Source organism: Camelus ferus, chromosome 4 (assembly GCF_009834535.1).
Source record: "Camelus ferus isolate YT-003-E chromosome 4, BCGSAC_Cfer_1.0, whole genome shotgun sequence".
In the NCBI taxonomy this organism is placed as follows: domain Eukaryota; kingdom Metazoa; phylum Chordata; class Mammalia; order Artiodactyla; family Camelidae; genus Camelus; species Camelus ferus.
This window is the reverse complement of record NC_045699.1, coordinates 29264082-29544728: the sequence shown is the minus strand read 5'-3', so window position 1 is coordinate 29544728 and position 280647 is coordinate 29264082. Positions and strand designations below refer to the sequence as shown.

The 280647-nt window shown below is 38.4% G+C and overlaps 7 protein-coding genes, 1 long non-coding RNA gene and 1 pseudogene across 19 annotated transcripts; 3 read left to right on the top strand and 6 right to left on the bottom strand.

Annotated features, from left to right (window-relative positions):
• Window positions 1-5007: 5007 nt before the first annotated feature.
• Window positions 5008-7034, top strand: LOC102522074 (annotated as a pseudogene).
• Window positions 7035-12568: 5534 nt separating this feature from the next.
• Window positions 12569-20161, bottom strand: INSL6 (insulin like 6). Its single transcript, XM_006173772.3, has 2 exons — window positions 19280-20161; window positions 12569-12999 (listed from the first exon to the last, which is right to left on the bottom strand). Exons 1-2 carry the CDS (start codon window positions 19560-19562, stop codon window positions 12638-12640), a joined length of 645 nt encoding a protein of 214 aa, XP_006173834.1. The 5' UTR covers window positions 19563-20161; the 3' UTR covers window positions 12569-12637.
• A 3417-nt stretch (window positions 20162-23578) lies between these two features.
• Window positions 23579-29726, bottom strand: LOC102520710 (prorelaxin-like). 2 transcript variants are annotated; one of them, XM_006173773.3, is made up of 2 exons: window positions 29215-29726; window positions 23579-23942 (listed from the first exon to the last, which is right to left on the bottom strand). In XM_006173773.3, the coding sequence occupies exons 1-2, from the start codon at window positions 29474-29476 to the stop codon at window positions 23605-23607; spliced, it is 600 nt and encodes a 199-aa protein (XP_006173835.1). In that variant the 5' UTR covers window positions 29477-29726; the 3' UTR covers window positions 23579-23604. The 2 variants fall into 2 exon arrangements, with proteins under 2 accessions (XP_006173835.1, XP_032333626.1); XM_032477735.1 differs by lacking the exon at window positions 29215-29726 and adding an exon at window positions 28903-29032.
• A 6668-nt stretch (window positions 29727-36394) lies between these two features.
• Window positions 36395-47544, bottom strand: LOC116663124 (plasminogen receptor (KT)-like). The gene is made up of 3 exons (XM_032477736.1): window positions 46664-47544; window positions 40113-40222; window positions 36395-36797 (listed from the first exon to the last, which is right to left on the bottom strand). Exons 1-3 carry the CDS (start codon window positions 46777-46779, stop codon window positions 36676-36678), a joined length of 348 nt encoding a protein of 115 aa, XP_032333627.1. The 5' UTR covers window positions 46780-47544; the 3' UTR covers window positions 36395-36675.
• A 23351-nt stretch (window positions 47545-70895) lies between these two features.
• Window positions 70896-77031, bottom strand: LOC116663123 (prorelaxin-like). 2 transcript variants are annotated; one of them, XM_032477725.1, is made up of 2 exons: window positions 76520-77031; window positions 70896-71259 (listed from the first exon to the last, which is right to left on the bottom strand). In XM_032477725.1, the coding sequence occupies exons 1-2, from the start codon at window positions 76779-76781 to the stop codon at window positions 70922-70924; spliced, it is 600 nt and encodes a 199-aa protein (XP_032333616.1). In that variant the 5' UTR covers window positions 76782-77031; the 3' UTR covers window positions 70896-70921. The 2 variants fall into 2 exon arrangements, with proteins under 2 accessions (XP_032333616.1, XP_032333617.1); XM_032477726.1 differs by lacking the exon at window positions 76520-77031 and adding an exon at window positions 76212-76385.
• Window positions 77032-83691: 6660 nt separating this feature from the next.
• On the bottom strand, window positions 83692-137225 carry PLGRKT (plasminogen receptor with a C-terminal lysine). 8 transcript variants are annotated; one of them, XM_032477719.1, is made up of 7 exons: window positions 137094-137221; window positions 135916-136043; window positions 134486-134578; window positions 133556-133642; window positions 88084-88214; window positions 87394-87503; window positions 84113-84291 (listed from the first exon to the last, which is right to left on the bottom strand). In XM_032477719.1, exons 4-7 carry the CDS (start codon window positions 133634-133636, stop codon window positions 84158-84160), a joined length of 456 nt encoding a protein of 151 aa, XP_032333610.1. In that variant the 5' UTR covers window positions 133637-133642; window positions 134486-134578; window positions 135916-136043; window positions 137094-137221; the 3' UTR covers window positions 84113-84157. The 8 variants fall into 8 exon arrangements, with proteins under 8 accessions (XP_032333615.1, XP_032333610.1, XP_032333609.1 ...); XM_032477718.1 differs by having other exon boundaries at window positions 134486-134518; XM_032477723.1 differs by having other exon boundaries at window positions 134486-134518; window positions 135916-136027; window positions 137098-137199.
• A 14575-nt stretch (window positions 137226-151800) lies between these two features.
• CD274 (CD274 molecule) lies at window positions 151801-175269 on the top strand. Of its 3 annotated transcripts, none has more exons than XM_032477716.1 (7): window positions 151801-152217; window positions 158429-158494; window positions 159390-159731; window positions 165603-165887; window positions 167889-167996; window positions 169509-169568; window positions 170593-175269. In XM_032477716.1, the coding sequence occupies exons 2-7, from the start codon at window positions 158443-158445 to the stop codon at window positions 170613-170615; spliced, it is 870 nt and encodes a 289-aa protein (XP_032333607.1). In that variant the 5' UTR covers window positions 151801-152217; window positions 158429-158442; the 3' UTR covers window positions 170616-175269. The 3 variants fall into 3 exon arrangements, with proteins under 3 accessions (XP_032333607.1, XP_014416021.1, XP_014416016.2); XM_014560535.2 differs by having other exon boundaries at window positions 151801-152220; XM_014560530.2 differs by lacking the exon at window positions 151801-152217 and adding an exon at window positions 152578-152841.
• A 23968-nt stretch (window positions 175270-199237) lies between these two features.
• Window positions 199238-256105, top strand: PDCD1LG2 (programmed cell death 1 ligand 2). Its single transcript, XM_014560446.2, has 7 exons — window positions 199238-199609; window positions 212485-212553; window positions 221174-221479; window positions 232499-232765; window positions 240057-240194; window positions 245342-245392; window positions 255648-256105. The coding sequence occupies exons 2-6, from the start codon at window positions 212499-212501 to the stop codon at window positions 245386-245388; spliced, it is 813 nt and encodes a 270-aa protein (XP_014415932.2). The 5' UTR covers window positions 199238-199609; window positions 212485-212498; the 3' UTR covers window positions 245389-245392; window positions 255648-256105.
• On the bottom strand, window positions 238024-242098 carry LOC116663122. Its single transcript, XR_004319176.1, has 3 exons — window positions 242028-242098; window positions 240010-240185; window positions 238024-238134 (listed from the first exon to the last, which is right to left on the bottom strand). It is a non-coding gene; the product is annotated as an uncharacterized LOC116663122 (long non-coding RNA).
• Window positions 256106-280647: the final 24542 nt, after the last annotated feature.

The following is a 280647-nucleotide window of genomic DNA, read 5'->3' as shown; positions in this document are numbered from 1 at the left end:
GGAGAGAAATGTTTTTTATATTATCTTTAAAGCATTTTAGTAGTTACCAAATGCACAAATCATCTAAAATGATAATATATTTTTAAAGATTTCTAGTAAATATTTTGATGAAAGTTGATTATAATTTTTTTTAACCTATAAAGACCCCTCAAGGATCTGTACTTGTAATGCATTTTTAGAGATCTGATATTCTGTTACTTTTCAAGTCAAAAGTAGCATATCATATACTATTCTTGAGTTCAGATTTTTGTACTAAAACTTAAAACTAGATTCTTAAAAGTCAGTAACATTTTGTTTGTTTATAAAAACAAAGATGTTAACTGGGTTTCTTTTTATAAAGTTTTAATGTTACACTTTTTAGTTTTAGGAGAAAAGTCCCACATAAACATCTTAAGTTTTTAGAACAGGATGACTTTATTGTAAAATTCTAAGTTTTCAAGAGAACTATTATTCGTTGAGGATTTGTGATGCTTTAAATTTTGATTCTGACCATACCTAAAAGGAAATTAACCCTGCAGCTGTTTAGTTGATCTGCACAAAACACAGGTAAGTAATTCTTGTACCAGTTAATGCCAAAGTGTTTCTTCCAATTAATATTCAGAAATGAGGGTGAAGGTTTTCTTAGAGTTCTGTTATTCTGTAAATATTTCAGTATATTAAGTTATACAATCTTTATATAAACAATTCCCTTTATCCATGGTTACCTACTTTAGGAAACAGTCATTTTTTCATATTATTTATATATATGCTGCCAGTAGCACTATAATTTGCTGTGGAAGAGGGCTTTCTTACAACCCAAGATTTTTGACTTAAAGTCAAGTGAAATTTTTATCACAATATAACTTCTGATATTTAAATTTTATTTAAACAGTTTATTATGGAGTAGACATTAGAAACTACCTATGGTTCTATATCTGGGAGCCATTCTCCAAGGGGATGGCATGATGTGGTCAGACTGAAACTGTATTATTTTCTTCACTGTGCCTTTAAGCATGTTCCCACAAAATTGAAATACTGATGTAATAAATACTCAGAAGTTACTTTCTTTTGTACTGTCACCTAACCAAGGAACTGAGGTTAACACACTGGTTTGGGGATATGCAGAAAAAGACTTTTATGAAGTAAACTTACCTTTCAGTTTTAAAGAAATGCTTCCTAAGATTGCTATCAACTGCTCTGTGTTCTTAATGAACACTGCTGTATCCACCCTAGGTCTGGTAGTTAAATTATTTCTAATGAAAGTTTTTAATTTTCCAGTACAACTTGCTGATGATCTTTGATCTGCTACATTAGAATAAATAATAACAGTAAGTATAAGTCAATAGGATTATCCAAACAAAAGAGTAGGTTATATGAGATAATCTTCATTTTATTTAAGAAAAAAAAAATCACAGTATGAATATCAGAAAATACTTGATGTTGATTCCCAGATCTGGGTTGGTTGTACTTAATTTCAACATAACTAGCTGCTAAGTGTTTTATGATGCTGACAGTAACATTAGAGACATTTCAGAATGACAGTGAGAGAAGAGAATTTTAACATTTCCACATTAATCAAATTCATATAGTATACATACTATATAGCCTTTAACTTTTCACATGAATCTCATTCTTAGTGAAATGCACATTATACACCTAAATACCAAAATATTTTATAAATTACCAGTTTTGTTATACTTTATTACAACATATTCTTTAGGTTAAGAAATTAATTTCTATTGTGCTTATGGCATTGCTGAGTTAGTACAGGCTGTAAACATTGTTCTTTTTCAGTTTTACAGATTTATAAGGAAAGCCTCTATCTCCAACTGAAACACTAATCATAGTTAATGTGTTTTTAAAAGTTGTTAATGATCATTTTCCATTATAAGGCTTTTCCTTGCATAGATACTCTGTTGATTGTGTCATGTGATGCACAAAAGTTTTTAATTTTGATATATTCCAAGTATCTATTTTTACTTTGGGTGTCATATCCAAAAAAATCATTGCCAAATCCAGTGTCATGAAGCTTTTTCCCAATGTTTTCTTCTAAATGTTTTATAGTTTTAACATTTAGGTCTTTGATGTATTTCTTAGTTAATTTTTCTGTATGGTTTTAGGGTAAGGACCCATTTTTTTTAACATGTAGATATTTAGTTCTCCAGGTACTATTTGTTGAAAGAGTGTCCCTTTCCCATTGAATGATCTTGGGGCACCTTTTGTTGAAAATCATTTGGCTGTAAACATTAGTTTATTTCTGAGCTATTTTATGCCATTAGTCTGTTTGTCTTTATGCCAGTACCACACCATTTTGATTACTATAGCTTGTGTAGTAAGTTTGAAATCAGAAAGTGTGAGACCTCCAACTATGTTCTTTTTAAATATTGTTTCGGCTATTTGGTGTCTCTTGAAATTCCATATGAGTTTTAGGGTGGATTTTTCTATTTCTGCAAAAAAAAAAATCATTGGGATTTTGATAGGGTTGTAAATATGTAGACCACTTTGGGTAGGGGTACTATTCTCTTAATGTGGATCATCTCAGTTTATCCATACAACTCTATGAAGTAGGTACTATTATTTTTCTCATTTTAAGTATGTAGACACTGAAGTTTAGCAAGATACAATAAATTTCCAAGTCCCACATTTAGAAAGAAGAGATGCTGAAATTTTGAATTTAGGCAGTCTGACTCCAATGCCAGAGTTCATAACCACTTCACTATGCTGCCTTTTGGCAGCACACATATAAAGCAGCAATAAACTATGTAAGTTTTTTCAGTGATCTGTGGTTATGTTTCCCAGGTGGCAAGATAACAAAATAATTTCAGTTCCCAGTGAAAATTGTTTGAATATATTTTTAGTTGGACTACCACATTCTTGTCCTCCAAACAAAAGAATTTAAGTACACAACAATTTGATAAAATGTAGATAAGTAAGTCTTTGTAGAAAGTGCAATGTAAGGGATGATAATGCCTTTTGCTAGATGATGAGAGAAAATTGAAAGTAAATGAACTTTAAGGAAAAAAAGCTTGGACTGGGATCTTATTTTCCAGAGTCACCATAATATTTGCTACATGAAAGGGGATTACTGGAGTGGGAGAAGAGGATCAGAGATTTAGATGAAACCATTCATTGTACAGCTGAGGAAGTTAAGTCCAAAGACACCTGAATTTGCCCAAGGCAAGAGCAAAATCAGGCTACAACCCAGGTCTTTTGACTCTGATTGATGGTCTTTATATTACATGCTAAATTACCTTATTTTTAAAGAAATGAGCTTAGGTTGTAAACAAACCATAAATTTTATTTATATAATCTTCTAACAAGTCATTTTTGAGGGCCTGCAGTGAACAAGGCACTATGTTAAACATTGTTGGTGAACAAAGATGTTCAGATGTATCCTCAAGGGTTTTTTAGTTGAGAAGGGACTAAGATACATCTTTACAAAGCATTACAAAGACAACTTGAGAATATTCTAGGCAAAAAACAGAACATTTAAATAGCACATCTCTAAAAGGAAGTTACTTCTGATAAATTTATAGTACAGAAAATTAAGTGGCAAGTAAAACTAAAGCAGATCAATTATGCACATAACATAGTAAACAGATATTTAATATATTTGAATCAAATCAGTAACCTGGAGAATGTTAACCCAGAACCAAGGTTGTAAAACTATTTCGTATGATGGTGAATGATACAGAGAATTATACCAAGTAAAGCCATATGTAAGAACAACTATTCACAGCTATCAGTTCAGAACTTTCAGGCAGAACTCACCACATTTTATCCACAAAACAGCCTCCCTTCCTAATATACTTAGTCATAATAAGGACATCACAATTCTCTTAAGTCATCAGAGCTCAGGACCCAAGTAAAACCTTTTATTCTTATTTTTTTCTCTTTTGCACTCTTCCACTCTTCCTTCTTAGTGTCTCCTGCATCAGTTTCTTCTTCTGGACTCCTTTATAATTTCATGTCTTGAGTATTGTTATTTTAATAACCTAATTGGTCTTCCTTCCTTCTCTCATTAGTCCTGCACATTACTGTCAGGTCATTCTTCCCAAAGCACAGTTTTAACCATGACACTTTCTGCTCAGATTTCCACTTCTCCTCACTTCCTACAGGATAAAGTCCAACACCCAATACTCCCACCAGAGGCAGGCAAATTTTAATACCAAAACAAAGGGAGCCTGGGCCAGGGCTGCCTTATTGGTTCTTTTTTTTAAGACACCATCCTTTGACTACCTTTTCCACTTGTCTTCTGGTATTAATTTCAAACTCCTTTCACTAGCGTCTTTTCATTATAATCATAACTGTTATGTAAACATTAAAAATTATTGAGAAAATAACACTTTTCAGGAGAATTATGCTCAGGACAGATAACTCCCTCTGCTCCCCACTAAACTAAGCTTCTGTCATCACAAGACCTCCAGAACATGTCCCAAACTGCCTAACCTACATTTATCTCCCACGACTCCTCAATAATTTTCCAATCCTGTCAAAATGGTTTCTTTACCATTCATTCTCTGAAAGTATGTCGTAGCTTGGACTAGAGAGGTGGGGACAGAAATGGAAAGAAATAGAAAAGTATGCTACTGATGGGTTGGATGGGAAGGGTGAGAGAAGAACAAAGCAGCTAGGTGGATGGAGGAATACAGACAAAATTCCATTTTGTATATGTTAAATTCGAGATGCCTAGCAGATATCCAAGTAGAGATGTCACATAGGTAGTCATTTAAAATAATGGATATAGTTAAGGTAACTTAAGGATGTGTCATTAGATAAAGGAAGCAAGTATCGGATCAGGACCTCAGACAATCTAACATGCAGAGGTTAGATTGAGGGTGAAGACTCAGCAAGGAAAGGCAAAGAACAGTCCAATGAAGTAAGGAAAAAAGGAGTGGAGTTTCATAAAAGCAAGAGAAAAACATATTTTAAGTAAGGGAATGGTCAGCTGGGTTGAATGTTATTTACTGAAGGACCAAGTAACTGGAGTGCCTTGAACTGACCATTACAATTGGCTATAGTGAACTGATGGGTAAGTTCAGTATAGCTGGAGGAGAGCTGCTGAACTGGAATGGTTATGAAGTTGGTAAGGAAGTAGAGACAGTAAATACAGGCTACTGTTTTCAGAATTTTTGCCATGAAGAGGAGCAGGGAAATAAGTGATAGGTTAATGTGGGTGTGAAGGGAGGACCTTTGGTTTTTAGTTGAGAGATATTACACGAAGTTTATATGCTGGTGGGGTGGGCTACAGAGAAAAAGAGAAACTGATGATATTGGGGAGAGAATTATAAAAGGAGGAAAATTTTTAATGGGATCCAGAACACAAGACAAAAATGAGTTTAACAGATGAGGAATACTTCCACATTTATAAGTAGAGGGAAAATGGTAAAATGGGGTACAGGAAGGTTGTAGATTAGGTAGTAGACACAGGAGAGCATTTTCTCACTGAAGTTTGAAGTGAAATTATCAGCTGAGACTGGTAATTTATTGGTACTCTCATGTCTGGCTTGGTTACTATTTTTCCTTACAAATGAAAGTGAGACTCTGCTTTTGACTATGATGGAATAACCTGGACCAGATTTCCCCCTCTCCTATAAACTAGAGTTAGACAAACCATGAAACACCTAAATTCAGACACTGAATAGGCAAGACAGATCCCTAAGAGAAGGGAAACAAATGAGGTGAGCCTTATGATAGTTCCAACAATAGAAGCTATGTAAACTGAAGCACAAAGAGAAAAAAAAAAAAAGTAAAATAGAAAACAGAGCCTCACTGACCTGTGGTATACTATCAGGCAATATAACATCTGTGTATTGGAGTCACAGAATAAAAGAATTTTAAAATTATTCAAAAAATGATTGAAATTTTTCTAAATTCCAAACAGTAAGCCCATAAATTGAAGATCATGAACCCTAAGCAGAATGAACACAATAAAGGCCACACCAAGGCACAATATAAACTGTTAACTTAGACTTACATAGAATATCCTCCAAAATAAAGACTTTTTCAGAAAATCAAAAGCTGAGAGAATTCATCATTTGCTTACTACAAAAAAAGGAAGTTCTTTAGACAAAATTATACCACATGTTAACTTGATTCTGTAATAAAAGAATAAAGAGTACCAGATGGTGAACATGAGGGAAAATAGGTTTCTTTTTGATTTCTTTAAAAGATAATTGGGATGGGCATGGCCATCCACCCTCCTCCTGGTGCTGCTCCCCTCCTTCATCCCACTTCTCCCCCACCTCCGTGGCCATGGCCATTCTTGGCATCCCCTATGAGTGATAGCATCTCATCACGGCAGACCACAGAGATAGTGAACTTCAGGACTATCACAAAAAAGGGTACTGGAGCATAAGAAAATTAATAGCTGTTTTAAACAATTAAGGGAATAATTAAAAGAACTTACCAATCAGTATTAAAAATCTGAAAATGACCTGAAGTCCCTACAATCACCAAAATCTGGAATGATTGTGGATAGAGTACTTAAAGGAATTAACTGAAGAAAAATTCATTGTTAAAGCTACAAATGGATCAAGATACTTTTTCAAGCTGGCAGTAACAACCCACAATGTAAGCTGAAGCCAGGAACAGGAGCTGCTTTGGATATGATTACAGTGACATTTGCCAAGATCCACTGTTTTACAGCACGTTTCATAAGGACACAGGTAATATTTCTTTTTCTTAGATTGGGGTATATCAGAACAGATCATCAAATTAAGAGAGGTAACAGAACTACCTCTTACAAATGTAGAATTATCCCAGTGTAGGGGTAATATATCTAACAGGCTCTTTGTTGTATGAACCACCAGGTATAGGAAAAACAGTAATAGCAAGAGCTGTTGTTAGCCAGCTGCACCTCAGTTTCATAAATGTTGTATCTAGCTCTGCTGTAGACAAGTACATTGGTGAAAGTACTCATTTAATCAGAGAAATGTTTATGTCAGAGATCATCAGCCATGAATCATTTTTACAAATAAATAGATCCCACTGATGAATACTGGTTTTCTGAAAGTACTTCAGTTGATAGGTATAGAGGACTTCAATGGAGTTAATAAAATAGAAATATATATATATATTTATAAGCAAAATTAGATACACTGAAAATCCATGGAGGTACCATTACCAAGCATGATAAAATTAGAAGCAATCATGAAGCTTTCAGAGGGCTTTAATGGAGTAGACCTGAGAAATGTTTACACTGAAGCAGGTATATTTACAGTTCATGCTGATCATGAGTTCATAGTGTAGAAGAACTTCACAAAAGCAATCAGGATTGTCTGATATTAAGAAACTAGAGCCTAAACTGGACTACAGAGTTTTAGTGGCCACATGGCAGATACTGGCTTAATGTAAAAATCAGTTGAGGAAAATGTATGCAATAGCAATAATCTCATTAAAAGTCATTGGAAAAGATAACTTGAAAACAAAATTTAAAATGTGTGGTTTATAGTAGATATAGAAGTAAAAGATACAAAACAACAGAAAAGACAGGAGGGGGAAACTGAATTATACTATTGAAATGGTCTTAAATGGCACTGAAGTAATAGTATTTGAAGGCAATCTGTGATAAATAAAGAAGCAAGCATACTGTAAACCCTACAGCTGTCACTAAATATCAAAATTTACAATTAAAATAAAGAAGCTGTTGTATATTTATATAATGGAACACTACTCAGCTATATAAAACAAGAAAATTTGCAGCAATATGGATGGACCTGGAGAATGTCATTCTAAGTGAAGAAAGCCAGAAAGAGAAAGAAAAATACCATATGGTATCACTTATACGGGGAATCTTAAAAAAAAAAAAAAAAAAGACAAACTTATTTACAAAACAGAAAGAGACTCACAGACATAGAAAACAAACTTATGATTACCAATGGGGGAAAGGGTGGGAAGGGATAAATTGGGAGTTCAAGATATGCAGATACTAACTACTATATATAAAGTAGGTAAACAAGTTTATACTGTATAGCATAGGGAACTATATTCAATAACTTGTAGTAACTTATGGTGAAAAAGAATATGAAAATGAATATATGTTCCTATATGACTGAGGCATTGTGCTGTACACCAGAAATTGACACATTGTAAACTGACTAAACTTCAATAAAAGAATATATACATTAAAAACAAGATACATAGGTAAGTAACCAACAGAAGAAAGAAAATAGGATTTAAAAAAATTTCAACCCAATAGAATTCGAGAAAAAGGAACAGAGATCACATGAGACATAAAAAGTAGCAGAAGTGTAGATTTAAACCCAGAACATACTGATAATTATACTAATCAATAACATAAACATTCCAAATAAAAGGCATATACTGTCAAACTCAATGAAAAAGCAAGAACCAACTAATGCTGTTTACAAGGAGTTAATTTTAAATATAAAGATGAAATATGTTAGAATAAAAGGGTAGAAAAATTATATACGATGGAAATACTAACCAAAGTTGGAGTGGCTATATTAATATCAGGAATATTACCAGTGATAAAGGGAAATATAATATTCTAACAATTCATTAGATGACACAACATACACCTAGTAACAATTTTTATGTATATGAAGCATAAATAAATGACCTACAAGGACAAGTAGACAAATGCACGATTACAGACATTTCAGCACTTTTGTCTGACAGAACAAGACAGATCAATCAGTAAAGACTCACAGAACACTGAACACAACACAATTTAAACTAGTTAACATGTATAGAATACTCCACTAAACAACAGCAGAATATACTGTTATCTTATCAAGGACACATGGAATAATCATCACAATGAAGCATATAGTGGATCATATAACATGCTCAATAAATTTTAAAAGACTAAAATAGCATTCTGTCAACAACATCATTCAATTACAAATGAATAGAAGAAAGCTACCTGGTAAATGCTGTGAAACACAGGGAATTTAAAAACAACCTATGGGTCAAAGAAAAATTACCAGAGAGAACAGAAAATGTTTTCTTTGAAGGTAATGAATAAAAATGAACTACATAAACAGTTGAAGCTGTGATTAGAGTAAAATTTATAGCTTTAGATTCTTCTGTTGAAAAGGAAGAAAAGTCTAAAATAAGTACCTTCAGAAACTAGAAAACAAAAAGGAAATAAAACTCAAGTAAAGAGGAGGAAATAATAAACCTAGAAGTATAGCAAAATAGAAAAAAGAAAATCAGTAGAGAAAACCAATGAAGGCAAAAGCTGATACTTTGAAAATACCAATTAAATTGATAAATCTCAGATAATTATCAAGAGAAAAAGACAAATTACCAAAATCAGTAATAAAAGAGGTGTTATCACATAGAACTTACATTTAAAGGATAATGAGGGAAATATCATATTTATGCCAATAAATATGACTAAGAACTTAAACACAGTGAACTAATTTATTTCAAGAAAAGAAGTGCCAAAATAGACTCAAGAAGACATAAAAAATTTAAACAGAACTATATTTTAAAATTGAATTTATAATTAAAAACTTGAAGCCAAAATAACTTCACTCACAAATTCTGTTAAACAATTAAGAAATAACAATCCTACACAGATTATCTATGAAAATAAAGAGGCAACACTTTCCAACTTTCTTTATGAGGCCCCCATTAGTTTAATACTAGAACCAGACAAAGACATAAGAAAAGACTATACACCAATATTCCTTATGAGCACTGATAAAAACCCCCCTTAACTAGCAGCAAATACCCAGGGGTAATATATATTTGCATATAATATAAATACATAAATTTTATATATTTATATTTATAATAGATGAGCCTTATCTGAGGAACACAAAGTTGGTTTAACCTTCAAAAAAATCAATGAAATTCACCATATTAACATAATAAAGGAGAAAACCCATATAATCATCTGAACATATGCAGAGAAAGCACTGAACAAAATTCAACACTCAAAAACTCTCAGAAAACTGGGAATAAAAGGGAATTTTTACAACTTGATAAAATGCATCTACAAAAACAAGCTAAATCATACTTAATAGTGAAACAATGAATGCTTTCTCTCTGGGACTGGAACAAGGCAAGGATATCCACTCTCTAGTCAACATTGTACTGGAGGGCCTAAGCAATGCAATAAGACAAAAGGGGAAAAAAAGACATCATATTGAAAAAGAAGGAAAAAAAAGATTTCTCTATCTACAGTTCCGACTATTTACATTAAAAAATTTGAAGCAATCTACAGAAAGAAAAAAAAAAAGCTACTAGACCTAATAAGTGAATTTACAATTGTAGGGAACATGGCCTAAATATGAAAATTTACTATTTATATATAATAACAACAATTAGAAAATAAAATTTTAAAAACTGCTTAACAAAAATAAAATACACATTTAGCAAGATATTTATAAGAACTGTACACTGAAAACTATAAAACGCTGAAATTAAGACCAGAAAATGGAAAAGATACCATATTCATGCATCAGAACACTCACTTCTCTCCAAATTGATCTGTAGATTCGATGTAGTATCAGTCATAATCTCAGTAGAATTTGGTAAAACTTAAGCTGGTTCTAAAATTTATATGGAAATAAAGGACCAAAAATAGACAATACAATTTTTAAAAGAAGACAAAGGTTGAAGGACTTACAGTACCTGATTTCAAGACAATATGTATGGCTATAGTAATCAAGACAGTGTGATACTGTCATAAAGACCGATGTATAGATTAATAGAACAGAACAGAGTGTCAGTAATAAACCCACTTATATATATGTCAATTGAATTTGTTAAGATGTGCCAAGATGACTAGATTAAAATAACAGTCTACAATAAATGTAATGGAACTACTGGTTAGCCATTTGGGGGGAAAAAACTGGCCTCTATTTTCACCATACACAAAAATGAACTCAAATGAATCACAGACCTAACATAAATGTTGTAATAAAATTATAACGCTTTTAGAAGAAAACTTGGGAGAATACCTTAACTTGGAAAAAGCAAAGATTTGTTAGACATAAAATGCAAAGTATCACCAACTATAAGAGAAAATTGATAATGTGAACTTCACCAAAATTAAAAACTTCTCTTTTAAACAGTCTCTTAAGGAAATGATAAAGCAAGACAGAATGAGAGAAAATATTTGCATATTGCATCTTCATACCTGACAGAGGACTTGTATCAAGAATTTATGAAGAGCTCTTATAATTCTTTAAAAAACAGGCCAAAGATTTCTACAAAATCTTCAATGACTGTCCAATAAGCATATGAAAAGAAGCTCAATATCATCAGTCATCAGGAAAATGCAAATTAAAACCACAGCGAGATAGCACAACACTCACATTAGGATAGCTAAAATTAAAAAAAAAAAAATGATAATATTGTGTTGGTGAAACGGAGCAACTGGAGCTCACTTTGGAAAACGATCTGGTTTTTTACAAAGTTAAATTTATACTTACCATATGCCACAGAATTGCCACTCCTGCATATTTACCTAAGAGAAATAAAAACATGTCCACACTAAAACCTGTACATGAACATTCATAGCAGCTTTATTCCAAATACAATGAAATGCTATGCAAAAATCAAAAGGAAAAAATTTACTGATTTATGCAACAACACTGATGTATTTCAAAAACCTCATGCTAAGAGAAATTAGCTAGACATGTGAGTATGTACTGTATAACTCCATTTATATAAATTCTAGAAAAGGAAAGACATACCTGTAGTGAGAGTGGTTATCTGCCACTGCTAAGCATCTGGAGGTTCCATTTAAGATAAAACCCTTAAGCTACCATCCTTGCCCTAAACCAATTCAAAACCACTTTCTGAACCACTGTCAGGGGCTTTATCATTCAAGCCCATTTAAGAAAATAAACCATGTCAGGTATTTTAATGGAAGATTTAATATAGTTTGACTTGTATTAGAAGGCTGAAAAGGAAAAAGGTAACAGAAAAAAACTTTAGGAAGCAGCTACCACGCCTAAACAAAGTTAAGTAAGTTAAGGTTATCAAAACCTAAACACTTGGCAGGCAGACAAGACTGGCACTGCATTTCTAACAAGTTCCCAGATGATGCTAACACTGCTAACTTGGTCAGCACTCTATTCTGACCAAACCAGAATAGTTTCACACTGTATCAGTACCTTCAAAGCAAAGACAGGGTATCCTGGAGAGATTTTACAACGTAAAGACAGTCACTGAACTCTCTTTAAGTTGTCAATAGAAACTGAAAAAATTACTTATCAGTTACTATAATAAAACACAAAGATTTAAAAGTGTACCTACTATGACAGTATAAGCGCTTCTACAAGGAGTGGTAGTTGGTTATTTTTAAGTTGGTGGGACACATGTATTGGCATACTGCAGTGAGCCTAAAAAGTCATGGGCACCAGTCTGTATGTCACACATGGAATGCAGATCATTCCACAATCCATTTAAATTTAAGAGAGTTTCAATCATAACAAGAATAAGCAGGTAATTCTTACCTCCAGTAACATCTTCAAATATGAAAATACATGAAAAATAGGGTACCAAAGAAAATATTAAGATTCTTATTACCACCATAAAGTACTGTCAAGTCCTTACAAAGTACATTCAGGTATTGTTCACAGCTGAGAACCTACAAGGACAATTACCAAAAAATAAAATAAAAAGTAAAATATATTAAGCTTTTATTAAGTTAGTATAATTCCTATGATGGTTAGTATATCTCAGTCACAAATGCCAATGCTTCTTTCTTTAAGTTTGTATAATCAATATATGGAAGGCATGCAATATTAAGTTCTTCTTTTGTACATCCTTTCAGACAACATTTTTCTGAGTATCCTCTGCGTTTTCTTTGGGGATGATTCCCCCAAAACAAATGGCTTACGGTTTTAATTTTGTTTTTACTTTTCTTCTGAAAATCTACAATCTCACGAATATATGAATTGATATCTTCTGACGAGGAAAATACCTCCTGTCTTGTCTTAAAAGGCAAGTTGGCCTTTCTGTACTGATACTCGGCCAGCGACTGCATCTTCAAATTGTTTATTGCTTCTTCCTGAGAGGCAGAAGTAGAGACTGTTGAGAGAAAAAAAAATCCTACTTTATTAAAATCTTCCTTTAGCTGAAAATTTAATCATAATACTGTATACTAAAGTCCACAAATTTTAAAAACACAATCACATTTTAACTAGTAAAGTGGTTATTCAAAAGCAATATATATATTTTTAAAATAGCTGTAGGTAGTATTTTTCTATAAAAAGGCAGAAAAATCTTTGCACATTTTTATGCAAAAAATATTTTTTGAGATATCATTCACATGCCATAAAACTCAGCATTTTAAAGTGTACAGTAAATATACTCACAAGGTGTACAAACATCACCACTACCTAATTCCAGAACATTTCTATCACTGTCAAAAGAAACTGCCACCCAGGCATCCAAAATTTCAAAAAAAAATAAAAAGAAACTGCCAACCATTAGCACTCACTCTCATTTCCCTTTTCCTCCAGCTCTGACAACTACTAATATACTTTCTATTTCTATGAATTTGCCTAAATCATACCATATGTGGCCATTTGTGTATGGTTTCTTACACTTAGCATAATGTTTTCAAGGATCAACCATGTTGTAGCATCTACCAGTACTTTATTCATTTTATGGCTGAATAATTTTCCATTGTATGGATATATCACATTTTGTTTACCTATTTATCACTTGGTGGACATTTGGGATATATCCCCTTTCTGGTTATTATGAATAGCACTACTATGTGAACATACTTTCAATTCTCTTGGGTAGTTCTATCTAGGAGTAGAACTGCTGGATCATATGGTAAATTTGTTTAACTTTTTTAGGAACCACCAAATTGTTTTCCACAGTGGCTGCACCATTTTACAATCTCACCACTGATATACTAGGGTTCCAACTGGTCCACATCTTCACCAACACTTGATATTTTCCATTTATTGAATATTGTCATTCTAATGGATTTGAAGTGGTATCCCATGTGGTTTTGACTTGCATGACTGACTTCAAGACTAATGATGTTGAACATTTTTTATGTGATTATTCTATATCCTCCTTGTAGAAATGTCTGTTCAAATCCTTTGCCCATTTTTAATTGGGTTGTCTTTTTATGAACATTTTAAAAATAAGTGGTTAGTAGACACCGTTTTGATTTTTGCTGAAATATAAAGAAATGGAGAGGTGGTGATACACTCAATGAACTGATTGTTTCTGTTACATTGCTCTTACTCAGTATTACTGATAGGAAGTTAAAATAACACCAGAAGGTAATTATTTGGAGGCTTGTTGAAGTTGCATCATTGCCTTTGCCCATCTACAGTCCCTTTTGGGGTATATTTGCCTCTAGCCACTGCTGTAGAGTTAGCCCTTAGGCAGCCATGTTCTGAAACACAGGACTCCACCCTATATCCACAGTTGAACAGACAGAAGGTTGGCACCTGACCCTAGGCAAACCTATCTACTACAGTGGCCAGAAATCCATGCCATGTGAAAAATAAGTTGGTTCAATGAGATTTACCCTCTTTGAAATTAGAATTAAGAAGTAATATAAACAACATGAGTTAGAACCAAAACTGAAAGGACACTATGAATCCTGTAATGACAAACTGAAGTTATAAAAGAAATATATTAGAAAAGAAAACATTCAGAGGGAGAGAGAGGCAATACGATTTTTAGAACTGATGTGATTCCTTAAGCTTTTCACAGTCTTTCCAGGTCCATTTACAGATCTTGTTTTTATAATAACTATCCCTGTTTCTTTTTCAGTGTATTTAGTTGAACCTCTGTCTCTTGCAGTTACAGTCCTAGAACACTCTGTAATAACATTGCGTTTTAATAAATGCCTAAGCTGAAATGTGAAATATTAAAACTTTAGGATAGATTATTAAATAAACAGTAGCAAATAATGTCATCTAAGACAGGTAAATATATGATCAATTAAAATGTATCACAATTAACAGAGTACACTGAAGGGAAAAAGTGAATTCGATTGTCTAGGAAGGTTGAAGAAAGGACTTCCTGGATGAGACGTGTCATGTTCTGTCACATAAAGCAAAAAAAAAAAAAAAAAAAAAAAAATGCAGGCAATAAGAAGGAAATTTTTTTACGAATGAAGGCAACTAGGAAATAGTGAAAAGTACATGTCAAATTGGGGAGGGAATTTAAAGGGAAACAAGCTGTACTCATTGGGAAACAAGAAAGGTTAAAAATGAATACCCAAATCAGTCAACTGAAAAAAAAAAAAGCAACAGCGATAATCCAGAGAAGTAAGAAGGAAAGGAATCAATGACATATAGAACAAAAACAATATAAAGGTTTAGAAAAACAAAAGTTGGTTCTTTTGAAGGATTAATAAAATAGAACTCTAGCCAGACTAATCAAGAAAAAAGAAAGATGAAAATGAACAAAATACACTAGGAAAAGAACCATATACAAGTATAATTGAGGTCATTTTTATAAATGAATACTATGAATGCTTATATATTTAAAAATCAAGATGAAATGGTTGAATTCCTAAAAAATTACAAGATGTCTTAACTGGCACATTTAAGACACAGAAAACTTAAACATATCAACAATATTCAAAGAAATTAAACATATAAGAGTCATTAACTCCCAAAAAAGACAGACATAGATGATTTTAGAGGTAGGTTCTACCTACTTTTCAAGAGCAGTAAATTCTAATCATATACGAGTTGTTCCAGAGAAAGAGGAAAAGTGCAAAAGATACCCAGCTCATTTTATGAAATTACTATAATCTTTATTCCCAAACTAGATAAGAACAATGAATTTTTTAAAGGACAGAGATGAAAAATACAATAACTGAAGTGAAAAACACACTAGACATTTAAACAACGCACTAGAAACAGTCAACAGTACACTAAATGATACAGAGGAACAGATCAGTGAGCTGGATGGCAGACTAATGGAAATCACTGATGATGAACAGAAAAAAAGAAAAAAGAATGAAAAGAAATAGAAGCACAGCTTAAAAGATCCCTGGGACAACATCAAGTGCAGTAATCACATTATAGGGGTCCCAGAAAGAGGAGAGAGAAAGGAGCTGAGAACATATTTGAAGATATAATAGCTGAAAACTTTCCTAACCTGGGAAAGGAAACAGTCAACCAAGTCCAGGAAGCACAGACAGTTCCATGCAGGATTAATCCAAAGAGTAACACACCAAGCATATTGTAATTAAAATGGCAAAATTTGAAGAGAAAGAGAGAATATTAAAAGCAACAAGGGAAAGGCAATAAATAACATACAAGGGAATTCCCATAAGGCCATCAGCTAATCATTCAGCACAAATTCTGAAGGCCAGAAGGGAGTGGCACAATATATTTAAAGTGATAAAAGAGAAAAACCTAAAACCAAGGATACTCTACTCAGCAAGGCTCTCATTCAGATTTGATGGAGAGATCAAAAGCTTTACAGACAAGCAAAAGCTAAAAAGTTCAGTACCATCAAACCAGCTCTACAACAAACATTAAAGGAACTTCTCCAGTTGAGAAAGAAATGGCCACAACTAGAAACAAAATCATGAAGTAAAAAAGCTCACCAGTAAAGGGAAACATACAGTAAAGGTAGGGAATCATCCATTGACAAAGCTAGTAGTAGGAAGATTAAAAGGCAAAAGTAGTAAAATCATCTATATCCACAATAAGCAGTTAAGGGATACACAAAACAATTAGATGTAAAATATTTTATCAAAAACAGTAACCATGAGGGGAAGAGAATACAAATGCAGAGTTTTTAAAATGCATTTGAAATTAAGAGGTCAGCAAATTAGAACAATTATGTGTATATATATATATATATATATATATATATATATATATATATATATATATATACATACACACACACACACACACACACACATATATATATACATAGATAGATTGCTATATAAAAACCTCACGGTAACCACAAACAAAAAAATCTGTAACATATATATACAAAAAAGAAAAAGGAATCCAAACATAACATTGAAGATAGTCATCAAATCATAACAGAAGAGAGCAAAAGAAGAAAAGGAGGGGGGAAAGGCCTACAAAAACAACACCCAAATAATTAGTAAAATGGTAATAAGAATATACAAATTGATGATTACCTTAAATGTAAAAGGCCTAAAGGCTCCAATCAAAAGAGAAAGCACGGCTGAATGGATACAAAAACAAGACCCATATATATGGCCTATAAGAAAATCATTTCAGATCTAAAGACACCATAGACTGAAAGAAAGGGGACAGAAAATGTACTCCATGCAAATGTAAATCAAAAGAAAGCCAAAGTAGCTATACTTAATAATATCAGACAAAACAGACTATAAAATAAAGACTGTTACAAGAGACAAAGGATAGTACATAATGATCTAGGGATCAACCCAAAGATGCACCCAATATAGGAGCACCTAAATATATAAGGCAAATTTTAACAGACATAAAAGGAGAAATTAACAGTAACACAATAACAGCAGGGGACTTTAACATACCACTTACATCAATGGACAGATTATCCAGACAGAAAATCAGTAAGAAAACACTAGTCTTAAATGACACATTAGACCAGATAGACTTGATACTTACAGAGCATTCCATCCTGAAGCAGCAGAGTTCTTTTCAAGTGCACAAAGAATATTCTCCAAGATAGTTCACATGATAGGGCATAAAGCAAGCCTCACTAAATTTAAGAAAACTGAAATCATATCAAGTATCTTTTCCAACCACAACACTATGAGACTAGAAATCAACTATAAGGAAAAAAAAACCTGCAAAAAACACAAGCATGTGGAAGCTAAGCAATATACTGCTAAATAACCAATGGATCACTGAAGAAATTAAAAAGGATCTCAAAAAAAAAAAACCTAGAGACAAATAAAAATGAAAACACAATAATCCAAAATCTATGGGACACAGCAAAAGCAGTTCTCAGAGGGAAGTTTATAGCAATACAAGCTTACCTCAGGAAACAAGAAAAATCTCCAATAAGTCACCTTTAAAGGAATTGGGGTGGGGGGGAAGAGCAAACAAAACCCAAAGTTACTGGAAGGAAAGAAATCCTAATGATCAGAGCAGAAATAAATGAAATAGAGACTAAACAAACAACAGAAAGGATCAATGAAACTAAAACCTGGTTCTTTGAAAAGACAAAATGATAAACTTTTAGCCAGATTCATCAGAAAAAAAGCCAAAGGGCTCAAATCAATAAAATAAGAATAAAAAGAAGTTACAATGACACCACAGAAATATAAGATCATAAGAGATCATAAGAGACTACTACTAACAACTTTATGCCAATAAAACAGATAACCTAAAAAAAAAAACATTCTTAGAACAGTATAATCTCTCTGACCTAGGAAGAAACAGAAAATATGAACAGAACAATTACCAGCACTGAAATTAAATCAGTAATTTAAAAATAAGTAAGTTAAAAAAAAACAAACAAAAGTCCAGGACCAGATGGCTTCACAGGTGAATTCTACCAAACATTGAAAGAAGAGTTAACACCTATCCTTCTGAAACTATTCCAAAAACTTGCAGATGAAGGAACACTTCCAAACTCATTCTATGAGGCCATCATCACCCTGACACCAAAACTAGACAGTTATCATGAAAAAAGGAAATTATAGGCCAGTATCACTGATGAATATAGATGCAAAAATCTTCAACAAAATATTAGCAAACGAAGTCCAACAATACATTAAAATAATCATAAACCATGATCAAGTGGGATTTAGCCTAGGGATGCAAGGATTTTTCAGTGTCTGCAAATCAATGAATGTGATACACCACATTAACAAACTTAAGAATAAAAACTAAATGATCATCTCAATAGATGCAGAAAAAGCTTCTGCAAAATTCAATATCCATTTACAATAAAAGCTCTTCAGAAAATGGGCATAGAGGAAACATGCCTCAACATAATAAGGCCACATACGACAAGCCCACAGCTGACATCATAGTCAATGGTGAAAAGCCAAAAGCATTTCCTCTAAGATCAGGAACAAGACAAGGATATCCACTCTGACTACTTTTACTCAACATATCATTGGAAGGCCAATCCACAGCAACTATAGCTCAAAAAAAGAAAAAGAAAAAGAAGTGTTTATAATGTGCTAGGCAATGTTTTGATTTGTTTCAGTCATCTACATTAGGGTCTCTCTTGAGGATAGTCTACTCCTTTCCTTAATTTCACAAATCTTGATTTTGCAAAATTTGTCTAAAATCAATTGAATTACTATAAAGGGCAATAATTTCACTGATACTACACTCTGAATACTCTATAAATAAAGTGCATGTTCTCTTAAAATGGCAAACATTTTTACCTGTGTCTGTGCCTCTCCCCCATACCGGGAAGGTGGTTTGGGGGCTTTCCAACCGATCGGGGATGAAAGTTTCAACCTTCTCCATAGCCTGGGGAAGAAGCTGTGTGAAAGGATTTCCCTCCTCAAAGTGGCTCCAACTAACATTGCCGCAGAGTTTTACTATTTCTTCTAGCAGGTGCCTGCCGCACAACTTCCTGGCTCTGCTAATGTCGTTCAGCTCACGGGAGAAACGAACCAGCAGGAGCCCGAGCCACAGCAGACAAATTCTGAGCAGCGGCGGCATCCCTGGGCCCCCAAGCCAGGGCCGCCAAGCCAGGGCCGCCCTGCGCCCTAACCGCCCTCTGCCCGGTTCCGCGCAGCCACCGCGCGTGCGCACCCGGAGACCTTCTGATCTTAGCGTGCCGACCTCGCGAGAACAGCAAGATGAGGCGCGCCGAGGCGCCGCCTGGGCTTCCCGCGCTTCCGTTGCTTCCCGAGGCTCTCTGATCACCTCAGTAGCAAGCTGTTTGTTCTTAAAATGATGGATTCGTCTTTCTTGCTATCTTCACTGGGGAGACTCATCAACTGAAATATGCAGCCCCATTTAATGGGTAAAGCCTCCCTCTAGTGGAAAGCATTTCCCGCCTCTTTAGCCTGCTGGTTACATGGAGCGTCGCTTCCTCAGAGAAACCTTTCATTTTCTTCGTGGGTTTGTCTCGGTAGGTTTGCTCGCATTTATTAGTGCGCTTATTTGTTGACTTCTTTCTCCAAATCCCCAAATTTCACGAAGGCAGTACCTGTGCCTATTGTTGTGTCCCATTATACCTCAGGGCCTGACACAGATGCCAATCAAATGTTAAAACATGACTGTGCTAGAATATGAGTGTGCGTTTTAAAGGCAGATTCAAAACTTCTTCAGGGAGTTACTACCAGTTCTGCGGGGAGAAATGGGCCTTAGCTTCAATTTCCAGAACAGAGAGTACCTGGGATAATAATCCGGGTCTTTCAGTCGTAGCTTATATAGAGAGGATTTTCCATTGCTAAATTATAACTCGTGTCAACTTTAATAATAGCCAGTTATTTTACCAGAAAAAGTGAGTTTATTCAGGAATAACCAGAGGAATGCAATTTAGGATATATGAACTATGACAGACCATAGTCAACTCCAGAGAACAAGGAAGGGGCAGGTCTCTTATAGGGAAAAGGTGGGGAAGTTGGGAAAGGGTGTGATAACTAAACACCACACTGAGGAAGCTGCCTGCGAGTCCCAAGTATGGAGTCTTTCCATTGGCTGGGCTGCTCAGTCTCCGATTGGCTGGGATATGTGGGCCGGAGAAAAGGTTTCTTCTTGCTGAATTACAAATAGAGGCACATTCTTGGAGATGTATGCATGGGTCTTTTCCTGCATGGAGCAACTGATGCATGGCAGGGTATTGACAGCTCCCCTTTCAGGTCTATTCTGGCTACAGTTTTAGTTGAGGTTGTAGCAGGGACCTGTAGAGGATTTGCCTTCTAGGAATAAAACACAGCATTTTGCTTACTTAGGAGGAAAAGGGTAGGGAAGTACAGCGCAGTCGGTACAGGTTGCTTTGTCATTTTAAATAAAATTGTATTAAGTATGTTAGCACTGAAGGATGTCCTGCCAGCCACAAGGAGGCAGTCAGCGGCCGTCTCAAAAGTAGTCAACTTCAGGATGGCAAAGCCTCAGAGAGATGCAAATAGTTATCAGTGCTAGTCTCACCTCTTCCCTTTACAACGTTATTTTACTCCTTCTCCTTTCTGCCTCTATGTCTTTTTCTCCATTTCCTGTTCCTTAGCTTTGCTCTGCTTCCCACTGACATCCATGCTTGCTGTTAAATTAACTGGCAGTCAGACTTTTTAAAAGAATGATGCAGTTTGAATAGCACAATTTCATCAGCTTCCTTGAAAAACGACTAATGTACATACTATAGTGACCATGAGTGTTGCGCAGAGCTTTATCTGAGAAACCCGGTGAGAAAGGAAAATATGTCTTATATGTAGAGGAAGATTTTTTTTAAAAGCAAAAAAACCACAAACCTCTCAAGCAATATAGGTCAAATGTCAGCAAATTTCTATTCCCTTTCTCTTTGTGGTCTCTACAACCTTGCTCTGCTTTGTACTTCTTCATACCATACATTACAGACTAACATACTATATATTTTACTTCTCTATATGTTTTGTTTCCACCTACCAAAATGTAAACTTCAAGCAGGCAGGGAATTTTGTTTATTTTGTTTACTTTGTTACCTTTGCCTTGAATACTGACTGGCACGTATTAAGTTCTTCAGTAATAATTTAATGTAATTATAATAAATAATATATTCTTAATGAATAAGCCTTTTACTAAGTATATAATGTTCTCATTGTCACTTTTAACAGCTTTTGACTAGAGGTCTATTTTGTGTGATACGGGTACAGAGTCTCTGTCTGTTCAGTCTGCTATAACAAAATGTCATATACTGGGTGGCTTACAAGCATCAGACATTTCTTTCTCACAGTTTCAAAGGTCACAAGTCTGAGATCAGGAGGCCAGCATGGTTGGGTTCTGGTCAAGCCTGTCTTCTGAGTTTCAGACTATCAACTTCTCAGTGCGTCCTCATATAGTGGAAAGCTCTAGGGGATCTCTTTTATAAAAACATTAATCTAACCACCTACCAAAGCCTTTTCCTCCTAATATTATCACATAGGACATTAAGATTTCAACATACCAATTTTGAGGGGCACACAAACATTCAGAAAATATTATGTAACTTTTATGTCAACCCAAAGGACTCCCTTTAGCATTTATTTTAGGGCAGATGTGGTGGTAATGAACTCTCTCAACTTTGGCTTATCTGAGTTTTATTTTTCCTTTTACTTTTGAAGGACAGTTTTCCAGGTATAGAGTTCTTGGTTGACAGTTTTTATCTTTCAGCACTTTAACTTTGTCATCCCACTACCTTCTGGACTCCAAGGTTGTCACTCACAAATCAGCTGATAACGTAATTGAGGAGCCTTTGTATATGATGAATAGCTTTTCTCTTCCTTCTCTCAACATTCTTTCCTTGCCTTTGTCTTTTGTTTTTTGCTTTGATTCTAATGTGTCTGTTTGGTTTCCTTTGTATTTATCCAACTTATAGTTTGTTGCGCTTCTTGGATTATTTATTGTTGTATTTCATCTAAATTAGGAAGTTCGGCCATTGCATTTTCAAATAATTTATCCTCCCTTTTCCCCCTCTCTTTTGTCCTCATGAGATTCCCATAATGCACAAAACCCATTCCTGGTGTCCCAGGAACTCACTGATAATGGTAAATATATAGTCAGAGTTACATTCTGTAATATAAAATGGTGTGTAATTATGGAAGTCAAAGGAAGTAGCTAAATACTAAGGTGATACATTTGTTAATTTACTGTGCTAAGGTTTCATATCATTTCACAGTTATTTTGTTTCAGAAATGGTTTGTCAATTCTAAAATAGCAAACATGAACTATGTTCCACTGCTAAACCAGTTTTTCTGTGATGTATTACAGTGAATTGTTTATTCTCTTCTCTCTCTCTCTCCATATATGTATATTCTCCTTTAAAAATATAATTTATTTATTAGTGGTTTAGACAGTAGAATTAAGATAAGAATCCTAGTTTGAAAAATAGTTGAGTTTATATGGCCCCAACTAAATTAAATTGATTTAGGGTCCCTTTTGATTTTTTGTAATAGTTCAATAAGTCGCAAAAATTTTCAAATTTATCAGAAAAGCTCAAGTGTTGTGACTCTTTGTATTTTCAATCTAAGACTTAATATCAACAAAAACATTTTGGTGCTTTTTATATACCTTTTGTTAGGTGCTGTGTAAGTTATTTTTTGCTAGTAAAATAATTCACTTGACATTAAGTAGTGAAAGACTATTTGGGCATTAGGTGGGAAAAAAGAGTGGGTGACAGGTTATAATTTATCAGATACAAATTTCAAAAGCAGACATATCCATTCTCACTAATGGAAATCATGATGGTTTACTAAGCTACCTATTTTTAAAATTTTCTTTGAGTTACTGTGTGTGGCGAAAGTGATTAAGATTTTATTGTAATTTTAAGCCAGCAGCATTAAAAAAAATAGTAGTAACATAATGGTGTCATGAATTTAAAAAGACAAAAATACCATCTAGCATAAAAAATTTATTAGCAGAAAGTACAGTAATATAAGCGACATATTTTTACACATCAGATGGGAAATCTAAGCACTAAACATGATTTCTCATATTCTGATAATCAGTGGGGTGACAGAGGCATCAGTGAATGTGCCATTGAGAAAAATGTGAGCATTAGATGGAATACGCAGCTGGCTTCAGCTCAGCATGCTGTAGCCATTTCTTTTCTGCTACAACCTTTTTGACAACATCTCTCACCCAGTGTCATTTGTAACTGTCTCTTTTTTCGGGAATGTTTATCTAAGCCTAAGTTTTTTAATTCTGAAAGACTCTCGTCTTCTTCCTCATTTTGTCTGTCAAAAATGATTTTCTTAAATTCTTCGAAATTAAGATTTGAATCCTTTAAAGCAGGTTGTTGTGGCTCTGCCGATGGCTGCCTCTCAGACAGTGTGGCCGTCAGCTCCTGTGGCAAATTAGGGGTGAATTCCAACATCGTAGTTAAGGTTTCTGCATCTTTGGTGATGGAGGATGGCATGATTTCTAAGTTTAAAAAGAAGGGGAGGAGAAAAAACACTCATGTTAAGAAACATCAGGAAAACTCTAAAATTTTGAATAGACATAAAGGAAAGCATTGCTTCAATACAATTAAACAGTAAAATGGAATCAGCAAGTGCCCCAGTACCTAAAAAACTTAATTTATTATAGTTGGGCAGTACTAAACTGAAGTACTAGAACATTACCAAGGTTCTGTTTTACTCCACTCGGACCCTCTGTCTTCTCTCCTTATGTCCCCTTAATGCATTCATCATAGCACTTTTCCCTCCCTGACACTTTTGAAGTCATCTTGACCATCCAAAACACACATGAATTTTTCTTAGCTGAGTAATCTTCTACCATGACGAAGCAAGTTCTGAGTTATGATAGTCACCCTTGAAAAACATATTAATTATTTTCAACTATCACATGGTCCATGGTGCCAAGTTACTGCTTCAGGATACAGTTAAAAAGGCAGAATTTTCAACTGCTCTGATATAGTTGGCAGGAGATACCAGTCTCTGATTCCCCTATGCATCTGTCTAACAATTTTTCTTCTCCAGAGTACTTACTACAAATTAATAGTATTTTACATTAAATAGAAAAATGGGTTAGGGGGAGGGTATAGCTCAAGTGGTAGAGCACATGCTTAGCATACAAAAGGTCCTGGGTTCAATCCCCAGTACCGCCTCTAAAAATAAATAAGTAAACTTAACTACCTCCCCCCACCAATAAAAATAAATAAATAAAATATATATAAATAGAGAAATGGGTTAGAAGAACACTAACCAACAAGTCACTGACTAAGAGAGATTATTATCTGTTGTGGCGTGCGTCTCCCGACTAATGTACTGTGTATGGTTTTTGTTCCAGTGTTGTAGATCAGGAACTATGCAAGTTCTGTGTGTTCTTTCAGAAGGGAATCTATTCTTAAGCAGCATCCCAGGATGGGCAAACAATGAAGGTTGGAAGGCTGGGAACCTTCAGGGACCAGCTGACATCTTCCTTATTTATACCCATTCAGTTCAGTTGAACATTCACTGACTCTTTTCGTGTCTCCAGCACTACCAAATAGGAGATATAAATAAATAGTAAACGTTTCCTGCACTTAAAAAACTCTCCTAACCTTACCTATCCTTATTACATCATTTTTGAGAGTTATAGCACCAGAAACACAGATGATGTTTAAATTATAGTGTAACCTGGATCAGTTCTTGCTGTTCTTCATTGACAGCAAAACTGTCCTTTCCAACTTATTAATAAGGCATTTCTCCTGAAATAGTGAAAACAATGAGGTTAAGAGATCTAAATGTAAGCATGGAAGGAGGATTCCTGGGTAACCAACATGCCCCCCTCACCCAGGCAGTAATGGTCTGGGACCGGTCCATTTTCTGTGAGTTCTGTAGCAAGAATCTCAGTTACTCTCCTTTCAGTCAACAACAAGCTTCAACGGTTGGAGTTTTCAGTAGAAAGAAAACAATACTCTAGCATTTAGTTTTTCCTTCTAATGCTGTCTCTCATTCAAGTTCTAAACTGGTATGACAGATGAGAATTTATACTACTTTTTGGTAGTCAGAAGTTTTTGCATTTTCCCCGGGTAAGACATCCCAAGTTCAATTCAATCTCCTGATAAAAAACTCTCCTGGCTCTAACTTAAACTGTCTCTAGCTGGGGCCTTATTGAATGCAGAGAAAACCTGATAGTAACTCTCCATAGTCTTAAAGCCAGTTAGTTAATGAATCAAGCAAACCATCTGTAGTGTCTGCCTCATTTATTAATACGTTATGTTTTTTGGCACTTCTTTTTTTTACAATTGAAAAACTTTTATTCTGAAATATTTTTAAAGTTACACAAAAATTCACAAAAATATGTCAGAGATCTCAGGTATCTTTTTTTTTTTAATTTTGTTAAGAACATTTAACATGAGATCTACTCTTTTAACAGAATTTTAAGTGTTCAATATAGCATAATTTTCTGTAGGTACAATGTTATACATCAGATTTCTAGAACTAATTCAGTTTGCATAATTAAAGTTTTGCACATGTTACTTAGCAACTCCCCATTTTTCCCTCCTCCTAGTCCCTGATAATCACCATTTATTCTTTGCTCCTATGAGTTTGACTATTTTAGATACTTGGAAGTGGAATCAAGCAATATTTGTCGTTCTGTGACAGGCTTTTTCATTCAGTATAATGTATTCCAGGTTCATCCATGTTGTTGCATATTTTAGGATTTCCTCCTTTTTTTAGGCCAGTTGTATACATGCACTGCTTTTCTTTTTTCTTCATTCATCTGTGGATGGATATTTAAGTTGTTTCCACCCCTTGGCTATTATGAATGTTGCTACAATGAATATGGGAGTAGTAATGTCTGTTCAAGATCCTGATTTCAATTGTTATTGGATAAATACCCAGAATTGGGATTGCTGGATCTTTTTTTTTTTTTTTTTTTTTTTTTTTTTTGAGGAACCGCCACACTGTTTTCCATAGTGGCTGCACAGATTTGCTTTCTCAAAAGTATAGTACACATGGGTTTCCGTTTCTCCACATCCTCAACCACACTTGTCTTTTGTTTATTGGTTATAGCCATCCTGATAGGTTAAAGTGATATCTCACTGGTGTATTGATTTACAGTTCCCTGATGATTAGTGATATGGAGCATTTTTTCTTGTACCTGTTGGCCATTTGTATGTCTTCCTTGGAGAAATGTCTGTTGAAGTCTTCAGCCGATTTTTAAATCAGGTTATTAAGTTTTATTGCTGTTGAGTTGTGGGCATTCCTGATATATTTTGGAAATTAATCCTCTAGCAGATATATACTTTGCAAATATTTTCTCCCATTCTATAGATTGTCTTTTCACTATTGATTATTTCCTTTGCTATGTAGAAATTTTTGACTGGTATAGCCCCACTTGTCTGATTTTGCTTTTGTTGCCTGTGTTGCCCTCTTTTATTAAAATTATTCTCTTTAATTTGTTTTGAAACATTTTTCAGCCCACAACAATTTTAGCTTTTGGAGTCTAAAAGATAGTATTCTCATTGACCTGAATTCATACAAATGCCTGTTAATCATTGTATTTTAGACTCAAATCTCACTAGCATAGACTTCTTCTAATTAAAATATCTATCTTGTTTTAAAAGGGGGTGCAGTAAGTGTTATAATTATGCACACATTGTGGGGAAAATGGTGAGCTAACAATTTAATAATGTAAAAACAAAGGGAAACTAACAATAGAGGTTTTAAATCTCATGAATCACAAATTATTGACACGTACTTCCAAAATAATTCTTGACTAATAATTTAAACATTTCTGTTGATCCTCACTTGTAGGCAGTATTCTGTTAGATTATTTCCAGGTAAATTATGTACTGAGCAGCGATACAGACAGTGTATTTTTATTGAGCTATAGTCAGTTACAGTGTGTCCTTAAAAATATTTTAAAATCACAAGCTCTTCTACAGAAATACAAATTTGGCTAAATGCCTGTATAGGTATAAATGTACTCAGAAAACCATTTTTAAGCAACAATCTGGAGACAATCCAAATGTCCATTAAGAATGGTTAAATATATATGGTAGATTTATGATATGGGATACTAGGAAGAAATTTTAAATTATGTTTTTGGAGAATAACAATGTGAGAAAGTGCTCACTGTATGATGTTAAATGAAAATGCAGGAGATCTACACATGTATCTCCATATGTTAACATTGCTTTCCAGTTCCTCTTTTAATACAGATATTTTTATTTTCTCATTAAATTCTCATTTTTTCAAAGTCTTTAATATCTATCTTTGCATTTTTCTCATTGTCTTATGTATACTTCTCAGCGTTTCATATGAGCACGTTATTTCTTCAGAAGGAGTGAATTAATGAATTCAATGAGTGCAATGCAATGTGGTGTTCCCTACACTGAATCACTAAATTCCTAAACTCTGCAGTACTCATCTATTAATATGATACAAAAATTATATAAGCACTTGCATTAAGTAAATCAATCTCTGACCAATGATGTCAAAATGTAAGTAATTTTATAATCGTGCTTTAAATCCCATAAAAGGGAAGTAATATCCTTAATGTTCACAATAATTTTCCAAGTGTCACCTATATACAGGATATACATATAGCCTGTAAAATACAGTTCTGGTTTATCATAAATTGCATATGTGTTACAAAATATGAAACACTTATTCATAATTGAGCTTGCCTTCTCTGAATTTAATATGAGCTCCTACACTCATGACACTAGCCTATGCCTCCAGTGAAAGTTCCCCTGCTATTTAAACTTAACTTCCAATATCTTTATAAATGGTTTATAAGTAACAAAGTGGGTTTAAAACAAAATTCCAGCTTTAAGCTGTACTCAGTTCTCAGTTCTTGCTCTTGCTTTTAAGGAAAATCCATTGCACCTTCCAAATGCTAGAAGCATCAATCAGATTTTCAGCTGTGTTTGTCAGAAGGGCAAACTTTCCCTTGACTCTTGGTCCCCTTTAGTTTTCCTTACAGGCTATCAGGCCCTTTTCTTTCTCTTCAGTCCCTTTTCTTACAAATGAACTTCAAGAACCAGTTCAAATAAGTCAGAAGCTAGGCTCTCCCCTTTGGTGAGGCTTACAAATAAAAATAAAATTAAAGGGGAAGTTTTCGATGTCATCGGTCACAGCCAGGTTTGTATGTTTGTTTGTTTGTTTGTTTGTTTGTTTGTTTTTAAATCGAAGGGGAGAGTCATTAAATCTAAGTCTCTTCGTGTTTACCACTTCAGGAGCCAATTAGAGGTCTGTGCCCTGTGCTCTTTGGTGTGCAAATACACTGGATAACCAGCTCACACCTCACTGTTTGCCCCCTGTCGTCCCAAGTCGAGATGCCCAGTCCAGTTGCCCCAGCTGCCAACAAGCCTGCCGTCATGCCCTGGGATCTTGTCTCTAGGATCCCTCCGAGTAGGCCCCACCTCCTGCGGTCTTTGGACACTTACCTGGTCTGTGTTCCCCCTTCTCCCTACACCGTCAGCCTGACTGCCAAGAGGTGAAGGGCAACAAGTGCCTCTCAGGTGAGACCATTTTCTGTTCTCGGGGCTTTCCCTCCCTCCCTCTGGTGCAATCCTTGGTGAGATCCTCACTGAAAAAGCAAGATACGAGGGAAAAGCCCAAGATACGAGGGAGGCCCCGGCTTTAGAGTTAAGGGCTGAGCGCGGCAGCCAATGAAGTCTCGAGGTAGGGCGGGCTACCGTTCCGATTGGTCGGCAGACCGACAGCAACCAGTGGGAACCCGGGGTGGGAGCTCTCACCTGCTGGCGGTCCAGATCTCAGCCGAGGCTTCTTGTCCTGGCTCAGAGCGGGTCTCAGAGCGGGTTTTGGAGCCGGTCTCGGAGCCGGTCTCGGAGCCGGCCTCCCCCAGGAGACAGAGCCACAGATTTCGATCCAGAGGCGGACTAATTCGCGGCCGCATGCCTTAACGAAGTCGTTTGAACGCTCGCCTGAGGTCTCCTTAGGAAGTTGGCTCAGTAGCAGCCAGACACCTAGCAGGTGGGACAAGAGCAGGCGCGGCATCCTGGACCTGATCTGTGTTGCTGTGGGTGTTTCAGTCTTTCTGTAGATACTGCAGCTGCTGTTGCCTACCGGCCTCCGTATGTGTGCAAATCCCACACCTTCGGTTGCTTTCCCTGCCTGGCTCCTCCAAGTTTTTATAGCCCTCTGGCTACTACTTAGACCTTGAGTTAAGGGTCCAAGCTCCACCCCTTTCCCAACCTACCTCCTTGGAATTCCGCACTCCCCACCCTCTTCCCAGCACTAGTGCACCCCTCCCAACTTTCATCTGTTTGCTCATGGTTAGATTATTGGCCCATTTACAGTTGTGTTTTTCTTTCTTTTCTTATTCTGAAACAACTTTTTTTAACTTACGTAAACTTAAGTCAATATTTGAAGTTTTTATTAAAAAACTAAGCATGGCCATTACACTGAATTATCGCAACAGAAGTAAAATTGAAATCACCCATCTTCTTACAACCCAACATGAACATCTGCTGCATAACTTTGTAATCTAAATATAATTATAGTTAGATGAATTACTATTGTGTCTGGTGTATCAATGCATAAAAATATAGTGAATGAATGGATATATTGCTGACAAGAGAGGGAGAACTGATGATTTTTCTTCATCAAATCCTGGTAACACCTTGAAATTCTCAGTGCATCACGTTAAGCTTGTATACTATCTCAGTATACACTGCACTTTCTCCACTGACTTTCTTTCGACTCCTGTGAGAAATAGTTTGACTGAAACTCTTTACTTGAGTACTGTAATTTGAGATTGTATTCCGTACCCCTAGAGACTGAAGAACACACACACACACACACAGAAATACAGAAACCAATCAAAAAACAACAAAAAAGGCAAGCAAGCCTGCAAGCAATGAGTCTCACAATTCCAGAAAGAATATTTTGGTAACAGGTTACACCGCAAAAACTATGTTCCTTTTTAAAAAATTGTTCTCTGCTTGCTGTATTTTGTAGGAGATCTTTTAACACCTTCTAATTTAACTTTAAAAAATCCAACACAGTTTGAGGTGATATGTTCACTACACCTTTCTAGATGGATGAAAACTTAACTTGTAAGTGCAAATAGATTCATGTTTCAGTAATTTGTGTGCTGTGTTCCTAATGTACTCAGGTTACCTCAGCTCCACAATGTAAATTAGAGACTTGGAGGAAGTTAGGGTAACTTTGAATTAAAATAAAAAGTCAACAATCACTTAGTTATAAATACAGTTGTAGAATAGAATAATTCTAATTTCTAGGTTGGTCAAATGCTAAGCATTGCATAATTCTTGAGAAAAGAAAAAAAGCCTGACCAAAGCTGTGGGATTGTCACAGGTAGTGATTTTAGACTGGTTTCCCCTATGACAAGCAGTTTGGGACAGACCTGGAAACTTAGGTTTGATGGTATTTTTGTGAATTGACAGTCATTTGAAAAAATCTATTTGCAAAGCTATCCTGCAAAGTAATTTCTCATTTAAAATGTAAATTTCCAGGGGGATAAGTTTTTACTTTACTTAGGTGGTCCTGAAGCATCCTCACAGCTGTCCAATGAAGCAACCATCCTCCCATTTTACAGAGAGAGGAAGCAAGTTGAGAGTAGTCAAGTAACTTGTGTGACTTTGTTTGGCACATGTGCCAGATGTGGGCTTGCCCTACTGTTACATGTAACAGGGAAATGCAGGATTCATGGACACAACTAGGAGGTGTTTAATATACTTAAAAAAACCTTAAAAACCAAGGAAACTCTTTTAAAGAGAAAAACCAAATGAACGCCCTGCACACATCAGGTAGGTGTTGGACATGAGATTCTTAGTCACGTCCCCTGGATTCCAAAGCCCGCTTTCTTTGGTTCCACTGAATTCCTTGGATCCAACTCCAGGTGCAATTAGTCTGCATGGTGAAAGTTAATAGGTAAACATCAGAGTCTTTAAAACAGTCACTGGAGGGATAAAGCAGTAAGCAAACCTACGGTACTAGTAAGTGAAAGTGCCTCAGCCTCTTCCTAGACCCTTCCCCCTTGTCTATCTCAACTCTGTCTACTTCAGCTCAATCTTTAGTAGTAGAAATGATTTTTCTAAAGTCTCCTTTGGGCAGCAGTGTCCATGTAACACAGTTCTGGTCAATAGGACATAAGCACACATGTGGAAGTTTCTGGCAAAGCCTCTGCTTTTGTAATCCAGGCACTAAGACTTCTGCCTCCTTTTCCTACCTGAAACTCAAAGACTGAGACCCAGAGGTGCAGCATCCTTCTTGGAAGAAGAATGTGTGGAAAGTAGGAGGTAGAGAGCTGACAGGAAAACTGTTGAGGAGACTGCTGGCATCATTCAGATGCTTAAAAACAGGGCTGGATATTTACTCCACGGGCTTCTTTGAAGCCACTGTTGTAGCATTTTCTGTTATCTACAGAGAACACAATCCTAAGTGATACATATATATGTGTGAAATAAATTTTTATATGAGAAATAAATTAAGCTTACATTTATCAGTTTCTCATGAGAGTTTTAGGTATGCTTTAGTAGCTCTTGAATTACATATTTTAAAGATTGAAAAGTAATTATTTCAGAGCTTATACTTGATGGGTGACCACAGATTATCTTTGTACCACTCAAAAACTGGTCATATAATAAGAAGCAGTGAATTCAGCCTCTGGGGCGAGGAGCCTTCTCTGCCTCCCGGGATTTTGTGGAGGAGAGGGTGAGGGGCATGGGCGGGGGCGGGGGCAGGGTCTGTGGAGCTGCTTTTTTGTGTTGGGGGGCTGCATTTTGTCCTTACCAGGCTGTATGTTTCCTGGTCACTTCCCTTGTTTTTCTGGGTTAGAACGTCCACTACGTACATCTTTGTCCTGAATGACAGACAGCCTCTGAAGTTCCGTAGTCCCTTATTGAATTCTCTTGTTCATAGCCTTCTATCTGTAGCACCCTCCAGCCTCTACTACATTCAGTTGGTGTTGGCTAGCGGTTCTTTTAAAAATGACTCTGATCTTCTATATTTCACCGCTAATCGTTTTTTTGACAAGCTTTATGTCGTATAGTAAATTCCGATTTTCTCTGATCTGTCAGTAGCAGACAACCCCACTCCATCCCCATGATAATCAGTGCTGCATTGGATCTATTTTGGTTTGTACATTTCTCTTATTTATTTGAGATTTGGGGAAGAAGGAGAGGTGAATCTTTGTATTATTTCAAGCATCCTGGTCAAAAACCAGTGCTGACTCTATTTTTCATAGAGATAGAGTGTACGTGCTTCACTTCAGGTTGTCATGTTGCTTTACCAAGAAGACTGAAACGAAAAAATGAAAGAACTTGGGATCTTCAGAAAGTCCTCTTGTCAACAAACCTTTCGAAATCTCTTGGTTAAGAGATTAGAAAAGAGAAAGAACTTCATTATTTTCTTTTTCCTTCTATCTACTCAATAATATATGTGCTAAGGGAATATTCAGAAAGGATCATGCCACCAGATGGAAACTCCCTGTGAATAGGAGTCTTAGTTCTGTTCATTGATGATACATGCTTATCATGTAGTAGACACTCAATAAGAGGTCCCCTGATATACTAGTTTTATTGATCACCATAAATGTTAATATACGGAGTCTAAAATTAAGGCCCAACATTAGATATTACATGCTGCTTTAACGTCTGGTGAAACTGGGAGGTGGGCTTAAATGGCTTAACCACAAGTTCTCCTCCCCACTCTGCTCCCACAGTTAAAGTGCCCTAGCCATACAACCGCCCTCATCAAGAGCACCAGGCACAGTTCCTGCTTATCTCTGAGTAGTGGCTTTCATTTCTTTGCCAGCCCGTGGAAGTATTCCGAGCAAGTCACGTTCTCTCACAGTAACCAGGGGTTACCTCACTCTCCTGATGCTACAAGGCCTGCCTCACACAGCCCTTGGTTGTTCACTCCGTTCTGAGTGCAGCTCCCATGTAGCCTTGTGTGGCATGCAGTGTCCTCCTATCCTGGGCTGTGAACATGTGACTGATAGACTGCTGCCAGTCTCATCTCTCCAGTGTCAGTGTTGAATATTGCATATGGGCATGCCATAACCAGCTGGTTGAATAGGAGGCAATAAAAGAATTCGCATCAAAAAGAAGATGGACTACTCATGACCGAGGACGTCTGGTTGGCTTTAATGAGCTGCTCTTGGCTAATTAATTGGTTCCATGAAATGGCAAAGGCCACCTGAGACAGAACGACCAATTCCTCTAGGCTTATGCTTTGGGCATAATTTATGTCTTTGCCAGTTTTGCCAACTCTTCCCACCCTAAAATACTCTCATTCCCAAGACAAGAATTGTCATCAATTTACTATACCACAGCTTTACATGTTGTTGGGTTTGGCCTGTATTTAGCAGGTGGCTTCTGAGGCTCCCACTTGTGAAGGTGGGAACAACTAACCTGAACTGATTGGCTCTTGAGTCCCAATTACCAAGGATCCAGCTAGAACATTCCATTCACTTCATCTAGCCTGGTAATCATCACTGGCAGATTGGGGGCAGTCATGAAGATGATGTTTGTGATTGTGCACCCCTGGGACAGGTGCAGGGATGACCCTCTGTAAGGTTTGTGAGAAGGTGGGAGACCACCATCCTGGAGGGAATTAGGCATGGCACCCTGGTTGCTTAAGAAGAATTGTTGCTCAGGCAGAGGTAGTGCCTGTCTCTGGTGCTACTGCTTCCCTTGCTCTGTGACCTACACTCTTTTGACTCCCAGGTGTATCAGGGTGCAAAGTCATGGAGGTCTTTGGCCAGGTGCTGATGGCAAAGAAAAAGGGAGGGAGAATTTGGTACCAGCTGCTCCCAAGATACCAGAGGAGGTAACTCAACAGTTTTTCTATTGCAAAATCCCTCTCCAATATACTTCAGCTTTGCTTGGTGTTGTTGATTATATTTTAATATGGTTGAATTGCAAAGCCATCAGTTAGTCACTCTGCTTTGATTTTTACCTCACCACACAATTGGGAAGCAAACGAAAGTGTGAGTGTATGTGTGTTTATCAGAGGCTCTTTTAAGTAACAATTAAAATGAACTCAGGGTCAGTGCAGGCTAAGAAGCCAAGAAAAATGAATGGCCTGGTGGCTCAGAGAGGCCTCGCTATATTGCAGAATAACAGAAATCCCTGAAAGTTATTTATCCAGTCAACCCTTGCAGGGACTCAAACCCACCTTTTTTGAGCCCTGGCTAGACTATGTCAGGAATATTTGAACAGCGTGATTTAATTTTAAGGGGAACGAAACACTATGCAATTCCAGATTCTGACGTGGTCTACAAACCAGTGCCAGATCTTAGGCATCTGTTAGCCTACCAGTATGCCTCCCAATCACTTCTTTCCCAAGTCCTCCAGAGGTCCCAGATAATCCATATGGATTAAATGAAGGAAATCACCTTCTCCTTACTCTACAAACTCAAACTGGTTCCCAGTCCTGCTATTTGTCCTTTTCATTTTTCTGAATCCAAAGTCACAGCCTTAGTATGGGTCCTGGTCCGTACTAAGGTGGACCGTTGCAGTGCCTCATTGATTGGGCTATGGGATCTTTCCTCTCTAGTTGACTACTCCCAATAAAATCCCAGTGCAGAGTTTTTCATGCTCATCACCCTTAGGATCGAGTGAACACTTCCTGGTGTTACACCCAAGGACCTTTCTTTGAGCTGTGCCTCCAGGCTCATTTCTTAACAAGTACCCCCTCTGCGGAACCTCTTGCTCCAGGCAAACCAAACAACCATCACCAGATCCCTGGACTTGGCACGTATGGAGCTGCCTTTAATCAGTCTTCTACCCAGGATGCCCTTCCTCTTTACCTCCTTTTCTTCATGGACAAGTTCAATGCATCCTTCAAGACCTGGCCCAAGTTCTCTATAACTATAATTGTATCAAAACTGTATGTTGTTTTGCTTGAGGGTAATGGAGATTGTATTCATGCTTGTTTTCCCCCTTTAAATTTCATCTCCTATATGGCTATGCCAAATCTCAGAGCCTGTCCCCTGGCTCTTCCCTGTGCCTAGAGATACTTTCCCTGTCCCCATACCTGCTCTTCACAGGACTGCCTGATTTATCATTGAAATCTCAACTCAGATGTCACCTTTGTAGAGAGGCAGAAACTACTGTCCCAGATCTAAAGTAGCCTCCCCCTACGTTTTTCTGTCATCTTGTTCCATTTCTGCTGAAGTATTTGTCACCATCAGAAACGAAGTTGTTTATCTTTGTGTTTATTTGTTCTGTCCCCAGTTCTCTCATGCCTCACTAGAATATACCTCCCTTCCTGGAATATAATAACCTTATCTGCTCATTCACGCATGTAGCCCTAATGTCTGCAAAAGTTCGTGACACATGGTAAGTAATAATAAAAATCCTTGGGATTAGTATATAATATGTAGAGTTTGTAATCATAGGAATGGACATAAATAGAATTATTTTATGCATATAAGTTTCTTGGTGAGGGAAAATAAAATGTCGGGCATCCTAAGCAACCTTCCCCTTCTTCCCACCTGTCTAGCAACTGTGTTCTGTGTCATTCTTTGGATGTTTTCACGTTTTGTCTTTCACAACTGTCTTTGCGTGTCAAGAATGCACTAAGACCTAAGTTTTTCAAGACCTTTTAGAGCATAAACAGTGGAGCCAAAGCATTTACATTCATGTTCCTGTCCTGTCCATGTATGACCTTGGGGAAGTAATTCCATCTCTCTGTACCTCAGTTTCCACATCTACAAAATGATGCCTGCCTCATAGGATTTTTGGGAACATTACAGAATATGTGCCAACAATCAGACAGTGTCTGGCCACAGTAAGTTCAGTATACACGTTAATCATTAATTTTAGTTGTTTTCTGTCATGTGGAGACAGGACAGAATTCACAAATCCAAATAGAAGGGGTATCTATGGGAGCCTAATGTGATGGGGAAAGTGAGAGTGACAGAGAAGTGATGAGTAGCAGGACTTTTGTTCCATGAATTGAAAACAATTGAGTTTATTCAGTTTACATTTAGATATTTGTAATACACACACATATAAAGGAAATCTGAAAGATTAGAGTTCCTCCTTGATTTTGTGTTGAATGTTATAAATTTTATTTTAAAATAGTTTAACAGAACTCATCTTGCATTTTATTATTTTAAAATAAAATCCATTATATCAAAGTCTCAAGCATGTAAAAAACTGTAAAGGCCATGATTGAAGTCAACAATTGTGTGTTTTGAGATTTGGTGGGTGAACATAATTTCATTTGTCTATGAAGAATTTACTCTGTTCCCTTCTTGCTTTTTCAAGGCTTTCAAAAGTGATCATTCCTTTTGGCAGCTGCAGCTTACTCTTTTCTGTTTCCAGTATGTTCTCGGCTTCACCTTAAATAAAGTAGAGAAATGTGCAAGGTGACAAAGGGGCCGTCGTCGGCATTGTGAGAAGGCCTACTTGTTGTGTTCCAGGGACACGCTGTAACAGTGTGTGGAGGCATGCCCCCAGATCTCACAGTTAAATAGTTCACCCATTGTCCCCAGAAGGCACTTCCCAAAGGAAACGCAATCATGAATTCTGAAATTTCCTAGAGAGAGAAATCAGATGCCAGAGACTTTATTTAACAGAAGACAGCATTCTAAAATGTAGGAGTGAAAAAATACCAAGTAAAGAATTAGTTGTCTTAGGAGGGGTTTAGGGTGGCGAAATCACATATAATTCTTCGTCTTGCCTCTTAATATAAGTGACATGAGAGAAAATAAAGTTTACTAAAAAGTCTAATTTTTCAGAAAAGCTAATCTTTGACTCAAAACCATTTGTAAATACCCAAACTAATATTAAATATGCTTTAGTCTGTCTCCACATACATAGACACACACATACATATACCCATTTTTATAAACATGTCCTCTTTCAAATAAGAGCTAGTAATTTCTTGGGCCCGGTGATATTTGCCAGCTTTTATTGTGGACGACAAATGAGCAAGATTTTGAAAAACTGTAATATATGTTGTCGCCATTCCATAAACTCTCCTTGGGGTTGAAGGCAATTGTTTTATTTAAGCCCTCCTCTTTTAGCACACAATTTAATTTATATTCCAGACCCAACAGGAGAGACTATAATTGGCAAGTTATGACAGCATTACAACCATCTGCAAACAGCTTTTCTTCCCGTCAGTCTTAAATAGTAATTAAAAGTCACTATAAAATTATATGTAATTAGGCAGGCTATTAATGACAGACTAGATGTTTCCATGTCAGTGTGACTACCATACGACAGATTCTTAGTATGTATTTTCAGAATGGCTGATAATAAATTCAGTCACATAGGAAGTGTGTATCTCAGAGTCATCACTAGTTAAGAGGGCTAAATATTATAGCCTGAAGTTTTTAGTATGATAAGTTTCCTGGTGGATTCTAAAGTTGTTTTTTTAAACAGGAAGTTCTCACAACATGCCTTGGAAGTGTAAAATTTTATATTCAGTAGACTCTGATGGACCTTTAATGAAATTACCTTGCAAATATACAATCACAATGTTCTTATAAAACACACTTGTTCTCCATTAGTAATATGGTCAAGTGAGTGCTGTGTAATAGAGTTGAAATTTCTTAAAGCTACATATTAATTTTTATGAGGCACTGAGAATTCTAATGTCCTTATAAACAGTGAGACATAGTTGATCTCAGATTAATGAATTCTTAAGCAGATGAGTAAGATGAAACTGAGCAGGTTATTGAAATGAGCTTTAACAGTAGTAAATCAGTTATGTACAGTTAGTGTCCCACTTAAAATGAGATTGTACTCCAAAAGTTAATTTATAGATCCATGTTTTAGAACTCAGAATATGTTTTCCCGTAGTAATAATGCTATAAATCAACTTCCAGACCATCAACAAAAAACTGTTTAGCCCATATTATAGCTGAACCAATGGTTTACCAATATGGCACTCAAAGGACATTGTAATATAGTTTCTATGTGGAAAATGTCCTTCCATTTTCAAGTGAGAATTTTTAAGAACATATAAACCCTGTATCTCCCTAGACCTGGGAATGAGACGTTCTGCTCCCTACTCCCAGTACCTGCAGAGGAGTCTGCACCTTCTCCTTTTGCATTCCAAACCCCACAGGTCCCCACAGGGCCTCAGGGATAGTGATGGGCTTGTAGCCCAGGAGAGTACAGGATGGTAGAAACGAAGGCTTGGGAAAGTACTGTTTCCACTATGCTCTGGGTTGAAGGCTGGAGGAGTAGGGAAATAGGGATCCTCATGAGAGGTGTAGTGTGGTGGGAATTTGGAAGACATGAATATCCTAGACTAATGGGAAACTGTATCTTCCTGATACAGGAATGGCTTCTGTAGCTGCAGGGGTATTTTCTAGAGCTATAAGATCCAGAGTTCTGTGAGAACAGCACAGTATTGATGAATACTTACCAACCAGCTTTTCAGAAGAATGAAAATGTATGTAAGTTTATTATGAATTTTATTTATATGAAATATATGTAGCATACAATTTATGAATAATAAAATGTAGAATGTAATTTATCATTAATTCCATCTAGCAAATTGATTCTAGAATGTTTTTATTGATTGTTGTTGAACTCTTGTATCCATAGCTAACGTATAGATGCAGTTGATAAGAATGTATAATTTTAACATGAGTGATGGTTGGTGTTTTCATTTATGTTAATGAGTAGGATAAAAGTGAAATAATGACATAAGTTGGAGCTTTACTTGTTTGAAAATGATATGAACTTTGCTACGTCAGATAACAGTTTTTAAATGTTAGGACAGTAATGTACCATAATAGCATAATTTCTATGCTATTCACAATGTAATGGCTATGGACATGACACACTTTAAAGTATAATCAGCATTGTTAACATTTTCTTCATCACTTTCTTAAGTTAGACCATCAGTTGGTAATGTTCCTTAAAGGGCCAGACAGCAAATATTTTATTCTTGTAGGATCTTACATTTCTGTTGCAATGATTTGGCTCAGCCATGGATATGGGAAAGCAGCCACAGACATTTCCATTCAGAAATGAATGGACAAGTTTGTGTTCCAATAAAACTTTATTTTCAAAGCAAGTGGCCAGCCTCCAGCCCATAGTTTTGAACTCCTAGTCTAGACAGTCAACAAAATAATAAATCAAGCTTTGATTTGGCATTTGCAGATTCCCATGGTGTAAATACTCTCACCATGACCAACTTCAAGGTGATATTTTAATGGGATGTCACTGAATTCAGAGTTGTATCTGTATTTTATTGTGTCTGTATATTGTATCTGTATTTTTACCATATAGATACAGTAGATATACATAACTTAAGAAAACAGATATATATAACTTAAGAGGATAGATAATAGTAAAATAATTAGAAACTGAAATTCAGAGTATTTATCATTTTTAATATAATTTAATATTATTTTAAAATTTTATTTAATTTTAATTTTATATAATGTAATTTTTGATAATGACTATATTTAACAATATGCTTACAAAATTCCTGAAAATTTGACAGTTGGTTCTTGTGAGCTGGTATGAGCTGCCTCCAGCACACCACTGTGTGAGAGGAAGTAGACATATTGGTCATTGGAAGCTCAGGGAGAGTCTTGTCAGAATCTTCATAAGTCAAGGGGTCATAAGGAGTGGATCCTTGAATCAGAAAATGAATCAGAAATAGAGACTCTGGTTTACCAAAGACTTACCTTTCATTCTTTGTAGAAGGGTTCCATAGCCCAAGTCAAACTGGTAGGTAAGGACAAAGCCTAATGGAACAATAGGGAAGATGAAGGCTGGCTTCTTCCTTTTTATTGCTCTGATTCAAGAACAAAAAGAATGAATATCAAGGAATTCCTTGTAAATACATACCTCTACACTTGATGAAAAAAAAAGTTTACCTGCCTTTTGGAAGAATATCCTCCATTTCAGAAGCTACTTAATTCATTTACGTCTTGTATGGAAATAGGATTTCCTAACCATTAACCCCTCAGCAGATTGTGCATTTCTTAGGTAGGGTCTATGCTTTGTTTTTTGTTTTCTTTTGTTTCTTTTTTTTTTGTTGTTAGGAAAAAAATTATTTATTATTTTTTTTTATTTTTGAGTAAAGGTAGATTTATTTACAGAGACAGGTATTGCATAGAGTGTAGGCTGTTTGAGAATGCAAGAGAAAGGCCATGAGATGTGGGTGTTTGCTGCTCAGGATAAAGTAGATACACATTCCATAGACAGAGTGCTGGATGTCTCTGAAGATGAGGGAGTGAGAGAGGTGGCCAGGAGTCATGGTGTTGCTAGTTTATATAAGCTTGGTAGCTTCATATGCTAACATGTCAGGGGTACTATTTCCAACTACCCTGGAGAAGGAGTTGGGATTCCCAGGGACTGGGCCACTGCCTAGCCTTTGACCTTTTATGGTCAGCCTATGGGAGTGCCATTTACCATGCTAATGTATTACAGCGAGCATATAATGGAGCTCAAGGTCTCCCACCATTTTAGTCAAATCTCCCACCTTCTTGCTGGGAGTTGAACCTTCCACCATTTTGGTGTTAATTGCTGTCATTCCTTAAAAGGCTGTGCCCTGCCCCCTTCCTTCCTGTCCCATTTCCCCCTCAAAGATTTTACTCCCATAATCTTATGGGGTTGCAGAGAAATGATAGTGCATCTTCTGAAACTACTTCCAGGCTTTGAAGGGGTGTTGATCCTGCCTATCAGGGAGTAAAAATCTCTGAATGCCTAATCTAGGTGCCCCAGGGGCAGGGCAGCCTTCTGTTTTTGCGTCAAAGGGCGGTATGGGCTGGAATCCTTGCATAGCCATCATCTGATGTGGGACTGTTGTAACCCACCGTTTGCACAGACTTCTGATGAATCTTCTTAAAGATGACGCACCTTTGTAACAGCAGTTTAACTGTGTGTAACGACAAAAGACTTAAAAGGCATGGTTAAACACCTGTAATTGATAGAGACTTATTTACAATTACGAGAAGTATGACTGATTATATTTAACTTAACGTACCAAATAATCCTAGTTAATTTAATATGTAAGATGCCTCAGTGTTTCTTTAAAGCATCTCAAGGTTAGCTGGACCTACAAAGAACTTTCAGAATTTGTTAAAATATTTAAAATCCCAATTATGCATGAAACTTTTTTTAGTGTTTCTTTTTTGCAAACCTTTTACTGAAAACACACATCTTACTTTTTTTAGCATACTGAAATTTTTTTTTATTATTTTAGTAGCTTTGATTACATATATTATAATTTTAACTCTTAAAAACCTTAAATCTCTGGAAAAAAACAAGAAGCAAGCAATTGTGAATTGGTTGTCATACCAGCATTTTTGATTGGAAAACTTATGCTTTAGTTTTTTCTCCTAAGAAGGCAAAGTTAGGTAAACTTAGACCTTCCCAGCAAATAATGTTTGAATATTTTATAAATGACACAGATAGTAAGTTTTTAAAATTTAACTTAGTTTTAAGTTTCAGTTACCAAAATCTGAACAGACAATTTTAGATAGGCATTTCCAAAACAAAACTCCTATAGAGTTTACCCAAAAGCTCTTATTTTGTTTACTTTTCTTTCTTGAAAAATTTTTTTTCTAACATGAGTTACTTTCCTTGTTGACAAATTTGTAACTGGTATAATAAATTCTTATTTGACCTCAGTAAGCCTAGGTGCAACTTAAGTATTATACTTAACATTGATGACTCTAAAGACATGTTTATATTAATTAGACCAACAGCTTAAGCTAGCTTTCAATACCAGTACTAGTACTCAATACTTTTTTGATAACATGAACCTGAAATTCATTTTGGCTAATTTCCTTTATATCTTTGAGTATTTATATAAGCACTTGATTTTTTTTTAAAGCCAATGAAATAGAGCTCTTTCACAATTTAATTTTGCCAATACCATACATCTATGACATACATATAATACATAGAGACCTTATAGTTTCCATTTAAAAATTTTAGCCATGAACCAGATATAACAATGTAAAACCCATCAGTTACTAAAGAGGTTGGATTTAAATTGGGTTTCTGGAAGATAGAACAAATTAAAGTAGCTTATCTAGATGGCTAAACCTGTTTACTAATATCTATAAAAAGAGACAACATTTCTATTTGTCCTTAACAAGTTAAGTTTCAAATTATTTATTCCCCCTTTTTGGAAATTTGTATTGTAAAAAGATGGTGAGATAGGGGTTACTGGAGAAGACCAGGTAAAACATTTATATCTCAAAGGCTTGAGGAGAAAAGCAAGTTGCTTTGTTCCTTTAAAGCCAAAAAAGGTTCTTTGATACTTACAATTTCTTAACATAAGTAGGGGAAGTTTTGGGTGTGGTAGAAGGATTGGTGGGTTTTGTATTATTTCTGGAGCCACACCTCTTATCCTGTAAAGACTAGATTTGTAAAACAGACAGTTTTGTGTTTCCTCATTTAGCTTAGGGGAGAAGGCTTCCCTAAAAATTTTCATCTGGCTCCGAATATCAGCTATGGTCAGTTTAGTCCAATGGCCTCCCATTTGGCACTGTATTTACAAACATTTTTGAGAATCCTTTTTGGGTTTGAGAAGTTTTTTTACATTATGGCTCCTTGGTTTGGCCTTTGATCTGAAGAGGCTTGCCTATAGCCTCACACGTTCCCATTTCTAATGATAGCCTGACATTAGTAGCTCTGTCAGGGACCTTAGTTTATCAGACAGCAGGGTTCACTTGAGAAACAATATGGGGTAGGAGACTGGCTCGGGACTGAGGCAGGCTCCTAAAGCCAAGAATAGTCATTTTTCTTGGTGGATATCTTTCACGTAAAGGTTTCTGAATTGAATGATTGCCTGGAATTTAGTGAACAAGTCCACTCCCAAGGAGGGGATGGGGCACTCAGGCACCAGCAGAAACTGGTGTGCAAAAGTAAATTTCCTAGCAAGTGCTTGTCTTGGGGCCTTCTATTGATCCCCATTGTTACACAGGATTAGGAGGACAAGGGTCCAGGGAAATTAGTTAGCAGTGTAGGCGGCCCCTGTATTTAACAAGAAAATAACTTCCCTGCCTGCCAAGTCAAGGATTACCTGAGATTTCTTCGAAGAAATGACCGGATGTCCTGTGGGAGCCAGGGAGGGTCTTAGGCCCTGTCAGTCTTTTGTCCTCTTGGTCATGATTGGTTTGGGAGCCTCAAGCCTCCTTCATGACTAGGGGCAGTCCTGTTTCCAGTTGACCTTTTTGTTTGTATATTGAGCAGGGTCCTGGTGGACTTTTCCCATACATGGGACACTCATGCTTCCAGTGGCTCCCCTGGCTGCAGTTAAAGCAGGTCCCTTGTCAGCAAGACAGTAGCTCTGATCCAGATGTCCTGGGTCCTGACCTTGCCATGGGTCTTTGCAAGTGAGAGTAACCCTGAGATGGTGCAGGGGTTAGGGCTGCCGCTAAGAATTGTGCTTTTCACTGTTGTCCCTGAATCTTTCTTGCCTCTTCAACCCTGTCTCTATTGTTAAATACTCCAAATGCCAGATCCATGAGCATATTCATGAGAGTCTGGGGTCCCATAGCTGTCTTTTATAATTTTTTCCTAACTTCTGGGACTGACTGAGTGGTAAAATGGATATTTACCAGGACTTCCTTCTCAGGGGTCTTGGGATTAATATTAATATACTTTTTAAACACCTCCACTAAGTGGCCCTGGAAGCTGGCAGGATTCTTGTCTTTTCCCTGTGTTACTTCTCTGACTTTTTCATAGTTGAATGGCTTAACAACATACATTGTAATCCCCTCTATGAGGCAAGTTACCATATAGTTTCTGTGTTCAAGCCCTCTACCTCCCTGTTGGTAGTTCCAGAGGGGATCTTGGTCAGAAATTGCATTCCCCCTGGTAGGGTAGATTATATGTCCCTGATTGTGGGCAGCCAATTCGTCAGCATATGCCTGGGGTGCACTGAGGATCTGGCTTTTTTACTCGAAAGTGCAACAGGTTGAGAGGAGGACTTGTAGGTCCCCTCAGGTAAGCTCATAGGCCATTGTCAGCCTGGCAGATTCCTCCGTGAAACCTACTGGAGTCTTCAGAGAAATGTCCAAATTTCTCCTTGCAAGTAGCCAAATCAGCCATAGAAAAGGGGATGTGAACCCTGATTGTTCCTCTAACATCTGCTGGCACTTCCCTTAAGGGGCAGAGTTTGGTAGTAGGAGGTTGGTAGGTAGCCCCACTTTGAGTAATACTAGAAGGACTTTCCTCTGGTGAGGAAGATGGTGGGGAAGACTGTTCCCCCTCAGAGCTGGGGGAAGTAGGAGTTCCTGGCTGTGGACCATGGGGAGCTGGACCCATAAGGGGGATCATCTAAAACATCAAGCTTCTGTGGGAGGAGGCGCTTTGAGGGGACACGAGCCAGGCATACCTGGTAGTAGCTTCTTAGACCTGGGTCTTGGTATAGGATCAAGAATGTTTGGACTTATTGGATTTCCCTGCATTTACCTCCTCTTTTACAAAATAGGTCTAACTATAGGATGGTATTGTAATTTAATGATCCTTTTTTTTTTGCCAGACCTCTTGGTCTCCTAGTTTGTGTAGTATTATAAAGGAAAATTAATTCCTTTTTTCTCAAACTATCTTGTTTAAACTATTCCCAATTAATTAATATGCATCCTAATGGGGAGTCCTTTGGAATACTTGTAGTTGTCCACATTTTGCTTAGGAAGTCCTGTCCATGAGCCTGAGGTGACTCCTTTGGACTAGTCAAGGAAAGGAGCAAGGGCCAGCAGGAGAAAAGGTGACTAGAGTCTAAATCCTTTAGAGGGAAGGAGGAGACCTAGGTCCTGAGTCAAATAACAGATCACCTTCTGCGAAAGAAAGGAAATAGATAGCATTGAAAGGTAGAAATCCAGGACAAAAAGGGAATGCTATAGCCACAATGCTTCCTATACCAGAGATTTGTAGGCCCACTGAGGGAGTGCGCTCCCGCAACTCCCGCCTATGGAATGCAATGAGGCCATACATCCTGAGGGCACTTGGGGAGCGCTGGGGCCACAGATTTTTAAAAGGGAAATTCCCAGAGTCCCATAATTTGGGGCCACTTTCACAGTTCCGGTGTCTTGGAATCGGACTGAGACTAAGACCTTGTAGAGAAGTGGAACTGGGCTTGAGGAGCCACAGAGGGGAGGCTCACCCAATCAGTTTGCCAGTTACTTGCCATGTGGTCTTAATTTGGATGTCTGAGTGGTCCTGTTGGTAGATCTTCTCCAGTCCGAAGACAAAGAGCGTTAGAGGAGAATGAGAAAATATTGAGGAGAGAAAAGCCTTGGGTGTGGTGAACTCCGTGGCTAGAGAGCTGGTCTCTGCCAGATCTTGCAGGGAGCATCAGCTGCCACCTAAGGGCTGCTTCAATCTGCATGGCATGGGAGAAACCCCCTGCCACCCTCCGAAGGGAGGGGAGCCATAGCCCAATAGGCAGATCGAGATTATGCCCTTTAAGCCCTGTTTCTTTAATTAAATGCCCCACGTTTGGCGCCAGGGAGATAATACAGGAAAAACGAATGTGGGACATGAGGAGTGCTGTGTTCCAGGTCTCGGCTGAGTCCCTGGGATGTGCCCCGCCAAGTGGGGGTCCTTGGTTTCACGCAGGAGAGAATTCAAGAGTGAGTCACAGTTGAGTAAAGGTAGATTTATTTAGAGAGATACATACTGCATAGAGTGTAGGTTATTTCACCAGTCAAAAGACATGCCATGAGGTGTTGGGGATGGGTGCTCAGATTAAAGTAGACAGAGTGCTGGCTGTCTCTGAAGAATGAGGGAGCACAAGAGAGGCAAAAGGAGAAAAAAAATTTTAATACTTAAAACCTAAAAATTCAAAAGAAGGTAAAACTAACCAACTAGAAATGAATCAAGTAGAATGAGAAATATGTTTTGTTTATCTTTCGTTGATGTTGAGTCTCAGATTACTCATTTTAAAAGTGGTTAAATATTGATATCTATCCCTTAGGGGCTGTGGAGGTAAATCTGTAGAGACCTCTTTCTATCGTGGTGTTAAATAAGTCCTCTCTCTAACTTATAGAATGGAGAAAAGGACAGAAGAAATCTAAGAAACTGAAGGCAGAATTAACTATTACTACCCTGGTTCTACAGAGTTACTGCCAAGGACTAAGCTTTAAGGGTTACTTTGTTTACATACATATGTTCTTTGGATCAAAGTCCTATCTTGGCCAACTTAATAATAAGATAATGGCAAAGACAAAAACAAGTAAATGATTTAAGAAAGTTTTAAAGTAAACAGCAAACATACCCAGCTGTTAAAGAGATTGCTGCAATGCCAAAAAATGTTCCAAAATATTTGAGGAATTCCCGTGACCAAGCAATCTGCATCGCCATCTGTCTTTCTCTCATTTCATTCTGCATCATTAGCTGCCTTTCCAGCTGAGAACAAAACAAAGGACAGTGTAATTACTCATCTTTTGAATCCCAGTACAGTTAGTAACCGTCTTTTCCAGTAGATTTTCATTCTTCAGTGGCTTTGAATCTTTTTTTTTCTTTTCACCCTCAAGGGACTCTTCACTGAAGTCCTTCTGGAATATATACAGAATAGATGTGATATTCTTCTTCTGCATCCTGAGGTCTTGAATGCATCTAGTCTGGAGCCTTTATTCAAGCCTAAAATATATGTTCAGCTTACCATATGACATGTGAGAAAAGATCTATGTGCCTTTAAATACAAATACATTTTATTAGCCTTCATTACCATTTGCATTAAAATTATTTTGCTTTCCAAATCCATCCAACTCCAAACTGAAGCTCATTTGAAATATCAGGTCCATATCACATTGTGCTATGATGGTATTTCGAGACATCAATAGACATTTTGCTTTGCCATATTTTTCTTGTTGCCTCAAGTCCTTCACCGGTTTAGTCACTGCCTTTCACTGCCTTAGAATAGAAAGCAAATACAGTCCAGATCATAGTGTAATCGGGAAGCAGGTTCTTGTCTCATCTCAGAAAGAATTCAGAAACAAGACCTGGAGGTCAAGAAAGCAAAGCAAGGATTTATTAAGTGATAGATGGTATGCTCTCAAGGGGAGAGCGGGAAAACCCAGGTGGATAGCTGCCCCGAATTTCTTTGGCAAGCTGGTTATGTGGGTGTAAAAATGAATGGGCAGAATATTCATTGGTGGGGAGGGTCTTGGGGTTGTCTTTCCTGATCTTCATCCCAGCTCCACCTTCCTGAGGGTAGGAAGGATTTTTTTTTTTTTAATGTCCTTATTTAGTCTTGATCAGGAAGTTGGATGAGGGCATAATGAGCAAAAGGTTACATTCAGATGAGGGTATGATGATGAAGGGTTACGTTCTGATGGTGGAGATTCCTGTCTTGTCCGGCTTTTCTTTGTCTCCAGGACACTTGTCAACCCAAAATGTATGGTTTCTTATCAATCGAGGGGTTGATCTGCCCAGAGACCTCATTGCTCACAAGATGTATGGTTTCCTGCCATTTGGCCTGTGTCCCCCTTTCTCTGCTCATATCTATCTACCTACCTGCTCTAATAATTCGAGAGTAAATTTCTGAATGGATTTTCAGAAAATGCGTAGGAGAAGCAACAGTCTCAAAGCCCACACTCACTATTTTGAAAGAGTTACATTCTTGAGAGAGAAAAGTTGTTTTCTTTTTAAATTCTCAAATCTGGGCACTGTGTATCATTAGCAAAACCTAGAAGGTAGCAAGCATATAAAGCACAGGTGGGGAGGGCTGACTAATAATGGAACTCAGTTTTGCCTGCCTGCCTTTTCTCTACTGTGGGAAGGGACTGGAAGAGGAGAAAGGTCTCTTGGCCCCTTGGAGGTTGAAGCTCCAGAGGATGTGATGGACTTTGAGTTTGAGAATCCCCAGACAGAGAGCACTTGCAGTCCTGCCTCCTGTCGAGAATTCTGGGAAGGGGCATCTAAAATAGAGAAGAAATGGCTGCAGGGCAGATCTAGGCCTATAGAAGGACTAAGAGAAGCCATCTCAGTACCCCTCAGCTGCTGAGGGGTGTGGAGGTAGTCTGCGAGGTTCTCGTGTCAACCTGGGGAGGGGCACAGAAAGTAGCTGATAATTGAAAGCAAGTGGCTTACTAGGGAGTCTCCAAAGCCTAGGACCCAGGGATGCCATAACAGACACTTGGGTAAAGACTATAAGCCAAGGCCTGGGCAGGAAATGTGGCTGGATCTCAAGGGAGCAGCAGCTCCCCTGAGTGCAAAGGTGATGACCTAGACGATGGTCAGATACCTGCAGAGCAAATCACCTGGCACAGCTCAGGGTGATAAAATAAACAACTGCAGAAAAGCCCCCTCCAATCAGATGTGGCTTCCCCAATGCCAGTGCCACCTGAAATCACCTGGACCCAAATCTGTATTGGTTCTAGGAAAAACTGGACAGAGAAGGGGACGGAACCAAGCTGAATTCAAGCCTTTATCTACTAAGAAATCAGCTTTAAACTAGAGGAAATTGAGTCACTTTGATTTGTCAAAATTAAATTTGCCCTCATCAATGGAAACTGAAGTTCATTTTGAGTTAGAGAGCAAAAAAAAAATAGTGTTTTTGCATACATGATTATTGAGCATGTGAAATTCTCCCTTACCACATAACTTATTCAGAATGTTTACATGATAGTTCATAATATCCCCCAAGTTAAATAGATGCAGCAATAAATCATTTATGTCATTATTAAAAGACAGCTAGATTGAATCAAGGCACATATGAGGCCAAGATTGAAACCTTGGCTGCATATTGTGAGCATCTAGGAGCTTTTCAAAGTCTCAATGCCCATGTCCACACCCCAGACCAATTAAACCAGGATCTGAAGGTAGGACCATCATCAGTACTTTTCCAAGTAATTACAATGTGCAGCCAGGATACAGAACATGTACCTGAGATGAAAGAACTCAGGAGCAATGGTTTTTGTCACCAAAGATCAAGCTGAAATATCAATCTGAAAACTGATCCTCTGGGAACTCTTAAAATATTGTGGACAGGGGTCTTTTTAAGAGTGGTGGAACTAATCTGGTGATGCTGTCATGGTGGTTACATGACACTCTGGATTTGTGAAAACCGATAAAACTGTATACCACAAAGAGTGAACCTTAGTGTATACAAACTTTACAAACCAGCCAGAAGGTCAGAGGATCCAGAGGATGGAATGTGGACTGTGATGACAGCCTAATTGTATTATAAATGTATGCTATAACATCACTAAAGTGGGTGAAAGATAAGGAATTGACCTAACTTTGAAAAATGGTGTTTTGACTGGAAATTGTGACGCTAAAGACAAAAGGAACTGTACATAAACACTATACTCTAGATGTTGAAGGTATTTCTCTCCGAATACAGGTTACAATTCTGAAATTGCTTTATATGGATACTGGAGATGAAGAAATTGAAGGCAGATGGGTGGGAGCAGGGTTTCTAACTATAATAGAGGAAAATTACACACATACACACACACACACACACACACACACACACACACACAACACAGGGAAAAGAGTAGAATGAACCATGTAGTATTGGGTTAGAGTTAGTGACATCAGTATGAATTCATGTATAGCTTAATGTAGATACAGATGAATAAAGTAAAAATTATAGGTATGCATGATACGTGGGTTAGTGTAAGTACACGTATTTCCTTGCTCTGTCCACTAGTGGACAGAGTGGCGACAACACCCTTGTAGCAATGAGCACACCCAGCATCCACAGTTTGGTTTCTAAGACTACTCTCCAATAAGAGGAAGCAGGGCTGCTTGGAGAAATGGCTGACCAAGACTGGGACAGAAAATACACAAAATGAGCCTAGAGCATCTTGTAGTGCTGGACAGCAAGGAAATGCTCAAAACTATATATATGGACTATGTCAACGAGACATAGGAGCCAACCTAAAGGAGTACCCAATGGACAAAGTTGGAACAATTTGAGTACAAAAACATATAACATAATATTGGATTACAGTGCAAAGTATAAAATGAATATCTATGAGTCCATACTATTATGAATGGAAGAGAAAAATATCCTGTACAGAAGAATTCCAAATCATCTCTATAAATATTTCCCAGCCTCACTTCGAGGAGATAGAGCTTAATTCCCACCCCTTTGATGGTGGGTTTCACTTAGTTAGTTGCTTCTAAGAAGGAGTACAGTATGAAAATGCAGGAGGAGGAAGGGGAAAGTAACTTTACAGTGGAGAAACCTGGCAAACACTGTCTAAGTGAGCAAGGTTAACATCATTGCTGATAAGACACGCTGATAGCATGTATCCTTGATGTAATTTGGTGAGAAGGGCACTTCATTTCTGTGGTCTTCCACTCCCAAACCCATAACCTCGATGTAACCACGAGACAGACTGAAACTGAGGGCTGTTTTACAAAATACCTGACCAGTACTCCTCAAAGCTGTCAAGGTCATCAAAAACAAGGAAAGCCTGAAAAACTGTCACAGGCCAGAGGAGGCTAATGAGACAAGAAGACTAAATGTCATGTGGCATCTGGATGGGATTCTTGGACAGAAAAAGGACATTAGAGGAAATCTAATGAAGTTTGGATGTACCAACGTTAGTTTCTTAGTTGTGACAAATGTACCATGGTAATGTAAGATGTTAATTGTAGAGTATACTAAGTTAGGTGCTTAGGAACTCTGTACTACTTTTCTCTAAATCTAAAACTTTAAAAAATTTGTTTAGTTTTAAAAATGGTTATGAAGAAATCTTATATTATAGGTCCCTACTGCCTACTGATAAGAATAGAGGCAGTCATCTCCATATATCACAGGTAAATTGTGAAAATCAAGATTGTGTATCTCCAAGAAACTCTAAGCCTAGAGTTTAAAAAACAAAATATACACAGACCCTCTCCATAAGCAAGAAATTTTGAGGAAAGACATCATTGAGCTGTATTAGTTAATTAAAAGTTTATTAATTAGCCCATGTTTTATAAAATTGTTTTTAAAAGTCTCAGGTCTGTGTATTAGTGTGCTGGCGCTGAAGGATGTCCTATCAGCCACAAGGAGGCAGTCAGGGGCTGTCTTAGGAGTAGTCAACTTCAGGATGGCAAAGCCTCAGAGAGGTGCCAACAGTTGTTAGTGATAGTCTCACTGCTTCCCTTTACAACGTTATTTTTTCTCCTCCCTTCTGCCTTCTGTCTCTATGTCTTTTTCTCTATTTTCTGTTTCTTCAGCTTTGCTCTGCTTCCCAGTATCATCCATACTTGCTGTTAAATTAACTGTCAGTCAGATTTTTAAAAAGACTGGCAGTTTGAATAGCACAATTTCATCAGCTTCCTTGAAAAAAGACTAATGTCCAAACTATAGTGGCCATGAGTGTTAGGCAGAACTTTATCTGGGAAACCGTATGAGAAAGGAAAATATTTGTTAAACTGAGAGGAAGATTTAAAAAAGAAAAGCAAAAAAATAACCTTTCAATCAAAATATGTCAAATGTCAGCAAATTTTTATTCCCTTTCTCTTTGTGCTCTCTGTACTGTTGCTCTGCTTTGTACTTCACCATACCATACATACAGACTGAAATACTATGTATTTTACTTCTCTATAGTTTTGTCTCCTCCTACCAGAATGTAAGCTCCATGCAGGCTGGGACTTTTGTTTATTTTGTTTACTTTGATATCATCTTTGCCTTGAATAGTGACTGGCACATACTAAGTTCTCAATAATAATTTAATGTAAATATAATCAGTAATAAAACAATCATATTTGGTGAATGAATGAATAAACTGAGAACTGACTGCGTGTTCCTTTATACTGTATTTCATACTTACATCATAATTATTCTTTATTTCACTATGGTGAATTTTAAAAAAATCATATGATGTTTTACTTAGTAGAGTATTTATCTACTAGTTGTACATTCACTGAGGATTAGAACTATTTTTGTTTTGTATTTATTATCCAGTGCCTAGGAGAGTACCTCCTAAACAGACCGTTTGTAAACATTTATTGAATTCATGAACATGTTCTTAACTACTAATAATACTTATTACTCTTATTATCAAGATTCAACAAATTTATTGAATTGAACAAGTTATTAGTGGAAATGACTTCTTTTGAATGGAATTAGTTGCTGTCATTATTGAATGAATTCCTGACTTATTAAATCGTATCATGTTCTAGCTACCTTATTACAAAACACTGTCTTAAAGCTGGAGCTACCCAATAAACCACTTTTGAGTATTTATAAATGGTAAGTTCATTTATGCAAGAAAAACAGGGGTATGTTAAGTACAGATGTGGGGTAGAAGAACTGAAAGTGGAGAAACCAAATAGAATTCCACATTTTTGATCCATGAATTGTAAAGAGCCAGCAGTAGGATGGAAGGACTGGGAATAAACAAAAAGGACCTATAAAAGTAATTTTTAAATGAAGCATCATAGGATTTGGTGACTTGTTGCATGTAAGGAAGAGGTGGGAGAGAAAGAGAAGAATTTAAGAAGACCAGGGCTTTGAGTTGTAGAGAATGAAATGCTGATGACATCAAGGAAAATTATGACAGGAATTTAATCCTACAGTAAATCTTTAGATATGATGGGTTTCAGATAACTGTGAAAGATTCAAGAGGAATTGCCATAGTACAACAAATGGAAATATGGGGCTGGAAGTATGCAAAGATATCTGGACTGGAAATCCAGATTTTGAAGTCAAAAGGAAAGAGTTGTGAGTTAAAGAAATAAAATTTAATCAACTCTCTGACTGATGGACAGGATATAGAGTTTGAAGGCAGGAAAGAAGAGGAAATTTCATGGGGCAAGGATCAAGAAAAGAGTTGAAGAAGGAGAAAAGAAGATAAGAATTAGAGAGGATGCAATAAGAATGATGTCATTTCAGAAAAGCAAAAAGGGAAGAGAGTTTTAACAGGAGGATCATCAGTGGAGTCAAATATCAAACAGAAGTAAAAGAGAAGATAATTAAGATTGAATTTTGAGATTAGGGGCCAGTGTGAAATTTACCAGGTTAAGAGGCAGATAGGGAACAGTTCATAGTGGGTCCCAGGGGGAATGAGAAGTGAAGAAGTAGAAGTCGTTCTATAGGAAGGGCTGATACAAAGACAGTTTTATTTGTTTATTTAAAAACATTAGAAACAGAGGAAGATTTCTCTGCAGAATGAAAGGTTGGTAATGTACAAGGTCAAAGTGTGTGGCAAGATAGTTAATTGAGACACTGTATTTGCTCCCTTTATTTTTCCATCTGGCATCCCCAGAAATTTAAACCAGGTATCCAGAGCCTAAGTGTTTCAATACCTAATGGACTCTTGCAAGGCAGAAAACAGAAGCTGCTTAAAGTTGCTCCTCCCATGACCCCTAAATACCTGAGTCAGCCCCAAATTATGCAGGTGTCCCCAATGGGCAAGTAAGAGAGAGACAGAGATGGAGTGGGGAGAGAGAGGGAGAAAGAGGAGGAGGGAGGGAGGCTGGGAGAGGGAAGCGGGGGGGAAGTTGATTGATTTCCTATACTGAAAAGAGGTTGAAGGCCTGGCGTCCTGAAATAACAGATTATTGTTGTGCAATGCTCAGTGGCAATGACCTGGAGAAGGGAAGACCTCGGAAGGGATGTCTGTATGGTATACCTGGAGAAAAAGGACCCTGAGCAGAGAAACAAGTTTGCTTGTCAAAGTTCTGCTGACCCCAAGCAAGGGCAAGCACTGTGTAGATCACATAGGCCAGGATACTGGATGTTGTGGTGGGAGCCACTGAAAACTATGAGTCCTGGGGACTTAATGCTGTGGTGCTAAGACCCTGGGTTTCCAGCACAGCTTAATGGGGCAGTTCCATTAGAATACTGGTTGATGATAAAGTCCCCACTCAGTGACAGAATTTAGACGGAAGAAAGGCATTGGTCATAACTTACATAGGCATATACAGAGGTTACATTTTGGGGGTACTTTTCCATCTAAAGAGGAGAAGATAGGCTAGGGAGTAGTGGTATGTACAGGAAGATGAAAGAAACTGAGTCACTGGATGGTGGTGAAAGACTTCAATGTTATCAGTTAAGTATGACCTGAGAACTAATGGGGTGTGGAGGGGACCCCATAGCAAATGGAGTTGTGGAATTGACAGCAATGAATAAGGTATGAATGAAGTTTTAATATCAACAACAAAGATTTCATAATGAAAGTGTAACTCTTGAAAAATATTGACTTTCTCCCTGAAGGGTTGCATTGTGTTGGTCTCTGCTTCCTCAAAAAGAGTAAACCCTTTAGGAAATGGCCTTGGGGAGGATATAATGAACCTCAGAGGTATGGTTATGATTAGCCATGTCTAAGGATTTGCAGTATAAGAATTGCTGTCTTCATCTCCTGTATTTCTTCATCTTCAAGCATTTGATGGAGGAGATTAGCTTGTTATAAGTACATCTTCTAAAAATGTTTAGACATATAGGTTGAAGAAACTGACTAAATGCTCAGATGATACCATGCTGGTTTACCATTCTAACAAGTGTTCATATCATATCACAGGTTATTTTGCTTACATAAATGTTCTGTAAATTCTAAAGTGGTGAACCTGAATATGTTCCTTTACCAGTCTAGCTGGTTTTTAAGAAAAAACATTGACTTATTTATTCCTATATGACTTCATTTATGCCACTTAAAAATATTTACTTGAATCTCTTAGAAGCATGAAAGCACTCTGACTTGAAAAACAACTGAATTTGTGTGGGCACAAAAATCCAAATGTATTTGGTGTTGAGTGTGGCTGTATTCAAATATTATTTAAGCAACAACAAAAAACTGCTATGGCTCAAGTAGAAAACTGCAAGTTTTGTGGTTTAATGTTCATATGGCCTGTATTGACAAGGTTGATTAAATTTTTTGTTACTTTTGTATGCGCCTGGTATTAGGTGTGTATAAAATGAGTTATTATGTCAGTTAAAAATAATAAAGCTTTTAAAATCATTATAAAGTTAATGAGATTCAAAAGCAAGTAATGTGATGCAATGATACCAATAAGAAAAAAGACAAAGACTTTTTTTTTCAGCAGAAACAGGATTACTTTTTGAGAGAAAGCATGATGTGGAAAGACAGTATCGTTATAGAACACTTGAAAAATGTAAACACTAATAATTTCTCATATTCTAATATTCACTGGTGACTGATTTGGACACTGGTAAATGCATCATTGAGAATATACATGAAGATAGGTGGGAAATCAACAAGTACTCTATATTGTGCATATTTTAAGAAAATATTTTGTACAACCTTTTCCAACAACATAAGGTTATTATATTGATAGCTTCGTTTTACTTTTGGAAAAGGAAAGTAGTACCTCCCTCAAAGAGGAGTGCCTTTCAGACAATGTTGTCTTCAGCTCCTGTGGCAAATGAGGAATGTTTTCTGACATTACATTTAAGGTCCCTGAATGTTTCTGCATGTTTCATGGAGGATGAAGAGATTTCTGTTAAATTAAAAAAAAAGGGGTGGGGAACATGGGAGGTGTAGAGAAATATTCATGTCAAGCAGAATCAGGAAAATTATAGCATTTTACATAGACCAAAGGTAACCACTGCCTTAGTGTAATTAAAGATGAAGCAGAATCAGTAAGTGTCCTCATGTCCAAACTTTGCTTACATAGAGTTGGGCAATTTGAAGTACTGCATTACCAACTTCTGCTTCCCCCACCAAGTCCCCCTCTGGACTCATCCCACGATTGTCTTAGTGCTTGCCTGGTGGTACTTTTGACTCTCAGGTCAATTGATAGATTACTTCCATCTGTATCAGCAGGGTGGGGCTGAGCGCAGGCTCTTGAGGTCTTGAGCTGGGCTGTGCAGGTTGCCATTCCAGTTGGTCGGCTGCCAGACAGCAACCAGTGGGAGGTGTGGACCAGCAAGGGCAACAGTTCTCACCTGCAGGGGCTTCAGTCAGATCCTAGTAGCAGCTTTTCCTGGATGTTGGAGATTCTCTTCTGGCGTTTCTCACACATAATCATTCCAGTTTCTAGGAATTTGACGTCACATAACTTTCCCTTTTCATCGTTTATCCCCTGGGCAGGGCTTTGGCTAGAGAGCTAACTCAGCAGCAGCCAGCTCCTAGCAGGTGAAATGAAAACAGGCTTGGCAACCTGAACCTGGTTTCTCCTGCTCTAAAGTTGCAGCCTTTTTCTAGTGACTGCAGCTGCCACTTCAGAATAGTCTCCCTCCCTGGCTCCAGGCAGCTTTCCAAATTTCCAATTTCCAAAATATCACTTTAGGTTTGTACAATAATGTTTAAAGTTTACACGATTTTCTTCATTATTGTAGAGGACTGGACTCTTAAGGTCGGAGGGAACATCTGCTCTCTAGAGATCCTGACAAGGATTAAGAAAACACATGGACCTCCAGGGTTGCCTTTTAAGTCTTAGGAGAGCACTGGATTGGAAGGTCTTCTTACAGTGGTAGGTAATCAGACCCTATCATTTTCTATCAATTTCTTGTTTTGCCTTGACTTCCCTAGGCGATTGGTAAACTGTTACCTGCTATCTGAATATTTTAATTAGAAATTGTACTTAGTATCTCTAGAGATGGCAGAACACACACACACACACACACACACACACACACACACACACACAACTAAAAGACAGGGAAAACCACTAGAATTTCACAACCTCAGGAAAAATGGATAGGTTACACATGTTTGTATGCAAACATTTGTATCTTTATGATGGACTTATGGTATTCTGTGTTTTGTTGTATTTTGTGATCCAAAGTTTGTAACACCTAAAAAAATTTTAAACAGGTTAGCACAATGTGGAGGGCAATGAGCTCATCAGATGATGCTCAAAGTATAGTTAAACTTTTAAATTCAAATAGCACCACATGTTTATAAAGCTGAGTTGTTTGTGTTCAAAATCTAGTCAGTATCTACGCAGGTAAGAATTCTTTGCCAATTTGCATGCTTTTTTTCTTTCTCTTATCTAATTTCTCTGGCTATTACATTGAATTGAGGGAGTGAAAGTGGCCTTGTTCCTGATCTTAGGGGATGAGATTTCAGTCCTTCACCACTGAGCATGATGTTAAATGTGGGTTTTTCATACATAGCTTTTAGCATGTTGAGAGAGAGTATTTGTATTCCAGGTTTGTTGGGTTTTAAAAATCATGAAATGGTGTTGTAGTGGTCAAATTCTTACATTACGTGTTTTTCCTCCATCGTTACATTAATTGATTTTTGTCTGTTGAATTATCCTTGCATTCCAGGAATAAATCTCACCTAGTCATAGTGTATCATCCTTATTAAAAGGATATTAAATTCTGTTGAATTTAGTTTGCTGATTTTTGTTGAGGATTTTGGCATCGATATTCATAAAGGATATTGGCCTGTAGTTTTCTTTTCTATGTAGTGTCTTTGTCTGACTTTGGTATCAGGGTAATGTTGGCCATGAGAATAAGGTAGGAAATATTCTGTTTCTTCGGATTTTTTTGATGAGCTTGAGAAGGATGGATTTTTTTTCCTTGATCAGCAGATAAAATTTATTAAAAACATTTCATGCCTGAGGCATGATGTAAATACACAATAATCACCCATCCCAGAATAAGTCACGTTGTTAGAATAGCCTTAAAAATTCAAAATCACTATTTAAATAGCCTTGCTTAGATCTTTAACAGATTAATTGCAATTTCTCTTTTTTTTTAACATTTTTTATTAAGTAATAGTCATTTTACAATGTTGTGTCAAATTCTAGTGTAGAGCACAATTTTTCAGTTATACTTGAACATATATATATATTCATTGTCACATTTTTTTTCACTATGAGCTACCACAAGATCTTGTTTATATTTCACTGTGCTATACAGTATAATCTTGTTTATCTATTCTGTATTTTAAAATCCCACCCCCTGCCCCCCTGGCAACCACAAGTTTGTATTCTATGTCTATGAGTCTGTTTCTGTTTTGTATTTCTGTTTTGTTTTGTTTTGTTTTTAGATTTCTCATGTGAGCAATCTCATATGGTATTTTTCTTTCTCTTTCTGGCTTACTTCACTTAGAATGACATTCTCCAGGAACATCCATGTTCCTGCAAATGGCGTTATGTTGTCAGTTTTTATGGCTGAATAGTATTCCATCGTATAAATATACCACATCTTCTTTACTCAGTCATCTGTTGATGGGCATTTAGGCTGTTTCCATGTCTTGTCTATTGTAAATAGTGCTGCTATGAACGTTGGGGTGCAGGTGTCATTTTGAAGTAGGGTTCCTTCTGGATTTATGCCCAGGAGAGGGATTCCTGGGTCCCATAACTGCCATGAATTACAAAAAGAATAAACATAAAATTGTAAAAGAAGACATCTAAATCATTAAGAGTGGGAGAGGGAAGCAGGGAAAGCCATTGTGGAAAACAGTATGGAGATTCCTCAAAAGACTAGGAGAAGGATGGATTTTAATTCTTTAAATGTTTGGTAGAATTCAGTAGTGACACCACCTTGTCCTGGGTGTTTTTATTGCTGGCTGGTTTTTGGTTACTGATTCAGTTGCATTACTAGGAATAGACTTATTTAGGCTTTCTATTTCTTCATGATTCATTCTCTTTAGATAGTTTCTTTCTAAGAATATCTCCATTTCATATCTTTATCCCTTTTGTGTGCATACAGTAGTTCATACTATTCTGTTATAGCACCTTTTACTTCTCTCCAATCAGTAGTCCCCAGTTTCATTTCTGATTTAGTAAGTGGAGTCTCCTCTCTCTTCATTAATCAACCAGCTACATTTTTGTCAGTTTTGTTGATATTTTCAGCAAAACTTGAAATCTGTAACTTTTATGGTACAGCTGTCTACTTCTCCATTGAATTCTGTCAATGTTTGCTTCATATATTTTGGAGCTCTGGAGATTGTTATCTGTATGTATGTAACTGTTATATATTCTTTTTTCAATGTGAACATGTTAAAGTATTTTTATTATTTTATATGATTATTCTAAATTGTATTTTATGATATTCTACCTTGTACATGGAAATGTGTAATATAGAGCTGTAGACATCAATACTGCACTTAATTATAGGGTAACATGCTTCTATGTCAAATAGCAATAAATGTTGACTTCGATTTCTCTAAGTTAGAGCAACTCAGAGATTTCTTTCCTTTCCTCTCGGGTATCTCTTCCACCCCTTCTCTTGAAAAATATGAAGCACTGGTAACAGTGGAGCCTACCAGATGAGGACACATGTCCTTTCCTGTTCACCTCAGCACACTGTATTGTGTGCTAGAGTCTAAGGCCATTGTCAACTGCCTTGCATGTTGTTTTTCTTTGCAAAAAGAAAATTTTCTGTGTTTCTGTGTCTTTAGCGAAAACTGAAAACTAGAGACTGAAGTGGCTAAGAAGAAAAATCGTAGGAGCAAACTTTCTCTGTGGAAGTAAGCATATTCCTATGGGTTTTTTTGCAGATGTACAAACACTTCTGTCTTGGAGGATACCTACTTGAACATCATTTGCATTGGCTTTTCCACTCTTGCACTAGATTTTTGTTTTTGTTTTTTTTAGTTTGTTTAGTGTTTCAGTTTATTTTAGTTGTTTATTTTCAGTTCATTGTATTTTTAAAAAATCTGTATTTCTTTTTTGGCTTTTCCTACAGCTTCTATTTGTCACCACAACTTAGTATCTCTGTAAGTTTGGTTAAGGCTCCCTCATACTTAAATAAGAAAGAGATGGAGTAAATTCAGGTCTTCCATTATAAACTGTATAAATTTAGGCTGCTTTTAGTAATCTCTCTGAGCATACATGTGCCCATCAGTAAATATTAGACCAGTGATAACCTGATCTTGTGCCTGGCTTATCCTCATCAGTAAATGTTAGCTTAATGATATACAATCTTATGGAACTCTTTTTTATTGAAGAATCGTTGATGTACAATATTGTATATTACAGGTATACAATATAGTTGTTTATAATTTTTAAAGGTTATACTCCATTTATAGTTATTCTAAAATATTGGCTTATATCCCCTGTGTTGTACAATATATCATTGTAGCTTATTTATACATAATAGTTTGTTCCTCTTAATCCTCTACCCCTATATTGCCCCTCCCCTTTTCCCTTTCCCTATTGGTAACCACTAGTATGTTGTCTATATCTGTGAGTCTGCTTTTCTGTTGTATTCACTAGTTTGTTGTCTTTTTTAGATTCCACGTATAAGTGATATCAGACCATTTGTCTTTCTGTCTGACGTTTAACTTAGCGTAATACCCTCCAAGTCCATCTGTGTTGTTGCAAATGGCAACATTCCACAAATTTTTATGGCTGAGTAGTATTCGTGTGTGTGTGTGTGTGTGTGTCTGTATACGTACCATATCTCTTTATCCATTCACCTGTTGATGTAACTGTTATATTTTCTTAATGAATAAGCCCTTTACTTAATATATAATGTTCTCATTGTCACTTTTAACAGTTTTGACTAGAGGTCTATTTTGTGTGATACAGATATAGAGTCTCAGTCTGTTCAGTCTGCTATAACAAAATGTCATATACTGGGTGGCTTATAAGCAGCAGACATTTCTTTCTCACAGTTTCAAAGGTCACAAGTCTGAGATCAGGAGGCCAGCATGGTTGGGTTCAGGTCAAGTCTGTCTTCTGAGTTTCAGACTATCAACTTCTCAGTGCGTCCTCATATAGTGGAAAGCTCTAGGGGATCTCTTTTATAAAAACATTAATCTAACCACCTACCAAAGCCTTTTCCTCCTAATATTATCACATAGGGCATTAAGATTTCAACATACCAATTTTGAGGGGCACACAAACATTCAGAAAATATTATGTAACTTTTATGTCAACCCAAAGGACTCCCTTTAGCATTTATTTTAGGGCAGATGTGGTGGTAATGAACTCTCTCAACTTTGGCTTATCTGAGTTTTATTTTTCCTTTTACTTTTGAAGGACAGTTTTCCAGGTATAGAATTCTTGATTGACAGTTTTTATCTTTCAGCACTTTAACTTTGTCATCCCACTACCTTCTGGACTCCAAGGTTGTCACTCACAAATCAGCTGATAATGTAATTGAGGAGCCTTTGTATATGACGAATAGCTTTTCTCTTCCTTCTCTCAACATTCTTTCCTTGCCTTTGTCTTTTGTTTTTTGCTTTGATTCTAATGTGTCTGTTTGGTTTCCTTTGTATTTATCCAACTTATAGTTTGTTGAGCTTCTTGGATTATTTATTGTTATATTTCATCTAAATTAGGAAGTTTGGCCATTGCATTTTCAAATAATTTATCCTCCCTCTTCCCCCTCTCTTTTGTCCTCATGAGATTCCTATAATGCATAAAACCCATTCCTGGTGTCCCCAAAGTCCCTTAGGCCATATTTATTTTTATTTTTCTTCATTTTTTGTACTAGTGTTTCTCAGAATCAGTTATTTCGATTGTCCTTTCTTCAGGTTTCCTGATTATTTCTTCTGACTGTATGATTTTGCTGTTGATCCCCTGTAGTAACTTTTCAACCTAGTAACTTATTTTTCAGCTCCCAAAAAGTAAATTCAACTTCAATAATTTTTTATGTTGGACTCCTTTCAATAATTTCTCTTTGTTGTTATTCTCATTTTGTTCACATGTCAATTTATTTCCTTTAGATCTTTGCACATATTTGCCTTTAGTTCTGTCAGCATACCTAAGACAGTTTTATTCAAGTTTTTGTCTAGTACATTTGGTGTGTGGGCTTCCTCAGGGATGGCTTCTGTCAATTTATTTTGTTCCCTTGAATGGTCTGTTTTCCTCTCTTTATATGCCTTCTGATTTGTTGTTGTTGTTGTTGGAAATGAGACAATTCGAAATACAGTAACCTCTACCAGTGTCTCTAAACTGGTGTAGTCCTTCACCAATGAGCTATACTTGCTCTGAGCCTAGAGATCTGCCAGAGGTGAAAGGTTGTTCTTCTCCAGTCTTTAAGCTTTATCTTGCTGGCCTTCTTGTGGTTTTCTTAATTGCTTTGAAATGTCTTAATTTCCTAAATAGTCTTGCCCTGCTTTTTGTGAGGGCCTGAGATTGCCTAGTGGGTGTTTCCACTCATAATCTCTCACCCCAGTTGTCTGTGGGTCTATCATCCCTTGCAACTTTCAAGACCAGTGCCCTTTGTTTTCCCACCTGAGATCTGAGTTAAGTTAAGCAAATTTCAGTCCTTTAGACAGCTGTCAGACATATACAATATAATAATTTATAAATAATGTCTTCTCTCCCTTCTGGTTCAAGAGAAGGAGAGGATTACTGAACTGCCTCCTTTTCCAAACCAAGACTAGCACTCCATGTAAGGGATAAGGGCAATTAAAACATCACAAATCTTCCCTACTGTTATAAAGGTGGCTTTTTCTTTTGGGGCATTTGATAAGTTACTGTAACCCAATTTTTTTCATGGTTTTCCAGATTTTTCTGCAGATAGTTCTACCATTTTCCACATACGTTTCCACAGGAGAATGAGAACTTGTAGCTTCCAAGTCTGCCATTTGCTCTGTTTCTATTACCAAAGGAGATTTTGTAAAATATCTTATTCTTCCTAAGCAGAAATAATACAATGCAAAAGTAGAAAAATACTTTACAAATTTACCTAAGTCTTTAAATTGAAAACAATGCAATAGGTGTGAATTATTTCCTGGTTGTGCACATTTTATGTTTTTTTCATTTTTTATGTTTTTTTCTCATCTTGGCTTTATTTGAAGAAGTATCTTGTTTCTTCTGCAACCAAGTAAGATAACACACACAGTTTTCTTTTCAATGTAGCATACATCTTTTTCAATTGCTTTTATTTTTTTTACATTGAAATTGTCAACTCTGGCAAGAGAAATTACTTCAGTCTCAACTTGTTCTATGTAAGAAACAATTGAACAAAGAAGCAAAGAATTGTTTGTTTAGATAATCATTTGTCATGTACCTGGTACATAATAGACACTGTTATAGGCGATGCAAGGAATATGAATACAAGGTGTTCAATTCAAGGGGCTCATAAGCTGTTTAGACATATTTCCTAAGATCTGACTGTCTTGATGTATGAGAGTTAAATGGATCATAAAGGATCCTAAGCAGACCATGGGTTGGAATTGAGAAGAGGGAAAGAACACGCATATAGTGAGTGCTTGAGTGATTTAAGGTTACCCTACATGGGTGGTGTTATGGAGTCCTCACCACTGTCTGCTCATGTATTCATTTTTCCATTTTACAAAGAGAGGAATCAAGTTAAGAGAGAGAAAGGAATTTGTCCAGTGTAACTTTCTCTTACACATGTACAATATGTGTGCTTACCCTACATTTAAGGATCATTGAGAAATTCAGGATTCAAAGCCTTTTGCATGTACTTAAAAAAAAAAAACTTACCTAAATAGAAAATATAAATGTGCCAATGAATGTAGCTGATTAGCACTGGATTTGGAATTTCTGTATGTCTGCTGCATTCCAACACCCACCCACCTTGTTTGCCACTGTATCCCTTAAATCCAGCTCCAGTTGGAGTTAACCAAAATGATGAAGGTTAATAGATAGGGATTACTGTCTTTGAATGGGTCATTGGTGGTATAAGAGCAGCAAGCATGAGCAAAACTTTAGGTTGACTGGCTCAATCTCCTTTTTAGGCTTTTTTCCCTTGGTTACCTCAACTCTTGAGGCTGTCGGGGCTGAAATGAATTCCCAAAGTCTCTTGCACTGTTATGGACTTAATTGTGTTCCCCTCAAATTCATTTGTTGTAGTCCTAACTCCCAACACCTTAGAATGTGACTGTGTTTGGAGATAGGGCCTTTCAAGAGACCCTGTAATTAATTACATTTAAATGAGGTTATAAAGGTGGGTACTTAAATTAACATGACTGATATTCCTATAAGAGGAGAAAGGGACAGAGACATACGTGCAAGCAAAGAAAAGGCCATGGATATAGCAAGGAGGCAGCTGTTAGCAGGCCAATTAGAGAGGCCCCAAGAGAAATTAAGCCTGCCAGCACCTTGATATTCTTCCAGCCTCAGAATTGTGAAAAATAGATCACTGTTGTTAAGTCACTCATACTGTGCTACTTTATTATGGCAGCCCTAGCAAACGAATACAGAATTTGGTACTTAGAAGTGAATTGCTGCTATAACAAAAACCTAAAAATATGCAAGTGTCTTTAGAACTGGGTAATGGTTAGAGGCTAGAAGAGTTTTGAAAGCATGCTAAAACAAGCCTACATTGCCTTGCAGAGAGTGTTGCTAGGAATATGAATGGTAATGGTGTGTCTGTGTTAGAACTCAGACAGAAAATGAGGAATGTGTTACTGAAACTAGAGGGAGGACCATCTTTGTATCAAGTGGGAAAGAACTTGTCTGAATTTTGTTCTAGTGTGTGTGGAAAGTAGAAATTAAAAGTAATTAATGTGGGTATTTAGCAGACGAGATTTCTAAGTAAAATATTCAAGATCAGCTTGTTTTCTCCTTGCTGCTTATAGTTAAATGCTAGAGGATACAGGTAAATGGAAGGAATTGTTAAGTAAAAAGGATCAGAACATGAAGATTTGGAAAATTTTCAGTCTTTCCATATTGCAAAACTTGGAAAGTGTTTCTGGAAAGGAAACCAAGAATGTAGTTGTACAGTCATTCCATAAAGAGATTACCCATGGATCTAAGCAGGTGTCCTAGCAGAAGACAGGAAGAAAGATGAAGCTATACCAGCAGAAATATTTCCAGCTTGGACAAAAGGGACAAACAGAACAAAATGAAGGAAGACTTTTGGATATCTAGGAGTCTGCAGGATGGGACAATAGAGATATTCAGCTTTGAATATACATTATCCTTCAAGAAAATCAATGAATGACCCCATGGTGATTCAGGAATTGGTAGGGCTGTCCTTGCACCCAAGGTTCAGGAGGCAAGTCTTTCTCCTCTCTGGTTTCAAAATACTACTGCCTCCCATTGCTTCAGGGGCAAAACTAATACCCACAGTTGTGGGGCAGGGCCACCACCTAAAGTAGAGCCCCATTGGGCCTGAAGGAGCATTGAGCCAAAGAGGATTATACTCTAGCATTAAAATCTAATGGAATTAGACTTGTCATGTTATAGACTAGACTTGCTTAGTACCTGTCAGCTTTTGCTTGCTCTTGCTCTTCCTTCCTTCCTTCCTTCCTTCCTTTCTTGCTTTCTTGCTTGCTTTCTTTCTTTCTTTCTTTCTTTCTTTCTTTCTTTCTTTCTTTCTTTCTTTCTTTCTTTCTTTCTTTCTTTTCTTCCTTCCTTCCTTCCTTCCTTCCTTCCTTCCTTCCTTCCTTCCTTCCTTCCTTCCTTTTCTTAATTTCTTTCTTTATTTCTTCTCTTAATTTCTTCCTTGTGGAATAAGAATGTCTATCCTCTGCCTGTCCCACTGTTTTCCATCATTATGTATAGGAAGCATACAAATTGTCTGGTTTCACAGTCTGTCATCTGGAGAGAAGTTTGGCCTGGATTCTCAGCCATGCATGAATTAGAAAATGTTTAGATGAAACTTTGGACCTAGAATTGAGGCTGGAATGGGTTAAGAATTTTGGACTGTTGTGAAGGGAGTGAATGTATTTTGCATGTGAGAGGGACATGAATTTGGGGGATCTAGAGGGTAGAATATTATAGACTGAACTGTGTTCCCCTGAAATTCATATATGGAAGACCTAAACCCTAGTACTTTAGAATATGACTACATTTGGAGATAGATCTTTTCAAGAAGTGGTTATGGTTAAATGTCATAGGTGAGGCTGTAATTTAAAAGACTGGTTTCCTTATAAGAAGAGGAAGAGATACCTGGAATGTGAATGCACAGAGAAAAGTGCACATGTGAAGACACATGCAAGAAGTCTGTCTTTTTGTCTGCAAGCCAAGGAGAAAGGCCTCAGGAAAACTAATTTTGCAAGCAGCACCTTAATTTTGGATTTCCAGCATCTGCAGCATCCAAAACCATGGGAAAACTTATTTCTCTTCTTTAAACCATCCAGTCTGTGGTATTTGGTTTTTTTATAGCTCTAGCTAACTGATATATGCAGGTAGCAGGGTTTGTGTGATATAGTTCTGGCCAATACAACGTTAAATAACTACAGAAGTTTCTGGAAAAGCCTTTGCTTTTCTGATCCAGGCACTAAGCCTTCCTTTGTCCTCTTCTTTTCCTGCTTATAATGCACTCTGACAGTTGACCTGCAGCAGTCTTCTTTGAACCATGAGTCAGGAGCATATGGAAGAAGGCCTATATGCTAAGCACAGCTCACAGAAAAAGTGGGAGGAACCTGCTGGCATCACTAAGATGCTGGACCAGGGTTTTTGGGTGGGTGTTTACTCCAAAGGCTTAAGTCACTATTTCATGGTATTCTGTTATTTACAGAGAACACAATACTAACCAATACAAATGTATAACTAGTGTGACTCTTTTATGTGAAAAAAGTTGAGTTATATTCATCGGTTTCTCAGGAGAGTTTTAGGCATACTGTGGTAGCACTTGAAATAGATATGTAAAGACTGAATCTCTTGTTCTTTTAGATTTCACAGCCAGTATCTTCCCAACTACTTAATATCTTCCATGAATTCTTACCCTTTTGTCTGATTGCCCATAGCAAACAATCCAAACTTTGTCCCTTTGAGTCTTAGGGTTTTGTGGACTTTGTAAAATTAATTTTTAAATTTTGAGAAAATAAAAGTTCACGCATATGAGTGTAAGAAATCATGCAGAGAGATCCAGCTTTCTCCAGTGGTAACATCTTGTAAAATTTTAGTACACTATCACAACTAGGATGCTGACATTGATATATTCAAGATATAAAACTACTCTAATACCACAAAGATTCATATAGTCACACCAGCTTCCTTCCTAAATGACTTCCCCTGGCCTTAACCTTTGGCAAAATAGTTCTCCGTTGAATTTTGTCACTTCAACAATGTTTATAAAGAAATCATACACTATGTAATCTTTAGAATTGACTTTTTTCACTCAGCCTAGTTCTATGGAGATTCACTCAGGTTGTTGCATTTATCAGTATACTTGGTTGCTTTTGCTTACTGACTATTATTCCACAATGTGATATACCATGTTTACTTTAACCAGTCACTGGATTTATGCTCTACAACTGTTTATTAGGAAAAGCTAGGTTTCCAATGAAGTCCATCTTCTGTAAGCTGGATTCTCTTCTTCAATAGCATGACTTATGCCTGAGTTCAGGCAGTGTTATGTGGCCGTGTCTCCCAATATAGGCTCTAACCTCTACCTAATGATTCTCCAGAGTTATAGCACATTAGATTCCCCTGAAGAGCTTTCAATAAAAATCCAAATACTTATGTTGCATGCCAAAACAATTAAATCCGTGTATCGTAGTGTCAGAGCCAGGCATCAGTATTTTTAAAGACCCTCTCTTGTCTCCACTGTGTTATGAAGTTGAGGAATCACCAGCTAGAGGCTGCACAAAGACCCTGTTGCAACATTTTAAAAGTAATTCCATTGTTTTTATTGCTTATACATCCCTCAAGAAATGATAAATTTATAAGGTTTATAAATAAACCAATTATTAGGAAAAATGAGTGAAATATAGAGAGGAGTAAGGAAGATCTTCTTAAAACTCCTCTTCCTGTCATTTGTAAATGCATGATAATCCTAAAGATTACACAAATATCTCTCACAAAGTGTAAGACAGGGAAGAGAGAGATATGGAAAACTGGATTGATTTTCCATCTATCTATCTGTCTATCTATCTATCTGTCTAGATGGATAAGGAAAATATGAACAAATGTATATGAGGTTGAAATTCTGGTTTTGCTGTATTGCTCAGTGGCCTTGGCATGGACTTGACATGCTGATGACATCTCCTTTGCTATCATTCGTATTCAGCAATCAGTCATACAGTCTTCTTTTTCAAATATTTGTATATAATTTCATCATGTAACTCAAATGTACTCAAATCAAAAGCTAGGACCAGATGGCTTCACTGGTGAATTTTACCAACTATTTAAAGAAATACCACCATTCCTTTTCAAACTCTTCCAAAAAATCAAATGGAGGGAACACTCCCAAACTCACTTTATGAGTATAGCATTACCCTGATTACAAAGCCAGAAAAGGACACTGCCAGAAAAGAAAATTACAGATCAATGTCCCTGATGAATATAGATGCAAAAATATCAAGAAAATACTAGCAAACCAAATTCAGTAGAATATTAAAAGGATCATTCACCATTATCAAGAGGGATTTGTACTTGGCATGCAGGATGGTTCAACATATGTGAATGAATCATTGTGATGTCACATTAATAGAATGGAAGAAAAAAATCGTATTATCTCAGTAGATGCAGAAAAAGCACTTGGCAGAATTCACCAGCCATTTGGGATAAAATTAACTCTTAACCATTTCTACCCATGTCCACTGGATTCCAAACACTTCTCTTTTTTTCCATATCATTTGGATCCAACTATGGTTGAAGTTATTCTTAGTGGTGAAGGCTAATAAATAAAGATTAATGTCTTTGAAACAGTCATTGTAGATACAAGAGCAGCAAATATGAGCAAAGCTATAGGTTGACTGACCCAGTCTCCTTTCTAGATCCTTCTCCCTTCCCTACCTCAACTGTCTACACCATACGTGGTAGAAATGATTTCCCAGCATCTCTTGCAGGTAGTAGTGTCCACAACACAGTTCTGTCCAATGCAAAATAAGTACACATGTGGAGGTTTCTGGCACAGCCTTTGCTTTTCAGATTCAGGCACTAAGCCTTTTTGTTCCTTTTTTTTTTCCCCCTGCCTAAAATGTGTATTGAGGTCCAGAGGTATGGTAGCCATCTTGGGATCTTGAAGTGGGAGCATAAGGAGGAAGGTCTATATGCTAAGCAGAACTGACTGTGTGGGAGCTGAAGTGTGGGAGGAGTCTGCTGGCATCATTCAAATGCTAAACAGGGTTGGATGTTAATCCACAGTCTTCTTTGAAACCCTGTTGTAGGGTTTTCTGTTACTTACAGAAAACACAATCCTAACTGACACACATATGTAACCGGAGTATATTTTTTAATATAAGAAATTACGTATACATTCATCAGTTTCTCATGAGAGCTTCAGGAGGGCTTTGGCAGCCTGAGAATTAGATATCTTAAAGATGTTAACTGATTATCTGAGTGTTTATAGTAGATAGTTAACCATAGTTAACCATAGACTGTCTTTGTACCAATTAAAAAGTGATCATCTCATCAGAGGTAGTGAATACAGATTCTGGGATTAGGAGTCTGTCTCTGGGGCTTTTGTGGAGAAGCAGATGAGGACAAGGGCCAAAGCAGTCTGGGGAGACATCTCTTGTGCATGGAGATGACTTTGTCCTGTCTGGGCTGTCAATTTCCTGGTCGCTTGTTCTCTGTGTTGGATTTTCCATTTCAGACAGCACTCTTCCTGGCTGTGTCCAAGGTGGCTTATGGACTCTGAGGTTCTGCAGCCATTTACAAAGTTTTACAAGGTGACCTTAGTGAAGACTTAATAAAGCTTTGGATTAATTACTGATTAATAATTGATTAATCATGTATGAGAATTTAGGTATGAAAGTTGCTGTTTCAGTACCTTTAAATTCTGTTTACAGACATTTGATGGAAATTAAATTGCTAGTTAAGTGTATTTTTTAAAATAAATACTGCCTAAAAATTTAGGTGTATTTAAGTCAAAGGAACTAGCTAAGTACAAGGTGATAAATTTCTTTATTTACTGTGCTAAGGTTTCATATCATTTCACAGTTATTTTGTTTCAGAAATGGTTTGTCAATTCTAAAATAGCAAACATGAACTATGTTCCACTGCTAAACCAGTTTTTCTGTGATGTATTACAGTGAATTGTTTATTCTCTTCTCTCTCTCTCTCCATATATGTATATTCTCCTTTAAAAATATAATTTATTTATTAGTGGTTTAGACAGTAGAATTAAGATAAGAATCCTAGTTTGAAAAATAGTTGAGTTTATATGGCCCCAACTAAATTAAATTGATTTAGGGTCCCTTTTGATTTTTTGTAATAGTTCAATAAGTCGCAAAAATTTTCAAATTTATCAGAAAAGCTCAAGTGTTGTGACTCTTTGTATATTCAATCTAAGACTTAATATCAACAAAAACATTTTGGTGCTTTTTATATACCTTTTGTTAGGTGCTGTGTAAGTTATTTTTTGCTAGTAAAATAATTCACTTGACATTAAGTAGTGAAAGACTGTTTGGGCATTAGGTGGGAAAAAAGAGTGGGTGACAGGTTATAATTTATCAGATACAAATTTCAAAAGCAGACATATCCATTCTCACTAATGGAAATCATGATGGTTTACTAAGCTACCTATTTTTAAAATTTTCTTTGAGTTACTGTGTGTGGCGAAAGTGATTAAGATTTTATTGTAATTTTAAGCCAGCAGCATTAAAAAAAAATAGTAGTAACATAATGGTGTCATGAATTTAAAAAGACAAAAATACCATCTAGCATAAAAAATTTATTAGCAGAAAGTACAGTAATATAAGCGACATATTTTTACACATCAGATGGGAAATCTAAGCACTAAACATGATTTCTCATATTCTGATAATCAGTGGGGTGACAGAGGCATCAGTGAATGTGCCATTGAGAAAAATGTGAGCATTAGATGGAATACGCAGCTGGCTTCAGCTCAGCATGCTGTAGCCATTTCTTTTCTGCTACAACCTTTTTGACAACATCTCTCACCCAGTGTCATTTGTAACTGTCTCTTTTTTCGGGAATGTTTATCTAAGCCTAAGTTTTTTAATTCTGAAAGACTCTCGTCTTCTTCCTCATTTTGTCTGTCAAAAATGATTTTCTTAAATTCTTCGAAATTAAGATTTGAATCCTTTAAAGCAGGTTGTTGTGGCTCTGCCGATGGCTGCCTCTCAGACAGTGTGGCCGTCAGCTCCTGTGGCAAATTAGGGGTGAATTCCAACATCGTAGTTAAGGTTTCTGCATCTTTGGTGATGGAGGATGGCATGATTTCTAAGTTTAAAAAGAAGGGGAGGAGGAAAAAACACTCATGTTAAGAAACATCAGGAAAACTCTAAAATTTTGAATAGACATAAAGGAAAGCATTGCTTCAATACAATTAAACAGTAAAATGGAATCAGCAAGTGCCCCAGTACCTAAAAAACTTAATTTATTATAGTTGGGCAGTACTAAACTGAAGTACTAGAACATTACCAAGGTTCTGTTTTACTCCACTCGGACCCTCTGTCTTCTCTCCTTATGTCCCCTTAATGCATTCATCATAGCACTTTTCCCTCCCTGACACTTTTGAAGTCATCTTGACCATCCAAAACACACATGAATTTTTCTTAGCTGAGTAATCTTCTACCATGACGAAGCAAGTTCTGAGTTATGATAGTCACCCTTGAAAAACATATTAATTATTTTCAACTATCACATGGTCCATGGTGCCAAGTTACTGCTTCAGGATACAGTTAAAAAGGCAGAATTTTCAACTGCTCTGATATAGTTGGCAGGAGATACCAGTCTCTGATTCCCCTATGCATCTGTCTAACAATTTTTCTTCTCCAGAGTACTTACTACAAATTAATAGTATTTTACATTAAATAGAAAAATGGGTTAGGGGGAGGGTATAGCTCAAGTGGTAGAGCACATGCTTAGCATACAAAAGGTCCTGGGTTCAATCCCCAGTACCGCCTCTAAAAATAAATAAGTAAACTTAACTACCTCCCCCCACCAATAAAATAAATAAATAAATATATATATAAATAGAGAAAAAGAACACTAACCAACAAATCACTGACTAAGAGAGATTATTATCTGTTGTGGCGTGCGTCTCCCGACTAATGTACTGTGTATGGTTTTTGTTCCAGTGTTGTAGATCAGGAACTATGCAAGTTCTGTGTGTTCTTTCAGAAGGGAATCTATTCTTAAGCAGCATCCCAGGATGGGCAAACAATGAAGGTTGGAAGGCTGGGAACCTTCAGGGACCAGCTGACATCTTCCTTATTTATACCCATTCAGTTCAGTTGAACATTCACTGACTCTTTTCGTGTCTCCAGCACTACCAAATAGGAGATATAAATAAATAGTAAACGTTTCCTGCACTTAAAAAACTCTCCTAACCTTACCTATCCTTATTACATCATTTTTGAGAGTTATAGCACCAGAAACACAGATGATGTTTAAATTATAGTGTAACCTGGATCAGTTCTTGCTGTTCTTCATCGACAGCAAAACTGTCCTTTCCAACTTATTAATAAGGCATTTCTCCTGAAATAGTGAAAACAATGAGGTTAAGAGATCTAAATGTAAGCATGGAAGGAGGATTCCTGGGTAACCAACATGCCCCCTCACCCAGGCAGTAATGGTCTGGGACCGGTCCATTTTCTGTGAGTTCTGTAGCAAGAATCTCAGTTACTCTCCTTTCAGTCAACAACAAGCTTCAACGGTTGGAGTTTTCAGTAGAAAGAAAACAATACTCTAGCATTTAGTTTTTCCTTCTAATGCTGTCTCTCATTCAAGTTCTAAACTGGTATGACAGATGAGAATTTATACTACTTTTTGGTAGTCAGAAGTTTTTGCATTTTCCCCGGGTAAGACATCCCAAGTTCAATTCAATCTCCTGATAAAAAACTCTCCTGGCTCTAACTTAAACTGTCTCTAGCTGGGGCCTTATTGAATGCAGAGAAAACCTGATAGTAACTCTCCATAGTCTTAAAGCCAGTTAGTTAATGAATCAAGCAAACCATCTGTAGTGTCTGCCTCATTTATTAATACGTTATGTTTTTTGGCACTTCTTTTTTTTACAGTTGAAAAACTTTTATTCTGAAATATTTTTAAAGTTACACAAAAATTCACAAAAATATGTCAGAGATCTCAGGTATCTTTTTTTTTTTAATTTTGTTAAGAACATTTAACATGAGATCTACTCTTTTAACAGAATTTTAAGTGTTCAATATAGCATAATTTTCTGTAGGTACAATGTTATACATCAGATTTCTAGAACTAATTCAGTTTGCATAATTAAAGTTTTGCACATGTTACTTAGCAACTCCCCATTTTTCCCTCCTCCTAGTCCCTGATAATCACCATTTATTCTTTGCTCCTATGAGTTTGACTATTTTAGATACTTGGAAGTGGAATCAAGCAATATTTGTCGTTCTGTGACAGGCTTTTTCATTCAGTATAATGTATTCCAGGTTCATCCATGTTGTTGCATATTTTAGGATTTCCTCCTTTTTTTAGGCCAGTTGTATACATGCACTGCTTTTCTTTTTTCTTCATTCATCTGTGGATGGATATTTAAGTTGTTTCCACCCCTTGGCTATTATGAATGTTGCTACAATGAATATGGGAGTAGTAATGTCTGTTCAAGATCCTGATTTCAATTGTTATTGGATAAATACCCAGAATTGGGATTGCTGGATCTTTTTTTTTTTTTTTTTTTTTTTTTTTTTTTTTTGAGGAACCGCCACACTGTTTTCCATAGTGGCTGCACAGATTTGCTTTCTCAAAAGTATAGTACACATGGGTTTCCGTTTCTCCACATCCTCAACCACACTTGTCTTTTGTTTATTGGTTATAGCCATCCTGATAGGTTAAAGTGATATCTCACTGGTGTATTGATTTACAGTTCCCTGATGATTAGTGATATGGAGCATTTTTTCTTGTACCTGTTGGCCATTTGTATGTCTTCCTTGGAGAAATGTCTGTTGAAGTCTTCAGCCGATTTTTAAATCAGGTTATTAAGTTTTATTGCTGTTGAGTTGTGGGCATTCCTGATATATTTTGGAAATTAATCCTCTAGCAGATATATACTTTGCAAATATTTTCTCCCATTCTATAGATTGTCTTTTCACTATTGATTATTTCCTTTGCTATGTAGAAATTTTTGACTGGTATAGCCCCACTTGTCTGATTTTGCTTTTGTTGCCTGTGTTGCCCTCTTTTATTAAAATTATTCTCTTTAATTTGTTTTGAAACATTTTTCAGCCCACAACAATTTTAGCTTTTGGAGTCTAAAAGATAGTATTCTCATTGACCTGAATTCATACAAATGCCTGTTAATCATTGTATTTTAGACTCAAATCTCACTAGCATAGACTTCTTCTAATTAAAATATCTATCTTGTTTTAAAAGGGGGTGCAGTAAGTGTTATAATTATGCACACATTGTGGGGAAAATGGTGAGCTAACAATTTAATAATGTAAAAACAAAGGGAAACTAACAATAGAGGTTTTAAATCTCATGAATCACAAATTATTGACACGTACTTCCAAAATAATTCTTGACTAATAATTTAAACATTTCTGTTGATCCTCACTTGTAGGCAGTATTCTGTTAGATTATTTCCAGGTAAATTATGTACTGAGCAGCGATACAGACAGTGTATTTTTATTGAGCTATAGTCAGTTACAGTGTGTCCTTAAAAATATTTTAAAATCACAAGCTCTTCTACAGAAATACAAATTTGGCTAAATGCCTGTATAGGTATAAATGTACTCAGAAAACCATTTTTAAGCAACAATCTGGAGACAATCCAAATGTCCATTAAGAATGGTTAAATATATATGGTAGATTTATGATATGGGATACTAGGAAGAAATTTTAAATTATGTTTTTGGAGAATAACAATGTGAGAAAGTGCTCACTGTATGATGTTAAATGAAAATGCAGGAGATCTACACATGTATCTCCATATGTTAACATTGCTTTCCAGTTCCTCTTTTAATACAGATATTTTTATTTTCTCATTAAATTCTCATTTTTTCAAAGTCTTTAATATCTATCTTTGCATTTTTCTCATTGTCTTATGTATACTTCTCAGCGTTTCATATGAGCACGTTATTTCTTCAGAAGGAGTGAATTAATGAATTCAATGAGTGCAATGCAATGTGGTGTTCCCTACACTGAATCACTAAATTCCTAAACTCTGCAGTACTCATCTATTAATATGATACAAAAATTATATAAGCACTTGCATTAAGTAAATCAATCTCTGACCAATGATGTCAAAATGTAAGTAATTTTATAATCGTGCTTTAAATCCCATAAAAGGGAAGTAATATCCTTAATGTTCACAATAATTTTCCAAGTGTCACCTATATACAGGATATACATATAGCCTGTAAAATACAGTTCTGGTTTATCATAAATTGCATATGTGTTACAAAATATGAAACACTTATTCATAATTGAGCTTGCCTTCTCTGAATTTAATATGAGCTCCTACACTCATGACACTAGCCTATGCCTCCAGTGAAAGTTCCCCTGCTATTTAAACTTAACTTCCAATATCTTTATAAATGGTTTATAAGTAACAAAGTGGGTTTAAAACAAAATTCCAGCTTTAAGCTGTACTCAGTTCTCAGTTCTTGCTCTTGCTTTTAAGGAAAATCCATTGCACCTTCCAAATGCTAGAAGCATCAATCAGATTTTCAGCTGTGTTTGTCAGAAGGGCAAACTTTCCCTTGACTCTTGGTCCCCTTTAGTTTTCCTTACAGGCTATCAGGCCCTTTTCTTTCTCTTCAGTCCCTTTTCTTACAAATGAACTTCAAGAACCAGTTCAAATAAGTCAGAAGCTAGGCTCTCCCCTTTGGTGAGGCTTACAAATAAAAATAAAATTAAAGGGGAAGTTTTCGATGTCATCGGTCACAGCCAGGTTTGTATGTTTGTTTGTTTGTTTGTTTGTTTGTTTTTAAATCGAAGGGGAGAGTCATTAAATCTAAGTCTCTTCGTGTTTACCACTTCAGGAGCCAATTAGAGGTCTGTGCCCTGTGCTCTTTGGTGTGCAAATACACTGGATAACCAGCTCACACCTCACTGTTTGCCCCCTGTCGTCCCAAGTCGAGATGCCCAGTCCAGTTGCCCCAGCTGCCAACAAGCCTGCCGTCATGCCCTGGGATCTTGTCTCTAGGATCCCTCCGAGTAGGCCCCACCTCCTGCGGTCTTTGGACACTTACCTGGTCTGTGTTCCCCCTTCTCCCTACACCGTCAGCCTGACTGCCAAGAGGTGAAGGGCAACAAGTGCCTCTCAGGTGAGACCATTTTCTGTTCTCGGGGCTTTCCCTCCCTCCCTCTGGTGCAATCCTTGGTGAGATCCTCACTGAAAAAGCAAGATACGAGGGAAAAGCCCAAACTTGGAGGCCCCGGCTTTAGAGTTAAGGGCTGAGCGCGGCAGCCAATGAAGTCTCGAGGTAGGGCGGGCTACCGTTCCGATTGGTCGGCAGACCGACAGCAACCAGTGGGAACCCGGGGTGGGAGCTCTCACCTGCTGGCGGTCCAGATCTCAGCCGAGGCTTCTTGTCCTGGCTCAGAGCGGGTCTCAGAGCGGGTTTTGGAGCCGGTCTCGGAGCCGGTCTCGGAGCCGGCCTCCCCCAGGAGACAGAGCCACAGATTTCGATCCAGAGGCGGACTAATTCGCGGCCGCATGCCTTAACGAAGTCGTTTGAACGCTCGCCTGAGGTCTCCTTAGGAAGTTGGCTCAGTAGCAGCCAGACACCTAGCAGGTGGGACAAGAGCAGGCGCGGCATCCTGGACCTGATCTGTGTTGCTGTGGGTGTTTCAGTCTTTCTGTAGATACTGCAGCTGCTGTTGCCTACCGGCCTCCGTATGTGTGCAAATCCCACACCTTCGGTTGCTTTCCCTGCCTGGCTCCTCCAAGTTTTTATAGCCCTCTGGCTACTACTTAGACCTTGAGTTAAGGGTCCAAGCTCCACCCCTTTCCCAACCTACCTCCTTGGAATTCCGCACTCCCCACCCTCTTCCCAGCACTAGTGCACCCCTCCCAACTTTCATCTGTTTGCTCATGGTTAGATTATTGGCCCATTTACAGTTGTGTTTTTCTTTCTTTTCTTATTCTGAAACAACTTTTTTTAACTTACGTAAACTTAAGTCAATATTTGAAGTTTTTATTAAAAAACTAAGCATGGCCATTACACTGAATTATCGCAACAGAAGTAAAATTGAAATCACCCATCTTCTTACAACCCAACATGAACATCTGCTGCATAACTTTGTAATCTAAATATAATTATAGTTAGATGAATTACTATTGTGTCTGGTGTATCAATGCATAAAAATATAGTGAATGAATGGATATATTGCTGACAAGAGAGGGAGAACTGATGATTTTTCTTCATCAAATCCTGGTAACACCTTGAAATTCTCAGTGCATCACGTTAAGCTTGTATACTATCTCAGTATACACTGCACTTTCTCCACTGACTTTCTTTCGACTCCTGTGAGAAATAGTTTGACTGAAACTCTTTACTTGAGTACTGTAATTTGAGATTGTATTCTGTACCCTTAGAGACTGAAGAAAACACACACAGAAATACAGAAACCAATCAAAAAACAACAAAAAAGGCAAGCAAGCCTGCAAGCAATGAGTCTCACAATTCCAGAAAGAATATTTTGGTAACAGGTTACACCACAAAAACTATGTTCTTTTTAAAAATTGTTCTCTGCTTGCTGTATTTTGTAGGAGATCTTTTAACACCTTCTAATTTAACTTTAAAAAATCCAACACAATTTGAGGTGATATGTTCACTACACCTTTCTAGATGGATGAAAACTTAACTTGTAAGTGTAAATAGATTCATGTTTCAGTAATTTGTGTGCTGTGTTCCTAATGTACTCAGGTTACCTCAGCTCCACAATGTATATTAGAGACTTGGAGGAAGTTAGGGTAACTTTGAATTAAAATAAAAAGTCAACAATCACTTAGTTATAAATACAGTTGTAGAATAGAATAATTCTAATTTCTAGGTTGGTCAAATGCTAAGCATTGCATAATTCTTGAAGAAAGAAAAAAGCCTGACCAAAGCTGTGGGATTGTCACAGGTAGTGATTTTAGACTGGTTTCCCCTATGACAAGCAGTTGGGGACAGACCTGTAAACTTAGGTTTGATGGTATTTTTGTGAATTGACAGTCATTTCAAAAAATAATCTATTTACAAAGCTATCCTGCAAAGTAATTTCTCATTTAAAATGTAAATTTCCAGGGGGGTAAGTTTTTACTTTACTTAGGTGGTCTTGAAGCATCCTCACAGCTGTCCAATGAAGCAACCATCCTCCCATTTTACAGAGAGAGGAAGCAAGTTGAGAGTAGTCAAGTAACTTGTGTGACTTTGTTTGGCACATGTGCCAGATGTGGGCTTGCCCTACTGTTACATGTAACAGGGAAATGCAGGATTCATGGACACAACTAGGAGGTGTTTAGTATACTTTAAAAAACCTTAAAAACCAAGGAAACTCTTTTAAAGAGAAAAACCAAATGAACGCCCTGCACACATCAGGTAGGTGTTGGACATGAGATTCTTAGTCACGTCCCCTGGATTCCAAAGCCCGCTTTCTTTGGTTCCACTGAATTCCTTGGATCCAACTCCAAGTGCAATTAGTCTGCATGGTGAAAGTTAATAGGTAAACATCAGAGTCTTTAAAACAGTCACTGGAGGGATAAAGCAGTAAGCAAACCTACGGTACTAGTGAGTGAAAGTGCCTCAGCCTCTTCCTAGACCCTTCCCCCTTGTCTATCTCAACTCTGTCTACTTCAGCTCAATCTTTAGTAGTAGAAATGATTTTTCTAAAGTCTCCTTCGGGCAGCAGTGTCCATGTAACACAGTTCTGGTCAATAGGACATAAGCACACATGTGGAAGTTTCTGGCAAAGCCTCTGCTTTTGTAATCCAGGCACTAAGACTTCTGCCTCCTTTTCCTACCTGAAACTCAAAGACTGAGACCCAGAGGTGCAGCATCCTTCTTGGAAGAAGAATGTGTGGAAAGTAGGAGGTAGAGAGCTGACAGGAAAACTGTTGAGGAGACTGCTGGCATCATTCAGATGCTTAAAAACAGGGCTGGATATTTACTCCACGGGCTTCTTTGAAGCCACTGTTGTAGCATTTTCTGTTATCTACAGAGAACACAATCCTGAGTGATACATATATATGTGTGAAATAAATTTTTATATGAGAAATAAATTAAGCTTACATTTATCAGTTTCTCATGAGAGTTTTAGGTATGCTTTAGTAGCTCTTGAATTACATATTTTAAAGATTGAAAAGTAATTATTTCAGAGCTTATACTTGATGGGTGACCACAGATTATCTTTGTACCACTCAAAAACTGGTCATATAATAAGAAGCAGTGAATTCAGCCTCTGGGGCGAGGAGCCTTCTCTGCCTCCCGGGATTTTGTGGAGGAGAGGGTGAGGGGCATGGGCGGGGGCGGGGGCAGGGTCTGTGGAGCTGCTTTTTTGTGTTGGGGGGCTGCATTTTGTCCTTACCAGGCTGTATGTTTCCTGGTCACTTCCCTTGTTTTTCTGGGTTAGAACGTCCACTACGTACATCTTTGTCCTGAATGACAGACAGCCTCTGAAGTTCCGTAGTCCCTTATTGAATTCTCTTGTTCATAGCCTTCTATCTGTAGCACCCTCCAGCCTCTACTACATTCAGTTGGTGTTGGCTAGCGGTTCTTTTAAAAATGACTCTGATCTTCTATATTTCACCGCTAATCGTTTTTTTGACAAGCTTTATGTCGTATAGTAAATTCCGATTTTCTCTGATCTGTCAGTAGCAGACAACCCCACTCCATCCCCATGATAATCAGTGCTGCATTGGATCTATTTTGGTTTGTACATTTCTCTTATTTATTTGAGATTTGGGGAAGAAGGAGAGGTGAATCTTTGTATTATTTCAAGCATCCTGGTCAAAAACCAGTGCTGACTCTATTTTTCATAGAGATAGAGTGTACGTGCTTCACTTCAGGTTGTCATGTTGCTTTACCAAGAAGACTGAAACGAAAAAATGAAAGAACTTGGGATCTTCAGAAAGTCCTCTTGTCAACAAACCTTTCGAAATCTCTTGGTTAAGAGATTAGAAAAGAGAAAGAACTTCATTATTTTCTTTTTCCTTCTATCTACTCAATAATATATGTGCTAAGGGAATATTCAGAAAGGATCATGCCACCAGATGGAAACTCCCTGTGAATAGGAGTCTTAGTTCTGTTCATTGATGATACATGCTTATCATGTAGTAGACACTCAATAAGAGGTCCCCCTGATATACTAGTTTTATTGATCACCATAAATGTTAATATACGGAGTCTAAAATTAAGGCCCAACATTAGATATTACATGCTGCTTTAACGTCTGGTGAAACTGGGAGGTGGGCTTAAATGGCTTAACCACAAGTTCTCCTCCCCACTCTGCTCCCACAGTTAAAGTGCCCTAGCCATACAACCGCCCTCATCAAGAGCACCAGGCACAGTTCCTGCTTATCTCTGAGTAGTGGCTTTCATTTCTTTGCCAGCCCGTGGAAGTATTCCGAGCAAGTCACGTTCTCTCACAGTAACCAGGGGTTACCTCACTCTCCTGATGCTACAAGGCCTGCCTCACACAGCCCTTGGTTGTTCACTCCGTTCTGAGTGCAGCTCCCATGTAGCCTTGTGTGGCATGCAGTGTCCTCCTATCCTGGGCTGTGAACATGTGACTGATAGACTGCTGCCAGTCTCATCTCTCCAGTGTCAGTGTTGAATATTGCATATGGGCATGCCATAACCAGCTGGTTGAATAGGAGGCAATAAAAGAATTCGCATCAAAAAGAAGATGGACTACTCATGACCGAGGACGTCTGGTTGGCTTTAATGAGCTGCTCTTGGCTAATTAATTGGTTCCGTGAAATGGCAAAGGCCACCTGAGACAGAACGACCAATTCCTCTAGGCTTATGCTTTGGGCATAATTTATGTCTTTGCCAGTTTTGCCAACTCTTCCCACCCTAAAATACTCTCATTCCCAAGACAAGAATTGTCATCAATTTACTATACCACAGCTTTACATGTTGTTGGGTTTGGCCTGTATTTAGCAGGTGGCTTCTGAGGCTCCCACTTGTGAAGGTGGGAACAACTAACCTGAACTGATTGGCTCTTGAGTCCCAATTACCAAGGATCCAGCTAGAACATTCCATTCACTTCATCTAGCCTGGTAATCATCACTGGCAGATTGGGGGCAGTCATGAAGATGATATTTGTGATTGTGCACCCCTGGGACAGGTGCAGGGATGACCCTCTGTAAGGTTTGTGAGAAGGTGGGAGACCACCATCCTGGAGGGAATTAGGCATGGCACCCTGGTTGCTTAAGAAGAATTGTTGCTCAGGCAGAGGTAGTGCCTGTCTCTGGTGCTACTGCTTCCCTTGCTCTGTGACCTACACTCTTTTGACTCCCAGGTGTATCAGGGTGCAAAGTCATGGAGGTCTTTGGCCAGGTGCTGATGGAAAGAAAAAGGGAGGGAGAATTTGGTACCAGCTGCTCCCAAGATACCAGAGGAGGTAACTCAACAGTTTTTCTATTGCAAAATCCCTCTCCAATATACTTCAGCTTTGCTTGGTGTTGTTGATTATATTTTAATATGGTTGAATTGCAAAGCCATCAGTTAGTCACTCTGCTTTGATTTTTACCTCACCACACAATTGGGAAGCAAACGAAAGTGTGAGTGTATGTGTGTTTATCAGAGGCTCTTTTAAGTAACAATTAAAATGAACTCAGGGTCAGTGCAGGCTAAGAAGCCAAGAAAAATGAATGGCCTGGTGGCTCAGAGAGGCCTCGCTATATTGCAGAATAACAGAAATCCCTGAAAGTTATTTATCCAGTCAACCCTTGCAGGGACTCAAACCCACCTTTTTTGAGCCCTGGCTAGACTATGTCAGGAATATTTGAACAGCGTGATTTAATTTTAAGGGGAACGAAACACTATGCAATTCCAGATTCTGACGTGGTCTACAAACCAGTGCCAGATCTTAGGCATCTGTTAGCCTACCAGTATGCCTCCCAATCACTTCTTTCCCAAGTCCTCCAGAGGTCCCAGATAATCCATATGGATTAAATGAAGGAAATCACCTTCTCCTTACTCTACAAACTCAAACTGGTTCCCAGTCCTGCTATTTGTCCTTTTCATTTTTCTGAATCCAAAGTCACAGCCTTAGTATGGGTCCTGGTCCGTACTAAGGTGGACCGTTGCAGTGCCTCATTGATTGGGCTATGGGATCTTTCCTCTCTAGTTGACTACTCCCAATAAAATCCCAGTGCAGAGTTTTTCATGCTCATCACCCTTAGGATCGAGTGAACACTTCCTGGTGTTACACCCAAGGACCTTTCTTTGAGCTGTGCCTCCGGGCTCATTTCTTAACAAGTACCCCCTCTGCGGAACCTCTTGCTCCAGGCAAACCAAACAACCATCACCAGATCCCTGGACTTGGCACGTATGGAGCTGCCTTTAATCAGTCTTCTACCCAGGATGCCCTTCCTCTTTACCTCCTTTTCTTCATGGACAAGTTCAATGCATCCTTCAAGACCTGGCCCAAGTTCTCTATAACTATAATTGTATCAAAACTGTATGTTGTTTTGCTTGAGGGTAATGGAGATTGTATTCATGCTTGTTTTCCCCCTTTAAATTTCATCTCCTATATGGCTATGCCAAATCTCAGAGCCTGTCCCCTGGCTCTTCCCTGTGCCTAGAGATACTTTCCCTGTCCCCATACCTGCTCTTCACAGGACTGCCTGATTTATCATTGAAATCTCAACTCAGATGTCACCTTTGTAGAGAGGCAGAAACTACTGTCCCAGATCTAAAGTAGCCTCCCCCTACGTTTTTCTGTCATCTTGTTCCATTTCTGCTGAAGTATTTGTCACCATCAGAAACGAAGTTGTTTATCTTTGTGTTTATTTGTTCTGTCCCCAGTTCTCTCATGCCTCACTAGAATATACCTCCCTTCCTGGAATATAATAACCTTATCTGCTCATTCACGCATGTAGCCCTAATGTCTGCAAAAGTTCGTGACACATGGTAAGTAATAATAAAAATCCTTGGGATTAGTATATAATATGTAGAGTTTGTAATCATAGGAATGGACATAAATAGAATTATTTTATGCATATAAGTTTCTTGGTGAGGGAAAATAAAATGTCGGGCATCCTAAGCAACCTTCCCCTTCTTCCCACCTGTCTAGCAACTGTGTTCTGTGTCATTCTTTGGATGTTTTCACGTTTTGTCTTTCACAACTGTCTTTGCGTGTCAAGAATGCACTAAGACCTAAGTTTTTCAAGACCTTTTAGAGCATAAACAGTGGAGCCAAAGCATTTACATTCATGTTCCTGTCCTGTCCATGTATGACCTTGGGGAAGTAATTCCATCTCTCTGTACCTCAGTTTCCACATCTACAAAATGATGCCTGCCTCATAGGATTTTTGGGAACATTACAGAATATGTGCCAACAATCAGACAGTGTCTGGCCACAGTAAGTTCAGTATACACGTTAATCATTAATTTTAGTTGTTTTCTGTCATGTGGAGACAGGACAGAATTCACAAATCCAAATAGAAGGGGTATCTATGGGAGCCTAATGTGATGGGGAAAGTGTGAGTGACAGAGAAGTGATGAGTAGCAGGACTTTTGTTCCATGAATTGAAAACAATTGAGTTTATTCAGTTTACATTTAGATATTTGTAATACACACACATATAAAGGAAATCTGAAAGATTAGAGTTCCTCCTTGATTTTGTGTTGAATGTTATAAATTTTATTTTAAAATAGTTTAACAGAACTCATCTTGCATTTTATTATTTTAAAATAAAATCCATTATATCAAAGTCTCAAGCATGTAAAAAACTGTAAAGGCCATGATTGAAGTCAACAATTGTGTGTTTTGAGATTTGGTGGGTGAACATAATTTCATTTGTCTATGAAGAATTTACTCTGTTCCCTTCTTGCTTTTTCAAGGCTTTCAAAAGTGATCATTCCTTTTGGCAGCTGCAGCTTACTCTTTTCTGTTTCCAGTATGTTCTCGGCTTCACCTTAAATAAAGTAGAGAAATGTGCAAGGTGACAAAGGGGCCGTCGTCGGCATTGTGAGAAGGCCTACTTGTTGTGTTCCAGGGACACGCTGTAACAGTGTGTGGAGGCATGCCCCCAGATCTCACAGTTAAATAGTTCACCCATTGTCCCCAGAAGGCACTTCCCAAAGGAAACGCAATCATGAATTCTGAAATTTCCTAGAGAGAGAAATCAGATGCCAGAGACTTTATTTAACAGAAGACAGCATTCTAAAATGTAGGAGTGAAAAAATACCAAGTAAAGAATTAGTTGTCTTAGGAGGGGTTTAGGGTGGCGAAATCACATATAATTCTTCGTCTTGCCTCTTAATATAAGTGACATGAGAGAAAATAAAGTTTACTAAAAAGTCTAATTTTTCAGAAAAGCTAATCTTTGACTCAAAACCATTTGTAAATACCCAAACTAATATTAAATATGCTTTAGTCTGTCTCCACATACATAGACACACACATACATATACCCATTTTTATAAACATGTCCTCTTTCAAATAAGAGCTAGTAATTTCTTGGGCCCGGTGATATTTGCCAGCTTTTATTGTGGACGACAAATGAGCAAGATTTTGAAAAACTGTAATATATGTTGTCGCCATTCCATAAACTCTCCTTGGGGTTGAAGGCAATTGTTTTATTTAAGCCCTCCTCTTTTAGCACACAATTTAATTTATATTCCAGACCCAACAGGAGAGACTATAATTGGCAAGTTATGACAGCATTACAACCATCTGCAAACAGCTTTTCTTCCCGTCAGTCTTAAATAGTAATTAAAAGTCACTATAAAATTATATGTAATTAGGCAGGCTATTAATGACAGACTAGATGTTTCCATGTCAGTGTGACTACCATACGACAGATTCTTAGTATGTATTTTCAGAATGGCTGATAATAAATTCAGTCACATAGGAAGTGTGTATCTCAGAGTCATCACTAGTTAAGAGGGCTAAATATTATAGCCTGAAGTTTTTAGTATGATAAGTTTCCTGGTGGATTCTAAAGTTGTTTTTTTAAACAGGAAGTTCTCACAACATGCCTTGGAAGTGTAAAATTTTATATTCAGTAGACTCTGATGGACCTTTAATGAAATTACCTTGCAAATATACAATCACAATGTTCTTATAAAACACACTTGTTCTCCATTAGTAATATGGTCAAGTGAGTGCTGTGTAATAGAGTTGAAATTTCTTAAAGCTACATATTAATTTTTATGAGGCACTGAGAATTCTAATGTCCTTATAAACAGTGAGACATAGTTGATCTCAGATTAATGAATTCTTAAGCAGATGAGTAAGATGAAACTGAGCAGGTTATTGAAATGAGCTTTAACAGTAGTAAATCAGTTATGTACAGTTAGTGTCCCACTTAAAATGAGATTGTACTCCAAAAGTTAATTTATAGATCCATGTTTTAGAACTCAGAATATGTTTTCCCGTAGTAATAATGCTATAAATCAACTTCCAGACCATCAACAAAAAACTGTTTAGCCCATATTATAGCTGAACCAATGGTTTACCAATATGGCACTCAAAGGACATTGTAATATAGTTTCTATGTGGAAAATGTCCTTCCATTTTCAAGTGAGAATTTTTAAGAACATATAAACCCTGTATCTCCCTAGACCTGGGAATGAGACGTTCTGCTCCCTACTCTCAGTACCTGCAGAGGAGTCTGCACCTTCTCCTTTTGCATTCCAAACCCCACAGGTCCCCACAGGGCCTCAGGGATAGTGATGGGTTGTAGCCCAGGAGAGTACAGGATGGTAGAAACGAAGGCTTGGGAAAGTACTGTTTCCACTATGCTCTGGGTTGAAGGCTGGAGGAGTAGGGAAATAGGGATCCTCATGAGAGGTGTAGTGTGGTGGGAATTTGGATATCCTTGACTAATGGAAAACTCTATCTTCCTGAGATTGGAATGGCTCTTGTGGCTGGAGCGATATTTTCTAGAGCTGTAAGATCCAGAGTTATGTGAGAGGTGCACAGTACTGATGAAAACTTACCCACCATCTTTCCAGAAACCAAGAATGTATATAAGTTTATTATAAATTTTAATTATAGGAAGTGTATGTAGCACACAATTTATGAATAATAAAATGTAGAATGTAATTTATCATTAATTTCATATAGCAAATTGATTCTCATAGAATATTTTTATTGATTGTTGCGGAACTCTTGTATCCATAGCTAACCTATAGTTGCAGTTGATTAGAAAGTGTAATTTCAACGTCAATGATGGCTGGTGTGTTCAGTTATGGTAATGAGTAGGACAAAAGTGAAACAATGACATAAGTTGGAACTTTACTTGTTTGAGAATGATGTGAAGTTTGCTGCACCACATAACAGCTTTTAAATGTTAGGACAATATTTTCTGAATGTTTATGCTATTCACAATGTAAATGGTTATGGACACGACACACTTTTAAGCCTAATCTGCATTAACATTTTTCTTCATCACTTTCTTAAATCTAGACCACAGGTTGGCAAACTTCCTTAAAGGGCCAGACAGCAAATGTTTTATTCTTGTAGGTTCTTACATTTCTGTTGCAATGATTTGGCTCAGCCATGGATGTGGGAAAGCAGGCACAGACAGTTCATAAATGAATGGACTAGTCCATGTTCCAATAAAACTTTATTTTCATAATAAGTTGCCAGCCTGCAGTGCATAGTTTTCAACCCCTAGTGTAGACAGTCAACAGAATAATAAGTGAAGCGGTGATTTGGCATTTGCGGATTCTCATGGTGTGAATACTCTCATCATGACAAACTTCAAGCTGACTTACCAATGGGATGTCACTGAAGTCAGAGTTGTGTTTGTATTTTATTGTGTCTGTATATTGTATCTGTAATATTACCATATAGAGAAAGTAGATATACATAACAAGAGAACAGACATATATATAACTTAAGTGTATAGATAATAGTAAAATAATTAGAAACTGTTAAGTTCGAGTATTTATTATCATTACTTTTAATATAATGTAATAGTATTTTTAAAATTAATTTAATTTTAAATTTATATGATTTTATTTTTGATAATGACTATATTTAACAATATGCTTACAAAATTCCTGAAAATTTGACAGTTGGTTCTTGTGAACTGGTATGAGCTGCCTCCAGCACACCACTGTGTGAGAGGAAGTAGACATATTGGTCATTGGAAGCTCAGGGAGAGTCTTGTCAGAATCTTCATAAGTCAAGGGGTCATAAGGAGTGGATCCTTGAATCAGAAAATGAATCAGAAATAGAGACTCTGGTTTACCAAAGACTTACCTTTCATTCTTTGTAGAAGGGTTCCATAGCCCAAGTCAAACTGGTAGATAAGGACAAAGCCTAATGGAACAATAGGGACGATGAAGGCTGGCTTCTTCCTTTTTATTGCTCTGATTCAAGAACAAAAAGAATGAATATCAAGGAATACCATGTAAATACAATCTCTACACTTGATGAAAAAAAGTTTACCTGCCTTTGGAAGAATATCCTCCATTTCAGAATTTACTTAATCCATTTAAGTCTTGTATGGAAATAGGATTTCCTAACTCATAACCCCTCAGCAGATTGTGCAGTTCTCAGATAGCGTCTATGCTTTGTTCATCTTTGTTTGATGTTGAGTCTCAGATTACTCATTTTAAAAGTGGTTAAATGTTGATCTCTGCCCTTTAGGGGTTGTGGAGGTCAATCTGTAGAAATCTCTTTCTATCGTGGTGTTAAATAAGTCCTCTCTCTAACTTATAGAATGGAGGAAAGGACAGAAGAAATCTAAGAAACTGAAGGCAGAATTAACTATTACTACCCTGGTTCTACAGAGTTACTGCCAAGGACTAAGCTTTAAGGGTTACTTTGTTTACATACATATGTTCTTTGGATCAAAGTCCTATCTTGGCCAACTTAATAATAAGATAATGGCAAAGACAAAAACAAGTAAATGATTTAAGAAAGTTTTAAAGTAAACAGCAAACATACCCAGCTGTTAAAGAGATTGCTGCAATGCCAAAAAATGTTCCAAAATATTTGAGGAATTCCCGTGACCAAGCAATCTGCATCGCCATCTGTCTTTCTCTCATTTCATTCTGCATCATTAGCTGCCTTTCCAGCTGAGACAAAACAAAGGACAGTGTAATTACTCATCTTTTGAATCCCAGTACAGTTAGTAACCGTCTTTTCCAGTAGATTTTCATTCTTCAGTGGCTTTGAATCTTTTTTTTTCTTTTCACCCTCAAGGGACTCTTCACTGAAGTCCTTCTGGAATATATACAGAATAGATGTGATATTCTTCTTCTGCATCCTGAGGTCTTGAATGCATCTAGTCTGGAGCCTTTATTCAAGCCTAAAATATATGTTCAGCTTACCATATGACATGTGAGAAAAGATCTATGTGCCTTTAAATACAAATACATTTTATTAGCCTTCATTACCATTTGCATTAAAATTATTTTGCTTTCCAAATCCATCCAACTCCAAACTGAAGCTCATTTGAAATATCAGGTCCATATCACATTGTGCTATGATGGTATTTCGAGACATCAATAGACATTTTGCTTTGCCATATTTTTCTTGTTGCCTCAAGTCCTTCACCGGTTTAGTCACTGCCTTTCACTGCCTTAGAATAGAAAGCAAATACAGTCCAGATCATAGTGTAATCGGGAAGCAGGTTCTTGTCTCATCTCAGAAAGAATTCAGAAACAAGACCTGGAGGTCAAGAAAGCAAAGCAAGGATTTATTAAGTGATAGATGGTATGCTCTCAAGGGGAGAGCGGGAAAACCCAGGTGGATAGCTGCCCCGAATTTCTTTGGCAAGCTGGTTATGTGGGTGTAAAAATGAATGGGCAGAATATTCATTGGTGGGGAGGGTCTTGGGGTTGTCTTTCCTGATCTTCATCCCAGCTCCACCTTCCTGAGGGTAGGAAGGATTTTTTTTTTTTTAATGTCCTTATTTAGTCTTGATCAGGAAGTTGGATGAGGGCATAATGAGCAAAAGGTTACATTCAGATGAGGGTATGATGATGAAGGGTTACGTTCTGATGGTGGAGATTCCTGTCTTGTCCGGCTTTTCTTTGTCTCCAGGACACTTGTCAACCCAAAATGTATGGTTTCTTATCAATCGAGGGGTTGATCTGCCCAGAGACCTCATTGCTCACAAGATGTATGGTTTCCTGCCATTTGGCCTGTGTCCCCCTTTCTCTGCTCATATCTATCTACCTACCTGCTCTAATAATTCGAGAGTAAATTTCTGAATGGATTTTCAGAAAATGCGTAGGAGAAGCAACAGTCTCAAAGCCCACACTCACTATTTTGAAAGAGTTACATTCTTGAGAGAGAAAAGTTGTTTTCTTTTTAAATTCTCAAATCTGGGCACTGTGTATCATTAGCAAAACCTAGAAGGTAGCAAGCATATAAAGCACAGGTGGGGAGGGCTGACTAATAATGGAACTCAGTTTTGCCTGCCTGCCTTTTCTCTACTGTGGGAAGGGACTGGAAGAGGAGAAAGGTCTCTTGGCCCCTTGGAGGTTGAAGCTCCAGAGGATGTGATGGACTTTGAGTTTGAGAATCCCCAGACAGAGAGCACTTGCAGTCCTGCCTCCTGTCGAGAATTCTGGGAAGGGGCATCTAAAATAGAGAAGAAATGGCTGCAGGGCAGATCTAGGCCTATAGAAGGACTAAGAGAAGCCATCTCAGTACCCCTCAGCTGCTGAGGGGTGTGGAGGTAGTCTGCGAGGTTCTCGTGTCAACCTGGGGAGGGGCACAGAAAGTAGCTGATAATTGAAAGCAAGTGGCTTACTAGGGAGTCTCCAAAGCCTAGGACCCAGGGATGCCATAACAGACACTTGGGTAAAGACTATAAGCCAAGGCCTGGGCAGGAAATGTGGCTGGATCTCAAGGGAGCAGCAGCTCCCCTGAGTGCAAAGGTGATGACCTAGACGATGGTCAGATACCTGCAGAGCAAATCACCTGGCACAGCTCAGGGTGATAAAATAAACAACTGCAGAAAAGCCCCCTCCAATCAGATGTGGCTTCCCCAATGCCAGTGCCACCTGAAATCACCTGGACCCAAATCTGTATTGGTTCTAGGAAAAACTGGACAGAGAAGGGGACGGAACCAAGCTGAATTCAAGCCTTTATCTACTAAGAAATCAGCTTTAAACTAGAGGAAATTGAGTCACTTTGATTTGTCAAAATTAAATTTGCCCTCATCAATGGAAACTGAAGTTCATTTGAGTTAGAGAGCAAAAAAAAAATAGTGTTTTTGCATACATGATTATTGAGCATGTGAAATTCTCCCTTGCCACATAACTTATTCAGAATGTTTACATGATAGTTCATAATATCCCCCAAGTTAAATAGATGCAGCAATAAATCATTTATGTCATTATTAAAAGACAGCTAGATTGAATCAAGGCACATATGAGGCCAAGATTGAAACCTTGGCTGCATGTTGTGAGCATCTAGGAGCTTTTCGAAGTCTCAATGCCCATGTCCACACCCCAGCCTAATTAAACCAGGATCTGAAGGTAGGACCATCATCAGTACTTTTTAAAGTTTTCCAAGTAATTACGATGTGCAGCCAGGATACAGAACCAGTGCCGGAGATGAAAGAACTCAGGAGCAATGGTTTTTGTCACCAAAGATCAAGCTGAAATATCAATCTGAAAACTGATCCTCTGGGCTCTCTCAAAATATTGTGGACAGGGGTCTTTTTAAGATTGGTGGAACTAATCTGATGGTGCTGTCATGGTGGATACATGACACTCTGGATTTGTGAAAACCCATAAAACTGTATACCACAAAGAGTGAACCTTAGTGTATACAAACTTTACAAACCAGCCAGAAGGTCAGAGGATCCAGAGGATGGAATGTGGACTGTGATGACAGCCTAATTGTATTATAAATGTATGCTATAACATCACTAAAGTGGGTGAAAGATAAGGAATTGACCTAACTTTGAAAAATGGTGTTTTGACTGGAAATTGTGACGCTAAAGACAAAAGGAACTGTACATAAACACTATACTCTAGATGTTGAAGGTATTTCTCTCAGAATACATGTTAACAATTCTGAAATTGCTTTATATGATACTGGAGATGAACAAATTGATGGGAGATGGGTGGGAGCAGGGTTTCTAACTATAATAGAGGAAAATTACACACACACACACACACACACGAAACACAGGGAAATGACTAGAATGAACCATGTACTATTGGATTAGTCAGTGATATCAGTATGAATTCATGTGTAGCTTAATGTAGATACAGATGAATAAAGTAAAAATTATAGGTATGCATGATACGTGGGTTAGTGTAAGTACACATATTTCCTTGCTCTGTCCACTAGTGGACAGAGTGGCGACAACACCCTTGTAGCAATGAGCACACCCAGCATCCACAGTTTGGTTTCTAAGACTACTCTCCAATAAGAGGAAGCAGGGCTGCTTGGAGAAATGGCTGACCAAGACTGGGACAGAAAATACACAAAATGAGCCTAGAGCATCTTGTAGTGCTGGACAGCAAGGAAATGCTCAAAACTATATATATGGACTATGTCAACGAGACATAGGAGCCAACCTAAAGGAGTACCCAATGGACAAAGTTGGAACAATTTGAGTACAAAAACATATAACATAATATTGGATTACAGTGCAAAGTATAAAATGAATATCTATGAGTCCATACTATTATGAATGGAAGAGAAAAATATCCTGTACAGAAGAATTCCAAATCATCTCTATAAATATTTCCCAGCCTCACTTCGAGGAGATAGAGCTTAATTCCCACCCCTTTGATGGTGGGTTTCACTTAGTTAGTTGCTTCTAAGAAGGAGTACAGTATGAAAATGCAGGAGGAGGAAGGGGAAAGTAACTTTACAGTGGAGAAACCTGGCAAACACTGTCTAAGTGAGCAAGGTTAACATCATTGCTGATAAGACACGCTGATAGCATGTATCCTTGATGTAATTTGGTGAGAAGGGCACTTCATTTCTGTGGTCTTCCACTCCCAAACCCATAACCTCGATGTAACCACGAGACAGACTGAAACTGAGGGCTGTTTTACAAAATACCTGACCAGTACTCCTCAAAGCTGTCAAGGTCATCAAAAACAAGGAAAGCCTGAAAAACTGTCACAGGCCAGAGGAGGCTAATGAGACAAGAAGACTAAATGTCATGTGGCATCTGGATGGGATTCTTGGACAGAAAAAGGACATTAGAGGAAATCTAATGAAGTTTGGATGTACCAACGTTAGTTTCTTAGTTGTGACAAATGTACCATGGTAATGTAAGATGTTAATTGTAGAGTATACTAAGTTAGGTGCTTAGGAACTCTGTACTACTTTTCTCTAAATCTAAAACTTTAAAAAATTTGTTTAGTTTTAAAAATGGTTATGAAGAAATCTTATATTATAGGTCCCTACTGCCTACTGATAAGAATAGAGGCAGTCATCTCCATATATCACAGGTAAATTGTGAAAATCAAGATTGTGTATCTCCAAGAAACTCTAAGCCTAGAGTTTAAAAAACAAAATATACACAGATCCTCTCCATAAGCAAGAAATTTTGAGGAAAGACATCATTGAGCTGTAATGTTAGTTAACAATTAAAACTATTAATTACCCCATTTTTATAAAATTGTGTTTAAAGTCAAAGGTCCAGATCCAAATACATTATATATTTGAAATTAATTAAAAAATTTTATCACCAAAGTTTTTCCTTAGCCTTAAAGGGATAATTATATTAATGCAATTATTAATTTAACAATAATAGGCATTATTTAACTAAATGTACATTCATTTTTCACCCTTCTTCCTCAAATATTGACACTAGTAACAAAAATAAAACATAACATATATAGTAAGTTTGTATAACAGTCTTTAATGAAAACCATAAATATAAATTTCTGTATCCTATTTTAAAAGAATTGGAGACCTTTTTATAATAAGAATTTTTCTATCTCTGTTACTTTTGATATTGTTTTCCCTTTATATGACAATTTGAAATGAAAATATTCCTGGTTATACTTCAGAGTGTCATGATTTTATAGGCATAGCATATGCTGGTTTAACAATTACAGAACCACAATTATTGTATAGAGAATGTAATAAAAGGGAGCAGCCTTATTAAAAATTAATTATTATTCATAGTAGGAGAAACCATTCTGACCACCTTCATAAAACTGTTACATCTGCTCTTATGTATTTTAATTCTTCAAATTTTTTGTTTAAAAATATTAAGGATAGTTACAAAATTACTGATCTGAGTAATTTGTCAATCTTTTGAGTTTCAGAAGGGGCAACGAAAGATCACAGAGCATTCAATACAAGTTTCCCCACAATACAATATTCATATGATTAAATTTCATGTGGAGACACGTAAAACATTTTCACAGCATAAAGAAGTCAATGACATTGTCCTATAAATTATCTTCACTGCAGTTTTAAGTTTTTTATTAATTGGAGCTTTTCATATTTTTGAGAAATAATTAGGCCAACCTTGAGAAAAAAATCTCGTTTACTTCTGTTCTTAGTTTCCAATTGCCTTTTTAATTAATGCAAAATATATTCACATGTAATAGAAAAGTTATTTGCTTAATTGAACGATGCAAAAAAGTTATTCCACATGTCTTGTCACAAAAGAGGTTTTGTTTTTATCAGAAATGAGAATATTTTATGTTTGTCTATGCCTTTTTTAAATTAACATAGGGGTTATTGGTACCTTTTAAAGTAAAAGCAAAATCAGAATTTCAAGTAAACAAAACCATTAAAATAAAGCAACCATAATGAAAGGTGTTACAAATGATATTTAACTTAAACTTGCTCTGTGCATATTTTGAATGCTCAATATCCAGGAAGTAGTTTGGGAAGAATCTGGAAGGGGAAATGAGTAATAAATTGAAGCATTTTTTAAAAGACTATTTTTTTTATCAATGACTTATGAAAATAATTGAGTATAATCAAAATAAAAGTATTATTCAGAAAGCCTAAAAGCCTTGGGTACAACATCTTCTTACATACCTTCCATTAAAGATTACAACACAACTAAATCTATCCTTACTCTCAGATGTTTGTAAATAATAAGGTCAACCTAAGTAAAATGTAAGAATTTCAGTTTTGCAAAAACCCTTTGTATTATTTTATGGATTCCAAAATATATGGACTTTACCCAAGAAGATCAGAAGATGCTGACAAGATGAGCAGACACTGGGATAAAATAAAAGGTCAATTTAAAATTCTTTAAAGACATAGCTCCTAATCATGTCTGATATATTATAAATACTATTAACTGAAGTTGAAGACAATTCTAGGACTTAAATGAAAAACAATAAGGGTATTTTCTTTTATCCTGGATTTCCTCATTTTTAAGAGGACATATTTCTTAGTTTGACTATTAATATTCCACGATGTCATTCTTAATCATGCGTAAAGCTAAACCCTCTATTCTACAACACTTACAACAAAGAATCTTGACACCAAAATGTGCTTCAAAAATAAAATCAGAAAATCCTTAAGAAATTGCAAGATGCTTGCTTCTACTTTATTATGGCAGCTGATACACTAATAGTAATAAAATAATAACGTGGCTCACAAGGTGCTAAGCCCTGTACTTCAGTTACATAGACTTTCTTACAAAATTTTATGAGGCTGGTCTATGAGTTGAAGACAACGGAATCCATTCCAACTGGTAGTTTAAATAGAATAGGAATTATTGCAAGATATTTGATGGTCGAAGAATTTCTGAGGGAGCCATGAAAGTTAGTTTGCATTCTGCACTATTAGGAACAACACAGCCAAGAGAAATGCTTAGCCAAAACATGGGACTCTTCTGGGGAAACCCCACTTCTATTGCCTCCTGTCACAGATGCTCAGGACCAAATATTGAAATGCCACCTCCATGTTCCCCAGATACCAGTCATCTCCATTACAGTGATTACAAGAAGATCCAATGTCTTATAGAAGCTTTACACTGCCCATGTCCACCTCCCAAGTTTCCTTCAGGCCTGTCTACTTGAGAGGATCAGGGTCATATGTGAACCCCAACTGCATGGGAGTCTGAGAAATTTGCCTTTGGCTTTCCAGCCTTAGTTGTATGGACAGGAGTACTATGAAGGCCTTGAAATGGAATGGAAGTTGAGCAGAGAAGGCGTTGGTTCAGTTTACAGTTGAGGAAACTATGGATCAAAATTCGAGTGATTTTCCTGTGGCCTCCTCCAGAGTCCAACCTTGCAGTCAGCTATAAGTACACTGGCAATAATCAAGTTAATGTGAAAAATAGGGGTAAAGTGGACAGGATATGTGATTATTATTGGAAAAGCCTTTGGCTTTCTATTATAATTAATTCAAGAATTTTAGAAAGACACTGCATAAAGAGCTCTAAACTTACCTGGAATACAGACTGACCTGAATTTGTCAAATTGTCCTTGAAAGAGCCTCCTTACATGCTGTTTCTAATTTCTCACCAGCATTTCATGCCCTTATCCCTGTAGGGATTTCAGTGATCACTACTCTCTGAATGTGAGCCTCCCAAGGCCCCTGTGACCTCTCCTCATTGCCATATGTGATTTCTCAGAGAGCTGGGAGCAACTACTATGTCCAAATAATGGCCATGGCCTGCAGATTTGATTTCTAAACATTTCTTGAAATGTGGCCTCCTCTACACTGTTGCACAAGCGTGGGTTTGGAGCTCCAGACCAAGGGCCCTGGGAGAGAACAAGGCCAGCTTGTGGCTCTATAAGGAAACTAGTGTCTGTGCTCAAGATGAGGGCAGAACAGGAAGTAAGGAAGTTCTGAAAGGTCAAGACCTACTCCATTTCCACAAATGGGATACAAAGGGGAAAGGCAACTCCTAAGAACACATGAGCACTGGAACCTTTTCCAGAAAAGTCCTTCAAATCCTATATTTGTTTGCTTGCTTTGATCCACAGTTTTTTTCTCAGCCATCTCATCTTGGTCTTCTCAGCTCCTGGCAATATAATCACTTTCCAGGCCCTAACTACCACCTCTTGCTGATGACTTAAGAATTCTAAATCTCCATCCTGGAACTCTTTTCAGTGGTAGATCATATTTCCAACTGCCTTCTGGACATCTCTACTGGGAGATGGACAGAAAAGTCTTACCAAAATGTCTCTGCACACCTCTTGAATCTAGTCTTCTTCCTGCTGTTCCTGCTCCAGCTCAGAGCATCCTTACCTATCAATAGAAGCACTACGTTACCACCAGTCTGTATCTCTATGCTAGTTTCTTCTCCCTCCAATCCATTCTTTTATACTGCTCTCTTTATATTTATTTACATTTCTATTCCTATCTCAAAAGGAATCTCATGTTCCTTTCCCACTTAAAAACTTTTACTGGTTCTTTGACTCCTAGATATTTCATGGCCTTTAAAAATCCTATTTTAATTTATCTCCTGGACTTCTTGTCCTGCCAGTCTTCCCCTAGACCACAGCCACCAATCCTCACCCAGGCCAGGCAAGTTCACTGTTCCACACCTTTTTGCTCATAGAAAGAGATCGACTTTAGAGTCACATGGATTGGGTTCAAATTCTAGTTCTGTCACTTACTTGCTGTGTGATTGTGGGCAAGCCCCCTAAATGTCTTGACTTCAATTTCTCTATCTCTAATAGCAACATAGTTACCTTACAGGGCTGCCCTCCTAAATAAGATGGCATATTTGAAAGGGACTGATGCACTGCAAGCACTGGAATGCGTTAGCCCCTTTGTCTTGCTTTTTCCTCTTGTCTCCTGTCCCCAGCGGTTACCTAGACTTAGAGCCTTTTTCCTTCACTTTCTGTACCTTTTCTTTCTTGGGTAGTTCACCTGTTTTCCTGAAGTTTTTTACTGAAGATGTCCACATCTCTATCCAGAGTCCCATCCACACACAGAGCAGTGCTGCCAACTGCAGCTGACTGACTCACATTCCTGGCACTGCCCTGAATTTAACACTCCCTACACTGCGATCATTTATGTCTTCCAGACCAACTTCCCTGTCAGCTCTTTGTATTCCTCAGAGACTCCCTGAAGAAAGAAAATTTTGGTTTCATCTTCAACTCACTCTTCTTAATTCCCCAAGCATCCATTTAGTCCAGAAATTCCACCAACTTTTTCTATAAAATCTCCCCTTTTCTCCATTCTTGCTGCCTCCCCTGAAATCCAAATTCTTATTACCTCAGACCGCATGGGGCACATGCTAGCTTTATCTATCTATCCTGTAGTATGTATCCAGTAACAAAAGCACTGCGACCCAGAGGATAATACCATGGCCTGCAATGGAAGTCTGGCTCCACCACTTGCAAGCTGTGTGGCTTTTGTCAAGTTCTTACATCTTCCTGTGTGCCAATTTTCTCATCTATAAAATGGGGCAAATGACAATGCCTCTCTTAAAGGGTTGTTGTAAGGATTAAATTAGCAAATGTATGTAAAGGTCTTAGAGCAAAGCTTTAATACAGATTCAGTAAAAGTTAGATGCTATTATTTCCCTAGAAAATAGATACAAGATTGCAAGATTATTTAAAAATATAAATTCTGCTCCTGTCATGCACCTGCTCAAAAACTTCTAGTGCTTTTATTTCCTACCACATTATGTGTAAATGCTCTGCTCAGCTTTCTGAGCCCTGGACCAGATCCGTGCCCTGGGACAACTTCAGTTTCTGCTCTGGCCCTTCCCAGCTTTGGTCAGCCTGGCTTCCTGCAGTTTTCCAGATGTGGCTCCATCTGTCTCTTCCTTGTCTTGTGACCTTAAGTCACAACATATCTAAAAAGCTCTCGTTTTCTTATCTAAAATGGGAATAATAACAATAGCTTCCTGATGGGTCTATTTTTTTTTATGCGACTAAAAAGGAATTATGTGTAAAGAGCATCTTTTGTAGCATGCCTGTGGTTGTTGGCGGAGAGCATATCTGTATGGGGAAAGCAGCAGCATTTCTACATAGTGTCAATCAGAAATACATTTCTATAAATCTTGATGCCTAGGAAGGTAAAAATATGTTTTGGGAGGAAAAGACAAAGTTTTCACAGAAGTGAATATAGTATTCTTAAAAGCTAATGGTTATTGAGCTGTTTGGCAGGTATTTCTAACAGGCTACTTTTCGGGATGAAAAAATGGTGATAAGAATGATTAGGTAACTTGCCAGTGTCTGCAGCTCTAGGACATATTGAGTGTTTCTTTTGCCTCAGTAATACTGTTTGTGACTCTTGTAATAAAAATTTATCAAATACTTATTTTCAGAATACAAACCAAAGCAAAAGAGAAGTAAACAAAATAAAAAGACAAAACGAAACCCCACGGAATACAACTGTTACCATGTAGGACATTCTTTAATTAGTTTCACTTCTATCTTCTCAGTGAGTTGTATGTGCTTCTGATCCTACATGTCAGTAGTATCTTCATGGAATCCTGAAAACTAAGGAGGTTTTTATCCAGTTAAAAAGTACTTCTGTGCTTTGATGTGGTTTTATTACATTTTTAAGTAGTATAAAATAATTCTTCTAAAATGCTTCAGAAAATAGAGGAATCCAAAGCAAGAAACAAGTAAGAGGGATTAAAGGCTTTGTTGAGCAAAACCCTTTCCACCTGGTTGAAAGGAATTGGTTTTTTTGTTTTGTTTTGTTTTGTTTTGGCTTGACAAGCTGATTCTAAAATTTTCTTGGAGGAAAAATATATGCCACAACATGGATGAACCTCAAAAATATTATGCTAAGTGAAAGAAGCCAGGCATAAAAGACTACATAGTGTATGGATTCCATTTATGTGAAATGTCCAGAAAAAGCAAATCTATAGAGACAGTAGATTAGTGATTTCCTGGATGTGGGATTCAGATCAAAGATTTATTATAAATGAGCACAAGGGAACTTTTGTGGATAATGGAAATGTCCTTAGGTGGATTATGGTGATGGTTGCACAACTCTATAAATGAACTAAGAATCATTGAATTGTACCTTACAATGGGTGGATTTTATAGTATGTAAACTATACCTCAATAAAGGTGTTTTAAAAAATAGAAATGGGACAGGGAAGCCTTTCAGCATCAGTTGAATCAGTAAATAACAGCATCTGTTTATTTTAAATCATTAACAAAAATGAGGATGATTTGTGGTGATATAGCTGTCTGACCACACAGTTACTCCTGTGTCTTAACAAGGTCTTTCATGTTCTACTCTCAATAATTTTTCAAAATCATCTGGGCCACTTGTAAGAGGTAACTATTCAGATGCAAAGACTTTATAAATATTTTTATAATAATATATTTTATATTTATCAAGGAAGGAAGAAAAGACTTCAGCATTGTATGTATTCTTTTTCATAAATTATTATTTTAAGCTTTATATTCCATACTTTTCCTATTCTCATACTAAAACACACCACCAAAATTTTCCTTGTGGTATCAAGAGATGGGCAGGATATTGTTTTTTCTCCAGAAATGTTTCTATTTTTCCTTCAAGCTTTCATAACTTTAGTACTAATATCACCCTCCCTGGGTATTAGAGCTTATTTGCTCTAAAGAGGTCCAATCTACACCACAGCAAATTATTAGTTAAGAGGATGGGTTGAGCTGATCTATCTTCCTTTAAATGTCTCTGCTCACTTGTCAGCTAACACCAGTTTTGCAAAGTATTTTGGGAGCTCAGATTGGATGGCTGTTAGTCTGGAGATTCTTTTATATTTAGAAGAAAATTAATTTACACAGCAGCTAAAATCAGAATCCAGTTAACATTGGAAGGTTAATCTAATGACATAATAATTGTTAATAGGAAGAATTCATGGGGCAAGTCATTTCCAATTCTAGTTAATTTTAAACAAGTCTTTAAATTAGAAATTTCTTACTTAAACCTGATTTCAATACAAAACCAAAGTAGCTTGTAGAAAGAATTCATTATTTAGTTATCCATTTCTTGGTAAAAAAAAAAGCTTCCTATATTCATGTTAACATGTGATTTAAAAATAATCATCCCATAGTATAAGCAAATAATCATTAATTCCTGAGATGGAAAAAAAAAAACGTTATTTTTGCATGCTGTCCTATTCTGATTTATATGGATCTAAGAGTTCTGCAGAAAGGTGAGCCTGACCCAGTCAGTCATAAGCAATAAATCTTAGATTTGCTGCTGTTTAATCCCTGTAGTGACTCTCTGTTTTTCAAATACAATGCTAAATAAATATTCAAACTGAACAGCCACAGGTAGGGAGAGAAAGGCCAAACTGAAAAACAGAAACATAAATATAATTAGCATTTTATATCATAAAATTTTCTTTTATAATCCTCCTGAATGTTTTATTTTAATAAGAAAGAAGTACATTTTCTGTTATGGGCTGTTTATTCACAGTGACTTCCTTGTGATCAGAACTAAACCTAATATGATAGTATGGACTAGCAAGCTAAGATGGGACGTATTGAAAACAATACTGATTCTGTACTGACCCTGGGTCAGCGGTGGTGGGTAGGCCACAGCAAAGACAGAGTGGTGGGAAGAGAAGGGCATGAACTGTCACGAATGGCACTAACAACATTGACTTTCAGTCTGGAAGAAGACAATCAGCACTCCCTATCTCAAATCAAATAGAAAATGAATTCCAGGTGAATCAAAGCTCCAACTATACCAAATGAAATGATAAATATATCAAGTAAAATTTAGAGACTGCCTGTATAAACTTAGGGAGTCAAAGACCTTTCCAAGGAAAGAAGGAAATATGAAGGAAAAGGTTACAGATTTTATACATGAAAAATAAAAAATACACTGCTTCATAGCTACTAGGATGGCTATTAACAACAACAACAGAAAATAACAAGTATCAGCGAAGGGCAAGGATGTGGAAAAATTGGAACCCTGTGCATTGCTGATAAGAATGTAAAACGGTGCAGCTGCTATGGAAAATGGTATGGCAATTCCTTAAAAAAAATTAAACATAGTATTTCTACGTGATCTAGCAACTCCACTTCTGGGTACATACTCAAAAGCAATGGAAGCAGAGATTCAAATAGACACTTATACACCCATGGTCACGGCAGCATTAGCCAAAAAGTGGAAGCAACCCAAATGGCCACCAAGGGAAGAATGAATAAACAAAATGTGGCATATACATGGATGATTATTCAGTCTTAAAAGGGAAGAAAATTCTAACACATGCTACAACATGGAAGAAACTCAAGGACATTAAGCTAACTGAAATAAGCCAATCACAAAATAACAAATATTCTATAATTCCACCATATAAGGGACCTAGAGTAGTCAAATTCATAGAGACAAAAAGGAAAATGATGGTTGCCAGGGGTTGGGGAGAGAGAGGAGTGGAGAATTAGTGTTTGAAAAGTACAGAATTTAGTTGCGGAAGATGAAAATGTTCTAGAGATCGATAGTGGTGATGGTTATACAAGGTAGAGGGATGATGAAGGGGTTAAGAGTGTGGGCCTTGCAATCAGACTGCCTGCATCTGAGTCCTAATGCCACTATTTATTAACATTGTGACTTGCAGAAGTCACTTTATTTCTCTGTAGCTCAGTTTCTTCATCTGTAGAATATGGAAAATAATAGTGACTACCTCATGGGGTTATCTTGAGGACTTCATTATTAATAAGAATAGCATGTAGAAATAATACAACCCTATGGCTGATTTGGAAACATCTATTAAAATTTAAAATGCACCTACCCCTTGATCTAGCAATTCCACTTTCTGGCCAAGTCAGTACTCAATAAAAACTAGTTTTTTTCCTGTTCTTCTTACTATCGTCATCATCATCATTCCTATGCAGCTATACATTCTGATGTGGAAGAATCTGTAAGGTATATTGTTAAATGAAAAAAGCACGTTGTTAAAGCATGTATAATATGCTACTATTTGTCATTTGTGTGTATATACACATACACATATTCATATTTATATATAGCTAACTATGTATAAACTGTCTTTGAAGACTATTCAATTAACTAGTAACTGATTGCATCTAAGGAGGTGAACTAGATGGCTGGGAAGAAGAGTGGAAATTTTCACTATATACCTTCTTGTTCTTTCAGAACTTTGTATCATGGCACATATTAACTATTCAAACATTTATAATTTTTCTAAAGAAATAAGCCCCATTTCAAACTGAACTTGCACTTGGGCTATGCAGAAAGCAAGATGTCTATTTTCCTGCCCAGCAACAGGGCAATGGATAAGGGGGGTAATGGGATATTCATATAATGAAATAATCTACAGCCTTAACAATGGTAGTCCACATTGTGAAGGCTACGCACAACTTTGAAATGCTTAGATACAGTGTCAAGTGCAAAAAGCATGATACAAAATGGTACGTAGAGTATGGTAACAGGTAAACTAACAAAATGTAGCACAGAAAAAAAGACAAGGAGAAATGTTAAGCATGGTTGTTCTGGGCTATAGTACTATGGTCATATTTTCCTCTTTCTACACTTACGTATTTTATAATTTTTTGTTCATGAGTTCTTTCACTCATTTTATAATGAAAAAATTATACTAAAAAGGGAAAACTTAAGTAGGGCTAACTAGTGAGATTATAGGTTGTTCTTTTTTTTTTTTTTTTGCTTTATGCTTATCTATGTAAAAAATAAACTAACAACATTTTAAAAAAGAAATTCAAAATGGTACCTGAAAAACAAAAAAAAAGTGTGTCATCAGCAAGCCAGAAATTTTGAGGAATTTCTGAAAGAAAGAAAGCAGATGGTACAGGGAATGATGGTAAGAGCAGAATAGAAGAAACTACAACCTAAAACACACTTGGAAAAAATAAATAAATAAAACACTCTTGGGGGAAGAACCCTCTGCCTATAGGAGCATTCCGCTGGAGAAGCTCCAAGCTTGGGGAATTAGTTTTAAAACTACCTACATAATGATGAATGGTAACACTCCCTCCAACACACAGAGAGGCGGCAATGTTTACCCCTGGTCAGATTTTCTCCAGAGTGGAAAATCTGGAGGAAGCTCCTATTCTAGGGGTTGGGGTCAGAGAGAGAAGAGATAATACCGAGGCAATTCTAGACATCAATAACAGACAGTGAAGAAAGGAAAAAGAGAAGGCAGTTCCTCTCAGGCCTCAATATGACACTATGCTCCATCCCAAAGTAAAATCTTTGTCCTTTGCAAATTGTGGAGTTCTTAAGCCTACTTTTTGCTCATCCATCCTAAAGGGAAGCTCTTGTGTTGGCACATATTGCCCATTCCACAAAGTCCACAGAATGCAGAGGAAATCCATCGCCAGCTACTTACATTAATCAACGTACTTTTTCTTATATGTGAACAGGCAACCAAGGGCTACCAGATAATTGAAAGCAACCAAGAACATAACAGAGAAGAATCAGGGTATATAATAGAGAAGAACCTAGAACAGAAGATAAAAGAAATAATATGGGACAGGAGAAAACAATGCATTCCATGTAATTAGAACCTCCTTTCTCTATCTGGATGCATCTCTACAGGGAAACTACCCGCATGGTTTCTCTAGCTGGCTTACAGTTTCAGTTTCCACTGGGGTAGCCCACAGAGAAGGTGATGGCATTGTGCACAATATCAGTGAATCTCACAATTATAATGTTGAGCAAAAGGAACCAAACACAAAAGAATACAAACCATAGTATTCTAGTGATATAAAGATCAAAATCAGACTCAAAACTAATCTGTACCTCTGGAAGTCAGGATAGTGATTATCCTTAAATGGGGAGAAGTGACTGCAAGGGGTTGGAGTGAGGCTTGAGAGGTAGTGCAGTTTGTGAAAACTAATTGAGGTGTATGCTTTAACATCAATAAAACCTGTATACAACTACTCAAGAAGCTTCAACAGTTAAGAACTTCTTGTACATTAGACAATATAGCATTAGAATATGTAGAGCAAAACTGTTGGCAAAACAAGGAAAATTTCACAAATTATAAATACTAATGGTAGGATTTAACCAACTCTTTCAGAAACTGATAGCTCTAATAGGAAAAATGTAGGAAGATTGAGGATTTGAGCAACTTGAACAAGGTTAATTATGGTTATTGTGTATACCCTGAACACAGAAAAATATTCTTTATAGTTCAGGGAATATAAATATTTGGCAAAACAGAAATCACATAGGCCAAAATGTTTTTTACCGTAGTTCAGTAAAAGTAAAAATGAAAACAAATGGATAATGACTGTCTCTCTATAGAAATTCAAGATAATAAACTGAAAAACAAGTAGAATCAATAAGATAGTTGAATATGACATCATATAAGATCAACATACAAAAATTTAAAATTTACTTCAGTGAACTGGACAGCTCATTGTAAAATTACGTAGAGAAAAAAATTACCAGAAAAAAAAAATTTGAAAAATGTCTTATCTGCCAGATATCTGAAGTTACTATAGAGATGTGCAGTATAATATGGTAGCCACTAGAGTTATGTGCATATTTAAATTGAAGTTAACTAAAATTAAATAAAATTTAAAGTTCAGTTTCTCAGGTGCTCTTGTCACATTTCAAATGCTCAGTATCCACATCTGTCTGTGTGTATGTGTGTATATACATATAAATAGACATAAACAAATACTTTCTTTCAGCCTATCATATATATGTATGCATGGATATGTATGTATTTCTTCTGATATGTCTTTCTTCTCTTTCCCCCGTCACCACTACTTGCTCTTAGTCTCCCCGTGTCCTTAACCTATAATCATTCTCTGGGTTCATTCTTTATGGGTATAAAGATGTTAGATACCATACTATGAAATTAAGGTCACATAGTAAGCTTACAACTGGGTCAGGAAGAAATGCTGACCAGGTCCTGCTCACACAACCTCTCAACAATAAGCATGTCTGGGGTGTCTAAGGAAGAGTGAAGTAACTGGTGTGGTTAGAGTGCAGTGAGCAAGAGGGAGAGTGGTACAAGATGAGGTCAGAGAGGTGATGGTGAAGGGATAGATCACCAAGGCCAATGCTTCTCAAACATGCATGTGAATCACCTGAGGGATGTGTTAAAAGCAGATTCTGATTCAGTAGGTCAAGGAGGGACAAGCTTCAGTGTCAATGCTTTTAGAAAGTGGAACTTCTTCAGGAAAACAGGACTGCCACTTATTCAACCTCCCTGTGCTTCAGTTTCCTTATCCTCAAATGGAATTAATAATAGTGCCAATTTCATGGTGTAACAAGAATTACAGGTGTTAATATATACAAAGAGCTCAGAACAGTTATTGGCACAAGTGCTAAGTAAACAGTAGATATTTATTATATTATTATAGTGATATCAATGTCCTTTAGCTAAAGACTACCAGGGACATACCTATAGTCAAAAGAAGTAGGGTTTGTGGACCTGCTGCAGTGAAGGAGACACATACCGTAGGGAACTGTGGGGCATCTCAAAATGAAGGTATTAGAAAAAGACAGCATATGGACTTATGTCAAGTGATTTGGGGGTGGTTCAAAGATCATCTGGACTGAGTGCTGCCAAGAAGTGGGAGTAATTCCATGACTGGATATTTTAAGTCTTGTCTAGAAGGTGAGAGGGGCCAAACAGGTTTCAGTGGTAAATTATAAAGATGCAGCAGCACTCATATTAGTCAGTGTCGGGGGATACTTGGTCATTCTGCAGTTTGGACAATGTTCACATCTTCATCTGTTTCCTGACATGATTACAGAGTGATGGTGCCTAATGGTGGTGATCTGTGAAACTGCTTCTGTTACACAGGAGAATGCCATGGACTAGGTGATAGCGCCAGGCCAGCTCTTGGCTACCAGTGGTATAATTTTCTTTCTCACTCTGTGTAAAATGACACGTGCTTTGAGGGAGTGATTAAAAGACTTTGGGAAGACTTTCACAGTTTCCTCTGACAACATCTGAGTAATGAGTCATTGAAGAGAACCTGGAGAGATGGGCAAAGAGGATAAACTGATTTAGGAGAACTCTGATTGCTTAGTCTTAAGATGTGTCCATCATCTCTGCTTTACAGGTGATCTGCTCTCTAGAAGCTCTCTGAAAAAGATAGAAATTTAGTAGGTGACCCCAAAGTGAGCCCAGGTTGAAAACAGGACGTGACAGGAGTTTGCTTCTGGCTCTCAGAGGGAAGAGATCCTGGCACATAATTTAGGATAAGATGGAATTCCCCTTGGTGACCTAAAGCCATTGTGAAGATGAAGTGGAGAAACTAGCTTCACAGTAGGCGAGACTGACCTCTGAGGGAGAGAGCCCATTGGAATACCCAGCCAGAATGTACATCAGGAAAACTAAAATGCTAAGGAGAAATATCAAGGAGTAAGGAGCAAGGGTGAAGTTTCCAGAGGTCTGAAACATAAATACCCAGGAAGGTTGTTGTAGTGTGGCCAGTAGTGCTAGGGAGGACTCTGTTGGGTCAGATATTTGTTGTGGAAACAGTAGAAACAGGGGACCTAATGCAAGCTGTCTAGAAGGTTCTGAAACACTGGTACCAGCCTTCTTCTGCTTCAGGCTAGGAGGGTGTTTTTGTCTAGAATCCCGGCAACTGCCCACTCTGTATCTAGTTAAGTCCTTGTTTATATTTTATTTGCGTTTCTCCATGAAAATTATCCTGTAAAGCCATAGATTGCCAGGAGAAGATGTGGACATTTTGACAGAATTGATGAAGGCAGCCTGATATTGGATCAATTGCAGAATCTGAAAGATCACAGGAGAGGCCAAACAGAGCAGCCTCAGGCAGAGTCAAAGAGGAAGGCTGTGGAGCCTAGAGATCCTTCCTGCCTGGCCTCTATCTCCACGAGGTCCAAGGGCACAATGTGAATACTGTTAGAACATTCTCACCTTTCTTCTACAATGTTTATTCTCCATGGCATTACATAATTCACCAAAGTAAGCTGGGATTGGGTTTGTGGCTTTGGAGCCAGAGAGATCCAGATTTTGAACTCAGGCTCCTTTGGTTACTAGTTATCTGACCTCAAACATGGAACTCTACACTGCAGTTTTCTCAACCTGTAAAATGCAGCCAGTAACACATCCCTTGCAAAGTTATTGTGAGATTTAGAAATAACATTTATAAAAAGGCAAGCCCAGGACATAGAAAACAAAGGATGATGACGGCCAGTTAAATCTACATCTGTCCTGCTTCCTATATCTCTTGCCAAGTGGGAACATTTGGGGGGAGAAATTTTTAAATGTCTTCGAAATATAAAATGACTAAAAAAAAAAAAATCTATTGGCAAACATAATACTCAACTATCAGAAAACTGTAACAAAGGGACACTAATAGGTCTCCCTACCATTAATATCAAAGTAGCAAGATTTTCTAAGAGCAGCAATTGAAGGATATATAGCATATACTAACAGCCAGAAAAATAATTTGCTGAACTGATGTTGGCCACAAAAGACCTTAAAATTTGGCTCCAATGATTAAATGTTTATGTGTGCTTAAAGCATCACTAAGTTTATCTAAAACCATTGATTTGAGGAAACTTTGGATGAAGCAATATGATTTTGATTTGTGCTAAATCAAAATAAGATTACTTTCTCGGAAGCAATCGCAATTGATGACATTTGTTTACTCAGGGGAGAATAGAAAATAGCCAAGATGTCCAAAAACATTGTCTGCAGGAAAAAGTTAAGATAACAGAAGGAAGTCATAACCTACTGCAATACTAATTTTATCTGGATTATCACAGTATTTCTCATGGGGGTAGCATACTTTGATTTTTTGTTAGAAAATTCCACAGGAGTAGTTTGTCACTTGTAGTTAGCTGTGCTGTTGGGCACAACGGTGCTGTCACGTTGGCCAATTCTTACAGTCTTTGGTCAGAAGCAGTAAGAAACTGGTGTTCACTGAGCTCTGCATTCTCTACATCATCCTGTGATCAGTAGCACACATTTTTGAGATTATCCTCCAGAGTCAAAGGCAAGGTCTGTGGCCTTAAAGCAAGAGTAATATTGGTTCTTAACTACACCACAATACAAAGTAGGCAGCCACACAGGTGTCCTGATAATGTGCATTTGTTTTTGTGCTTTGTCCAGCTCAGCTGTCTTTAATCTTTTAGCAAGCCGAGACACTCGGAAGCTGGTGGCTTACTATGTTCAGTATAAAATTTGGGGGAAGGAGGGTAGGTTGGAAAAATCACAGGTAATCTGTGTACATCTCCCACTGCTACTGCTACTGCTACAGGGTGTGGGCATGTTCTCCTCTACTGGGCAATACCTTGGCTAGTCTCCTTAGCTGCAAGGATGCACAGAAGGTAGAAGCTGGCCTGACCTGGGCAGCACTGAACTCCTCTCTTAGAGCTCTGACATTTGTATTATGAGATCCAGAGGGGGAAAGGCAGTAATTCTCTTAGAACAACAATGCTGGGGCACTAGAGTTTAATAAAAATGAGACTTAAGCAGGCTGAACACTTTGGAACAAATCTCTTGATTTTTCCTTGCCTTTGTTTTTTTCCCCATGTATATTTAGACATCTTAATAACTGTTCCCCCCAGGACTGCTCCAGGGAGGAACTGATCATAACTTAAGTTGTTATAGATGCTCATAATAAGATGCTGTCATAATTCTGATTAATTGCTCAGGGCTGATATGCTCATATAAATTAATTTTCATTGACAATAAGTTCCAGAAGGGTGTATTTCTTATTTCCACAGTTTATCCTAAATTTTATTTTAAAACTCCTCCTCACACTTTCTAATACGCTCTATCATTATTGTGCAACTATTACATAGATATTCATCAGCCAAACTGTTTAAAGTTAACTCACCTCATATTAGTTAATGCCCTGGCTTTTGTATGTGTTTTGCAAGTAAATATTTGAAGCAGAAAGAGACAGGTATTGTTATGTAAACGTGAAAGTTCTGTAGTCAGACTCCCTAGTTTTTTGTTTTTTTTTTTCTTTTTTTCAGACTCCCTAGTTCGAATCTTGACTCCACTACATATGAGTTGTGTGACTTGAGGCAAGCTACTTACCCTCTCTGGGCTTCAGTCTCCTCATCTATAAAATGGGAATAGTAATAGGATCTCTTTAGTAGGTTATGATGGAAAAAAAATGAGAATATATAAAATGCTCAGAATTGTGGCTGGCATTTAATAAGCACTTAGTAAAAATTAGTTATTAGTGACATGTTTCTTTATTAAAATAACTCATGGATTTAAAAATAACTATTTGCAACATTATAGTAAAGGAACTTCACCCTGCCGTTTTCATTCTCCCTCTTGGTGGATGGAAGTGGAGAGGGAGTGATGAATAATATTCTTTATTTTTCTCCTACCATGTATCCAGTAACAAGAAATAGCTGATTTGAACAATGAACATCTCATAATAATATGAAATAAATTTAAAAGGCTTCTGTGTATTTCTTATACCTCTTGTTGATTTTTAGTATGGTTACTGTGAAAGAGTAGGTTTTAAAAAAATATCTCTAGCAATTAAATAATGTTGCCATAAAATCTCAATAAAGTGTAAATAATTCTAACTACTTTTGCATAACCATACCCCTCAAAGCAGTTTCTTCTATAATTTAATATGGTCTCTCAACATTAATCTGACTTTTTACTTAGCAACAGATAACATATGCTTTCTCAAAGGGAATTGCAGATTAACAGAACTAACAATTTTATTTTTTTTCTTATTTATTATTTTATTTTGGTTCCAGATATGCTGTTACTAGTTTGTAGTTTATATTCAGGTTCTTATTGTTTTAACAAGCTGATAATAAGGACTAGCAAACTCAAGGAATCAAGTAATTTCATTCTAATAATATTTAAGAATTTGTTGATTTAAAGTAAAACTAGTTCTTTCTGGGTAGGTTCCAAAGACAATATATTTCTATTTAAAGATTTTTATGATCGGTAATAACGAAAAGGCTAATCAAATAGAAGACTGTGCCTTCGTGGAAATGAACATAAAAAACTAAATTGTGATAACTGTATCTAGACATGTGATGATGTGGGAAGGAAAGAATCTTATATTTTATTGAGATCCATTCTCCTTCAATTAGTAAATATATAGAAATGACCATCTCCCTAGCCCAGCATTCTATCTAGTATTGCTGTTTTTATTATCAACATCATGTTCCATATTATATGAACGCATTCCTATGGAACTGTGAAAACATTAGTTATAATTTATCTTTGTTAAGTGAATTTTTCAAAGGCCTAATGGTCTAGACTTTTTGATGTGGTGACTGAGATTTTTTTAAATTCTTGGGAAATAAGAACATGAGGCCTACATTACTTGCTGATCAACTGTGGGATAGGGAGAGAAAAAGCAGAGGAGGCAAAATACACTTTTCAGTTTTTCAACACAGTCACTGAGAAAAAAAGCAAAACAAATGGTCCAGATGTAAGGAAATAAAGAATGAGGGGGAAATAATTGGAAGTAATATTAACAGTGAAACTTTTCAGTGTGAGGTCTCATGAAAAGTTTGGTTTTTTTTTTTTAATATTTCTTTTTTATGGAAATGTAGTTGATTTACATTATGTTAGTTTCAAATGTACAGCAGAATGATTCCATTATATATATTTTCCAGATTATTTTTCATTATAGGCTATTACAAGATATTGAATGTAGTTCCTCATGCTATACATAAATTCTTGTTGCTTATGTGTTTTATGTAGAGTAGTTTGTATCTGTTAATCCCATACTCAGTGGACAGATCTTCCAGACAGAAAATCAGTAAGGCAGCAGAGATCCTAAATGACACAATAGACTTGGACTTAATAGATATCTATAGGACACTACATCAAACAAACACACAAACAAAGAAACCTCCCCCCAAAAAACCCCCACCACAATATACATTCTTCATGAGACGTTTCTTTGGATCAACTTTTCATTTAGAATAAAAAACCAAATACTGGATACCCTAAACAAAATTCACCATCAGTCTTCTAGCACTGATTTAAACATGTCTGTTTTTCATCAACTCTTTTTGCCTGAGATAGAGCCTAAAGTTGAACTATTTCCAAATAGTAAACTAAGGTGTTGCTGGCTGCAACAGACACCTGTGTTAAAGTGGTGCTTATTCACGGGCAAAAGGCTTCTCTAGTCTGCCCATTCTGTAAGGCTTTTTTTTGCAGCGATGACAGATTCATATATGTTTTATTTTACTAGTTATTTTATTAGCAAGACATTATTGCAACAAAACATTACACTCAAAACATCACACTTAATAACCTGTAATTGAAAAGAATCTAAAAAGTAATATATATCTGAATCACTTTGCTGTACACCTAAAACTAATACATTATAAATGAACTGTACTTCAATAAAAACAAATATCACATTTAGATTTTCCTACCTGTGAAAAGACTTTGCTAAAAGAAAACTTAATGAAACACTATCTCCAAACAGTTGTTATATATAAAAGTTGGGGGGGGGGTGGTTCTTTATCAATTTTCATGAGAAGTATCCAAGAATTAATGGTAGCTGAGTACGTGCACACACACATTAAGCAGATAGACCTTTATTAAGGTTCAAGTTAAATGACTTATGTAAGCTATAGAAACATGTAACTGAAAAATGAATCTTCCCTGACCATGTGATCATTACTTTGAGGTATGATTAGTTTATTTACAATAATTGGTAAGAAAGCTACCCAGTCAATTACTTAATCCAGAAGTCACTGAAAGCCTGATTAGTAGTTCTAATCGTCTCTCTGTAGATAACTTTACAGAAACATGGAGCAATTTCTTTAGAAAATAAGGGCAGTAATCATTAGGAAAAAAGAAAGTATGAACTCATAAAGCAGAAAATAATGTAAGAGAAGGTGAAAAGAAAATGTTAAATTTAACAACATCTTTAGAATAGGGCACATTGCTTTCTTTATATTATAATCTCTATTCACAACTTCACATTGTGTTTTCTCTTGCCCTCCTGTGTGACATCATTATAATTTGGAAGCCTGTCTCTTGAAATAGGCAGTAAGGACCAAAGGGAGATGTAGTTTCTTATTCCTAATTTGCATGGTCTCATTTAAGAAAAAAAATCCTCATGTACATATCCATCCTAAAGAGTAGGTTTTTATTTGGTTAGATATTATTAAGAAATGAACTAGGGCTGTATCCCTTAACATAGCATTTTAAATTATACTTTACAATCTAAATGAATCTATCTGGTGGTTTATGAACATTAATAAGAAAACAAAAAACTATAACATTTTCACATGTGAAAATCTACTTTTTACTATTAAATTTAAAGGCTCTTTATATCTAGGGGGCATTTAAAAATACTAAATAAAGAACTTTTTAGGAAGGACAGAAATCTAGCAGAAAAATACTTTTGCTTCCTCGGTAATCTGTGCTGGAAGGCTATGTAGAAATAAGTATTATATTGTTGCATTTATATCAAGATGGAAACCAGCTTGATAATTCTAAAACTATAGCAAAGATTGAATCAATTTATCTCACCAAAATTAGGTACTTTGTTTTACAGTAAGTTGAAGGATCACAGAATGAGCCCCATTCTTAAAGCTGTAGATTTCAGTGATTCATATTTCAACATGAGGATAAAGGCTAAAATAAGAATATTCTACTGAAGCATAATTTTAAAAATCAGTTTTAACCAGAAGTTTAAAATTTAATTCCATTCTTGTTTTCTCCTTTGAGCAAACTTCTACCCTGAAAGCAAATATCTTAGTGCTAAGTATGTATATGAGGGCTATAATACAAAATTGTGGGGTTCCTGCTAGTGGTGACAGGTGAATCACCTTATTAGAAAATGAGCTCATGTACTTTCTTCCAGGTAGGATGAATGAAGGAACCACTATTGCCATTCCCTTCATCTTACATAAGGCTTTCTCCTTACTTTACTCAGGTCTTTGCTCAAATACATCTTCTTCAGAGACAGTTCTTCCCTGACACCACATCCAGCCTTAATGTTCATTATACTGCTTATTCTCAGCCTAACATTTTATTTCCTTGTGTGTTGTCATATCAATTGAAATGTAGAGTCTATATGAGCAGTGACTTAGTTCAATTTTATATTCCCATCACCTGAGATAGGTGTTATGTAAATATTTGTTGACTGCATAATGAATAAATGAATAAATAAAGGAAATAATGAAGCAATGGCCAGACATGTAGGGGGACATGCAAGTATTTGCCTAAACAAATCCACTGTGGATAGGGGAGGAAAAAGTGCAGTTGCTGCAGGCAGTTGTCTGAGGGGCTGCCATGAGGTTCACTGAATGAATGGGGCAGAAAGACACAGGAAGTGTTGGCTGGAGTCAGCTGTACTCAGCATACCTTGTCAGGTCTGTGAACTTCTTCCTCATCTCCGTCCCTAGTCTGAGACAGTTCTGTGGAGCCCTGGTTACTTCTTTCTCCATCTAATTTCTTTCTATTTAAAGGGTAAAACTGTGAGCATAGAATTTGAAAAGTGGCATAGTTGAGATCAATGCAAATAAAAACTTTATAGCAGAGGTACCAAAATTTGGATGGGTTAAAACTAAGCTTGGAACACACTTTCTGAAGGCATAAAGCAAGGGAGATTGGGATATCCAGTGGATGAACAGCAAAATGGGAGTAAACAATGAATAAGGTCCCATCCAAGTGACTTTGGGTAAGCTGGTAAGGCAGCAGTTGCATTCTCTTCCCCTCCCAAGAAAGGGGAGTAGCAGGGGAGGCTCTATCCTCCAGAAATGCTGTGCTGCTCAGATTTAGGAAGAATGAGAAACCTACTTCCCAGTTATGGAAATTCAATTTGCCAGGGACTCCCTAGAAGTAATAGGCTCTTCATTACAGAAGAGATGTAGATACTGAACTATCTAAAAGGACCATGTCATATGATCCAGAGAGGAAATTTTGTTGGAAAAGAAAGTGGCACCAAGCTTCCACTGAAGGAAGGAAAACGGAAGTGAGCAATGATCTTCCCTCTTTAAAAAAGCAACTGCTTTGATTCCCCTTGGTGATGTCCATAACAATTTGATTTTGAAGTGATTGCTACTTAGATGCTCTAACTTTTCAGTTTCATACAGCTATGAACATGATGGCATTCTTTTCCACTGCACCTCACCCCATGATAGAATGTGAGGGTCATAAACCAAACAGATGTGCCTTTGGGGTCCTCTCATTGGAGAGGTCTGCATCTGAAATACCTCCTTTCACATTATAAATTTTAGGCAAAAGTATATCATATTTAAACAAGTATTTATTTATTTAAATATATGCATCTTTATATTTAAATAGAGAGTGAGAGAGTGAGCATCTGAGCACACCAAATGGCAGCAGTTTTTCATCTAGTGAAATATACAAATAAAGTAGACAAAACCACTGCCATCCTCACTTTACCTTTTATCCCTTGTTTCTGAATAATACTGATTGTTCCCTTTTATGTATCACAACAGGCATATTGTTTTCCTCTTTACTTCATATTTGTGCATTTTGGGTTTCCAGTTCTTGAAAACAACAGTTCTTGCAAACAGAAGTTCTAATCGATGTACTTATTAAAGGGGCATGCCGGCAGAGAGTACTCAGAAATCAATTTTAACAGTTTAAAAAAATACCTAACCTGATGGAGTCTCCTTTGCCTTAAAATTCCCAACGGCTTTAAATAAGCAAATATTTAAATTCTAAAAATAGGAACAAAATATTCTATTAAAATATACATTCCCAATCAGCTCTTATGGTGAAAAAAACCTTTAACCAAAATCCTGTAGGGAGATTAGCAGTTGCCAGTGTTATGGTATGGGGTGTACAACTGCAGCTCTGTTTATTTGTTTGTGTATATTATAAAGATACATATAATTACAGAAAGATTTTTCAAGAGAGGAAAAAACACTGATAATCACCCACTCTAATATAATTTCTTAAGCTTTGAAGTCTTCATGTTTAATTTTCCTTAAAACAATTTTAATTTCAAATTAATACATTTCTTTTTGGGTACGTAACTGAAAATAAATATTCCATATTATATAATTTGGCTTCCAAGCCATGTACAGTGATTCAAAAATCAAGTGAATGTTGTGATGACTCACAGAGAAAAGAATGTGACAATGAGTGTGTATATGTCCATGAATGGCTGAAAATTGTGCTGAACACTGGAATTTGACACAACATTGTAAAATGATTATAAATCAATAAAAAATGTTAAAAAAAAAAGAGAAAAAAAAATCAAGTGAATGTGCCCATACATAAAAATTCAAATCCTAAATTATATAATTATATTACCATTAATGTAATAAATCCAGAATTTAATGGCCTATATATTTTTATCATCAGTAAATATATCTGAACTGAACCTAACCACGAACCTAAAACTATCATTAATTTACCAAATAGATTTAAAGAGAACACAAAATTTTTCTTTACTGAAAATGATCCAACCATTTCTTCTTCTAAGAAAAAGCACTACATGAAATAACATGAACCATTTTGGAACATATAAATACTATAAAACTACTTAACTTTTGTCTTTTTATCTTTACATCCTCATTAACTAGCACAGGGCCTGGCATACAGTCTGTGAATAAATAAATCATTATCAGAATATTCTTTTGGGGGTTCTGTTATTTACATTAACATCAATAAAAAGCTAATAGAAATGCCATCATGTCCACTGCAATGCTAGACAGCGGATTAATGTCATTATGACATATTTTTCCAGGAATATTTTGAGGCATTGCTTTGCAAATTCATGCCTCAGTTTAAGGACAAGTGTAGAGTTGGGGTATTCAGAGAGTTTACTCTTAAAAATGCTAGAAACCAACTTAGATAGATCATAAAATTTGGATTAGACTTTTAAAATAATGTTTTGACTTTGAAATTTTATTTTTGAATGAAAAGAAAATACGCTATTGCTGGAGTTGACTGTACCTCTTTGTGTGTGTGTGTGTGTGTGTGTGTGTGTCTGTGTGTGTGTGTGTGTGTGTGTGTGACTGTGACAGAGACAGAGACAGACAGAGAGACTGACAGGAGCTTTTAAGGCTATTGTTTTCAACACAGAAGTTTAGTGTTCTACTAACCGTCTGTGCAATAGTCATCACTATAAGCCCAAACGTGAAAATTAATAGACATTCACCAAAGGCAAGAAGAATAATTTAAGCAATGAGAAGTTTACATGTAAGAAGGGCTATAAAAATTATGTTTTAGATTATGCTTCTCTATAAAACTACATTAATTTGTTCACATGGAAAATTTGTCTAACACAATTGTTTGTTGCATGGCATTTGAAACAGACCAACGGTAGAAAATTAAGACAGTTCACATCTAGTAAAAATCTGTATGCCACAAAAATATTAGAAATGGCTCCAGTATCTCACAGAAGCTTCACAAATGAACAAGGGAATTTTGTCTTCAATTTTTTTTCAAAGCCTTTCACCTAGGGACTAATATATACCGCTCATGGATGAAATAAATGAGCATTATTTACTTCAGCTTGATGTTATATTGTTAATTGTTACATGGCTGAAGAAACTAGGTATTTGGAGGCCAGTATGTAGCTTATAAGTTGTAGTTTTCTTCTCTGTAGTTATCATCTATGTCTGAAAGGGGACATCAATTTTATTAAAGAAGCAGCTGCTGTGTTGTAAATTCCATGTAATATGCTTGTGTTCTAGGTGTTTTCTCTTTGGTCAGCACAGCTACTTCTCATTTCATTTGATGTATACACCTAAGGTGGGAAATGAAAAAGAAATTACCAACTAGTCAAAGAGTCCAGCTGAGTGCAGACTTAGAGCAAAGTCTGACCCAAAATTTTATTTTGTAATTTTAGCATGGATCTCATACAGTTTAGGGAGCATCACACTAAAGTTACAATTGCCAGAAGCATATTAAGTAAATGTTTAATTAAAAAGTGTGTATTTTTGGTGTTCATGATAAATGCAGTTAGTTTTAAAGGTTTAGATAGTTATTCATAACAAAAACATCAACACACCCATTATTTTGTTCACAAGGTGTCACCAGGATGTAGCATATTTTCTCAAAAGAGGTTAACTGAGAAGAATTTGATGAAAGGACAGCACTGAGTGTGGGCAGTTTAAGGTAACCACAAGAGATAGTGAGGCACCCAGGGGCAAACAAACAGCAGGAAGCCATGAACTCTCCTAGGCTAGCAGGGGAACAGGAAGGAAACAGTGTTAACCAGATCCCAGTGAGAGATGGAGCTAAGGAAGAAGCAAGAACTTAAAAGAGCTGTGGCTCATGGAAACCACTGCTACCTCCAGAACCACATACCTAAACTCTCCAGGCTCCTGCTGCTGCCTCCTGCTAGATGGTCCAACCAGAAGCCAGAGGGAAAAGAAGCCTGGGAGATGCAAGGCCAAGGGTCAGACTCCCAGAACACAGGGCAGAGAAGGGTAGAGATCTCGGAGGATCTAGGTGGGGGCAGGGAAAGAGAGTCAGAGAATAACCAACAAAGTGGTGACTTGATTAATATGAAGTAATGGTTTGATTCTGTGTGAGAGAATGTTTTCAGAGTTCTTGTTTAGATCAGATCCAAAAGTCTTAAGTATTAAAGATGGGCATCAAATTCTAAATCACTTTTAAAAAATTTTAATAAGAAATTATGGTTATGTACAAATCAATATTAGCTGTAAAGTAAATTCTAAGTATTGGGATAGGTGTCAAATCTCTTAAGATTTTCAGTGATTATAGTAAAAGCATACTTTAAATTGCTATTACAGTTAGTCAAACTTAAAATACATGGTTCTTAAGAGAAAGGAGCTATTTTTCCCCCAATTACTCTGGGTCTTCAGAACAATGTCTACTCAGTACCTTCCTAAATTTGTGCTGATTCCTTTGTAGTATTTCACATACATCACAAGTAAATTGGTATTTAGTGAACTTGTTTAAAGATTCTTTTTTGAGATTCTTTTTTGTTCTGAAATTTCCTAGAAAAATACCCATAAGATCCTTGAAATAGCATATGTGCAAAAGGAATTAACAAGAAGCAATTCCATTTTGTACCAAAGTTAGCATGTAGGAATGGTGTCCTCTGGACCAGGTTGCAGGGATCTTTTGAAATGACTTAAATTCTGTCCTGGCTCTGGAGGGGACACTTGCTAATGTCCCTTAGTGTCTCAAGGCTGAGAAGGCTGAGCATGCCCAGTGGGATCAGGAGTGCCTATGAGACTCTGTGGGACTGACAGGTTAATTGGCCCCCTGTCCTCATTCCCAGAATTGACTTTTTAAAGTGCTAAAATATCCTGCAAGTTAGAGGGGAAAAGGAACTAGAAAAGCATATGCCTAACCACAGAAGTGAAAATACATATAGAGACGGGGAAAGATAAAAAATGATGAAGAATGAAAAATAGAGAATGAAATTAGAGATGGAAGAAAGAATGAAGTGGTGACTGTGAGCAAATAAGAGAAAGGGATGTAGATAAACAGGAAAGAAGGGAACCTTTACTGACATCTCGTCTACCATACAAGCTAGTATTTGGGTATCCTTTCTTCATCTTAGTGGTGAAGCTGAGGCTCAGAGAGTTTACTCATTTATCAAAGGTCAGATAACAAGTAAGTGATGGAGTCAGGGCTGGCCCCGGGTGTGCTTGGCTCCAATGCCTGTGAACATCTCATTGCAAGAAGAGTAAATCTACAGTAAATCTACAGTAAATTTAGCACCCATATCCTGGCCGTAAATCCAGCAAGCAACAGTCTGGAGCCCAGTTTTTCTTTCTAGATTTCCCTCTGTGCCACCCCAACCTGCCGAGAAGTTCTGCCATTCTCTCTCTTCCTACTCTTCAGTCTCGCACATTTCAGAGTAAGAACATCCCTCCCTCACGTGCACTGCTAACACAGTCCCTTGCCAGATAGGCAAGAAATCCAACTGCAAGAATATTTTTATAATCATTTACAGGAAATTTTAAAATTTAACTTAAATTTTTCCTTTTTTTTTAACAAAAAAACATTGGTTTAGTTTGTAGTTCACTTATAAACTCCTGGAATATATAAAAATAGACTCAAACAAATGAAAAGACATCCCCTGTTATTGGACAGGGTGACTCTACATTTCTTCCTAAATAAATTTATAAATGCATGCAATCTTAGTTTTTAAAATCAACAAACTATTTTGTAGAGTTGGGTAGGTTGATACTAAAGTTTCTGTTAAAAAGCAAACATGTAATAAACACTGAAAAGATAAACTACAAGGGTATACTATCTTAACCAGGCATCAAAACATACTAAAGCACCTATAATTACAATAGTGTGGTACTGGTACACAAATAGACAAATTGGCCAGTGGAATGGCGTGTCCAGAGACAGACCCAAGTACATATAGAAGGTTAGTAAAGGTGGCCTCTCAAATCACTGGGGGTAAAGATAGACTTTTTAATAAATGTTGTAGCCTTTTGAGAAAAGATAAAATTAGAGCCATATCTTACACCATATACCAGAACAAACTCTGAATGGATTAGGGATCTAAATATTAAAAATGAAGCTATAGAAATACATTAGGGAAATACGAGTGACCGCCCCTTTAACCTTGGTATAGGAAAAGACTTTCTAAATAAAAACTCAAAATGCAAGGGCAATAAAGGATTGTTAATCTGAATACATAAAAATTTTTTAATTTTTTCATGGCAAAACCCCCACCATAATCAAAGACAAATGACAGTCTGGAGAAAATATTTGCAATATATTCCACAGATAAGAGATCAGTATCTCTAATGTATAAAGAGCTCTTAAAAATTGAGAGTCAGGGGATGAAAACCCAAAGAACAGACAATTGACAAAAATAAGATACATAAATGACCTTTGAACATGTGAGAAAATGTTCAGGTTTACTCATAATTAAAGAAATGCAAATTAAAACAAGACTGAGATACCATTTCTTGCTTATCAGATTGCCAAAAATTTTAAAGAATGACAACATGTTCTGTTGGTGAGAGTTTGGGGAAATAGGTGCTCTCAAGTTGGTAAAACTTTTCTGAAGGGGAATGTGGCAATACCTAACAAAATTACAAGGCACCAGCTTTGACCCAGCAATCCCACTTCTAGAATTCTACCCTGAAGGTATACCTACAGCAGTACAGAAACGTAAAAGCACAAGATTATTCATTGCAGGATGATTTATAACAGCAAAATATTAGAAATAACCTAAGTATCTGTGGTAGACAGAATAATGGCTCATAATCTCCAGAACCCATGAATATATCACCTTACATGGCAGAAAGGGACTTTGCAGGTGTGATTAATTTAAGAATTTTAAGATGGGGATATTAGCCTGGATTATACAGGTGGGTCCAATATAATTGCAGGGATCCTCAAAAGTGAAAGATGGAGGCAAGAGAGTCAGAATTAGAGAGAGATGAAAATACTACACTGCTGGCTAAAGAGGGAAGCAGGGGACATGAGCCAAGGAATTCAGGCGGCCTCTAGAAACTGGAAAAGGTAAGGAAAAGGATTATCCTCTAGACCCTTCAGAAGGAATGCAGCCCTGCTGACACCTTGGTTTTCTTCCAGTGAGACCCATTTCAAACTTCTGGCTTTCCAAACTATAAGATAATTATTTTGTGTTGTTGCTAAGTTTGTGATAATTTTTCACAGCAATAGGAAACTAATACAGTGCCCATACATCATTTGAATAAATTATTATATACCCACACAGTGGAGCACTATGCAACTGTTAAAAAAATGGAGAAGATCTCTATGAACTGATTGGAATGATTTGCAGGACATACTGTTAAGTGAAAAAAGGAAAGGTACAAAAGGATATCAATGGTATGCTACCCTTCATGTAAGGAAGAAGGAGACATAAGAAAATACACGTGTATTTGTTTATTGTACAAAAGGATATTGTACAGGAAGGATAAACAGAAGACTAGAGAGATTAAACACATAGAGACAATATGGGAAAGGCTATATATAAAGAAGAGAATGGGAATAGGTGAGCAAAGATGAGGAGGGAGGGAACACTTCTTGGAATGTATCTTTTTGGATAGTTTTAATCATTAGAACATATTTATGTTTCCTACACTCCTCTACTCTATATCTAATTTAACTCAGCCAAAACATGGAGAGAATACAAAGTATAAGTATTCTGCAAATGAATAACCTAACCACCCTGAAGAAGCCCAGGAAGAACTAACCTAATTAACAGAAAAGTATTTTGACTGAATACTGTAAAGGAGAAAAGAACATACAAATAATGTACTCCAGTTAGTGAATCTGTCTCCCACAGGGGTATGTACTGGCAATTCTGTAACTATTTCATGTTTCTACTAGGATTGAAGTGAATATATGGTAGAAAATGAGAGCCAGGTTTCTTATTGTTTGAGAAAGAACTTAAAAATAGAGAAAAAGAAAGGCTAGAACGAAACATCATACTAGGTTGGAATCAGAGGTATCACTATGAACTCATGGTTTAGAATATACATGCTTACAGGTATAAGTGTGTGTATATGCAGGGATTAGTATATATGAACATGTCTTTGATGAGAGGATCTGGGAACAATGGCCATATCAATAAGCACACCTAGAGCCCAGATCTTGAGTTCTAAATACTATTCCCTAATAGAAAGAAACGGGCATCCTTAAATGAGTGATTAATTCCAGGCCTTGGGCAGGCACAATATATATGGACAATCCTATGATCACAGAATTAGCAAAGGATGGGATATGTCAAAGGGACATGGTAGCCAGCTGGAAAGAATTCCCAATAGCCAAAACAATTTAAGCCATAAAATAAATAATGATGGTACTAGAGTATAACCCACAGAATAATATATCTATGAGACCATATTGATAAAAATAAGTGAATAAATACATGGGGAAGGCACAGCTTTTCCAATGAACAAATATAGATAGAATGAAGGAGATTAAAAAAATTACCATTAGGCAAATGCCACAGTAATTGTTGCATATAAGATCCCACCAATGGATGCTAAAATGAGCAGGCAAGAGTTTGAGAAGAATAAAGATATTAACAGAGTCTCAATGTATTTCCTCAAAGATATTTATCAATTAGAAAAGAAAAAATAGTAACTTTACAGTGGAGAAACCTAGCAGAAATCACCTTAAACAAGTGATCAAGGCTAACATCACTAGTAATAAGACAGATCAACGTCAGGTATCCTCTGATATGATGCAGTGAGAAAGACATAATAGCATCCTACAGTTTAAAAAAATATGCAAAAAATGCGCAACCTCAATCTAATCATGAGAAACACTGGAAAAACGCATAGTGAGAGAAATTCTACTAAATAACTGACCAGTACTTATCATGAAAACCAAAGAAAGAACGAGGAACTATAAGACTGGAGAAAACTAAGCAGAAACAACAATTAAATACAATGTGAGATCTTGGATTAGATCCTGGAACAGAAAAGGAATAGTAGGAGAAAAACTGGTGGCATTTCAGAAAGATCGGTAATTTAGTTAACAGTGTTGTATTGATGTTAATTTCCTGGTATTGATCATTGCACTATGGTTTAAAGGAAGCTACCTAAAGGCTGTATGTAAATTCTCTATACGGATTTAGCAACTTTTCTGCAAATCTGAAATTATTTCAAACTAAAACATTTCTTAAAATGTAGATTCACTATTATTCTACATTTAGTAAGTTTATTCAAGATATTGAAACTTTAGATTGTTCCACTATATTAAATACTAATATTTACCCTATATTGTCAATTATCTTAAGGAAGAAACTGAAGTAGAAACAAGACACATGTGAGAAGTCTAAAGATTTTTAACAGCAAGCCTACCTTACTTTTTTTTTTTGAAATAAAGTGGAGTATGTGTGTGTGTGTGTGTACACATTATGAAGATTTATAGAGAAAACAAAAATAATTATTAGAGCTATAAGATCATTTTTAATAGTTTTGTGCCCCAAACTTTGTATACTCTAGGCATTCAGTAAATGTTCTACTGAGTTTATAAGTGACCTCCTCCCTTGCTCTAGTAATGCAAAGCTAAAAATGAATTGAAATTCACTCCAATCGGATATATGAAAAAAGAATTATAGTTGAGGGAGTAAAAGAAAAAGAAAAGCTTTCTGATAATCTATAAGTGGAGTCACTGGTCTCATTTAAGTTTGTGAACAAACCTAAATTCAGTGTCCCCGTTGGAAAATTGACTGTAGGGAGGGTCCTCGACCCACTGTCAGCATGGAAGGGCTAAGCAGCAAAGCATCAACTCGGTGGCTTGACCCTTCTTTGTTGTTTCTTTACCTTTGTATAAGGTAGTGCCTATGTTCCAATGACTTTTATTAATTATTTTACTTTCATTTCCTACCATTCCTGAATATAGACAGTATACAGGAAATCTGAAGAGTAATTTCATTAACTCCTCTAAGTGATTCCAGACATATTAATATCTTACCCTATATTTAAAGGGTCATGCTGAACGTTTTTAGCAGTCTCTTTAAAAGTCAAGTAACTTAATACATATATTCTCTGCATTTAGACCCAATCCTTCATAGTGCTATTAAATTAACTTATTTCCACCCATTCCAACTTTGGAAAAGAAAGACACCAGCAGGTTGCCACCATCTTGAACTTTAGGCACTTGAAGACCACTAAAAAGTCAAGATGCTCTCTTCAGAGGACCTGGACCCTGGTGAACAAATTCTTGACCTGACTTAGTTACAGACTTACTGTGTGACCCCTAATCTTTACTATGCAACATTTGATTTGTTTATGTTGATAAAGAATGAACCTCGTACTGAGATAACTGGATATCCACGTGCAAAAGAATGATATTCAACCCTTACTTCATGCCATATACAAAAATTAATTCAAAATGGACCAAAAACTTAAAAAGCTAAAACTATAAAACTCTTAGAATAAAACATAAGGGCAAATCTTAATTACCTTTGATTTGGCAATGCTTTCTCACATATGACACCAAAAGCACGAGCAACAAAAGGAAAAATAAATTGGACTTCATAAAAATTAAAAACTTGTATGCATCAGAGGACACTGGCAAGAGAGTAAAAAGACAACCCACAGAGTGGGAGAAACTATTTGCATATATTATATCTGATAAGGATCTAGTATCCATGATATATAAGGAACTCTTACAACTCAACAAGAAAAAGACAACCCAGTTTAGAAATAGCAAAGGACTAGAAGAGACAATTCTCCAAAGTAGTTATACAAATGGCCAATATGCATATGAAAAATGTTTAATATTATTAGTCATTAGTGAAACTCAAATAAAAACCACAATGAGATACCACTGCAAATCCACTAGCATGTCTAGAATTTTAAAAAAAAGAAAAAGAAAAAAGAAAAGGAAAATAACATGTATCGGTAAGATTGTGGAGAATCTGTAACCCTCATACATTGTTGTAGGAATATAAAATGGTGCAGCCACTGTGGGAAACACTTTGTGGTTCCTCAATGAGTTAAACATAAAATTTTCATATGATCTAGCAATTCCACCCCTAGGTATACAGACTCAAAATAATTGAAAAGCAAGTGTTCCAAAAAGACTTGTACAAAGATTTCCATAGCAGCACTCTTCACAATAACCCAAAGTGGAAATAATCTTAATGTACATAAACAAGTGAATGAATAAGCAAAATGTAGTGTATCTATACAAAGGAATGTTATTTGGCCATAAACAAGAATGAAGTACTGATTCATGCTACAACATACGTGGACTTTGGAAAGATTATGCTAATTGAATAAGCAAAACACAAAAGACCACATATTGTATGATTCTATTTATATGAAATGTCCAAAACAGGCAAACCCATACAGACAGAAAGCAGATTAGTGGTTGCCAGGAGCTGGGAGAAAGGGGGAACAGGGAGCAATTGCTTAGTGGGTTTCCTTTTGGGGTGACGGAAATGTTGTGGAATTAAACAGTGGTGATGGTTGCACAACATTGTAAGTGTACTAAATGTCACTGAATTGTACACTTTAAAATAGTGAATTTTATATTTTACCACAATTAAAAAATAAGAATCTCAGAAGAATGATTATGAGTGAGGGACATAGGGAGCCTAAGAGCAGGTAATAGGTATGGGGACATAGGCAGAAAAGAGTTTCAGAGGGATAAGCTGAAGATGGTTATGAATCCAGGTACCATAATTAAGCCATGTAGCCTTCCTTGTAGACCCCACTGTGAGTGAACTTATACTGATCATGCTGCCCCTTTTTTCAAGGCACTTCCTGGTTAAGTCCCCTGACACTTCTAGTTCTTGAGCCAACGCCCACTTGCTCAATCTTCTACTACAGATGGAGTTGACTGCTTTCCTCTCCTCTTCACTACCTATTCTACATTTTGGGTTTCTTGTTGCCACAAGACTCTCTACAAAGCAAACACTGTACTTTCTTGCTTTCCTCAGAAAATCAGCCCTTCTTTTAAAAACTGAAGTCTTGTCCTTCTTATTCTAACTCGTTGGTACAGTTTTCACCTCAAAAAAAACACATGGGACGGCGTAAGAATTAAAGGTATTGGGAGTTAAAACAGTTTAAGCAATTTTAAGTTCTCATGTTATTTGCTATTGTTTGTTGTTTTAATTTTTATACATTTGAAAAGGCATTTATTGAGTCTACACTGTATTTTATGTTGTAAAAATAATCATAGCAAATGCTGCTGTGTAGACAAATTACTATCAACTCAATGGCTTAAAACAACACAAATTATTATCTTATATACTTCTGGATACTGGAAGTCCAACACAGGTTGGAATGGGCTAAAATCAAGGGATGTCTTCCTTTCCTGGAGAATCTAGCGGAGAATCTATTTCCTAGCATTTTCTAGCTTCTAGAGGCCACCTGCATTTCTTGGCTGGAGAAGGTGAGGGAGTGGGCTTCCTCCATCTTCAAAGCCAGCAACGTCACATCGCTCTGACTCATTTTTTAAATTGAAGTACAGTCAATTACAATGTGTCAATTTCTGGTGTGCAGCACAATGTTCCAGTATTGCGTATATATACATATATTTGTTTTCATATTTTTCCATTAACGGTTATTACAAGATATTGAGCATAGTTCCCTGTGCTATACAAAAGAAACTTTAAAAAATCTATTTTTATATATAGTGGCTGACATTTGTAAATATCAAACTCCCAAATTTATCCCCTCCCACCCCCTCTCCCCAGTAACCATAAGATTGTTTACTAAGTCTGAGAGTCTGTTTCTGTTCTGTAGATGAGTTCATAGTGTCCTTTTTTTTTTTTAGATTCCACATATGAGTGATATCATATGGTATTTTTCTTTCTCTTTCTGGCTTACTTCACTTAGAATGACAATCTCTACGTCCATCCATGTTGCTGCAGATGGCATTATTTTATTTTTTATGGCAGAGTAGTATTCCATTGTATGAATATACCACAACTTCTTTATCCAGTCATTTGTCAATGGACATTTAGGTTGCTTCCATGTCTTGGCTATTGTAAGGAGTGCTGCTGTGAACATTGGGGTGCATGTATCTTGTCACATTAGAGTTCCCTCTGGATATATACCCAAAAGTGGGATTGCTGGATCATATGGTAAGTCTATTTTTAGTTTCTTGAGGAGTCTCCATACTGTTTTCCATAATGGTTGCACCAAACTACATTCCCACCAGCATTTTTGATATTGATACTGAGCATTTTTTCATGTCTATTGGCCATTCGTATGTCTTCACTGGAGAAATGCTTGTTTAGGTCTTCTGCCCATTTCTGGATTGGATTGTTTGGTTTTTTGTTGTTGTTGTTGTTATTAAGTTGTATGAGCTGTTTATATATTCTGGAAATTAATCCTTTGTCAGTCACATCATTTGCAGATATTTTCTCCCATTTCGTAGGATGTTATTTTATTCTGCTTATGGTTTCCTTTGCTGTGCAAAAGCTTATGAGTTTAATTAGGTCCCATTTGTTTATTTTTGCTCTTATTTCCATTGCCTGAGTAGACTGCTCTAGGAGAACATTCCTAGGATTTATGTCAGAATATTTTGCCTATGTTTTCTTCTAGGAGATTTATTGTGTCTTGTCTTATATTTAAGTCTTTAAGCCATTTTGAGTTTATTTTTGTCTGTGGAGTGAGGGAGTGTTCTAACTTCATTGATTTACATGTTGCTATCCAGTTTTCCCAACACCATTTGCTGAAGAGACTGTCTTTTCTCCATTGTATATTCTTGCCTCTTTTGTCGAAGAATAATTGACCATAGGTCTGTGGATTTATTTCTGGGCTCTCTATTCTGTTCCATTGACCCAGATATCTCTTTATGCCGATACCATGCTGTTTTGATCTCTGAGTCTTGTCTTTACATCTCTACTTTTAAAAATTCATGTGTTTAGATTGGGTCTACATTGATAATCGAGGATAATTTTCCCTTCTCAAGGTCTATTCATTTAATCACATCTGCAAAGTCTATTCACCACATAAGGTAATATATTCACAGGTTCCAGGGATTAGGGTGTGAACAGCTGTAGGGGGCCATTATTCTACCTGCCACAGATATACACACATAACATCTGGGTGTTTGCAGTATACCTTGCCCTCTCCCCACCAAATTAGATAAGAAATTTCTGTACCTTAGACAGATCTGAAAGCTGCTTAGCATATAGTATATTATTTTATATATACTAAATACCTATACTTTTGATTTATAGCTATACTTCATTTCCTTAACACCAAACACTACATAGACGTTCAGCTCAAAGACTGGCTCTCCTGTATTTTTTGTCATTAGTCTGTGTCCTGCTCACAGTGAACAATGAAAAGACTGCCCTATTAATCTTTACATGGACCATAACTGTTTTGCCTGTATAGTAGCACTACAGCACAACAGAGACTCATGGAATCTTTTCTTCCCTCATTTTTTCTGCTTTACACTTTCAGTTTCCATCCTATTTTATAACCTCAGAATGCTTTTTTGGCCACTCAGATCATATAAAATTGGTTTAGATGTGCCATCTAGTGGCATTTTAAGAAAGTATTTATTTTTACCTGAGGTTTACTGAATACACCAGCTATCCACCATCCCTGGTAACAGGGGTTAGACAAAGCAGTGGGAAACTGACTTTTGCTGATGATCTGAAAACATTATTATATTGGGTAGTGTAAATTTTCTCTAGCTCAACTAGAACCAATTTGTTAATTAAAAGGAACTTTTTTGATTTGAAGCCAGACTCCAGTGATTGATTTAATTACTTTCATGAATAATTTGCCTAAATTGAAAACTTATTTGGTTTCATCTCCAATGTATGTTGTGTTAAGTCACTGCCAATCACCAATTACAATTATGTAGCATCATAGAAAAGGAAAGGGCAAAGGTTTTCAACCCAAGCTGTGCATCACAATCCCCTGGAGAGCCTAAAGCAACTGCATGCCCAGGCATGTAGATATCTGACCAATCTAGGATGAAACCTTTACATTAAAAAGCCCCTGCATGAGACAAATGTACAGCCAGAGTTGGGAACCTGGCCACTGGGATAAGATTCTGGCCCTTTCTCCTGAAAGAAAAATACCAATAATATCAAATTATCAAGTTACAATTTTTCATTTTTTACCAAAAAAAAAAAAGTAGAACTTAAAAAACCCACTGGGAAAAGGATTCTAATTATTAGGTTTCTCTTAATAAACATTTGTTTCTTCTATTTACCCTTTTTTATTGAGATGCCATTAAATAGGAAAAGAGCCAAAAGACATGCCATCACAGGCTAAAGATGTTAGCAGGCCTGGTGTTTCAATTGGTGTTTTTTAAACCTCTCCTTTGAAGAACTTAGAAAGAAATGTCATCTCCCACCCACATCTTCCCCTGGCCCATTCCTTCCACTTACAGAGTCATACATAGTCCTAGGAACTCTGGGATATGATACTATGTCAGTTACAGCCCAACTTTAGCTGATTGGGTTCACTCAACATTCAGGGAGGAGGAATCCATAGGTAGCTTCAAGGGTATTGTGATAATATAATTCTTCAATTTAGTGATGGGTTCATTGGTGTTCATTTTATTATGCTTCATAATTTATAAATATATTCTCTTATATATATCTCAAATAATTAATGATAATTTTTTCAAAAAAGAATAGCTCTAAGCCTTAAAAATGATGCTAGGTATTTAATTCCTTTAAATGGAGGAACATTCAAGGACCAATCCAGTCTTCCAAACTGCTACAGATGAGTCTGTTTCTCCCTAGGCTGCCCCATTTAGGATGAGAACTCAAGTAGCTTTAGGGTTGGAAGGCTGCTTCAACTGTATTGATTTATATCTTTTTGTCATCCTTCCTTGAAATTAAAAGATAAATAATAAAGTATATTGCGGTCAAAAGGAAAAACTAATCATCTAAACCAACACACTTACTGGGAGCCATGGACCCTGAGCATTCTTGCTGAGCAGGCCAAGGATGCAGGCCCTGACTGCTCTTTCCCCAGGCCATTCGTCAGGGTTGTATTTGCAGGGAGCAACCTTAAGGATGAAGTAACACCTCTTCTCAATCAAAGAGCAGCCTTGCTCACCATTCATGACAAAAGTGGTGGATTCTTCAAGCTCATGTGTCCACCTCATCATGCAACTAGGCCCACCTCCATCCCCTCCACAGGGCTTGGAGTGCATAGAAAACTGGCACCAACTTTATGCTCATGATGTTTGCTGTGCTGTGAGTAAGTCTTCTGCCAGCATCCATGAAAAAGTAACAGGCTAATTTCTTAACTTGGAAGCAGGGTAAAATACCAGACCCTCACAAGACCTGCCAGTTTGGGTGATATGGATGAGGTGCTGATAGAGACATGGTGTTCTGGAAGAGAAAGTAGAAGGGTCCCTTGCTGGCTGGGTTAGAGGATATCAGAAGACTCCCTGAGATCTGGAAGTAAATGCTTTTGCATAGGTGGTGGTGAGGGTGGGAGGGTAAAGACCTCTCACTGCCTTAAATGAGGCTGAGAAACAAAAGGTAGGGTCCAAACAAGACTCCCAGATTGTGTGTTGATTGTGGCACATTCTCCTCTGGGGTGGGAGAAGGAAAGGATGTTGTCATGACATCATAGGGGTAACAAGCCCCACTCCCCAGCCAAAAGGCATGCAGTATAGCAATGGCTGATGGGTCAAGGGTCCCCAAAGCTGAAATAATGGTGTAAACAATGAGGATATACAACGTTGGATAGACTAAATACATTAGAAATTTGTTGAGTCCAGTGCCAAGAGGCTTCTTGAACCTGAGAGTAACTGCAAACCTTTGCTTACTGGCACCGAGCTGCTCTCTCCTTCTTCCACTCATCCAACTTCAGCTCCTTTAGGGAAGAAGGTTGGATATGCAGGGGAACTTCAGGGAGGGGAGAGGAGGGCCTCAACTGTTTTTATTTATGGCTCTGTTGGATTCCAGGCCCCATGTCTCCTTGGTCCTATGCAGGGAGGGTGTGCTAAGTGCCAAGATGGCCCAAAGTGCTGAGGATGCAGGGCAGGGCAGTAGCGCCAGTGTTGGCTAAAAGAAGGATGCCTCTGAGCCCCAGTGCTCTCCAGAGGCCAGAGGAGCACAGGGGAGGAAGTACCACCAGTTCTGGGATGAAGAACCAAAGGGCAAAAAAATTTGTATTCCCAATCTCCCCCAGCTGGGAAACAGCCTAATCTCCTGAAACTATTACAATAACCCCTATGTTAAAATCTTTGGTCTGTGTTCTCAGAGCAAAATTCAACTGATAAGGTTTGAGCAGTTTGCAGTGAACTAGGGAAATTAAAATGGCCTTTGAGTTGATTCAAGATACTGCAGTTATGTCCTCTGAATATAAATGTATAATAAATTTTGTGTTACTTGCTTTTACTGTAAACATTCATAGTAATGAAAGGACATTCTCCCATTCAGGGAGTCCCTGACCCCTTCCAAGTGGTGCAATAGAAACAATATAGAATCCTAGCAAGAAAAAGAAAATCATAGCCTTCTTCAGAGGCCATTGCCAGTACAGCAGCACCACATGCTGGACACAGGCATCAAATATATGCTGTATTAGCATCCTGGGGCTGCCATAACAAAGTCCCACAAACTGGATGGCTCAAGAAACAGAAATTTATTGTCTCAACTTGGGAGGCTGGAAGTCCAAATTTAAGGTGTCAGCAGTGTTGGTTCCTTGTGAGAGCTTTGAGGGGAGGCTCTGTTCCAAGCTTTTCTCCCTGGCTTGTACATGGCCTCTTCATATTCACATGGCATTCTCCCTGTATGCATGTCTCTGTGCCCAAATTTTACAAGGATACCAGTCATTTGGGATTAGGGCCCACCCTAATGACCTCATTTTAACTTGATTACCTCTGTAAAGATTCTGTCTTCAAATAAGGTCACATTCTGAGGTAGTGGGGGTTTGGACTTTAACAAACGAACTTGGGGGACAGGGACACAATTCAACCCAAAATGTATCCCTTTCAAAAAGAGGAGGCAGTTATTGGCCTATTACTGAGATCTTGTTAAAAATAAACACTTGACCCCTGGAGAATTTGTGGCTCTCAGGCCTGACATGGGCATGGACAACTAGGACAGCCGGGACATGGCAACTACAAGGAAAGTGCCCCTTTGCTGGTCAAATGAAAATAATGTGTTTGAGGGTGTGGCTGGCCTGGCCCTAGTGTCATCTCAGTTTTGCATAAAGGAGTAGTAGCTACCTTTTTGGGGAAAATTTTATCCCCCACGCTGCCACTTGAAGCAAAGCTACTGGCTCTATAGGGCCCTTGGATTCACAGAGGTTGTTCTAAATGCCTGGGCCTGGTTCACCTTTGGTTCAGCTGAGCTGAAAAGTAGAGATGCCAATAGTGATATTGCGCCTGCCGGTTAGACCCTAGATGCCAACTGTAGTGGGCCCTGGGATCAGTGAGCAGAAGTCAAGGCTGTTCTCAAAGCTCTCGTCAATCCGGCTGAGGGGCAATCTGCCATGGGCCCTGAATGTCCCTGCACATTCTGGATGAGCCAAGAATGCAAGCCCAGAAGACTGCTCTTTACACAGACCATTTCTTGGGGTTGTGTTTGCCGTGAACAACCTTGAGGAAGGAGGTCAATTTCCCCCACCTCAACTCCACCAGTTCCCCACTCACTAGGAAAGCAGTAGATTCCCCAAGCCCAGTGTTCCACAATGCACTGAATACACAGCACCCATGTAAGCCTGTCTTTGTCACCTTTGTGAGACTCGAGGGGCATGAAGAATTGACACCAGCCTCTTGCTTGTGCTCTTGCTGTGCTGTGAGTAATAAAGTCCTTTGTTTGATGTAGGTGTCTCCTGTGTTCTGCCAGCGTCCATGAAATAGTAATAGGCTCATCTGTTAGCTTGCAAGCAGGGTAAAATCCCAAACTCTTCACAGACCCTGACTTATGACGTAAAAGCCCTGTAGTTTCCAGACGTCTTGGACAAGGACTCTCTGAATATATGACATACATTACTGGTTCAAAACCCTAAACATTTGATCTCCTCTAGGTCACTTTGCTCTGTTATAATAGTTCAGTTGCCCATTCTTTCAATAGTTCCATGCCCCCAAAAGAAATCTTTATCCTACAGAAGACACTTTTTATCACTCTTTAAAAGCAATAATAACAAGAGTAACAACTAATGCTTATAGATTGAGAGACACTGTTCTAAAGACTTGAGGCAGTGTTCTACACATTCTCAATACATGGTCATTTTTACTCTGAGGGGGACAGTATCATCTCCAGTTTACAGGTTAGGAGACTGAAGCACAAGCCACAGTCAGTCAGGAGGTGGAACCAGGATTCAAACCCAGGCAGCCTGGCTTTAGTCCTCACTTTTAACCACTTACTGTATGTCTCACCTAGAACCTTCTACTCCCAGAGCCGTAATGAACCACAGAGGTCTACAGATCTTTGTTAGAAATCTTAGGAAAATAATTTCAGTCAAACTATTAATACTTGATTTTGTTTTAGAACATTTAAAAATACTTTTTAACAACCTGTATTAGGCAATTAGACAATCTCCTACTTTGCTTGATCTTTTCTATTCAGCCATTGTATAAATCCAGTGTCAAATGTTCACACTCTGTATTAAAATTTCCTATTGCTGCTGTAGCAAATTATCAAACTCAGTGTCTTAAAACAAAATAAGTGTATTACCTTACAGTTCTGGAGGTCAGAAGTCTAGAATGGACTGGAGGGACTGCTTTCCCTCTGGAAGCTCTAGATGAGAATCTGTATTCTTGCATTTTCCAGCTTCTAGAGGCTGCTTGAATCTTATGATTCATGGCCCTTTTATTCCATCTTCAAAGTCAGCAGCATAGCATCTTCAAATGTCTCTCTCTCTGTGACCCTGACCCTCTTGCCTCCCTCTTTCCTTTATAAGGACCCTTGTGATTACATTGGGCCCTTCCAGATAAATAAGGATAATTCAGGATCTCCCCCAATTCAAACTCCTCAACTTAATCACTTTGTAAAGTCATGTAAGGTAACATATTCACAGGGGATTAGGATGCAGATAACTTTGTGGATGGGCATCATTCTGTCTACCATAAACTCTTAAGTTATCTCTTCCTATAATATGGAAATTTTTACTTAAGTATCTGGATTAGAGATTAAAAAAACCCATTTACCAGATAATTAGTAATCCATTTCATCTTGGCTTTGAGGATAAGCCTCAAAAGCATTTTACCTTTTGGGGTTAAAGAGGACATAGTGCTGCAGCACATGTGACAAAAAGTTTAACCACTGTAGCAACATAAAAGCTTAATTATTTAAAAATGTACCTGAAGTCGGGCATTCATAAGCATGAACTCCTGCTGGCTTTTCATGTTCTCATTCATAGATTTTGAAAATATAAACCCCATCTTGACCTAAAATATAAAAAAGTAAAGAGGCTTAAAATAATATATTCTACATGCATCCTCATATACCCTGTTTCAGGTTACCATGAACTTATGACAAAATAAAAAAAGCAAATATTCTTTTTTCTCATTTTTCAGTTTTGTGAGATAGAATTGTTACTATTTGACTGCGCAGATACAACATATTGTATGTAAATACATATACACAATCTACTGCACATATTTTAAAAATTTATATATGTACTGTTCATTGTTTCTAAGAATGTTTAGAGCTTTAGCTTTTTAAACTTACATAGTTATCAAAGGAATAAAGCCAACCACAAAATAAGAATTAATTCAAAAAGATACATTTACCCTGCTATTAATAGCATTATTTATAATTGCCAAGATATGGAAACATTTTAAGTGCACATCAATAAATGAAATGATAAAGAAGATGCAGCTTATATATGTAATGGAATACAACTCACCCATAAGGAAGAAGGATATTTTGCCATTTGCAACCTTTCATTCACTTTTTTTTTTTTTTCTCAAAAGAAAAAAAAACCAAAGGGCAAATTTTCTGACCTGGGAACACAGTGTGGATTCTAGTCCTTGCTCCTAACTAGCTATCTGACCTTGAGCAAACTTAACCAGTCTGGCCATCACTTACTCACCTAAGACCAGCTGATTGCACTTGATTTCCAAAATCTTTTCCTGCTCTATAAGTATATAGTTCCATGTTTTCTGATTTTAATTCCCACTGTATATCTTGAAGAACTGAATGTTAAAAACAACAAACAAACAAACAAACAAACAAACAAAACCTCTCATTTTTATGAGAGGCAGGGTGAGTACCATCCATCCTCTTACCTTCTGTACAGTTGGATGACAGAACCTTTGCTTCTGAGGAGGGGTGATTGAGAAGATGCATTGTGTACCTTGAAGACTGATTTCTCTGTGCTCCTTGCATTTGTATATTAGGATGTTTTTGGTATCTTAAGTTCACTATATCAGTACTCTTCCTGTAATCCCAAACCTCTCCTATCCACTTGCTATTTCCATCGACCCACTGCTAACATCCCTTGGCCATCCTCCTCCAGCCTCACCTTTTCCTTGTTAAGCTACTTCTCAAAAGAGGGAAAACATAAGGATACTTAAATGTCCTGGGAAACACAAATTTTAAATGAATATATGGTAGTCTATCTTATTTATCTTACTTCAGAAATTCTTAAGTGGACTGGCAATTCTAGATGAGCCAGAACTCCAATTTTTGTTCTTAATCCAATTGGGTGGGTACAGAAGACCTTCAGTTAGTTGTTGATTCTACCTTCAGAAGACTGAGAAACTCAGGGAAGCTATGGTTGCTCTGTACTCCTCAACAATGTTACTGATTCTCTTTGGCAGGCTGTTGAGCACTTTGTGAACCTCAGGTCAGAGTGGCCATTCTTAATGCCTTCGCCCAGGACCCACAATATTCTGTGGGAAGCCCAGGCAGAGTTTCTATTTTTCATATCCTTATCAGGAAATCCTGGGTTCTAGCTAACTGGTGAGAAGACAGGAGGAGAGAGAGGGCATTTCATGCCAGATAGAATGGATTGTCCCTTGTAATGGGGCCTAAGTGAGTGGTTACTACAAGCCAGACTTCAGTGGCTTCCCTGTATTCTGGCTAAAGATGCACCTTAAATTTATAGGTGCCCCTGAGTCAGAGTAAGCTTCAAAGCTGGGCATGGGAGGCTGAGGCACTCACAGAGAAGAGGCACAGCCCTGAACAGGCCTGAGAGGTCTGAGATTTCCCTTCCCCTCTGCCATTGCCCCACTCCAGCCTGTGACCAGAGGTAAAGGCCTCCCATTAATGCTAGGGAGATCTAGCAGAAGTTCTCTTCTGTCTCTAGACTTTGACAGCCCCATGTCCACTGTCTCCACCAGCAGACCAGAACTTGCCTAAAGGCAGGAGCAATATATTATCCATCTTGGCAGTCCCCAAAGTGTCTCTTTCCTTTATTATAAATGCTGCAGAAAGCATGAGTGATACAGGATAAATTGTAGCTCAGGCACTTGCCATTCCTTACTTTTCTTCTGCACATAGGAGTAGCTAATTGAATTTTTACATATGCAGCAAGCATTTATAAAGAAAACAACTGTCCTCTAATCCCATTCCTACACACACCCTGTATGTCACAGAGTTGTGTTCCTTAGAGTGCCCCTATCTATGAGGAGATGAGATCTTCCCTGGAGAGACAACCGTCATGTCAGTTATCTAGGGAAGAGCAACTATTTGGGAAGTTAGGACTTAGGCTTACCTCTTTCTTGGCCTTGCTCTCTTGGTTCTGGATTGTAGTTTGGGTGTATTAGGGGATGTTCCCACGGGTTAAAAGTAGAAGCCAAGCAGGGAGAAAAGCTTCCTTGTAGTGCCTGAAGGAGACCACACCTGAAAGTGAGTGCACCACACCTTGTAAATTATGTCTTGGAGTTCAGTATTTTCAACTTTGCTCTCCTTCCCCACGCTAACAAAGCCATTTTCCAAAGTCCAGGAGGTTCCTTAGGGTGTCCAGAATACTCTCATCTTTCTCTCTCCCATTCACAAAGTGTGTATCAGAAAATAAAAAAGAATGACCTTGCAATAGGAATAACTTTGAATTCACTCAGTTGTATAAAGTAAGTCTTTCAAAAAATTCCAGCACTTTATCATTGGTGACAAATGCCTTGCTATGTGTAACTTAGACACCAGTGTGCCTCAGAGGGCTAAAAATGCTGATTTGGATTCCTTCTGTCTTTTTTTTTCCCCCTTTTATATTACTTCTGAGACCTTAGGCCCTTTAATGCTCCAGTCCTGCCTCGGCCATGCTATAGATTACAATAGGTAAGGATATTTCTGAGAGGAATGTTGAGGCTGCAAGTTCCAGGCAGCCCTCCTTGGGTCACACCTGGGAACCAGGATTTGATTTTACTTTAAAAAAAAAAAAAAAAAAAAAGACAAGTCCTTCACCTAAAAGCTGTGTCATCCAAATTTCTGTACTGACTCATATCCTGATCAAATGACATATTATCTACATTTATGACTGGTTGTATGGTTGCAATCATTTTCAATAAGTCTTTGCTTTCAATTCAAACCAGCTCACTTCCTCTGCAAATTCCAGTCCAGAACCCACAGCTTCCGGAAGGTTTTCCCTAATTTAAATTTAACTACACCCACATATCCTGGACACAGTTACTGTAACTTGGGTAATTCCTTCAAGAGTATGCTGATTTCCATTGATTGCACTGACTACCTTCCCCTAACTTGATTACAGCGATACGGTAGAGGCCTGGAATCTTTAGGGGCAGGAGGAGAGGCAAGGGCTGGCGCTCACTAGGAGAGGGCGCTCAGCTCCGCCAGGCCAGCCCGGGGCCTCGGACCTCCGCGCGGGCAGACGCAGCCGCGCGAAACTGCCCTCCCCACCCGCCTGGGGCTGGCCCGGCCGGCACTGCAGACACTCACTCACTGGGCAGCGGGAATTGGAGTTCCAAGACAGTGATCGTAGCAGAGGCCTCCTCCAGGCCCCGGGTCCCGTCGACCGCGTCAGGGACCAGGCCTGTAGAGCCTCAGGATTGGCTGGTCATGACAGGATCCCGAGTTTCAGCCAATCAGCGCAGCCCTCGGCTTCCTTAAAGGGCCCGCTTGCCTGACGGAGGTCTGGTGTGTTCTATCCCGTCGGGGTCCTGGGAGGGCCGGGTCAAAGAGGCAAATTCAAAACCACAGCGACGAAGCTGTCAAATTTTGAGAGGAGGCCGAGGAAACAGAACGGAAATCTCACTCAAAGGCCTCAGTGAGGTTTGCAGTTACCCACGAGGAACCTGAGCAATCCATGCTCTTGAGCCAGGCTAAAACCTCCATAGAGCTTTATGAGACATCTCACTGTTACTCTCCAGAAATGATGTCAACCTGTAGGGTCTGTTTCGAGAAGAGAATCTGTCTCGTGTGAGGTTGTCACAAAGGTATAAACTCACCGTTATAAATATTTGTAATAGCCTTTCTACTTACAGAATAGGTTTAATGTTGAGGGTGAACTTTTTTTTTTTCCCGTTTGAATCTCCGCACAGCTTATTCAATCCTTCTGTTGGAGCCTCCGTCTCCCGCACCTGTTAAATTACCACAATTAAAGTGGTAAAAAGGTTAAGACAGGAAACGAAAAAGAGCAGACTTGAACAGACTTACCAATCCAAATTTTTTCTTTCTATTTTATTTTATTGGACAGAACTATTTTTCTCCCTTGCTACTCTGAGAGATGTCCATTTCTTCTCACCCCTACCAGTTATTTCTGTATTGAGTTAAGTCAAGCCTCCCTCCCAGCCTCATTGAGAGAATACTTGAGGAACTCTTGGCATTCTGTCCTTAGCTGCTAAATGGCTTGGAAGACTAGCATGGACTTCACAAGGCTCTGGCCTTGAGGAAGTTCCATGAGGAAGGTCCCTGCACTTAGCCCTGGCTGACCATCAAATCAGTGAAGGGATCTAATCTCCTCCAGGCTCTGCATGTAAGTGAACACCACACTGACCTCTTGTGCTTGCCTTGATGCTCTCAACACCAGGTTTCATTATTCTGGAGCTTGGCTCTCACGTTCCAGAGCGTATTTGTTGAATGACTAGATAGGGAAATCTCATCAGCATCTCTGTTTCTCATTATCAGAGTGACCTGTGCACCACAGGAACAAAGCTATGTGGAGCTTTAACTCTTTAAGAGAAGATAACAATGGATACAATAGCATTTGAGTGCAGACTGTAGCATAAGCATACCTATATTTTATTTCTAGCTCCATCACTGTCATTCGTTATCCTCTCCAAAACTTACTTTTATCATCTCTATGCTAGGACTAAAGCCATCTAATTTATTGGATTGTGAAGACTACATTAGATAATATATTTAAGCACTTAGCACAATATCTGACACACAGTTAGCATTAAGTTAACAATAGTAATCAGCAACAGTGGGAATCTGTTACTAACTCTAGGTCTGAAGGGACAAAGGGGAGGGAACATTTACTAAAACCAGGTGAGAGCAATAGCTGCAGCTGTATGAGAGGGCTACCCAACAGGAACTATGTTGTTCAGTAGAGGAAAGCAGTCAATGCTTACCTTTGGCCCTGCAGGCTAAGATCCTCAGATTGTAGCCACCACTGGGACCTCTGTTCCACATGGGGATAGAGTGGAGAAGAAAAACCCATCCTGTATCCTTTCTCACTCTGATATCCTGCTGAATCATCCATTGGCTGGATCCACCAGAAAGCCAGAAGATGAGGGAGCCTGGTCTGTGTAGCCTGTAGAAGTCCGCTTCCTAGGCACAAAGACATAAGGGACAAATGGAAAATATCCAGTGCACCATTTCTACAACCTTGGTTTTATAATAGTTTGAAGTCCTAGTTCAAAAGGAAGAAATGCTTCCATAGAGGACCCAGGCATGGTTTTATTGAATTGGAAGCTGTAACTGCCCTCTGATCATTTTAGTTCCTCATAGAGTGGGAATTGGGATAACTGATCCCAATTACCAAGGAGAAATTGGGTTGCAGCTACACAAGGTGACCAATATTACTGCACATGGGAGGGCACATCTCAATACTCCTATGTGCAATAATATTGGTCATTAGATAGCTACAGTTTAACATGATAAAGTAAGGGCCACTTAAATTTCAGACCATGCAGAAATTGAAGTGTTGCATCACCACACCAGGTAAAAAATCCTGATCTACTATAATACTGCATAGGGCAAGGGAAACATAAGTGAACAAAGTAGGAAGCTGTGATTATCAATTTTAACCTAGTAACAAGCTATAGAGGCAGGGACTATTGTAACTCTGTATATAAAATATTACTTATTTCCTCCTTGCCCTTCTTTCCCTTGTATGAAGAGTACTGATGGAGACATATTGCAGTTTAGTTTCTAGATCAGAGTATGCCCAAATTGACATCACCTCAAAGCAATATAATCATTGGTGGGACCCAGTGATTCTTATGTTTAGGGGATAAGCTCCTCTTCATCTGAGCAAAGGGCAAGAATAAATCCTTGGTGGCAAAACAGATAGACTTTCTGTGATTTCTGTTTGCCTCCCCTCATATCCATTCTCCTCCCTTCCCTGCACTATTCTATACCCCAGAAGCTGACCTCTTTGGAAAACATCACTTGGACTCTTCTCAGCTGGTTTCTGTTTGGGTTTGGACTGTGGCAGCATCCACAGGAGGGTATGTTTTATCAATTCTTTCTCTGTTTGGGGCTGAGGATCAGTGATTGTGTCCCTCCATAACTGTAGCTCTTAACCAGAGGCCCCACCTCCATGGCTCCAGCTCACAGAGCTCCAGAAATGTTCTCCTTCCTTGCTCTTCGGTCTAGAGATGTATGGTCTTCCTGCTGTTGCTAGACTCTCAACTTGATGGTTCTTACCTCCAACTTGGCAGTTGGGATGCTTCAACTGGATGGTTCTCTTAACGCTACCCTACTTTTTAAATAGTGTGTATATTAAGATCTCTTTAGTCAAACCAGCTTGGTAGAATTCCAATTCCTGATCGAAACCCAAAGGATGCACTTTAATCTGTATACATACTTTGTAAATACTCTTTATGTATCTTAAAATATAAGTGAAAAAAGTAACCATGAGAATATATACCCTGGGAGTTGAGAGAAATCTTGATAAAGATATTGAACACATTTTTTAACATTTTTCATTGATTTATAATCATTTTACAATGTTGTGTCAAATTCCAGTGTACAGCACAATTTTTCAATTATACATGAACATCTATATATTCATTGTCACATTTTTTTTCTCTGTGAGCTACCATAAGATCTTGTATATATTTCCCTGTGCTATACAGTATAATCTTGTTTATCTATTCTACAATTTTGAAATCCCTGTCTATCTCTTCCCACCCCACCGCCCCCTTGGCAACCACAAGTTTGTATTCTATGTCTATGAGTCTATTTCTGTTTTGTATTTGTGCTTTGTTTGTTTTTTGTTTGTTTGTTTGTTTTTAGGTTCCACATATGAGCGATCTCATATGGTATTTTTCTTTCTCTTTCTGGCTTACTTCACTTAGAATGACATTCTCCAGGAGCATCCATGTTGCTTCAAATGGCATTATGTTGTCGGTTTTTATGGCTGAGTCCTATCCCATTGTATAAATATACCACCTCTTCTTTATCCAGTCATCCGTTGATGGACATTTAGGCTGTTTCCATGTCTTAGGTATTGTAAATAATGTTGCTATGAACATTGGGGTGCATGTGTCATCCTGAAGTAGGGCTCCTTCTGGATATATGGCCAGGAGCGGGATTCCTGGGTCATACGGTTAAGTCTATTCCTAGTCTTTTGAGGAATCTCCATACTGTTTTCCATAGTGGCTGCACCAAACTGCATTCCCACCAGCAGTGAAGGAGGGTTCCCTTTTCTCCACAGCTTCTCCAGCATTTGTCACTTGTGGATTTTTGAATGATGGCCATTCTGACTGGTGTGAGGTGATACCTCATTGTAGTTTGATTTGCATTTCTCTGATAATTAGTGATATTGAGCATTTTTTCATGTGTCTATTGATCATTTGTATGTGTTCCTTGGAGAATTGTTCGTTTAGGTCTTCTACCCATTTTTGGATTGGGTTGTTTTATTTTTTTTCTTATTGAGTCATATGAGCTGCTTATATATTCTGGAGATCAGGCCTTTGTCGGTTTCAGTTGCAAAAATTTTCTCCCATTCCATAGGTTGTCTTTTTGTTTTACTTATGGTTTCCTTTGCTGTGCAGAAGCTTGTAAGTTTCATTAGGTCCCATTTGTTTATTCTTGCTTTTACTTCTTCTAGGAGAACATTTTTGAGATGTATGTCAGATACTGTTTTGCCTATATTTTCTTCTAGCAGGTTTATTGTATCTTGTCTTATGTTTAAGTCTTTGATCCATTTTGAGTTTATTTTTGTGTATGGTGTAAGGGAGTGTTCTAGCTTCACTGACTTACATGCTGCTGTCCAGTTTTCCCAACACCATTTGCTGAAGAGACTGTCTTTATTCCATTGTATATTCTTGCCTCCTTTGTCGAAGATGAGTTGACCAAAAGTTTGTGGGTTCATTTCTGGGCTCTCTGTTCTGTTCCATTGGTCTGTATGTCTGTTTTTGTACCAATACCATGCTGTCTTGATGACTGTAGCTCTATAGTATTGTCTGAAGTCTGGGAGAGTTATTCCTCCAGCCTCTTTCTTTCTCTTCAGTAATGCTTTGGCAATTCTAGGTCTTTGATGGTTCCATATAAATTTTATTATGATTTGTTCTAGTTCTGTGAAATATGCCCTGGGTAATTTAATAGGGATTTCATTAAATCTGTAGATTGCCTTGGGCAGTGTGACCATTTTAACAATATTGATTCTTCCAATCCAAGAGCATGGGATATCTTTCCATTTTTCAAAGTCTTCTTTAATTTCCTTCATCAGTGGTTTATAGTTTTCTGTGTATAATTCTTTCACCTCCTTGGTTAGATTTATTCCTAGGTATTTTATTACTTTGGGTGCTACTTTAAAGAGGAGTGTTTCTTTACTTTCTTTTTCTGTTGATTCCTCATTAGTGTAAAGAAATGCCGCTGATTTTTGAACATTAATCTTGTAACCTGCTACCTTGCTGAATTCTTCGGTCAGCTCTAGCAGTTTTTGTGTGGATCTTTTAGGGTTTTCTACATATAGTAACATGTCGTCGGCATATAGTGACACTTTTACCTCTTCTTTTCCAATTTGGATCCCTTTTATTTCTCTCTCTTGCCTGATTGCTGTGGCTAGGACTTCCAAGACTATGTTGAATAGGAGTGGTGATAGTGGGCATCCTTGTCTTGTCCCAGATTTTAGTGGGAAGCTTTTGAGTTTTTCACCATTGAGTACTATGCTGGCTGTAGGTTTGTCATATATAGCTTTTATTATGTTGAGATATGTTTCCTCTATACCCACTTTGGCGAGAGTTCTTATCATAAATGGGTGTTGAATTTTATCAAATGCTTTTTCTGCATCGATTGAGATGATCATGTGGTTTTTGTCCTTTCTCTTGTTGATGAGATGTATTACACTGATTGATTTGCATATGTTGAACCACCCTTGTGTCCCTGGGATGAACCCCACTTGGTCATGATGTGTAATCTTTTTTATGTGTTGTTGGATTCTATTTGCTAATATTTTGGTGAGGATTTTGGCGTCTATGTTCATCAGTGATATTGGCCTATAATTCTCTTTTTTGGTAGTGTCTTTGCCTGGTTTTGGTATCAGGGTGATAGTGGCTTCATAGAATGAGTTTGGGAGTGTTCCCTCCTTTTTAATCTTCTGGAAGAGGTTGAGAAGGACTGGTATGAGTTCTTCTTTGTATGTCTGGTATAATTCCCCGGTGAAGCCGTCTGGTCCTGGACTTTTATTTGTAGGGAGGTTTTTTATTGCTATTTTGATTTCCTTTCTAGTGATCGGTTTGTTCAAGTGGTCAGTTTCTTCTTGATTCAGTCTTGGTGGACAGTATGTTTCCAGAAACTTGTCCGTCTCCTCTAGATTACCCAGTTTGGTTCCATATAGTTTTTCATAATATTCTCGTATGATATTCTGTATTTCTATTTTATTTGTTGTAATTTCTCCATTCTCCTTTCTTATTTTGCTAATTTGTGCTCTCTCTTTTATCTTCTTTGTGAGTTTGGCCAGAGGTTGGTTGATTTTATTTACTTTTTCAAAACAGCTTTTGGTTTGGTTGATTTTTTTCTAAGGTCTTATTAATCTCTATTTTATTTATTTCCTCCCTAATCTTTATAATTTCCTTCCTTCTGCTGCCTTTTGGGGTTTTCTGTTCTTCTTTTTGTAGTTCATTCAGCTGGTGGGTTAAATTGTTTATTTGAGATTGTTCCTCTCTTTTGAGGAAGGCCTGTATCGCTATAAACTTCCCTCTTAGCACTGCCTTTGCTGTGTCCCATAGATTTTGAGTGGTTGTGCTTTCATTGTCATTTGTCTCAAGGTATTTTTTAATTTCAGCTTTGATTTCCTCATTGACCCATTGTTTTTTTAATAACATATTGTTTAATCTCCATACTTTCCTTTTTTTCTCCTTTGTTTCTCTGTTGTTGATTTCTAGTTTCATGGCATTGTGGTCAGTAAAGATGCTTGAGATAATTTCTATCTTCTTAAAATTGTTGAGGTTTCTTTTGTGCCCAAGTACATGATCAGCCCTGGAAAATGTTCCATGTGCACTTGAAAAGAATGTATATCCTATTCTTGGGGGGTGTAATGCTCTGAAAATATCCACCAAATCTAATTTTTCTATTGTATTATTTAATTTCTCTGTTGCCTTATTTGTTTTCTGTCTGGAAGATCTGTCTGGTGATGTTAATGCAGTGTTAAAATCTCCAACTATGATTGTATTCCCATCAGTATCCCCCTTTATCTCTGTTAGTAATTCTTGTATGTACTTAGGTGCTCCTATATTGGGTGCATATATATTAACGAGTGTAATATCATCATCTTGTATCACTCCTTTAATCATTATAAAATGTCCTTCTTTATCTTTCTTTATGACCTTTGTTTTAAAGTCTATTTTGTCTAAAATAAGTACTGCAACACCTGCTTTTTTGGCTTTTCCATTTGCATGGAATATCCTTTTCCGTCCTTTCACTCTCAATCTATATGTGTCCTTCTCCCTGTAGTGAGTCTCTTGTATGCAGCATATTGAAGGTTCTTGCTTTATTGTCCAGTCTGCCACTCTATGTCTTTTGACTGGAGTTTTAGTCTGTTAACGTTTACAGTAGTTAATCATAGATGTGTGTTTATTGCCATTTTGAACTTATCTTTGCAGTTAATTTGTTATTTCCTCTTTGTTCCTTTCTTCTTCCTTTTGTGGTTTGGTAATTTTCCTTTGTATTATCATGAATTTTATTTAGTTTTAGTGACTCCCTTGTAAGTTTTTGGCTTGTGGTTACCCTTTTTTTAAAGTCTATTAGCCCATTACTATAACTGTTTTTATTAAACTGATAGTAACATGATCTGAAACCCATCCTACCAAGAACAAAAAATTTAAAATAGAAAGAAAAAAAAAATCTATATTTTCCTGCCGCCCTCTCCCACTCTCAATGATTTGTATGTCTTCTTTTATAATTTTGTGTTTATTTTATTTGTAATTCATGAGTTATCACCTTTCCAGTTGTGAGTTTCTCATTTCTGTAGCATCCTGCTGCTTTTCTATTTAGAGTAGACCTTTCAATATTTCTTTTAGCATGGGTTTAATGTTGCTAAACTCTTGTAGCTTGTTCTTGTCTGTGAAATTCTTTAACTCTCCTTCTATCCTAAAGGATAGCCTTGCTGGATAAAGTATCCTAGGCTGCATCTTTTTTTCCATTCAGGACTTTGAGTATATCTTGCCACTCCCTTCTGGCCTGTAGTGTTTGTGCAGAGAAATCAGCTGAGAGCCTTATGGGGATTCCCTTGTAACTCACTCTTTGCTTTTCTCTTGCCGCCTTTAGGATCATTTCTTTATCCTTGACTCTGGCCATCTTGATTATGATATGTCTTGGTGTGGGTCTATTTGGGTTCTTCCTGTTTGGGACCCTCTGAGCTTCCTGTACTTGGATATCTGATTCCTTCTTTAAGTTTGGGAAGTTTTCGGTCATGATTTCTTCAAAAACCTTTTCAATCCCCTTTGATCTTTCTTCCCCTTCTGGGACCCCTATTATGCGAAGATTGGGACGCTTTATATTATCCCATAGGTCCCTTATGCTATTTTCATTTGCTTTTATTTGTTATCTTGTAGCTCTTCTGAATGGGTGCTTTCTATTGTCCTGTCTTCTAGGTCACTAATTCGTTCCTCTGCATTATCTAGTCGGCTTTGCACAGCCTTTAGATCATTCTTCATCTCAGTCAATGAGTTTACCAATTCTACTTGGCTCTTCTTTATAGCTTCAGTTTCATTTTTGACATATTTTATATCTCTAAACACTATCTCTTTTAGTTCCTTTAGTACTTTGATGACTCCTTTTTTGAAATCTTGATCTAGTAGGCTATTGATGTCTATTTCATTGATTGTTCTTTCAGGGGATTTCTCTTGTTCTTTTAATTGGGAATGGTTTCTCTGCTTCTTCATCTTGCTCCTACCTCTCTGGCACTGTGGTTTATGGAGTATCAGTTATCTATTTTGTCCTTAAGGAGTTTATCTATCTAATGCCTGTGTAGAAATAAGACTTAGAAAAAAAAAAGAGAGAGAAAGAATTTTAAAAGAAGGGAGAAAAAAAGGTTTGAAAACAGTGTATAATGAATAATAGAAGAGCAAGTTGAAGCAGAATAGCAACCGGGTTGAGACATCCTTTAAAAACCTTTAAAAAAGGAGAAAAGAGGAAAAGATGTATTTGAAACCTGTTTATAATCAATAACAGGACATCAAATCCAAGAGAAATAAAAATGAATTAAGAAGTAAAAATTAAAAGGGTAATAGAAAATAGAACAGGTAAAAACAGATTTAAGAAAAGAAAGGGGGAGGATGGTGTTCTCCTGGAGACTGTTTGAACATATTTTATAGAATGTGGGGTAAGAAGATTAAAGGAGAATTGTGTCAATATCAGATAACATATAACTTTAAGTGGTGTTTGCATTACTTTTAATTGTATGAATTTGTGAATGTATGTATGTTTTATACACACATACAAATAGGTATTTTTAAAAATCACTTTGCATTATTATAGCATAAGGATTTTCATGTTATCAAATGGCATTCATATGTACCATTTTTAACGTATATAAGACTTCCAGCAAGTATGTATACAATTTCCATTGTTGGGTATTTCTGGGGTTTTTTTTTTTTTTTGCTACCATCAGTAAAATCATGATTTTCATATATATATAGCTTTTTAATATTTTGATTGGAAATACTAGCTTAAAAAGTATAAATATTTTAGAAAGTCCCCTACCCCAGAACAGTAAAATTACTCAGTATTTTCCTGGATGTCTACTAAGTAGTTTTGTAAACAAAATTTTTGAAAGTTCCAGACATGCTTAGAGGTATTTCCTTTTAACAGAGATGATTTTGAAGGGAGTGTGAATTTCTCCATTAAAATGAGAACCAGCTTTAGCCCAAAACCTGAGTCTGTGAAGGAGAGCATGTAATTGCACAGTGTGGGGCTAAGGCTAGAAGCTCTTCAGTATTAAGCTATTCTGGAATGGTGTTGCCCATGCTCTGGAACACTGTCTGAATTTTAACCTTAGACTTCAATCATGGGGCACACCTGTAGTCTGGGCATAATCTGAAGCAGTGGAGCATCACTGAGCTTTGTATGGCCTTGTTTGGGCTTTGTTCATTCCTCAACAGTGACACCATGTGGCAGTGTAATATAATGGCAGCAGTGGGCTCAGATCTTGTTCTCTCCGCACCTAGAAAATTTTTAATTGAGATATAATTCATATATCATAAAATTCACCATTTAAAAGTACGTGGTATAGTGGATTTTAGTATACTCAAAATGTTCAGCCATCACCCCTAATTCCATAACATTTTCATCACCCCCAAAAGAAACCCATACCCATTAGCAGTCACTCCCCCATTCTCCCCCTTATCCCCTACCCCCTAGCAACTTCTAATCTGCTTTCTGTCTCAACAGATTTGCCTATTCTAGATGTTTTTATATAAATGGAATTGTACAATATACAACCTTTTATATTTGGCTTTTTTCACTTAGCATAAGGTTTTTAGGGTTCATCCAAGTTGTAACATGTATCAGTACTTCATTCCTTTTTATGAATGAATAGTATTTCAATGTATGGATGTACCATATTTTGTTTATCCTTTCAAAATTGATGAAGATTTGTGTTGTTCCCACTTTTTTGCTATTAAGAATAATGCTGCTATGAACATTTGTATACAAGTTTTTGTACATGTTTTCACTTCTCTTGGTTATATATGTAGGAGTGGAATTACTGGACTAAATATACCTCTACATTTAATTTTTTGAGGTTGAACAAATATATGGTACTACCAGCAGTGAATAAAGATACTAATTTCACCATACAATTATATAGTAGTTAGGAGCATAGACAATGAAGCCAGAGTACCTGGGTTCAAATCACAGCTGTATCACTTTATAGCTATGTAACTTAAGTTTTGTACCTCAGTATCCACATCTATAAAATAGGAGCAATAATGGTATCTTCTTCATAGGATTGTTGTAAAATTTAAATGAGATAATATATGTAAATCACCAAGACAATGTCTGACTTATAAAAATGCTGTATGTTTTACTATTACTGTTTTTAGTCTTTATTATAATTATTGCATTTTGTCTTGTTAATTTGATAGTTGAAAAAGTGATGATGTAGTTTTTTGAGGATTGCCATTGAAATGGAATAATCAGAGATGACAGTAATTTAAGGAGGCGGCCAAGTCGAAGGAAAGCTTTTTTGAGCAGAGGGTGATTATATTTCAGAGTGTAACGTGTATAAAACTGAGGCTTTACATAGTTCAGTCCAAGCATGTAATAGCCCTCTAAGAAAACATAAACTCACTGCTGAAGCACTGAAGAATGATACGTCAGCTTTCTTAAGGAGTCCTTGCAAACGCTCTGCACAGCATATTTAACAGGAAACTCCTAAAATCTTCTCTAGATATTTCTCTTTCCAAATTTTTTTCCACTCACAGTAACTGCTTATATTTTTCCTACTTCTCAACTATAAGGTCTCCATATCACTAGACTAAACTCCTGAAGACTTCCTCCATCTACAGCTCATGCCACTCACATAATTTTAGCCCAGTGACTCTCAGCCTCCTGCACCTGTGACAAATTCAGCATGGTCTCCTACCCTGAATACCTTTTTTTTCTTTTAAACTGAAAACAGTCCCTGAACTCTAATGGATAAAACGATCTACCTTATTGTATAGTCTCTCTTCTTTGCATCTCTTCACAAGAGGGATACTACATCTGTTTGTGCCATTCAGGGACATCAGAAAACCATACCCAGCCTTCAGTTTTTATTCTTTTTCTCCTCCTTCTATGGCAAGCATCTTGGAAGTGCTGCATAGCTTGGCCTGGCCATATCCATTAAATTTTTTCAAAGCAACCCTGGGAACAAGGATGTCAATAATAATAATAATGTTAGAATCTATTCTTCCTCATGCCAACTCCCCATCTTCCTCTTTCCCACCAAGAAAACATGAAAGAGGATGAGTTAACTGTGCTAATTTTTTGTAGTTACAGCAGGCATTAATTATCCCCTTTATCAAAACCAAGCAAATAAGGGTTACTTCATAACTGTTTCAGTTTGTGAAATACAGAGTAATGGATACCCAATGATTTTGCTTGAGACCAACCCTAGTATACCAGAAGCAAACCAGAACTGCTTTTTCCAACCCAAACTTAGGCCAGCCCTCACTGGGTTTGGGGAAACTGCTTATCTTCATCCCCCTGGGGCTTTGCCTTGAGCAAGTTGGACTTAAAGGGGTAAAAATATGCCTTATGTTGCTTCTGACTTTCCAAGTCTACTTCAATGTTTGAAGCCGCAGTGGCACTATCCTATCACACTCTTAAAATGCTGTTAATTCTTCTGTTTTGCTTCATCAGCTCTGATTGGTACAAAATTAGCAAGATTTTCTGGGTCAACGGCATTCGCTTGGGATTGTAAAATGTCTGTAACTCTAGTCTGTAACTCTAGAGTTACAGACATTTTACATATTTCTACTTGGCTTGTTCATGCACAGGCACAAATGAAACCTATGCTTTCCACTTACTCTCAACTCTGCCATATTCTGTAAATTAAAACAGTTCATCCCTAGAGTTCATACACACATCCCTTAATAATGATGCCTTAGCTGATGGCATGTCTCAGCCTCTGAGGCCTTCCCTCTGCATACCATGCAAAGGGATGTTCTAACCACTACTCAGAGCCTTTTCCTCTCATTTCTGGCACAGTGCTCCCAATGAATTTCTTCCACTTCTCATATAAAGTGACCTGGACCTGTCATTTTGCAGCCTGATTAATAGCAAGTCTCAGGAGCAAGACCAAGGCCTTGGGCCACTTCCAACATAATGCCACCAAGTTTCCATTTCTAGAAAGGACTGTAATTTCTTCTTAAGAAATTTTGAGTCTCTTGATGGGTTAAAACAGATTTCCAATTGATAATTTAGTGGGAGAGCATATGTTTCATTTTTAGGCTTTCCTTAATTTAAAGAGCTCACAATTACTGTGAAAGCCTGAAACTCTGACTATAATACTCTACTCCGGAACAGTGTATTAAAAATATTTCTATCATCCTTGATTCCTTTTTCTGACTACTAATATCTATCAACAAGTTCTATTAGTTCTACTTCCAAATTACATTTTGAATGTAGTCCATAGCAACAGTTCCTCAAGGTCTCCCAGCTTCCATGCTGTCGCCTCTATACTCCATGCTTCAGACCACAGTTAGAGTGATATTTTGGGAACATTCATCAGGTAACTCTCCTGCTTTAAATTATCCAGTGCCTTTCCATTGTGATTACAATCCAATCCTCTTCCCTTAGTCCTTAAAACCCTTCATGGTGTGATCTGATCACTACCTCTCCCTTCACTCTGTACTCCAGCCACAGTGACCTTCATTCCATCCTTAGAACTTGCTGAGTCTGTTCTCTCCTTATGGTTTTTGCCTCTGTTGACCCCTCTGCCAGGAGTGCTTTTCCTGCAGATAATTTTATGGTTGTCTTCATAATTCATTTCTCAAATATCACGTCTTAGAGAAGCCTTCCCTGGTCACAATAACTAAAGGAGCCTCATATCTAGGCATTCTACCACATTGTCTCACTTCATTTTCTTTCTTGTTTTTTTAATGGGACTTTCCAGTATCTGAAATTTCTGTGTATTAGTTTATGTTTAGAATCTCTCTCTCTTGAGGAACAGAAAGGCCTTGCTGTCCTTTCAGGAAAGGGTGGGGAAGAGAAAAGAAAAAGTACTTTTTATTCTTTTATGATGAGTCTACCTACAGACATGAGTGGCAGATTAATTAGCTTCTATATCCAGTAACCTGGATGTTACCATAATTGGCCTTTGAATAACCAGTTAACTCATACCAGAAAAAAAAAAACCAAACAGTTTTTCCCTTTAAAGTAGAGGTTTTGAAGAGTTTAGGAACTCATATTGTTCTTAGTTTAAAACCAAGAATGAGTATAAAATAATATTTCTGAAGGCAATTCCGTAAGAGATGAGTTTTTAACCCCTAAAAATGAACAGAATGAGAGGGGCATGAATGGGAAATGGTGATGCTGGAGATGATCAGGTGTCTAGTTTTGCAGCTCTGGCTTCCTGCTGCTTGTCTCCAATCTCAGCACCTCTCCGTCCACTTCTGCCAAATCACAAAATCTGCACAAAGTTCTGGTACGAATGCCCCCCTGGCTGTTTTGATTTTCATATACTTTTTTGAAGTGGTAAAATCTCTTTTTTTCTAAACACATCCTGTTTTTCTGTCTCCAGAGGAAATAAAAACTTCATTAAGAAACTTGATAAACTGTGTAGGAAAATGAATGGCTGAGGGGTGGAAACAAGTGGGTGAGATGAACAAAATCACAGGTCCTCAGATTACTAATATGTAAATTACTGAGCAGCAAGCTGAGTAAATACCTTCCATTCCCCTCAACAACTTTAGAAAAAGGCAAATTCCATTCACCTCCTGCCTTCCCTACTGATCTTTATGTGCTTTGGTAAAAGAAATAAATAAGCAAGTAAGCATTGTGCCCCCCCATCCAATTAAAAAAACTATTCATAGATCATAGGGGCCATCTAAGAGGATACTACTTAATCCTGCCTACTCAGTAAATTATTTGCTCAAGGAAGCTCAGCTGGTTAGTTGTAGGTGGCTCTAGAGCCGGCTTTTTCCCACTTGATAATCATGACCAAACTAGTAGGTCTTGAAATCTATGTCCTGGGTCTTGACTGTCATTTTTAGAAAAATAAAGTTGATTAAATAGAAAATATCACAGGGAATAAGGTTGAGAAAACTATACACTATTCCACTATTTGGCCCCAAAAAGAAATATGAAAGAGGAAGCGTCTGAGCTGAATCTCCAAGTCCATCACAATTTTATTGAAGCTAAAGAGAATTTCACATTCCCCACCAGATTTTAAAGACAGTATTATCATCTGTACTTTTCTAGGTTAAGAAATAAAAATAGGTGATATTCTAAGAATGTAAAAATTCTTACTTGTGAAGCAAATGCCATAATCAAGTCAAGGACATCTCAGTATTCATCCATTATGTAGTATTTAGAATTGCAGTTGAAAAGAATAAACATGAAAGGCAAACAATGAAGAGTCTAATTTATCAACTTAAAGTTACAAAGAAAGAAGTAAGAAAGAAAGGAAAGAAGGAAGGAAAGGTGGGAGGAAAGGAGGAAAGAACGAGGGAGACAGCACTAGAGAGCCGGAGAGGGAAGAGCAAGGGTGAAAGCAGCATCTAGAAATTCAAGTAGTGGGGGTGCTTTCTGTCAGCACCTCTGTGTGAGTCACGGGGTTTCAGCTTGGGCTCCATCATTGATCCGGAGTTACCAGAGGATTTTCTTAACCTTCACCTAGCGTGTGCTACCCCAAGCTGGATCTCAAAGACAGCAAGATAGCAAAGATCCCAAACATTCTTAAAAGGTGGTAAGTCATCATGGGAAGTTACTTTAATGACAAAGCAATTGAAATTTCACTATGTCGAGGAACTTTGAGGAAGTGACCAAATCCACTTTTTAAAAATATATTTCCTATTATACATACACTACTTTCAAGAATAAAAATCGAAGGCATGTGGGCCTGTCATTTCACTTTCTATATAGTGTAGATTTATATCAGGTTATGTCAAGATGATTTTTTTACAAGATGGTCTTGTAAAAAAATGTTTTATCAGAAAAGGGGGAACCTCGTGGCAGAATTTAGAGTGCGGATTCTAAAGGTAAAACCATCTGAAATCATCTCAAAGACGTGGTTTTGTTTTTAAACCTTTGTTTAAAACATCAGATGTTGGTTTGTCTTAATCCTTGAAACTTTTCTTTTACGGGAACCGGATTAAGTTTCACTTTTGGTTTCCATTACTTTGTTTTTTTATTCCAAGAATGAAAGTCCAAATTTACCCAGCCAGTGTCAGCGGGTTGGATCTGCGTCAGGGGTGGGCGGGGAACTCACCGAAAAAGCTAAGCTTATTAGCTGCCCGCCGCGGGGGGTCATCACTATCCCAGGCTCAGCGCCGCAGCCTCCGCGCCAGCCTCGAGTCCCCGTTCGCAGGTAGGGAGCGTTCTCGCTCACAGGCCAGCATCTTTGGTCATCTCGCTCGGCACTTTAAAGCAGACTGTCAATAGCCCCTTTCTTTGGGGTGGAGAGAGGAGAAGGGAAAGGGGAAGCGTGATGGTTTGGGTGCAGTAGAACCGATTACCTGACAAGGTTAATAACAGCAAGGAACACGTTTAGCCTTTCACTAGGCGGAATTCAGTTTTGCTTAATGTCAGTCTTGTAAATACATACATGTTTCTTCATGTTCATGAATGTGGCCCTGAGGTAGGTAGCCGGCGCTTGAGGGAAATTCCTAGGCTGGAGATCGGGACACTTGGGTTCTAGTCCACCCTCTGCGGCTCACTAGCAGTCTGCTGTGGGTCAGTCATCGCACCTGCAGCATCTTCTAAAGTTCCTTCGTGCTGTGAGAGCCAGGATACTCGAACTCGAACCGAAGTTCTTCGCTCTATCTGTTCTGAGGACCTAAAGTAGTCCTGAAGATGGAAGAAAGGAGCCTAAGGGGGAAAAATGTTTCTTAGATGCATTGAGCTTAGCCTGTGTCAAAGCTGAGTTTGGATTTGTTTTATAACGCAGAGAGCACTTCATGTATCATTGTTCCACCTTGTTTTTTGCACCTAAGGGGAATGATTTTCCATGAATTAAATTGCTTTCTAAAAATGTGATTTTTTAAAAAATAGCTACATGCCATGGCTCTGGATAATCAAACAAAATTAATCCCTCATGCTGGACATAAAGATTATTTACAGTGGTTCGCTATCTTAGCCATTCACTGAATATCATTGCATATAAATCTCTGGACGTTGATGATTGTTTCCTTCAGATTAACTCTTAAAAGTGTAACTACTTGATCAAAGTCTGGATGTTTAAAAGGCTTTTTGATACAAATTGAAAATTGCCTTCCAGAAAGTTTGTTCCAGTTCACATTGACAGTTGACAAACAGTTTTTAAGAACTGTGATACTCTGAAAAAAAAGTTAGCCTTTTTTTTTCAGTGGAAGAGAGTAGGCAGAGGTTACAGGACAACAAACAGAGTGTGTTCTTAAAAGAAGCCACAGAAATAACTGTTGGGAATTGAAGCCACATCTGGGAAATGTACAAGAATGTCTCAGTGCAACTGAGGGGAAGGAGTCTGGACGCAGGGTTTTGTTGAGTACAATAGAGTTTGATATTTTAGTAGAGGTTTAATAGATCAGCTCTCTTGATCAGCTCTCTTTTAGTAGAGGTTTAATAGATCAGATCTCTTAACCTGGTGGTTTTTCAGTTCACTTGGAGACCATTTTCCAACTCCAGGAATTTTTTTACTCAGATCGTAGTTCATATACACCAGGTAAAATGCAAAGGAGTCCCCGAACCAACAGATATCAAGATACTCCTTGCTTCTCTTTTTGAGAACAAAAGCTTGAGTTCTTTCCCCTTTTTCCTCCTACCCATTCTACCTTAGGGAGACAGAGTAGTATCAGTTCCATAATGGTATACAGGGTTCTCCCAGGGACAAACCTAGTTCCTCATCCTAATGAACCATCACTTCTTCCCTAGTTCACATTTCCTTACTCTTTCAATGTCTTAGTTTTTGTCTGGGAATTCAGATACACCATCAGAGTTTCTTACCTGAAGAAGATGTTCGTGTTCTTTTAGACCAATTGCCCTGATGTGGGATTTAGAAGTCAAAGACCACGTTTATTCACATGGTCTCTATCTTTTCCTCCACTGTTCCCCCCACTAACAAAGCCTGCACTGCAAGGGAATGGTGCCTTGTTGGAAGAGGAGGTATAGTGAGGAATTAGGTAAATATCAGATCTAATCCATCACCTTCCAGTAAACTTTTATTACCTCTAAAAATTTCAGCCAAATTTGTTCAAGGATAGGAATTCCAGCAGAGTATGGCATAAACATTGGGAAAATTAGTTGTAATTCACGAGTGGGTTTAATGTCCCTCTGTTTTATTCAGTGGTTCTTTCCTTGGAGTTGAGGGTATCTTAAGTTTTCTTCTGCCCAATAAGTGTATTTGTGTTTATGTCATATTAGTATTTTATAATTGTGGTATAACCGACTCTGGTTCGAGGAAAGGACACCAGATAGCTGCTGCAGCATCATTTCAATGACCTTTGTGTTATCACAGACCTGGCTGCCATCCCTATTCCCATGTAGAGGGCAGACAAAGAAGAGAAGTAAGAATTATGCACCTATCACTAGCAAGAGGAGGATGATGACTTATTTTATCCTTTTTGTATGTGTGTATATATATATGCGTATGAAGGATTTGTACAGGTTAGTAAGAAACCAGTAAGATAAACAGGCAAAAAAAAAAAAAAATGACCAGATAATTCACTAAAGAACTAATACAATCAACAAACCCATGAAAAATTCAAGTTGTACTTTATAATTAAATTAGGAAAAAAAATTTTTAAACAATACCTAGTGCTAGGTGAAGACAGAATGTAACCAGCACCAATTATCCACATGTATCACGAACCAGGAAAATGTTTTCTCCTTATTCAGCAATTCCACTTGGGGAAATCTATCCTTAGGGCCTAGCCTGGGACCTGGTGCACAGGAGGTATATAACAAATATTTGCTGAGTACACAAATACTTAGGATATTTTTAAAATTGGAAACAATCCTATACCTAATAACAAGGAAACTAAGTATTATAGGATGACTAAATAAGATGCTTATGAATATTATGTAGTAAAATGGAAAATGTTTATGTCATAATATTAAATGAAAAAATGGATGTTAAGTGTATAATAAGGTTACAGCTATTAAAAAAAAAAGATTCATAGGGGAAAAGAATGGATGAAAAATACATACTGAAATGCTCACAGTGGTTGCAAGTTTTCTCAGCCTTGGCACTGCTGATGTTTTGGGCCAGGTAGATCTTTGCTGTGGGGCCTGTCCTGTGCACTATAGGATGTTTAGCAGCATCCCTGGCCTTTACCACTAGATAGTAGCACCCTCTCTCTCACCCCACTAACAACCAAAAATGTTTCCAGGATTATCAAATGCTCCCTGGGTTAAAGTGATGGAATTGTCAGTAATTTTCCCCTTCTTTTCTCATTTTCTGTAATATGCTTATATTACTTTAATAATGAAGAAAAACAGAAAAATAAACAAAGGCTATTATTCTTCCTCAGCTATGATGTTGGAGGTTCTGGGATTCTTCCCATTATACTCCTTTGTCTGCCAAACATTTTGCAGCTTGGCAAGATGAAAAGGTTCATTAAATTTTTAAATTAATTATTTTACTAAGGTATAATTGACATATAATATTAGATTAGTTTCATGTGTACAATATAATAACTTAGTATTTGTGTACATTGCAAAATGATCTCCACAATAAGTCTAGTTAACACCTGTTACCATACATAGCTACAAAAATTTTTTTCTTGTGATGAGAACTTTAAAGATTTACTCTCTTAGCAATTTTCAAATATGCAAAACAGTATTATTAACTATAGTTGCTGTGCTGTACATTACATCTCCATGACTTTTTATTTTATAACTGAAAGTTTGTGCTTTTGACCCCCTTTATCCACTTCACACCCCTTCTGCCCCTCCCCCATCTCTTGTAATCACCAATCTGTTTTCTATATATTGGCTCATTAAATTTGGGGGGGGGGTTATTCTAATGAAAGTAAAACATATCCATTTATTTGAAAATTTGGTCACAGAAAAACACCAAAGAAGTCATTCACAATCTCATCTTCCTTTTTTTTCTTTTCTCCCATTCTTTCTTCCTTTTCAAAACTACAAAGAGGTGAAAACCTGCCTATCCTTCCTCTAATTTCACTCCTAGGAATAATCACTGTCATCATTTTGGTATGGATTTTTCTGTGTATTTTCTATGCCTAAACACAAATTTTTCTCTCTTTTTTTTTTGACAAAAGTGGTTTTCTGATACACATACCATTCTGCAACTTACTTTCTACATCTTTGCAAAATCAACACATCTACATGCATTCTGTCCTTATGGTATGGCATTGTATGAGTATACCAAAATTTATTTAACCGTTTAGGCTATCTAGGGTATTCCCAGCTTGGGACTAGTATTAGAAATACTAATCTCTTGACATCTATTGCTATACATGTGTGTTTTTGTTTTTGTTATATACATTTCCAACAAAGGAGAAGTGAAGAGAGGAAGTGAAAGCTAATATGATTTACGTTTAAAATTTTAATGACAATTACCAAAGTGACCCCCAAAAGGTTATACAACCTCACATTCCTATCATTAGTGAATGAGAAACCCCATTTGTTCATATTCTCACAAATGCTAAATATTAGCAGTCTTTATAATTTTGATCAAGTTAGTAACTGAAAAATGGTATCTCATGTCTTAAACTTTCACTGTTTTTAATGGGTGAGATTGAGCATCCTTTCCTATGTTTAGATGTCATTTGTATTTTTTCTCTTAACTGTATATTAAAACTTTTGCTTGTGTTCCTATTGAGTTGTGTATAGTTTTCATACTGATTTTTAGGAGCTGTTTTTATATGCATAGCATAAATCTTCTGCCTTATATATGTGTAACATTGATTAATTGATCAGTTGTGAGTTTTTGTAATGGATACAGAGGTCAAAGAGACCCTAAGAGGGAAAAACTGACTTTCTTCTCAAAGTGTAAATATGTATATAACACAAGAAATAAAATATGTTAATAAATAAACAGATTTGCTGTAGTACAAAGCTCCTTTATTTACTCCTCTGCTGAACTATAAGCTCCAAGAAGAGAGTGGTTTGGTTTTTTTTTTTTTCCCTACTATTTATTGCTATATCCCTAATACCTAAAATAGTGCATGGCACAGAAGAGCTCAATAAATGCTTGCTCAAATAAAGAAGTAGGATGACAAAGAGGATGACAAAAAAAGAGTAGAATCTAGGCAGATACCCCTGAAAGAGTGTCTGTGAGTCATTCACATCTTAGTATGAAGTGGTTGAATCCAACTGTTTCTCCTCATTCCCCCTGCTACTAGTGGAATCAATTTATTGAGGGAGTATAATTTATAATTTGGAATAAGTGAAGGACAAAAGAGGAGCTTTTTGAAGGATGGCACCTGGGGGACCACTGGCATGGTTGGAATAATGATTTGGAAGTGGCAGAGATAACTATTTTGAATTGTTAAAGGGTAGGATGAAAGTATTCAGCTGTTAGGAAGAAAAAAAGGCATTGAAGTGTAGGAAATATGCAGGTCAGATTCTCCTTGCCTTGAAATTTTGTATAAGGCAGTTTGGATTTCTTGATATGTTACACTATAGAAAAAACATAAAATAGTTGAGAGGATTTTGGTGTAATATTTTATTCTTGGCGTTTTCTTAGTGTACAAGTTTTTTTCAGGCCTTGTAATTAAACTTACAAATTCTCGAGATAGTACCTTTTTTTTTTTTCATTTGGCTTTATATGGCTATGATATATTAAGTGAAGGTATTGAATTTCTAAAATTCCACGCTGAATTTCAACACTTAGAAATCAGTCATTGTCTGCTTATCTGAAGACTATTTCAGTATGAACTGCCAAGCCCCATAATGTTTGGGTATTAAATTATTGAGTAAAGCAGTTTCCTTTTTGTGTTTTCCATAATTAGGTCATTCCAGAAAAATGAGGATATGTAGTGTTTTTACATTCGTGGCTTACTGTTGTTTGCTGAAAGGTAAGACATGAAAGGTAAAGATCCTTTCATTAGGTTTTGTATTTTAAATATTTTAACTATAAGATAAAAACAAACAATAAAAATGGATGTAATTTTTTATAGAGGACATTCTATTTTTCCTTCATTATAATTCAAAAACATTTCATAAGCCCATTTCACTGGACAAAGATATAGAATGTATGGACACACTGAAAGAAACAAAATTAACCCATATCCTTTTATGCATTACTCACTATCCATTATCCATTTCCCAAGGATAATTACTGAAAATATCTGGGGAAATGACCTAAGAGTATACTTTTACATGTTTGTTTTAAGCAGGGGCAGGATCATTCTATCCACCTTGCTCTATGACCTGCTTTTCCCAATGAGTATATCCTAAGGAAGAATTATAGTATATACAGAGCATCAGGATAACACAGTACTGGCATCATCCTGAGACCCTCCCTAAATCTCTACTTTCATGTACCTCCAGCCTGACAACTGATTAAGAATTTAGGGCAGTAAAAAGCCAGGACTACTGGAATCTATGATGTAGACTACGTAAAAAGCAAATAGGTGTCTAGTCAAATGACATTCTGGGGTTGTCCAAAGTCTCCCTGGTTATAAGTACCCTTATAATATATATTGTTCTATAGTATAATACTGTAATAGTTCTATAGTAATATATGTTTATGAATTTTGGGACAACTTGTTTAGCTAGTTCTATTATTCTAACTAGCATCCTAAAATATGTCTTAAGTCCACTGAGTAAAATACTTATTTCAGGGAAGTAGGTCCTTAAATGCAGTTATCACGTCAGTGACCAGACAAAGCGTTTATAAACCCTGCGCTCATTTTATAAATTTTTTGAGGAATTTGCCATCTTCTGAAGATTGGTCATCTTTCTTTTCAGCATTTACTATCACAGTTCCCAAGGACCTGTATGTGGTAGAGTATGGCAGCAATGTGACAATGGAATGCAAATTTCCAGTAGACAAACAATTAAACCTGTTGGCATTAGTTGTTTACTGGGAAATGGAGGATAAGAAAATTATTCAATTTGTGAATGGGGAGGAAGACCTGAATGTTCAGCACAGTAGCTACAGCCAGAGGGCCCAGCTGTTGAAGGACCAGCTCTTCTTGGGAAAGGCCGCACTTCAGATCACAGACGTGAAATTGCAGGATGCAGGTGTTTACTGCTGCTTGATCAGCTATGGAGGTGCCGACTACAAGCGGATTACTTTGAAAGTCAATGGTAAGACTTACTATAGTTAAAGAGGCACAGCCTTTATTAAAACCACATTCCAATGTTGAGAGCTTTTCATTCCTGGAAGTCCAGCCTTTTCACAGCAGCAGTCTCTTCATTCACTCATTCATACAACCATCCAATGAGCATTGCTTGAGTACATACTGTTTGACAGTCCCTGGAATTCCCCAGGCAAGCCTGACAGAGCCATGTTTCATGTTATGTTCAGTTTTCCTAAAAATAAATTCCTAGTCTTTACTTTATTATTATAAAAGTAATACATATACTTGCAAATAATTCAGATACCATGGAAGGGAATAAAATAAACCGCAAAAGTGTCTCTTCTTCTTTCACTACTATCTTCCATGGCATTAAAAGATAATAATCACTCTTTGTGTGTACTTCCAGGAATTTTTAAATGCAATACGCATTTTTTAAATTTATGAGATCTGCCAGCATTTTCTTTCCTTCGAATCTCTCTATGTCAAACCCAAATAAATATATTAAAAGCAAACCTCATTGTCAGGTTCACATGCAAAAAGACTTGAAGTCAATCTGTGAAGTCAAAAAAAAAAAATCATGTCAAGTATTGAATAAACTCTTCTTCCTCAGATAGTATAAATTATGCTCACTGGGCACACGTTCATCTTAAAAATCTATACCAATGTTACCTTGGAGTGTTGAAGAGAAACTGTGAGTGTCAAATTCGTGGGTACTGACCTATGACTATGACATCAGGTCACCTGGGTTCATAGTTTTGGGTTGTCTCTAGCTAAATAAAGGAAAACACCCTAGCTAACTACCTTTGCTTTCACTGTTAAGGTTTATAGAGTTGAGGGCTCAAAGGATCCAAGGCAAAAGCAGTTAATACAAATGCCCAAAGAACAGAAATTCCTCCAAAGGATCTTCTGCTCACATAGTTCTTATAGTGATACTCTTGTCATTTGGACCTCCCTTCCACAGTCTATTGAAATCTCTTTCTGATATTGAACTGAAGTTTATCCTCTCAAGTTAAAGTTTTGAGATTATCTGCCTGCTTCTTTTGTTTACATGATGACCTTTTAATATGTGACTAAAATTAAATCTCAATCCTCGGTCTTTCTATTCCTGGCCTAAGTACCATCAATCTGAAGGTCAGTAATATAAGTAGAAAAGTTTATGTTTATCATAGAGGGATAACTAATAATTATAAACTCAAAATCAAAATTATATAGGGAGTAGGTGAAATGCATCTACTTTATGGTACATTGCTGTATCTCTAATTCTAGCTCAATGTTTCTGTTGTCAAGAAAAATATCACTTGCCTTGTGGCATAGATTTAATTTTAATTGTATCTTACTATGTGCTTCTCTAGAACAGATATTTATGAAAGCAAGCTGCTGGGATCCCAGGTAGGGATTTTCAACTTTTCTTCAGTCCATCAGCAAACATCAAAGCATACTTTGTTTCAGGACATTAAAGAAATTATCAAGACTTAGCTCCATGAACAGTCAGCATTGCTGGATCTCAGGTGGGGAGGAAGAGCATAAGTCTGGCAGTCAGATAGAAGGAAGTATAGGGTGTAATTTCCTGCTTCCAGAAAGAGTCTCTCCTCAGCCTTTAGGGAGTATGTAGAGAGTGGGACAGCTGTCCCTGTAGTGAGAAAGGGTGTTCTTCTAGGTTATCTGGGATCTGTAACGTTGCTTATGGATTTGTAATTTCTTTTGCTATGGTTTGACACAATAGGAACTCTTTCGGCATTGATGGTTTTTCCAAGGACAGATCTTTGATAGAACAAAGGAAATGACCAACCGGATTTGAGGATGTGATTTGTTTGACGATTCCATTTTGTATTAAAAATTACTAAATTGGCATCCTGGTCCCAGTACATCTAGTTATCATTTGCACACAGTGGTCTTGAAGGTTGAAATGCACTGAAAGCAAGATAGCCACCAAGTTTCAATTGCATTGAGGCAGTGTCACCAAAGAAGTTTGGTGACCATCTTGCATGAGCTTTACAACTCAAGGAAGTAGAACTCCTGAGTCACCTCCACATGCAAATAATTTCACAGTAACGCCAGCAGGCTTCTCTTCCCATCACTGCAAACATTTGGTAACACAGCTTCCCCACAGGGAGTTTACTCACCATGGGATTTCAAAGGTGAAACATTTCGAAACTGAAATTTGAAAGCATTTAGTTTTAGATTAACTCAATTATTGTTATCACTTTGGGTATTATTGCACCTTTAATGTTTGTTTAAATTCCAGACACTCAGGCATCAGACTTTGAGTTGAATTTTTTTTCCCTTAAACATTGAAACTAATAGGGAAAATGAAATGAGCATTTATACTTTCAAGAACTTAAATGGGATTAGGCAACTGAAAGAACAAATTATGTGTAGTTATCCTATTAAAGCTAATGTGTTCATTGGACCAAGGATTAACCACTATCATTTCTGACCAAGCCCATCTCTCCCCCACATTCATCAACCAGCCCTGTTTAAGTTTTCCCTGTAACATTTATCCTCATCTAATATGTCATATATATATACCTATATATTTCATTATCTCTCTCCTTCTAGAATATATAGTCCACAAACACAGAGATTTTGTCGTTTTGTTCATTGCTATATCCTTGGGACTTGGCATATGAGAGTAGTAGTGTCACAATAACACACAAAATATATTTGTTGAATGAATGCAATGAATGAATGAATGACATATTTCCTCAAATAGGATAAGCCTAAAATTTTTGAAACATGGATACATGAAAATTTATTTCTAAGACTGTTCATCAGGAGCTGTCAGTACTTTCTAAAGAATGCCACGTGAGTGCATTTAAATGGTAATACTCAGAAGAAGAGCAGCTCTAGCAGTAGTAGCCGTGGTAATGAACACTTAGGTCGTGCTTACATGCCAGGCCCTGTCCTAAGCAGTTTGCCTTTATTATCTCATTTAATCCTCAAATGACTCTGTGGAGTAGGGGCTTTATCAGGTCATGTTTTTCACATTTTACTATCCTTGAAATCTGAGTGTGTCTTTCAGTAAGTGGCATTTTAGATACAATGATATGTAGTGTTATTCTTCTCATTTTATGAATGAGGAAAGTGAGATCCAAAGAAATTAAGTTATTTGCAAAGTTCATTCTCCTGTCAAATGATGAAACCAGGTACTAAACTCAAGCAATCTGGCTCTGAAGTCTCTGCCCTTAACAACTAGGTTTTATTTCCTGTATTTGTACCTCCAGAGTATATATTGAGTGGTACATTGACTTCAGAATTACTTTTCAGCTTTTTGTGGTCTTGATAGAACAGTTGCATTAGCACATGTGTATGCTAGATCTAGTAAACCAGGAGTCTGAAAATGTTTTTGATTACCTACCCTATCAGTACAGCATGTTAAAACTAATGTGTGTGTGTGTGTATGTGTGTGTTTATAAAGAATTTACTTGTGCTGATATATAGGGTTATATCATAAGAAATTGGTATTTTTAAAAGGTAAAAAGAAATTGAACATCATCAATTTCATATAATTCAACCTAATACATTGTACATTTTATAAATGTACAAAAATAGACATTTTAAAAGATAAAATGAAAATTTAATAAACAATATTTTCAATGTCTTACTAATTATGATGGTTCACTATCATTAGCTAATATATCAAGGCATAATATACCTTAGGTGAAATTCTCTTAACAAAGGTAGATGGTCTTGACAATCTTGAGATTTTTTTAACCAATACCTTATCAGTTCCAATTAGGTACCTACCGTCTTACTTCATAAAGTTGTGTTTACCACACTCCTGTCACTTCCTTTTGGTTTGTATTTGAATTATTGGTAATATCTTCAATCCTGTTTCTTTGTGGGAAAATTTAAAATTAGTTTTAAATTACTTTAATATTTAAATTAATTCATTACTAATAATTGATTAATTAAAAGTAATTAAGTGTTCATTTTGTAAGCAGGCTAGTTTAGTTAAAATTAAATGAGAGAATCTGAAAATCTATAATATTCCCAAACAAGTCACTGTTCTCCCTTTGGTGTTAGAAAACTCCCCTATTTTTGTAAGACCCACATATGGCACACAAAGTGAGACCCAGTGTCAATCAGTCAAGTTTATTAAGCTTAGATTATTAATTTTTATGATAAAAATAAATATTAGTGGAGGTTCTAATACTTTCTTGTTATATCCCAATACCTGTGCCCCACTTGAGAGACTAATGCAATGGGTATTTAATTAGTGAGTAGAATGAATCCACTAATTTATTGGGCCCTTAGAGGTAAGCCACATTTAAACATATGCTCAGGCATGAAACAACATTCTCCTTTATTCTTATTTCTTTAAAAAATGATAACAGAAGAGTAAAAAATCAAATATTTTACCCTCAAAGTTTACTACTAACTGATTCTACGCTTGGAATTTTAATTGTCTAGAAATCAAGCTATGTAGTATAAGAACCTGTTATGGTAATATTATTTCATAAGGTATAATCAGTGGATTCATTTTTTTTTAAAAGTTTCTTAAACATAACAGATACAAGGTTGAGGACTCAAGTTCTCATGAGAACCATTATTTATGTGGTTTGAAATTGTGATTATGTTGATTTCCAATGTTTCCATTGGTGGTTTCATTGATTTAAGAGCACAAAAACATCACATCATTATTTCAGTTTTGTTTGATCGTGACTGTTTTGTATTAAATCTCTAAAGATATCATATCACAAAACCATTGTTGTGTCTTTGGTAAAAGAGTGGAGAATTAAGGCTCTAGGTGGACCACTAGTGATTACACTAAAATATTAAGAGTAAAATAAAGGTTATACCAACAGAATAATAACATGTTCACATACTTGTAATGAATAAACATGAATAAAGTTCAATATTCAGTACATTGGATATCTCAATCCTAAAAGGGTCCCAAGCTAATGGTCTAAAATTAATTAAAATTTCTTCCTCGAGTATACTTAAATGATATATTAAAATAACCAGCATAAAAACTTTAAAAAATAAGTATCATAACATGGTATTCTAGATGAGATCCTAAAACAGAAAAAGGACATTATGGAAAAACTAGTGAAATGGAACAAAGTGTGAAGTTTAGCTAATAGTAATGTGCTAGCATTGGTTCCTTAGGACAAATGTACCATGGTAACGTATGAGGTTAACAATAGGAGAAACTGGGTGGGAGGTATGTGGGCACTCTGTACTATCTTTGCAACTTTTCTGTAAATCTAAAACTATTCTAAAATTAAAAAAATACATTTAAACTTTAAAAAGTATCATTTAGGACCATGTATCAATTTTTACAATGGCATAATGTTGTTTTCATACCTAATTTCTTATTAACCTAAAGTTGAAGAAGTGAATGGCACATCAAAATGAGATTTTCTGTTTATTAAATAATGTATAAGAAAAGAGTGCTGGACAGTGCTGGAAAGGCTTATGTTTATAAAGACAGATTTACAACAACAAAAAGAAAAGATCCAGAAATAAATTTAAGAAGAAATGGATTGGCCCTTTGTAAAAACTATAAAACTTTATCGAGAAACATACAAAGACTTGAGTAAATGGACAGACATATTTTATGTTTGGATAGAAAGACTGCTGATTTAAAAATAACAGTTCTCTTTAATCTGTACATTTACTTTGAGCCCAATGAAAATAGCAATATGCTTCTTATAGCAAGATAGTTGTTCCTTTAAGCCCAAACTTGGCTCAAGTATAAATAGAAGAGATGAGGCAGAACTACCAGGTATTTCCCACATGCTGAGATGTCTGAACATTAAGCTTATTTCTCTGAGAACAGCCTGGATTGACATTCTTTCTAAAGTAGACAGCACCAAGCCACATGTCTCATTCCGTGCTAAGCTAAAGCCATGCCTTTTTGCTCATGACCTAGCTCCATACCGCAAAATCAACCAAAGAATTTCTATGGATCCAGTCACGGCTGAACACGAACTAACGTGTCAGGCTGAGGGTTACCCTGAGGCTGAAGTCATCTGGACAAGCAGTGACCACCGAGTCCTGAGTGGCAAAACCACCGTCACCAGTTCCCAGAGGGAGGAGAAGCTTTTCAATGTGACCAGCTCGCTGAGAATCAACACAACAGCTAATGAGATTTTCTACTGCATTTTCCGGAGGTTAGGTCATGAGGAAAACAGTACAGCTGAGTTGGTCATCCCAGGTAATATTCTGAATGTCTCAATTAAAATGTGTCTTGTACTGTCCCGTGGTATCTAGCCTGAGATGCCTGCTCATCGTAGGCATTCATTGTTTGTTAAATGAATGAATAACAACATTATATTTACAAAATGCATCCTGCTTCCTCACCTCCATTCAACCAAGTCATATTGCTACTTAATAAACATTCAGCAAATATTTATTGAATATGCTCTACATGCCAGGCATTGGGGGCTCATAGAAGATAAAACACAGTTAACACTCTCCAGGAAATAGATAAGAAAACAGGCAATCCCATTTCATGTAGGAAATGATCTTGTGGCTGGGGGACCTAGGGGATCACCTGAGAGGAAAGCTCAGCTCAGGCCATGTTTTAGGAATCGAAATCTGAGCACATCAGAGCTGCTTCTTTTCTTTCCATGGTTTCTGTGGCAGGAAGCAAATGGAATGTACTTTTCTGTCTTATTCCAAACAAGAGAGATCTTCCCTATCCCCTCACTCCCTGCCTCCCCCAAGGTAGTCTGTGACCTTCCAACTCAAAGCAGTCTGCTTAGTGCATAGGACATAAGGCAACTGGACATAAGTCCCTGGACAAGTGACTAGACTTCTATGTGCTTACTTTTTCTGATATAGTTATAAACTACTGGGCAATGCCATCATAGGGTTAAATTAGTTACTGTGTATGAAAATGACTTGAGATTCTTATTTTCACAGATTCAACTTTTTTTTTTTTAAATCTCACTCTCCTATACAATTGGGTAGGGCAGGATGCAGAGTCTGGTGAGAGGCTCAGATCTTTAGAGAAAGTGAGACTGGTGAGCATGATGTTACTATAAACCCAGCAGTGTTCCAAGAATCACTTCTCACTACCTTTCCCCCAGTAGATATTGACAGCAAAACTTAGTACTTCAGAGAAAACGACTTAAAAAAAAATTGGTTTGAAAAGTCAAACAATAGGAAACAACAATCCAGGATGGACCTATGAACAAAAAAGTTTAGAAAATTAAAGAGATGCTCTTACTTGGGTCTGAGTCACTTTGGCTTTGGTTGGAGCTGCACCAATTTGTTTCTGCCATCTAAAAGCTGTTTTATGACAGCTTATTTGTGAGAAGACCTAGGGTGATTCACCTAACTACTCTCAGTCTGTTTCCTCATGGGTACCCTGGAGGTTTTTTTTAAATGCCTGTGTCACCTAACTCTTAAAGTTATTTTTGAGACTCAAATAAAATAGATATGAACAGGCTTTGTAAACTGCAAGCCATTAGAGAAAGGCTGACTGCTGTTGTGAGTTTAGAGCTTGAACTAGGTAGTCAGGCATCATGGCTAATGGTGGGAGGCGGGAGTTAGCCGTCTCTGAGAGTCATGTGACATAAGACTCCTTTCCTTTCTGCATGGGACTGGAGACAGAGAGACTGGTGAGAAGTGCCAGTGATTAGATGTCCTGAGATATGCCAACTGTGGAGGAGAAAAAAGATAGCAAACAATGGTCCCCAGTCATGGCCACAGATATGGAGAAGTTGGAGCTCTTTGGCAGTGCTAGTTGGCCTTTGTGTTCCATCTTTGCCATGTACAGTCAGCTGCTAGGCTTTATAGTAAAGAATGCAAGAAATGAAATAATCGAGGCTACCATATAGTACTGAGCAGCCACTCCCTGTGAAAAGCACTTTATAAACATTAGTGTCACAAAAATTTCATTATCATTTCCATTTTATAGGCTGGTTAAAGGACTTGCTGGAGATCTCAAAGCTAGTGATTGGCACCAGAACTTAACCCTAGGTCCACCTGTCCAAAGCCTGAGCTGCTTCCAATTTTCCATGCTGCTCCTATTTTTGTATCTGAGGTATCTCAGCACTCCAACCACTCACTGGCCAGGAACTTTCAGTATTTAAGAAAATTAACCTGCAGCTAACCTAAATTAAACTTCAAAAATGATTATTCTCTTGGCCCATTCCCAAGAAGATTTTATCTTTTTATCAATTTCTTTTTCCTTTGTTTTGTTTTTCAGAGCCATATGTGGATCCAGCGAAAAAGAGGACTCACTTGGTGGTTCTGGGCGCTGCCCTGTTGGTTCTTGGTGTAATCCTGACAGTCATCTTCTGTCTAAAAAGAGATGGTATTTCCTTTATTGCATTAGTCTCCACTGGGGGTTGTGGAGAAATGTATGAGGGTGGTACTGTTTTCACAATGTCACTTAGTAGGCAGAGCCAGGAATGCTAAATCTGCTGATACACGCAAGACAATCCCATGTAATAAGGAATTGCCCTATCCAACATGCTAGGGGTGCCTCCAGCAGGAAATGGTGATTTATTCAATGCCTACCTCTTAACCTTCCCTTCCAGGGCCAACTTTCAATTATGCAAAGTAGGTTTTACCTATACCACCACACAAACCTGTGTGTCATCTCTTCCTCCAGTCCTGCTTGTTTTGCTGTTCTGCAGCATCACCCACATTGGAGGGTGACAGTGAATATTGCAGTAACATTTCCAAGGGAGTTAGAGTTGGATCATGACTGCAAGCAAAGCTGACTTGCCTCTCTGCGAGGTGGTGCACAGACATTCCATTGTTTCATAGCAGTTATAGTGAAGCTGTGCACGATTGCTGGGTGAAGATCATGAGTACAGGGGTGAGGGGTGAGAGAAAAGGTGTGTGTGGAGGTTGTCATACAGTTTCTTTCTGTCATGCAAATAACCACAGACTTACAGGAGAGAAAAAGCTAAAAAGCTTGTTGATTTCAGTTAAATTTGTCTTGCGTGAGTTGCACTGTTATACTGAGCTGGTTTCAGGGAGCTTTAAGTAATAAACATAGTTCATTATGTAGAGTAGTGATACTTTTACTGTAGAGTATTTTGCAAGATTTCTGCCTAAGGGTATTATATGCTTTTTAAGATAATTTTCATGTGTGTTTTCTATTTACCTAAGGGACCAATTAAAATTAAGGAAAATGCATCCATTCAAATAATTTCCTCTCATTTTAAGATGATTCAGATCAAACATTTCCCTAATACTTTGAGAAGTACACCAAAGGAGCCAATGATGATCTGTGTACAGAGTTATCTGATGTCAAATAGGGAAGTGAAAAATGGAAGGGAATTCCAGGAGTCATTGAGAAATTCCCTACAACCCCTTAAGAGGGTGGGTAGATCTGGGAAGTGGTGTAATTGAGGGAGTGGAGGTCAGCTTCTTCTAAAGAAGGAGTACTTAACAGAACTGAGACAATCGGGCAGAATATAAGGACCAAGTTTCAGTGACAGGAAGATCCTGAGATAGAATTGATTTGTTCAAGAGGTTGCTGTTGCCAACTTGCATTTCCATGTGAAAAATAATTAGTTGGCATTAGGAAGTGTTAGGAAATCAGTGTATAATAAGGTATCTCAGGATATGGTCCATCTTTGGGGTAGGGTTGGAAAATAAAAGTATATACACCTGAAGAAAATCTAGGAACAAAAGCATGTGCCCTAAACTGTTGAATTAACCTCAGAGGTTGGGACTCATGGAATAAGGAAGTCTACCAGATTTCCTAAGGGATTAAAAATGTTTCATAAGGACATGGGATTTAAACTTGAGTCACCGTGTGGGATGTAGAGTTGTGATATGTGGAAATAAAAATAACTTTTCTTTTTTCAAGTGAGAATGATGGATGTGGAAAAATGTGTCACCCGAGATACAAACTCAAGGAAACAAAATGGTAAGAATTTAGCGGGGATCAGAAGTTGAAGGAAAAGGAAACCAAAAGTTAAAGTAATAACAAGGAGAAAGTTATCAGCCTTACTCTCCCCTCACTTTACATAATGCTGACTGTTGGAACTACTGGCTCCTCTTTGCCTCCCTACTCAAGAACTATTCCCACAGTCTAAGATTTAGGGATGGCCTTTTGGGGAGGTGAGGGAAGGAGGCAGCTTCTCCCTGCTAAGTCTCTGTTGCTCTGCATCCTAACATCTCCCTGTAATAAGGGGACGAAGTTGATTTATGTGGATGGGTGATGATAGACAAATAGGTAGGTAGGTAGGTAGATAGATAAATAGGTAAAACTTGTGTATCAGGCACTATATTAACTGCTTCATGTGCATTACCTCATTTAATCTCCCCCTGCCATAAAATCAATTATCCCCATTTTATAGGAGAGAAAGCAGAGGGTCAAGAAGATAATATAAATTGCCCAAGAACACAAATCTAACAAAAATCAGACTTTGGGGCCCACTAGCCTGATCGCAGAACCTTACTCTTAACCTATTCACTTAAATCCATTTTACCACAAATGTCTACATTTACAAAAGATCAACGAAGACCTCACTGAGATGATTGAACTGGGAAGAAAGTTATAGTTAAGATTTCTAATTCTTTTTTAAAAATGTAATTAGAAACCAAACTTCACAACGAGCCCAAGTTTAAAGTCTGATTATCTTGGACAAGTTCAAGCAGGTTTCATTATGTGGCCCATGGCACTCATTTGTGTTGTAAAGCTAATGAGTGGATGTTGTTTGGAGCATCCTAGGGTGACCAACCATCCCAATTTGCCCAGGACTAAGGGTTTTCTCAGGACAGGACTTTCAGTTTTACAACCAGGATAGTTCCTGACAAACCAGAATGGTTGGCTACACTTTATCATAGAAAGGGAATTAGGCATAAATATAACCTGTTTCTTTCTCTTATTGCAAGTTTATTGTATCATCTAGCAAATATAACTTATGTTTCTCATTATCACTCTCCAGATCCCCAGTTTGAGGAGACGTAATCCAGCATTGAAACTTCTGATCTTAAAGAGGGGTTCTTAGCCTGTCGTTTGAGTTCGTCAGGGCTGAGCATGACCAGAGGCATGAAGTAGGCAGATGATGTAGAACTTAAAAGGCCCAAGCTCTGAAAATGGAAGCTGGGAAAGAAGAGGAGGAGAACAAAGGGTGGCCTGCAAGGAAAGCTTGGTACTTCAAAATGACTCATCAACGCAAATGAAAAGGAGGAAGGACGCTTCTGCATGATGAACCTCCACGTACAAACTGTCCATCACTCATCCTAGGAAAACAGGTTGAGATTCCCTGAATTAATGGTCAGTTCCTGCAGAAGGGCCCTTTGCCTTCACTTAATATTTTGTGTTGTCTTCTGGGTGATTGTGAGTCCTGATGTTGCAACACTATTTAAGTATGAGTTATTTCTATTTATTTTGAGTCTGAGTGGTCTTGTCATGTGAGTGTGATTGTGGGTGACTTCTTTTGAAGATATACTGTAGCCTAAGTTAAATCTTGTTACCAAACCAAACTTACTGATTATAGAATTGTGTGAGTCCAGTAGAATATATACTATTTGTGAAGTGCTTGATATACTTTATAACTATCAGCATATTGGAAGTATAGATAATGAACCACTTGTTTGCATAGGATATTACTTTATATAACCCATTGATACTTGGATTGACTTGAATAATCTTATTCTCAGACCTCAGAATAAGATGTTACCAAAATAGCTGTTACATTTAATTATCAGCTTTACAACTATGTATACACATAGTCTCATTTCATCCCTGTTACAAGGGTGTTGTGGTAAGCACTATTATTATACCCATTTTGCAGCTGAGGGAGCAGAGAGATAAAGTAACTTGCCCAAGACAATAAATAACAGACCTCAGATTTTCAAGACTGTCACCCACTGTCCTTTTAGAATAAAATTTACAGATGTGTTTTATTTTAAGAAATTAATTCATTCAACAAACATTTAGGTAGTGCCTTAGCATGTCAGTCACCCTGCCAGGCAGAGAGTCTACAGATGTGAGCAAGATAAAGCATCTCTCCTCAAGGAGCACGTAGTATAATGGGGACATCAATAAGAAAATGTAGCATGTGTCGTGGCTCCTGCCTGGCCTGGCTCGCGGGCGTGCTGGCTGGGGAGGGGGCCCAGAGCGAGGTTGCCGTGCCTGTCGCTCCTGCCCCGCCCCTCTCCCTCCCTCCTCTTTCACCTCCGAGGCCAGGAGGGAGGGAGCGGTGTGCCCGCCAGCTGAGCCGCCAGTCCGACCCTCTGTTCTGCTGTGTGAGGAGCCAGCTGAGCGAAGCTCTGCCCGGAGATTTAAGGAGAAAAAAAAAAACAAGTATTACTTCAGTGTAGTGCAGTATCATAGCATAAAGTAGTGGAGGAGAATGATGGTGTGAGGAGGAAAGTCTAGAATGCTGCCAGAGGAGGGGATGCTCTGGGTGGCCAGCCAGTGTGTTCCTGGACATTTGAAAATATTTAAACATTTCATTAATCAAAGCAGTTTTAATTTATGAGAAGTCAACTTTTTTTAAAATTGTGGAAAACAGCTCCTGAATTCCTTTTCTATCGTTATATTTACCCCTGATTTGCTTGCCTTTGTCATGCAATTTGATGCTTATTTATATACTGTCCAGAATTGTTTAGTTTTCTTTTTTATTTAAATACAATTGAATTTTGAATTCATACTTTTTCATGATTTAAAATTTAAAAAGTCCAATAGGGCTCCATTCCATCCTCTTACTCATTTGGTTTTCCATTCCAGAAGAAACCATTCTTGTCTTTTGTCTTTTTTCTTTCAAAGATATTCTATGAATATATGTGGAAATATTTGTAAAATGTATATACGTTGTTAGTTTTTTGCTCTTTTTCATATAAGTTGTAATACATTATGCATCTGCTGTGCACTTTGCTATTTTTATTTAATATACTACTTCTTATGTAACAGACAGAACAAATTTGAAGTTCCCAGGGGCTGAGCACTATGTCTTGTTTGTTTCTAAGTCATCTTTTCCATAGCCTCTTAGTATCTCTCATACAACTTGGTATGTGCTAAATAGTTGCTATATCTGCATTTAGACAATCAACATTTGTTGAGTACTTGTTCTGTGACTAAGTTTGGATTTGGTTCATTTTGTGTTTCTCAAGGAGAGAGTGTTTCTCAAAATGAGTTTTCCAGGGTACAGTGAGGTCAAACTAGCCCTAAAGGATGTCTTTATTGTTAACTCTGTATGATAGAATCCTGTCTGGAACTTGTTTTTTTCTGCTTTCTCTTGAGTTTTAGCTTGACTTTGATGTTGCACTTGCAAACTTACATGTTCTTTTGGGGAAATTTTAGTATGGGTACCTTGATCTTAGACCCTCATTTGTGCCAGAAAAGGCCCATGAGCTATGCCTGAACCCTTGCGTTCCACCAGTTCTCACCACTACACAGGCGTCCTAAAACATTGCTTTCCAAAGGTTCAGATGCCCTCTCAGGAGGTTCCAGACTATTTCTTCCCTCTTAGCCATCTACCTGACAAGGGAAACCTTTGCTTTGCCTCGTATCAAGGCTGAAGAAACAGACTCTCTAGCAGAATTCCTTCTGTTATCTTTTTTGTACATGTTTATGTGTACAATATCTGTTGTTTATGTGACAAGACCCTTTGTGTGAAGTACAAGCGAGGATTCTGGTTCAGCAAGATGTAAAGTCTATTTACTTCATTCCCAAATCTTAATGCCTTCTTGTGGTGTTGGATTTGCAAGGCACTTTATCCCTTTGTCTTATTTCATTGTCAGTGGCATAGGCAGAGATGATACCTAATTCTGCATTTGTCATTTAATAAAATATTCTTATTTATTTTGCTCCTCAATGAATCCACATGTCCATTTTCTTATTTTCTACATGTTTTATAAAACCATTCCCAGGTTAACATCCCAGTGGAGACAGTTACTTGGAAAATCTTCAGCCACCTTCTTAGTTCTCTTTTTCATAGCTTCTATGTTTACACAGCATACTCTTGAATCTTGTGTGATTAAAAATATCAAAATAATTTTTTAAAGGATTGAAAATTTTCATCCTCTCTCACTCAATAACTTCCTTTGGGACAATACCAAGAAAAGAGTAAAAATTGTGTCATCCAAATTGAAGATCTGAAGGAAGGGAGATGGAGAGGAGTGGTCGTTAAGAGAACTATAGGGAAATGAACGGGCTTTCCTTTACAAGAGTAATGTCAGATCAGTAGACATAGATATGCAAGGCTGTGCATATGAAGCTGGGTATATTTCAGTCATCAGTTTCTGAAAAGAAAGTGAAAAACTTAGAAGTCAAATTGAGGATTAAGACCTGGTACAGGTAGGACTCTAAGAAGATTTAATGTGTCAGCTAACTTGATTACTTAGTCATCAAGGTTACTTTAAAGAAACTTTTAATCATTTCTCTGAATTAGACACTATCAAAAAATGATGACTGTTTCTAAGAATATGTCAGATTCTAGGTGGTTCTAAAGAAAGAGTATTAGTATCTTTATAGTAATGACCATGATATAATATTTATGCCACTGCTAGAAATCAAAGCAATAAAAATGTGTGGTGGGCATCAGGATGTTTCACCTTTCTGACCAGTCCTCCTGGCTGGTTTTAGTAGTCATGGTTCTGGATGGAATTTTGTGACTTTGGGGGAGGGGGTCCAGTATTAAAGGAAAGTTAGCCTGAAAATGAACCATAAGCTTTCATTAAGCTTTTCCTCCAATCCATTTTACAAGCATGTGATTATCTGCCACAAGTGGGCCAAATATATTTTTATCTAAATATTTTAGAAAACTTATAGATTACTACCATTTTAAAAGTTAGAATTCAAAGTTAGCTTTTTCACTATAGATATCTCTGACCAAATTTGTGAAGACAGATACATTCTGGTTTTGTAACTTTTCCCCACTCCAGGCCCCCAAAGTTTCAAGGAAATTAATAATACAAACCAAATTACTCCATTATAATTTAAATATTTCCAGAATTATTTATATTTTTAAAGAGGTTTGACCAAACTGAACTGTTAGTGGTGGAGTTTTATCATTAGCAATTATGATAATTACCATTTATTGAGCATGTACTCTATGCCAGGCACTGGGATTACACACATTATCTCATTTAATGCCATGGGCTGGCAATGAGGCATGCCAAAAAAGGGCATCACATTTACCTGAAGAGCTACCAAATCAGGATAGTTAAGGAAAACTGAAGCATTAAAAAGGCAAAAATAAATAACTGCGTAATTACAGTGATATAATAGGAAGCTTTATTTAAAAAAAAAGTTTTTATTATAATTCTTGCTGCTTATTTACTTAAATATTTTTCCTCAACAGAAAAATATACAATGGCCATTTAAATGTTATGTGTATAAAACCATCATGTTAATTTTGTATGGAGAGTAAGTGGCCAAACATTGGCTGAAGTATACACTTCCCAGTTTCTTATTCTTGTGAAGCTATTGTATTTCGGCTCCATCTTCCACCAATTTATGATCTGACTGCAGATTCTATAGTAGAAAAATATAGTTGGATGGGCAGGAAGTTCGGAATATCCATTTCCATTCAAGAAAACATTACCGGTAAACAAATCCCTGACCTCCTCCTTCCAGTCAATGCGACCTCTCTAGGAGATCTCTTTTGGTAGAAGATAAGAATGGCTAATCCTGTCTTACCAAGGAGAGAATCAGTCTGGGGAGATGGGCAGCAGCGTGGAGTGTGGAGTGAAATCTCACTTATGACTCCAGGATTCAATTCCTACTCAGACCTTTTCAGCCCAGGTGGCAAACCAGGAAATGAACCTGACAGGGAGGGGAGGTCGAAAATGTTAAGACCCTAGGCCTTGCAGCAGAGACACCTACTACAAAGATAGACCTGAGGAAATAGGCAGCAGCATCCTGGTTGAAGGGGAGGTAAAGGGAGGTGAAGATCTACCCAGTCTCTAAACTTGCATAATCTCTAGGCTGGAGACTGAGCCAAAGGATCTGAGGATGACTACAATGGTGGCAAAACTGAGTTAGGACAGTGTTCCAGTGCCTCCATTTTGGGGCAGGAAAATTCTCAAGATAAGACGTAAAGAGGTTTGCCATAATGTTTTATGGCAGGACTGTGTTATATCTCAACATATTAATAAGATTTTTCTCTGTGTATTTCCCGCCACCTCTTCCTCCCTCTTTGTAGCCTGAGGGTCAGTTTTCCTCCCCCGTCCCATGCCAAAGCTGAGACAAAGAAAGTACCAGTGCTGATACCTGAAATTCCACTCTCATTTCCCACAGTTTCATTGCAAACATCTCAGTGGGTCCCAGTGCTCACTGGGCATCTTCTACATGTCAGGCATTTACAGGGCATTGTTGGGGAGTCAGAGATATTTAATGTGGCTCATGCCCTTGTGGAGCTTCCATCTAACTGAGGAGACAATACATACATTCAGGAAGAATCAAGTAATAAGTCAAGTGTTAGAGAAGATGAGACTTCTAAAAAATCAAGACAGAAGAGAGGACAGCAAATGCTGTGAAGTACAGAAGGGAGGAAATAGTAGGGACTAAAATGCCTTCACCAAGGAAGCCAGATTCAACTCAGACCCTGAAGAATGGAGAGGATTCCTACCTCGGATGGTGTGTGTGTTAGTCCATTTGGGCTCCTATAACAAAATACCACAGACTGGTGGATTATAAACAAAATTTATTTCTCATCTTTCTGGAGACTGGGAAGTCCAAGATCAAGGCGCCAGAGTGGTTGTGTTGGGGTCAGGACCCTCTTCCTGGTTCACAGCTGGCATTTTCTTGCTATGGCTTCATATGGTGGAAGGAGCAAGGGATCTCTGTGGGGTCCCTTTCGTAAAAAGACTAATCCCATTCATGAGAGCTTCACTCTCATAACAAGCACCTCCCAACAGCCCCATCATCCTAATACCATCATCTCTGACGGTTAGGATTTCAACATGTGAATTTAGGAGTGGTGATACCAACATTCAGACAATAGCAGTATGGAAAGCAGCTTCTTTTCTTTTCATACAGGATAAACTTAACTATCGAAGAAAATCTGTGATCCCTTACATTTACTTGATACAACTCCTGAAAAAGATAATTTGTCAGTATCAATCAAATTGTAAATGACCCAGAAATTCCATCTGCAAAAATTTATCCTACAGCTATACTCTCATATGTGCAAAATGACATATGTATAAGGATATTTATTGCAGCTTTATAACAACAAAACACTGGAAACAACCCAAATGTCCATCAAAAGGGAACTGATTAAATAAATGTGGTGGCACATCCAAAAAACAGAATACTGTATTAGACAGCCACATCAACAAACAAGGAAGTTCTTTCTGTTCTGACATGAAGCATCTCCAAGATATATTTATTGTTAGCAAAGTTACAGAAGTGTACAATGTGCTATAATTTGTACATTGTATTAATTATGTATACAACATGTATACTATGAACACTTTGCACAACAGGTACTTAGTATACGGTGCACACTTAATTTGCATATTATGTAGACTGCGTAATTTCAGATATAAATTTTGCATTTTTGAAAGGGCAAAAATGTAGATATATATTTGCTTGTATAAAAAACATATATCTGAAAGTATGCATGAGAAACTGTTAAAACCAGTTGCCTTTGTGGTAGCATATTGGGTCTATAGTGGGAGAATTTTACTGGTGTAACTTTTTGACTTTTGAATCACATTATTACTTATTCCAAATAAAGAAATTATAATTTTTAAAGTCTGAGCTCAATTATTTGTCTTCCAGGGACTTTTGTATGCTTTTAAGGAAATGATAACACTCATTAATGTGTAACGCCAAAATGACAGCTCTCATAACGTATAACACCAAATACAGACATCAGCAGTGAGGCAGTTTGAACAACTAAATTCAACCATTGCTGGATTTAAATCTGGACTTGAGCCCAACTGGACTGAATTTGTTTTTCGTTTATTTTTTCCCTATTTTTCACTGGTCTCACTCCCAGCACAGCCTCTAGTATGTGGATGCATGGTTAGTTTATTTATGTGCTCTCATTAAGCAGCTATGGGTTTGGATTCTCATGATAATAAAGGATACTGTTATAAAAGAATGAACACCAAATCAACCCTTTGTTTATGGTGCCATAGACATGAAATATGCTTCCCTAGATATGAACTAACTTATTTGGACCTTGGAAAAGCTTACAAGAATGATCCTAACTTATATTTATCCAGTCTGAGAATTGAGTTTAACACAAGTGAAGTTTTTGCATAACTGCAAAGTAAAGCTTTTGGTCAGCATTTTAGGGGCTATTGGTGGCTATCAAAAACCCCCAAGCCCAGGCTTCCTCTTGCAGCCTCTTGGCTTCTCCATGGGAAACTTCCGCTGTCTGCCCTCAGATCAGGCATCCAGACTTTCACAAGATGCAAAAAGCTGTTTTCGCATCAGTGCTCTGCAGTGGTGAAAAATAAAGAGAAACATCATGCCAAGTTACCAAATAGACAACAAAATTTACATAACTGAAACTGGTAAGAACTTTTTGTTGTTGTGAGAATTAAAGAAATTGCTGTGTCAGGAACAAGTAATGAAAAAAACTAGTGTCAGCAACAGCAAGTGACTAAGAGTAGGCTTCATCAATCAACCATCTCTCTTCCTTTTTGGACATAGATGACTTAGCAAGAATAAAATGGTCTCTTTCTAGAACACTGAAGGTGTTTGGGGACTTAACAACTTGATTAAATGATTCAGCACATAGAAGAAAAAAACGCAAAACACTAAAGGACAAAAACAACAAACACCTGTTTATATTATCACCACTTGAAAAGTTGCTTCATTCCAGGTGACTATGAAAGGGGAAAAAAAAAAAAACTAGATGAATTGAGAAATGTATATATATTTGGGAAGAGTGGAAGATGGTTCTAAACATCTGGAGTTGGTCAGACCCAGGTTCCAGTCTTATTAACTCTATGACCATGGGTATGTCATTTAACTTTACTAAGCCTGTTTTCTTGTGAGTAAAATGGGGTAAGGACTAAATGAGGCAGCATCTAGAGTACTTAGCACAATGCCTGGTGCTTAAGAAGCCTGCAATCAATTTGTGTATTTTATTATTAATGCCAAGAAATGGCTTATTAAATTATTTTAAGGTTAAAGAGCTATATGAATCCAGCCAGGCTGTTATTGTTTTGTATGACTTAAAATTATTTTTTAATTAAAGTTATTTACTATTAAATTTTTTATTTTTAAAAATAAAAAATTGAAAGCTGAAGTGTTTAACTTTTCTTTGTATCTTATAATTTAAAATAACTGAATTTAAGTTGTGCCAAGTTGAAGGTCTAAATTGATAGACTTAATAATTTTTTAGGGTTTTTTTAGTTTTATTAGGTAGAATTGTTACAATTTGACTGCACATATACAATGTATTGCATGTAAATATATATACACAATATACTGCACATATTTTTAAAATTTACATATATGTACTGTTCATTGTTTCTAAGAACATTTAAAGCTTTAGCTTTTTAAACTTATATAGTTATCAAAGGAGTAAAGTCAAACACAAAATAAGAATTAATTCAAAAAATACATATACCCTGCTATTAACAGCAACATTATTTATAATTGCCAAGATATGGAAGAATCATAAATGCACATCAATTGATGAATGAATAAAGAAGATGCAGCATATATATGTAATGGAATACAACTCACCCAAAAGAAAGAAGGATATTTAGCCATTTGCAGCCCTTCATTCACTTTTTTTTCCACTTCAAAAACCAAAATTTTATAACTGGCATAATCATTTCCATTGCATCAAAAAGAACAAAATATCTAGAAGTAAACTTAACCAAGGAGGTTACCTATAGTCTGAAAACTGTAAAACACTGATGAATGAAATTGAAGATGATACAAAAAAATGGAAAGATATCTTGTGCTCTTGGATAGGAAGAATCAACACTGTCAAAATGGCTGTACTACCCAAAGCAATCCACAGATCCAGTGCAACCCCTGTCAAAGTACTCACAACATTTTTCACAGAACTAGAACCAACAATTCCAAAATTTATATGGAACCATGAAAGACTCCAAACTGCCAAAGCAATCTTTTGTAGGTCTTTTTCCCCCTCTCCTTCTTTTTTGTTCTCTTTTCTTATGGTTTGATGACTAGAGAAGTTCCTTTAACATTAATTGTGAAGCTGGTTTTGTGGTGCTGAAATCTTTTAGCTTTTGTTTATCTGTGAAGCTTTTGATTTCTCCATCAAATATTAATGAGAGCCTTGCTAGACAGAATATTCTTGGTTGTAGATTTTTCCCTTTCATCACTGTAAATATGTCTTGCCACTCCCTTTGGCCTGTAGAGTTTCTGCTGAAAAATCAGCTGATAACCTTATGGGAATTCCCTTGTATGCTATTTGTTGCTTTTCTCTTGTTAATTTTAATATTTTCTCATTATCCTTACTTTTTGTCAGTTTAATTACTATGTGCCTTGATGTGCTCCTCTTTGGATTGATCTTGTATGGAACTCTCTGCACCTCCTGGACTTGGGTGACTGTTTCCTTTCCCAAGTTGGGGAAGTTTTCCGTTATTATCGCTCCCAAAATTTTCTCAGGTTCTTCCTCTCTGTCTTCTATTTCTGGGACCCCTATAATGTGAATATTAGCATGTTTCATGTTGTCCCAGAGTTCTCTTAAACTATCCTAATTTCTTTTCATTCTTTTTTCTTTTTTCTGTTCTGCCGTAGTGATTTCCACTAATCTATCATCTAGCTTGTTGATCCGTTCTTCTGCCTCATTTAGTCTATTCTTGGTTCCTTCTAGTGTGTTATTCATTTTAGTGATTTTATTCTTCAACTCTGTTTGGGTATTCTTTACATTTTCCAACTCGTTGCTAAAAATTTCATTTTGTGCATCTGTACTCCTCTTGAGGTCTCTGAACATCTTCACCATCATCACTTTGAACTCTTTCTCAGTAAGTTGCCTATCTCTTCATCACTTATTTCTTCTTCTGAAATTTTATCTTGTGCCTTGGCCTGGGAGATATTCCTCAGCCACCTCATATTGTTTTTCTATTTATATTTTTAGGTAGGTTAGTTACGTTTCTCAACCTTGGAGAGGTGGCCCTCTGTGGAAGATGTCTTATGCATCCCAGCAGTACACTCTTCTCGTGTCACCCAAGGGCCAGTGTCTAGCCAGTCCTAGTATAGAGTCTGGCCTGTGCTTATGGATTCCTTCCACAGGCTTTGGGATTGTTGTTTTCTTATTTCTAGTATGTGCCCCTGGTGGATGAGGCTGAACTAGGGGCTATGCAGGTTTCCTGGCAGGAGGAACTGGTGCCTGCCCACTGCTGGGTGAAGCTTGGTCCTGGACCTCTGGTGGGTAGTATCATGTCTAGTGGCCTTTGTGGCTTAGGAAGTCTGCTGATGGGTGGGGCCGTGTTCCCACCCTGTATGTCATTTGGCCTGAGGCTTGCCTACAGGCTGTTGGGTGGGACTAGGTCTTGGTGCTAATGATGCAATCAAGATGTCAGCCTCCAGGGAGGCTCATATAGATGAACACTTTCAGAATGTCTGTCTGCCACCAGCTTTTATGTCCCCTGGGTGAGCTGCAGCTGTCCCCTACATCCCCAGGAGACCCTCCAAAACCAGCAGGCAGGTTTGGCCCAGGTTCCTATGAAATCACTGCCTCTGCTTTTGGACCTGGCACACTCAAGATTCTGTGTATGCTTCCCAAGAGAATGAAGTCTCTGTTTCCCCCAGTCCCATGAGGCTCCTGTAGTTAAGCCTTGCTGGCCTTCAAAACCAGATGTCCTGTGGTCTCCTCCTCCTCCTAACGCAAGAACCCCAGGCTGGGGAGCCTGACGTGGGGCTTAGAACTATCAGTTCTGTGGGGGGGCCTCTGCTACTTGATTATTCTTCAGCTTGTGGGACACCCACCTTGGGGGTATGGGGCCCAATTATATCATGAACATGCCCCTGCTACTGTCCTGCTGTGGTTCCCTCTTTATGTTTCCAGTTGAAGATGATCTTCTTTGCTAGGTTCCAGTCTTTTTTTCAATGGTTGTCTAGCAGTCAGTTGTGGTCTGTTTATAGTCACTAGGAGAGGTGAGCTCGTGGTCCTACCACTCCACCATCTTGACCCAATTTTTTGAGTTTTTTATAGCGTCAAAATAACTAGAAATCCTTTTCTTTTTCAATCTGTACATTTAAAATTCTGGCATTAATTCCTTTTTGATTTATCTGGGTCCCTCATGTCAGTAAATATTGAGCTACTATAAAGCAGAAATTATTTACATAGGATAACTCAAAACTTATTTAGGGGAAATTTAGGAAATGTTTATTTGGATAAACCATATTTTGTTTTGTTTTGTTTTGTTTTGAATAAAGATAGTTCATTCTTTGCTAGTTTCATAACAAACAGCTTTATAGTGGAAAGCATTTCCTCATTTTGTACCTCAAGTTAAATATTTGTCTATTCTCCAGTCAAATAGAAAACAAAACAGCAGAACAATGATCCCGCTTGGTTTGTAATTACACAGGAATGAGCGCACTGTAAATGATTGTGTATCCCCTCTATTGCACATTGGTTGAGCACCTACTGTATTCACTAGGCATTATGAAGAATGCAGAGATGGCCCAGATATCCAAGCTACCCTTAAAAACATGAAGATTGAAACACACTATCATTAGTTACGGGTATATCTCCTCCCCCTCCAAAAACAAAACAAAACAAAAAGACACAAGTAACTGTGATTGTTAGAAATAAAAAACACAAACCATTGAATTGCCATAAAATAATGAAAGCAGTTTGAATTCAACCTTTACACTCTCTACTACTTGAGTTATATTTTATCAAACCTCTGTAAATTAGCTCATGTGTTTTGGTGCCTCAATGGCTCTAATCCAAATATGGTATTTTTATAGTTGCATGTGTTCTCATGCATAATCACAGTGTTAGAAAACATATGGAAGAGATTTAATAATAGTATTAATTAAGGTTTTTGTTTTAGCATTTACTACATGCTGGGCAATGTTCTGAGTACCATATGTGTATCAGTTCACTGAGTCTTCCTAAGAACCCTGTGAGCAAAGTACTGCTATTATCTTCTCTTGACAGTTGAAGAAATTGAGGAACAGAAAGTTTAAGTAACTTCGTCAAAGTCACACTGCTAGTAAATTAGGACCCCGGGATGAGAACAGTTTGGCTCTTAATAAACAGTTCTGCTACACCTGAATAACTGAGTCATGTTAACTGAGGTTTGGAGCAGTATGGTACACTGATACCTGTCTGGGTTGCACAACTCCAGGAGCAGTCCAAGGTTTGTTAGCAGTGAATTTTTGTTTTTCCAGGCAATGGAGGCTAATCTGACTAGCACAGCTACAGATATTCTCATATAGATCTTTCAGTGCATCTTTGAACTCATTTCTCTTCAATATATACCTGGTGGTACAATTCATGAATCTTTAGTATGTACATCAGAGTGGAATTTCTGGGGCATAGTGTGGAAATTGCTGGAAAATGTACCAATTTGCATTACTAGCATCAACGTATGGTAATTCCAGTTGCTCTATGTTCTCAGCAACATTTGATATTTTCTGTTTCTTTTATTTTAAGCACTCTGCTGGACCTGTAGGGTATTACATTATGGTTTTAATTTGCATTGCCCTGAAAACTAATGAACTGAGCTCCTTTTTGTATGTCTATTGGCCATTTGGCAATAAACTTCTATGAAGTATCTTTTCAAGTGTTATTATCCACTTTTCTATTAGGTTGTCTAGCTTATTGATTTTGTAGGAATTCTTAACACATTCTCGGTATAAGACCTTTGTCAGATATATGAGTTGAATATACCTTCTCCCACTCTGTGGGTTATCTTTTCCCCCTCTTAATGGGTTCTTTTGATGAATAAAAGTTCTTGATTTTACGTAGTGCAGTTTACCTATTTTTTTCCTTTATGGATAGTACCTTTTTTTTCTTTTTAGATTATAAAAATCCAATTACCAATACTTAATTGAGACCAATTCAATCAGACTTTCTGGGGGTGAGGTAAAATTATCAATATTATTTTAATACTTCTAAGATGAGTCCATTATGCAGCTAAGTTTCAGAACTATAGATACAGAACTATCTGCTAAGTCATGTCTATGACTGTCTTTGTGGGATAGAATTATGATACATTTCATCTATTCTTTATATGTGCTTTCAATATTAATATATGAATAATTTAAATGATGATAATGGTACAAAGTGTATTGGTATGTGTAATGAGGAGTCTGACTCCATGTTTTTTGATGTCTGACTGTTGACAGCTTTAAGCCTCATCTCTCCCTCTTCCCTGGAAGCCCCGTATCTGAAGAAGCTGATAAGGAGACCTGGGATGCCCTCCTTTGGCACAGGTGAGAGATTCAAACCATGCAAGCCTCTTCTTGCACGTGAACCCCCCACTGTAGCCCTATCCTGTAAAGATGATAAAAAAAAAAAAAAACCTAAGCCAATCTCCTTTCTTTTGCTTTCTCAAGCCATTTCAGACCTGCCGAAGAGACTGCTGTATATTCCCCAGAGGCCTCAATTATGTAAGTAATAAACTTTCTAATACCCTTTTCATCTGTGTGGCGTCAGTCTCAGTAAGAACCAAATTTGGGGTAGAGGTCCATTTGACTTTTCAGGGGACTATAACAGCGTGGAAAACAGCCACATTGGAAAATTGTCACTGCAGCTCCTCATAAGATCACATGCCTTCATGTACTATCAAATACTCTATTGTACAGTATACTGCTTGTATTGTCCTCAGCTGCTAAAGAGTCCTGCTTTGGCTCTGGGAGCAGACTAAGGGTTTATGTCTCTATTATCCCACCAGACATAACTTCCAGGAGATTTTGCTATTCATTCCTTGTCTTCAAACTGAATTTTTGAGGCCTGGGGTGAGGTGGGGTACAGATCTGCTCTTCTGGCATGGCTACTGTCTTTGCTCTATTCTTTGACCTAACGTATCAGCACTGTCCCTTGATTCAGATTCCTCTTGTGTTTTGATGCCATGAGAAGAAATGGACTAAATTCCAACATCTCAGTTTTAGAGTCTCAGAGTTGATTATATTTTTTATATCCTTCTCTAGAAGAGTCACTTCTACTGTAGTTTTGACCAAATGCCTTTTTGTTTTATGCAGTCAGTCTTTAGCTATGCCTCATTTATACTCATCTTGCTGTGCTCTTGACAATGTTATGGAATTAGAGAATATTTTTATATTTATTAACCATTAGTTAGTATTCCTTATAATCTTTTGTATCTATACATAATTTAATAGCTAGAATGGTAAACAAAATTTGATATTCTTTCCTCTATTCTTCTACTTCTTTTGTGTCTCATTTAAGCATACTTTCCTTACACCAAGGTCATAAAGACTTTCTCCATGTTTTCTTCCAAAGTTTCTTTGTTTCATCTTTCATGTTTAGATCTGCAATCCATCTGGAATTAATTTTTTTGTATCATGTGAGATAGATGTCAAAGTACATTTTTTTCATATGAATATCCAGTTGTCCCTACACCATTTATTTAAAAAGACCATACTTTCTTCACTGTACTGCACTCACCTGTATCATAAACCAGGTGACTGTGTCTATATCTTTGTATCTCTTGTATCTCTCTTTATCTCTCTCTCTCTCTCTCTCTGTTTGCTCTAGCTTTATGTCTACTTCTGGACTCTGTTCTACTACACTGATCAGCTTGTTTGGTTTTATATCTAGAAAATTTTGTTAAACCTGTATTAATGAGATTGAATTTTGCCTCTTGAGGCTAGGAAAATACTTGAACTTATGATTTTTTCATCTGCAGCCCTAGCCATGTCATGGCACCCACCAAGGCTTCCATCCGATGGCTATCTGTGCTACGCCAAAGATACCCATATCTTTTTCTCCCACTGTTTTCCCTTCCCCTTTCACCCTAAGTCTTTCTTCAGTCTCTTTCTCTCTGAATGTGTTTGTCTCTCCAAAAGTATAAAAGTATACTCTTATCATTTATTTTATTTATTGGATATCTTCTCTTCCTTGTGCATTATTTCAAAAGCAGATGAATGAAGGATTTAACATATTTTTTAAAATAAAAAAGATTATATTTATTTGTATAGGCTTCAATGAAATTTTTTTCTACTATAAATTCAATGGGGTTTGATTTTAGAAAAGTATTTTCCACTCATCCTAAAACAACATGGTTGCTTTAATTATAAAAATAAATTATTTTATTCCAATCTAACAACATGTTGTTTCTACTATAATTTAAAAATCTATAACAAAAAGAGAATATTGTATATAATTGTGGCTTCCTAGAACATTTGCTCACAGCTACAATATTGTCAGGTCAAATAAACTTTATCTTTTGTTCACAAGTTTGGAGTAGAGTCTATAGCAATATGCAAAGCAGATCCCCTGTTGAGATGTCTTTTGGCCTCAGTGGCTCATTTTCTGAACAATGACTTGACTAAAACAGAGACTGTGGGCCTTACCCATCATTTCCCCATTTCTGTAAATGTTTTATCAAGTTCCCAGTCTCCAAAGCTTAAACCTCAGGACCATTGTTTACTCCTCCCTCTTCCTTATAGCTCAGCTTTTATATTGACTTAATTCCCTTTCACAGAATCTCGTGTTCCAATTACTTCTTTTGTGAATTCACTGTTACTGTCCTCTCTGAGCCTTTATATCAGGATGCTCTTATGGGCTTAAACAAAAAGAAAGATCATTGTCTCATGTAACAAGAAATATGCAGATAGAACGGCTCTGTGTCTTGTTTCTCTGCAATTCTCTTGCCCCACCTTCCTGGTGGGTTGATTCTAAGCCCAGGCTTGTGTCAAGATAGCTGTAGCAGTTTTTAAGTTCCACACCTACCAGATAATCCCTCATGTCTCATTGGCCAGAACCAGGTCCCATGCCTTTCTCCCAAACCAATTGTTGGCAAGGATTTACCCAGTAGCCAGGGATGAGGTCATCTTCCTCTGGGTCACATGAGGAGAAAAAACCTGAACAAAATCAGGGCCTTGTCACCATGGAAGATGGGGTTTGAATGCTAGCAGATAACAGTGTCTGCCTTACCTTGAATAACTGCAGCCACCTCCCTAACCATGATCCCTGCCTTTTGTTTTTAGCCCCAATTTTCTCAATATTTATAATAAAGCCAGTACAATCCTCTTTAACACATTTCTGTCACTGTAGTACTTTCTTGGTCAGGGGTCCTAGGTGGCTCCCCTCTGACTGAAGGATAAAGTCCAAACACCTTGGCCTCCCTATTCAAGATCCCCACAGAGTGGAGGCTAATCCACTCTATTCTTCCTTCTCTCTAGTCCCTTGTAACAGGGACTATAGCCAGTCTCCCATCTTCTAATTTCCCTCAGTATTTCTTCTTTGATCTTTAAGCACCTTTAATATAGCTGTTTTAGAGCGTTAGAGAGAATCCAGGCTCATGTGCACAGCTGCCTGCTGTGGGACTGGGGATGGGAGTTGTTTGCTTGTTTTTGAAGTATAATTGACCTTGTAGGTTCCTGGTACACTAAATAGTTATTCAATGTTCCTATAAATTGCAAAATCATCACCATGTTAAGTGTAGTTGTCACGATACAAAGATATTATATAATAATTGACTATGTTCCCCTCACTCTGTGTTTCATACCTGTGACTCATTTATTTTGCAACTAGAAGTTTGTACCCCTTAATCTTCATCATCTATTTCTCTCCTCACCTCCCCTGACAATCTGGCAACCAGCTGTTTGTTCTCTGTATCTATGACCCTTTCTGTTTTGTTATTTTTGTTCATTTGTTTTGTTTTTTAGATTCCATATATATACAAAATCATACAGTGTATGTCTTTCTCTGTCTGACTTATTTCACATAGCATAATGCCCTCTAAGTCCATCCTTGTCACAAATGGCAAGATTTCATTCTTTTTATGGCTGCATAATACTCCATTGTTTGTTTTTGTGTGTGTGCATATATATATCTCACATCTTATTTATCATTCATATTTCAATGGACACTTAAGTTGTTTCCATAGCTTGGCTGTTGTAAATAATGCTGCTGTGAACATTAGGGTGCGTGTATCTTTTGAATAAGTGTTTTTGTTTTCTTTGGATAAATATCAAAAGTGAAATTGCTGATTTGTGTGGTAGTTCTGTTTATAATTTTTTGAGGAATCTCCATACTGGTTTCCATAGTGGCTGCAGCAATTTGCATTCCCACCAGCAGTGTACAAGAGCTCCCTTTTCTCCACATCCTCACCAACACTTGTTATTTGTTGTCTTTTTGATACTAGCCATTCTGACAGGTATGAGGTGATATCTCATTGTAGCTTTGATTTGCATTTCCCTGATGATGAGTCATGCTGAACATCTTTTCATGTGCCTGTTGGCCATCTGTATATCTTCTTTGGAAAAGTATCTTGGTTTGAATTCTGGCTCTGCTGCTACTTATTTACCTGACCTTGGGTAAGTTACCTAACTTCTTCATTTCTTCATCTGTGTAGTGGAACCAATGAAAGCACCTGACTCAAGAGAGTTGTTAGAATAATATGTGTAAAAAAATTAAAATAGGGCTTGCCACACTGTAAATGCTGAATATGAGTTGGTAGAAGAATATATATGTTCTGTACTAGGCATGGAGTAAAAGTGATATAGACAAAGGGAGAAAGTCAATATCCCCTTAGTGAGGCAGTCTACTCTGTATATAGTAATTCAAGGACCCAGATTGACAATGGCTCTGCTATATTCCATATATGCCATAAACATATGTTTTCCAAGACTTCCTTTGGAAGCTTACTGAACTAGGAGAGCAGAGAATTGCTCAGTGGAAGGTTTTTATTAGTCAGTTTGGAAATGGTGCATGTAATTTCCTCTCCTGTCTCATTGGTTAGAATTCAGTCATGTGATCATACCTATTCCAAGGGAGGCTGGAAAATATAGTCTGGCTGGAAGAAGAGGGGTTATATGGATTTGATGGGAGAGCTATCAGTTTGGCTACAGCTGAGCATCTAGACAACACTATATTTATAGTGGTATCCTAGCAACAGAGTACACTGAATTGCAATAGCTATAATATCAGCAGCATCTATTAAGTTTCTTTTTAATAAAACAGCTTTTTGAAACTGGTCATTTAGTCTAAGAATACTGATGAAGGCATTCTTCACTTCACTACATAGTGTGCTTTCTAAAGAACCCAGGGGAAAAACTCCCTTTGATCTTAATGCCAAAATAGTTGTGTTTCCCCAAGTGAGATGTTACTTTGCTTTGCTCCCTGACCCAACCTTGGAAATATTGTTTAAATGTCCAATGTTGGTTTAGACAGCTTAGAGCCAGTTTTATTCTTTCATTCAATTAATATTTACTTAGCATTTACTACATTTTAAGCTTTGAGCTAGAAAAAGAAAAAAATATAAGAGAAAACAAAACAGACATGGCTCCTGCCTCATGGAACTCACATTCTAGTTGGGGGGTGCCTGGGTTGAGGGTGGAGATATATAATAAACAAATACGTGACTATATAAGTGCAACAATAACAGTAAACAAGAGGCCAACGTAAGTGATACCAGAATTGGGAACTGATTTTAAATAGGATGGGTACAACAGGAACTTCTCTAAAAAGGTGACATTTAAGCTGAGCTACCCATACAAAAGGTGGTATGCCTCCAGTGGGAGATACAATACGCACAAAACCTTTGAGTATTTAGAATTGAGCTTGGCATGATCAAAGGATAGAAAGGAGGCCAGAGTGACTGAAGAGTCGTGAGTGAGGGGGGGATACGCACAAGTTGAGATTGGAAAGCTAGCCATGCAGGACCCTCAGGATCATGGTAAAGCGTCTGGATTCCATTCTTATCGTAGTGGGGCATTGTTGTACGGTAATGGCTGATCCAGCCTGTGTTATGAGATCACTTTTGCTGCGTGTGGAGGAAGCATTAAAAGGGGCATGGAAGCAAGGAGAACAGTGGGTGACATAAGCCTGGAAAAAGCTGGTGGTAGCTCAACCATGGCAAGCCTGTGCAGTATGACAGAGAATATGTGTTCCCGGCATGTGCTTAGGGAGTAGAGGAGACTGTTACTTGGGGTTGTTCTAATTTCCCTCCCCTTTTTCAGCCCACTTTTTATTTGTGCTCTTTCGTTGTATGTTATAGACCCTTGTGAACAGCCCTAAATCCTTTCTGGTTATCTCAGATAGTCCTAGAATCCTAAAATCTAGATCCCTCTTTGTTCCAAAAATGACTTCATTATATTGCCCAGGAAGAAAAAAAATACTGCTTTTTATTGTTTATCAAGAGGGTTGGTATTTCTGGGTAGATTAATTATGTCCCAATTGTGAAGATAGTTGGGACTTTTAGAGAAAGTAGATCCAGAAAACCCAGATTACTACTAAGAACAATTTATGAATGTGGGTCATGAAGCTTGGAAAAAAGTTTCTCTTTGATATTTTTCTTGGGTTATGTGAAAGGACAACATTTGGAAATTCTGTGGACAGTCAGGGAAACCTCAAGTTTGGTAGCTACAAAGAGAAGAGTTACAACTGGGGAAATGGGTGAACATGGAGAGGGTGAAGTGAGACAGAAGACTACTTCCTCAAAATCAGGATAACTATGAGAATGCTCTGGTTTGAGCTTCAAGAAGTTACTGGAAATGAATAGTTACCTACACACGCATGCACACACATACACATCTATCTAAAAGAAGACATAACAAATGTCTTTTGCAAGTGAGCTTGTGGCAATTTAAAATAGCATGATTACCCTTAAAATCTCCTTTTAGGGAAGAAGAGGTTTTGACTGCCCAGTGGATGTGGACAGGGAGTGAATATCCTGGCTGTTGTATCCCTAATGGAAATGCACCACTCGCCCTCTTCAGTCCAGACCTCCCAGCCAACCCAGTATCCTTCCTTCCCAGCCACCACACAATGGCTTGCTGACTCTATCACTCTTCAGTCACCTCTCCCACCATCTCTGTCTCTTCATTCTTTATCTCCTGTCATGGCTCAGGCCTCTGACTGAGCCTCAGTCTTGGGTACCTCATTTGACCCAACTATTTTCCTGTTTTCTTGAGCAGTGAAGTCATAATTTCATGACCTTGGACATAGAGAACATGGAGTAAAAACATTTATTAAACCTCATTACTTAACATCATTTTTAGAAAATTAACAATTTGTGGATATAAATTGTGTATGTATGAAATATAAATATATATATGTACATAGATATAGATATACATACATACACTGAGCTTGTGCATGTATGTGAAATTAATAGTGTGTGTGTCTATTGGATACAAAACAGTTGCAGCCCATGAGGAAGGGACAGAAGAAACAAGAAGAGAAAAGTAAAGAAACTAGAGTTGACAGAGTAAAAAGCAAAATGCCCACTTACCTCCTACTTTGAGTGCAAAGCATGCTGCTGGCAGATAATGTCACAAATCCCCCAGCTAGAATTCCCACAATTCTGCCCCGAAAGATGGTGTTTTCTTTCCCAATCCCAGGCCTCGAGGGGCTCCATTCAATCCTCTTTTATCTATTTATCAGCTTTTGATCACTCTTAAAGCGTTTCACTTTGAACAGCAGGCTCAAGAACTACTATTATCTTCTCTAAGATTGCCCCCGATATGTAAGTATGTATGTGATGTATGTGTGTGTGTGTGTGTGTATATATATATATATATATATATATATACACACACATATATACACACACACACAATTTCTTCTCAGACCTGAAAAATATATATATATGTATTTCTGATTATTTCAGGAGTGTCTGGTTGAAGATAGACTCATAGATGCCCATTTTTACAATAATGAAGAGAAGCAATAGTAAATAAAGGAACCCCAGAGTTAGACTGTGGGATTTAATTAAATCTCAGCTCTCCCATTTGCCTGATGTGTTACCTTCAGCAAATTGTCTACCCTCTCTGTGCCCCAGTTTCCCTATTTATAAAATGAGATCCGTGACAGTACCTACCTCCTAGGGTTGCTGTGAGAGTTAATTGGGTTAATACACATAAAGCTCTTGGAACTGCCCTGGCAATATTTAGGCCTCCATGAATGTTGGCCTATATCACTGGCCAAGTGATGAAGAAAGTTTGGGGCTAGGAAAAATCTTCCCCAAGCCTGACAGGAACAAAATACCCTTGGACATTATACCCTTAGAAGCTTCCTTAAAAGTTAAGTGACGCTTTTCAGCCGATTGAACTTCCCTAACCTGATTTCCTGGAAAAACCAGATATTCAGAGAAACTATAGGGCACTGGTGGTCTGACAAAGAGATCACTAAATTCTCTTAGAGATCCTTCTCAGACATGAAAAATTGCCTTCTAGCATAGGAGCATGTTTGAAACCTGTGAGCAGGGACTCCCTCCAGATATTCGCTCTCCCACAAACTGACCTTGGGCCTAACTGCCCTCCTACAACTAGTTGCTGCGAAAGCCACTTTCACGTAAGCCCTGTCAAGCCAGCTGATTAGCCAGTCTGTCTTCTCACAGCATGAGTTACTCCGCTGGGACGTGCATCTTCAGGTTAGTGGCTTTTGATCCAGAGATTCCACTTACAGCAAGCTGTCCCAAGGAAATATTCAGACAAGGGCCCACAGCTGACTCTGTGGGGTCAACACAATGGTGCCAATGTTTTGTAATATCAGCAACACTGGAATCAACCCAAGTGGCCATCACTAGGGGACAGCATAAGTAAATTATGGTGTAGTCATACAATGAAATACTTATCAGTCTCTAAAAATAATTATGGGATCTGTAATTACTGACATGGAAAGGTGCCCACAATATCTTTGATTGAGTGATAATAGCCATTCACTGAACAGCATCCTAATAAAATGCCATTTACTAAAGCTGCATTCATATAGCTGTGTCCAGATTGCTATAGAGAATTATGTTCATCAAAATATAAAAGCAGTTATCTCTGGGGTTAGCTGGTTAGGTAAACTTAACTTTTTTTTCATTAAAAATATTTTACAATGATGCAATGGGTCATTTTACAATCTGAAAAAATACTAAGACTTTTACATTATAATTCTGAGGGGGAAAAATGAGCTAGGTTTTGGGGATGAGATCTTGGCTTGGCCACATCAACCAGGTAATAGCATAAGAACAATATAATTAACATTTATCAGGCACTTACTATGCACCAGCAGGCCCTGTCCTAAGCACGTTCCACATCTCAAATCATTTAATCTATATAATAGCACTATACGGCAGGTCTTTTATGATCCTTATTTCACAGATCATGAAACAGAAACCAAGAGAGAAAATCATTTGTTCAAGTTCTCAGGGCTGGGATACAATGGAACAGAGATTTGGACAGAGGTCTCTGATCATGATCCCTGTGCTGCTCTGAATAGTTTGCCTGCTCCTTATCTGCGGGGAGGAGTGAAGATGCTGAGGTCTGAGAAGGAGTGAGGGGTGGGGGTGATGGGAGCAGGACTCTGTCCTGTTTCCCCTGCTGATCCTACAGGCTCCTCAGTCTCCCACTGGCCATTTGTTTACTTAACCCCTCTAAGCTTCAGCTTCCTCTTGTAAAACAAGGAAACCATCTTAGGGCATCCAACTTAGAATTAATTAGCCGCCTCTCTACACTGTGTACTGACCTAGTAGTTACTTCTGTTGTGGCACTTATACTGCCCCCATCGTCACCACCAACATCCCATCCCAGGCTGAGAGGCTGGCCCCAGCTTCCCTAGTAGACAAGTTGTCAGAGAGGCTGAATGACAGCTGGGCATTCTCTGTGCCTGCATTTACCACCTTCTATGAGAATTCTGTTCCTGTGTCTTTCTTCCCACCAGACATGAGCCCCTCAAGGCAGAAACCATGTCCTGTGCACTTCTGCATCCCTAGTGCCTGGAAAATAACACTTGGGTTCAATAAACATTCTTTGTGGAGGGAATATCTGAAAATTACTGCCGTGTGGTCTTATGATTCCAGAGGAAAGAAGTGCTTGCATGTTAATTAGTTTATTTTTTGTTTTCTGCTTTCCACCTCATCTGACACCAAGTTCAGAATAAGAATAGTCATTCAATAAAGAAGTCTCTAATTTTTAACCTGCTACTTAAGCAAAAGGGACCAGCAAGCCCTATTTTACGTTAATTACCTAATGTAAAAAGTTCTGGGCATTCTGTATACATTACAAAACATTCATTAACCTGTTCATTAATAGAACTCCTACTCTTGGTTCAGGCATTTTACCACCAATGCTCAGAACAGTCAACTCACACAGCTGGGTGAGGAGTGGAGCCTCATCCAGCTTTTCAGCCTCCACTTTCCGCCCAGCACCACCCCTCTAACCAGTAACCATGGTTTCTAAAGCCAACTGACACTAACTCTGGCTTTTTTGGAGAAATGGACTCATATCTGAGTGCTTCCATTTTTCTCCCCACTGGTAAACTGTGGCTCGTGATATCATGGTATCTTAGCAGAAGAAAATTGAGGTGGTCTCGACAGACCTAAGCCACATGTTGAAATAGCCACTGTTTGTCTCTGGGTTCTCACCTTCTTTTTCTCCCTTTCACTCACTTTTCTTTCAGAAGGATTGCTGTGACCAACATCATCAAACCTAGGGATTCCCTAATGTCGAGTCACCAATTAGGACTGGCTGGTTACTTCAGAATCACCTGATCAAAGTTTTGAAAAATGTAGATTTTTGGACCCCACCCCTGGAGATTTTGAATCGGGAGGTTTGGGGTAGTGCCCAGGTATCTGTATGTTTCTGAAGTTCCCCAGGGGATTCTGCTATGCAACCAGATTTGGGACCACTGATCTGATGCCAAAATATGAGTCAGCTGTCTTCTGCTGCCCCGACTGTGTTTGAAGAGATGAATCATCATTTCACTTTTTTTTTTTTAACTGAATTGAAACCAAAGAGCCAAAGTGAGAACCTCTGATTTCCTTTACATGGTACTGAGTTCAGATGTCCCTTCCACTTAATCCAAGCACTGCATCTGCTCCCCCAGGTCTTAAGGTCAAAAGATTCAGGCAATAGATTCCCTTCTTTTAGCCCTGGGAACATGTTGTAGTCTTGATCAGCCATGGTTAGGAAGCTCCTGGGTGAAATGGTTGTGTGATATTGTGATTTATAATAAGAAATACATATTTGGTCTTTTGTCTCCTTTTCTGGCACAGAGTTCCTAAAACCTTTGGAATTTCCTAACAGCTGAGAGGTATAAAGGTATCTCTTGTTATGTTAATGAGGTGACTTTTTGATCCCATCTAAAGCTGGGGGTGGTTGCCAGAAGAACCATTTTTGTGATTAGGGGATTGGAACTTTCAGTCCCAACCCCCCTGACCTCCAGGGCTACAGGTTGAATCAATTGCCGATGTCACGAAGCCTCCATAAAAACCCAAAAAGAAATGATTCAGAGAGCTTCCAGACTGGTGAACAGAACACTTCCATATGCCAGTGTGCTGGGCCCAAACTCCATGAGGACGAAAGATCCTTGGTTTGGGACCTTGCCCTGCGTATCTCTTCATCTGGCTGTTGATTTATATCCTTTAATATCCTTTGTAATAAATTGGTAATGCAGTGAGTAAAAGGGTTTCCTGAGTTCATGAGGGGATCATGGGAACCTTCAATCTGTAGCTGGTCAGTCAGAAGCACAGGTGACAGCCTGGGCTTGCAACTGGTGTCTGAAGTAGGGGGGTCTTGTAAGGACATAGCCCTCAACATATGAGTTCTGATGCTGTCTCCTGTAGGTAGTGTCAGAACTGAGTTGAATTGTAGGACACTCAGCTGGCGTGCGAGAATTGCTTGGTTGGTGATGTGGAACCCCCACCCACCCTCCTACACACACATACACTGGAATTGGGTGCAGAATTTTAGGTGGACTCGGGATCCTTCATTCCTGAGTTGCTGGGACAAAACCAGGTTCATCTTACAGCAGGCCTAGATGTCTGAGTTCAACAGTCTTGCCTCCCTCTGTCCTCCCAGAGATGAGCCAGGACCAGGAAAAAGGAAAGACTTTGGAATGCATGTTCTTCTCCTACCAAACATCCTAAAAATAAGGTCAGACCTAGTTAGCCTGCAGTTGTATGTAAATCTCAGTCATCCTTCTCCTTTGTGTTATTAGAGCTGTCTGAGAATTACTTGAGCAAAAATTATAATTCCACACAGGTATCTAGACAAACCTGACACAGGGCCCACAGCCCAGACTGCAGAAGAGCCTGATGACCAGGATTCTAGTCAGGGCTGTCTCTCTTTCTCATCTGCTTCTTTCTTTAGTTTCTCTCTGAAGAGCCTTTCTGGGCCACATGGTGGAAGATGCTGTCTGCCCCCCTAGCCCCACCCTCACCCCCACACATACACATGACCTTCACAGTTACATTCTGCATCTCCTTCTTTTCACATGAAGTAACTTGCTGGCTCTCAGATCTACTTCAAATGCCCAGGACAATGAAATCTGATAGGCTTGGGATCAGATACCAACGTGGGTAGGAGGTAAGGTAAGGTGACCTAGTACATATATGGCTGCCAGAGGCCAATTTTATGATCTAGGGAAGTTTCCAGAGAAGAGGAGGATCACTATGCCCTGAGAAGACAAAGATCTCTTTTACCGTGGGTGGGGATGAGCGAGATGTCTGACCTTGTGCTCTTAGCCAGAAGAGCTGCTGAAATGGCGAGACCCCTTATAAGTATCTGAACTGTAACTCCAGGCCAGGCCCAATGTCCAGGCTTATGCCCTCATCATAGGCTTCTACCTTCCTCCCCACTTTCTCTTTAGTCAAGCTTCAGGGCACCTGTTCCCTTTCTGAGAGAAATGTCCCTGCCTCTGCCTCTGTTCAAAGGGCCACCCTAGGAAGACAGGTTTCATTTTGTGTGACCCACCTCCTACAAATGCTCACTGAGCCCAAGAGCAGTTCATCTATAGATTGGTCCATGACATAGGATGTAGCTGGTGGCTTCAAGAGGCTGAGTCAGCTGTTCAGATTCTCAAGACTGAGATGGTTAGACCTGAGCCTGAGGTCAGTAATTTGTTAGAGTCCACGATGGGATGCGTACAGCTTTGTGGTATCAGAAACGCTGAGAAAGCAGAAGCAGCAGGAAGAGAAAAGAGGTTGGCGGTGAAGGGAAAGAAGGAGGAAAGTGATAAGGGAAGAGATGAGATGTTCAGAGAGAAGCAGATGCAGCCAGAGGGAAAGACAACTCCCTGAACCAGGGGAAGTGGGCTAGTAAAGCAGCTCAGCTGGTGCTGGTGCTGTGTTGCTGCCAGTTCCAGCCCCTGCCCATCCTTATGTCGCCAATTTGATTGAGACTCAGTTCATTGAAAAGTTTAATTTTTCTGGTAATTGTTGCCAACAGTATTCTGTCAAACCTCCTCCTGTCGGGTAGAGAGTGACTTCATCACATCCCAGCCCAGTTTCACAATTTGTAGGTCAGTTATGATGACTCAGTCTAGTCCCATGTTTTCTAACAGCTTTTTGAGATATAATGCACATATGTACGGTTCACCCATTTAAAGTGTACCATTCAGTGATTTCTTGTATATGTATAGAGTGGTGCAGAAATCACTACAATCAACTTAAAAACATTTTCATCATCTTGAAATGAAACCCCATGTGCTTGACCCATCACCTGTCTACTTCCCCCTATACAACCAGTCCTAGGCGACCAATCATTATTTTCTGTCTCTATGGATTTGTCTGTTATGGACATTTCATATAAGTGAAATTATATAATATGTGCTTCTTAAACTTAACATGATGTTTTCCAGGTTCATCTATATTGTAGCGTGTGTCAGTATTTCATTCCTTTTTAAGGTTGAATTATATTCCATTGTATGGATATACCACAGTTTGTCCTTTCACTAGGTGCTAGACAGTTGGGCTCTTCCCACTTTTCCAATGGGCTACTATGAATCTTCATGTATACATCTTGTGTAGACACATATTTTCATTTCTATTGGGTATATACCTAGGAGTGGAATGCTGGGTCATACAGTTACTCTGTATTTAACTTTTAGGGGAACTGCCAGAATCTAGTCCCACTTGAAATTCCAATCATATCTCCTTTTCACAAATCTCCCCTTCTCCCAGAATAGGCTGAGCTTGTGGCTCTGTTATCTTTCAGTGGAGGAGGGAGATAGCACCAGGCACTTTCTGTGTAAGTTGTCCAGCCAGAAATGCCCCTGTTAACACTTTGGTATCTACTCCTCCAGTATTTTTTTGAGGTATATAGATTTATGAGGCAGGAAAATGTGCTGAGATATTTGTTTGAGTTTTATTTGGGCCCCATTGTGAAAACACCTGGGCCTTCTCTTGCTCTGAGATAAGTCTGTTTTCCCAAGCCTGTGTGTGGTGGAATAACTGAGCTGCCTAGAGAAAAGATTGGAAAGACATGCACAGAGCTGGGAGGGAGCCTATATGATGCAGAGGAAGAGAAACAATGGGGAGTGTATCTCCCTCCTAAAGAGGGGTAGGAGCTCTGATGAGTGATGTGTGGATCCTGTTGATATAAAACTCCTAGAGCCTCACAGGGGACACATGCCCATTTCTAAGACAATCATGGTAACTGGGGAAGAGAGGTCATTGTAAACCACATGCCTGGAGCTGTGGGTGGAAAAGCAGTTCCCCACGCAGCCCCATTCATGGGGTCTAGGCAGCCACTCTCATTTGTAGCTACTACATGTTGCATTCCTTCTTCTTTGAGGGATAAAGTAAAAAGAACGAGAAGGAGGAAAGGAGAATGCTGCTTTTTCAGAAGAAAAATAGGCAGAGAAGAGGCCAGTCATGTTAAGAAGACTAGAGAATATTAGAAAAATGTGGCGAAGAAAACCTACCCTGTCTCTTCTGACCCTACTCGTGTGAGCCCCAGGGAAATGGCGCGGTAGGAACGGGATTGATCATCCTCGACTGCATGCAAATTGGCCTTTTCTTGCCACCACGTTTTAGTTTCACTGTTGAAAAGTCTCATGGTATAGTGGGGCGTCAGTGGCCTGAGTTCAAACTCAGACGTGCAACTAAGGAAAGGATGCCTGATGTCAACTGTTTCATCATATGTAATATGGGGTCTAACAGTATCTAGACCACAAGTTGCTCCAATAATGAAATGAAGTACTGTAGCGGTTGAATAGTGTTCCCCTCAAATTCCATGCCCACACGGAGCCTCAGGATGTGCCCTTATTTGGAAGTAGGGTGTTTGCAGATGTAATTAGTTAAGATGAGGTCATATCTGAATAGGGTGGGCACTAACCCAGTGCCTGGTGTCCTTATAAGGAGAGGAGAGGACATACAAAGGTATGCCCAGGAAATAAGGTCATGTGAAGATAAAGGCAGAGATTGGAATGATGCATCTGCAAAGAATGCCAAAGCTTGACGGGAGCCACTGGAAGCTAGGAAGAGGGAAGGAAGCACTTTTCCCCGGAGCCTTCAGCAGGAGTATGGCCAGGTGACACCTTGATCTCAAGACTTCTAGCCTCCAGAATTGAGAGAATTGGAAGTACAGTGTGTGTTGTTTTAAGCCACCCAGTTTGTAGTAGTTTGTTTTGGCAGCCCCAGAAAACAAATAACAACACCTGCATAAAGCTCTTGGTGCGTAGCTAGGACATGCTGCTGTTCTTCTTTCCCTCCCCTTCTCTTACTCCTAAACGCACACACAGCTCAAGGGGTACCTGCACGCAGAGAAGTGATGCTGAAAGTAAAACCAAAACTTCCCAGTAGGTTGGGCTTTAGTCAGTTCCTTAGAATCAGTTTCGGTTTGAATTGTCCTCAAGTTTCAAGGAAGCCTGAGCTGGATGGAGATGACATTTTTTCTTCTCCTGCTTAATGTACCTTATCCCCACATTTTTCTGTTATCCATCCTCGTATGTCCCTCTGCCAGCTAGAAGGAACCCTGGGTGGAAGCTACTGCTTGTTGCAGTGGTCTAGGCAGCAACCTATGCGTTTTTGTTTTTGTTTTATTTTGTTTTGGCTGTTTATTTAGTTGACTTCTATGAGGGAATCTGACAAAGAGCAACTATTTGTTGTTTTATTTTCTTCCGCGTCTTTGCCTGAGGAGCTGTGCCAAGTCCTGACGTGAGTATCGAGTGGGCTGAGATTTTTCTTGTACTTTGAGTCAGTTTTGTAGACTATGATGAGGCTGCCACAGCCAGGTGAGTATGGGCACACTTTCTCTAAATACTATTGGAGGTGAGAGAAACTGCCTCAGAAATTGTGCTCAGGTGCACAAACAAGCAAATTTCTTCCTGTCCTCAAAATAGTAGGATTTCTCTTGCTTGTCCCTATGTTTATTATTCTTGTTGAGCAGTTTTATGAGGTGAGTTTTTTTTTTTTTTTGCACAAAATAAATGTGCACTGAAAAAAACCTAACTGTTTCTGAGATTGTCTCTCAGCTTAGAATTTTGAAGAGTTAATGGAACTTAAAATTTTGGTTTTTTTGCATCTAACATCTGTTTGTGATTATCCCTTTGGCAGGCTGTCAACATTCCAGGCTAGCCTGTGTTTACAAGCTATGTTCTAGGAGTAAGCTTTTTAAAAATTAAAAATTAAAAAACTCTAATTGCACTAACTTATGAGATAGGCAACCATTATTTAATGAAAGCATGATTTGGACCTGCTAAAGGGCTTATTATTCTGCATAAAATGATGAAAGAAATGTTAGCAAAATGAAAGAAAGCTGCAACCATCGCTATTTATTGGTCACTACTCAGGTGCATATAATAGAAAAGAGATAACAATTCATGTGAGAAAGGATTGAAGTGAGGAGGTCAGGCTTGAATTAAATTACCTACAAATAAGATCTTCTAACCCTGAAATTCTGTGGTTCTATGGAAGAGAGTCATAGACATAAATTGACAAAATGCGCAGTAAAATACTTAGTGTGAGCAGTAAGTACTCAGACAGTTGTTTCAGTGGTCAGATGCTGATTGACCTGGATAGTTCTTTAAGCCCAAGATTCTATGAATAGATGAACCATATCTCTTGCCACTTGGAATTGGTCTATTTGCCTTCATTACCTGAACTCTCATTATCAGTAGAATCTTCCCTGGTTACTCTCCAAGGCATCTTCTCCCAAGATTTCTCCTGTCTGTGTGCCTTTCCATTAAACTGGAGCTCCTTGTAGGCAAGGACCACATCTTTTAGGTTCTTTGAATCCCAAGTGCCTATCACAGTGCCTCACAATGTGCATAGTTGCTCGTTCAGTGCTTGTTGAGTTGTTGAATTAATTGATTTGATGAAATGGCAGGTGAATCCCCAGTTGTGGGAGGTTTGCCTAATATTACAGGGGGCCGTGGGGTTGATGTGAGAAGAAGGAGGTGTAAATGTCCTCTGGGACAGTAGGTAGGGGTCATGCTTCTGAGTTGACTTGCTTTAAGATGCATTAGACAGTGATCCATAGAGTGTTGTATGTCATTTTTACTCCACATGGCAATGTCCAAATACAGCACATGCCTTAACTGTGGCACATTTGGGTTACCCTGTAGTGAGGCAGCTGCAGCCTGTTTTCCTTATGTCTCACCCTGCTCCATTACAGTGGGGCTCCCTCAAGTTTTATTTCCCTAATCTTCAAATGAATTCACAGAATTCCAGGATAGATAAAGGAATCTGAAAGGTTATTCAGGTCAATCATCTAAATGTCCTCCAGCCTTCCTAGTACCCCTCGGGGCTGGTTCCCAGCTCTCACTCTCCTGACCCCTCTATTATCAACCACTTCTGCTGCTCAGTGTTTTCCTCCCTTGGCTCTTAGGACCATTTCTTCTCTGCCTTCTTCTCTGGGCTCCTACCCCTACTCTGCTCTCCAAGTCTGGGGGCATTCCTCAGAGTTCAGACCTTTCCTTTCTAATCTCTCTTTTTATACTCTCCCCCTCCTCAGAGAGTTAACTCTTCCCCCAGTGTCAGCTAACACTTCCATACTAGAAATAACTTAGCTTTATCTCTAGTCTTGAATTGTGTCCCAAACTCTAGACCTACATTTTTCTTGTCTTGCATTACTTAATGACTCAAATCCAACTCATTGTCTTCCCTCTAAAAATCAGCTCTTGATCTTGTATTTCCTCCCCCTCTTCCACCCACCCCAAGGCATCAATTTTGTTTTGATAGTCTAGCCTCAAAACCAGTCAACTTGTTGCTTCTCTTTCTTTCCCATCTGGCTGATCACTTGCCAATCGTTTTGTCAATGGTCATCTCGATCAATTTATAGTTTCTCCTTCCTTTCTCTTTCTTTTTTTTTTTTTCTGACCCTAAACAGGGGCTTTACCAAATATCTGGATGAATACCACCTAATGGAGTAGCTGGCCCCCAATTCCACTCTCCCTCATTATATGCTAAAAAACAACCCAAAAAACTCAGATTAAATTGTTGCCACAAAACTGGCCTCTGTACTCCAAAAACGGATTGAAACTTGGAGGCAGAGTTTGGGGAGGATTAGAAAAGAACAGCTTTATTGCTTTGCCAGGCAAAGGGGAGTCATAACAGGCTAATCCCTTAGAGACTGTGAGTCCCTCTTATAGAAAAAAACTGGGTGGAACAGAAAAGGTGATAACAATCAGGGCATTTTACAGGGTGCTGGTACATTGGTACATTTTCCTTAACCTCATGAATCTTTCTGACATCATGGGGGAACTGCAGAGGGTCTGTCCATTCTTCTGAGATTATTGACCCATTATCTTCTTCCTGGAGCATAGCCTCTGGGTTAAAACTATTGTAAAGAATGTCAGGGAGAAGTTTGGGGGGGTCCTTCGCACAAAAGCAGTAAGGGAGAGAAAGCAAATTACAGGATTTCTTAGAAAGAATCAGCAGTTTTAGCATCAGGGAAGGTAGCTGTTTCCTACTTCTTTAGAATCTTCTTCAAACATCTTTGGTGTTGTCACTCAGTTTCTCACTGTCACTGTCTCCTAGTGGCAGCTCTTCCTGGCATTAATCCCTTAACATTCTTGTTTCAATCTGTATTTCCAGCCAGGTTCATGCCCTGTGTGTTTGCACCTCTGAAACTTTGCTTTCTGGGCCATCTCAGTGCCATCAAGAGTAGCTCCTCTCTGATTCCTACCAGTGCTTGAAAGGCTTATTTCAAATCCCACTCATCTAGGAAGTCTCCCTTCCTCCACTCAGCTTCCATGGTTTTTGCATTTTCATGCAAAATATTTTACACCACTTCTTACTATTTTTCATGTGTATAAACTTTAACCTTCTGACTATGTTTATAATGTCTTTAAGGGCACGAATCCTTTCTTAGATGAATCCTTCTATTAATTCTCCACAGTCTAATACAAAGACTTGCAAAAAATGGGAGCTCAGTGTTTATTGACCAAAAAACTTAAGGTGCAATATGAATTTAAGTTAAATTAAGGTAAATTTGAATTTAATTTAAATTGACTAGAATAGCATTTTAAGGCTACAGATAGTCTATCTATGCCTCAGATGGTTTAGGGATTGAATAATTACACTAAAAGTTTACTGATCCCCCTCTAAAAACAGAGCCACTGTTGCTAAGATTCCCTAAAAGCGTAAATGCCTGTAGGTAATAAAAGTGTGAATGCAAGCTGTAGGTAAGACAATAGGGTGTGGTAGGGCCTGGGGCAAACTCTGCATTATTTGCCAAAGGCATTCAAACCCAAATTATTTTAAAACATTGCTAATTAAAATTCTTCTTTTAGACATTTGGCTTCAAAAACAGTGATTAATTCAGGTATTTAAAATCAGCTTGGTGTGTGTTTATCTAGGTCTTCATAGATACCCAGGACTGTGCTAGACAGTTGAGGAGGAGAAGTCAAAAGAGTTAAGACTGTTCAGCCAGGAATAAAGTGTTACACAAACATGATCCTTTATGCTGGTTATTATTGCATAAAGAAATTATTTGCTAGGATCCTTGAGACATTTCCATAAAGTATTTATGCCTTGCTTATTCTAGAGACTAGAGAATTCTTGAAAGCACTGGTTCTGCTTGTCTTATTTACCTCTGCATACCAGTGCTTGGCACATAGAAAATAGTAAATGTTTTGAATAAAAGAAATAAAGAAAGAATTAAAACTTCTGTAAATTATTGTAAAATCATAAATTTCATCTATCAGTTCACAAATAGATTTCAGGAGGTAGGTGAAATGGTAAGAAACGGCCTGAAGCAACCAGAAAGTGAACCTGCTGGCACCTACAGTGATTTTTGATCTTCTTGCAAATTTTGCTTGGAAAAGTTTTCCTGCTTACATTTTCTGCTGACAAATTTCTCCTCAGAATTTACAGAAATTTTCTGGATTTTTTTTTGGAAATACAGTATGATTGAATACAATTGATACTAGTCTCTTTTATATAGAAATAAGCCAAATAAGATCTAAACATCTACTAAGCAGAAAGTTAAACATAAACTATTAAATACAGGGTAGAAAAGAAGTACTCTGAGAGGTGCAGCAGTTTTGCAGACATTTACTTAGGAGGCACAGGGGAAGATTCATGAAGGAGGTGACCCTGAGTGAGTCTTAAAGACGAGGTAGACTTTACCTGGTGAGATCTTCATGGGTTAGTGAAAGGAGTGGTCATATTAGGAATCCATGGGAATTTTGGACCAAAGATCATCAGTCACCACCATGAGTAATAATGACAATGAATGTGAAGAACACTTTGCCATTTGCAAAGTATTTTTCACATACCCCTCCCAGTATCAACATGTTCGAAGGGCTATTTATATTTATGGCTCATGGACCACGGGAGCCTGATTTAGACATTCAACAAATATTAATGAGGACCCACCATGTATCAGGGGCTATTTGAGGGACCAGCGACATAGTAAGCAACAAAAACAGAAATTCCTGCCCTTGGGGAGCTTAATCTTCACAGGCAGGTAGAGAAACAGAGGAAAAAGAACAGAAGAAGCAGAGAAGCAAAAGCAAAAACAGAAGCAGCAGAAAGAGGAGGAGAAAGAGAAGGAGGATGAGGAAGAGGAGGAGGGAGGAGGAGAAGGAACAGGAAAATGTCCACTGAGGTAGGAACCTTCCACTTGATGGTTTCCATAGACTCAGGAAGCGTTCTCCAGGTCTGCTTCTCCCTAGGTGAGGGAAGTGGCTGACCGACCGAACGTCACATTTCTGGCTACTGGCTCTGCCACAACCTAGGCAGCAAAGGTTATGCAGCACCCCACATTGTTTTGTGTTCCTAATAACAGAGTGCCTAAATTATCAGAAGTTTAGCTTTTTATCTATGTACACATACACATATGTACACATTTATAAGTTGAGGTTCATTAATTATCTCCATGATGTCATTTCCACTCACTTTCTTAAATGCCTTTTAGAGGAAAGGAGTAAAAGACCTTAGCTGGAATAAGTCAAGTCTTATGTATCTTAACTTCATCTTAAACGTTGTGATCGATAGTTACTGATAGGCCAGTAATACTTGTGGTAGTTAGAAATGGAATCATGCTTTAATTCTTAAAAAAGAGAAATGTTCATGGTTCATCAAAAATCTTGGTATGTTACACACTTGAGTGTTAGCTAACATGGGGAAACCAAATGGTTGAGACTGGTTGTTTAGGGCCACTAGTTGCATAGATGGTACACGGAAGGGACCTTGGAAATCACCTAGTTCACCCCTCTTTTTGCAGAGCCGAGAGTGAGTTCCTAGGGCATTAGGGGACAAAGACTGGAACTCCTGTCTCCTGATAGCTACCTTAGAACTCCTTCTTACCATGCCACCAAGAGAAGCATCTTTTCCAGTGACCTGAGTGAAAGCAGAGATGGGACAGCAATTTGAACAGGACTTTCCACAAATCTAACAAGAATAGCTTTTGCTTCTTCTCACTCTCAAGCCTAATCATTTCCTGACTTAGAAGGCCCTTCTTGACTCCTCCTGGAGCCACTAGAAAATGTTCTATGCCGTTCTGCTCCATTTCAGATCACGACTTGACATCAACACTTACAACTTGTTCACAGGCAGAATTACCAAGAATTACCCAGAAATTCATTAAGAATTATCTAGAAATTAAGAAATTCAGCTAAACTGATCATTTGATTAAAAACTTCTTTTCCACCCACATTCCAAAGTATTCATTAGAAGCCAGCTTGCCTGATATAAAGTTAGCGGTAATGAGCAACCTCAACTTCATGGGAAGGCTGGCAAACACAACCATGTACATAAGGGATGTACAATTAAGATGAAAATGAACAGCTGACCAGGTATAGATAGTAAGATATTTATATCCAAAACAAAGGTGAATATTAAAAGGGGAGACTACAGAGGGAGTGTGGTTGTTTGAACATGTTCATTGTATCATGGAGAAGCAGCAACATGGTGCTCATTTAGGCCAAAGGAGTGCCTTACACATGGCCGCTCTGTAAATGATGCATTGAGTTAATTAACTTTGGCAATGCACTCCATAAATTTTCTAAGTAAATTCTTTCAGGCCTTGCCTATCTGAATATTAAGAGTTCATACTTCCCTAACATTAAAGCTTCAAGAACCTGCTTCTTCAGAAAACGTGGTTCTTCTAAGGAAACCAGAGGGCAGGGGTCTTATCCAGATTGTCTAATGTTTTGAGAGAGGTTGGTGAGGGGCTTGAGATACCTGTGTAAACATTCTTCTGGGAGACAACTTTGTAAATAATTTTACTGCTAAAAAGGGATCACTTTCTGCCTCTTGTGGAAACTCTTGCTTCAACATGCACCCTTTGCTTATTAAACAATTCCAGAGATGATGCCTTCCCACTCCATTAGTGGCCCATTCTGTTGTGAGTGGTTCCATTCAATGGAAAGTTCTTATTTGGGGCCAAAATAAACAACCAAGTTAAGGTTTCTGTTTCTCTGATAGGGAGTAGAGTCAACTGGGAGCCAGTACTCCTCAGATTCCTGAATATGATGCTAAGCTCTTGTGCAAGTAAGCACTCTTTCACTTGTCCATTCAGCACACAGTTAAAAGAACCTAATATAGGGCAGTCCATCCTTTATATCTGCAGGATTCCGCAACCCTACATATAGGACCAACTGTACTATCAACTTTACATAAGGCACTTGAGCATCGGCAGATTTTGGTATCTTCAGAGGATCCTGGAACCAATACCCTGCAGATACCAAGGCAGACTGTACAAAGAGCTCTTGTTCTAGCCTAGGAAAACAGAAGTGTAATATATCAACATACCAGTAATGAGTTAAGTGCTTCACTATAGGGGTGAGTAGTAGGTACAATTGAGGCAGAAGCACCCTAAGTTAGTTAGAAAAGAGTTATTCACTTCTGTTGAATGCATGAGAACGTAAGGCTACTTAAGGTACAATACAGTTTTTTAAACTCAAGAAGAAGTTGAGAGAGAGGAAAAATAAGATTAAAAAAATAAGATTAGACATAGAAGATTAGAATTCTCAAAGCACCTGTGAGGCCCTAGTCATGGAAAGTGCATGTATTACTCTGTGACTGAGGCAGAAGGTGGTAGGTCAGGGAAAGTTTTGTGCGCTGCACTAAGAACTTTACCTTGTAAATAGTGGGAGCTGCTAAAGTCTTTTAAGCAGGAGTGACATGGTCAGATTCAATTATTCAGCGTTCAAGAGATTGTTCTGCCTGCTAGATAAGGGGATAGTTCACTCAACAAATACTAATCAAGTGCCTACTTATTGCCAGACACTGTTCTGGGTACTGAAAACATAGTCATAAGCAAATAGATGAAGATCCCTGCACTTTTAGTGATTATATTCTAATGGAAGATGGCAGGTAATAATACAATAAACAGGTAGGTTACATAGCATGTTAGATGGTAATGAAAGCTTTGGAAAAGAGAGACAGAAAATGGAAACTGGGAATGCTGGATGAGTGGTGCTATTGCAATTTTCCATAAGGTCATCTCATCAAAAAGAGTAAAGTGTCCAGGCATAGGGACGGGCACATTAGCAGCAAGGTCCATCCTTGAATGGATGGATCTGGGGAAGAAGCCAGATCCTGGAAGCAGGCTTAGGGCCATTTGGGCAGGGAATTCCAGCATCCCAAGGACCCAGATTGTGGGGATGGTGGAGAGAGATCACAGGCTCCAGATGACACCTCTCAGTCCTGCGAACACTTCACACTGCATGAAAGGCATGAGCACAGTGGGATCCTCTAAAGCACAGGAGAGCTCAGGACAGAGGCCCCTCTTACTCTCAGTGAAATACTGAGCCATCAAAAGGTTTTAAGAAGACATGGTTTGACTTATATTTTTAAAGAATTGCTCTGGCTCCTGTGTTGAGAATCAACTGTAGGAAGGCAAGGTTACAATCACCATGACAGGTGATAATGTCTCAAGTTGATATGAAAGCAGTGAGAAGTGGTCAGATTCTGGATATGTTTCAAAGAAAGGCCTACAGGATTTGTTAATGAACCAGATGCAGGTGAGAGAAAACAGGAGTCAAGGATGACACCAAGGTTTGTGTCCTCCACTTTGATAAGAGGAGGATGGAGTAGAAAGAAGCAAGACTAGAAGGTAAAAATGGCAGTGAGGAGGCTCTGCTATGGTATAATGAGAAATGGTGGGAAGCTGCATTAAGGTGATGGCAGTGGAGTGGTGGAAGGAAGAGGCATAATCCAAGAAGTATCCAGGAAGTAGAATTAACAGGTGTAGGGGAATGGACTGGATGTTCAAGATGAGAGATGAGTAGGTTTAAGATGACCCCCAAGATTCTGCCTTGAAGCAGAAGTTATTATTGTTGGCACTATAGGAAAATGGGACACAAAGAGTTTTCATAACTGTCCAAGGTGTTAGAGGCTAATAATTTATAGACCCAGGATTTGAACACAGATGCATCTGACTTTAGAACCTGTGCTCTTAACTGTTGCATGGGACACATTATCCCTAGAAGAAAGAAGGTTGCTTGTTGGAAAGTACCTTTATGAAAGTGTCTGTCTCTCAACTGACTCAAGGAGGCAGTGTGCAAGGAAAGTCCCCTTGGATGGGCAAGGAAGAAAGGGAAGTTAAAAGCAGTGGTGAGTGAACTAGGAGTCTTTTCTGTTGCCAGACCACATGTTACATGCTATCCTTTTGTATTCTAGAATTTAAAATGCTGGGCAAGGCTGCAGGTGCAGCTTAAGATGTTATCTTTTTTATACATATTTTTATTTTCAACAAGGAAGAGGGTTTTCAAGTCTAGCTAAGTTGTGTCTAGAGCATTGCCCAGTGGAAAGCACTTGATTCTCTTCCCAGTTGTTACCTGCTGTAATATCTCCCTCCCTAAACTAAGAATACAGCCCACCTCAATTCCCTTCTAGCTGCTGCCCCATTTCTCCTGTAGCACTCTTCCCTGAGTTGCCTATATTCTGTTGTCTCCACATCCTTACCTCCTATTGTCCCTCGAATCCACACAGGCTTTCATCTGCACCAAACCCACTGGTACCATGCTTATCAAGGTAATCCATGACCTTCATACTGCTAAATTTAGCTCTCAGGAGCTGGCTCAACTGATCACTTTCTCCTTCTAGTACTATGTTTTAAACTCTAGGTTTTATTATTGTTTAGGTACGGTGAGGCCAACAGATTAGGAGGTGAGTGCCATTGAAAAAATAATTTGTTATACTCATAGATTCCAAGAGAAAAGGGCATGCCACTCCAAAGGGAGCCACACAGGTAAATATCAGGGTCACACAGGAGGCATTGGGAGAAGATGGGGAAGTAGCTAGGAGCCTTTACTGTGGCTTCCACAGGAACGAATGGGGCTAGTTTGAATAATTTCAGCAGACTCTGGGGGGATAGGAGCTGTCCCTTATTGTCTAGTATCTGGCCCTGGGGTGATTAGGGCAAATAGATAGTGGCCCAGAGTGTGAGAGCTTAATAAGGAGGTGATTGAAGATAGGGCTTTGGAGTGGTTGATTTGCATATGAAAGGCGCACTTGAGGGTGAGTTGTTTACTATTTCTAGGAATTGGGTAATCTTGAGGGGGCAGTCCCTCCACAGTCAACAAGGCTCCAGAAGTCAAATGAGAATACAGAAAATAAAAGAGATGATTCATTTGCCTTTGTACCCTGCCTCTCAGTTTTCTTTGCTAGTACCCTCCCTCTCAAAGATCCATAAATGTTGGAATGACCCACATCTCAGTCCTTTTGACACTTTCTCTTCCTTATCTCTCTTTAGATGACATCGTGCAGCACCATGGCATTAGTAACACTTATACGTTGATGATTCCCAAATTTATATTTCTGCCCCAAACTCTGGACTACCAGTTATCCAGCTGCATACTAAACATCTTCAACGTGGATACCTAATAGGCATCTCAAACCAAACACATTCCAAATACAAATCTTGATTTCTGCTCCCTAATCTGCTTCACTCTTAGTCTTCTCCATTTTAATAAATAGTATCTCCATTGCCCTAGAGACTCAAGCCCCAAACCTAGAAATTTTTCTAGATTTCTTTACTTTTGTCAAACTACCCTTCCAACCTGTCAACAATTCCTGTCAAATCTCTGAAAATATAGAAGTCTTAAATAAATGGAAAGACACACTGCATTCATGGATTGAAAGACTTCATATTATTAAGATGGCTATATTCTCCAGTGGACCTACAGATTCAGTGCAATCCCTATCAAAACTCCAGCTGCTTTTTTTGGGTGTGAAAATGGACAAGCTGATCCTAAAATTCACATGGAAATGCAAGGGAATAAGAATAGCCACACACCAAAAACACAAAACAAAACAAAACAAAAAACCCCCACAAAACTTGAAAAAGAAGAACAAGTTGGAAGATTCACATTTCCCAATTTCAAAACTTACCAAAGTTACTGTAATCAACAGTCTGTGGTACTGACATAGGAAAGATGTATTGTTCAGTGGAAAATTAAGATTCCAGAACTAAGCTCATACATTTAAGTTCAATTGATTTTTGGTGAGGATGCTAAGAGAATTCAATGGACAAGGAATAATCTTTTCAACAAATTGTGCAGCGGCGACTGGATGTCCACATGCAAAAGAATGAATCTGGAGCCGTACCTCACACCATATATAAAAATTAACTCAAACTAGATCAAATACCTAAATATAAGAACTAAAGCTATAAAATTCTCTGAAGAAAACATAGATGTAAATCTTTGTGACCTTGGATTAGGCAATGATTTCTTAGTGATGACACCTAAAGCATAAGCAATTAAAAGAGAAAATAGACAAATTGGCCTTCATCAGAATTAATTTATGCTTTAAAATTAAATTAAAACATTTGTGCTTCAAAGAACACTATCAAGAAACTGCAAAAACAATCACAGGGTGGGAGAAAGTAATTGCAAATCGTACATTTGATAAACAGTTTGGCAGTTTCTCAAAAAGTAAAACAGAGTTACCATTTAATGAAGCAGTTCCACTTCTATGTATATACCCAAGAGATTCAAAAATATATCTACACAAAAACTGGTACCTGAGTGTCATAGTAGCATTATTCGTAATAGCCAACAAGTGGAAACAACTCAAATGTCCATCAATTGCTGAATGGATAAACAAGATGTGGTGTATTCATACATGGAATATTATTCAGTCATAAAAAGGAATATACTACTGATAATGTTTTACAGTACAGATCAATCTTGAAAATAATATGCTCACTGAAAGAAGCTAGACACAAAAGACCACATATTGTATAATTCCATTTATATGAAACATCCAGAATAAGTAAATTATAGAGATAGAAAGGAGATTCGTGATTGCCTGGGGCTGGGGGAAGAGGAAGAGGAATTGGGGAGTTTCTGCTAGTGAGTATTGGGTTACTTTTTGGAATAATGGAAATGATCCAAAATTAGGTACTGGTGTGGGTTGCATAATTCTGTGAATATACTGAAAACCACTGAATTGTACCATTGAATCATCTGTGTCTTAAATATATCTATGTGCACACACCCACAGTCCTCTATTGTACGTCAATCATACTCCGATAAAGCTGTTATGAATTTAATACATTTAAAGGACCAAGAAAAAATGTTTAAAAATAAAAAACCATCAACAGACCACTTCTTACCTCCACCAGCCCCACCATTCTAACCCAAACTATCATCTCTGCAAAAACATTCCTTACTATCACTCTGCTTCTAATCTTGCTCATCCCATTCTCCTTCACAACAGTGGTCTATTGTCTACACCAAAACTGAGTCCTCTTTTAAAAATGTAAAATGAGATCATGCCATTCTCCTGATCCAAATCCTCCACTGACTTTCCACTATACACAGAGCAATTCTGCTTTTATCTGATTTAGATGTATGGCTCCAATTGATTTCCCCTTGGAGAAATGATTCTATGGCTGATAAAATTTTGAAAGCCTGTTTGAAGGAAAAAAAGCTGACAGTGGTATACCCTGTCCCTTTTGCCTTCAACCTGTAGAAGTCCCTGGGTGGAAAAGTTGAGCAAAGGTGGAAGCACAGGAGTTGAAACAGGACCAAGGTTTGGCAGCTACTCAGTGGAGCCAGTTCTCTGCTCTCCCTGTCTACACCTCTTAATGACAAATAGTTCAAGTAACGGGCACATTCAATCATAGCCCTGCAAAGAGCTTGACTGCTTTACCTGCTCAGTCAACTCCCAAGTTTTTGCTGAGACTCTAACTCTGTTCTATTGAACACTATCTAGTGTCTGACTCCCAGAGTTCCAGTGCAGCTGGAAAAGGTGATGTGTATTCTTCATTTGACAAACAAGATTGGTTTTCAAGGGCCTACTACTGAAACTATGGAAGGCTTCATGGGAGAGACAAAGAGGTGCAGATAACCACCAGCATGGGTAACTATGAGGACTGGTTCATATTTAGAAACAGTTGTTAGAGAAGGAAGAAGTGCTTCTAATTTGGATCGAGAGAGGGCCTCGCTTCTTCTTACCCTATCTCCTCTCTTCTCTGAGTGATCAACCCTTCTCGACTCCATCACGGTCCACTGCCTCCCCAAAAGATTTGTTTACGAGTCATTTTCTTGTTTTCAAGAGTGAGCAAATGACCAAATCATGAGACCCAGCAAACTGCAGGTGGCTCTGAGACTTTCAATTGTCTGTTTCAGATCCAGTACAGAACATGTTCCTCCTCCTGCTAATTCTGAGCCTGGAAATGCAGCTTCATCAGACAGCAGGTAAGAAAGGACAAAGGGAGGGGACTGAGAAAGAGGAACAGGTAATGACCTTCAGCTGAAACCAAGGACGAGACTGTGGTCCTCAGGCTGAAGGCTTTCTGTGAGAGGCAGTGTGATTTCTGGTTAAGCACAGCCAAAAGAATGGTGCCCAGGGTGGCTTTTGTATATCCGTGTCCTTGTCTTACAGAAACAGGGACTGAGAATATTGGCCCATCTATCCCCACTGTCCAATAATGGTAGTGACAAGAAGTCAGGACCACTCAGACCGTGCACCTCTGAACTGACACAAGAGGGCATGGGTGGAGTGTCCTGAAAGGTGAGGTGCCACACAGCTGTCCCCTTCTCTTCTGGCAGGGACAGTGAGGAGACAAAGGTCAGGGGGACACCTTCTCTTTTAAAAAGCAACATCAGCAACCTTTGGTCATTCACACATTAATGTGGATTACTTGAATTGGAAAGTCAGAATCTTCTTGTGTCTAAATGAATAATGAACCTTAAGGTTATGCCTTTGGATTTTGAAGAAAGATATTCTACTGGAGAATGTAGGGCAGGGAGGAAAGCAATTTCAGGAGTTTTGCTTTTCTGGGGAAAGTAGTTCATAGACCATTCACATGTGCAGTCAGGACCATGAGTGAATTACATTGGGAGAATACCAGTAGGTAAGAGAGGAAGACAGGCGGATACAGGGGATTAGGTCCTCTATGATAGCAGCCCTGATTCCATGGGAAGTCATCCAGCATTCCACCTTTGATTGAGAAAGAGTGCCTTCTTTGGCACAGATAACTTTTTGAAAAGCTTTTCCCTCCCTTCCAGGTGGTCCCAATTACTCTCTACCCAGTCATGTTTCTCTCCCTCCCTTGGGCTGCCCAATCTGGACTGGTACTAGAGACATCGACTTGGGGCCATCCATGGAAAACATCCCTATATTCTGCGTACTTCAGCCCTGCCTTTGCAGTGGTAGTTAAAGGAACACTTGATGTGTCCTTTCTACGGGACCCTGCCCAGCTGGGATTTTAGAGACATATGAAATTAACTCTTTCCTTGTACGTTCTGTGGATGCTTTACAGTGTTATCTATAATATAAGTTAAAGTTTGAAGTGAAAAACTATCAGAAAACATTTTCATTTAGTTTTTCAAATATTTATTTTTAAATTGACATGAATTAAAATTTTACTGTTTTTTCATAAAATCATCCATGAGTTTTGACAAATGTGTAGTCACACAGCCACCACCACAGTCAAGGCCCAGACAGTTCTATCACCAAACAAAAAATCCTCCCCCAACTTCTAAGCCCAGGTACCCACTTATCTATTCTCTACCCTATAGCTTTAACTTTTCCAGAATGTCATGTAAATGGGATCATTTATTAAATACTCTTTTTGTCTGGGTTCTTTCCACTTAGCATAATGCACTTGAGATTTATCCATATTGTTGTATGAATCAATAGTTCACTCCTTTTTGCTGTTGAGTAGTGTTCTACTGTATGTTTGTACCACATTTTGTTTATTCATTACCCAGTTGAGGGACTTTTGGGTTGTTTCTTATTTTTGGCAATTACAAACAAAGTTGCTACAAACATTTGTATATAGGTTTTTGTGGAAGCATATGTTTTCATTTCACTTGGGTGAAAACCTAGGAGTGGGATTGCTGAGTCATATGGTAAGTATATATTTAACTTTGTAAGAAACCATCAAACCGTTCATAGTCTGTATACCATTTTTGCATTCCTGCCAGCAAAGTATGAGAGTTCCAATTGCTCCACATCTTTGACAGCACTTGGTATTGACATTGTCATTTTCTCTTTTTAAGTCACTCTAATAGATGTGTAGAAGTATCTCACTGTGGTTGAATTCGCCTTTTCCTTATATCTGGTGATGATAAACATATTTTCACATACCTATTGCCCATCCATATATCTTCTTTGCTGAAGTGCATATCAGATCATTTGGCCATTTTTAACTGGGTTATTTATTTTCTTATGGCTAAGTTTTGAGAGTTCTTTATATAGTCTGGATACAAATTCTTCATCAGCTATGTGTTATGCAAATTTTTTCATCTTTTCCTTCTCTTAGCAGTGTGTTTTGTAGAGCAAAGATTTTAATTTTGATAATATCCAATTTATCAATTTTTTTCTTTTATGGATTGTCATATCTAAGAACTCTTGTGCCTAACCTAAAACTTAAAGATTTTCTTCTAAACATTTTCAGTTGTACATCTTACATTTAGGCTTACAACTCATCTTGAGTTGATTTTTATATAAGGTTAAGTTTTGTTTGTTTATTTGTTTGTTTGCTTGTGGACATCCAGTTGCTCCAGCTCCAGCCCCATTTTTTCACTTGTTGAAAAGACTATCTTTTCTCCATTGGATGGCCTTTGCACCTTTGTCAGAAATCACTTGGCCATATTTGTATGGGTCTATTTCTGGCTTCTCCATTCTGTTCTATTGATCTGTGTGGATAGCTTTTCGCATTAATCACACTCTTTTATTACTGTAGCATTACATTTCATTTTTTTCTTATATTTCCATTTCAAAACCTAAGGACATGTTATAATCCAGACACACTTAAGGGAAAATATTTATTTTTGTATTTTGTCATGTCTTGGAAGAAAAAGTAACCCCAATCTTATATCTTTCATTTGTGTTTTTATGTTTTTCTTTTTTTGTCCTCCAGAAATGAATAAAACCCAGGAGGCACATGACCAGGGTGTTGCTTGAGGTCACTCTGGGCCAGGAACCACACCCTGAGTCACTCCACTTAGCCTATAATCAGCCTCCAAATCTACTTCTGCTGACCCCTGAGGTATACACAGCAGAAGAATCTAGTTGGGGAGAGGATTTCTAAGAGATGAGATGTCTCCATGCAGTATTCCTACAAAGAGAAGTGCATGAGTTAGGTGCCCGGAGCAGGCATCTGTCCTGAACCAGGAACTGGAGTTTTCTGAAAACTGTGGCTGTGTAAAGCAGTCCCCTGCCCCTACCCTGGTCCTACCCTCACCTGTCAAGTACTAAGATAGGAAGTCTGAAAACTCTTAAGCTTCTATTGCTAGATGGGGGGAAAAAAGTATAAAATTAGCTTGAGAGAAAGTTATCTCGGGAGGTAATGCAAATAACTTGTTTTGTGTTTCCTGGAGATGTGACGGCTCCAATTGATGCCTTGATTGCAAAAAAAATGCAAAGTTCCCCAAAGAACTTTGAAAAACGCTCCAACATTGCTCAAGCCAGCTATTTTAATCTGTTTAAAGAACCTGCATGTATGAATTTTTCAAGCTTTGGCCAAGTCCTTTACCCTTTAATTTAGTCAAGATGACCAAATGAATGTTTTGTTTGCTTAATTTCTGTCATGGAAAATTTCCAGTTTTCTCCTTTGGTAACATCAGGAAATCAATGCTAGGTTGAAGCTTAATTTAATAACCATGTGACATGAAATAAAAAACAAATGTCTTTTCCTTAGTATAAAGCTGCAAAGTATATCTATTTCATTCATGGATGGAGCATATACATGCCAGTGGATATATGGTCATATCTCTAGAATTGTTAGAAGTACAAGCTTTCAAGACACAGAGATATGAATTGGAATTCCAACTCTGTGAGCTCCCACTCTTTGACCTTAGGCAAGTTGTATCACTTCTTTAAGCCTCAGTTTCCCTATTTGTAAAATGGGGGTAATGACCCCTACCTTGCAGAGTTTGGAGAACATCAAATAAGATGATGATGTAAAGTTTAGCCCAGTGTCTGATTCATTGTGTTTAATAAATATTAAGTATTACTCTACTTCCCAGTAACAATCCAAATGCAAACTAGTGTTATCATTCTGCTTATCAAATGTTAATGTGCATGTGAATCACCCCATTTTGTTAGAAAGTAGATTCTGCTTCTCTAGGTCTGGGGCAGGGGATGCAATTCTACCTGCCTTCCAGGAATTGTAGGAATGCTGAATGGAGACGCCACATTTCTCCCAGAGGAAACTGAGGACAACACTCTGAAAGGCAGGATGATAAGATGTTTGCAAGTGTAGGTGTTTTTGATTTGTCTAACAAATGGTTTCTCATTGTTCTGTGCGCATTAGAAGCTCCCAGTGAAATTAAAAAAAAAAAAAATTGATGTTGACTTCACAAAATAAAGTTCAGTTTTAAAGGATCCAAAGTGGGGCCTAGGCATTGGTGTTTTAAAAGTCTCCCAGGTGATTCCAATGATGGCTAAGATTGAAGCCCTCTGCTTAGTGATTCTAATGTGCAGCCAAGCTTGAAAAAAACCTCTTCACAGAATTGTTTGCAAGAGTGTTTTGATTTCCTCTGTAATTTACAGTGAGAATATTTTAGGATTTCGAAAGTATATTGCATCTCCTAAACTTGTCATTTTATATTGGGTAATCAAGCTTAAAGCTTTGCATAGCTCAGAAGCTTTAATTGGGACAAACTTAGACCAAATAACAACTAATGTTCTCGTTATTCTGAGCTACTCAGATACATGATTCATGTTTGCCAATTTTTCTCTCCTCTTGTGAATGTTAGCTGAAAAATGTCACCTGCCTGAAAGGTAGCGCACTTTTTGCCTCCAACCCCTCTACACACACACTCTGTACAAGGCAGAGGCAGAGGGGAAAAGCAAGCATAAAGTGGATTTTTGTCAAAGGCCCAGACAGTGAAGAGGGGAGTTCTGCTGTATGCTATGGGGAGTTCCAGAGGAAGTTATAGCCACTCCCTCTCATGAGAAGAAAGTGTAAGTGTGGTAAATAAATTTGTTAAATAAATTTGATAGGGACTGCACTCAAAGTCTTCTGATTCTTGTTAAATCTCAGACTCAGCAAGTAACCTTCCTCACAAGCCCCATTTCTCTTCCTTGTTTCTTGTTTTATCTTGTGCAATAAAATAAGAGAAGGAAGTACTATGTGGAGAGTAAACGCAGTGTAAATTCTTGAACCTGGCACATAGAAGATGGTTAATATATATTTGATGGGTGAGTAAATAAGTATTACTCTTCAGGCAGGGTGGACTTGGTATCAGGCAGCTCTGTCTTAGTTATAAGGGAACTTAATAACTCAAGTATTTGGAGATGATTCCTGTCATAAAGGAATCTACCTTTAAGAGCATCCTCTTATGGAGACTTGGGGTAAGAGTTATTACAAGTGTTCAGTGGATTCCACTTTGTGGGCAATTTGGAAGCACGACATCTTTTTTCTCCACATCATCCCAGAGTCTTCTATACCTGGCCTAGCAAATGCAGATGTGATTGGAATTGTTTTATACAGAAGCACTCATGTTATAGCCCTGCCCCATCCCCATTCTGCCCGAAAGAATACTGGGCAGATGTGAACTCCTTTCTGCACCACAGGTATCTGTTAGAAAGGCACATTAATGTTCTCATTGTTAAAACAGGAGTTGGAGGCAAGATATAAACTTGTCAGTCATTATCAATAAACCTCAAGCCTATATTACACTATCACATGTGCTGTGTAGTGATTAAGAATGCCAGTTTGTGCAGTTTGGTGCAAGTTGCAGTTTGATGAGAGGAAAATAGAAGTGAACATGGGTAGACTTGTCCTTTTTTTTTTCTGCCTCTTCCTCTTTCTGTCATTTATATGTTAAACCCTGAACTGGAATTTAGTATTAGTATGTGCTAGGCACTGGAGATACCAAAAACAAACTCAACCTGGTCATTGCCTTCAAGGACTTGCAAGATGATACGAGGAAAAACTCGAGTCAGAAGAGAATTGCAATGTGAATCATTCAAGCAACTGAAAACCCCCGAACTACTTATACTGTGAATCTGTTGTCCAGGGTGGTCAGAATACCACTTTCCCAAGAATTAAAGCATGATACAAAAGAAAGGAACCAGTGTTTGCTGACCACCTACTACCTGCCAAAACAAGGTGCTTCACATGTGCCATTTTGTCTAGTTTTCAGCACAATATTGAGAGGCAGATATTAACCTTGTACCTTTTTGTTTTTTTAACATTTTTTATTGAGTTATAGTCATTTTACAATGTTGTGTCAAATTCCAGTGTAGAGCACGATTTTTCAGTTATACATGTACATACATATATTTATTGTCACATTCTTTTTCACTGTGAGCTACCACAAGATCTTGTATATATTTCCCTGTGCTATACAGTATAATCTTATTTATCTATTCTGCATATGCCTGTCAGTATCTACAAATTTTGAACTCCCAGTCTGTCCCTTCCCACCCCGCTGCCCCTTGTACTTTTACAGATAAAAGAGGCTGAGACTCATAGCAGTTAAATGACATGATCAAGATCAAAGGATTCATAATCCTTTTTTTTTTCTTTTTAATGGAGGTACTGGGGATTGAACCCAGGACCTTGGGCATGCTAAGCATGTGCTCTAACACTGAGCTATACCCACCTGCCCCAGCAAGGGCTCATAATCTTGGTACAGTCAGAATTTGAACCTAGGTTCATCTGTCACTAAATCCCGAGCTCTTTCCATACGTACCATGTTTTGTATGAAAATGACTCCTCAAATCGCATATTCTTAGAAACCATCCCCAATGGCTGTTTTGACTGATTAAATGAGTGGATTAATGAAGCAAGCTCTCCTGAAGATAATTTGATCTAATCTTCTGTCACAATTCAGAAGCTTCTTCGAGATCTTGCTCACTTAGTCATAATGATTTTCCATTCATTAACGATGAAAGCAGCGTCACTTTGTACAGTTTCTCACAATTTAATCTTGCACACACTGCCTTCATTACTTTTGCTGTGTTCGACTGCTCTGTGTGCTGTTGTTTTTATAGAATTCTTTAACTCAACTAAGCGTTTATCTTTTGAACAAAACAGTATAACCCTGTGGTAAATGGAAACCCAGTATCACTGGTACTGGTAAAGAGAGGGTATGAGTAAAAATAAATGTAGTGAAAGTAAAGTGGTTTTATTAAATTCTACCAGATTATTATTAACATCTGCCTGAGAGCTTCCTGTTTTACTAAAAGGAAAAATAGCCATTGTTAGGGATGTGAGAGGCTAGTTGCAAATTATATGTAATTTGAGGGATTGAAATAGAATTGAAGAGGGTATGAATTTCTCTTTGAATAATCCAACTCCCTTTAGGCCTTGATTCTGCCATATTTAAAATTATTTTGCATAGTTCTAAAGCTATGTGACATTTTGGGGTCACTGTTTCAAAAACTACAGATTTTAAAGTCAGATATTCGACTGGCTCTGAAGTTTGACTTTACTGACTGTATGTCCTGGAGCAAACCTCTTTGACCAAGTTTCCTCAGCTGTAAAACAGTAATGATAATACATATTTTATGATTGCATTTTCAGTATTAAATGATATAGATAAAAAGCCTGTGGCAGTGGCTCACATACAGTAGGTATACCCTAAATATTAGTCCCAATCTTTCTTTCCTTTTGTTGATATAAAAGATGCTTCCACAGTGGGCTTGTATGATGTGGTGGTGGGTAAGGGCACTTGTATTGCTATTGGATGTAACCGGTGTCCAGGTTCTTGTTCCATACCAGGAAGAATTCAGAGACAAGACTCATAGGTTAAGAAAGTGAAGCAGGGATTTTTTAGGGATGGATAGTACACTCTCAAGGGGAGAGCGGGCAGGCTCAGGTGAGCGGCTGCCCTGAATTTCTTTGGCAAGTTGGTTACATAGAGAGTAAAAATGAGTGGGCAGAATATTCATTGGGGAGGGAAGGATTTGGGGTCATATTCCCTGATTTTTAATCCCAACTCCACCTTCCCAAAGGGAGGAGGCATTTTTGTCCTTATTTCTTCTGGATCAGAAGTGTCATGGTGTCGGTGCTTGTTGGGTACTTCTAGTCTGCAAGGCTGACTTTATTGTGATGAGGGCATGATGAGCAAAAGGTTACATTTAGACACTGGAGAGTCCTGCCTTTCCTCATCTTTCTTTGTAGGCCTCCAGGCCTCTCCACCCCAAAAGGTATGATTGCTTATCAGTCCAAAGTTTCCTGCTTTTTTTCCTCTGCCCAGGGACCCCTGGTGCTTATATAATGTATGGTTTCCTGGATTTGGTCTGTGCCCCTCCTTTCTGCCCAATTCCTACCATTTGGTCTATGTCCCTCTTTCTCTGCTCATATCTAGCTATCTGCCTGCTCTAACACTTCGACTCGGCAATACCTGGGTCTGATCCTGGCTGTGCAATCTTGGGCAAGTTGCTTAACCTTTCTGTGCCTCAGTTTCATTTTCTAAAAAGAAAATGGCCCTACTTCACTGGCTTCCTGGGAAGACAAAAGGGATCATGTGTTAGCAGAGGCCTGAAACGTAGTAAGAACTCAACAAGTGATAATTGTTATTCCTCACTGGTGAGAGGAGGTAGAATTTGGCAGGGCACGATGTAATTTGATCCATATGAAGAAAATGTGCCTGGATAATAGGTGGCAGGAGGGCAGTCAGCCACACAGGTGGGGAGTGTTGAGAGGAGAGAACTACCTCAGAGCAGCGGATCAAAAATTCCAGTCTTGGCCAGAACAGATTGGACAAAGGAGAAAAAGGAACCTCCACAAATGCCGAGATACTGACAGGTATCTCCTGAGAAGCAGGGTGGGATGGGTCTCCTTTGCTCCCATGCTATGCAGAACTGAAATGTGAAGGCAAACAATGGGAGAATGTCTTATTTTCTTTTCAGCTTTATTCACAGTGACAGTCCCAAAGGAAATGTACACCGTAGACTACGGCAGCAACGTGACCTTGGAGTGTGATTTTGACACTGGAGGTGACATGGAACTTAGAGATTTAAAAGCCAGTTTGCAAAAGGTGGAAAATGATACAACTTTGCTCAGTGAAAGAGCCACTTTGCTGGAGGAGCAGCTGCCCCTGGGGAAGGCCTTGTTCCACATCCCCCGAGTTCAAGTGAGGGATGCAGGGCAGTATCTCTGTCTGATCATCTATGGGATCGCCTGGGACTACAAGTACCTGACTCTGAAAGTCAAAGGTGAGTAGTTTCAGGCACTGGAATCCATGGAGGCATCCCTCCGACACAGGCCCTGCATTAGCTGCAAGTAACAGGAGCACACTAAAGGTAGCTAAGGCAAAACTGGAAGAACGCCTAAGGCTACCTCAGAGAAAACAAAAGCACCTGCTCAGAAATATTTCTTGACATCTGAGTATAAAGCAGCAGGGGTGAGGGTAAACAGGGGTGGAAGGAATAAAATTGGTCTAGAGGAAGCCAGGAAGATAAGTCCCTGAAAAGTGGGAGGGGACCAAAGATTCACAGTTCTCCCAAGGAACAACACTGACTTGATGATTAAGCTACTCTTTAGAAGTCCAGAGTTTTTAAAACCATGCTTTGCCATCCATTAACAGATTAAAATATCAATTTTGTGAGTAGCAACCAGGTGGGTTTTTTTTTAATCAATAAAATGAACAGCTTGATGAAATAGAACATATCAGAGAGCGGCTGAGTGTTGTTTCGTGAAACTCAAATTATTTCAGAAGTGTGTGTGCATCTTGCCTTATGGTGTAAAAATTTTTTTCTCACTGTGAGACAATCTAAAATGTTTGGAAAATACTACTCTAATCTGAGCCTCATCTATTGCACATGAAACAGTCAAAGCCCCAAGAAATAAAACAGGTGGCCTGAGGGAGCCAGTTAAACCAATAGCTATCCCCATTTCTCTGGGTTCAGGGCTCACCTCTCCACCACAGCATGAGCCAAGAACCCAAATCTGAAGGGAGTCTTTAAGTTCTTATTTGTTCTGGGAAAGGTCATTTTGGGAAAGGCATATGACAATTATCAAAGAATAGATTTGGCTCTGTTCATTGGCTTGTGTTTTTCAGCCTTCATTGACTGTTCTGAGTTAAACTGTGCCAGTTTTTCTCTGTCCTCTCCCCACCCTACCCACTAGGTCTCAGGGCTCTGTTCTTTGTTCTGGAGGGTCTGTGGATTTTGGTTCCTAAAGACCACTGGTCTTGACAGCAATGGTGTGACTTTATGATCTGGTATAAAGAAGAACAAACGAGTAATTAGACACGAGGATAAATGTTTTCACCTGTGACCTTGGGCTGGTTATTTCACCTTTCATAATCTCACATTTTTCTTACTTGTAGGATAGCAATAGTATTATCTACCAAATAGGACTTTTGTAAAAGTTAAAAGAAATAATGAACATAAATAACCGAGCATGGTGCCTGGCACTTGGTGTGTCCAGAGGTTTGGTTCAAAGACCCTCAGTTACTGCAGGGACAGTGACCTCTCACACCTCAACTCATAATAGTCATCAGAAAAGCCCTTAGCCTGGATGTAACTGCCTTCTATCTTTACTGCATTTCCTACATCCAAGCATCAACTGGGAGGAAATCCAGAGCATTGAAGTTAGTCTGAGTTCAACTAATGGAGGAGAGAGTGCTCTACATTCTCAAGATCCCCTAGTGTACTTGGGTATCTGCACCCCTACATCACTGCCCTATGTTTTGCTGATTTCTATTTGAGTGCTGTAATGCATCCAGGGTCTTTGGGCAATCTGGGGCCAGTCCCACTCTTTCTGGCTCAGGGGTGCCCCTCATCCCTAGGAAGGCATTCTGCCTGCTTCCTCACCCTGACAAAGGATGACTCAGGTGTGGAACAGATTTATTCCTCAAACCTTACTTTATATATTATTCATTCATTCATTAATTCATTCATTCATTCCTTAAACCCTCAATGATCTTCCAACTAGAGTGTGTGGGGATCACAAGGGCTTTTTATGGGATGCGTAAGCATAGGCAGTTTTAGGAAACGAGTTTCTAGATCTTCATCTTCCTCAAATACTCTTCCCCCAATTGAGTGTGCCTGAGAATGTGCCTTCCAGGCAAGGCTCTTGGGGTTCCCCTAAAACACTTCCTCTTTTATTATTGCTCTACCCACTTCATATAAAGCCTCCCTCTCTCCCATCGTGTAAAACCTCAGGGTGTAAAAACCTCTATAGTGCTAAACAAAAGAATGACTGAAAATGTTGATACCCTATCAAATTGTAATGACTAATAAATCCTTCTGCAAATCAGGTAGTATCAAATTCTCTGTTTTCAACAAAACTTAAGGAGGCCCTAATAGAGTTTACAGCTGATAATAGGAAAAAATGAAGCAGTTTTTTGTTGTATAGATCGTAAGGCTTTCAAAGAATGAAATGACATTACTATAACAGCTGTTTTCATTCCTACTTCCTTATTCATATAAGCAAGATTCCTTAGCCCTTACAGCTACCAAAAAAAAAAAAGAAAAATAGAAATAGAATTGATGCTGAACCTTGTCTCACTCCAACCATAAGTCACATGCATCCTCAGATTCATGAACAAATTGAAAAAAGAGCCCCACCCTTCCCATTAAGAAATACATTTCCAGTAAACTTTTTTATGTTTAGTAACCATCAGTATTTGTAATATTTTATGTTTTGACTTTACATGTGTTGATAATAATGGAAATTAGATTTTAATGCAGGAGAATACTGAACACTTAAAGCCTCATGATCAGAAGAAAAAATTTAGTTTCAATGGCTTACATGTTTTGTTGTTGCACAGAAACAAAAGGATAATCACTAAAGAGCTTTCAAACATGTTGCATAAGGGTAAAATTCTGTATAAAAAGTATAATTGGAACTGAGGTTTAAGGAATTAAAAGAAACAATGTAAAGCTCTGACCATAAAGAAAATTTTTGTATGTATTTTTCAATGGATGGTGGTGTGTGTGAAAGACACCTTTTTTGCTATCTAGGTGACATTGGATACATTTGTATAAGAGTGAAATAATTGCCTTACTAAAAATATGAATGTTTATAAAATGCTCTCATACCATGTTTGTCTAATGTAGAAACTTATGAAATAGTCTAAGAATGAAGTTAATAAATGTGTGAGAAGGACCATACTGCATCACAATTGTTTAAAGAGGGATGCAAGCAAGCAAAAAGAAAAAAGGTTGAAGATCAGCACCTAAGAATATTTTACCCTGATCAGGGGTCTCTGAAGGAAGCAGGAGAGATCTGGGACCCCAGTTAGCGTTTACTTAAATGGCACAAGACGAGAGGAAGGACAATGCTTTGTCCTTAAAATGCCTGATCTACGGCATATACCTTGAAAATAGGTTGATAGCACTTTCTTTGATGCCTGGGAAACAGTTAATATTAAATATACTGAACTGATTTCATAAGGACAAGGGAAAAATACTAGGTATCATGGCTAGAGAGTCTAGAAGAGCCAGTAACAGAAGGCTGTAGTTTCTGAAAAGCCAGGTTGCAACCACAAGACTAGGAGGAATCTGTCTGAGGAAGGCCAGGGAGCATGGCTGAAGGAAAGAGCAAGCGACCCTGAGAGGCCAGGGATTGAGCCCACAGGTTGAGAACCAGACTGTGCAAGGATCCCAGACAGACACAGAGGAAGAACTAAGAATAGATGGGCCGAACCAGCTTGAAGGCCTGGGTGGGCCATAAGCATAGGCCTGGGAGAGAGCCAACACTTGGAATAGGCTGAGGCTTACAGAAGTACTTCAAACCAACAGAAAGGCCCAAGGTAGACAGAGCATAGCTTCAACAAGTGGAGGAAGGAGACAGCATAGTTTCCATTTTTTTCTCACAAGAGAGATGTCCTTCACTCCGAGAAGAGGAAGACAAATGGCACAGGGGGACAGAGAGGAAACAGCCCCAAATAAGTAATGCAGTATTGAAAAAACAAGTCTGTAAATTTAGCCTCTAGGACCAGAGAAAACATTTGCTAAAGGAACTTACTGATGGGGCTAAATCTTTGCTCTCAGTGCCTTTTCTCCCATGGGGAAACAAAAGGGAACGAGGAAAGCTGGAGTTAAGAAAACAGTATCCTGAATTTTGAAGAGACTGGGGCGGGGGACCTCCTGGGAATTAACAAACTGTTTAAGCTGATGTTCCTCTCCAGGCCATTTAACAGACCAATTTAATAGGTATTCCTAAAAGGTTTATTTCAGTGATTCCTAGAAACCTGCCTGGATCCTCTAAGACCAAGGCACGTAAAAGTATGTTTTTTTACCTGAATTATGGTCATTATAATGATAAAGCAGATAATACTATGTACAGTAGTAAAGATAATATAGTAATTAATATATATATATAGTAAAGATAATAAGGCTTACCTTTATTTCAGAACTGCTAGAGTTGCTAGTAATATGTGAATCATATAGTCAGAGACAATCAGGATCACAGAAACCATTTAAACCAGTGTAAATTGTAATCAGAAAAGAGTAATTCTTTGGATGAAACAGACTGAGAAGCCAAATGGGCAATAGGGAGGCAAATCAGCAATTAGTAATAGCAGAAATCTGCTACCGCTGCTGGGCTGGAGGGATAAGGGAAAGGTAGGCTTAATGGAACCCAGGGTCCAGAGTCACTTGACAGACCCTGGAACCCAAATCGGCCTGTCCAGTGGTAGCTGGAGCCAGGGAAGAGATGTGGCTGCTGCTGGAGATGCCATCATAGCATAGAGCGTGGGAAAGAAATACCCTTACCTCTCCCTCCCACTTGCCCTCCAGTTTTCCCAAGAGGCCTGCTGTTGGCTGTCAACAGCCTGGGTTACACAACCTGTAGGAGTCAGCCTTCCCGCAGTACAGAGCAGACAAGAAAAACTGAGGGATGCATCTAAGGGCAAACAGGCCCAGGACCTACACAGCATACACCTGAACAACTAGTAGTTGTTGACTGAGGGCCAACAAAGGGTGATTGACAGTCTTGTGTCAAGCTGGAGACAATCTCCAAGTGCCAAGGGGTCTGTGATAATCAGCCTAGCTGGGCAGTAGATCATTTAACGAATTGAGCCTTACAACCTTAGACTGCTTTAAAACCCTGTATTGGGGCTGAAAACTATGTCCTATAAGATATGATTGAAGGATGTAGGCATATTTTACCTAGAGGTGAAAAGACTGTATGGGTTCTTGCCAGTTGTCTTCAGATACCTGAAGGTTTGCCTCGTCCTATGGAAGAGATAATAATTGCCAGTACTAATTAAGTATTTACTAAGATCTAGGTACCTAACTCATTTAATCATCCTAACACCCCTGTCGAGGATAAGTATTATTGTACCTTTTAAAATGAGAAGTCTGAGGCTTGACAGGTCATGTAACCAGCACTTGGCTTAAGCCTTGTCAAACCTTTCAGACTCTGAAGCCCGTGTACTTAACACTAAGCTGACCACATGTTGTTTTGCTAAGCCAGTCAAGTAAGTACCAATAAGTTGAAGCTGCCATGAGGCAAAATTTGATTTGATAGAAGGGTGATCTTCCCAATGAAAGTTTAACTTTTTTATTGTCTAATCATGGTGATGACTGCTTCTGGAAGTAGGAGCTTCCATTCATAGACGTATTTAACCAAAAATTAGTTATCTAGCAGATTACTAATATCAGGGGAAAAAAGTATTATTAAAGACAAAAAGGGACATTTCATAATGATAGAAAAAAATCACTTCAACAATCCTAAATGTGTGTACATCTGACCACATAGCTTCAAAATATGTAAAACAAAAATTGACAGACCTAAAAGGAGAAATTAAAAACTCTGCAGTCATATTTGGAGATTTCAGCTCATCTCTTTTGTAACTGGTAGAACACACGAAAAAGAAAACAGAAGGGTAGAACAAGACAGCCATCTTGACTTCATTGACACACATAAAACTTATACCCAACAACTGCAGTTCCAAGTGCATGTGAAACAGTCATCAAGATAGTTATCTAGCAAATGTGCTGGTAAAGATACTTCTTTTTGAGCAGGAAGTTGGACTAATTAAATTTTAATATCACTTCCACCTCTGAAATTCTAAAATTTACTCATCTTTTCCTAAGAATATCACCCTTAGCCCAGCTTCCCCTTTGTGTGTTGCTGATAATGATGTGTTTTTAGCCACTTCCCAAACACAAAAGAGGCTGTGGAGGCACCTTAAATAAATGCAGAATATGGGATCCTGTCCTTCCTCCAAACTTTGCTGATTCTTTTAGTTGAACACTTGTCCTATCTGCTTTCTCATTTATATATCTCAAGTCAAAGCCTCAGCCCAGCTGCTGATTCCTGGTTCTCCTACCTCTGAAATCACTTACCAGCTCAGCCACCAAAACCAGCTTTTTGTCCTGAGCTACCCTGCTGGAGCAAGCCAAACCTTCAGCTGTAACACACTACTCCTACAAATCCATTTATTCTAATCCATGCACCTCTAAAAACCCAGAGCTTCCAGAAAAAATCTACACTATAATGGAAGGAAATGATTAGAAGGGGACATCAAACCAAGGGGAAAATAAGTGGAGATAAAATAACATAAAATGAGATAAAGTGAATATTCAAATGTGTGCTTCAGATACTGTTAGATTGCTAGAGGTAGACCAAAATTGGCTCCAAGGGAACTGGTGAGTCTAACCAGTTCAAGTCCCTCAGTAGACTGTGTTAGAACCTGACACTCATCTGCTTCTAGTTCTGGGTACTCATAAGTCCCCCAGAAAACATACCCCTCTTCTTGTGTATGTTGCTTCATGCCTAGACTTTTGCAGTTACATAGAGAAGCATCTCTTATGATGACTCCAGCTGTTCCAGAATTCAGAATGCTGCAGCCATGAAGGGCATGAGTTCAAGTCCCCCCAACCACCCCCAGATTCCAGCTGTTTCCTTATTTATTAATGGAATATGAATTTTGTCTACCAAATAGGATCTTTGTGTGGTTTGAATGAGATAATGTGTATGGAGGGGATGGAGTCAGTTTTTTTTTAACATTTTTTATTGACATATAATCATTTTACAATGTTGTGTCAAATTCCAGTGTAGAGCACAATTTTTCAGTTATACATGAACATATATATATTCATTGTCAGATTTTTTTTCTCTGTGAGCTACCATAAGATCTTGTCTATATTTCCCTGTGCTATACAGTATAATCTTGTTTATCTATTCTACAATTTTGAAATCCCGTCTATCCCTTCCCACCCTCCACCCCCTTGGCAGCCACAAGTTTGTATTCTATGTCTATGAGTCTATTTCTGTTTTGTATTTATGCTTTGTTTTTTTGTTTTTGTTTTTGTTTTTGTTTTAGATTCTACATATGAGCGATCTCATATGGTATTTTTCTTTCTCTTTCTGGCTTACTTCACTTAGAATGACATTCTCCAGGAGCATCCATGTTGCTGCAAATGGCAGTTATGTTGTCGGTTTTTATGGCTGAATACTATCCCATTGTATAAATATACCACCTCTTCTTTATCCAGTCATCCGTTGATGGACATTTAGGCTGTTTCCATGTCTTGGCTATTGTAAATAGTGCTGCTGTGAACATTGGGGTGCAGGTGTCATCCTGAAGTAGGGCTCCTTCTGGATATAAGCCCAGGAGCAGGATTCCTGGGTCATACAGTAAGTCTATTCCTAGTCTTTTGAGGAATCTCCACACTGTTTTCCATAGTGGCTGCACCAAACTGCATTCCCACCAGCAGTGTAGGAGGGTTCCCCTTTCTCCACAGCCTCTCCAGCATTTGTCATTTGTGGATATTTGAATGATGGCCATTCTGACTGGTGTGAGGTGATACCTCATTGTAGTTTTGATTTGCATTTCTCTGATAATTAGTGATATTGAGCATTTTTTCATGTGCTTATTGATCATTTGTATGTCTTTCTCGGAGAATGCTTGTTTAAGTCTTTTGCCCATTTTTGGATTGGGTTATTTGGTTGTTTCTTATTAAGTCGTATGAGCTGCTTATATATTCTGGAGATCAAGCCTTTGTCGGTTTCATTTGCAAAAATTTTCTCCAATTCCATAGGTTGTCTTTTTGTTTTACTTATGGTTTCCTTTGCTGTGCAGAAGCTTGTAAGTTTCATTAGGTCCCATTTGTTTATTCTTGCTTTTATTTCTATTGCTTGAGTAGACTGTTCTAGGAGAACATTTTTGAGATGTATGTCAGATACTGTTTTGCCTATATTTTCTTCTAGAGGTTTATTGTATCTTGTCTTATGTTTAAGTCTTTGATCTATTTTGAGTTTATTTTTGTGTATGGTGTAAGGGAGTGTTCTAGCTTCACTGACTTACATGCTGCTGTCCAGTTTTCCCAACACCATTTGCTGAAGAGACTGTCTTTATTCCATTGTATATTCTTGCCTCCTTTGTCGAAGATGAGTTGACCAAAAGTTTGTGGGTTCATTTCTGGGCTCTCTGTTCTGTTCCACTGGTCTGTATGTCTGTTTTTGTACCAATACCATGCTGTCTTGATGACTGTAGCTCTATAGTATTGTCTGAAGTCTGGGAGAGTTATTCCTCCAGCCTCTTTCTTTCTCTTCAGTAATGCTTTGGCAATTCTAGGTCTTTGATGGTTCCATATAAATTTTATTATGATTTGTTCTAGTTCTGTGAAATATGTCCTGGGTAATTGGATAGGGATTGCATTAAATCTGTAGATTGCCTTGGGCTGTGTGACCATTTTAACAATATTGATTCTTCCAATCCAAGAGCATGGGATATCTTTCCATTTTTCAAAGTCTTCTTTAATTTCCTTCATCAGTGGTTTATAGTTTTCTGTGTATAATTCTTTCACCTCCTTGGTTAGATTTATTCCCAGATATTTTATTACTTTGGGTGCTATTTTAAAGGGGATTCTTTCTTTTTCTGTTGATTCCTCATTAGTGTAAAGAAATGCCGCTGATTTTTGAACATTAATCTTGTAACCTGCTACCTTGCTGAATTCTTCGATCAGCTCTAGTAGTTTTTGTGTGGATCTTTTAGGGTTTTCTACATATAGTAACATGTCGTCGGCATATAGTGACACTTTTACCTCTTCTTTTCCAATTTGGATCCCTTTTATTTCTCTCTCTTGCCTGATTGCTGTGGCTAGGACTTCCAAGACCATGTTGAATAGGAGTAGTGATAGTGGGCATCCTTGTCTTGTCCCAGATTTTAGTGGGAAGCTTTTGAGTTTTTCACTGTTGAGTACTGTGCTGGCTGTATGGAGTCAGTTTTTAGAATCACTCACCCCATCTCCTCTCCAAGTTCTTGACTAAGTGAGCTATAGGCATGAGAATCAGTAGCCGAATGGGAGATGAACTCCATTTTTTAAAGTAATAACTGGATGAGCACATGATTTTCCTCCTTCCTCTCTCCCAACTTTGGGGCTTGTTCGGTAATTTGCACTGAAGAACATGACTTAGAATATCAGCCTCTTATTTCTTGCTCCCTCCTCTTAACCTGAGAGTCCAGGTTTGTAGATCAGAATCCAAAGTCATTCATCCATCCAGCCTCAAACATAAGAAAATCTGCACCACCTACCCAGTCACAAGCAGAAGCTGGAATACTGTGAGCTGGGAAGAGGTGAGAGCTTTTGGAGACAGACAGGCCAGCATGCTCTACTGTGTGGGGACAAGAACTTCAAGAGACTCCACAGGTTATGAACAGCACTTCAGGATGCAGTCACCCTGCTCTCCAGTGAACCATGACCCAGTGAGGGACTTCAGCTATAATTAATCAAGTCAGCAACTCAGCATAAAGACACACAAGGGAGGTTCTCAAGTGGCAAAAATTGTGCAGGGGTTGGGACATTCTTTCCACCTCCATAGTATGTAAAAGCACAGGGCATGAACTCAGCACCTAGAAAAAACTTAGTAAATCATACATATTTGATGTTTTCCACATGGCTGTTATTATTATTTTAATATAAAATGGATTTTAACACTTTGTGCCCATTTATACTCTTCCCAACAATTTAAGAAAAAGTTTCATCATACCTGTGTTATATATAGGTATCTTTAATAATTGCATTGAAAATCTTTCTTAAAGAAGTATTTCCTACCTAATGAAAGCTAGTGCTCACTGCATCTTCCTGTCACCAAAAATCAACAAGTTACTTTGCACACTGCCTGATATTTGCATATGTGGTTAATGTTTATTGATTTTTAGCTGTCATCTGAGATAATTGGACAATTTGTCCTTGTGTCTTCCTGTTGCTGTCAGTGTCACTTGTGTCTATTTTAGGTCTCAGGTTTCTAAAGGGCAGGGGGGCGTATCTAATTGATTCATTAAGCGTACACTGCACAAGAGTGTGTGTGCACATATGGGTATGTGTGTGGGGGTTAGAGAAGAGCTCCTCGACACTCCTTTCTTGAAACTCTAGTAGACAGAATTTAGGTCTTTATTTGCTCTCCTCCTAACCTCAAAGAGAACAGAGGAAAGGGTGGAGTAGGAAAAGTTTTCCACTTCTCTTGAAGTGGAAAGAAAATTTAGCCATTTAACTAAATACAAATACATGCATTTTGTAATCTAGTCAGAATTTAAAAGACAAAATGTATGCTTGCTTTGGAATGATTTTAGGTATTGTACAGCCTTGAATCAGTTGAGCATGTAATAATTAATAAATAATGCCGATCCAATGTGATTATTAAAATGACTGTGGCTGAGAGCTTTCATTTTCCTGTTTTGAAATTGTATAAGAACTCATGTGATTAAGTTCACAGTTTATTGTTTGTTTAGTATTTTAGAAATATACCACCGCTATTAATTTTTTTAAAAAAGAGGAAATGGTGAATTGGAAAGAAAAATTTTTTAGAAAAAGTACTAAATAAAGTGAGATTTGAGGGTTATCTAGTGATTTTACTTACCCATCGTGTCTTCTCTCCAGCCCTCAATTGTGAGATCATTTACAGTAATACGAAAGACACATAGTGTGGTAGTCTGAAGCACTACTGAGATTTGGAATCAGATTTTGTGCATATATTGGCTCCACCAGTCACTAGTCCTGTGACTCTGAGTGAAGTGCTCAACCTCTCTAGCCTCAGTTACCTGTAACAAAAATTGGGAATATCAACAATGCTGTTTTGTTGTAGTGTAAGAATTAAATAATTCAATGTGTGTAAAACAGCACAATATCTGAGACATATGAAATGTTTAAAAAATTGAAACCATTTTTACTTAATATTGATAATGATGATTTTATTTCACATGGCATTGAGTACAGAGATCTACAGGAATCAGAAAAGGGAGACTTACTTATTTTTCTTCCTCTCTCATCCAGCTTCCTACAAGAAAATAAACACTCATAACCTTAAGGTCCCAGGGACAGATGAGGTAGAGTTCACCTGTCAGGCTGAAGGTTACCCCCTGGCAGAAGTGTCTTGGCCAAACATCAGCGTTCCTGCCAATACCAGCCACACCAAGACTTCAGAAGGCCTCTACCAGGTCACTAGCGTTCTGCGCCTAAAGCCACACCCTGGCAGAAATTTCAGCTGTGTGTTCTGGAATCCCAGTATGAAGGAACTTACTTCAGCCATCATTTACCAAGGTAAAAGCTGCCTGCCCTTCCTAGCTCTATCCTCAGGGTTCTGACAAGAAATGGATGGTGCAGTCCGAATAAGTCATTTGAGGAAAATGTTCTAAAGGGACTATTTATGAAGGTGTGGTCAGACTTTAGGGAAACTACCAAAGGTAGTGCAGGACACCTGGGGCTTCAAAAGTTGGGGGAGCAGTGACCACCCTTGGAAGGTTGGTGGAATCTAGAGAAGGGAGCTGTAGGGAGAGCACTTGACAGGAGCTGTGTCCTCCAGCACAGGGATGCTGCTGCCTGCGGTGACTCCAAAGGGTGGAAGCTGAGGAATAGATACCCCAGCCTCGTTCCCCTACTGCCCTCCAGTCTCCTGCTGGTGCTTCCCATTGGCTGAACCCAGCTAGACATCAGAGAACAAGGAAGTCCACTGATTTGTTCATAAGATCAGTCTCCCAGAGCTCAGAACTGAGTGTTGGAGTATAGAGAATAGATCCACAGAGGAAACTTAAAACACCCAGTGCAAAAGCTAATCACTGTGATTCAGACACCATGCCATGAGTCAGCAGAATAAATGGTACTTTGCTGGCTTTGGTGCCAGCCAAGTGGTTATAGGGTTTTCCAGGAAAACTGGCCTCAAAAAAAAATCTTTAAGAGCCTTCACTGGCTATGCTGAATCGCGTACTTTAGAACTTGGTATGCCAGCAAAATTTCACTTTGGAAGTCTGACAATTTTTTATCTACTAGGAACATTCATTTGCCAAATTAGAGAAGCTAACATCTAGTATCATAATCATTTCATAAGAAACCTGTCATTTAATCACCAAAGGCATGTTTCCTATTATTCCTATTGTTCCACAAACATTGTGGGCTTAAGACAACACAGATGCATTAGCTCACACTTCTGGAGGTCAGAAGTCTGAAAAAGGCTTCACTGAGCTCAAATCATGGTGTCAACGTGATTGCGGAAGCTGTAAGGGAGAATTCATTTTCTTGATTTTTCCACCTTCTAGAGGCCACCTGCATTCCGTGGCTCTTGGCCCTTTCCTCCACCTCCAAGGCCAGCAGTTACGTTACTCAGATCTCTGCTTCTGTCATCACATCTCTTTCTTTAACTCTCTCACCTCCCTCTTCCACCTTTTAAGGACACTTATGAGTACATTAGATGCTTCTCCCAACCCAACACACACCTCAACCTGATAATTCAGGATAATTTTCCCATTTTGAGGTCCTTAATACAATCACATCTACAAAATCCTTTTGCTCTGTAGGGCAACACATTCACAGGGTCCTGGGATTGTGACATGGACATACATCTTTGAGGGGAGACATTATTCTGTCACTATACCAATAAACGATATAATCTCAGAGTAAAGGACAGTCCCTAGTACTGATTAAATCTGACTTTATAGAAGATTTACTATGTTGTCATTATGTTTCACTATTTGCCCTTCATCTTAGTTAGACAAAACAGAGCTTATGATAAGGACTTGTGTGGCATGCAGGTATTTAGGTGATGACTCCAGGGAGCAGAAGTGAGAGGTTTAGGAGATTAAGACAGGAAAGAAGGAAAAGCAAATATAAGGGTGCATTATCAGAGTTGTTGGCATGGGCAGTAGGAGCTCAAATACTCAAAGACCACCTGAGAAGTGTATCAGTGGTCTCCTAAGATGTTTACTCAAAGGGCTTCAAGTGGAAGAACTAATCTATCTGCTTTTACTCCTGTGGTTAACACTTGTCCCCAGGAGTGTTAACTTCCTTCTGCTGTGAGCTATGCATACATGTGAGCTGAACGAGCTCCCACCAGCATCTATAGCTTCAAGGTCATTCCAGGGCTGAAAGCAGTTGAGGTGAGTCACTGACTGTGAAATGAGTTTTGGCCAATCTGTGGCTGAAATCAGAGGTGAAGCCGAGAGGAGGTGAAGCAGGACTACCAGTTTATCCCTTGCACTGCTCGGGTCCACTCGTGCCCTGCATTAAGTCCACTGTCTCTGAGCCTTCCATCAGGGAAGCAGCTACAATCTCTGCACAAGATACATATACGAGAGTTCATGGAACAAATTACAGTTCCTGCTGCTGCAGTTGATCCCAAGCCATAACTGATATGTGTCATTGTTATCCACTATACACTCTAGGTTTCCCTCACTCAGCACTTCAGATGGAATAGTTTGTTTGCCTGGAAGGTAGAGGAAAGAGGGGTTGGGGGGTTGACTCAGACTTTAAACCCTAAGAGACCTGAGCCCTTAGTCGCCTTGCCTTTAACAGACTGTTTCCTTTAACAGCAACTGAAGTTGCTAGAATTGCCGTTTCATTGTTATTACTGGGCAAGGAAGTTACAAGACTCAGAGAATGAGTGGGTCTCTGAGTTCCAGATATAGTCTTCCTTGCCTCCATTAGATAGCACCATTCAAGTTCCTCTTGGTAATCAAGATTGATTACTCTACCAGTGCAATGATTCTTTTCTTTGCCTGCTGATCCACTAGTGGGCAGAGCTCAAGCTGACTAGGCAGTAGCTATAACTTTAGATGCAGCGGAACATATCCCTTGGTACAGTATCCTTTGGTAGAAGCATTTGCCACTAGGAAGTAGGACCTTTAATCCAGTAGAGCCTAACTTTGTGGCAATGAGAAACAAAAACTGTACCACTAAGTCACTGGAAGTGAAGATGAGAGAGACCAACCCTCAGCACTGGGGGAGCTCTGACACAGAAGCAGCACGTTGTTAAGCGAGACTGTTGGGGAAGCGAGAACCTGCACGGAGCCATGCATCATTCAGCCACATTCAGCCATGGCCGAGATCGGGGGTGGGACAGGCAGAATATGAGCTGGGGCATCAGAGATCCCTGCTCTATCTTAAATTAAATTTATCTTAGACTGGCACCAATCCGTAGACCAAACTGAGAACGCTGAAGTGACAATGCCCATCTCATCATCGATTTCCTAGCATTTTTTTTTTCCTGGAAAAACAATCCTCCCTGATATAGTTTTCAAAGGCAGCCAGCTCCACTGTCATCTCCAGACCCTCAATTCCCCGCTTCTCCCACCTATCCACACTTCACTACCCAATTTTAAAGTTAGCCCAGCCTCTTTCTAACTAAATTATTATAATGAAGTGAGGAAGCAACAAGAAGAGTCATGCTAAGGATCTTGATAGAAATAAAGACATTAGAAATGCACCATATTTAGGGCCAACTTTGAGTGAATATAGCGAATTAAGCAAGTTGACCTTTCAACACACCCTACCTCTCTTTTTATTACAGGTGAGACCACCAGACTTGTCACCTTATAAAAACTGAGCTATAACTAATTCATACTAGAGCTCTAGGGACTTAAATATTAACAATCCTAGTAGAATTAATTTTTTCCAGAAATTGTTTAGTCAACTTGTCATGTGGAATTTTCTGCCTGGTTAAGTGTTGGCCAATACTTTGGGTGAAGTGTGGTTTTCTAGAATGACACTTACATAAGGATTCTTGCCAGGAAACAGAGGCCAGGTAAGAGGAATTTGGAAATAACTAGAATCTACCCTTTGCATTGTTTTCACATCAGTATTCTTTTCTTCCTGGTAGAGAAGTGGAAGGGCAGACTGGCCATCACTCTGGAAGCCTTGGGGTAGTGAGAACTTAAGGTTGAAGTAAGCTGGCCCTTCTCTCCATGGAAGCCAATAGAGATAACGGAATAGTCAGCAATCATGGGAGGGTCCTATGGGGTCTACATCAGAGCTTGGGAGCTCCTAGGATATCACTCATGAATGCAACCAGTGGGGAAGTGGAGGGATCTTCATGCAGTTAGAGGTTCTCAACCTAGTTCTACCCATCCTTCCCAGCTTTACATTCATCCTCTCTATTCCCTGAGATGGATCCTCTGCTCGGTCAGCTCCCCTTCCTCACCATGTGCTCTCTGAACTTGCTTGTCCCTCTCCCATCACCATGACTTCTTTGCTCAGGCAGTTCCTTCCATATAAAATAGCATCATTCACCTTCTTCACCAGCTCTCCAGGGCGGCTCATGTAACTCCAGGGTACAAGGAGTCTTTCCCTCATCTCGCCTCCTAAAACAGATTACTTGTACCATTTCTTTGCCTGCCTGTGACTGTACTTATCTTGTCTTCCTTCACAGCCATTTCATTTTCCATGTATTTCCATTATTCACATGAGTCTTCTCTATACCCAGACTAACACAAAAGCTGAGTGCTCTGCCCATGGTAAGTGCTCAGTCAATGTCAGGTTAATGGTTGGAGACTTCATCTTGGATGGCCCCAGTCCTGCCATCCCAGCTGCCAGTCTGTGGGGACAGCCAGAGCAGAACGATCAAATGGTTCCCTACTTTGTGGTACAAATTCCAGCAACAAAATAACCAGAGTCACACGTCCTCCCACAGGTTCCTTGCTTCTATTTCTCAAAAGCATTTTTGAATTGCCTTATGACTGTCTCCTTTCTACTCATTCTCATAAGTTGAGCCACTCTCTGGTGACTTCTGTGACCCACAACATGTTTCTCCACAAGTCCACAAATAAAACAAATACAGCAGTGACAGTCTGGGGTGGGAGGTGCTCCAGGGGTTCTAGAATAGATGGCTGAACATCCTATGTTCAATCAGAAATTGAGAAGCAATGAGACCATTTTCCTTTTGAAAGAGGGTTCCTTCGGCTCAGCCAGTGTTATATTTTCATTAGGAAACGGAATGGGACTGCAGCACAGGAAACAGCTATAACAAGAGCCTGCAGGGCTGCCGGAGAAGTCCTCCCAGAAGTCCTTCCTGGTGGTGACTCTCTGGCAGTGGTCAAGAGCAGGGGTTCTGAAGCCAGATGGACTTGAATTTCAAATCCTTTCTCCACCACCTACTAGTTTTGAGAACAAGAACATGTGACTGAGCCACCCCTGAACTCAGTTTCTCATTTGTAGAATGAGGGTAAATAATAGTAGATACCTGCCTGATAGGGTTGTTATGAGGATTAAAAGAAATATATTTGTAAAATCCTTAGCACTCAGAAAAGATGGAAACAGGAAAAAAATACAGCACCTTTAGCAAGAGGCATGGCTTCCTTGAGAGTACATAGGGTTGTGGATAAGAATAAATCAGATATATTTCCCATTGTATCATCCTACCATTGTTAAGTAGCATGCAATTATTATAAAACAATTTAGAAGAGTATGTATTAGGACATAGGCTAAGAGACTTCAAAATACAGTGATTCAAATAAGATAGAAATATATTTTCCTCTCATGTCATATTCAGAGATAGAAGATGGTTCAGAGCAGCTAAGTCACTGTATTCCATAAAGTCATTCAGTAATCCGGGCTCTTTCCATCTTATTGCTCTGCCATTCTCCAGGATGTTAACCCTATTGAATCGTCAAAGCTGGGTCACTGCCACATTCATGTTTCAGCCTCTAGAAAGGAAAAGAGACACATCTACTGTTTGGAGGCCAAGACTCAAAAGACCTATTCTCTAGTTCACATGGCTGGCCACACCTAATTGCAGGGGAGGCTTAGAAATGTAGTCTTGGAGAAACATGTGTTCATCTAACACCTAGCTAATACTAGAAAAGAAACAGAGAGTGGATTTAGGGATAAGCAAGCAGTCTGCCACAAGGTAACTAACAAAAAGGAAGACTTGGCGAGGTGGGCTAGACAGATAGATGGTCAGTTCAGCCCAACAAATCCTCATTGACACCTTTCATGTAGCTAGTGAGTGGCTCTTTAGGGGATTCAGAGATGACTTAGAGAAAGTCTTTGCACTTCAGATACTTACAGTCTAAGCATACTGATGTCCTGTTACATGTTCAATGTTAAAAAATCTTAAAGGAATAAATAGAGCTTTTGTGTTTGGAAGGGACTGTGAGGGGGCCTGCACAGGGCAAGGGTTTACATAAAGGCATTGAGGTTGGGACCTCTCCTGTTGTGGAGACAGAGAACATCCCAGGACTCCCTGACTTTCAGTGCTACATGTAGCATGTTCTTAGTAAGAACTTCCTAGAAGATTGTAATTAATACGGTTATGAATAGCAAGAAATGATAACTAGACTTATTGTGGTGATCATTCACAATATATATAAATACTGAATCATTATATTGTACACCTGACACTAATATAATGTTGTATGTCAATTATACCTCAAGAAAACAATTTAAATATGGATTATCCAATATGTAGATAAGCCAGTCTTCTTTATCCTTTTCTTAATGTTCACCACACTCTTGGATAGAGACAAATATCTATGAGGACCGAGCTTTGGATCAGATAGATCTGGGTTTGCAATCCTGGCTTTGCAATCCTGGCTTTGCAATCCTGGCTTTGCCACTTACTTAGCAGTGATGACCTTAGGTAGATAATTTAGCATCTTGGAGCTTTACTTCCTCAACTCTAAAATGAGGGCCTTAGATTAAATGATATTTAATCCCTTCCCAGCTAAAACTGTCCATGGTTCTCAGATGGCACTATGATTGAGAAAGGACAGGGGTGGTTGATAGAACTGAGCCCTTCCTCGTGAGCATTTTTGCCTCAACCAGGCCGTTATGTTTATTCCTTATGAGTTACTCCATAAGGCAAAATTCGGCCTTTTTGAGAGGGCTCAGTTTTCCTCAGGTACCCTTTCATGTCCCTGTAGTGACTCCCACCACTCCAGCCCTGCCTTTTGTCAATCTGGGGCCCTCATGCTACCAAAATTACCCCTCTTACCCACCTGTCCGCTGAACTCATTTTTAGCTCAGTGCAAGACCTTGGTTAGCTGAGACAAGGAAAAGGGCTAGTTGTAGTAATTTACATTAAGGTACAATATTCTGTTTTTTCAAAAGGATCCTGTCAATCCTGAAAATTGAATAACTGATAGTATAGATTCTAAGCACTGTGAGAGCTTAACAGTGGAGGGGGAGACATATTTGGGCTGAGGGACTATCCGACTGGAAAGAGAGAGAGATGATAATGATGATAGAGATAGACAGACAGACAGATAGATAGATGATGTAATACGATATGTATATCAGAATGAGGAAAAGCATGGAATCTGGAATCAGGCAGCCTGGATTATACCTCAGCTATTCCCTTACTGTATAACTTCAGGGAAGTGTCCTAGGTCTCTGTGCATCACTTTCTTCATCAGCAAAATGAGGGTCCTAGTAGAGCCTGCCTCATAGGGTGGTTGTGAGGCATAAGGGAGCTAATACATATAAAATTCATGAAACAGTACCTGGCATGGAGTAAATGCTCAGAGCAAGTTGGCTATGTTGGTTATAACCCACTCGTTTTGGCCAACTTGTTGGTTTACCTCTAAGCTCCCATGTAATAGGATTCTGGTGCTTTTCTTTCCACCAGGTGATGTGGAACCTTCCAAGATCCCTCCATCTTCACTGCTTCATATTTTCATCCTCTTCTTCATCATTGCTTTAATGTTCATAGCCACAATGATAGTCCTAAGAAAACGGCTCTGCCAGAAGTTCTGTTCTAGAGAAGGTAAGTGAGTTTTGTTAATGGTAAGCAAGTGGACCGGGTGTCTGCATAGTGAGGCTCTGCTGGCCCCATAGGCCTAGAGCTTTCCAGCTTCACACTAAATCCCCTCAGGGCTTATGAATTGCTTTGGGCTTGTCCTGATTATTTCTCCCCAGAAGAAAATGACTCTGGTCTTCAATGAGTTGGAATCTTTACACTGAATATTTTTAAAGGAATGTTTTGTTCCTGTGGCTGAAACAGTTTGCTTTGTTCTTTGAGCCAAGAAGTGTCATCTGCCTCATGAAAACAGTGTAATTCTGGCAATATTCTGTTTTTTCAAAAGGATCCTGTTAATCCTGAAAATTGAATAACTGATAGTATAAATTCTAAGCACTGTGAGAGCTTAACAGTGGAGGGGGAGACATATTTGGGCTGAGGGACTATCCGACTGGAAAGAGAGAGAGATGATAATGATGATAGAGACAGACAGACAGACAGATAGATATAGATGGATAGATGGCTTTGTGGTCAGAGTTCACTGGTGGGAGGATGCCAGGACCCTTGATGAGGATTCCTTTAGTTCTCATTCCTCCTTTCCCCATTCTGGTTCTGAGCTGGGCTAATCTCCCACCCCTGCCTCCAGGAACCTTCTGGGTGGGGAAGGAAAGAAAAAAGTATGAGGCCATTTGGGGGTGGGAAAAGTACCTGAGTGGTGATACCCTGAGGTCTTCCAGCAGTTCCCTCCTCAGCCTGTCACATCCTTACCAACCTGCCCCTGATCTGTTGTGTCAGCTGGGGCAGAGCACACATGGAGCCTTTGAGCCCAGGCCAGAATATCTGCAGGCCTATCTGGTACTTTCCTAAACTGTCCCTTTGTCAGCACCCAGCGTATAGATCCTCCCAAGATCTATACACCGCCTATAGAAAAGGAAGTAGTATCTGGGAATACTTCAGCAGGAATTTGGAGTGGTCACTGTTTGAGGATTGGGGGCTTTTAGGTGACTGTTATCCTACATTTATGGTCTAACTTCTAAATTCTCATCTGCCATGAAATATTGTCATACTCTGTCCTCTGACTTATGTGTGCATTAGCTTAGGTACTAACCACAAAACCCTCTACGATAAATTCCAAAATCCGAAGACTATTGTCAAAAGAAAGAGAGGGGTTGGAGAGGAAGGAAGAAAGCAAAAAGAGGGAGGGAAGGAGGGGAAACAGAGGCGGGGGTCAGGGGTAGAGGTTACAGAAATAGAGGGAAAGGGCACTTCACCATACAGAAGGAATTATAGGGCCTTTCCCAAAAGAACTTGGACTAAACAGAATTACTTCTGCAAATCTATGACCTCAGAGAATCATGGCAGATGCAGCTCATCAGAATCTTATCTTCTGCGTTCTCTTATTACCTCCCCCATACATACCTCTCAGAAACAGCTTTATAACCAAGATTCCAGGCCTGGGGCCTGAGAACCCAATAGTCATCTCAGAAGTGAGCAACAGAGTCTTCTATCCCTATTCTCTTTGGGAAAATCAAATAGAGTCACATTTCTTAAAGGTAGAGCAAAAAAAAAAAAAAAAAATCCTCCCTTCATCTTTTATCCCAATCTCAAGAGTAAGTGAAAGTATCAGTAGCTCCAAGCTGGGTACGAGTCTCAGGCACCAACTACGGTGAGAGATTTGTTACTCATGAAAGTTAAGTGCATAAATTGGCAAATGATTCCGCTTCTGTTTTTAGTGAACCAGAGTGAACTCATTGTTGCCTACATAATAACCCCTCTCTAACTCATGTGCTTTGGGCTCTGCTTTCTCACAAGGGAGTACATGGATAGGTGTGTGGAAATGCTTCTGCCATACACGCTCACATGTCACAGGAAAAGGTGGAAAACTGCTGGTACTGTGGACAGAGCTTTAAACCAGGATCAGAAGGCTAGATCTGGACCTGGTGCTGCCATATACTGGCTCTGTGATCTTGTACGAACCACGCAATCATCCAGCTTCTTTGAATCCATCTGTAAAATGGAAAGCAATATGAAAATAAAATTTTCCAGCTTATTGATCCAACCTCACTGCCATGGCTGTGGTTCAACCTGGACTACGCCAGAACCCTCCTGCCTCCAATGTAGTCTATTTTCACTTTTAGTCAGAACAGGTGTTTAAAGTTTCAGATCTACCATGTCTCCTCTGTTCACACCTCTTCCATGGCTTCTCATTGCTCACTGGATGAGTTCCCAACAAGCCTGGGTAGTGTGACTCACGTCTCACCATTTATACTGCATCACCATTACCTTTGTTCTCTGAGCTCTAGCCATACAGAATTTTCTAGTCCTGAGAGGCATCTCATTGTTAAATCTTAGCTGAGCTGTCACTTAAGCCTCCCATGATGCTACACCCTCACCACACCCATTGCATTAAATCCCCTTGTCAGATATTCCCATAGCACCTATTTTTCCTTTCAATACACTTGGCACACATTACATAACTAGGACCTATTTTAATAGCTTCGGCTATAAACGGAGTGGCACCCCATTTAATTTTCCAGTTCCTTAAGCACCTACCTGCCTACCTTAGCAAAAAGTCCAGTGCCTCTCTCTTGCAGCATGTATTGCCCCACCTCCCACAAATTTTCAGGAGGCTTTCTTAGTCCACAGGGCCAGTGCTGTTTCCAAATAGGCAAGTAGGCTACTGGGAGCTAGGTTGGTTCACCAGAAGGCCATGCAATATCTCTGTTCCCCCTGAGTATCTCCATCCATGCAAAGGTACCCTTACCAGTCCAGATACCCACACAGACCAGAGTGATACAAGATGACAGCTCTTTTGGCTCCCCTCGCATGTTCTGCCATTGCTCCTAAAGTAAGACTCTCACCGGCTGGTGAGGCAGAAGGAGCTTCCTGCCTTAACCAGAGCTGTGCCAGTCAGCCTCTTCTTCTCTAGGCCTTCATGTTAAGCTGGGGACATCAATCCTAACTTCTCTTGAGTTCCTCTTAGGGCCATTGCTTTCCCTCACTTCTCAATCAGAATAGAACAGAGTGAAGTAAAGAGGTCTGTCCAGAAGGCTCCTTGGCTCCTAAACAGACTTACCCATCTATGTCTCAGCAACCAGCTCTGCCCACCAAAGTGTATAGGGAAAGCAGCTGTTGTCAGTCCATAAAAAGTTCTGTTTACCATCTGCACTTAAGAGGAACCATTCAACAATTTAGAGCTTCAGGGTAATTTGCTGGGTTCCAGAGAAGTTGGCACCTTGTGTCACAAAAATAATGTCAAGTTCTTCTTCATCTGCTAATCTTTAAGTTTCATGTGTTCAGGGACTGTGTTTCTCTTATTCATCACTGTATGTCCAATGTCTAAAATATTACCTGGCATATATAGATGTTCAACAAAATTTTAGACATTAACCTGCTACATGGAGGTACATATGCTCTGTGCAATGTAGCCATATCTGGTTATTTAAATTTAAAAATTTCAAGTCCTAGTCACATTTTAAGAGCTCACATATTGTAAGTATTCAATAGCCACATGGGGCTAGTAGCTACTGAATGGGATAGTGCAGTATTTCCTTCTTTGTTATCTATTGGATATAATGTTTCCATCTTTGCAGACAGTAGACAGTTCTGTCCAAAAGCAGGGTGCTAGACTTTTTACAAACTTCTTTTCAGTTAATTCACAAAAACTTTTTGAGGCAAGCAATAGTGTCTACTTTGCAGATGGAGAAACTGAAAAATCAGAAAATATTTTTAAAGTCATATAGCTATTTTAAACACAGATCTGTCTGACTCCAAAATTTGTGACCTTTCTGTTGCAAAAATGCTTAATAAAAATTGGCTTAATCTGAATAGCATCACCTTTAGGCAATGATGGAAGGAGAACTGAGTAACTTGTTCATTGACTTGCTGGGCCAATGACAAAGCCAAGAATGAATCCAGTAGGAGTTACCCACTATGGAGGGCAGGTCTCTAGAATGAGTCTCCAGATTTTAAGAACAATACTTCTCAAACTCTCTATGGTGAAAACCAGTTTTTTGGTTTTTACAAAATTTCTAATATGTTAGGATTGGTGCTTTTGTAATATATACTGAAAATGAATTACTAAAAAGTGAAATGGAAAGAACAAACACATAAAACAATAAGCCTAATTTCTACTGGATTCAATAAATATGATAGTTCAATAAATATGATCTGAAAAAAACCATAACAAGGCAAACGAATTACTATGAAAGTTTCTAAATGTTTACACTTAATTTCTATACTTACCGTGAACTGCTAACAAATGATTCACCTATAAGCACCAGCCTGTGGATCACACTTTGAGTGGCACTGCCCTAAAAGACTGAGCCAGGACTTTGCAGAGATTTAAACCAAAGGCCAAATATGCTGGCTAATGCTTGGTAAGAATCACAGAGAATGGGAGCACTGACCTCAGGCATTAGAGGCCTTCACTGAAACACTAACATCCAAGGGCAATACCATGGCTTCTTTCAAATACACATGCTCTTGGAGAAGTCTACAGAGCTGAACAGAAGTCCTCAAAGTCCAGACCAAGGTCAGGATGGTTGTGAGGGAGTTACTAAAAGTCAGGCCTACAGAGCAAAAGCAGAATTAGGAATGAACTGAGGTCAAGAACCCAGGCAACTGCAGGACATGGGCATCAAGCCCTGGAAGCAAATCATAGTGGGAGGGAACATGTGAAATGAAGGACTGAGAAAGAGATGAAACCAGGGGAACCGTGGGAAGCAGCATCCCATCATGTGAACTTGTGCTTCTTCCCGCTGAGTAACTTTGAACCAGTATCAGTCATTAACACCTTAGTGCAAATTAATTGATCAGACCTGCTCTGTGTAGGGAAGACAGGAAAGAAGTGGCATTCAAGACCAAAGCAGAAGAAGGGGAGAGAATTTCGGAGACACTTCCTGGGCTGAATACCCAAATCAGCAGCCCCTCAGCCTCTGAGTGCCTGGTGGCCAGGGGCAGACAACACATGGGAAGTGAGGGTCTTCTTCACAATTTTCACCAAGGGTACAGTTTTACATTGTATTCAGCCTGAGCTCTCAAGCTGCAGTGGACACTTGGACTTTGATGTGTGGATATATTCGGATTTACTTTTTGTTCTGCTGTCATTTAGCCTCTAAACAGAACAATTTTCTCATTAATCTTATTGCATCCCTGGAATTTTTCTCTTTCAGATACAACAAAAAAGTTCTGTCACCACAGTAAGGAGGGACATGAGTAGAGCTGTGAGTAATCATGGTTTTTCTTTAATTTTTCACCTCTTTTTCTCTTCCAGCTTGAAATAAGGAATAGCCTCCCTTCTATTAATGCACCAAGGGCAACTGAATAGTTTGGGCCTGTGGAGAATCTTCCTGTTAAGTGGCATTTTAGCTGGTTTTTCTTACAGCCCTGCGTTGTTCCATCCTTTTTTGGAGAACAAAGAAGGTGTCGGTTGAATAGCCACAGGACAACTATGTAGCCTTTAGTGTGTCTATATTCCTAAGTGCTCCCCTAGAAAATACTGCACAGGACATCTGGGCTCACATACTTAGAAACATGGTTAAATTTAACAGCAAGGGGAAGATGTTCAACTGTGACAAAATCAACAGCTGATGTTTTTGCAGTAACTGTTAAGGACATTATTGAGGCTTGTGGGTCAGGGTAATGCTGGGGATAGGGAAGTCTCTTCATGAGGTTGACGGGCTTGGAGCTGGAATTCATGGAAAACAGGATGTGATCTGGAGGTCAGGTGTAATTGCTGAAATCATTCAGGCTGGTTGGATGAAAAGCTTAGACCCTGAGGAAGCAGTGTGTTGGGGACCGACAAGCCTGGGTCATGTTGTAAAATGGGTACTTCTGGCTTTGTTGGGAAAGCTGCCTTTCCTTTTGTAATCTAGGTGTCACACAGTGTGACACAGGAGTTCATAAGTTCACCAAAATAATGATAGGCGGTTCATAGAAATGTCTAAATAACTATGCATCAACTACTCTGAATATTCAGAACTGCTAATTTTCTAATTCTGTTGAATATATCACCAAAATTCCAGAGGCACCAATTGTAAAAACAACCCTAGATAATTTTCAAATACCAGGGTCTGTGTCTGGCTTATGCATGAGACATGGCAGCTCATAAGTACAAAATATGACTGAAAAGAATGAAATGAAAGGAGGCTACTGTACCCTCCCCACCTCCCACCACTTCCCCAAAAGCCATTCTTGAAAATACAACCTGTCACTGTGTACTCATCCCTGGGCTCAGAACCAGGGAGCAAATGCAGCTCAGGCCCAGACTGTACTTGATGTCTTTTTACCCTGAGCTTTTCTAATCAGCAACAAGATTTTCTTGACTCAGAAAACTTTCAGATCAACACTGGCAGGCCTGATGGAAACATTCATCTCTTAAGAAATAAAAATCCTGTATTCCTATAAATTGGTCTGCTTGGCCTCCACGTGAGTTTCCACGGGAGGGGCCCAATATTTGCCTGAATTGCATGAGCTCAGAGAGTTTGTACAAGTGACTCTTTCAGCCACTCAGCATAAGGGAGAGACAGCGGAAGGCCTGCGAGCAGAGGCAGTAAACTCAGACGCCCACCAGGGCCAAGCAGGTAGTGACAAGAGTGAAAAGCATCTAATAAAACCTGGGAGGGAGTCAAGAAAAGGAAGGGATTGTGGTGAATTGGAAAGCATATGCCTCGTCAATTTAGCAGTAGCCTAATGTTGCCAGAGAAGGTGGAAATCCAGATTTTTATGTAAAATGTCCTAATTATTAAATGCTAGCTGAAAGTACTTCAAATATCAGCAAACCAAATAAAACACACCCATTGGCTAATTGAGCCTGTCAGTAAGCAGTTTGCAGGCTCTCTCCTACAGAGAAAATATTGTTAGGAAAGAGCATAGGATCTGAGTAAGGAAGCAGAAACAGCTATCTGAGGAATTGAATGCTCAAAGGCTTGCTGCCATCCTAAATGTCTCATCCTGTGGCCTGCCACATGATCTGAATATTGCGCTATTACAAACAGACTTCTTTGGGTTAACAAGGTATCCCAGCCATTTTCAACCAGTACGTCTCCTTATAAACAGAAGAATCTCACACCCTCTTTTAATGGTATCTGAAATTCAAAGTAAAGTAACTATCTTGATCGAAAGTCAAATTAAAGAAATGGGACTAGTTTTTCCACCCCACCAAAATTATATGTAGTCACTCTCTCTACCTTTTAATCTGGGGCTAGAGGAAGTCAGGGAGATGAGAGAGTGATGCTTCTCCTCTCTCACCCTCACACTCCCTGGCACACACCTGAGAATATGTGGTGTGATACAAAGAGGTCAGAGACACTTAGATACGCAGAAGACACACACAGGAATATACCTGGTACTATTACTTATAAGACAACAAATCGGAAATAATCAATATGAGAAAAGATGAATAGGAAGACTAGACAGTAATTAAAATGAAAGCATCAAAACTAGATGTATTTTTGAGATGAATAATCTGAGCAATATAATTTTGAAAGGAAAGGCAGATGCAGAACGATGCAGATATCATATTACCAATTACAGAAAGTTGAAAAGCATGTAAACAGCCTCTAAGTGGTGTTAATGGAAAACAGTCACATGACATAAAAGTACAAAAATGGCATGTAAATGATAGACATCAAATTTAACCTCTTAAACTAGGTTGTAAGTATATAGATGTTCATTATGTTATTCTCTATATTTCACTTTATGCCTGAAATATTTGTTTTTATAAAAAGAAGTCTAAAATCCATTCAGATTCAAGTTTTTCTATGAGCTAGCTACATAATCTTAGGTAAGATCCACCCCATCTCTGCACTTCAGTTTTTTTGTCTGTAAATTGAGAAAGTTGGACCAAATCCAGAAGGACAAACAGGCCTCATGTCAGGTACAGGGGATGCCTAGAGCAGAGATGAATATGGTTTGGGACACCATTGCCAAGTAGAAACTGTGGTGATGGATGAATGTTTGCCTTAGGTGCAGGATAGGAGAAGTGATGGGTCTTGGACCATATGTTTGCCAAATGTGGAATAGATGCTCTTTAAAAAAAAAAAAATATGTGTTCATCTGTATTTCCATTTGTCTTTGTCATGTACATACATATTTTAATGCTTACATAATATTGATACATTATTTGTTCTACATGTTTCAGTTGCATTCAGAGTCATTTTCAGAGTCTTCCAAGTCTTTGTAATCATATTTAGAGCTGCATAAAATGTAGAAGTTGACAAACGATTAATAGCAATGGAATTTTAAAGGAAAAAAATTACTCATTTTTACTTAACATAAGGTTTTATGGTTTTGACAAGACAAATACCAATGTATTAGATTTCAGTAGGTGCTTTTTAAGTTCCTCCCTATAACATTGCTAACCAGTTATTAACTATTGGGAAATGATTCAACATTTTAGATAATATCCTCTGAGTAGAAGAGGGAGCAGGACGTGGAGATACTGATTTGAGGAACATATTCAAGAGGTTAGATCTGGAGTCCAGTGTTTGGACAGCCAAGAAAAATTGGTATCTGTTCTTGGGGGTGAGGGGCACTTCAGGCTTCTCCAGAGAAAAAGGACTACGAAACCACTAGGAGATTGGCAAGTATGCAATCTGTAGGACAGGCCGACAGGCTGGGAACTCAGGTGGGACTTCTATATTATAGTCTTGAGGCAGAATTCCTTCTTCTCTGAGAAACCTCAGTTGTTGCCCTTAAGATCTTCAACTGATTGCATGAGGCCCATCCACATTATGGAAGGTAATCTGCTTTATTTAAAGTCAGCTGATGGCAAATGTTAATCACATCTACAGAATACTTTCAAAGCAACATCTACACTAACATTTCACCAAGTGACTAGACCCAACAGTCTAGCTAAAACGACACATAAAATTAACAATCACAGGCACCAAGAGAAGAGGAGGGCATTCTTGCCTGGAATAAGTCAATTTGTCAGACCTCCCAGAGCTTTTAAAAATAGAAGTATGTGGCCATCTCTTTTCTAGTCACTGGAGTTGTCCAAATGGCCAGGGCTCTAATACCTGCTCATCCATGCAGCTGCCTCCCCAGATTTGTATGGCACACTATTTAGGGGTTTTTTGTTAATTTCAGCGGGAATTTTTTTCTCAGCTCACTGCCTCTCAAACTTTCAGCAGCAAATGGACATCTGTGGCATCAGAATCTAGCACTTTATGTATTTTGAAATAATGAATATCTGAATAGATCTAGAGACAGAAAAAAACTGATCTTGCAGCCAAAAAGTACTTGATAAAATCAAACAGAAGTTTTTGGAAATTCTCAGTAAAATGAAGAGATTACTTGAGCTAGATTTGACTTATCTATTATCTTGTTTTCCTTGCCAACACCCCATGAGAAATTTAAAAATTTATAGATAGCTTTAGAAAGTCCCCTTAAGTGGAGCCAGCATACACTGCAATATCCACTCCCCCAACATTGTTTTCATCATCCTTCCAGTGTCTTATCTAGACTAGATCCAAACTCCTTTGCATGGCTTTTCAGGCCTTTTGTCATCCTTACCCTTCTCCTGTTCCCATGCCATGCTCATTCCCACCTTTGTGCCTTTGCTCATGTTTTGTCTTTTCTGCCTGGAATGCCCTCCTCATTCCTTCTTGCTTACCCAAATTCAAACTTCTTGCAGGATCCACCTTAATTACAATAATTATTAGCATTACTATTGGTATTATTATGTGCAACTCTGATTATTACCATAAGGTAAAATCCAAGAAGTAGAATTACCAGAGTAAAGCTGTAAGCATTTTTAAGACTCTTAAAACATATTACTGAATTGCCCTCTAAGAATTTGTAACAATTTATACTAGCAATATATGAAAGCACTAATTTTATCACACTTGTCCAGACACTGGGTATTATCATTGTTCTAAAATTTTGCTCATTTGAAAATTGAAACTTGTAAGTCATTGTTATTTTAATTTGCATTTAACAATTATTAGTGGGATAAAACATTTTCATATACTTACAGGTTTTATTTTCCTTTGGGAATTGCCTATGCACAACTTTTGTCCCTCTTTTTATCTATGTCTTTACTTACAATTAATATTATCATTGCCTAATATATATTTTATAAGTTTTCCTCCAATTTGTCATTTACTTTCAAATTGTTTTTTCTTATTCTGAGAAAATAGTTATTGGATTTAGTAAAATTGGGTTCACAGGACCAGGTTATAAACATTAGTGTCTTACATGCCACATATTTATCAAAAGAAAATAAATGTATTATGTGAGGTAAAAAGCTTACCTTGAGTAGGATCTACCCTTCCTAGATTCTAAGTTATGAATTTCTAGAAAGCAGGTACGGTGTATTTTTCTTCCTTTGAAAGCTCATTGTATCTTAGAAAGTGTTGTACTTTCTGCAGGCACCTATTAAATGAGAATCAATCAAAGTTAGCACTCAACTACCCACTGGTATATATCAACAAAAAGGGGGTAGATAAACTATGGCCAAGGGGGCAAATCCCCACTTGTTTTTCTAAACAAAAGTTTTATTGAGACTTAGCCACACTCATTGTTTTCATATTGTGACAATGGTGTTCACACCCCTTCCTCAGCTTCTCATGGCAGAGTTGAGTGATTTCAGCAGAGGCCATACAGCCCATAAAGTCTAAATTTTTTGCAGTCTGGCCCTTTAGAGAAAAAGTTTGCTGACCTCCGACCTAGAGGTTCTTCCAAGCTTCGTGCATTCTCCCACAGCCTTCTTCCGTACTTCTTCCTGTACTAAATGATCTAATGCCACCCCCACTCCAACTTCAGCTTCATGAAGTCTGAGGACAGTGCGTAGGCCCAGCCAGCTCAGGGCTCTCACTCTCCCACACACATGGTCTGCCACCCCAGCTCTGCCTCACCCCCAAAAACCACACCACGTGTAGGGACAGGTTAGATTCTGGGCTTTCCAGGGGCCATCTGGGCCCTCATGTTCTTACTCAGCATCACCTTGGGAAGTGAAGTCTTGGGACTTGCTCTGAGCATACCCAATGCATGTACTTCTGACAAGATTTTTTACTCAGATAAATATTCTTGTTTTCCACTTAAGAAGAGAAGGGCTTGCTGGATTTTTCTTCACTCACCAGCGACTGAAATGAGACCTGATTATTGTGGGAGTGTCCAGCCAGGTTCAATATCTCAAGTAATAGCTGCTCACGGCTGGGTTTTCCACTCCATGGCTCTGCCCCTAACTTTCTAGGAAAGTCTGGGAAAGCTGTTGCCTGTTCTTGTGAAAATCCAGAGTTCTTAATCACCCAAGATGGACCTTCAAGGCCTTAACCTTAATATTATAAAACTAAAGACTCAGATCAAACTCAATATTCCCAAAAAGAAAGCTCATTCCTGTGTTATTTCACATATTTCAGGGGTCTCTTGCTTTTGTGTACGTAATAGGATTGCAGAGAACTGCAATTAATTTGTAGTTAGGTATAGTCATGTGACTTGACTTGGTCAACTAAATGTAAAAGTAAGTTATGTGTATTCCTCCTGGGTAGAAGATACAGTAGCTAGCATGTGCTTTGCCTTATACTTTCTTTTTCCATCTGCAACATTCAATGTAGCAATTGCTGCATCAGCCTGGGTTTCTGAATAACTACAAATAACAGGGCCCCCTGTTGATCCTCAATGGACATCAAACATGAGCAAGAATAAACCTTTGCTATATTGAGATTTAAGAGTTGTTTATTACTGCAGCATAATCTAGTCTATCCTGACTGATACAACAGGGAAATAATTGATCTTATGTTACCATTTAAATTCTGTTTCTGAGGAATAATAATATGAAAAAAAATGCTTTCTATATAAAAAAAGAAAAAAAGGTAAGCTATAAAAATGCATTTACCATATAATTAATGCTCTACTTTAAAATGTTTTTAATACACATACCATACCCCCTCTCTCCCAAAACAGTGAAGTAAAAACATTAATATGTCCATAATCATTGTCTTTATGTTATGGAACCTTGTATTGTTGTCCTTTTTGTGTGCTTCCTGAATTTTCTTTGTGTTTTAATACCTTTTAAGATGTTCCAGTGTATCACTTTTAAGTACCCAGGAATGCTTGTTAGATAAAGAGCGATGTTTTCTAAAGCCCTTTTAACCACCCCTCACTCATCTCTCTATATTTCAATAGTTGAAAGCATTATATAGGACTCTTCATTGGGTCCTCATCAACTTTAAGGAGGGAAATGCTCTAGCCCCCTCTCAAGGACACATACCAATGTCTTAGATGCCTTTCAAAGATTCCTAGCCCAACCAACATAGAGGGGATGGATAGATACTCCAAGGACGTAAGAGATGAGGTGACTTGCACAGGGTCACCTTATAAGTAAGTAATGGAATTGGAGTTAAACTCCAGCTGCCTGAGTCTGTGTCTACAGCATGCTGCCCTTTCTGTTTGTGGAAGTTCTTCTTGCAGCTAACTTTACTCACTTGTGCTACTGTTTGGCCCATGGCTTCTTGCTGTTATGCAGGCAACCAAGTTATCAACCAGTGTAACTTTAGGAGTGGATTCTAATACTATAGATAAGTATTGTGCTTCCTTTAAAAAAAAGTTATTCTAATCATCAAGCCATATCTTGTTAGAGTTTCCAGACCACGTAGCCTAACTTCTCCATTTTAGAGATGGTAAGATTGTGGCTGAGGTATGTTAAGTGACTTTCTTGAAAGAAATTATGACTAAAAAAGAGATCTTGTGATTCTCAGTCTAACATTATTAATTCATTCATTCACTCTCAAACATGTATTAACTGTCTGCTTTTTGCAAGAGACTGTGTCAGGTAGGCTGTGTAAGAATTATAAGGGTGAGTTAAGCACAACATTAGTCATCCAAGAGCCTTACGATGAACTATTGGAGATAAAGCACTCAAAAATCTGTTCTCATTGGCATAATTGAGTTAAAATTAAAATAAAAGAGGCCGGTTTTCTATATACTTCCTAACAATGAATCCAGTCTCTATGTTTTTTGTTTATATTTTGCTTGAGTCTCTTGTCTTCCCCCTAATGACTTTCACCTGAGTACTGACCACAGACTTTGTGTTCCATCATGGCACCATGAAGCTGTCTCCTTTCCCCTTTCCTGTTCCAGTGGTTTCCAATCTTTTTTTTTTTCTTTTTTGCAATTATAATCCTTTAAAAAGGAAATATTAGAACATCTATATATACTGAGTAGGAAAAATTTCAGTCTTCCTCCCCTGTTCCTCTTCACGCTCACACTACTATCACACTCAGACACATCTGACTCTAGATGTGTGGTAGGTTTCCCCACACCAAGCAATTCTCTGCATCACCAGGTGAGTATATACCATTTAACTCAGTTTTCATACTGCATACCTGGTGATAGCATGAGATCCCACAGCTTAAGGGCTCAGTCCTAGAAGTCTCACCTCCCCTTCAGATGTCATTCATGAATTCAGGTTGTCACCTATGTTTCTGATCAATTGGGTATGAATCCCATGACCCCCTCCTTGGGTTCAATTAATTTGCTAAAGCTGTTTACAGAACTCAGGAAAACAGTTTACTTAGGTTTCCCAGTTCATTATTAAAGGATGTGATAAAGGATACAGATGAATATCCAGATGGAAGAAATGTGTAGGGCAAGGTATGTGGGAAGGGGCACAGAGCTTCCATGCTTTCTTCATGTGCCGCTCTCCCAGCACCTCTGTGTGTTCACCAATCGAGAAGCTCTTTGAACCCCATACTTTTGGGATTTTTAATGGCAGCTTTATCACGTAGACATGATCAATCATTAACTCCATTTTTGGCTGCTTCCCATCTCTGCAGAATAAGGGGTGGAGCTGAAAATTCAAGGTTGTAATCATGGCTTGGTCTTTTCCAGTGAGAGTCACCACTAGAACAAAAGACACTACAATCACCCAAGAAAGTCCAAGGAATTTAGGAACTCTATATCAGGAGCCAGAGTCAAAGGCCACATACTAGAACAAATGATCCTCCTACTGCTCTTATCACTTAGGAAATTACAAGGGTTTTAGGAACTCTGTGCCAAGTACCAGGGGCAGAGACCTATATTTCTGTTATCTCACATTAAATCAGTGGTGGAACTGGGGTGGAGGATATAAACATCCTTCTATAGGTCCCTGCAAAGATCTCTAAGGTGCCTTATGCTTCTTCGAACATATTTGGAAAATCATATAGCTCTCAGTTTATTCCTTTATTCTGAAGCCTACCTTATTTATCTATCCTCAGAATCCCCAGAAATGCCCACCCCACTACCAGCCTCCTTTCCACGCAGAGCACAGCTGTCCCAGGGAGGGGGCGGGGCCACAGGAGTCATGAACAGCCTCACTTACCTGAGTTCATGAATTTTTAGCAATGTAAGAAGTCTGTGTGTTTTTTATGGTTCTCTATGGCTTTACACGAGGTACAAATAATACATGAAGGTTCAGAGATAGGGAGAAAATATCCTTTTAGGCTGGGGATAATCAGGGAAGAGGAAGAGTTTCATGGAGGAAATGACATTTGAACCAGGCAGAAAGAGAAACAGCAGCGTATTCTAGGTAGAGGATACACAGGAGAGAAGGTAGAGAGGCTGGAAGACATGAGGCATCTGGAGGAAAAGGCATGTGATCCTAGTCTGGAAAGAGGCAGGTGTGACATAAGGGGAAAGATTGTTGGGGGCCATATTGTGAGCCATGAATTCTGGACAAAGGAAATTAGATTTTACTCACCAGGCATGGGTTCCTCAGTCAGGTCTCTGCAGAAGACTGAGGGCACACACAGAAGGGGTAACTAGGGCAAGTTTACAAGTTTTTACTGTTTATAAAGACGTGAGAAGGGTTAGGGGAAACCAGTGAGGGATATTAAGCACCGTGGGACTAGCAAGAGCAGGGACCAGTGACCAAGCCTCAGCCTGAAAGGGAAAGTGGAAGGATCAGTTACCAGAACCCTGGTGAGAACAGCAGTAGGAAAGGGCTGCCCACTGGAACTGTGGGCTTTAACAGAGGGATAAAATTGACCTGCAACCTGACCGGGAGGCTGCTGAGGGACAGATACCCCACCCTCACTCTCCTACCCACTGCTATCTGCTTCCTCTTCTAGACTGAGGGAACAAATGGAATGGAAGCCAGAGGGAAGAGAGGCCAGTGATACAGTCCTGGGACACGAACAGGGCAGAGCAGGGTGGAGAATGCGTCTGCAGGGACAAATAGAAGTATCTGGCACAATGGGGAACTATAAAAGGTCTGAATAGGGAAGCCCCATCAACTTTGCTCAAGTATTGCTGACCTGTCTGCAGCCCACAGAACAGAGGAGAGAAGGCTCTTGCCACAGGTCTAGAGATAAAGGCTGAAGATTTGGACGAGGGCAATAGTCCAAGGGGTGGAGAGAATAGTTTTAAACCATGCTGCCTTCAGAGAGATGAGCTTTTGTTCTAAAGTATTTCTCACTCCAATCTGATTTTTGAGAGGTTATATATTTTCCAGTCAGAATAGTGATTTTCTTGTTTGTGGACTTTTCTCCCCAGATCTGAACCTGTGGTCTCAGAAGCTGAGGTGACCTGACAGGACATCCTCAAGAAGCTTCTGGACTTTGAACAAGAACCATTTGGCCTGCAGAACTTACTGTTTTTACTTTTCAAATGCCTTTGTGTAAGCCAGCACTTTAATCTGGAGGCTGCAAGACTAGGACTGGGCAGCACCTGCCAAGGTGGGCTTAAGGGAGTCAGGCAGCCGCCCCCCACTGATCTGGGCTCTCATTTCTGCAGCCTGTGGCTCCGAGCAAACACTACTGCACTTTAGAAAATGACCACACTGAGTCCTGGACCCCAGTGAGTGTCCTGAGACTCTTTCTTGCTGCCAGACTGAAAACAAAGGGAATTATTTCCCCCTGCATTTCCAAAGTGATTTTTCAGAAGCAGAGACAAGTGGACATTTCCAGTTACAGAAACAGACTGATTGCCAATAAAGTTACTTTTGTCTCTGGTTTCCTCTGGATACTGGAAAAGCCTGTTGAGACTGTGAGCTCACAGGGCTTTATACAAAATCAAGACATAACTGACATGTTTTGTGAGTTACTGGAATCCCGAAAGCAGCTGAGTTGTTCTAATTAGGTATTTAAGCATTCAAGTACACAGAGTGGTCGACTACAAATTGTGGAGAAAAGCCATTGAGTGTTTTTTGTGAGGTCTAAATCACAAAGCATTTGTTTTGTAATGGCACTACTTGAATGGTGTTTTGTTTTGTTTTTTTAACTACATCCTTCCTTCAAAAAGTCTGTCTTTTTAACCTCAAAAAACCAATGATATACGTTTAAAATTTTGGCATGCTAATATGCTATTTCTGCAGAGATTTCAGATGAGTAGCCATGATGATCAGAGCCCCAAACTAAGGCTCCTTTCCTGGCCCTCTATATGACTTTAAACATAACCTTTCAGGGGCTGGTTTCCATGTCTGTGACATGCTGATACTCGCTAGCTGAGGCCTCTGATGGTCGACACCATAGAAATCCTGTGGGATCCCACTATGGTTGTGTCAAAGGGGATGGTAAATGGACATAGCAAAAACAGATTTGTCATATTAAGTTGTGTTGGGGCTATGAAGCTCAGGGCATGAGTTGACCCATAAACTATCCACATGCATACAGTATCAAGTATAAGTGATGAGTGGGCCTGAAGCAAACTCTTTAACTGGTGCTCAGACTGAGAAGAATTTGAGGCTAATAGGAATGAAAGGGTGTGAAAGTAAGTAACAGACAAATTACATAACATCTCAGTTTCTCAAGTCTCTTTCTATACAAATCAAAGAAAGCCACTGAAGACTAAAACAATTGTTTATTCTTCAGAGTGTTCCAAGTGTTTTACGTTTGGCTAAGTGATTTCCTCAGGGCCCATCCAAGTCACTAAGTTTAATATTCCATCAGGCCAGTTGGCTCCCACAGATTTGAAAGCCTTCGAGGAACACTTGGATGCCCTCTTCAGAAGGGCAGGGTCCTCTGGCTGATTCCCAGGTCTCGTGTGTTGGTCTGGGGTCCCTGCTCAAAGAGCAGCACTTCCTAATGCTGAGGAGATCAGAGCAGGCAGGCAAGACCTCCCTGAGGAAGCAAGTCCATTTATGCTGGGCCCCACCTCCCTGCAGATGTGCGATTAGCATGCTGAATCCTTGGGTGGTAATATTCCTCTGTTAGGAACCCAGTGAAACAATAGCTTCTTTCAAAATACCACCATCTTTGGTCCTAGACTGGGGCTATTTTCTAAAATGCCAAATAGGGACAGGGCTCCTCAGCCCCAGTATCGAAATCCAAGCTTCTTTGGGGAAGAAGACCATTGGGCAGTGCGTCCCAGTGTGAGAAATGTTCTACACTACAGTGTATAATCATAACATTTACCAAGTACTTGCCAAGTTCACGGTATTATTTAGCATTTTATACATATTATTGAAATCAATTCTCTCAAAACCCTCTGAAAAAGGCACTGTTTATGTCTCCATTTTAAAGAGTAAGGAAACTGGGGCACAGAGAGGTTAAAAAATTTGGTTAAGGCTGTCTGTTTAGTTTGGAAGGGAAGAGTTAAGGCAGTAGAGCCACACTTATTATACTCCTCCATATGTCACGATTTCCTACCCGATGTGACTTTAAGGTGAGAATTTACTGGTTTCATTAACCGTGTGATCCCTTTTGCTGGTCAAGAATTAATTTCATTCTTACTTTTTCCAAACGGGCACTTTGGAAGGAGGGTGGGTAGAGGACAGGCTCTGGCGTCAGAGATTCCAACCCAACTCAACACTTGTCTTATAGGAATATACATGTATTCGTTTTCATATTCTTTTTCATCATAAGTTACTACAAGATATTGAATATAGTTCCCTGTGCTATACAGTATAAACTTGTTTATCTGTTTTATATATAGTAGTTAGTATCTGCGAATCTCGAACTCCCAATTTATCCCTTTCCACCCTCTTCTCCCTGCCTGGCAACCATCAGTTTGTTTTCCATGTCTATGAGTCTTTAAATCATCTCTAGATTACTTATAATACCCAATCAATGTAAACTGCTATATAAATAGTTGCTGCTGGTACATGGAAAATTCAAGTTTTGCTTTTTGGAACTTTCTGGAATTTTTTTCTAATATTTTCAATCCTCAGTTGGTTGACCCCCTAGATGTAGAACCTGTGGATATTGTGGGAGCTGACTGTAGTATAAAAAAGGTATTTAGCATGTTCCTTTATCAGGCACTTAGCATGTGTGACACATGGTAAATAGATGATAAATATTAAGTATGATTGGTAATTTCCCTATGTGCCAGCCGCTACTTCTTGCCAAATGTGTAGTATCTGGACATTGTTAGGCTAACCAGTCTGCAGGACAGTTCTCCTAAATCCCACTCCTAAGGAAGCAGTGAGCTATGCTCCAAGGATTTCTAGCCAAGGGGTTTTCTTTCCCTGGGCCTTCCTGGACATGCCACATCCTCCAGATAAGTCAAAGGGCTCACTGAGCCTCAGGTATGCCTTTTACTCTCCCCTTCACCCGGAACACCTCCTTCCTGGGACCTCAATTCTCCCTGGCAAAATCCTGTCCATCCTTTAGATGTCAGGCCTGCTAGTGAGTATTTTCTTATTTTCTCCAGTTGAATATGAGCTCTCTTTATTTTGGGCAGAGCAGTATTTTCTTTGTACTTCTGAAGCAGTTATCTTTCTTGGTTTTGAATCATGAAGATCTGAGCACATGTTATCTCTTCCCCCTAGGCTATGTGTTCCTGAAGGGCAGGGAAAGAGTGGGATTTTTTTCATTCCTTCAGCATCTTGTGTGTGATAGATGCCTCATGCAAGATTGGCTCTGAGATTCACTATAATATTGAAGAGAATGGCTACACTTATTCTTACTTTTTATGACCTTAGTATGATTGGCTAAAAACTATGTAATGGCAATCCTCAAAACAAAAGCGCTAAATGAGTTCTAAATCTTTTTTTAAAAAAGTACCTTTTACAAAGAGAGCAAAAATAGCATTTGGGAGAGTTTAAGGAATTGAGAAAGACCAAACAAACAAAAATCACCTATGATCTCATCACCCAAGCACAATTATTTTCATTTTTGCTGTTAGCATTTGCTCTTTATCCAGACATGTGTGTAATTTTGGCTATTGTTGTTAACATGTCATTTTCTATTGTTTTTCCAGATTTGTCATTGTACATATGTTCATAGCTATGTTGCTGACTAGTCTTCCTAATTATCATTTTCAATGGCTACATGGGTCACAGATCCAAGAAGAGATGGAATTGGGGTGAAACTCTGTTTATCGCCCGACTACTGTAAACCCTTATTGTGACCACTGAACCACAATGGTATTTGGGGTTCCTAAAGACTAGTGTCATTTCAGAGCAGTGTTTTGGAATCTCTGAAAATTCTGGGTATTCCCATTTCCCCCAGTGTACAGACACCTTAGTAAATGACTTCAAGTTCCTTTGGGGATGGCTTGGAGGAAGATGTACAGTAAGAATTTGCGGCATTGTTGCAGGGTCCTTTCTCGAGGGGTCCAATTTTCCTCTTCAACCAGGAGCTTCAGATTTGTGAACTAATGGGGTCTGGGAATTGGGGAAGAAGCTATGATTCTCAGTTAGATTTCAAGTCAGAGTTCTATCATGTAGATCAAGTCGTGCTCTGGTAGGCCAGCCAGCTCTTTAATTCTTAGCCCACCACCACCAAAGCCTGTGAGTAAAAACAATTCTTATTGCCGCTCTGGGTTCCCATCATCTCCACTGAAATCAGGAAGCCCACCTCAGTGGCAGAATTTCCCACCATCAACCTTGGCCTCCAGAAAACGCCTACCTGGAGGTGTTCAAGATTGCTGCAGCTCCCTCACTAATGCATTTCTCAATGCTTTAGTGAAGGGAACATTCCTTGGAACCTTTTAAGGTGAGGAAAGATACACAGGTTACACATGATAAATTACTCTATTACTTCTATCTCCCTAAGCCTTTAGAATCCTTCCTGTGCATTATTCCAGAGAAAGTCTATCAAGTCAATATCACTGAATATAGCCTCTTGCTGAGCACAGGTTTCAACCAACCAACTGAAGAAATAGAGCCTCTCCCACCTGCTTAAACTAATACATTTGTTTCAGCTAGCTTTTGCTGTATAACAAAATTTCATGGCTTATGTTTATCACTTATGTTTTTATACTTTTGAAGGTTAGCAATTTGGGCTAGGCTCAGCTGGGGCATTTTTTCTTTACATGGTGTAAGCTGGGTTCACTCATGTGTTTGCAGTCAGTCTGGCAGTTTGACAGATTGGCTGGAGGATGCTGGTCTTAGCTGGCCTCACTCACATATCTTGGAGTTGGTTCTGGTTGTTAGTTGGGCCATGTGTCTCCAGCAGGTTAGTCCATGCTTCTTCAACATGAAAGCTGGTCTAAAACAGAGAAAACAAAAAGGCAAGCCCCAACATATAGGTGCATTTCAGGTTTCTGTTTGCATCACATTTTCTAATGTCTCATCAGCCAAAGCAAGTTAGACAGCCAGGCCAAAAATCAGTGTGGAAGGGGTTATTACATGAAGGCATGATATCCAGAGTGGTATGTTTCTCTGGAGGCTGTTGTAACAATTTACCATAGCATTAAGTCCAAAAATCCGTGGCAAGTGTATTACATCAGGGCTACCTAAATTTGGCCCCAACCCAATGTTATAATCTGTTCTCCTTGGTCTAATACCCTTATAATCCATCTGCTATTATATTAGATAGGTTTATTCTAATATAAATTTAACTAAATCTTCAGATTCTTTTGGAGTATAAGCCTTTTCCTTCTGAGCCAGATTCTGACCTTTTCCCCCTAAATACACTGGGATCTGACTCCAGATAAAAGACTGAAGGCCTTGAGAGTTGGGAGCAAAGATGTTTAAAAAGAATAGGGATCCTCATGTAAGGTAACTGCCTCATATGTGGTTATTCTAGGTTTTCAAGGGCTGGTATCATCAAGTAGGAAATGAGAGGCTTCTTCCGACATCAGGGGAAGCTCAGGGATACCTGGAGGTTTCAAGATTCTCAGCTTCATTGAATTCCACCCAGATGTTTCCATTCCTAGTCTCAAAGTCCTGTTCCTTCCAAATTACTGCCTGAACTTTGACATATGAGAATTGGCCAGTCTGCGGATGGTTGACTTGGGTCTGATGTTTTAGACATGTTTGTCATATTTGTAGAAGGAATAAGAGGTACTCTCAGGGCAGCCTTAGGAACCCTCTGGTGCTCTGAAGAGGATTTGAACTAGAAGCTCTGGGCTTGTTTTCTTCCTGCAAGCACCATTGCACAATCAGAAGCAGCCATCTCACCTTACATTCCTTACAATGATCTTTACTACCATAATGATCACATGCTGCAGTTACTTGATCTCCAAAAGCCAGGCTCCCACTGGCACTCAAACCGGGGAAGAATAATTTAATAAATCATGATGCCTTTGCCTGCTGTGAAGTATCAGTTCCTATTTTCCATTGGTGAAGAGCTCAGCTTTGAGTTCAAAGCGAATCAATCCCAGAATCCTGTCGAGAGAGGCTGTTTCCCAGCACCACTCCTAGTATCAGATACTATACCAGCCAGAGTCCAGTCAGGAAATAGGGTGGATTTAATATAAGGAAATGGTTATAAAAACATTAGAAGGCAGGAAGAACAAAAAGTGGATACCAAAGAAACTCAGGTATTAGTAATGTCTACATTTCTGCTGTCTGCTGCTACCGACAGATTAAGGAACTAGAAATAGGAAGAAATTCTCCCCTTCCCCACAGTCCCTTAGGGTTTCCCGCTTGTTGAACTTAATAGGAAGCCAACTGGCAGGGGAGGCTGCTAAATGAGGTGTGCTGAATCAGAGCCGTAACATGAAAGAGTGGAACAGAGGAAGGCTTGGAACTGAGACCAGAAGGCCCAGCTCATTCCTAAATCAAAACTTATCTGGTTAAATAGAGATTTAGTCCTTGAGAGAGGAAAATACAGAGACAATGAATTCTAATTAGATTGTAGCACAAAGAACTTTCCTAAACTTTGTGGCATCTGACCATGGAACAAGGGCCTAATATATATTTACTGATTAATTGAACAAGAAAACAGCAATTGGGAACTGTTTTGGCCATAAGTGCAGGACAAAATTAATTTGCTTTATTTTTTAATAGTTTATTTTTTTAATGGAGGTACGGGAGATTGAATCCAGGAGTTAGTGCATGCTAAGCATGTGCTGTACCACTGAGCTATACCCACCCCTGCTAAATCTATTTTAAAATGCATTTTGCAGAAGTTTTGTCATTTGGTTGCAAATGAAAGAAAACCAGATGGAAACTGGCTTAAATTAAAAAGTGGAATGTGTCAGCTTCTGTTAACTGAACAGCCAAAGGTGCAATTGTGCACAGGGTTCAAACAATATTTTCAGGATCTAGGTTCTCTACACATTCTCTTCACCCTGCTTCCTTTTTGTTGACTCTATTTTCAAACATCTCCCTCATGATCACAAGATGTTTGCAGTAGTTACTGAGACTTTCATGTTCAAATCCACAGGAAAAAAAAAGCCAGAGTACTTTTTCCAGCATTCCCATAAAATTCATATATTAACTCTGGACAAGTGTATGTCATGTGCCCTTTCCTAAACCAGTCACTGGAATAAAAAGAAAGAACATGTGAGTGATGTCTTAAGACTGGAGCTCCACTCAGAATGTGCAACTGAAAGTAGAGATTGTGATGAATCCCCAGATTAGGAATGGATGCTGGAGAAGAGACACCAATGTCCACTCTCAAAGCCACTTATTTAATCAGTCCACAGTTGATGAGCTCTTACTATCCACAAGGCTCTGTGTTAGAGGCTGGGGATTTAAGATGCCTAAGTCTTGGTCTTCATCTTCAAGGAGATCATATCTAGGCTGGGGAGCCAAAGATGAACGTAACCCTAGTGTCTGCTGGATGTTGGGACAGATGAATAAGAAACAAAGTGATATCCTTTGTGCTAAGATACTGAAAATGCCCAAGTGTATCTATGGACTTCTGTAGAGCACAAGATGTAAGAAGCTTCTTCTAAGAAAAGCATTACTTTCATGAGACCCTTGAGGAGAAATACTTTCAAAATGTCACATTTTCAAAAGCTGATTATCCTACCTTTCCAGATACACTTCCTACCTATATGGCATTTAGAAGTGTTACAGTGCTGGGAAGGTTTTGGACTATACAATCTTCTTTGTGTTGAGCTTGAAATAGATTACCCATGTTATGGTGCAGGTAGCCATCAATCAACCATGAGGTTGGTTGTGTATCATTTAGCTAACTTTTCATATCATGTGCCAGACATTGTTCTAATTGCTTTACATGTATCATCTCATTTAAACTTCACAGTTCAATGAAATAGAGTCTACTATTGTCTCCATTTTACATTTAAGCAAACTAAAGCTCAGTGAAATGAGATAAATTGCTCAGGTCACACAGCAGAGCTAGATCCTAAGATTCTGCAAGCCAGCCATGGTGAAAAGAAGCCAGAGGTCCTGGACCTATAACACAGTCAAGCTCTCATTATATAGTATTCTGTAATTATGTATGTGTTTGGTTTTCCCCAGAAGTCTTCATGGTACCTAGGAACAGGAACTGGATTTTTATCCATTTATCTGGTCCCAGAACCCAATACAATATTGGCATATAGAAAATACCTAACACATACTATGGAATTGAATTGAAGGCAATATTCATGGAGTCTAGGGAAAAGAGGCCAATATGGGAAAATGTGATAGTAAATCCCAAGCATACCCAATGGAGCCTGCCCCTCTACTGCATGCATTCCTTCCACCTGTCCAGTCTACCCTTCTAGTGGTGATGGATGCATCAGAGTCACATAGCTTGATGACATCAGCTATTAAAATTATTCCAGCCACCATCCCCACTTCCCACCTCATCCCGATTCCATGGTTATTGAGCAAACTGATTATAATTTGACTTTTCATATAGACTCTTCTATGGGAATAGAATGTTCTGAAGCAATTTCTGAAGCACATTAATGGTATTTCTTATTATAGAAAAGTCTTTTAGGAGTTTGGTTAGTACGATCCAGTTTTTTAGTCTAACTCTGAGCATACTGACAGAATCAATTTTCTGGACCTTTAAGATAAGAACTTGGTGATACCAACAAGAAATTTTTCCTAATGGTGGTCATCTGCTGTCTCCTGTAGCACACCTTGTCTATAACTCTATAATCTCAAAAGCAGGCTCCACTTAGGAGAAGTAAATACAAAGAAAGCATGTTTTCTGCTTAGTTCTGTTTGTTCTATAAAAATAGAATTCCTTTTTTTTTTTTTTTTTTTTGTAGACTCATAGAATTCCGTTTTAAAACAGAACAGCTGCAAGAAGTACAGAGGAAGCAACAAATGCCTAAGATTTTGTGTTGTACAGATCGAAGAGGAATGTGACCAGGTTGCTGGTCAAGTCAGGCCACTTCCCAATGTCTCAGTTCCCCTTGCCTCGAAATTCAAAAAAGTGAAAATGTTCAACTTACAGGTAATTTAAAGTTTAACTTAAGTAGGCCTTTTAAATCATTACATTGGCAAAAGCTTTTTAAGTTATAACACACAGTGCTCCAGAATATGTTGTTAAATTGGAAGACTCATGAATTGTTAGTCTTTATATAAATCAGTATAATTTTTTTGGAAGGTGATTTTCTATAGGTTAGAGGCCATACAATTTGTCATACTACTTGTTCAAGGAATTCTACTTACATAAATCTAGTCTAATCTGAGGATGTAAAATCTATAGACATGGAGAGGTTTATTGCAAATATAAATATATAAATATATGATTTTTTAAAAAGCTTTGCTGTAACACTGAATTAAAAAAGCAACATATAAAACTCTATACTCACTTAGATTACTCTTAAAATTAAAAAAAAATGAACTAAAAAAAATGTACTTGGATATGTAGCAAGATAAGATATGTCAAGGTACATTCTTTTACCCAAAAAAAACCATTCCAAGGATTTTTAAAAAGGAAATCGTAGACTAAAGTAAAACAGATGTTATATGAAAAAGTAAATTAATTACAGTGTTATTTAGATGGCCCCAAACTGGAAGTAATTTGTCAAACAAAACGGAGGTGCATTAGTCATAATGATCTGTATGGGCACTACAGACTACTATCTAGTTATAAAAATGACAATTATAAAGATTATATAGAATTATGAAATAATTATGATATAATTTTAAGTGGAAAGAATAGTTTCTGCATGTTAAGCGCTTACCATGAGCCTGTTACTCTGTCACTCAATTTCTATACATGATCTCTTTTCGTGCTCATAGAACCAGATGGGTAGGTAGAGTGCTATCCTCATTGACAGATGAGAAAACTGAGACAAAGTTACTTAGTAATTTTCCCAAAGTCACAAGTTAGTTCAGCCAGGATTCAAACCTAAGCTAATATCAAAGCCATTTCTCCTTATCCAACATGCTGTAACAGCCCTAGACACCTGAAGATAATAGACAAAGTTAAATATAATATATGTATGGTAAGAGAAAGAGAGAGAAAATCAGAGTAGAGCAATGGTGTGGGCAGAATAATAATTGTTTCCTTTCTATTACAATGTTAAGTAGAAACAAACAAACAAGTAAAATTTTAAAAGTGAGAATGGGACAAAAAACTGGAAAGAAGTATATTGAAGTATTAACAGGGTTTTGTTAAAGTGGTAGAGTTCTGTGTCATTTCCCCCTTTTCTCTATTTTACAAGATTTTTGGGTAACTGATAGTACTTTTTTTTTTAAGTGGAGGTACTGGGTATTGAAGCGTGCGCTCTACCACTGAGCTACATCCCTCCCCCAAGTAATGTATAGTACTTTTATAAAGTATTGTTAAGTGCTCACTTTGGCAGCACATACTGGCCCCCTGTTCAAAGATGACACACAATTTCATGAAGCATTTATGTATATATAATGGTATAAATATATATATATATTTCTGTCATCTGTGATACAGAAACCAGAGCTCTGTAAAGCTTACTGATTAGTGAAACACTGTGATGTACAGAAACAGCAGTGGTACTCCTGGCAGTAGAAGTGTTAATAGGACTGTCATTTCTTTCAAAAATTTTGTGGATTACTTCCATTAGAGTCCTTTTTGCCCACACAAATTTGAGAAGAAAACCTAAAAGCTCACATTCCTTTTTTTTAATTCCTTCCTCTCCTTTGCTTTCTCAGCTGTAAAATTAGAACAATAATAACAGTAACTCTCTCTGATGATGTGATGAGAACATGGGCAATTTTAATTTTCATTATCTTCTTCCTGTATTTAAAAGGTTTTTAAAAACACACTTTACATTTTTAATCTGAGAAATAATCTTTAAGCTTCATGTTTTAAAGTATTCAATTCAGTTCAATTTAAAAGCTTTTTAAAATGTTTTGAAATTTTAGGATTTCAGTGCTTATTGAAAATCAAAATCTTGCACAAATACCAAGCATAATGATATTTTTGGCAGAATTTTTCATGCACAACTCATGTTTTTCCCCTTTCTGGTGCAAACTTTCACCTGTGTTTTGAAGAGACTCTAAATGGAAACTAAAAGAAAAGTTTACTGAGTGAAAGTTGAGAAGGTTCTGGGGTTGCCAGCATCCTGCTTGCTCAGCTGAATGTCATGTTGGCCTCTGCACACAACGCATGACCAGGCTGTGACAGGGCACATGACACACATGTGATGGGACAGGCTGCTCACGTCCTTTCCAAGTAGTGCTCTGGGGAGTTGTCCTCAAGAACCATCTCCTAAAGGCAGAAAATTCAGGGGTGGGGAGAGAGAGGGGTCTTTCCAAAGCACAAAAACTTTTCTGAGTGTTCTAAAAGTGAAGAGAACAGTGAGTACAAGATGCAAAAATATGACATTTAAAAACTTAGGAAAAAATGCCAGGCTGGCAGGCTCCAGCTATGTCCCCCAGAGTCAAAATGAAACATTCAAGCGTGGACTGACAGAGTCCCTACTTTTCTGAATGTTCATCGATGAGACAGAATTTATTGGACTACCCCCAATGGCATCTCCTCCCTTTCTGAGCTGTTTGAAGGGAAGATTTAGTCCCCAAAATCTATCATTCTGTCTTGGAACTTTGAACCCCCAGTCAGCACTGTGTGAGATATTGTCAGGGATACAAAGTCTGTATTAGGTACGCTCCACCTTGGGGAATTTATGGGAAGCTGGAGGAGTACATCACCCACAGGAAAAGGTATATAAAAAACAAGTCAACATGTAATTGAGTCTCTGGTGAATGGAATAGACCATAAGACAAAGGAATTCAGAGTGGATGGGAGCTCCCTGAAGGAGAGAGAAGCACAAGAGACTGGGGCGGGGGGTGGGGTGGTGCAATGAGAAATGCCGAGCCTGGAAGATTTTCGGTGATGGATGGGGAGTAGATAAGTCATGTGGGCAGAGATAATAATAAAAAATTTCACCAACCTGCTCAGCAGTGGCACTGGCCAGTCAGAACAGACACTGGTCCAAATGCTGGAACAGTATCCTGGAATCTCCTTGGTCGGCCAGGAGTTACTTCTGTAGTTGTTAGATTGTGGGAATATCAGGGGGATCCTGGAGGAAGGACAAGTCCCAGGAGATGGCTGGAGTGGTGCTGGGCACTCAGGGTGCTTGGGGCAGTGGCTTTTTTCTGTCCAGTTCTATTTGCTACAATGATGCAACCTTACAGCTAAAACTCAGGCTTGAATGAGGGCAAATGGTATAACAAGAATATTTACAACTTGCTTTTGCATATGGCATTCTATTTGATCTCCCTGTCTGTCAGTCTGTCTATCTACCTGTCTGTCTAACTAGCCATCTCTCCATCTGTCTGTGTATTTGTCTGTTTATCTGTCTGTCTGCCCACAAAAGAACAAAGACATAGGCAGAGGTACAGAAGTAGGAATGAAGGCAGCCTTCATTCATCTTTATTTAGACATTTCGACATTCTAACAAACTCAGTGTTCCTCGGTGCTAGACACTCAGCTGGGCACTGAGTTGAGGATCTGGTCCAGAGCTGGAATTTTCTCCTGGGACCTGGGCCTCATGCAACAAGCCCTATGTGTAATCAGGTCAAAAACTGACAATGACAACAGAAGGAAACAAGTAAACCACAACCTGAGCGGATCCAGGTCAGGAGGCATTGGAGGAGGCAGGTTCAACTTGTTCAAGGGGAGATCTGAAACCCAGTCATAGAGTTGAGTCAGGAACTGATGGGTTGTTAGGCATTACAGAACAGAGTAAAAAGCAAGCAATTAAAGCCTAATCCAATTATACTCAGCACTAGTAACACATCATCATTATCATCATAATTTAGAATTCTGTGGCAAGTTAAAATTTGCAAAGCATTTTTAAATGTCTCTTGGTACTAGCTGAGCCTTACTAACAGCTAGCAAAGAGAGTAGGACAAATACTCTCATTTCTTACATGGGGAAATTCAAATTTAGAGAATAAGTGACTTAGGAGATGTCAAGGGCATAGAATATATTGGTTTTTATCACAGCACATAACAAAGTATTGCATTTATATGTAATGCATGTGAATTAATTAATATGATTGGGAGAAGAAGTGGGCTAACAAAGCAACTATTAAGAAATGATTTTTTTTCTGGGAGCTTAATATAAAATAATATGTGTGATGTCGTACTCATAAGTTACAAATGTGCCACAACTAGAAATGTAAGCTGAATTGAAATCCACTTGCTCAAAAGCTAAGGAAAACTTCAGAACCGCTGATAGTAGGTTCTTCTTCAAAACTTGGAACAAATAGTCTTGCTGTACCTACTATGTCTAGACCAGACTGAATCTAGAGTATTTTGTTCTATTCTGGGTCCCAGTTGTAAATTGGAACATTGATATGTGGGAATAGATATCGAGGAAGCATCCAATTTGGTGTTGGAGCTGGAATACCAGAAAAAAGTTAGGTGTGCTTCTCCTGGAGAAGAATTATTAAGGGAAGACATGAAAGCCAAATTCAATGGGCACGAGTTACATTAAAGGAGAGTTTGACCCAGAACTGGAAAGGACTCGCTAACTAGAGCTACTCATCACAGGTTAATCTCCCAGTTCCTGGAAATATCCATAGCCTGGAAGTGCCATCTTTCAGGATGCTCTCGAAGGTATTCTTCCCTTAGGAGGGGAGTTTATAAGGTCTCCTTGTTACCCTAAGATACTATGACTTTTCAAACTAGTCACTTCTCTTGGGGAAGGGGGTTACATGCACAAGAGAACTACCACAACAAGCCATTTCTCTTATCTGCCTTCCTGGGGTACGTGCACAAGAGTTTTTTAGAGTACGTTGATTAGTGAGATTACTGTCTTGTAGGGTGGGTGAATGTTCTATTTTGCCATTTGTGGTTTTCCAAAAGTGGTTTTGCTGAAGTGGTGGTTTTCTCCAAATTGTTTTCCAAGGTTATTATGCCACTTTACATCCTACTGGCAGTGTATAAGATTCTTTTTGCTGTGCATAAATCATAAGGCCATACATAGCACTGTCTAACTGAAATTTTCATTTTATTGCTTTTTTGCCTAAATTCTGTTTTTAAATTCAAACATCCTGCTTTCAACCCTCTTTGTATCTAAGATCAGAGTGGGACAAATGACACAGGATGAGAAGCTTGTAAAAGGTAGCAAATATCTGCCTTTTACCTGGTAGATAATGTCAGGATTAGAGAAAGGCTGATGTGGAATTCTACGCTTGACTTTAAGGCAGCAAGTAGGAGTCATAGGAGTATTTATTGCCTTAAAGAATCACCTCCAGACAGGATCAGCCACAGTAGGCAAAGTAGGTGGTTGCATCTGGCGTGTTAAGATGGATTCTGGGAAATCCCTACCCTTTCCCCTACATACACATCTTACCCATTTCTTCATCTTCTGCCTGAACACTCACCTTTAGACATAACTTCTTTTAGACTTCAAACACTTTTTAGACTTAAAAAAAAGCTCCTTAGAAACTATTTATTAGCTCAACTAGGGCAATATACCAAGACTTGGGAGAAAGGGCCATTTTTAGGGTCCAGGGCTGTCCTTGGAAGGTGCAGTCATGGGAAAATCAAACTCATCCTTTTTCATTTATTGTACCACTGATTCAGTGCTAGGCACTAGGAATACAGAGATAGTAAAACATCATCCCTGTCCTCAAGGGGCTCACAGACTCCAGAAGCCCTCTCTCTAACCTTTTACATAGGTGATATCCTATGTAAAAAGAGATGTCTCAAGATGACTAAAATGGGGAAAGCAGCTTAGGCATGTGTGGGTGAAGAAGCTATGGAAGGGCCTTTACCCTGCTGATGACGCCAACTCCTTTAGTCACTTAGGGGAGTGGCCAGAACCCACTGGTTTGGTCAATGGAGAGGAAACCAAACCAAAGGAGAGAAAAGTAATTCTGTAAGGACTAAAAGGAAGTCAAGCAAAACCTCTCAGCCAAGTGTTGGGGCCATACATTTTTGCTGCAAGATTTTATGGTTTTGGGTGATCATTTACAGAATTAAGTAGGAGTCACCCTGGGCAATACTGGTAAGGGGGAAGAGCTAGAATCTCAGAACCTTTCGTTTTGAGCCTCAGACAGAGGAAGGTAGATGGGAGAAATAGCGTGTTGTGTTTCTCAGACTTTTTACCTCAAAACACTGAAGGGTAATTCCACACTCTCTATTAGGAATAGCAGCTGACTTCTGCAGATATTCACAACCATTAGGGATGTGTGGCACAATATCATGGAGAAGCAGGAAATGGGAGGTAATTATGAAATTATGAAATTTCCTCATTGAGTCTGCATGTTCCTTTTCAACCTGCCTTGAGGTTTATAGGCCTGAGTTAAAACCAGCTCTGCCACTAACCAGCTACCTCACCCCAGGCAGTTCACACTCTCTCAGCCTTAGTTTCCTCATATATAAAATAATGAATCCTACCTGGCAGCATTATTGAAGGGATTAAAGATAATATACTAAAGTTCCTATCATAGTTAGCATATAGCCATAGAGCCAGAGCTTAATGAACGATTAACTACCAGGATGGTAATTTGTCTTAAAAGCTGTAGTGTGGGATAACAAAATCTGTTCAGTCAGCCTTCATGCAGAAGTGAAAGTCCTGGGATCTGCAGGAAATATGCTCTTAACAGTAAATGCCCTCTGTAATGGGGTACCAGCTTAGACTGGGGGCAAATATTTCATGAAATCTTAACTGCTAGAAATAGGAAGTTGAGGTGCAGAGGTATTAAGAAGCTGCTATTTCCAAGCTACCAGATTGGGGTTTTTTTCAGTTTTTCTAGAAGAAAGATTAAATTTACATTTGAGACTGATTATTTCAGGGTAAAAAGATTAATAATTTTTTAAATCACATAAATGTAAAACTAAGATCCTAATCTGGAACAGGAAGGTTGAGACAATTCATTCATTTATTCATTAAACAAATATTTATTGAGCATCTGCTACATTTATCACTTAAGGTACCATACATAAAAGGCACTGGTTAGGCAAAAAAGGTTGTCTTTATACCATGAGTAGAATTGCAGCCCTGATTTCCTGTGTTTCAGTGGGGTCTGGAAAGGGGAGGCATGGTCACTGGACTCTTGGTGTCTATATCCTTCCTCATGGCAGCAAGATAGGGATTGAGGGAGAGGTACCCTTCCTATGACCTGAGGGCAGGAGAAGTTTTGAGGGTCCAGTTGGATATTTTTCTCTTCTCCATTGTTCTTTTCTTTCTGTCATCCCCATTTCTCCTTCAGTGAAATTACGTTACAGTCTGTTCTCTGTCGTGAGGAGTTATGAGATGGGCTACCAGTGGGGCTCTGGGTGGTTGGCTAAAGTAAGCATTCCTTGGGAATTCCCAGAAATCTCTGGGGAGAAGTCAGAGACTGGCCTTCTTGCAGTTGCATGAGCAGGTGAATCTCAGAGTTATTAGGGCATTATTTAGAGGTGTGATTCTTTGAAGGCTGGACACCTCTGTTACACATTTGTCCTTGTGGGTGGCTTGAAGGAGCTTTACAAAGTGACTGGGCACAGTCCCATGATAGCAACCCACTGGGCACATTTTCCAAGAGCATCAAGCCAGAGCAGCTCACTCTCCCCTAACTCAAATAATATTAAGAATGCAAGTTACTTCACATACTGGGGTACCAATGTCCTGAATAGGGTAGAGATTGCCAATCCAAGGCTATATCCTTCTATTCCTCTCTTTTCCTTCCTCACCTACTATCCATGCTTCCCCCAAGCTCCCTCCTGGGTCCTGTTGTCCAAGGGAAAGCAAAGAAGAAATGAACAAGTATGGAAATCTGCTTTGCTAAACACCATATGGGCTGTTCTGCGTAAGTTATTTCACTTAACGTCTTACGACAGTTTGGCGAGATAGGTAAAATTATCCCCTTTTTCTGATAAGAAATGGAAGCCGAGTGTCCTTTGTTCAAAGTAACACAACCAGCAAGTAGGTAACAGTCTTGGGGTCCAAAGTCAGGTTTTTGTAACTACAAAATTCTTTACACCAACCACGAAGACAATGTATATTAGGAGCAAAACATAATTAAGAAGGAAAACATACTGGGAGAAATGCTTACTGTTTCCAAGCAAACATAAGTAATTGCCTATCAGTGGACGCTGACCTTGGGTTGTAACTGACACCCAGGCTGCAGAAGCCCAGGTTCAGACACTTCCTCTCCATTTAGAAAACCTCCACGAAGGATAATGAAAGATAAAAGTCAGTTTCAGGCAGATTGTGGCAAAACTGACCAAACTTTCTCAGGTATTAAGAGTAAAGGGGCCATTAAAAAAAAAAAAAAAAAGAGTAAAGGGGTCATATCTATCCGTCCTGGGGAAATCAAACAGTGGCTTAGAAAGTTAATATAAATCTGTTGTGTCAAACACAACTTGTTTTATACATCTGGCCCCAAAAGTTTAAGCTTAAAAAATATCCCCTACTCATACGAAATCATGATGGCCTATAAAGACGCATCTGTGGTCCACAGTTTGATCATTCACAGCCCTCTTGGAGAGCACTGGCCGCACAGGCCCTTGCAGACCAGTAACGGTTGGTGGGTGGGCACAGATGCGCAGAGCACAGTGGCAAGCCGGATGCTGCTTCACTTTCAGTTACAACAGCCTTACCGTGCGTTGCTTCTAAGATGAATCTAACCATTTCAACCTCACGATGGTCTCCAGGAATCAAATAATTGCGAATTATTTCTTTCCTCTTTCTCTCTCTTTTTTATTTTTAACTCTAGCAACCTGTGGGCCTGCTTTAAAGCAATCTTTAGTTACCACAGACTTTCTGAAGGAAATGAGAGACATATTCTTTCTGATGATTGCTGTATGACTCTGAGTAAGACTGTTATTTTTAGCATTTCAAGGATTAAAGTTGCCTCTGGCAGCACAAGGGAAGAATTTTGATGTTTACATGTTTCTTCCCCTGCTTTTCCCCTTTTCTGATCCTGCACCCACACAAAGAGAGAACACATAAGCAGAGCCCCTTACTCATAGAAAGCATCTAAACCTCTTTTCATAGTCTTATTGTAGAATCTGATTTAAAAACCAAACCAGACACCACCGTACCACCCCCTATACCTTGCCTTTGTCATCCCTGTTTTGTGGTAACATGATTTTCTATACAGAATGATTACCCTATTACCCTAAGGGGTTTTATGATGAATTCCCAGAAAGAGTTTGGGAGAAAAGTGTTATTTCTCTCTTGCTTCCCCTCCCCCAAAGGTCCCTTTTGTGCCCCTCAAACTCTTCAACCTAATCTTTTTTTGCGGGGAAATTAGTCAGTGGCTCATAGGGATATACCCCAGCTCTGACCTCAGTGTCTTACCAAAACCAGAGCCAGTCCTTCACTCAGTCAAGTCCAATAATGATCTTCCATAGATGCTGAAGCCCCAATTGAACCTAGATGTTCTTCCCCCTTTGGATTCCCCTGGGAGAAAAAGAATCAGGGAAGCCACAGGCAGAGGGTTGAGTAGAGAAGAGAAACCCCAGAGCCTTCCAGCTTCAACTGTTTCTGCTCTCCTGTGAGCCACCTGGGGCTAGAGAGGGAGAAGATATAGCACTCCAAAGACAGTGGCTTTTGGAGACCTGGGGAAGGGATCTTTTGGGAGATCTAAGAGTGTGCAGAAAGCCCTGCAGTTACTAGGAAAATGTAGATATCAGTGCCCGACAAACAGTTTGTGCTCAGTATATACACTAAGTAATTGAATGAACAGGCAAAAGGGAAGAAGCAGAAGAGAAGAGTGGGGAGCAGAGCTGGGTACAGATGCCGTTCACCTTCCTTTCTTCCTGGGATCCTTTTTAGGATTGTTTTTGTTTTTTCCAGTGGCTCTGGGATGATGCCCCAACACCATGCAGGCTTCTTCATCATTGTATCTTTCCAACCATTCCAATTGCTAGACTGTTGGTTCTATACCTCCCAAGTGAAGGCTCAAGATAAGCCAGCCTGGATAGTAAGAAAAAAAAGAGAAAAGGTAAGGGCAAGCAGAGGAATCTGCCTTCTCCTCCTTCTGTTTTAATTTGCTGGTGGTTATGGGAAAGTCACTTTCCTCACACCTCTGTTTTCCTTAACTGTGGACTACAGTCATAGTCCCTGAGGCACCCTGAAGGTAAATCTATTGATGGTAGATTTGTGAAAGCATAAGGAAAACTTATTATATTAGCTTATTATAATGCAGGTTCAGATTCAGTAGGTCTGGGACGGAGTCCAAGTTTCTACACTTCTAGCAAGTTGCCCAATAACGCCAAAGCTGCCCTATGGAGAAGTATAGTACCTTGAATAGCAAGGACCTAGACCATTGCTATAGTGTCTTCCAGCTTCAATTCTTGCCAAGTATCTCCCACCCTCATCCCCCCACTCGGCACTCCACCATCATCCATGACTCACAGAGCCTCAAGTGGGTTGCTTTTCAAATCTGTGTGGCTTTGTACGTCTTCCCTCTGCCCTTCACCCTCCTTCACTGGATGAGCTCCTTCATCTCTCAACTCACTTGTAACCTCTTCCATGAAACTTCCCCTGGATCTGGCCCTTTCTTCTCTGTGCTCATCACACTGTACTATACCATGCTGTTTCCATGTCCAGGGCTATTGTGTAGGGTCGCTCAGGTTATGCCCTACACAAGGGTCCCTGGTCAAGGAGGCAAGAGGGGGCTGAAATCCATCCTGTTCTCCACTTGCCACATTGGGGCCCTGGTGCAGAGCTGCCTCCACCAGGAGGAAGGGATGACTTTTACTAAATTACACAAAGATGCCATGTAGACTGACTTTCTGTCTTTTCTACCAGATGTGAGGTCCCTGAGGAAGGAATCAAGTCTCGTACATTTTTATGTTTTTATCTCTTAGCATGGTGCAAGTCTCAATTGTGTTCAATGAAATATTTGTTGAATGGACAAATGATGATAGAAAGGAGGGAAGAACTACTAGTGGAGCAATTTGCAGATAATAATTTCACTCAGTTTAAAGGTAAATCAATCTGAATTGTAAGCAGGAAGTCTGAGATTTGCTAATGTGCTATTAAAAAGGCAAGGTCTTCAGAGCCCATTTTACCAAAAGGATTATCATAGGTATTAGTGAAGAGAGATGTAAAGACTGCAGTCAGCACCTTTAGACAATTCATCAGAACCAGCAAAGAAAAAGGCTGCCCAGAATCAATACCAAACTGTCATGTTTTTTTCAGACACAAGGGAAGATGGAGGTTTTGAGGATATTATTTACTCATAAGATTTCAAGGCTACTGAAAACAGCAGCTTCTGTTGCAAAAATGTCCTGAGAACAAGACGAGGTGATGACAAAGCCATGTATTTACCTAGAGGGGCTGAAGTCAGAAACAAAACAGAAAATATGTTGGACTGTGAAAATGAGGTTCTGACGACTGCTAAGGGCCTGGTCTTTGTTGAGAAAGGCACAGCCTAGATGAAGAAGTGTCTTGATGTAATCTTTTAAATGGGGTTCATTTGATCTGCTTTGTAAGATTTCCTCACTTGTCCCCATGAGTGTCTCTTTGACAAGACTGCAAGTTCCCAGAAGTTGGGACAAAGACTTAGACACCTTTTATCTTTCTGGCAGTGTGTGATATTCCATGAAATGAAGTAGGTACTGGATTTGCAGGGAGTTTACAGCTGTCATTGATAAAATAAGGAAGTGCAAAGTGCTAATAACCCTCAGCCAAAATGTCTAGAATTTCACTTCAGGACTGAGAAAGAGATTCCTTTGATAAATATCCTGATACCTTGCAAAAGCCCTGGACTTTGCCTTCTTATATCATCTTGTTCTCATTAAAGCCAGTTTCTGAAGATGCAGCTGTGGTTCTGCAGTAAGGGGAACTGAGAATCTTGAATACTGTATGCTATCATGTGACTTCAGCATAAAATGTTATTCAAAACAAAACCTGAATTATACACACACACACACACACACACACGTACACACAAAGGAAAGCAGGTTACCCTTTTCCAAATTTCCATTCATATCTTACCAACATTTAATCCCAGATTTCCATCACCTCAGAGCCAGCGCAACAAACAACTGAAAAGCATTTTAGAGTGTTTGGGGTCAGGTCTTTTCATCTAAGGGACTTTCTGGTCTACTTACCGAGGAGCAGATTTGAAAATAAGGGTGATAAGGAGTCATTATCAAAAAGAATAGAGATGAGGTTTTTCTGATACATCACCATCATGAGACTTACCACTGATAACTGCCGGGAACTCGTGGACTATGCTAGAGTCAAGAATTTGGTAATTGCAAAGTTTCCTCTTTTTAAGGCCATGTAAAGTGCTGACTTTATATACTTATTCCCTGGGTCATTTCTAGAAGGAGGGCAGGCTAATTAATTTTTTAAATAAGAAAATAGGCCAAACAGCAAAAGTTAATTTTTAAAAGCATTCAGTTATTTTAAAATTCATTCTTATTCTAGAAAAATTTTGAAAGCAAAAGGAATGTCAAAAAAAAAAAAAAAAAAGATCCCTCCAAATGCCACCAACTAGCACAACCTTACTAGTGTCTTACTGTAGCCTTTCAAGTCATAGAGAAAATCAAAAACTGAGTCCATAAGTTTACTAGGTGAACCAAATGCAGGCTATGCTCTTACACTCTGAGGATCAGTGGAATCGTGCAAGTAAATTAATCTGGAAATTTTATATGTCAAATTCTAAAATTAAGGAAATATGTGAATATTGATCATATCTTTCAATGGATGGTAGTGCAGATTTCCTGATCTGTCACATGATTTTTTTTTTTTTAACCAAACAGGAAAGATTTTAACATCCTTCTTTGCTGTTTCTACATCTTGGAGAAAGACTAAAAGCACCTTCCTAGATACTGATTGGCACATACAGAAAAACTCCATCCAGGAAAGTTAGAGAAATCCCAGAATGTTATTTATCCAGCAATTCAGATGTATCCTTTGAAAAAGATTGACTCTGGAAATTTCATTACTTAGAATGTCACTTATAAGACATTTCTTCTGAGTGCCCGTAACATTTTTACTTCTTACATAGTTCTTTTTCTCTTGGCTTCTTTATGGGTTCTCAGAAGAAATCCTAACTGATCTAACTCCTTTTGATACTATAAAGTGGCTGCTAAATTTCTTACTCTGTGATATGGAATTGCTTTGAAGCTGAGTTCTGAAGCTTCAAACTTCAAACTGATTTAAGCGCCAAAAATGTCTGAGTCAATGTGCAGCTTGGCATGTAAAATAACAGCAACAGCAACAACCACAAAGTTCTGACTGGGTGTCGGGGACTGTTTTTTGTGCTTTACAACTGCTAACGCGTTTAAGCTTCATAATAAAATCCTCACAATCACCCTGTGAGCTAGATACTATTATTATCCCCATTTTACATATGAGGAACAGAAAGCAATTTGCCCAAAGTCACAGAGCCATTAAGTAGCAAAGCTGTGACAGGTACCCGCTGTCTGTCTCAGAGTCCATACCTCTAGTCACTATACTTGATTGTCTCATCGAGCAAATCTACTTTCCCCAGTTGACCAATTACATTCACTCTTTCTAGCCACTCTCCTCCAACATTATACCCATTTGAGTAACTGAATGCCAGTTCAACAAAGCTGCATTCTCTAACAGCCCCTTTTCCCAAGGTCCCCGGGAGAGGCTGGCTATTTGCTGCTGAAGCCTGTTCACTCCCTATCCGAAGGGGCTTAGTGGAGACTCAACACTCTGTGTTACTGGGGGGAGGAAGGTAAGTTTTCTTGTTCATTTAGCATGAAGAGTCCCTTAACTGAGAGGTTTCCCTCCCCCTCCCTCCGCTGCCGCCAGCTACAGGTGAGAAGGTCTCCTGGGTATCAGTGTCACATGATTAATAAAGACAGGCCATGTGCTCCCAAAGAAGGCAACGACTTCTTGCCTCAGCTTTTCTGCTAACTGCAGACTTCATCTACAGGAAGAGTTCAAGGAAATGAGCAGGAATTATACAAACTTTTGCTAGTCAGTGACTTACATAAACCTTACCAGCTTTCATGTTCTCAGCTGGAAGTGCAACCAACATGATTAAAGTAAAGAAAGAAACCCTCAAGTTATCATATTAACAATTCTGTTCTTTGGATGAGACAACACAAAACCTTGGGATGGTAGAGCTGGAACTTAGTTCAACATCATCCCCCACATTGTACAGATAAGGAAACTGAGATCTATAGGGGACTTGTGGCGTGCTCATGATAACACACTAATTAGTGACTTTAAAAAATATATATTTCCTTTTTGGTTTATTTTCTTAAAAAAAAAAAAAGAAATTAATTAGCCAACCTGGCCTTCTAGAAATTGCTCATGGCACAAGGATTATGACATAAATTCAGCATTTTATTGCCTTACACAGAGGAAACTGCGATTATTGCCCCTAATCTCAAAATGGGTCATTCTAGGCCCTAGGACTTAGGTATTGGTATGAAAATAGAGAAGTGCCTGGTCTTTGGTCTTTTAGCTTCTGTGCCTCTCACTATCCATGGCTGGCTGGTCCTTGAGCATCTATTGGGCCTTTTTGCTCTTGGCAGGATCCAGAGATAGTCCCACAGATGTCCTCTCTTTTGATCACAAGACTGCCCCAAGGGATTCTTGCCATTGCTCTTGGGGCCAGAGTGCTCAGGCCAGGCCACCACAGCATCCCCGCATGCCTCCCCCACCGGAGGTCTCATTCTCTTTGGGGTACTGTGCAGAAGTGCCATTGGATCCCCAACTCTAATAGAACCTAATGCAAATCTTTCTCCCAATTCCCTATCCATGCCAGTCTCATGGCATTCTCCCTTCTCCTTAGGGTCAGGCCACTTCCTTTCCCCTTCCCTCTAAAACTCCGTTTTTTGCCATACCAGAGACTTTCTGTAGCAAGGGTTATAATGCATCCCTGAGACTAGGAAGCCCTGACCTCTAAGACACAAAGCCTGGATTTATACTTTCTTTATTTCAGGAGGAGCCTAGAACAGAAAACAAGATCCCTGATATCCTAAACCAATTATTTTGTAACTGTACGTTTAATGCCTGACTCTCTTTCCAGATTATACATTTCATGAATGGAGGATGAGGGTTAGGTTCAGGTTAGAGTGAGATTTAGGGTCCTTCTGTCTTTTCACTTTTGCCTCCTGTGGGCCAGCTCAAGGCCTGGTAAATGATGGTCGTTCAATACATATCTTTAGAGGGAAGAAAGGGAGAGAGCAGGGAAGAGAGAGAGAGAAGAAGGAAGGAGAGAGGAAGGCTGACTGCCATGTCCATTGAAATAACAAGAGTCTGATTTAAGGTAGTTTCAGAGGAACTAGAGAGAAGGGGATGAGAGTGAGGAAACAATTTACAGGGTTTGATAACAAATTTCCCATGAAATATGTGAAAGATTGCCGTCAGGGATGATTCTGAGATTTTTTTAAATTGTCTTACCTAAATGTGAAGTGAGACTGTGAGAGAAAGATTTGGTTGGTTTCGTTGGTAAAGAGTGGAGGTTGGTGGCGGGCTTGTGAACGGTGAGTCTACTTTGGAAACTGTAAGTTATCCCGGGACGGTGTCCAGCAGGCAGATAAATCTGTGGCCTCACTGTTTTTAAGTACATGTGAACAGGAAAACCAAAGGCAAATTGTGAGGTAGGCAGTTATCTCTAAAAAGTCCCTTCTCTTTTAGGACCCATTTCAGGCCCCCAGTGTCCAATTTTTTTTGCCTGTCTTTCTTTGTCTACATCTGTTCTTAAGAAACGATCTAATAATCTCAGTTTAAAAAATGAACTATTGACAAGACACAGTGAGCTCACTCTCTCAGGTCATATTAGAATGCTAATATGGGAGCACAGCCTCAAACCAAAGGAATAGTAATAACACCACCAATAAGAGCCAGTGCTCATGTGGCTCTTAGTATGAGTACCAAGCACTTTGTCCTCTTGGCAACACCATGAAGTAGGAATCATTTTGGAGATGAGAAAACTTGAGACACTGAGAGGCTAAATGACTTGTCCAAGGTCACACTTCTTATTAGTAATGAAGCAGGAAACTTACCCTGGTCTTGCAGCTCTAGAATCCATTCCTGTAACTACTACCCTGAGAATGAAAGTGTAAGGGTGGAAATTTAAGAAAAGTGGAAAGGCATTTTGTTGG

Bases quoted from the DNA above. Each gene is read 5' to 3' on its own strand.
- INSL6 (XM_006173772.3), bottom strand. From the start codon at position 19,562: ATGCCGCCGCTGCTCAGAATTTGTCTGCTGTGGCTCGGGCTCCTGCTG. The intron at 13,000-19,279 runs GTAAAAATGTTT...TTCTCTCAACAG, and splicing joins GGGGAGAGGCACAGACACAG to TCTCTACTTCTGCCTCTCAG.
- LOC102520710 (XM_006173773.3), bottom strand. From the start codon at position 29,476: ATGCCGCGCCTGCTCTTGTCCCACCTGCTAGGTGTCTGGCTGCTACTG. The intron at 23,943-29,214 runs GTGAGAGCTCCC...TTTTAAACTTAG, and splicing joins GAGATCTGGACCGCCAGCAG to AAATCATGCCATCCTCCATC.
- LOC116663124 (XM_032477736.1), bottom strand. From the start codon at position 46,779: ATGATGCAGAATGAAATGAGAGAAAGACAGATGGCGATGCAGATTGCT. The intron at 40,223-46,663 runs GTATGTTTGCTG...TTCTTGAATCAG, and splicing joins GCAATCTCTTTAACAGCTGG to AGCAATAAAAAGGAAGAAGC. The intron at 36,798-40,112 runs GTAAGTCTTTGG...ACTTTATTTAAG, and splicing joins CCTTCTACAAAGAATGAAAG to GTGAAGCCGAGAACATACTG.
- LOC116663123 (XM_032477725.1), bottom strand. From the start codon at position 76,781: ATGCCGCGCCTGCTCTTGTCCCACCTGCTAGGTGTCTGGCTGCTACTG. The intron at 71,260-76,519 runs GTGAGAGCTCCC...TTTTAAACTTAG, and splicing joins GAGATCTGGACCGCCAGCAG to AAATCATGCCATCCTCCATC.
- PLGRKT (XM_032477720.1), bottom strand. From the start codon at position 133,636: ATGGGGTTTATATTTTCAAAATCTATGAATGAGAACATGAAAAGCCAG. The intron at 87,504-88,083 runs GTATGTTTGCTG...TTCTTGAATCAG, and splicing joins GCAATCTCTTTAACAGCTGG to AGCAATAAAAAGGAAGAAGC. The intron at 84,292-87,393 runs GTAAGTCTTTGG...TTCTCTCTCTAG, and splicing joins CCTTCTACAAAGAATGAAAG to GAAATTTCAGAATTCATGAT.
- CD274 (XM_014560530.2), top strand. From the start codon at position 152,673: ATGAAAGTCCAAATTTACCCAGCCAGTGTCAGCGGGTTGGATCTGCGT. The intron at 167,997-169,508 runs GTATTTCCTTTA...TCTTTTTTCAAG, and splicing joins CTTCTGTCTAAAAAGAGATG to TGAGAATGATGGATGTGGAA. The intron at 169,569-170,592 runs GTAAGAATTTAG...ATCACTCTCCAG, and splicing joins AAACTCAAGGAAACAAAATG to ATCCCCAGTTTGAGGAGACG.
- PDCD1LG2 (XM_014560446.2), top strand. From the start codon at position 212,499: ATGTTCCTCCTCCTGCTAATTCTGAGCCTGGAAATGCAGCTTCATCAG. The intron at 221,480-232,498 runs GTGAGTAGTTTC...TCTCTCATCCAG, and splicing joins CCTGACTCTGAAAGTCAAAG to CTTCCTACAAGAAAATAAAC. The intron at 232,766-240,056 runs GTAAAAGCTGCC...TCTTTCCACCAG, and splicing joins TTCAGCCATCATTTACCAAG to GTGATGTGGAACCTTCCAAG.